The following is a 288,358-nucleotide window of genomic DNA, read 5'->3' as shown; positions in this document are numbered from 1 at the left end:
TTTCCTAGGGTGAAGTTTCTCTCTTTGTCATGGAGTTTTTCATCTATTATCCTTTGTAGGGCTGGATTTGTGGCAGATATTGTACAAATTTGCTTTTGTCATGGGTTATTTTGGTTTCTTTATCTATGGTAATTGAGAGTTTTGCTGGATATAGTAACCTGTGCTGGAATTTGTGTTTTCTTAGGGTCTGTATGATGTCATTCTAGGATCTTCTAGCTTTCATAGTCCCTGTTAAAATGTCTGGTGTAATTATGATTCATCTGCCTTCATATGTTACCTGTCCATTTTTTCTTACTGCTTTTAGTATTATTTCTTTGGTTTGAAGATTTTTTTGTTTTATCTATTATGTGCTGGGCCTTTTTGTTAGGAGTCTTCACTGTCTTCTATACCTATTATCTTAAGTTTGGGCTTCTCATTGTGTCCTAGGTTTCCAGGATGTTTGGGTTAGAAGCTTTTTGTTTTTAGATTTTCTCTGACTGCTGTGTCAATGTTTTCGGTGGTATATTCTTCCCCTGATATTCTGTTTTTTATCTCTTTTATTCAGTTGTTGATGCTTGTGTCTATGACTCTCTATATACTTCCTAGAATTTCCAATTTTAGGGTTCTCTCCTTTTGTGATTTCTTCATTGTTTCTGTTCTGTATTCAATTCCTTCACCTGTTTGTTTTTTTGCTTTTCTGTAGCAATTTAAGTGATTTTTGTGTTTTTGGTGTTTTTTTCTTAAAAAGCTTCAGCATGTTTGTGCATGTGTTCTCCTGGCTTTCCTGTACTTCTTCTTCTTCTTCTTCTTCTTCTTCTTCTTCTTCTTCTTCTTCTTCTTCTTCTTCTTCTTCTTCTTCTTCTTCTTCTTCTTCTTCTTCTTCTTCTTCTTCTTCTTCTTCTTCTTCTTCTTCTTCTTCTTCTTCTTCTTCTTCTTCTTCTTCTTCTTCTTCTTCTTCTTCTTCTTCTTCTTCTTCTTCTTCTTCTTCTTCTATAATACAGAATAGAATTTGTTCAGGGCATTAGAAAAGTTAAGAGGGTAGTAGGGGCAAAGAGAGAGAGGAGAGTAGAGGAGTAGAGGCCAGCCATGAGCACATAGAGAGGAGGAGGAAGGGAAAGGGGAGGAAGAGCAAGAGCACAAGAGGGCATGAGAGAGCAAGAGAGAGAGAGAGAGAGAGAGGCTTCCTGTACTTGTTTAAGTGTGCTATTTATGTGTTTCTTGAGGATCTCCATCATTATCATGAGGTATGATTTTAAGTCTAGATCATGTTTTTCCGGTGAGGTAGGATGGCCACTATTTGCTGTCGTGGGAGAACTGGGTTCTGATATTGCCAGTTGGTCCTTGTTTTCGTGCTTGGTTCTTGTGCTTGCCTCTTGCCATCTTGTTATCAGTGATGCTAGGTGATACTGTTGTCCATGACTGGTACTTGTCTCTCCTGTGGCTCTGAGATCCCGTGGTCTCCAGAGGGAGATTGCTCCTGGGTGTTCGGCTCTCTGGGTAGGCTGTGAGTTTGATGGTAGTGCCTAGTCCTGATGCAACTGGTCCGTCTCTATCCTTGGGCCAGAAGTGTCTGTTCCCAAGCAGCACTACTATCTGCACCCCGAGAGTTCTGGGTGGCCTCTCCCGGGATAGACAGTGGAGAGGAAGTGTGGACTCACCCTAGGGCTCAGGAGTGAGAGCCTCCATGGGGCTCCTCAGGCATCCAGTAACCTGCTGGCAGGGTGCCTGTCTTGATGAAAGTGGCTGGCTCTGGCCTTGGGCCGGAAGTGCCTATTCCTAGGCAGCGCTGCTCCCTCCACCCTGAGAGTTCCAGGTGGCCTCTCCCTGGATAGTGAGAGGACCACCTTTGTTCTCTACCCACCAATCAGAAAGCAAGTACTCTAAAATATAATTTTATGAAAGCATCGAAGATGAATACTGTTCTGACATGTTTTATTTTAAGGTGGAGCTCATTAATAATACTTCTGAAGAGAAATGATGTGGAGAAAAATCAATACCCCATTTTGTAATTTCAGAGTCCACAGCAAATTAAAAAAAAAAATCTTTTTAGAGCCTTTCCAATGTTGTTTTCCACTAAACTTCTGACCCTATTTAACCAAGCATGCAGTTGGTTTGCTGTGTCTGGTATTCCTCTGGCAGCTGGACACTTAAATATATTATTACATGTTCTATTTGTTCATTGGATCTACTCTGGTTATCAGATGTTTGTAATCAGCGACAGCACAAAATGTGGAAAACAGATGTGGTATTATGGCATAGAGACATGGGACTGACAGCTCATTCATTCACTCATTCATTTATTCATTCAGGAAAAAAGGCTTCATGGAAAGAGAGAGGGAAACTAGGGGATAAATATTACTTTGCAGAAAAAAAGAAAATTGTTGTGGTTTATTTTTATAGACACTGTCCTGAATTTTATTTTTATAGAGCTTGGGAGTTTATAAACCACCTTTCTACATAGTTTTGAATAGCATTTGTATTTCTACCTCACATATGAGACTATAGGCTCAGATACAGCAGTTCCACAATGACAGAAACAGAAGATATATTTGCCCTTAGGCCTTATACACCATGTTTGCCACTTTCCAGGATTATTTTTATTGGCAAGGATACAGGCAAATGTGATGGAGAGGAGTAAGGGATGCTTCGGACACAAGGAGAAGACAGAGAAAAGCAATTTTCTTCACTGCAAGTAAGAAAAAGGAAAGGAATTTAGAAGTTTGGCATTTGTAGATCTCTTCATTCATCTCACAAATGCTTACTGAAGTCCTGAGCAGGAGACAGGACTCACCAGAAGAGCCTTGTCTTCATGGAGTTGCATATTTAGTGGGACAGGACCTAAAAATGGCTTAAAAATGTATACCATGTTATTCAAAGACAAGTACCAAGGAGGAAGAAAACAGAGGAGACATCAAGGCTTGGATTTGATTCTATAGAAAGAATGGCCAGGAGAGGCCTCACCTAGAAGGCACCTAGTAAAAATGATGTTAGCTTGACTAATTCAGCTGACATGATGTCTTGTTCTTCTCTTTTCACTTATGGAAATGTAATACCCAGTCTTATCTTCATAACTCTGAATTAATTTTCTAGTATAACTAATTAACCATGTCTACTTATTACTAAAACTGGTGGAGTTTTACCCACTAGAGTTAGAAGTTGTCGAAGAGCATGACATGCTACATCATATTTGTTCAGCAATATTGCAAGCAAGATTTATTTTTAGATCCCCTTTTGCTCAGTGATGATTAGCAAGCATTGCATGGCCTGTAAGTGAAGACCTGCAGTTCTCAGCACTGCCAGAGTATCAGCTTGGATGATCCGAAGCAGTACACTGTTGTGAGTAACACTCTGAAGTATTGCTAGAAATACCAGAACCAGGTGTCATCTCTCTTATTTCAAAAGAACAGAGAGAAGAGACTTAATATTCTATTTCTCTTCCACAAGTGGTGGGCATCCATACCTATATTATAAAACATTCAGAGTGCCCATGAATAAGTGATATATACAGTTTTCTTATGGGATTACAGGAACAATTCATTTTAAAGGCAAATGTTTTCATTTAATGAGGGCTTAACTAAATAACAGATCTCAGTGCTCCAAATCTGACATTAAAATCAAATGCCATAGGAATAACAAATGAACACATTAGCTTTATTTACTAAGAAAGTTATTCAAGTCTTTTTCTGTTTTTTTTTTTTTTTTTTTTTTTTTTTTTTTTTTTTTCATAAGTGGTATAGTGAAGGAAATTACGTAAAGCAAATGAAATCCTCGGCAAGGCAATCCTGTGTTTCCATGTGGAGGGCCGTCTATTAAAGTAATACCAGGCCTCTTTTCAGTGGTAACCTTTATGCAAAATTAAATTTTCCCAAGCTGCATTGTTGCTTCCAAGACTCCTTGCGGGCATCTTTCACTCTCCCTGAAGCATTCTCCTCCATGAAGATATGTCATTGTTATGTTGTGCTGTATTTCATTTTGTTTGGTGTCAGACATTGAAGATACACAGCAGGATAAATAATTCTGTAGTTTAAGCAGAATAGTTAATTGCATAGAACAGTATTAGCAAGACCATGTGTGCTTACACAAAGAAGCATGCATGTGAGGGACCAAATCTTTTGGGTTCAGATTCCATCTTAGAGAACCTGACCAAAGTTGAACTCAAGTTATTAACAGGCTGGTATGTAGCACCAGTTTCCAGGCTATCCCTCAACAAGACTCGTGTCTACCAGTTTCCAGGTTATTCTCCTCAAATCTACACCCCCAGGTTACAAACCTGTTCCTGCCACTTCACTTCCTAACAACCTCCAATCAGAAAAAAAAAAGCCAGAAGTTAAATTCATGGTTTAATTTCCAGAACCTGTCGATTATGCTAAAGGCCATAATGATCCCCAATCAGACATGTCCTAGTCTAAATACCCTGCCTTCTTGACTCTATAGATATTTGCCTAAAACTAGGCTCAGGGCTCTACCTTCCTGCTGTGTTAGGATTGGCAGGAAGTCCAGGTTTGAGCTTGAATAAAGAGACCCTAATGTAATTGCATCAGATTCAGCTCCTTAGTGGTCTTTTTGGGGGATTACAAACATTTCATGAGACAACAAGTGTACACACACACACACACACACACACACACACACACACACACACACACACACTATCCCAGACTTAAATGTTGTTTAAAACAAACTGAGGTATGCTTTCATTGCACTTGAACAAGAAAACAGAAAGAATTTTTCCTAACTGCTCTATTGTTTCCAGCACTGCTGTATATTTTGTGACATAGAAAAGAAGTTGGTTTTCAGGAGAATGTATTTGTTTTCTACATCTAAGCAAAAATTAGGCAGTTTTTTTTCTTACTTTCTTCTTTTTTTGCATTTTCTTCTCTTCCTCCCTCCCTCCCTCCTTCCCTTCCTTTTTTAGTGAAAAAAAAGCATCAAAATGGTTACACTTAAAAGAATCATCTTGAAAAGGTTGGATATTTTTGATGTCATCTCTGAACCTGGGTCCCAGAAGAAAACCTGCCTGTGGCCAAGAAAGTCAGACTCTATTATATCTCTAAACAAACCCAATACTTCTCGAAGACATTTGTGGAGGTACAGAGGCTGTGAATACCTTGTTTAATTTTGTATAAAACTTTTCTAAATAAATAAATGATGATCTTAGTTCAGATCTTCTTCAGATCCATATAAAGTCAATTTATCAAGGCTTCGTTTATCTTTCAGAGACTATTTGTGGGACAGAATTTGACTCTCCATAGATTTTATTTTATAGTAGAGGAAAACTATCAGTGTTGTTGTGTTTGATGTTGGAGACCACAGACAATGGGTTTGGTTTAGGAAGACATTTTAGTAACCCTTTCAGAAAAGGTACAAGGAATATTTAAATTTTTTTTTTAAAAATTGCTTAATTGTTTTTAAAACAAAAGTAAGAGATTTTTGGATGTGTGTGTGTTAATGGAGTCCAGGATATACTATTCCAAAATGTGTTATTTGGGCATCATTTGAAGGTCATAAAACTTATCTCCTTTTCCCCTCCCCCTGAAGGGAAGACTTGGGTATATGAATATAGGAGCTGCCCTACACCCTAAGGAGTAGAACTGGAGATGAAAAAGGCCCGAGTTATTTCAGTAACAATTTATTTCTAGAGCTTATGGCGTGCAGCATACCTCAGACACAAATCTCATTTTTGAATGTGTTATTTCTTAACTTAAACAAACACCATACAAATCCTTGGCAGAAAACACGCTTAAGTAAAAACAATACATTACAAATGACATCTTTACTTTGGAGGATGATTTTTCACTTTGTGAAGTTACATAAATTTTATCTTGTATCCAGTGAGTCATCAGACATTATTGCTAATCGCTCACAAATTGGAATTTGAGTTTTATAGCTTGAAAGAATGATGTTTGCTGTTCCAGTGTTGTGTGGGTGGCAGTCCATGCCTGTGTACCCGTGAGAATGCCTGGGTTGTGCTTCACTGGTGGAGAGGCTAAATTAGTCCACTGCACCAGAAAATAAAGGATCTTTTCTGCCCTGTAATAGATGAAATGTCAACCTGGAGCCAAGGATTTTTTAAGATCTCCAAATAAACCTGTGTGTTGTCTATGAATTATTCATGGTGGACTCTTGGCTTTCAGTGCTTGGCATAGCTGTCAAAAGAAAATGAAAGACATAGATCAACATACCAATAACTTTGTTTTTGTATTTATAAAGTTGATCCCCTTTCAACTTCTGCCAGATTTCTTTACTGAGTTATGGGTCTACCATGAGCATTCCTCTAAAGTCACGTTCTTTGGGGACATGATTACCTTTCTGAAAGAACATCACAGTAGCATCACCACAGATATCTGTGCACACTTTCTCAGGCTAAAACTCTTGAAAGAGCTTTGTTATCAGAGAGGTGCTATAAGAATAGAGCAGTATTTTTCTGATTAAGTTGATTCCCACAAGTTTTTAACTTGCACAGATAACACTAATCTAGACTGCAGAGAGAGCAGAGTGTGTTGACTGAGCAGAATACTCTAATTTTAACTCATCATTTGAAAAAAAATCTATTAATAATTTTTCTTGTTAATTTCAGATGTAAATTTGTAGCCGGACTTTTTAAAATACTTCTTTGGGTGAAACAACATTGATTAATTCTGAAGTAGAAGAAGAGAAAGAGAAAGGATGAGGGACAGGGAGGAAGAAGAAGAGAAGAAAGGGAGTGTAAAAGATTTATCTTTAATATAAATGCAAGAAGTGAGTTAATCTGGTGGCTATATTTTATTACTTTATGCTAGTTCCCTATAACCATAAAAAGAAACCAATATTTATTTAAAACTCAATATCGGAGCAGTTAAATGATCTACTGTTACCTCCTCTGCTAATCTGGCTACCTCCCAGACCTGTCTCATGATACCTGCATATCATTATTAATATGCACATTTGAGTTCCATGTGTGTTTCCATGATTTCTCTCCATATCCCTTACTCATGGCTCTAATTCCTCCATCCTTCTGACTGATCAAATCTCTCTTTCTCTACTTTCTTACTTCTGGCTGGCCGACATCCCACTCTCTTCTTTGTTCTGCCCAGTCATGTGTGATCAGCATTTACTGACAAGGCAGAGACTAAATGTTAAGAACTGTTTACACAATAACAGTCCTCTTCCTAGAGGACAAATCTTCTGGGGTCAGATTTTTTTTCGTTTCTAGCTTGGTATTTTCAGTGTGGATCTTAATTCCTTATCCCTATTTGTTTGAATGATGGATCTTGAAAATTGTGAATAAATATCACTAGCCTGGGCAAGATACAATGAATAAAAAAAGAATTGTTTACACAAACACATGATAGGAGATTTTTGGTAAAAGCATAACAATATAGTGTCCGGATTGAAGCAAGATATGACGGCAGAGAAATCAACATTTGAATAATACAAGGGTAAACTTTTCACAGTACGCAAAGACATTGTGCCTATAGAGGAGATAAAAGATCAAACCAGCCAATAATTCAGTCCAAGAATGGGAGAGGTGTTCATGAGATTCCCTTTTTTTATCTGATAGCTATTAGTAATTCATGGCTGCTATGGGAGGGAGAGTCATTTTTTGATGTTTTTTTTTCATGATCTGGCCAGTGGATGGCTACCCATGTTCATGCAAATAGTACTAACTGGACTCAGCAGGTACAGAAAAGGGTTAGAAAATGACCTGAAGGTAAGAAGAGCATGTATTGAGAGGCAGTGGATATGATTAAGCCAGGTATGGTGCTATATAGTTTTAATTTCAGCATTTGGGAGTCAGAGGCAGTCAGATCTCTGCTTGTTCAATGCCAGCTTGGTTTTCATAGTTGTCCCAGGCCACTGAAACCTTCTGATAAAGCAATAGCAACAACAACAACAAAACCCCACAAAGAACAAGATATATAATTATATATGTATATCTTGAAGAAGAGATAATGTTAAATCATAAAAGGTTGAATATCCATTGTTCTTATTGGATGAACTACAACATATTAGAAGCCATAGAGTCAGCTGTGAAGAGAAATTGCTGAAGACAGAAAAGTCGATGTCCTAAAGTTCTATAGCCATTGGGATAGAAAGATGTCATGGGCTTGGAATTTCTCTAATGCCATTTCATCATTTTCCTGATGTGGACTTGTAAGTGAAATGCTAGAAGAAAAGAGCTTAGATACTGACATTTCAAAGTATATGTGAATATGATTATATTGCTCATATATGTGGTATTTATTTTATATACTAATATATAATTATATAATATATAAAGGGTATTTATTAGAATGACTTATAGAGTTCAGCCAAGCTAATCCAACAATGGCTGACTGTGAATAGAAAGTCCAAGAATACAGAAGTTGTTCAATCCAAAAGGCTAGATATATCAGCTGATCTTTAATATACACTCAGATCCAGAAGTAGGCTCTAATGCCAGGAAGGGCAAGCAGGTAAAGAGCAAAAGCTTCCTTATTTCATGTTCTCAGATAGGCTTGAAGTAGAAGGTGTACTCAGCATTAAAAGGTGTGTCTTCCTACACCAAGAACCAGATTAAATTGGATTTTCTGGTTTGAAAAATCTGAATTGGAGGCTTGTGTCTTTTTAACTCAAAACCCAGATTAAAAGTGGATCTTCCAACTTGAAATTAAGAAAAAGTCCCTCACAGGTGTACCATCTAAGTTTGACTTAGCACCAGAAGTGGTCAAGTTGACAACCAAGAACAGCTATCATAGTAATATTTAAAATAAAATATTTTTGTGAGACTTATGAGATTATTGTCCTAATCAGGGCTACCATTGCTATTAAGAAACACCATGACCAAAGCCACCTAGGGAAAAAAGGGTTTGTTTCAGTTTCCATTTCCATCATTGGAGGAAGTCAGGCACTAACTCCAATAGGTCAGGAACTTGAAGACAGAAGTGGTTGCAGTGGTTATAGAAGAGTACTGCTTACTGGCTTGCTCCCCATAACTTGTTCAACTTGCTTTCTTATAGAGTCTAGAACCACCACCTAAGGGATGGCACAACCCACAGTGGGCTGTACCTTCTTCATCAACACTAATTTTAAAAAGGCCTTACATTAGGATCTTATGGAGGCATTTTCCCAATTGAGGTTACCTCTTTTCAGGTTACTCTAACTGTGTCAAGTTGACATAAAACTAAACAACACAAGCATGAGTATAAAAATGACTTATACAATGGTATTTATTGTTCCCCTCATGATTTGACATTTCTGGCTTAGTTGTTCCTAGTGCTGGGTGTCTTCTCTGTTTCACATAGTTCATTCGTTTCTCTCTTTGTTTTATAAGGCACCCAGTTGTCTGCAAACCTTGGTAGATTTCAGTTTGAAGTTTTGAGAACCAGGGACTTATTGCTGGCTTTTAAATAGCTAGTAATTACTGTGTCTGTGCCATATAATTAATACAAATAAATACTTATTGGGTCTATTTGACAGTTTTTCTGTTTCTTTTTTTTATGCCTAAGCTAATGCTGTTTCTGTATCTTTCAAAAAGGAACCTGAGAAATATCAACATTAAAAGTGGAGAAGTGGGATATTTTAATGGTTGGTCATAAAATGCAAAGTGAGCCGAGCTACAGAGTAGGAGTGGGCAGTGAGGTGAAAGGCTTCATAGCTCCAGTCTGAAGGAAATAGTTTTGGAAACTTATTAGTAAAGGTCCTGTTTAGGTAGCTTCTAATTCTCTAAAAGACACGCTGGCAAAATGTCAACATAGTGAAATTTATTGGCTACTTTCACCCCCTAAAATGCTGGGAGAAAGACGAATAACTGCAAAATCCCAACAGCTATCTTGAAAGAGAAGAAAGAGAACCAACCAAGTATTTCTCTGTTAACTTGTTTGAGACTAACCTGGAATTTTAAGACAAATAAGTTTCAGAAAATTGCCTCTCCTTATATCTACTTGGCTTCAATTAGCAACTATATGGTAAGAATTTGTATATTTTATTCTTGACCTTCCCTTTATGTTTCAGATCTATATATAATATAATAAATTTTTGGCAAAATATTTTTATTGGCTATTCTTTGTATTGACATTTCAAATGCTATTCTCATTACCTCCTCTCTTACCCTCTCCCCCTCGATTTGCTTCCATGAAGATGCTCCCACTACCAAACATCTATTTCTGCCTCAGCACCTTGGCATTCCCCTACATGGGGAAAATGAGCCTTTGCTGGACCAAACGCCTCTCCTCCCATTAATGTCAGACTATGCCATCTTTTACTACATATGCAAGTGTATCCATGGGTCTCTCCATGTGTACTTACTGGTTGATGTTTTAGTCCCTGGGAGCTGTGGTGGGTTTGGTTAGTTAATATTGTTGTTCTTCCCTTTCAGCTCCTTCAGTCCTTTCTCTAGCTCCCCCATTGGGGTTCTGGTGCTCAGTTCGTTGGTTAACTGCAACCATCCTCATCTGTTTCAGTATGGCTCTGGCAGAGCCTCTGAGGAGGCAACCATATCAGGCTTCTGCCAGTAAGCACTACTTGGCATCAGCAATAGTCACTGGGTTTGGTGGCTGCATATGGGATGGATCCCCAGGTGAGGCAGTCTCTGGATGATCTTTTCTTCAGTCTCTGCTTCTCTATTTGTCCCTGTATTTCCTCCAGTATTTTGTTTCTCTTCTAAGAAGAACTGAGGTATCCACATTCTGGTCTTCTTACATTTTGAGCTACCTAAGGTCTGTGAATTGTTTCTTGGGTATTCTGAGCATTTTGTGCTAGTATCTGCTTATCAGTGAGTGCATCCCATGTTTTGTTGTTGTTGTTTGTTTGTTTTTGTTTTTTATGATTGGGTTCCCTCACTCAGGATGATTGCTCTTAGTTCTATCCATTTGCCTAAAAATTTCATGAAGTCATTGTTTTTAATAGCTGAGTAGTACACCACTGTGTATATGCAGCACAATTTCTGTATCCATTCTTCTACTGAAAAACATCTGAGTTATTTCCAGCTTCAGGCTATTATAAATAAGGCTGCTATGAACATAGTGGAGCTTGTGTCCTTGTTATGTTTTTGAGCATATTTTGGATGTATGCCCAGGAGTGGTATAGCTGAGTCCTCAGGTAGTACTGTGTCCAGTTTTCTGAGGAACCATCGGACTGATTTTCAGAGTGGTTGTACCAGCTTGCAACAATGGAGGAATATCCCTCTTTCTCCACATCCTTGCCAGCATCTGCTGTCACCTGAGTTTTTTATCTCAGTCATTCTGACTGGTATGAGGTGGACTCTCATGGCAGTTGGATGGCTCTAGCCAATACAACTATTTTTTAAGCTTGAGCTTACAAAAGAACTCAAATTGGAGAGTTCAAAACTGAACCCATGAGCCTTGCCTTTTGTTTTCTGTTGTTTGACCTCCCTGCTGCCTCACAAAATCATACCAGTCCCATTATGGGTACTTTATATTTTTCCATTGAAGAAGATATTATCCATGTTCTATGCCTCTCTTTTGCCTCTGTATTAGTTTTCTCTAAATCCTTCTACATTCTTAGAAGCATAAGAAAAATATATCACAGTTTACTTTAGGAATATGCCACGGTGTTGCTGATTTGTCGGTGTCTCACAGACAAAACCAAAAAAAAAAAAAAAGGTCATAGTCAGGCTGTAGCTGTTGTCTGAGCCTTTCATGTCTCTCAAACCTATCCAAGCCACAGTGTATTTCCTTATCTTCTTGGGGCATCTTACACAAATCTTATCTCCTATTTTCTGCTGCATTTCAAATTCTATCAATAATAACATTAGTATTTAAAAATAAAGCAAAAAATTAACTAATCTGTTGCTAGTTCTTAATAGAGTTCTAAAATCTATATACTTGAGTTTGGGCTAGTAATGTGACTCCTGCTTGGCTCCTACATGCCTTTAGGACAGGAAGTGATTGCCAAGGGAAAAACTATGTGACTAGAAGGTTGGGCCTTTTCAATGTCTACCTCCTACGGGCCCTAGACCTCTAAAGGGGACAAAAGGGCTGTAAAACAATGGAACCTCCATTAAAACTCCTAAGTGTGGCTTAGAGAGTTTCTGGGTTGTTTGGCACATCAAAGTGTTAGGAGGCGACATGTAAAAAGGTGTGCAAATGTCACAGATCTTCTTTTCCAAGCTATGTGACTTCAGATTTATTTGCACCATGAACATTTACTATGAACCTGGCATGCTTCACAGTGATGGAGACCTAATCCAAGGACTTGTGCATGCTAGCCAGGTGTTCTGCCACTGAGTCACTCTTCCAGTTTCTTAGTACACTTGGTCCTGTGATCACACTTGCTTTTCTTCTGGGATGAACACTTGTACTAAGAATAAATCAGTAATATGGTTATGAATGCAGTTCTAAGAAATCAGTAATTAGCTGGAGACAGGTGAACGGCAAACATGGAAAACAGCACTGGAGAGGCAGAGGGGGGAAGGCAGGAAATCAGGGGCAGTGGAAATGAATCTGACTTACAGCAACGTATAGAGTGTTTGTATTATGAAATCTCTGAAGTGTCTCAGTTCTACTCGTATTACAAAATTTTTCATTAGCACTTCTCTTTGCTTCCTAAAAGAACTTGGTATCCTCAGAATATATCTTGGTTTTTATCATTAATTACTCGCTACAATAAGAACTAATATTTATTCTTTTGTTCCTTCAACAAGCATTGCTGGAACACTTTTTAAAAAAATGTATGTGGGCTTTTTTTTCTTTCTTTTTTTAAAAATTGGATATTCTCTGTATTTAGATTTCAGATGTTATCCTCTTTCCTCCAAATCCATCCCCTCTTCCCCTTGCTTTCATGAAGGTGCTCCCTCTTTCAACCACCCTTTCCCACCTCAGCACCTTGGGCTTCCCCGACACTGGGAAAACAAGCCTTCACTGGACCAAAGGTCTCTCCTCTCGTTGATGCCAGAGAATGCTATCTTTGTGGCATATACACCTGGAACTATGGGTCTCTCCATGTAAACTCATTGGCTGGTATTTTAGTCTCTGGAAGCTGTGGTAGATTTGGTTAGTTAATAACTTTGTTCTTCTCATGAGGTTGCAGACTCAGTAAGCTCCTCAGTCCTTTCTCTAGCTCCCCCATTGGGGTCCCCGTGTTCAGTCCTATTGTTAGCTGCAAGCATCCTCTTCTGTATCAATAGGGCTCTGGCAGAGCCTCTGAGGAGGCATCTATATCAGATTACTGCCAGTAAGCACTTGTTGGCATCAGCAATAGTGCATGGCTTTAGTGGCTGCATATGGGATAAATCCCCAGGTGAGGCAGTCTTTGAATGATCTTTATTCCAATTCCTGCTCTTCTATTTCTCTGATTATTTCCTCCCCAGCATGTTTTGTTTTCTCTTCTAAGAAGAACTGAGGTATTCACCCACCTTCTGGCCTTCATTCTCTTTGAGCTTCATAAGTTCTGTGAATTGTTTCTTGGGTGTTCTGAGCTTTTTGGGATAATAACTGCTTATCAGTGAGTGCATAGCATGAGTGTTCTGTCATGACTGGGTTACCTCACTCAGGATGATAGCTTCAAGTTCCATTCATTTGCCTACAAATTAGATGAAGTCATAGTTTTTAATAGCCGAGTAGTACTTCATTGTGCATATGTACCACAAATTCTGTGTCCATTCCTCTGTTGAAGGACATCTGAAGTTCTTTCCAGATTCTAGCTATTATAAATACGGCTGCTATGAACATGGTTGAGCATGTGTCCTTGTTAGATGTTGGAGCTTCTTTTTGATATATGCCCAGGAGTGGTATAGCTGGATCCTCAGGTAGTACTATGTCCAATTTTCTGAGGAACCACCAGACTGATTTCCAGAGTGGTCATACCAGTTTACAATCCCACCAACAGTGGAGGAGTTTTCCTCTTTCTGCACATTCTTGCCAGCATCTGCTGTCACCTCAGTTTTTGATTTTAGTCATTCTGACTGGTGAGACATGAAATTTTAAGGTTGTTTTGATTTGTATTTCCCTAATGACTAGGGATGTGGAGCATTTTTTTAGGTGCTTCTCAGTCACTCAAATTCTTCACTTGAAAATTGTTTGTTTAGTTCTATAATCTATTTTTAATAGGATTATTTGATTCTCTAGAGTCTAACTTCTTGAGTTCTATGTATATATTGGACCTCCATAAGATGTAGGAGTGGTAAAGAGCTTTTCCAATCTGTTGGTTGCTGTTTTGTCCTTTTGACAGTGTCCTTTGCATTACAGTAGCCTTCCTCTACTCAAAGGATTAACAGGCTGAGAAAGAAATTAGAGAATTGACACCCTTTACAATAGTCACAAAGGATATAAAATATCTTGGGGTGACCTTAACCAAGGAAGTAAAGAATCTGTATGACAAGAACATCAAGTCTTTAGAGAAGAAAATTGAAGAAAACCTCAGAAGGTGGAAAAATCTTTCATGCTCATGGATTAGAAGAATCATCATAGTAAAAATGACCATCAAAATTCCAACTCTATTTTTCATAGAGTTAGAAAAAACAGTTTGCAAATTCATTTGGAATAATAAGAAACCCAGGATAGCAGAAACTATTCTCAATTAAAAAAAAAAAAAACTTCTCAGAGAATAACCATCCTGATCTCAAGTTGTATTATACATCAATTGTGATTAAAACCTGCATGGTATTGGTACTGAGGCAGTCAGGTAGATCAGTGGAATAAAATCAATGACCCACAAATGATCCCACACAGCTATGGTGACTTGATCTTTGACAAAGGAGGTAAAAAAATCAAAGAAAAAAGGATAACCTCTTAAACAAATGGTGCTAGTTCAACTGGCAGTCAGCATGCAGAAGAATGCAAATCAATACTTCCTTATTTCCTTGTACAAAGTTCAAGTCCAAGTGGATCAAAGATCTCCACATAAAACAAGGTACAGTGAATCTATTAGAAGAGAAAGTGGCACAGTGGACAATTTCTTGAACAAAACACCAGTGACTTATGCTGTAAGAGCAAGTATCGACAAATGGGACCTCATGAATTGCAAAGCTTCTGTAAGGATAGAATTCTTTTATTCATCAATCACTTTGCTGTTGCTTAGGACAGAAATGTTTACCTTCAGAAGAACAAACACCATGAAAAGAAAGTAAAGGTCAATTTAAGGATGATGTGTAGAAGGCATAAATCCACAGTAAGCAGGGTGCATGGTCTGTATTTGTAGCTAATCAGAAATTAAAGGAGAAGTAATACTTCTGGTCTCTTATGTTTTATATAATTAGGGAATGATTATTCTGATATTATGGGTTGGCATATGAAAGGAAAGGACATATCTAATTTGTATTATAGAGGCAACAGTGGAAAGCATGTCCTGAAGCAATACATCATTAACAACGTGGTACTTTTCAATTAATGTTGAGCATCACTGAATAGCAGGTGCTAGGAGAAAGGAGAACGAGAAGGTTCAAGCATAAGCTTTCCATAAGAGGAAAAGAAAGATTGGAAATAGAATGCCTTTCTACCATACTCTAGTAGGTTTGGTTTTACTATCTACAACACACACACACACACACACACACACACACACACACACACAAACACACCAGAGAATACATTTTTAAGGCCCATAAAATAATGTTTAATGAAGGACATGTTTTGGCACTTGTGATGGTCATTCTTGGTTGTCCATTTAACTACATCTGGAATTTATAAAAGATTGAAGTGGCTGGACACACCCATTGTTCCTATTTGGGGAACTCTCCTCCTCCTCCTCCTCCTCCTCCTCCTCCTCCTCCTCCTCCTCCTCCTCCTCCTTCTCCTCCTCCTTCTTCTTCTTCTACTTTTTCTTCCTCATCTTCTCTCTGGTCATATCTCCCCAGCACCACTCTACTTCTGCCAGTCCACAACTACACCTTCCCTATGTCTCAGATCTACTTCTGTTTTTCTTCAGAAAAGAGCAGGCCTCTCAGGGATATCAACTGAACATGGCTTAGCAAGATACACCAACCCTTACATCAAGGCTAGATGAGGCAAACCCAGCAGGAGACATAAAAGAATTCCAAGGGGAGGCAAAAGAGTCAGGGACATCCTGCATTCCCACTGTTGGGAGTCCCCCAAAACACCAAACACCATAACACATATGCAAAGACCCAGCCCAAACCCTTGCATGTGCTGTGATAGTCACTTCAGTCTCTGTGATCCCTTTTGAGCCCTGCTTAGTTTATTTCATGGACAGTGTTCTCCCAATGATATGCAGTGGGAAGATTCACTTCTAATCTTTACCTTGGAGGTGGTAAGGCACACCTTTATGATATTACCTATCTTTTTAGGTGAAAGATATATCTCTAATTTGAACCACCCCTCCTGCTAGCAGCCCATTTAAAGGATATGGGGAAAGGAAACTTCACTGATGTTAGAGCCTGCTTTTTCAGGATTTTGGCTTATACTGAAGACCAGATGAGACATACAGCCTTGTGGACTTACTGGATTCTTGGACCATCTGTTGGTATACAGTCATTGTTGGGCTAGCTGGACTAGTCCAAGATTATTAATACATTATTTAGTACAAATTCGCCCAAATAATTAGTCCATTATTTAGTACTAATAATGTACTAAAATGTATGTAAGGTTTTAACATTTTTGTTGCGACTTGGTAATAAGACCAATAAGTTTTCCTTACAGTGCTCACGTCTTTTAGTCATGATCTCTAGGAATTAACTTTAGAGGCAGCAAGGAGAACAGGTAATTAATCGATCTGCTTTTCTAATTGATACAGCACTGACTGTCTTTGTCAAAACTTGGAGAGGCACATATGCCATCTCTGAAAACATACTAATTAGATACTAGTCTTTAGAGTTAGTTGTATTACTTTATCAATTGCCAACCGCTGCACTTTGCTATCTAAAGACAGGATACAGATTTTATGCTCATCACGATGACACCTAGGTAGCAGATGTTTATACTAAATTGTGAGGAAGTGGTGATGTCAAGTCCAACTTAGGGCTGTGTTTTGAAAGATGAAAGAACAGCAGAAGCAAACCAAGAGGACCAGAGCAGCCAATGTGACAATGCACAAGGCAGGTGTTGTGACTGTCAATGCCACTGAAGCACAGGAAAAACAAATAGTTCTTCAAATGTGTAGATTACAGGTTTTCTTTAATATGTTTATAAGCTACAGACAGATATTAGTTGTTAGTATTTTTCTGTCTGACGATGTAGACTTAGTCAACATGTCTATAAAGCTTTGGATGGGTAGTGTCCTATCCTGAGCATGTTCATCTGGTTTCATTTATGCTTCATGAAGTTTTGTAAACTATGTTAAGTAAACGCATGCCATTTGCCTGATTTTAAGTTAGCCACCTGTGCTGAAGAAAATTCATTTGTACACAGTGAAAGTGGAGCACCAAATCCCATTTTGACTGTGTGATGAGGCAAAGGGCTGATGCGTACTGTTGCTATTAGAAACAGCAGAACTACTGTGCTGTCAAGGATACTATTATCATAATATGCAGAAATTAAATAAGGCTTTAAAAGAGAAGCTCATATGAATTTCAATTTTAATTGTTTTATTAAATTGAACAATTAGAGATTTATTAGATTTCACTAATAACTACTTAAATTAATTGTTTTTAATGTGATGTGTCAATGAGTCACTGCCTGATAATAAATGACAACCTAATTGGTTTTATTCATCATTTCGTAGATACAGATTTGTCTCTTATAAATTTAACACTTGAGCATATGAAGTTTGTTACAGTTAAATAATCATTTTGTTCATGTTAAAAATTGGTTTGCCTAATTTTATAAATAAAAACAAATTAAATGGACTATGTGCTTAAAATATTTACATTGATCTTTTTTATTCATCCACTAAACATTCATTTCAAGACAGAACACTCAAACATATCCAACAAATAAATAATTAAGAATTCCATTATAGAATCATGTATTTAGTTTAAAAATTAATATTTCTATTAAAATGTGAATAAAAATATGTCTACCATATTTTAGATTTCTATTATAAATGTTACTAAGGCATTTCACTTTTCTCTTATAAGTAGGGCATCAAATATCATGATCAACCAAAAGCATTCAGGAAAAGCAGACAAAATATCAGTATAGAGTTGTCACAGTTTCTCATTTACATTTAAAATGTTATGGTTATATAATAAATAGGTTAAAAGTTATTTTGAATGGACTCAAATAATCTAAAATGACTGTGTGCATTTATCTCTCCAAGTTCTCCTTAAGCATAAAAATATTTAAGAAGCATTTTCTGCAAGTCTGATAGGATTAGGAGTTAGATCCCACATTGAGTAAAACAGATAAGGAACCCAATAATTCCAGTGCAGTGTGTTCTTAAAATTGATGACTTTATCTCAAAGATTCCCCATTGTTTTATTCTGTTTTACTCTTTCTTTATAGACTAGTCTTTGCTTGATATAACAGATAGTTTATGCACTAATTCTATGTACTTTCTTCTCTAACAACATGTAAGCTTTAACATTGTTTCTCCAGGGTAATTCCAGGTCACAAATAGGAACTGAATATTATTGATCAATAAATATAATTATAACATCATTAAGAGCACACAAATGCCATGAAATATAACTGAAAAACTAAGCAGAGGTCAGCCTTGTATTTACACATTAATTTGAAGCATGACTAAGAAGTTATATATTTTTTTGACGTTGATCTAATCTATGTATGGTATGGAAATAGTCTAGAGGAGGAAAGTGAAAGTTTGCAGGGAAAATGAAGCCTTTCTGAGAAAATAGTTTTTAGCAGAACAGTTGCAGAGAAGGCAGGCATGCATCTTTGAGTTATGGATGCTGTGGCTATGATTGTCTGGGTTCTAAAAGTAATGCATTGAAAGACAAATTCCATATGTTGGTAATTATGTAGAAAATCTTAAGAATTTATTGAAATTGGTGACTCACTCTATTGGACGGACCTTGATTGTTTTTTTGTCTTTTGTACAAATTTTACACCAACAACAAGCAAAATGATGCATAGAATCACATCTCCAACTGCTTCAAAAAGCAAAAAAGTAACCTGCTTATACTCCAGAAGTAATGAAGCTATAATATTAACCAAGGAAGTGTGACTGTGACCTTGTGGTAACAGTCTGAGTCCTGCTAGAAAAAAGAAACAAAGGAAACACATTGTTAATTTTCTGATAATTTTTAATTCTCATTCTAGATACTTGATAGAAATTTGAGTTCTCTTTTTTTATGATGCCCTGCAGATGAATCAGGAATTTATTTATTTATTTTTTTTGTAGGATTGCACAGCAGGCACACTCAAGCAAAATCTGTGCTTACCTCAACTGGGGATAAAATAATAGAACCAGTGATGTTTCTGATGATTCTGCACTTACTGATTTCTACAGAACTGACTTTGATAACCTGTCTCTTTTAAGACTATAAGTGGCTCATAGGGTGGCAATGTACATTAGCTGATATCCAGCTATAGATTAGAACTTAGGCATTCTATTTTGGGGCTAGAAAATAGCTCAACTATTCAAGCATTATTATTTGAATTTAATTTCCAGAATCCCCATAAATATGTTATGAATGTTAACAGGTATGAGTAATCCCATCCATGGAGACTTGTTCATAGGCTTGCTGGCCAACCAGACTATTTTACTCCTGAACGTCAAGTGAGCAAGAAACTGTCTCAAGAAATGAGATGGATTCTAAAGACACAAATCCTGCCCAAAGAGAGCTCGTCTCCCAAGAGTGCTGTTACTCCTAAGTTCCCAAGCGAGAAGAACAAGAGATGCCCGTGAACATACAAGAAGCCTACAGAACCCCAAGTAGACTGGACCAGAAAGGAAATTCTTATTACATAATAATCAGAACATTAGATACACAAAACAAAGAATTATAAAAGCAGTAAGAAAAAATGATCAAGAAACTTATAATGGCAGATGTATCAGAATCATACTATACCTTACCAGAGACTCTAAAAGCCAGAGGATCCTGGGCAGATGGCATAAAGACCCTAAGAGAACACAAATGCCAGCTCAAGTTACTATATTAAGCAAAACTCTCAATTACCATAGATAAAGAAACCAAGATAATCCATAACAAAACCAAATTTACACAATATTTTTCCACAAAACCCAGTCCTACAAAGGATTATAGATGAAAAACCCCATAACAAGGGGGAAAACTACACCCTAGGAAAAGCAAGAAAGTAATCTTTGTTCAACAACTTCAAAAGAATACAGAGACACAAACATAATTCTACCACTAATAACAAAATTAAGAGAAAACAACAATCACTGGTCCCTAATATCTTTCAACATCAATGGATTTAATTCCACAATAAACAGGTATAGACTAACTGACTAGATACTTAAGGAGGACCCAACATTCTGCTGCATACAAAAAGCACATGTCAGTGACAAAGACTTATACTACCTCAGAGTAAAAGACTGAAACACAATTTTTCAAACAAATGGTCTCAACAAACAAGCTGGTGTAGCCATTCAAATACAGAATAAAACTGACTTTCAACCAGAAGATATCAAAAAAGATAAGGAAGGACACTTCATACTTACCAAATTAAAAATAAAATCTACAAAATGAACTCTTTCTGAACATCTATACTACAAGTGCAAATGTATTTCATAAAATAAACTTAAGTAAAGCTCAAAGCACATATTGCAACTTATATAATAAGAGGGGAAAACTTCAACACCCTGCTCCCATGAATGGACAGATTATGGAAACAAAAATGAACAGACACACAGTGAACCTAACATAAGTTATGAACCAAATGAATCTAACAGATATCTATAGAACATTTTATCCTAAAACAAAAGAATATGCCTTCTTCTCAGTACCTCATGGTACCATCTCCAAAATTGACTATATAATTGATCACAAAACAGGAATCAAAAGATATGAAAAGATTGAAATAAATTTATGCATCTTATTAGATCACCACAGATGAAGGCTGGTCTTCAGTAACAACAAAAACATCAGAAAGCCCACATGCATATGGAGTTGAACAATGTTCTACTCAATGATACTTGGTCAAGGAAGAAATAAATTAGAGACTTTTTAGAGTTTAATGAAAATAAAGGCACAACATACCCAAATTTATGGGACACAATAAAAGCAGTGCGTAGAGAAAAACTCATACCTCTGAATGTCTCCAAAAAGAAACTGGAGAGAGCGTACACTAGCAGCTTGAGAGCAGACCTGAAAGCTCTAGAACAAAAAGAAGCAGATACACACAATGGGGAAGACCTTCAAACACATGGGCACAGGTTAAAATTTTCTGAACAGAACACTAATGGCTTATGCTCTACGATTTAATCAACAAAATGAGACCTCATGAAATTGCAAGACTTTTGTAAGTCAAAAGACACTGTAAATAGGACAAAATGGAAATCAGTCTGGCAGCTCCTCAGAAAGTTAGACATAGTTCTACCTGAAGTACCATCTATTCCATTCCTGGGCATATACTCAAGAGGTACTCATACAACAAGGACACATGATCCACTATGTTTATAGCAGCCTTATTTATAATAGAATAAATCTGAAAAGAACCCAGATATCTTTCAACAGAGGAATGGCTATGGAAAATATGGTACATTACACAGCTACTAAAAACATGACTTCATAAAATTCTTAGGCAAATGAATGGAACTAGAAGCTATCATCATGAGTAAAGAAACCTAATCACAAAAATAAACAAATGAACAAACAACAACAACAACAAACACCCATGGTATGCACTCACTTATCAGTAATAAGTGAATATTAGCCTCAAAACTTGTAGTACTTAAGATAAAATTTATGGGAGCTCAAGAAGTATGACCAAAGTGTGGATGCTTCAGTCCTTTTTAGAATGAGGAACAAAAATATTCATAGGAGGGAGTACAAAGACAAAATTTGTAGCAGAGACTAAAGGAAGGGCCATCCAAAGTCTGCCCTACCTGGGGATCCAATCCATACACAACAACCAAACCCAGAATATATTGCTGATGCAAAGAATCCCATGCTGACAGGTGCCTGATATAGTTGTCTCATGTGAGGCTCTGCCAGGGCCTGAGAAATACAGAGGCTGATTCTCCCAACCAACCACTGAACTGAGAATGGCTTTCTTAATGGAGGAGTTAGAGAAAGCATTGAAAGAGTTGAAGGCGTTTGCAACCCCTTAAGAACAACAAAACCAAGTAACCAGAGCTCCCAGTGCCTAAACCTCTATCCAAAGAGCACACATGGACAGACCCATGGCTCCAGTTGCACATGTAGCAGAGGATGGCCTTGTTGGGCATGAATGGGAGGAGAAGCCCTTGTTCCTGCCAAGGCTCAATGCCCCAGTGTAAGGGAATGTCATGGTGGAGAGGTGGGAGGGTGGGGATGGGTGGGTGAAAACCCTCATAGAAGCAAGGGGGATGGGACAGGATTATGGAGAAAAATCTGGGAAAAAGGATAACATGTGAAATATAAACAAAAATATATTTTATCATACATAATATATTTTATATATAATTATATATTATATATAATTACATTTTATTATATATATAAATTATATTCTTATTTATATTATATATGTGAAAGTATATATAATATGTAAAATTATACGTATATAATATATATAAATATATATTACAAATATACATATATGTGTAAAAAAACTAGATAAGGAATATATGTGTTATAAACATATCTTTGAGGTACAACTAAAGAATTCCATGCCTTCAAGAATACCTGATTACTTTTTTTGTTTTGTTTTTAAATTTACTGTTGTAATTTATAAATGTTGGAATACAATATGGTAATTTGATAGATGTATAAAATGTGTAATCAATAATCAAGTGTATACATTAATCAGATACATAAAATATGTGACCATCTACAAAATGGCAATAAAACCATTGCCATTGAGAAAACAGCTTTGCCAATCCTACATCCAATAGATGGCTAATATCCAATGAACTAATATATACAATGAACTCAAGATGTTAGACTCCAGAGAACCAAATATTCCTATTAAAAATAGGATTCAGAGACACACAAAGAATTCTCAACTGAGAAATGCTGAATGGATGATAAGCACCTATAGAAATATTCCATATCATTAGTCATCAGTGAAATGCAAATCAAAACAACTTGAGATTTTACCTCATACCAGTAAGAATGGGTAAGATCAAAAATTCAGGTGACAGCAGATGCTGTCAAGGACTTGGAGAAATAGGAACACTTCTAAATTCTTGGTGGGACTGCAAGCTGTTAGAACAACTCTGCAAATCAGTCTGGTGGTTCCTCAGAAAATTAGACATAGTTCTGCCTGAGCACCCAGCTATACCACTCCTGGGAATATACTCAAAAGTTTCTCCAATGCATAGCAAGGATAATTGCTCCACTATTTATAATAGCCAGAAGCTGAAAAGAACCCAGATGTCCCTTAACAGAGGAATGGATACAGAAAACAATGACTTCATGAAATTCCTAGGCAATGAATGGAACTAGAAAATATTATCCTGAGTGAGGTAACCCAGTCACAAAAGAACACACATGGTATGCACTCACAGATAAGTGGATATTAGCCTAAAAGCTTGCAATACCCATGCTACAATTCAAAGAGCATATGAAGCTAAAGAGGATGAAGACCAAAGTGTGGATGTATCAGTCCTTTTTAGAATCAGGAACAAAATATTTAAGGGGGAAATATGGAGACAAAGTGTGGAACAGAGACTGAAGGAAAGGCCATCCAGAGACTGCCCCACCTGGGAATCCAGCCCATATACAGACATCAATCCCAGATATTATTGCAGATGCCAAGAAGTTCTTGCTGACAGGAGCCTGACATAGCTGTCTCCTGAGAGGAATGCCAGAGCATGACAAATACAGATGTGGATGTTCACAGCCATTGAACTGAGCACGAGGATCCCAGTGGAGGAATTCGGGGAAGAACTGGAGGAGCTGAGGGGATTTTCAACCCGATAGAAACAACAATATCAACCTACCAGAGCCCCCAGGGATTAAACCACAAACCACAGAGTACACATGGAGGGACTCATTGCTCCATTTGCATATGTTGCAGAAGATGGCCTCATGTCTGACATCAATGTGAGATGTGAGGCCCTTGGAACTGAGAAGGCTCAATGCCCCAGTGTATGGAGATGCCAGGGTGGGAAGCCAGGAGTAGGTAGGTGGTTCAGTGCCCTTTGAAAAGCAGAGGGAAGAGGATGGTATAGGGTGTTTCCAAATGTGAAACCAGACAAGGGAATAACATTTGAAATGTAAATAAATAAAATATCCAATTAAAAAAAGGGAGATGGACAGTGCCTAAGGAACAGCATATGACTTAGTCTTCTGACCTACATACTCTTTCTCTTTCTCTCTCTCCACACACACATATATGTGTGTGTGTGTGTGTGTGTGTGTATCACATGTATATATGTAATGTGCAATATATGTTAATATAATATATATTATTTCACATATATACATACATGTATACATGTAATATATTATGTAATATATTTACATGTATATAAAAGGCACATGTTATCCGATGAAGTTACACATATATGTGTGCACACACACACTCAGAATTCTATTTTATAGTCTAAAGTTTTCTAAAAAGTACTAGTTAAACATCCTTAGCCATCAGGGAAATGTAAATCAAAACAACCCCAAAATTCCACCTCACACCAGTCAGATTGGCCAAGATCCAAAACTCAGATGACAATAGATCCTGGTGAGGATGTGGAGAAAGAGGAACACTTCTCCACTGCTGGTGGGGTTGTAAACTGATACAACCACTCTGGAAATCAGTCTGGCGGTTCCTCAGAAAAATGGACATAGTACTACCTGAAGACCCAGCTATTCCACTCTGGGCATATACCCCAGAGACGCTCCAACATACAACAAGGATACATGCACCACAATGTTCATTGCAGCTCTATTTATAATGGCCAGAAGCTGGAAAGAACCCAGATGTCCTTCAATAGATGAATGGATACAAAAATTGTGGTACCTTTTCACAATGGAGTACTACTCAGCTATCACAAACAATGGCTTAACAAAATTCTTAAGAAAATGGATGCATCTAGAGAATATCATTCTGAGTGAGATAACCCAGTCACAAAAGATCAGATATAATATGCAGTCACTGATAATGGGATACTAACCCCAGAAAGATCTGAACACCCCAGAAACAACTCACAGACTGTGTGAAGTTCAAGAAAAATAAGAATATATTTAATTAAAATAGAACTGAATCACATCCCCCTTTCCTCCCTACAGCCCCTCCCAGTTTCTCTCCTATCCCGTCAAATTAATAGTCTGTTTTCCTATATTATTATTACTTATATCCATATGTGTATGTATATGTACCCACAAATACTTAATTACAACCTTAAAAAATGTATTTGTATACTTTTATACAAAAATGCTTTAAAATTTGTACATTTGTCTTTGTTTTTTAAAATAAAGTTTTTTAATTAAAAAAATAGTAGCTAAAAATATAAAACTTGCAATCAGTGTATATAAAAGGCTTATAATCTTGGAAAAGAATGAGGCCACGGAGAGAACAAGTATTGGAGCAGAGCCTATAATCCTGAGCACTCACATACTTAAAATAATGAGGGCAAAAGTCCATACTGAAGAGGGAAAAACACTTTAGGAAGTGAAGTTCTGTGTGAAAGACACATCTGTATTGTTAACAAAGAAGGTGAGGACTACTTCAGCAAAGAGACAGTAGCTGAGTGTGTCTAACATAGTAAAGAGTTAGAAGAAAGTAAAATAAAGATATCCATTAGAAATGGTAACAAAAGGCCAGAGCCAGCCAGTTTCATCTGGACTGGTGGCCTGCTCTCTGCTTGCTGGGCACCTGGATGAGCTGCACAAACACTCTCACTCCTGAGTCCACAGGAGAATCCACATTTCCTCTCCACTGTCTATCTGGGGAGAGACCTCCTGGAACTGTCAGAGCACAGTTAGTGGTGCTGCCTAGGAAAAGACACTTCTGGCCCAAGGCCAGAGGTGGTCCAGTATCACCAGGAATGGTAGCCTGCCTCTCAGGTAGCTCTGTACTGCTTGGAAAAAGACTTGTGCTTGGGAACAAACCCAGATACAGCCCACTGCCATCAGAACTCACAGCGTACCCAGAGAACTGAACACCAAGGAGCAATCTCCCTCTGGAAATCATGGGCCCACAGACTAACAGGAGAGACAAGTTCCAGTCAAAGACAACATTATCACCTAGTATCACTGATATCAAGATGGCAACAGGCAAGCACAAGAACATATAAAACAGAAACCAAGACAACCTGGAAATATCAGAACTCAGTTCTCCCACCACAGCAAACTATACATATTCTAACTCAAAACAAAACAAAACAAACAAAAAAAAAAAAAAACAAACAACAAAAACAAAAGACAAAAAACCTCCCAAGATTTAGACTTAAAATCATACTTCATGCTATTGATAGATTTCCTCAAGAAGCACATGAATAACACACTTAAAGAGGTACAAGAAAGCCAGGAGAACACAGGCAAACAAGTGGAAGCCCTTAAAGAGGAAACACAAAAATTATTAAAGAGCTAAAGGAAAGCATAAAAAAAAAAAAAACAGGCAAAGGAACTGAAAACAGAAATAGAAATAATGAAGAAAACACAAAGGAAGACAACCATGAAGTTGGAAAACCTAGGACAGACATCGGGAGTCATAGATGCTAGCAGCATATAAGAGATGGAGGAGACCAGAAGATACCATAGAAATCATTGGCACAACAGTGAGAGAAAATTCAAAATTCAAAAAGATTCTGACCCAAAACATCCAATGAATCCAGGACACAATGAGAAGACCAAACATAAGGATAATAGGTGTAGAAGAGAGCAAAGATTCCAAACTAAAAGGCACAGTAAATATCCTCAAAAATTATAGAAGAAAACTTTTATAACTTTATGAAGAGATGACCACGAACATACAAGAAGCCTACAAAAAACCAAAATAAATTGGACTAGAAAAGAAACTCCTCCCCACACATAATAGGAAAAACTGCAAATGTTCAAACCAAACAATGAATATTAAAGCAGTAAGGGAAGAAGGACAAATAACATATAAAGGCAGATCAATCATAATTACACCAGACATCTCAACAGTGACTATGAAAGCTAGAAGATCCTGGACAGGCATAATACAGATCCTAAGAGAGCACAAATGCCAGTCTAGTTTACTATATGCAGAAAAACTTGCAACTGCTATAGATGGAGAAACCAAGATTTTCCATGACAAAAGCAAATTTACTCAATATCTGTCCACTAATCCAGCCTTACAAAGGATAATAGATGGAAAACTCTGTCACAAAGAGGAAAACTTTATCCTAGGAAAAGAAATAAGTTAATCTTCTTGCAACAAACCCCAAACAAGAAAAGCATGTAAACAAAATTCTACCTCTAACAACAAAAAGCAGAAAACAACGATCACTAGTCCTTAATATCTCTTAATATCAATGAACTCAATTCCCCAATGAAAACACATAGACAATCAGACTGGATACATAAAAAGGCTCCAGCATTTTGCTTCATACAGTAAAATTATGTCAGCAACAAAGACAGGTACTACCTCAGTAAAAGGTTGGGAACATTTTTCCAACCAAATGGTCCGAAGAAACAAGCTGGAGTTGTCATCCTAATATCAAATACGATAGATTTTCAACCAAAAGTCATCAAAAAAGTTAAGAAACGGTGATGTTTTACTCATCAAAGGAAAGATCTATCAGGATGAACTCTCAATCCTGAACACCTATGCTCCAAATACAATGGCATCCGAATGCATAAAAGAAACTCTACTAAAGCTCAAAGCATATATTGCACCACACACAATAATAGTTGGAAACTTCAAAATCCCACTCTTCTCAACAGACAGATCATGGAAGCAGAAACTGAACAGAGACTTAGCTTAACTAACAGAAGTTATGAACCAAATGGATTTAACAGACATCTATAGAGTGTTTCATCTTAAAACAAAAGAATATATCTTTTTCTCAGCAACTCACTCCACCTTCTCTAAAACTGACCTTATACTTGGTCACAAAAAGACCTCAACAGATAAAAGAACATCAAAATAATCCCATGAATCCTATCAGATCACCATCACCAAGGCTGATCTTCAATAACAACAAAAACAACAAAAAGACCACATACACGTGGAAGCTAAACAATGCTCTTCTCAATGATAGCTTGGTCAAGAAAGAAATAAAAAAAGAAATCAAAGACTTTAGAATTTAACGAGCAAGAAAGCACAATATATCTAATCTTATGGAATACAATGAAAACAGTGTTAAAAGGAAAACTCATAGTTCTGAGTGCCTCCACAAAGTTATGGTAGAGGGCATACAGCTTAAGAGCACACCTGAATGCTCTAGAAGAAAAAGAAGCCTATACACCCAAAAGGAGAGGAGGGCAGGAAATAATCAAGTTCAGTTCTGAAATCAACCAAATAGAACCAAAAAGAAACAAACTGGGGGTGCACACTTCCTGCTCAAGGCCAGACCTGACCAAGTTGCATCAAGGCCAGCACGTGCACAGGTCCCTGGGTGCTTGGAAGAGCTGCAGAAATGCTTTCCAGCCTAAATGGAAGGATTTTGTATATTTTACAACCGGATACAGAAGACTCAGTATCTGCCTGCCCACGGCTGAGCCCGTAGAGAAGCCTTGCAAGTGCTCTCCCACCTGAACCCATGTAAAGTCCTAAAATTGCCACAGATCCTCACCTGCTGTCCAGGGAGGGAACACCTGGTGATCTCCTGAGCAGATATGGAGATGAACTGTGGTATTGGGTCCTTTCAGGCCCAGCAAGAGAGCCTAGTGACTCAGAACCCTCCTGAACATGGCTGAGCTCCCAGAATAACCATACAAGAGCTCTCCCACTTGAGCCCACAGAGACAGAATGAAGCCACTGCAATCAGATCTCACTTCCTGACTAAAAAGAGCCAAACACCCAGAAGCAATTTCCTTTCTGAGCCCACAGGCTCTCAGATCCACAGGAGTGACAGGTGCCATTCACTGACAACAGGACCACATATAATCACAGATAACAAGATAGCAAGAGATAAAAGAAAGAGCCAGGACAACCTGGCAACATCAGAACCCAGATCTCCCAACACAACAAGTATTGAATTGCCTAACACACAAAAAACAAGACTTAGACTGAAATCATACTTCATGATGATGATGGAGATCTTGGAGAATCACATAAATAACTCCCATAAACAATTACACGAGAGCCAAGAAAAATCACTCAAAGAACTACAGGAAAACACAAGAAAACAGATAAAGGAATTGAAAACTGAAATAGAAACAATAAAGAAAACACAAAAAAAAGACAACCTTGGAGGTGGAAAACCAAAAAAAAAAAAAAAAAAAAAAAAAAGAAAAGAAATCAGAAGTCACCAATGCAAGCATCACCAACAGACTACAAGAGATGGAAGAGAGGATCTTAGGGGCAGAAGACAATATAGAAAACAGACAAAACAGAAAAGATGCAAAAAACAAAAGTCCCCTAACCCAAAATGTCCAGGAGATCCAGAATGCAATGAGAAGACCAAACCCAAGGATAATTAGTGTAGAAGAGGGCAAAGAATATCAACTAAAAGGCACAGTAAATATCTTCAACAAAATCATAGAAGAAACTTCCCTGCCCTTAATAATGAGATGAACATACAGAAAGCATACAGAACTCCAAATAAATTGGGCCAAAAAAGAAACTCATCCTGGGACATAAGAGTCAAAACACTGAATATTCTAAACAAAGAAAGAATGCAAAAAGCTGTAATGGAAAAAGGACAGATAATATATAAAGGCAGACTGACTAGAATTATACTAGACATTTCAACAGAGACTATGTGAGCTAGAAAATCCTGGACTAACGTTATGCAGACCCTAAGAGAACACAAATGCCAACCAGGTTACTATATCCAGCAAAACTCTCAATTACCATAGATGGAGAAACCAAGACATTCAAGAAAAAACCAAAGTTACACAATATCTAACAACAAAAATAACAGAAAAAAATCACTATTTCATAATTTGTCTTAATATCAATGGACTTAATTCACCAATAAAACTATCAGACTGGATACATAAACAGGATCCAGCATTCTATTGCATACAGGAAACTCATCTCAAAGACAAAAACAGACACTACCAGAGAGTCAAAGGCTGGGGCAAAAAAAAAAAAAAAAAAAAAAAAAAAAAAAAAAAAAAAAGAAAAAAAACCTTCCAAGCAAATTGGCCCAGGAAACAAAATAGATTTTCAACCAAAAGTTATCAAAAAAAAAAAAAAAAAAAAAAATAAGAAAGGACACTTTTTACTCATCACAGAAAAAAATCTATAAGATGAACTCTCATCAATGGACAGATCATGGAGACAGAAACTGAAAGGAGACACAGTAAAACTACCAGAAGTTATGAACCAATTGGAACTAACAGACATCTACAGGACATTTCATCCAAAAACAAAAGAATATACTTTCTTCTCAGCACCTTACAGTATCTTCTTCAAAAATGACCATATAGTCGGTAAAAAAACAGGCCTCAACAGATACAAGAAGATGAAAATACTCCCATCGTTCCTATCAGATCACCATGGACTAAGGCTTGTTTTTAATAGCAACAAACAACAAAAAGCCCACATACACATGGCATCTGAACAATACTCTGCTCAATGATAACATGTTAAAGAAGAAATAAGGTAAAAAAAATCAAGAATTTTTTTTTTTTTTTTTTTTTTTTTAGAATTTAATGGAAATGACACCACTACATACCCAAACTTATGGGTTGCAATGAAAGCAGCACTGAGAGGAAAACTCATAGCTCTGAGTGCCTCCAAAAAGAAACTGGAGAAAACACACACTAGCAGCTTGAAATCACAGCTGAAAGCTCTGGAACAAAAAGAAGTAGATATACACAAAAAAGAGTAGATGGCAGGAAATAATCAAAATCAGAGCAGAAATCAACCAAATATAGACAAAAAGGATTATACAAAGAATCAACAAAACCAAAAGCTGGTTCTTTGAGAAAAATCAACAAGATTGATAAACCCTTAACCAGACTAACTAGAGGGCAAAAAGAGTATCCAAAATTAACAAAATCAGAAATGAAAGGGGAGACATAACAACACAAACTGAGGAAATTCAAGAAATCATCAGATCTTATTACAAAAGCCTATTTTCAACAAAACTAGAAAATATGGAGGAAATGGATAAATTTCTAGACAGATACAAGATATCAAAGTTAAATCAGGATCAGATAAATCATCTAAACAGTTCCATAACATGTAAAGAAATAGAAGCAGTCATCAAAAGCCTCCAAAACAAAAAAGCCCAGGACCAGATGGGTTTAGTGGAGAATTTTATCAGACCTTTATAAAACAGACCTAATACCTATATTCTCTAAACTAGTCCACAAAATAGAAACGGAAGCAACACTACTCAACTTGTTCTTCGAAGCCACAATTACTCTCATACCTAAACCACACAAAGACACTACAAAGAAAGAGAACTTCAGACCAATTTCTCTCATGAACATCGATGAAACAATACTCAATAAATTTTTGCCAACTGTATCCAAGGAGAGATCAAAACAATCATCCACCATGACCATGGAGGTTTTATTCCAGGGTTGTCGGGATGGTTCAACATACAGAAATTGATCAATTTAATCCACCATATAAACAAACTCAAAGATAAAAACCACATGATTCTCTCACTAGATGCTGAGAATACATTTGATAAATTTTAAAACCACTTCATGATAAAAGTCTTCGAAAGATCATGAATCCAAAGCCCATACCTTCAGATAGTAAAAGCAATATACAGCAAACCAGTAGCCAACATCAAAAGAAATGGAGAGAAACTTAAAGCAATCCCATTAAATCAGGGACTAAACAAGGCTGACCACTGTCCCTCTATCTATTCAATATAGTACTGGAAGTCCTGGCCAGAGCAATTAGACAACAGAAAGAAATCAAAAGAAAACATTGGAAATGAAGACGTCAAAATATCACTATTTGCAGATAATATAGTAATATACTTAACTGACCCCAAAAACTCTATCAGAGAACTCTTACAACTAATACACAACTTCAGCAAAGTGGCTGGATATAAAATTAACTCAAGCAAATCAACTGCCTTCCCCTATGCAATGGATATACAGGCTGAGAAATTAGGGAATCAACACCCTTCATAATAGTCACAAAGTCTATAAAATACCTTGTGGTGACCCTAACCAAACAAGTGAAGGATCTGTAGGACAAACACTTCAAGAATCTTAAGAAGGACATTGAAGATCTCAGAAGATGGAAAGATCTCCCATGCTCATGGATTGGCAGGATTAACATTGTAAAAATGGCCATCTTGCCAAAAGTAATCTACATATTCAGTTCAATCTCCATCAAAATTCCAACTCATTTTTTCATAGAGTTGGATAAAGCAATTAAAAATAAATTGAGGTGACCCTAACCAAGCAAGTCAATGATCTGTACAACAAGAACTTCAATTCCCTGTAGAAGGGAATTGAAGAAGATCTCAGAAGATAGAAAGATCTCCCATGCACATGGATTAGAAGGATCAACACAGTAAAAATGGCCATCTTGCCTAAAGCAGTCTACAGATTCAAGGCAATCCCCATCAAAATTCAAACTCAATTCTTCATAGAGGTAGTAAGAACAATTTGTAAATTCATTTGGAATAAAAAAAAATACCAGGAATACAAAAACTATTCTCAACAATAAAAAATAAAACAAAACAAAACAAACAACAACAACAACAACAAAAACAAAAACAAAACAAAAAAAAAAAACTTCTGGGGGATCCATTATTTTGTTCTCAAACTGTATTACAAATAATGTATGATAAAAAGCCTATAGTATTTTGGTACAGAGATAGCAGGTAGATCAATGGAATAGAATTGAAGACCCCAAAAGGACTCACACTCCTATTGTCACTTGATCTTTGACAAAGGAACGAAAAACATCCAATGGGAGGAGGGGAAACAGCCTCTTAAACAAATGGTGCTGGTACAGCTGGCAGTCAGCATGCAGAATGCAAATCAATCTTTTCTTATCTCCTCAAACAAAGCTCAAGTCCAAGTAGATAAAAGACCTTCACATAAAACCAGGTATACTGAAACTAATAGAAAAGAAATGGGGGAGAAGCTTAGAACACATAGGAACAGGGAAAATCTTTCTGAACAGAACACCAATGGCTTATGCTCTAAGATCAAGAATCGATAAATAGGACCTCGTGAAATTGCAAAGCTTCTGTAAGGCTAAGGACACTGTTAAGAAGACAAAATGACAGCATATAGATTGGAAAAGTATCTTTACCTATTCTACCTCCGATAAAGGGCTAGTATGCAATATATACAAGAAACTCAGAAAGCCAGACTAATAGAATTAAATAATCCTAATAAAATGGGGTACAGAGAAACAAATAATTCTCACCTAAGGAATATTGAATGACTGAGAAGCACCTAAATAAATGCTCAACATCCTGGTCGTCAGGGAAATGCAAATCAAAACAACTCTGAAATTCCACCTCACACCAGTAAATATGGCTAAGATCAAGATCTTAGGTGACAGCAGATGCTGGTGAGGATATGGAGAAAGAGGAACACTCCTCCACCTTTGGTGGGGTTGTAAACTGGTACAACTACTCTGGAAATTAGTCTGTGTGGAGAGCGGGTGTGGCAGAAGTCCAAAGATGGCACTTGGGACTCTGATGTGGACCTATGAACTGCAGCCATGCAACATGACTGAGGAGGTGGAGTTGAGAGAGAATAAAAGGAACTGCGCTTGGGGGCAGGGGTAACAGAAAGAGAAACAGAAAGAGAGGCAGACCAGGAGAAAGATTTTCACTTGCATGCTGTAAGGTTCCTGAATAAACTGCTTTGAGAAGAACGCTGTGTCATTGCTCCTTTTCTGCTGGTCGGAGACAGTAGCGACAAGTCTGGTGGTTCCTCAGAAAATTGCACAATAGTACGATCTGAGGACCTTGCTATACCTTTCCTGTGTATATACCCCCAAAATCTCCAGTATCTAACAAGAACACATGCTCAACAATGTTTGTAGCAACCTTATTTATAATAACCAGAAGCTGGAAAGAACCAGGATGTCCTTCAACAGAATGGATACAGAAATTCTGGTACATATACACAATGGCGTACTACTCAGCTATTAAGTCATAAAATTTCTAGGCAAAGGGATGGAATTTGAAGCTATCATGCTGAGTTATATAATCCAGTCACAAAATCCAGTCACAAAAGAGTATTAATGGTGTGTACTCACTTATAAGCATATACTAACCCCCCCCCCAAAAAAAAGCTCAGAATACTTAAGAAACCATCCATAGAACTTGCAAAGCTAAAGAAGGAAGACCAGAATGTGGGTGCCTTAGTTCTTCTTAGAAAGGAGAACAATACAGGGGAGAAAATATAAGGTCAAATAGAGGAGCAGGAATTGAAGAAAAGATCTACTGAGACTGCCTCACCTGGAAAACCACTCCATATGCAGCCACCAAACCCAAGCACTATTGCTGATGCCAAGAAGTGTTTTTTGGCAGGAACCAGATATGGTGTCTTTTCATAGGCTCTCCCAGAGTCATATAGAGACAGATGAGGATGCTAGCAGCCAAACATCAGACTAAATAGAGGGACACCAATGAAAGAGCTACAGATAGGACTCAAAGAGCTGAAAGGTTTGCAACCTCGTGGGAAGAACATCATCTACCATCCAAGGCACTGAGTTGGAGAGGGGGATTGGGAGAGGAAGTACCTTCATGGAAGCAAGTTGAGGGGTAGGAAGTAGTGGAGGGGGGTGTGAAGGATATAATATTTAAAATGTAAATACAGAGAATATCCAATAAAATTGGGGGGAAACGAAGGGGAGTTATGCATTGATAAGCAGATACTAGCCACAGAAAGCTCTGAATACCCAACAAACAATTTACGGATATTCCAAAGCTCAAAAAATGGTAGGTCAAAATGTGGTTGCCACAGTCCCTCTTAGAAGGGAAAGCAAAATACTCACAGGAGGAAATGCAAGGTAAAATAGAGGAACACAGATTGAAGAAAAGGTCATTCAGAAGGTGCCTCACCTGGGGGTCTACCACATATGCGGTCACCAAATCCAAGCACTATAGCTGATGTCAAGAAGTACTTACTGGCAGGAACCAGACAGAGATGCGTTCTCAGGGACTATGCTAGAGTCATATAGATACAGCTGAGCATGCCTGCAGCTAACCATCAGACTGAACACGGGGACCCCAATGAGGGTGCTATAGAAAGGACCTATGGATCTGAAAGGGGTTGCAACCTCATGGGGAGAACAACCAAACCCTCAACATTATCAACCAACCAAACCCTCCTAAACTCTCATGGACTAAAACACCAATCTTTGAACACACATTGATTGATCCAGTTGCATATGTAGCTGAAGATACCAGTGTCTGACTTCAATGTTAAAAGAGGCTTTTGGTCCAGGGAGGGCATATTTTCCAAATGTAGGAAAATACTAAGGCAATGGGCTGGTGAAAGTGATTAGGAGGGTGTGCAACTTTGTAAAAGCAAATGGAAGGAAAGGGGCATGGGAGTGGGGTGGGGAGGAGGGATAACATCTCAAATGTAAATACAGAGTATCTAATTGAAAAAAGAAGGGGGATTATGGAGATGAGGGAGGAAACCAGATGAAGGTTTAGTACATAGGAGAGAGTGGATATAGAACTATAAAATAATGCCCTCTCTTAAAAAATGCAAGTAAGCAGCACAGTGTTATTTCTTATGTAACTCCACACTTATTTCTTCATACTCTCATTTCTAGCTGTTTGCTTTTTCTTTTTTTGAGACATTGATTTTTCCCCTCAGGTTGTGTGGGACATGCCTCAAACAGTCTAGCTCTTTCTTTCATGAAAGAATATTCAAGTTAGTTTGACTCTTTAGATGTTGTAGATGTGATGGTTTGAGCCTTATCCCTATTGCAATAATTACTACTCCAGTTATCCCAAAATGTATTTTCTATTACCTAAATTATATTTGGCTTTTATTAACCAACACAAACAATGGATAAATATACAAGTGGATGAACTAGAGATATACTTGGAGACAGCAGAGTTTCTGATTTTAATCCTTCCCCTTCTCCTCCTCCTCTTCTCTTTCTTTTTCCGTTCCTCCTTTTCCTCCTGCTTCTGCTCCTTCTTTTCTTTTCTTCTCCTCCTCCTGCTCCTCGTTCTCCTCCTCCTCCTCTTTCTGCTGCTTCTGCTTTTTCTTCTACTGCATCTTCTCCTTTTTATTCCTTTTATTTTTATTAGAATCAATCAACTAACTTTGAGAATGTATGAGTGATGCAGACAGTTTGAGCAAAAAGGATCACATGTGAAACACAGTTTTTGAGAAGCAAAGATTACTCTCACTAAAAAAGTATGGTAGCTGTCATAAGTAATCATTTATGGTCGTGGGTGGAAAGGCAATCAGATTATATGTATGATTTTTCCTGTTAATGTTAAGTTTCTTGGATGCCAGTAGGAATACAATTAATTTGCTGCAAGTGATTATGGTTCATTTTCTACAGATGTTGAACACTAGAGATGAGAGCATAAAGAAGGAGATGGAATTTTCATCAATAATGTTCAATAATTTTTTCTAAGAAGTAAGGTCAAGAGGGAGTTATGATTGATTAATGGAATAAGTGTATTGGTAGATAAAGATTAAATTAGAGGGAAAATAGATCTATTATCTAGAACAACAAGAAAAATATAGTTTCCAGTGATATGTTTAAAAAATTTTAGAGGTGGTCAATGTCTTGATAACAATACCATCTATGATACAGTTGTAGGAGAGAAGAAGAAATAGTTGGGGGGGAGGGGTAAGGGAAAAAAAGTCAGGAATAAAGAGGCCCCACATGGGAAGAGCTTCAGCAAAGATATAGTAATCATTAAGACCATTGGCTATGAGTGCTGGAAGGGAAGAGAGCAGCATGCTAAACAATAAATTTCTCAAAGGTGAATTTAATTCCATCCTTTCATTCCTCTTCCTTTCTTCTCTTTTAATTTTCTCATTTTTGTTTATTTATTTATTTATTTATTTATTTATTTATAATTGAATATTTTATTTATTTACATTTCAAATGTTATCCCCTTTCCTGGTTTTCCTTCTGCAACCTCCTTATTCTACCCCCCCTTATCCTTCTTTATATGAGGGTGCTCCCCCACCTTCTCCCACCTCACCAACCTTTCATTCCTCTACACTGGAACATCAAGCTTTCACAGAAACAGGGATCTGCTCTCCCATTGATGGCAGATAAGGTGCCTTCAGCTCTTGCAGTCCTTCCCCTAACTCCTCCATTGTGGTCCTTGTGATAAGTTTTATGGTTGGCTTTGAGCATTCACATTAGTCATGATCTGACAGGGCATCTCAGGAGACATCTGTCAGCAAAAGCACTTCTTGGCATCAGCAATAGTGCCTGGGTTTGGTGTCTGCATGTGGAATGGATTCTCAGGTGTGGCAGTCTCTAGATGGCCTTTCCTTCAGTCTCTGCTCTACTCTTTGTCCTTGTATATTCTTTAGACAGGAAAAATTCTGGGTTAAAAATTTTGGAGATAAGTGGGTGGCTCCATCCCTCAACCAGGGTTGGGGGATGGCATGCCTAACCTCTGAATATGGTCTCGACAAGTTCGCCCTCCCCATATCAGGCTCCTGCCAGCAATTACTCTTTGGCATCAGCAATCGTGTCTAGGTTTTGTGGCTGCATATGGAATGGATCCCCAGGTGAGACTGCCACTGGATGGCCTTTTCTTCAGTTTTGCTTCATTCTTTGTTTCTGTATTTCTTTAGACAGGAATAAATCCAGCTTAAAATTTTGGAGATGGGTGAGTGGCCCTATTCTTCAACTGGGCGCCATGCCTAACTCCTAAATATGATCTCTAAAGTTTCTCTCTTCCCTTTGTTGGGTATTTAAGCTAATGTCATTCCTGTGGGATTCTGGGAGGTTCTTGCTTTCCTGCCATCTGGGACCTTATGGTTGCTACCCCTAGCTCCCTATCCTCCACTGCTACACAACTCTGTTCAAGTTCCTGACCCTCTGAACATCTCCACCATCTCCTCTCATACCTGATTTGACTCCCTTTTGTCTCCCCCTCCTCTGTTCCTCCCAAGGCCTTCCACTCTACTTTCCTTGTTTATTTTGTTTCCCCCTCCTAAGTAGGACTGAAGCACCCACTCTTTGGATTTACTTCCTATTGAGCTTCATATGGTTCCTGAGTTGTGTTTTGGGTATTCCAAGCTCTTTGCCTAAAATCCACTTATCAGTGAGTACATACCATGTGTGTTCTTTTGAAAATGAGTTACCTCACTCAAGATGAGATTTTCTTCAGAATGTAGAGTTATTTGGCTTTGAGAATGTTAACTGAGATTGACACCGTTTTATTAGTACTTTAAAGTAGAGTTAATTATATAGTAACTCTATTATAAATTACTTAAAATAACTCTTTTTAAAAACAGAAAGAGTGCCTGATCTAAAAATATAGAAAATAGAAACAAGAATCAATTATGAGTGAAATGGTTGATTACTAAACTAAATAACTATGAAAAAGTATAATTTTCTGCTAGCTATTTGAGAGTGGAAATAACAAGGGCAGTGAGTATGTCAGAGTTATGAAAACAATGCAATTTCCAAGTTTTGAGTTTTCCATAAAATGAAATAAACAACCTATAAGCAATAGTATAAGAGATATTTTTATTAATGTTACTGTTCAGAATTGTGAAGTTCCTTTTGATGACTAAGAGTTTAAATGTATAATTTCTTTATGATGATCATCATATTGTTCATGTACCATTATCTATGACCATTTGTAGATTTTCTTTTTAATATGTCTTTTTAACCAGACACCAACTAAACTTGTGAAATTTAATGACATAAGTACCCTTTCCAAACAATTGGTGAGGACTAATTTGATTTTAAACACTTTCATTGAAAATTATTTTTGTGATTTCACTTATTCTTATCGTTTTGCTTAGAAAATTTAAAGTGTGGCTACCAACTATCAAGCAATGGGCACAAGGGTTTTTCAGACACATTGTGTACTTTGCATAATGATGGTAAAGATATATAGTTATTCCACAATGCATATTGGAATTGTTCATGCAAGATTAATGGATCACTATTTACACTTATATAATCACCCTCCTAGATTCCAAGATTTATCATTTGTCCAGTGTTGTTCTGGCAATTACCAGAGAGTGAGTTATTAATTAATTAATTGATTCATTAACTTATTTATTTATGCTTTGTTTGAGAACTTTATAATGGATAAACTGTGTTTTGATAAAATCTACAGCAATTCTCTTCCCTCCAATTTTTACCAGTCATCACCACTTTTCCTTCCAACTCCATGTCCCACCCAACAAACTGAGTTTACCTACTGCTGCCTGTGAGGGCATGAGTGTAGGTCCATCTACTAGAACATAAATAGGCTTTGGAGGGCAGATCCCTGTCCCCTGCCTTAAAGTCATCAGTTGCCAATAGTCTCTTTGTCATGGTGGGAACTTGAGGATGCCCATGTCATCCTGTCCATGCTAGAATTATGATTGGCTTGATTGATTTTGCTTCAAACCTTGGTGACAAGAGCAAATGCTTCATTTTTATTTCCATTAAATTATTCTTTTACATTCTATCAGTCTTTTATTCATAAGTGGAAATAATTGAAAGGGAGGAAATTCAAGGTAATCTCTTGGAATCTTTTATGCATCTGATAGAGTATAAAGCATCATTAGCATAGTGCTATCAAGCCTCAGAGTCATGGTTGACTGTGATTCTTATTCACTTAAGAATAATTATATTCCAAGCAGAGTAGCTTCCAATCTATTCTTTATGATGAGATAAAGAGTCAATTTTGTGGGTGAAAGTTATGCAGCTTTCATTTTGATTTTAATTAAAGACTGTAGAAGCCCAAAGGAAAAGGCTGTTAGCAATTTAAACAACAAAGCATATCGGAATGTCAGTGAGAATTCAAGAAACAGCCCCAACAATAGAAATGAAAATGTGAGACAGGGCTCTCCATTTTAAAATCATACATAAATTAGTAATTATGTCATGTATGAAAATTTGTTCAACTAGAAATAAATAGAATGTATACTTCATATTTATAATCAGTCTCCGGTAGAAGAAATTTAACTATTAATTTTAAATGATTAAAAACAAGAAAAGTGAGGCCTGGTGAGACAGTGCTCTGAGTAGCCAGGGAGCAGAGAGGTCTGTGCCCAGTGCTCAGAAAGTACGGCCCCCCACATTGGTTCAGGGGAGCAGGAGCCCTGCCTTAGGGTGTCTGTTCCCACCCGGCGACCAGTATGTGCAGAACAGGTGCTCAGGCCATCTGCCACCAGGAACAATGGGGATCCAGGGACACAGGCCAGGTACAAGGGAGAGAAAAGAACCAATCACTGACAAGACCATTTCTTCCAGATTTTGCAGCTTTGTTGAGTATAGGCTTTTGTAGTAGGATCTGATAATTTCTTGAATTTCCTCACTTTCAATTGTTATGTCTTCACTTTCCTTTCTGATTTTGTTAATTTGGATACTCTCTCTTTGCCCTCTAGTTAGTCTGGTTAAGGGTTTATCAATATTGTTAATGTTTTCAAAGAACCAGCTCTTGGTTTTGTTGATTCTTTGAATGGTTCTTTTTGTTTCTACTTAGTCAATTTCTGCTCTTTTGGAAGCACTCAGAGCTATGAGTTTTCCTCTCAGTACTTACTGCTTTCATTGCATCCCATAGGTTTGTGGATGTGTTTCCATTTTCAGTAAATTCTATAAAATCCTTAATTTCTTTCTTTATTTCTTCTTTGACCATGCTATCATTTAGTTTGATAACATTGTTTAGTTTCCATGTGTATATGGGCTTTTTGTTGTATTTGTTGTTATTAAAGACCAGCCTTAGGCCATGGTTATCTGATAGGATGCATGGGAGTATTTCAATCTTCTTATATCCATTGAGGCTTGTTTTGTGACTGATTATATGGTCAGTTTTGGAGAAGGTGCTGTGAGGTGCTGAGAAGAAAATGTGTTCTTTTGTTTTAGGATAAAATGTTCTGTAGATGTCTATTAATTCCAATTGTTTCATAACCTCTGCTAGTTTCACTGTGTCCTTGTTCAGTTTCTGTTTCTATGATCTGTCTATTGATGAGAGTGGGGTGCAATATATTTTTTGAGCTTTAGTAGGGTTTCTTATATGAATATGGGTGCTCTTGTATTTGGAGTATATATGTTAAGGATTGAAAGTTCCTCCTGACAAATTTTCCCTGTAATGAGTCAAAAGTTCCCTTTCTTTTCTTTATCGATAACTTTTGGTTGAAAATCTACTTTATTCAATATTAGAATGGCCACTCCAGCTTTCTTCTTGGGGCCGTTTGCTTGGAAGGTTTTTTGCCAACCTTTTACTCTGAGATAGTGTCTTTCTTTGTCTCTGAGATGTGTTTCCTGTATGCAGCAAAATGCTGAATTCTGTTTATGTATCCAGTCTGATAGCTTATATCTTTTTATTGGGGAATTGAGTCCACTTATGTTAACAGATATCAAGGAATAATCATTGCTCTTTCCTGCTATTTTTGCTTTTAGAGGTAGAATTTTGCCTGTGTGTCTTTCTTCTTTTGGTTTTCTTGGTTAGGTATTTTCTTGTTTTTACTAGGATGTAGTTTCCCTCCTTGTATTGGGTTTTCTACCTATAATTCGTTGTAGTGCTGGGTTTGTGGTCAGATATTGTGTTAATTTAGTTCTGTTTTTGAATATCTTGGTCTCTCCATCTATGGTGATTGAGAGTTTTGCTGGGGATAGCAGCTTGGGCTGACACTTGTGTTCTCTTAGGGTCTGCATGATATCTGTTCAGGATCTTCTAGCTTTCATATTCTGTTGAGATATCGGTTTTGATTCTGATTGGTCTGCTTTTATATGTTACAAGACCTTTTTCCCTTACTGCTTTTTGTATTCTTTCTTTGCTTTGGGCACTTGGTGTTTGACTATTATGTGTCAGGAGGAATTTCTTTTCTGGTCCAACCAATTTGGAATTCTGTAGGCTTCTTTTATGCTTATGGTCATCTCATTCTTCAGGGTAGGAAAATTTTCTTCTATGATTTTGTTGAAGATATTTACTGTGCCTCTTATTGATATTCTTTGCCCTCTTCTATTCCTATTATCCTTAGGTTTGATCTTCTCATTGTGTCCTGGATCTTCAGGACAGTTTGGGTTAGAGCTCTTTTGGTTTTTGCATATTCTGCTACTGTTTTGTTTGTTTTCTCTGTTGTCTTTGGCCCCCTGAGATTCTCTCTTCCATCCCTTGTAATCTGTTGGAGATGCTTGCATCTGTGACTTCTGATTTCTTTTTTAGGTTTACTACCTGCAGGGTTGTCTATTTTAGTGTTTTCTTTATTGTTTCTATTTCCATTTTCAATTCCTTCATCTCTTTGGTTCTATTTTCCTGTAGTTGTTTGAGGTTTTTGAGTGTTTTTCCTGTTTCCTCTTTAAAAGCTTCTATTTGTTTATGATTGTCCTCTCATATTTGTTTAAGGGAGTTATTCATGCTCTTCTCAAAGATCTCCATCATCATCTGAGGTATGATTTCACGGCTGAATCTTCTTTTTCTGGAGTGTTTAGAATTCCACTGCTTGCTGTGGTGGGAGCGCTGGGTTCTGATGTTGCCAGGTTGTCTTGGTTTCCACTTCTTTTTAATTTAATTTCTTTCATTTTCCTCTTGCCATCTTGTTTAAAATTATATGTGGTCTTGTTTTCAGTGATTGGTACTTGTCACTCTCGTGAACGTGAGGGCCCACGGGTTCAGGAAGAAAACCTTTTCTAAATATTTGGCTTTTAGTTGGCAAGCAGTGAGTTCTGGTAGCAGTGACTCATCTCTGTCTCTGTGGGCTCAGATGTGGGAGCTTTTGTGAGATTGTTCTGGTAGGTCAGCCCTGTGCCCACAGGTCCTGAGTACTACTGGCAGGGACCTAGCTCTTTTTTTAGGCTGCAGACTTTTTTCAGAAAGCACAGTACCTTATGCTCTCTGAGGACTACTGATGTGCTCTCCCTGGGCCTATGTTTCAAGCTTCCTTCTGTTCCAGGTGTAAAAGGGTCTTTAGATTTGAACTTTAAGCACTGCCTTCCCAGGCATACCCCGGCTCCCACTGACAAGGGCCTGTGTCTTACTGTGGGCCTGTGTGTCTAGACTTTGAGCTTGGGCTTTCCGGGTGGATTCAAATTCCCTATGCCAAAGGTCTGGCCTCAAGGTAGACTGGAGGGGCACATTTTCTGCATGCTCCGCCTAGCCCTCTCTGTGCTTTGTTTACTCACAACACAGCATCACCAGGCCTGTGTTTCTGGATCTCTGCTGTTTCAGGTGGCAAAGTGCCAGAGAATTTCGTCCACACCCACAGGATTTCCGGGTGGATCCCGAGTCCCTATGTCAGAGACCTGGCCCCACCGAGGACTGGAGGGGCACATTTTTCTGTGTGCTCTGCCTAGCCCTCTCTGCTCTTTGGCTACTCACAGAACAGTATCACCAGGCCTGTATCCCTGGATCTCCTCTGTTGGATCAGGTGGCAAAGAGCCTGAGTGTTTGGTCTGTTTATATTTCTTTAGGGGTTATGGGACAATTTACACAGTTTATCTGATACTGATTTAACTTTGGTACTTGGTATCTGTCTAGAAAATTTCAGTTCCTCCAGATTTTCCAGTTGTATATTTATTTACTTATTTTTTTAGTAAAGATTTTGTAGTAGGATCTGATGTTTTCTTGAATTTCCTAAGTTTCTGTTGTGATGTCCCTTTTTTCATTTCTGATTTTGTTAATTTGGATACTTTCTCTGTGCTCTCAAGTTAGTCTGACTAAGGGTTTATCAATCTTGTTGAGTCTTTCAAAGAACCAGCTCCTGATTTTGTTGATTCTTTGTATAGTTCTTTTTGTTTCTACTTGGTTGATTTCAGCTCTGAGTTTGATTATTTCCTGCTTTCTACTCATCTTCAGTGTATCTGTTTCTTTTTGCTATAGAGTTCTCATGTGTGCTGCCAAATTGTTAGTGTATGCTCTCTCCAGTTCCTTTTTGGAGGCACTCAGACCTATGAGGTTTTATTTTAGTACTGCTTTCTTTGTGTCCCATAAGTGTGAGTATGTTGTGCTTTCATTTTCATTAAATTCTACAAAATCCTTAATTTCTTTCTTTATTTCTTCTTTGACCAAGTTATCATTGGGTAGAGCATTGTTCAACTTCCATGCATATGTGGGCTTTTTGTTGTTGTTTTTTTATTATTACTGAAGACCAATCTAAATCCATATTTACTTGATAGATATGCATGGAAGTATTTTGATCTTCTTGTATCTATTGAGGCTTATTTTGTGATCGACTATTTGGTCAATTTTGGAGAAGGTGCAGTGAGGTGCTGAGAAAAGGTATATTCTTTTGTTTTCAAATGATGTATTCTGTAGCTCTCTGTTAAATCCATTTGGTTTGTAACTTTTGTTAGTTTCACTGTGTTTCTGTTCAGTTTCTGCTCCCATGATCTGTCCAATAATGAGACTAGGGTGTTGAAGTCTCCCACTATTATTGTGTGTTGTGATGATATATGCTTTGAGCTTTAGTAGAGTTTCTTTTATGAATGTGGGTCCCTCTTTATTTGGAGCACAGATGATCTGGATTGAGATTTCATCCTGATTGATTTTCCTTTGATGCATAAAAAGTGTTCTTCCTTATTTTATTTGTTATTTAATTTGATATTAGAATTGTTACTTCAGCTTGTTTCTGGGGTCCATTTGCTTGGAAAGTTTTTTCCCATCCTTTTATTCTGAGGTAGCATCTGTCTTAGTTTCCTGTATACAGCAATAATCCTGCTTATGTATACAGTCTGATAGTTTATTTTTTATTGGAAAATTGAGTCCATTGATTTTTATGAGATATCAGGGAATAGTGATTGTCTTTTCCTGTTATTTTTGTTGTTCTAGGTAGAGTTATATTTTTGTGGTTCTCTCTCTCTCTCTCCCTCTTCTTCTTCTCCCTCTTTCTCTCCCTCCCTCCCTTCCTTCCTCCCTCTCCCCCTCTCTCTTTCTCTCTCTCCCTCTGGTATGTTGCAAGATTAATTTAATTTCTTGCTTTTTCTAGGGTATAATTTTCCTCTTTATGTTGGAGTTTTCTATATATTATCCTTTTTAGTTCTGGGTTTATGGACAGATATTTTGTAAGTTTGCTTTTGTCCTGGAATAGCTAAGTTTCTCCATCGATGATAATTAAAAACTTTGATGGATATATTAACCTAGGCTGGCATTTGTGTTCTCTTAGGATCTCTTTGAAGTCTGTCCAGGATCTTCTAGCTTTCATAATCTCTGTTGAGAAGTCTGGTGTAATTCTGATTGGTCTGCCTTCATATGTTACTTGTTCTTTTTTCCCTTACTGCTTTACATCTTCTTTCTTTGTTTTAAACATTTTGTGTTTTACTATTATTTGCCAGGTGAAATTTATTCTTTTTTTAATTTATTTGGATTTCTGTAGGCTTCTTTTATGTTCAGGGTCATTTCTTTCTCTATATTTGTGAAGTTTTCTCTTATAATTTAGTTGATATTTAGTGGGCCTTTTTTTTTTTTTTGGAGGGGGGAATTTTTCTCTCTTCTAAACCTATTATCCTTATGTTTGGTCTTTAATTGTGTCCTGGATTTCCTGTATGTTTTGGGTTCAGAACATGTTGATATTTGCATTTTTGCTGAATGTTGTGTCAATGTTTTCTATGGTATCTTCTGCCCCTGAGATTCTCTCCTCTATCTCTTGTATTCATTTGGTGATGCTTGCATCTATGACTCCTGATTCATTCTTAGATTTTTTTATCTCCAGGGTTGTTTCCTTTTGTGATTTATTAATTGTTTCTATTTCTTTTTTGTATTTTCCTTACATGTTTGATTTTGTTTTTCTGTAAGCTCTTAAGTGATTTTTTCCTGTTTTCTCTTTAAGAGCTTCTACTTGTTTATGTGTGTTCTTCCGGTTCTCCTGGGTTTTTTTGTTTGTTTTACTTTTTAAAGTAAGTTATTCATTTCTCAATGCCCTTTATCATCAACATGAGGTATGATTTTAAGCAATATCTTCTTTTTTGGATATTTTGGGATATCAACTATTTTTTGTGGTGGGAGAACTGGGTTCTGATGTTGCCAGGGTGTTTTGGTTTCTGTTGCTTAGGTTCTTGTGCTTGCCTCTTGCCATCTTTTTATCTGTGATGCTATATGAGCTTGTTGTCTCATTCTGGAGCTTGTCTCCCCTGTGGGTCTGTGAACTTGTGGGGTCAAGAGAGAGAATGATCCTGGGTGTTCAGCTTTCTGGGGGTAGGCTGTGAGTTCTGATAGTTGAGGACTGGATTTCACGCTGGGCACAGATTAGGGCCCATACTGTCCATTCCCAAGCAGCTCCAATATACCTGTGCTGGGAGAGTACTAGCCAGTCTCTACCCAAATAGTCAGTAGGAGCTCACTTGTGGGCTCAGGAGGTAGAGCACTCCCGAGGCTTCTCTGGGTGTTCAGCAACCTGTAGGCAGGCTTTGAGTCCCAATGGAGGTGGGCTGGCTCTGGCTCTTACTTCATTCCTAGGCAGCTCAATGCAACCTGTACCTGATGAGTTTCTGGTCATCCCTTTGTGGATAGTCAGTGGAGAGGAAGTCACCCATGGCTCAATAGGGAGAGTGCTCCTGAGGCTTCCTCTGGGGGCTCAGCCTACAGGCAAATTCTTAATGATGATTCTAGGAAGGATTCTAACATTTCACTAACCTAAGCAATGCAGGGAAATGGGCAACGAGAGCATAATAAATGTACAAAGTAGCTCTAAGCTGGGGCGTGTTATGCTTCCCTGAGCAGCCTGGTATCCCCTGTGTACCTTCATGTTTTGCCCTACTTCTCTGCCCGCCTTCATCTACTTGTGAATTCTGAACCACACAGGTTAGCCTTCCTTCCCTAATCCATCATTCATACTCCGAGTCCTCTGGACCACCCCAGGATGCCCTAAGCATCCTGCTATTTTGTCAGGGCCTCCATTCTTCTGGGACCTCTCTGCCCACCTTCACTGGACCTTCAGATCCTGAACCATACAGATCTGTGAATCTTGAACCATACAGACCTGCTGATGTAGAACCATATAGACCGAAAAACCCACCTGAGGCCTGCCACAACAGGAACATGGAAGTTAATTTTCTTCCTCATACCTACTATGAGAAACATCTAGATGACTAGAGGCCTCTGAAAACACAATAAACAAAAGCTAGGGCAATATGACACCTCAGAGCATAACTAACCCACTACAGAGAGGCCTAAATAACCAAACACAACCAAAGCATTAAAAAATGACCTAAAATCTAATCATATAAAGATGATAGAGGTCTTTAAAGAGGAAATTAATAAATCTCTTAACGATATACAAAAAATAAAATTGAAAGGGAAAAGAAATATATGAAACTGTATAAATAAGACCTGAAAGTGAAAATAGAAATCATTTTTTAAAAATCACAAAATGAGGGAATTCTGCAGATGAAAAGACTAGGGAAGAGAACAGGAACAACAGATGTGAGCGTCACCAACAGAATACAGGAGATTGAGAAAAATAATTTCAAGCATAAAAGAGCCAACAGACTTGCTTCTGACTGTTGGTGAAGATGGCTGGTGGTCCAACATCATGTCACAGTTACAGATGAAACTCCTGCGCGGGAAGATGAAGAAGCAGAGCACCAAGCTTTTGCAGTGGAACCTGAAGCCGCAAGAAGCATCAGACACGAGCCTGTCACAACCTGAAAATGGAGACATTCCTAAAGAAACAGAAAAGGTGGAAAAACTAAAAAGGCCTTGAAGCATTCTGTCACTGTGGGCTCAGCAGAAAAACAAGTGGAGGCATGCCTGAGGAGACTGGAAAATGCCAAAGTTTAAAAGTCATCCCCCAAATTTACCATTTTAACAACAAATCCTTTTTCTGATTCAGAACTAAAAAAGGAAAAATTAAAAAATGGATACTGGGTTTGGCACACACACACACACACACACACACACACACACACACAAATGAAGGAAAAACTGAAGAAAGCGCTGAGGCTTGTGAGGAACCAGAAGATGGTGAAATGGTGTGAAGAAAGGAAATGACAGTGAGGTGCCCAGCCTTCCCCTAAAATTGACAAATGCTCCTGAGGACACTTCATTTGCTCCCTTGAGTAATCACATCAAGGAGAATACCCAAAAAGCTAAAGAAATGGGCTTCAAATGCAAGACAGAAAACCAGCATAAAAGTATCAGGTCGCATCTGAAAGACAGGGATCTGGTGACTGAAAAAAACCGGCAGTGGCCAAACCCCTGCTTTCCTCATCCTTCTGATCCAACTTATTGTCAAATTGAACTTCATGTCCAGTAATGAAAAAGGAGTCCTCATTCTCTCTCCTACCAGAGCACTGGCCATGCAGACATTTGTTGTCCTTACAGAATTGATGACACATTCACAATATGGATTGATCACGGGTGGCAGAAACATGTCTGATGAAGTTTAGAAGCTCCTTAATGGCATCAACATCATTGTGGCCACACCAGGCCACCTCCTAGATCACATGCAGAACATACCAGGGTTTATGTACAAGAACCTATAGTGTCTGGTTTTTGATGAGGCTGATCATATCTTGGATGTTGGGTTTGAAGGAGAATTAAAGCAAATCATGCTCTTCTCTGCTACACAAACTCAAAAAGTTGAAGACTTGTCAAGAATTTCTCAGAAAAAAAGAGTTATTGTACGTGGGTATTGACAACAATAAAGAAGTTGCCACAGTGAATGGTTTTGAGCAGAAATATGTTGTTTGTTCCAATGAGAAGAGGTTCCTTTTGCTCTTTCCAGTCTTTAAGAAGAAGCAGTAGAAGGAAGTGATATTCTTTTCATCTTGTATGTCTATGAAATACCACTATGAACAGCTAAACTACATTGACCTGCCTGTCTCGGCCATCCAAAAGCAAAATAGGCAAACAACCATGTTCTTCCAATTCTGCAACACAGATTCAGGAATACTGCTGTGCACTGATGTGTCAGCCAGAGAGCTGGACATTCCTGAAGTAGACTGGATTATTCAGTATGACCCTCCTCATCACCCCAGGAAATACATTCATCAGGTAGAACAGCCAGGGACCTGAATGAAAGAGGGTACAACCTGACCATCCTGCACCCTGAGGGGTTGGGTTTCCTTACTTACTTAAAACAATCCAAAGGTCCATTGAATCAGTTTGACTTTTTCTGGTCAAGATTTATGATATTCAGACTCAGCTGGAAAAACTGACCAAAAAGACTACTCTGTCCAAAAGTCTGCCCACAAAGCATAGAAATCCTCCCTTCGAGCATATGACTCGTCCTCTCTCAGGAGAATCTTCAATGTAAACAACTTAAATTTGCCTCAGGTAGCTCTATCTTTTGTTCTTAAGATCCCTTCTTTTGTTGATCTGAAAGTCAGGAGCCATGCTGACAATCTCAGAAAGAGAGGTTGTGGCAGGGAATTCAGCTACCAGAAAACAGAGAACGTGGAGAAGTCCAAAAATTTTAAACACATCAATAAAAAGCCAGCAGACTGCAGGCAGTTCTCTAACTGAGGCAATCTGTCTCTACCTAGATTGACTTTGCCCATCTTCCCCCTATCCCAAGGAACTTTTACCACATTTAGAATCTTTTGTCTTTACTTTGATGATAATATTTTATTTTTAAATATTTCCATAAAACAAAAAAGAAGATATGAGCAGAGAACCTAGGGCAAAGGCCTGGTGAGGTTGCGGTGTGAGTACCCAGAGCTCAGAGAGTGTTTGGTGGTGCTTGTGGCAAAGGTTCCTTTCTGGCCCACAATAAGGGCCTGGCCTCTGTCAGAGGGAATCGGGATCTGCCCCAAAACGTTGTACCTGCACACTAGACCCTCAGATGATTTTTCACCCAGACCAGCAGAGAACCTGGGGCAAAGGCCTGGTGAGATTGTACCTTGAGTATGCATATTGCAGAGAGTGCTTGGTGGTGCTTGTGGAAAAGGTTTCTTTCTGGCCCACAGTAAGAGGGAATTGGAATCTGCCCACTCTCCCCCTACCTATTCAACATAGTACTGGAAGTCCTGGCCAGGGCAATTAAAGAACAAAAGAAAATCAAAGGAATACAAAGTAGAAAAAAGTAACAAAGTAAAATTATCACTATTTGCAGATGACATGATAGTATACTTAAGTAACCCCAAAACCTCCACCAGAAAACTTTTACAGCTGATAAACAACTTCACTAAAGTGGCTGGATGTATATTAACTCAAGCAAATCAGTAGCCTTCCTCTACTCAAAGAACAAACATGCTGAGAAAGAAATTAGGGAAGAAATACCCTTTACAATAGTCACAAACAATATGAAATACCTTGGTGTGACTCTAACTAAGCAAGTGAAGCACCTGTTATGACAAGAACTTTAGATCTCTGAAGAAGGAAATTGAAGATCTTAGAAAATGGAAAGATCTCCCATGCTCATGAATTAGAAGAATCAACATTGTAAAAATGGCCATCTTACCAAAAGCAATCTACAGATTCAATGCAATCCCTATCAAAATGCCAACTCAATTCTTCATAGAGTTGGAAAGAGCAATTTTAGCAATTCTAGCAAAAAACCTAGAATAGTGAAATCTATCCTCAACAACAAGAAAAAAACAATAAGTGAATAACACCCTCTCAAAGTGATTTACAACTAGTCCTTAAATCTTTAATAACTCAAGAGCTGAGAAGATAGCCTTGTAGCAATATTTGTTATTTAAAAATCATTATCTTTAATCTTTACCAAGAAAGCTTTTACTATTTTTATGTTTTGTTTACATATACTTTATGATCATTGTAAATATTAAAATTTCAATGCATACTATGAAACCTTTAAAGAAATCAAGTACTGAAAAAATATATTCATATAGTTTTATGCTAAAATGCTTTTAATAATATGTGTATATATATATATATATCTTTTTTAAAAATAAAGTTGTATAGAAAAAAAGATAATACAATAAACCAAATTGATATATTAGTCAAAAAATGTTAAAGCTAAAAATTTTCTCACACACAAAAGAATCCAGAAAATCTGGGATACCATCAAAAGACCTACCTTAAGAATAAATGAAATAGAGATAAGAAATGACACTTCATACTCTTCAAAGGAAAATATCCACCAAGATGAAATCTCAATCCTGCACATCTATGCTCCAAATGCTAGGGCACCTACATTTATAAGAAAAACCTTACTAAAGCTCAAAGCACACATTGTACCTCACACAATAATAGTTGGAAGCTTCAACACACCACTCTCGTCAATGAATAGAGCATTGAAACACAAACTAAACAGAAACACAGTAAAACTAACAAAAGTTATAAAACAGATGGTTTAACAGACATCCATAGAACATTTCATCCTAAAACAAAAGAATATACCTTCTTCTCAACACCTCATAACACCATCTTAAAACTGACCATATAATTGTTCACATGACAGGGCTCAAAAGATGGAAGAACATTGAAATAACCCCATGCACCCTATCAGATCAACATGGAATAAAACTGGTCTTCAATAACAAGAAAAAGGATAGAAAGACCATATCCATATGTAAGCTGAACAGTACTCAATGATAACATGGACAAAGAAGAAATAAAAATAGAAATTAAAGGCTTTTAAGAATTTAATGTAAATAAAGGACAAAATACCCAGATTTATGTGACACAATAAAATTACTGCTTAGACAAAAACCCATAGCTCTGAGTATCTCCAAAAAGAAACTATACTAGCAGCTGACAATTCACCTAAAAACTCTAGAACAAAGAGAAGCAAATGTACCCAAGAGGTAGACAGCAGAAATAATCAAACTCAGAGCAGAAATCAACCAGATAGAAACAAAAAGAACTATATAAAAATTAACAAAACAAGAGGTTGTTTCTTTGAGAATATCAGCAAGATAGATTAAACCCTTAGCCAGAATAACTAGAGGGCACAGAAAGAGAGTATTCAAATTAACAAAATCAAACATAACAACAAAAACTGAGAAAATGTTTAAAAATTATCAGATCCTACTATGAAAGCCTATTCTCAACAAAACTGGAAAATCTGGATAAAATGGACTTTTTTTTTTTTACACAGATACCACTTACCAAAGTTAAATCAGGATCAGATAAACCATATAAACAATCCCATAGCCCCTAACATAAGCACATGTCTAAAATCTTCCAACTGGAAAAAAAAAAAAAGCCCAGGATCAGATGGGTTTAGTACAGAATTTTGTCAGACAATCATAGAAGACCTAATACCAATATTCTCCAAACTAAATCACAAAACAGAAACAGAAGAAACACTACCCAGTTCCGTTTATGAAACCACAATTATCCTTATGCTTAAGAATACTTCAGACCAATTCTCCTTAGGAATATTGATGCAAAAATACTCACTAAAATTCTCAAAACCTGAATACAAGAATACATCAAAACTATTATCCATCATTATCAAGTAGACTTTATCCAAGGGATGCAGGGATGGTTCAATATATAGAAGTCCATTAATGTAATTCACTATATAAACAAACTCAACATCATCATCAACAACAACAACAACAAAAAAAAAAAACCCACATGATCGTCTCTTTAGATTCTGAGAAAATATTTGACAAAATTCAGCACCCCTTCATGTTAAAAGTCTTGGGAAGTTGAGGAATTCAAAGCCCGTACTTAAACATAGTATAGCCATATACAGCAAACTAGTAGCCAATATCAAACTAAATGGAGAAGAACTTGAAGCAATCCCACTAAAATCAGGGACTAGACAAGGCTTCCCACTCTCTCCCCACCTAATCAATATAGTACTTAAAGTTATGGCCAGAGCAATGAAACAACAAAAGGATTTCAAATAGATACAAATTGGAAAGAAAGAAGTTAAAATATCACTATTTGCAGATGATATAATATTATACTTTCATGAGCCTAAAAGTTCCACCAGAGATTTCCTAAACCGGATAAACAACTTCAACAAAGTGGCTGGATATAAATTTAACTAAAAAAATCAGTTGTCTTCCTCTACTCAAAGGATGCACATGCTGAGAAAGAAATTAGGGAAATTGGCACTCTTCACAATATTCCCAAATAATATAAAATACCTTCGTTTGACTCTAACCAAACAAGTGAAATATCTGTCTGAGAAGAACTTCAAGTCTCTGAAGAAGAAAATTGTAGATCTCAGAAGATGGAAAGAACTCCCATGCTCATGATCTGGCAGAATTAATATACTAAAAATGGCCATCTTGCTAAAAGCAATCTACAGATTCAGTGTAATACCCATCAAAATTCCAACTCAATTATTCATAGAATTAGAAAGGAAATTTACAAATTCATTTAGAATAACAGAAACCCAGGATAGCACAAACTATTCTCAACAATAAAAGTTGTTCTGTGGGAATCATCATTTCAGATCAAAAGCTGTATTGCAGAGAAATAGTCATAAAAACTGCATGGTATTGGTACAGAGACAAAAAAGTACATCAGTGAAATAGAATTGAAGATCTAGAAATGAACCCATACTCCTACGGTCACTTGATTTTTGACAAAGGAGTTAAAACTATCCAGTGGAAAAAAGATAGCATTTTCAACAAATGGTGCTAGTCCAACTGGTGGTAATCATGTAGAAGAACGCAAATCAACCTGTACTTATCTCCCTCTATAAAGCTAAAGTCCAAGTGAGTCAAGAATCTACACACACACACACACACACACACACACACACACACACACAAAAAAAAAAAAAAACCAAAAAAACAGATACATTCAAACTAATAGAAGAGAAAGTGAGAAAGGCATTGAACACATCTCTCCTGGAGAAGATTTCCTGAACAGAGCACTAACCCCTCAAGAAACAGAAGTAGTCATCAAAATCTTGCCACCCCCCCAAAGAATTCCAGAGACAGATGTCTTTAGTGCAGAATTTTGTCAGACATTCAAAGAAGAGCCAATACCAAATACTCCTCAAGCTACTTCACAAAATAGAAACAGAAGGAACACTACCAAACTTTTTCTGTGAAGTCACAGTCAACCTGATAACTGAAACATACAAAGACTCAACAAAGAAACAGAACGTAAGTCTGTTTCTTTTTGAACATTGACACAAACAATACTTAATAAAATACTTGCAAAACAAGTTCAGGAACACATCAAAAACATCATCCATCATGATCAAGTAGGGCTCATCCCAAGGATGAACCCAATATAAAAAAAAATACATCAATGTAATCAACCACATTGACAACATGAAAGAAAAAAAATCACACAATTTTCTCATTAGATGCTTACAAAGCCATTGACAAAATAAAACACTTCTTCATGTTAAAAATATCAGAGAGATCAGAGATTTTAGACATATACTTAAAGATAATTGAAGAAATATACAGCAAGCCAATAGCTAAAATCAAACTAAATGGAGCGAAACTTTAAGCAATTTGACTAAAATCAGGGACAAGGTTGCTCACTCTTTACCTTTCTATTCAGTATAGTAGCTGAAGTTATAGTCATGGGAATAAGACAACTAAAGGAGATCAAGAAGCTAAAAATTAGAAAAGAAGAAGTCATGTATAACTGTTTGTGACTAATATGAAAGTATATCTAAGCAACCTCAAAAATTCTACCAGAGAACTCCTACACCTGATAAACACCTTTAGCAAAGTGGCTGGATACAATATTAACTCAAGGAACTCATTAACCATCCTTTATATAAATGATAAGTGAGCTAAAATAGAAATTAGTGACCCAACAACCTTTTTAATAGCTACAAGTATTATAAAATTACTTGGTGTAACTATAACCAATCAAGTAAAAGAGAAACAGTGCTCAATTGCAGGTAGGATTGCAAACTGGTACAACTACTCTGGAAATCAATCTTAAGGTTCCTCAGAAAATTGGAAATAAATCTATCTGAACACTCAGGTATACCACTCTTGGGAATATACCCAAAGTCCATGAAGAAAAAAAAATTCAATGGATACATCACAAGATAAAAAGATCTCTCATGCTTATGGATAGGTAGGATTAACAAAGTGAAAATGGAGATCTTACAAAAAAGCAATTTACAGATTCAATGCAATTCCCATCAAAATTTCAATACAATTTTTGAGACCTTGAAAGAGCAATTCTCAACTTCACATAGCAAAACAAACAAACTAACAAAAATCCAGCAATGCCAAAATAGTCCTAAACAATAAAAACACTTAAAGAAGAATCACTATCCCTGATCTCAAGCTGTACTACAAAGTAAATTTGATAAAAACTGCATGGTATTGTTCAATGACATTGTTCAATAAAATTGAATTGAAGACCCAGAAATAAACCCACACATCTACAATCACTTGCTTTTTAACAAAGAAAAAAAAGAAACTGTACAATGGGGGAAAAAGCATCTTCAACAAATGCTGCTGGTCTAACTGGATGTTTGTATGTAGAAAAACAAACATAGATTCATATTTATCATCCTGTACAAAGCTCAAGTCCAAATGGATCAAGGACCTCACTATGAAACCAGGTACACTGAATCTTATAGAAGAGAAAGTGGAAAATAGCCTTGAATGTATTGGTATAGGAGACAATTTCCTGAACAAAACACCAATGACTCAGGCTCAAAGATCAACATCTGATAAATAGGAACCTTTTGGAACTGAAAAAGGTTCTGTAAGGCAAAGGACACTGTCAATAGGACAAAACAGCACCCTACAGATTGGGAACATATCTTCACCAACTTTATATCAGACAGTGGGTTAATATCCAAAATATTTAATGAACTCAAAAGGTTAGACACCAACTACTCAAATAACCCAATTAAAAATGGGGTACAGATCTCAACAAAATTTTCAACAGAGAAATCACTATTGGATGAGCAACTTTTAAAGAAGTGTTCAAAGTCCTTAGTTATCAGGGAAATGCAAATCAAACAACTCTGTGGCTCATCTTACACCCATCAGAAAAGCTGAGGTTAAAAAGAAAAAAAACTCAAGTGATTGCAAGGGAAACAGTTCTCAATTGCTGGTGGGAGTAGAAACATTTACGATCACTTTAAATATCAATGAAGCAGTTTTGCAGAAACCTGGGAATAGTTCTACCTCACAACCTACCTATACAATTCCTGAACATATGTCCAAAAGAAGCCCAGCTATTCCAAAGATATACTTGCTTATAAAAGCTTTATTTGTAATAACCAGAAACTGGAAATAAACCAGGTGTTTCTCAACTCAAGAACTGATAAAGAAAATATGGTATATCTACACAATGAAGTATTCTTCAGCTCTTAAAAACAAAACCATCATGAGTTTTGCAGGCAAATGGATAGAACTTGAGAATATCATTGTGAGTGAGGCCATCTTACCAAAAGAAATGTACAGATTCAATGGAATCTCTATCAAAATTCCAACTCAATTATTCATAGTTGGAAAGAGCAATTTGCAAATACATCTGGAATAACAAAAAATCCTAGGATAGAGAAATCTATTCTCAACAACCTAAAAACTACTGTGGGAATCAATATTTCTGACCTCAAGCTATATTACAAAGCAATTGTGATTTTAAAAAAAATCCTGGTATTAGTACAGGGATAGGCAGGTAAATCATTGGAACAGATTTGAAGATCCAGAAATAAACCCACACACCTATGGTCACTTGATCTTTGACATAGAAGCAAAACATTGAAAGAAAAAAGGAGAGTCTCCTCAACAAATGGTGTTGGTTCAACTGGCATTCAGTATGCAGAAGAATGCAAACCAATCCTTTCTCATCTCCCTGTACAAAGATAAAGTTCAAGTGGATCAAAGATCTCCACATAAAACCAGGTACACTGAAACTATTAGAAGAGAATGTAGAGAAACCTTAGAATACATAGGCACAGGGGAAAAGTCTGTGAAGTGAACACAAATGGTCTATGCTTTAAGATGAAGACTCAACAAATGGGACCTCATGAAATTGCAAAGGTTCTATAAGCCTAAGGACATTGTCCAGAAAACAAAATGGCATGCAACAGACTGGGAAAGAATCTTTACCAATCCCAAATCTGATAGAAGGCTAATATCCAATATACACAAAGAACTCAGGAGGAAGTTAGACTCCAGAGACTCAAACAATATTATTAAAAATAAGGGACAGAGATAAACAAATAATTCTCAACTGAGGAATACAGAATGGCGAGAAGCACCTAAAGAAATGTTCAACATCACTGATCATCAGGCACATGCAAATGAAAACAACCAAGATTCCACCTCACACCAGTCAGAATGTCTAAGATCAAAAACTCAGATTACTGGAGCCTGGCCCATCTGCCACCCGGAATGGCGGCTCGTAGAAGCTGAGCAACTGGTGGGTGGGAGACCTGGGCTGCCAGAGAGCAGAGAGATCTCTGTGAAGTGCACATGGAAAGTGCACCCCTTGCCTTGCCCTGTCCTGCCCTGCCTGAGCCAGTGACCAGGAACAGAACGTTGGAACTTCTGTTCCCAGCTGACGACTCTGAGGCATAGAACAGGGCTCGGTCCATCTGACACCTGGACCAGTGGAGATCCAGGGACACAGACCAGATACAAGGAAAAGGCAAGAACATATCACTGAAAACAAAATGGCAAGAGGAAAGAGAAAGAGTATATCCCAAGGGAACCAAGACAATCTAGCAACACCAAAACCCAGCTCTCCCATAACAGCAAACATCGGAATTCCAAACACTCCAGAAAAAGAAGACACAGACCTGAAATCATACCTCAAGATGCTGATAGAGATACTAAAATAAGAAAGGGAGGAAAAGCAAAAAGATTCAGAAGCTTTTAAAGAAGAACAAGAAAAACACTCAAAGAAATCAAAGAACTAGAGGAAAACAGAACCAAAGAAATAAAGGAATGGAAGAGGGAAATTAAAACTAAATTGACACAATAAAGAAAACGCTAAAAGAGATAACCCTAGAGGCAGAACACCAAAAAAAGTTATCAGGAGTCACAGAAGCAAGCATTTCCAATAGATTACAAAAGATCGATCAGCCACCAGAAACAATGACTTAACCAAATTCTTAAGAAAATGGCTGCATCTAGAGAAGATCATCCTGAGTGAGATAACCCAGTCACAAAAGAACAGACATAATATGCACTCACTGATAGTGGGATGCTAACCCCAGAGGCTTGCACTCCCTCAGAAACAACTCACAGACTGTATGAAGTCCAAGAAATAAAGAAAACAAAAAATATACATATATTCACAAAACAAGAAGACTTTGACTATTTCCATGTTGCGTTTTGTTTTGCATGTACTTTACGCTTATTGCAACTAGTACGTTTTCAATGCATACTGTCACGCCCTTGAAAAAAATCAAGTACTGACTAAAAACATATTCACATGGTTTTATGTAAAATTTATTTTAATGTCTGAAAAAACAGTACTGACAAAAATGTATAATTTTAAGCAAAAAATGTTTAAAATCTGTACATTTATCTTTGTTTTGCAAAATAAAGTCGTTTAAAAAATAAAATTAAAATAACTAATCAAAAAAAAAAAAAAAAAGATTACAAAAGATCGAAGAAAGAATCCCCGGGGGCAGAAGACAACATTGCAAACATAGACAAAACAGCCAGAGAAGATGTAAAAAACAAAAAGCTCCTAACCCAAAATGTCCAGGAAATCCAGGACACAATGAGAAGACTGAACCTAAGGATAATAGGAATAGAAGAGGGAGAAGAGTATCAACTAAGAGGCACAGTAAATATCTTCATCAAAATCATAGAAGAAAACTTCCCTACCCTCAAGAATGAGATGACCACGAGCATAAAAGAAGCCTTCAGAACTCCAAATAGGTTGGACCAGAAAAGAAATACCTCCCGAAACATAATAGTAAAAACATCAAGTGCTCAAAGCAAAGAAAGAATACTAAAAGCAGTAAGGGAAAAATGTCAGGTAACATATAAAGGCAGGCCAATCAGACTCACACCTGATTTCTCAACAGAGACTATGAAAGCTAGAAGAGCCTGGACAGACATCATGCTCACCCTAAAAGAGCACAAGTGCCAGCCCAAGCTGCTATACCCAGCAAAACTATCAATCACCATCGATGGAGAGATGAAGATATTTCAAGACAAATCAAAATTTACACAATATCTGACCACAAACCCAGCACTAGAACGAATTATAGGTGGAAAACCCAATACAATGAGGGAAAATACAGCCTAGTAAAAACAATAAAACTCCTAAACAAGAAAACTAAAAGAAGAAAAAAACACAGACACAACTCAACCCACAAAAGCAATAATGGCAGGAAACAGAAACAACTATTTCTTAATATCTATTAACATAAATAGACTCAACTCCCCAATAAAGAGACATACACTATCAGACTGAATACATAAATAAAATCCAGCCTTTTGCTGCATACAGGAAACTCATCTCAGAGACAGAGACCAACACTATCTCAGAGTTAAAGGGTGGAAAAAAACTTCCAAGCAAACAACTCCAAGAAGCAAGCTGGAGTGGCTATTATAATAACGATTAAAGTAAATTTCCAACCAAAAGTTATCAAAAAAGATAAGGAAGGACACGTTTTACTCTTTACCTGGGAAATCTGTCAGTAGAAACTCTCAATCCTTAACATATATGCTCCAAATAAAAAAGCACTCACATTCATAAAAGAAACCCTATTAAAGCTCAAAAAATACATTTCACCACACACAATAATAGTGGGAGACTTTAATACCCCACTCTCACCAATGGACAGAACATTAAAACAGAAACTGAACAAGGACACTGCAAAACTAGCAGAGACTATGAACCAACTAGAATTAATAGATATATACAGAACATATTATCCTAAAGTAAAAGAATACACCTTCTTCTCAGCACCCCACGGAACCTTCTCGAAAATTGACCACATAATTGGACACAGAACGAGCCTCCATCGATATAAGAAGATAGAAATACTCTCATGCATCCTCTCAGATCACCATGGTCTATGGCTGGTCTTTAACAACAACAAAGACAACAAAAAGCCCACATACACATGGAAACTAAACAACGTTCTGTTAAACGATAGCAGGGTTAAAGAAGAAATAAAGAAAGAAATTAAGGATTTTCAAGAATTGAACAAAAAGGAAAACACAACATGCGCAAACCTATGGGATGCAATGAAAGCAGTATTGAGAGGAAAACTCATACCCCTAAGTGCTTCCAAAAAGAAACTGGAGAGAGCTTACATCAGCAACCTGACAGCACAGCTAAAAGCCCTAGAACAAAAGGAAGCAAGTATACCCAAAAACAGTAGACGGCAAGAAATAATCAAAATTAGGGCAGAAATAGACCAAATAGAAACAAAAAGAACCATTGAAAAAAATCAACCAAACCAAGAGTTGGATCTTTGAAAAAATCAACAAGATTGATAAACCTCTAGCCATACTAACTAGAGGGCAAAGAGAGAGTATCCAAATTAACAAAATCAGAAAGGAAAGTGGCAACATAACAATTGAAACTGAGGAAATTCAAGAAATCATCAGATCCTACTACAAAAACTTATACTCCACAAAATTGGAAAATATGGAGGAAATGGGCAAATTCCTAGACACATACAAGATGCTAAAGTTAAACCAGGACGAAGTAAACCATCTAAAGAATGATATAACACCTAAAGAAGTAGAAGAAGTCATCAAAAGCCTACTAACCACAAAAAGCCGAGGTCCAGACGGGTTCAGTGCAGAATTTTATCAGACATTTATTGGGGTTATAACACGAATACTCGCCAAACTAATCCAAAAGATAGAATCAGGTGGAATATTACCCAACTCATTTTTTGAGGCTACAATAAACCTCGTACCTAAACCACAAAAAGACCCTACAAGGAAAGAGAACTTCAGACCAATCTCACTTATGAACATTGATGCAAAAATACTCAACAAAATCCTTGCAAACCGAATCCAAGAACACATCAAAATGATCATTCATCATGACCAAGTAAGCATCATCCCTGGGACCCAGGGATGGTTTAACATAAGGAAATCCACCATATAAACAAACTCAAAGCTCAAAATCACATGGTCATCTCACTAGACGCTGAGAAAGCATTTGACAAAACCCAACTCCCCTTCATGTTAAAAGTCCTGGAAAGAACAGGAATCCAAGGTCCATACTTAAACATAATAAAAGCAATATACAGCAAACCAACAGCCAATATCAAACTTAATGGCGGGAAACTTGAAGCAATCCCACTAAAATCAGGGACTTGACAAGGCTGCTCACTCTCCCCCTACCTATTCAACATAGTACTGGAAGTCCTGGCTGGAGCAATTAGACAGCAAAAGGATATCAAGGGGATACAAATCGGAAAGGAAGAGATAAAAACATCACTTCCAAGACTTTAACATGAAGGGGTATTGAATTTTGTCAAATGCTTTCTCAGCATCTAGTGAGTTGACCATGTAGTTTTTTTCTTTGAGTTGTTTATATGTTGGATTACATTGATGGATTTCCATATTTTAAACTATCCCCAATCCCAGGAATAAAGCCTACTTGATCATGTTGAATTATCATTTTGATATGATCTTAGATTAATTTAGCAAGTATTTTGTTGCGTATTTTCGTATGAATGTTCATAAGTGAGATTGGTCTGAAGTTTTCTTACCTTGTAGGGTTTTTGTCTGGTTTAGGAAAAAGGGTTATTGTGGTCTAGAAAAATGTGTTAGATAGTGTTCCATGTGACTCAATTTTGTGGAATAGTTTGGTGATAATTGGTATTAGGTTGTCAATATATGTCTTATAGAATTCTGCACTGAACCTATGTGGACCTGGGATTTTTTTTTTCCTTTTGGTTGGCAGGCTTTAGATGGCTACTTTTATTGCTTTTGGTGTTATGGGATTATTTAGATGGTTTACCTGGTCCTGGTTTAACTTTAGTATCTGGCATCTGTCTAGGAATTCATCCATTTCTTCTAGATTTTCCAACTTTGTTGAGTATAGGCTTTTGTAGTAGGATCTGATCATTCCTTGAATTTCCTCAGTTTTAGTTATTATGTCTCCAGTTTTCTTTCTGTTGTTGTTAATTTGGATACTCTTTCTTTGCCCTCTAGTTAATCTGGCTAAGGGTTTATCAATCTTGTTAATTTTCTCAAATAACCAGCTCAAGGTTTTGTTGATTCTTTGAATGGTTCTTTTTATTTATATTTTGTCAATTCTGCTCTTAGTTTGATTATTTCTTGCTGTTCTTTCCACTTGGGTGTATCTACTTCCCTTTGTTCTAGAGCTTTCAACTGTGCTGTCAAATTGCTAGTGTATGCTCTCTCCAGTTTATTTTTGGAAGCACCCAGAGCTATGATTTTTCCTCTCAGTACTGCTTTCATTGCATCCCATAGGTTTGGGTATGTTGTGTTTTTATTTTCATTAAATTCTAGAAAATCCTTAATTACTTCTTTGACCATGCTATCATTTAGTTTGATAGCATTGTGTACTTTCCATATGTATATGGGCTTTTTGTTGTCTTTGTTGTTATTAAAGATCAGCCTTAGACCATGGTGATCTGATAGGATGCATGGGAGTATTTCAATCTTCTTATATCTAATGAGGCTTGTTTTGTGACTGATTATATGGTCAATTTTGGAGAAGGTGCCATGAGGTTCTGAGAAGAAGTTATATTCTTCTGTTTTTCTGTAGATGTTTATTATTTCCAATTGTTTCATAACCTCAGCTAGTTTCACTGCATCCTTGTTCAGATTCTGTTTCCATAATCTGTCCATTGATGAGAGTGCTGTTTTGAGATCTCTCACTATTATTGTATGGGGTGCAATGTAGTTTTTGAGCTTTAGTAGGATTTCTTTTATGAATATGGGTGCTCTTGTGTTTGGAGCATATATGTGGAGAATTGAGAGTTTCTCCTGATAAATTTTCCCTGTAATGAGTCAGAAGTGTCCTTCCCTATCTTTTTTGATAACTTTTGGTTGAAAATCTACTTTATTCGATATTAGAATGGCTATTCCAGCTCGTTTCTTGGGGCTGTTTTCTTGTAGGTTTTTTTCCCAACCTTTAACTCTGAGATAGTATCTCTCTTTGTCTCTGAGATAAATTTCCTGTATGCAGCAAAATGCTGGATTCTGTTTATGTATCCGGCCTGATAGCCTATGTCTTTTTATTCGGGAATTTAATCATTTTATGTTAACAGATATTAAGGAATAGTGGTAGCTGTTTCTAGCAATTTTTGCTTTTAGAGGTAGAATTGTGCCTGTGTGTCTTTTTCTTTTGGTTTTCTTGCTTAGGAGTTTTCTTGTTTTTATTAGGATGTAGTTCCCTTCATTGTATTGTGTTTTCCACCTATAATTCATTGTAGTCCTAGTTTTGTGTTCAGATATTGTGTAAATTTAGTTTTATTTGTGGAATATCTTGGTCTCTCCATCTATGGTGATTTAGAGTTTTGCTGGGTATAGCAGCTTGGGCTGACAGTTGTGTTCTCTTGGGGTCTACATGATGTCTGTCCAGGATCTTCTATCTTTCATAGTCTCTGTTGATCAGTTGGGTGTGATTCTGATTTGTCTGCCTTTATATGTTACATGACTTTTTTCCTTTACTGCTTTTAGTATTCTTTCTTTGCTTTAGGCACTTGGTGTTTTGACTATTATGTGTCAGGAAGAATTTCTTTTCTGGTCCACTCTATTTGGAGTTCTGTATGCTTCTTTTATGCTCATGGTCATCTCATTCTAGAGGATAGGGAAGTTTACTTCTATGATTTCATGAAGATATTTACTTTGCCTCTTAGTTGATATTCTTCATCCTCTTCTATTAAATATTATCCTTAGTTTTGGTTTTCTGATTGTGTCCTGGATCTCCTGGACTTTTTGGGTTAGGAGCTTTTTGTATTTTGCATCTTCTCTATTTTGTCTCTTTTCTATGTTGTCTTTGGCCCCTTAGATTCTCTCTTCCATATTTTGTAGTCTATTGAAGATGCTTGCATCTGTGACTTCTGATTTATTTTTTAGGTTTTCTATCTCTAGGATTGTGTCTTTTTGTGTTTCCTTTATTGTTTCCATTTCCATTTTAAATTCCTTTTTCAACTTTTTCCTTTCTTTGGTTCTGTTTTCCTCTAGTTCTTTGATTTATTTAAGTGTTTTCTTGTTTCCTCTTTAAAAGCTTCTGTTTCTTTATGCTTTTCCTCCCATTCTTGTTTAAGTGAATTATTCACGCTCTTCTCATAGATCTCCATAATCATCTTGAGGTATGATTTCAGGTCTGAGTCTTCTTTTTCTGGAGTTTTTGGCATTCTGCTGTTTGCTGTAATGGGAGATCAGGGGTCTGATGTTGCCAGGTTGTCTTTGTTTCCATTGGGTAAATTCTTTTGCTTTCCTCTTGCCATCTAGTTGTCTGTGATTATATATGGTCTTGTAGTCAGTGATTGGTTCCTGTCTCACCCATGTACCTGGCCTGTGTCCCTCGATTTAGGTGGCAAAAGGCTTAAGCGTTTGTTCCGCATATAAGGGCCTTCTGGGTGGACCCAAGCCTCAATGGCAGAGTTCCTGCTCCCTCGTTCCAACCAGAGAGCTGCACATACTGTGTGTTAGGCCTAGCCCCCTCTGCACCCTGGCTACTTGCAGAGCAGTCTTGCCAGGCCTGTGTCCCTAGATCTCCATTGTTTCTTGTGGCAAATGTCCTGAGCTTTTGGTCCGCACAAGATGGTTTCTAGGCACATAATAAGTCCCTATTCTAATATTCCTGATCCCCTGAACCAATCGGGGGGCAGTGCTTTCTGTGTGCTCAGCCCAGAGCTCTCTGTGCCCTGGCAACTGGCAGTACAGTCTCACCAGGCCTGTGTCCCTGGATCTCTTCTGTTCCCAGTGGCAAATAGCCTGAGCGTTTGGTCAGCACTCAAGGGCATTCTGGGTGGAAATCAAGTCCCTATGGCAGTGTGTGTGTGTGTGTGTGTGTGTGTGTGTGTGTCTGTGTGTGTGTGTGTGTGTGTGTGTGTGTGTGTGTGTGTGTGTGAATATATCAGAGAGCAAATTAATTTTTTCCTTCAAGTTAGGGACATCTATTTTGAGGTTAAGATGGAAAGTCAAATATGATTGAATATAACACAATAGCAAAAGTCAGTTATTAGGAGAAATTAATATCATATTTTGTTAAAATAACATGAAAGGATTGAACAAATAGCATAAAATAGTTAAAATAGCAAAGAAACAGAGTGGAGAAGATGACCAGTGGCCTGAGCACTCATGTGTGTTCTGTTCATAGCGAGGAAGCAGAGTAAATCTCTCACGTAAATAGACTTTTGAGTAAGTTGTGTTAATGCAAAGGTAACCATGTGGAGAAGAGATAAAAACTGAGTGCAACATCCAGTTAGACTAGAACCATTTGTTGAAGATACTTTTCCCTTTGTATTGTATGGTTTTGACCTCTTTGTTAAAAATAAAAACACAACAACCCAAGTGTCCACAGGTGTGTAGGTTTATTTCTGGGTCTTTGGTTCTACCCAACTGTTTCTATACCAATACCACACAGTTTTTATTACTATTGCACTGTAGTACAGCTTGAAGTCAGGAATAGTGATACATTAAGTTCCTTTTTTCAGGATTGTTTTAGCTATTCAGGTTTATTGTTTTTCTGTATTTGTGGAGACTTTTTAAAAAAAAAAACCTGTAAATAATTTTGTTGGAATTTTTGAAGAAATTACATTGATTCTGTGGAATGCTTTTGGTAATATGGCCATTTTCAATATGTTAGTCTTAACAATCCATGAGCAAGGGTTCAGCCTCCTGATACTAATTTTTATCTTCAGAGACTTGAAGTTCTTGTCATACAGGTCCTTCACTTTCTTGGTTAGAGTCACACCAAGGTATTTTATATTATTTGTGGCTATTGTGAAGGGTACTCTTTCCCTAATTTTTTTCTAAGCCAGTTTATTGCTTGTATATAGGAGGACTACTGATTTCTTTGAGTTAATTTTGTACTCAATCACTTTGCTGAAGGTGTTTACCATTTTAGTAGGAATTCTCTGATAGAATTTTGGAGATAACTTATGCATATGATCATATCATCTGCAAATAATGATACTTTGACTTTATCCATTCCAGTGTATAGCCCCCTTGATCTCCTTTAGTTGAGTTATTTCTTTAGCTAGAACTTCAAACACTATATTGAAGAGATATAGGAAGAGTGGGCAGCCTTGTCTTATCTCTGATTTTACTGGACATTCTTTACATTTCTCTCTATTTAATTTGATATTAGCTACTGGTTTACTGTGTATAACCTTTATTGTGTTTAGGTATGCTCCTTTTATTTCTGCTTTCTCCAGCATTCTGGATTTTTGCCAAACATTTATCTCACATCCAATGAGATGATCCTCTTTCAGGTTGTTTATAGTGTTGGAATATTGTTGATGATTTTTGCATATTCAACCATGCCAGTATCCCTGGGATGAAGCTCAAATGATATAGTTCTATTTTTAGACCCAGATATATCACTCCTGGGTATATACCTAAAAGATACTGAACCATCTTACATGGACACTTCCTCAACTATGTTTATAGCAGCTTTATTTGTAATAACTGGAAACTGGACACAACCTAAATGTCTATCAAATGAAGAATGGATATAAAAAATGTGGTATATCTACACAGTGGAATACTACTTAGCAATTAAAAATGATGACATCATGAATTTTGCAGGCAAATGGATAAAACTAGAAAATATCCTGAGTGAGATAACCCAGTCCCCAAAGGACATTCATGGTATGTACTCATTCATAAGTGGATATTACCCACAAAGTACAGGATAACAATTCTACTATCAACAAATCCAAAGAAGCCAAATAACAAGGAAAACACAAAAGAGAATGTTTGAATCTTTTTCAGAAGGAAGGAACAAAATACATACAGGAGGTCAATGGAAGGAAGAAATTGGGTAAAAGAGGGAACAGAAGCGGAGGGAGGAATCACATGTAGGGATAGTAGGGGAAAAAGAGGAGGGTATGACTGGGGATTATGAGAGCAGTCTAGGATGTGCCAGAGACCTGGGATTGGGAGAGCCCCCAGAGGGTCTATAGGAGTGACTCTAGCTGAGATTCCTAGCAGTGGGGTATATGGATCCTGAAGTGGCCACTTCCTGTAGCTGGACAGGACTCTCAGTGGAAGAATAAGGATGTCAACTTATCCACAAAGCCTCCGAGCCACAATGTGTCATGCTTACAAGATATTTAGGGACAAAGATAAAGCAGAATCTTAAAGAATGGGCAACCAATGCCTGCCCCAAATTGAGATCCATCTAATGGGCAAGAACCAATCCTCAAGACTATTAATGATACTTTGTTGTGCTTGCAGTCAGGAGCTTAGCACAACTGTTCTCTGTAGGGAGCCGTTTGTGCCACACCCAAACATGGCGCTGGCTTCCCTCTGAGAACTCAGCAAACAGAGCTGTTGCCCAGCCAAGAGACTTAATGTGCATGCGCCACATACGTCATAGCCCGCTCTCGGGGCATACTATTGAGTTACTGGAGGGCGCACCAATCAGGTAGTGACACGAGTCTCCTAGACATATATAGCAGTGCATTTCTCCCCCATGTGGAGAGGAAGATAGTGGAGAGATTGCGGGAGACCCCACGTGGAGAGATGGCAGAGAGATCCCACGTGGAGAGAGACCCGATAGGAGAGATTGCGGGAGATCCCACGTGGAGAGAGACTGGGCAGAGAGATCGCACGTGGGAGACTGCACGTGAGAGGTCACCTAGACAGTAGACGCCGGTAAGGAGTCCCCAGCTCAGAGAGAAGTTTCCTGCTCAAGAGATCCCCTGCTCAGAGTATTGTACAATAAAGGTTGTCCGCAGAAGAATCCGGTTGTTGCATGCCTGTTCCTATCGGCGGGAAGCGTGGGCGCGTGACAGGTCTCTGAGAATCTCTACACAATAGCTAATGGAAAGAGATGCAGAGATACACCCAAATAGTATATGGAGCTTGGGGAATCTTACAGAGGAGTTGAGAGAAACATTGTGAGCCAAGAAGATGACAGGTACTCCACCGGAAGACCAACAGAGTCAAATAATCTGAACCCTTGGAGCTCCCAGAGACTGAATCACTGGCCAAAGAGCAAGCAAGGACTGATTCTAGGCCCTCTGCACATAAGTAGAAGATAAGCAGCTTCATGGTCATTTGGGTTCCGTCAAACAACTGGAGCATGGCCTTCCCTGAGTCTATAAACTACTTGCCTGCCTGCAGATCCTGCACCCCTTAATGGACAAACTTGTCTGGCCCCAGTGGAAAAGGATGTGCCTAGTTCTGCAGCACCTTTATATGCAGGGTTTGGGAATGGGAGTGAAGAGTGTGTGGTGGGGAGTTCACACCCAAACGGTGCTCCTCCTTCTAAGGGGAATGAGGAGAGGACTTAAGTGAGTGGTACTGGGAGGAGAAAAAGGCTGATAATGGATTGTAAAGTGAATAAATATTTCTTGAAAAGTGAATTAGATCCATCACTCACATCCAAATAAGTTCCCGTAAACCTAGAAATGTGAAGGGTCTTCAAAATAGCACCTCAGAATGTAAGACAAGAATGGCAAATTCAACTATAAAAACATGCTTCTTAGTCATATCAATAAATAGAAAGAAGACAAAATCACCGCCAAAATATTATTCAAATGACAAATAGAAAAAAATTGCAGCTACCATCTTACTTTAACATAGAGGGTTAATCTCCTTTAAAAAAAAAAACTATAAAAATCACAAAGAAAAAGAACATAAATGTCATTAACTAATGAATAGAAAACATGAACAGAAAGATGATAAGAAAGATAAATCACCTTTATTCATGTGAACAGAATCTCAATTTCATTCTCACAAGAAATACACAAACCCAAATTCTACAGAGGTCATTTTTCATATGTAAGGTTGTCAACTAAAATTTCACAAGGCTTCATAAATTTGATAAATCTGAAAGGTAAAACGATTAATAATAATAATGGTAGTAATTATTTGGCATTGAAAACCAAAGAGAAATCCATTATTTTTCACTTCCAAAAGTACCAGCCATAAATGAGATTAATAAATTATCTCACAAGCTGAAGAGTCCCTGTATATCAAAACACACCACTGCAGTACTGAAATGACTGCTGGAAGACATTGGAAGACAGTTGCTCTTTTACAGCTGGCAATGACTGGTATCTCCAAACCCCAAACTGTGTTTGAAGATATGGAAAAATGATCTTTTCACTGCTCATGGGCATTTATTTTCTGCACTCATATTTAGAAAACCATGACATTATTTACAATGCAGTTTTTCTACCTCTCTCACTCACTGGTACATTGTGCAATTTAAACCTATTAATTTATATTTGTTACTTTTTGTTTGTATGTTTCTGTACATTGAACAAAAGAAACAAATAAGAGAAAGAATTTATATTGACTTAAAGTTCCAGACAAGGTAGAGTTCATCTTGAAGAAGAAGGCATGGCCACAGGAACATGAGGTGGGCTGGTCACATTTTATCCACATGCAGCAACCAGAGAAAGAAAGGGAGGGAGAGAGAGAGGAAGGGAGGTGAGAGAGGGAGAGGGAGAGGGAGAGGAAAAGATAAGAGAGAGGTAGATTTCTGGTAGGAGTGGAGAGAGGGGAAATAAAATGAAGGATAACCTAGTAGTTTTTTGTTTTTGTTTTTTTTTTTTTTTTTTTTACTGTGTTTAATTTTCATACCAACCTGAGAAGTAGATACTGTTTTTCCAGGCAGAAGCTCAGCTTGCAATGCATTTGTCTAAGAATTAGCATAACCTGTACAGTGAAACCTGGGCACTCTCCACTCCACTGCGCCATTTTAGGAAGACTGCAAATGGACCATGCCATTCACTTAAAGGAATTTACAAAATCAAGAACATTTTCTTCCTTCCTTCCTTCTTTTCTTCCCTTTCTCTCTCCTTCCCCATCTCTTTATTTATTTCTGTATTTTCTTCTTTCTTTTTTCTTTCTTTCTTCCCTCCTTCCTTCTTTCCTTTCTTTCTTTCCTTCTTTCCTTTTTTTTCTCCTTTCCCATTTATTGAGTTGAGTCAGTGTGTGTGTGTGTGTGTCTGTCTGTCTCTCTGTGTGTGTGTGTTACATCAGACTGATTTTTCTAATACAGTTAGAGACTAACACTCTAAGGAATGGTCCCATTAGTCTGTATGAGAATCCCATGGATTCAGAAGAGCATTTAGGTTACTGGTTCTAACTATAACCATTACAATGAGACTCTTTTGTTGTTCTACCCAGGGCCTATTGAAATATTTCAAAGATCCCATTGAACAGTTTGCTTGTATTGACTTCAGCAGGAGCAAGCCTGAAGGGCTTTGGAGATAGATACAGAACACTCCTTAAAAGGAAGTAGGCAGAGAAAGGTGGAAAGCAATTTCTGTACTTCAAGGAAAAAGAGTTGGAAAAGACTGGAGATATGACAGATAATGATAGCAAGAGGTCTTGGAGATTCCTGTTTTAAAATATTTACTGTGCCATATTAATTAGAAAAATAAAACTACACATTAAAAAAAAATTTAAAGAAATTTCTTTGTACATATTCACTCTATGTTTCACTTTCATTTGTCAGTGACTTCAGCAGTAGTAAAGGTGGTAGGCCATCCATGCTCTGAACACAGACATAGATGTACTTGTTTATAGCTTATCAATTGGTATCCACTGTGGATCCCCAACTCAAATTGGCAGCTCAAATCAGAAAAGACTCTAGGTTTACTGTGTGAACAGTACCCCGTTCTTTTCCTTTTTCTCTTGTCTCCTACCCTCCTCCTGCCTGACCTAGTATTCTCTTTTGGGGTATAATTTTAAAATAGATATATTTGATCTAGATATGGTAGCCTATGCCTATCTCCTCAGGACTTAAGTGGGTGAGGAAAGATGATTGCCTTTTGAGGGCAGACTAGAGGACATAGACCCTCACTAAGAACATGCATGCCTGTGTGTATGTGGCTATTGGTCCAGCAAATTCTCACTCTGCCTGCTCAGAGCTGCAGGTCACTGAGCTGGATCTGCTTGGCCCAGCTATCTCTCTATGATGTTTACAGTCAGTTGACAAAGATATAAACTGCCTACCTAAATAAGACATATTAACCTATAAAAACCCTTAAATATTCATATCTATCTATAGCCAATTAAGATCACCTGCATCTAACTCCAGGCCCCTTTTGCCAGCTCCATGTTGATTCTTTTCTTCTCCTTCTCTCTTTCACCTTACAAAATCGTTGTCTCAGCCCTACTCTCTACTGTTCAGTCATGTATCACCTTGACATCAACTTACATCCATCATTACATTTAAGTTTTTCCTTCCTTTCTTTTTTTCCTCCTGCCTTCTTTTTTCCTTTTTGATTTTTTTGTGTCTTTAAAGGAAATTCATTATGTTGAAACACTATGGTTGTAGTTCCTTCCATTTTTTATGGGGGAAAATGGGGTATTTTATTTTCCCTTTTAAATTGAGATTATTGTCACATCTCACCAACTTTCTATCACTAATAGCTATTGTTCAAGATCCTGATACTTAGTAAAGCCATCACTCTTTGCAGATGACATGATAGTGTACTTAAGTGACCCCCCAATTTCCACCAGAGAACTCCTACAGCTGATAAACAAGTTCAGCAAAGTGGCTGGATATAAAATTAACTCAAACACATCAGTAGCCTTCCTATACTCAAAGGACAAACATGTGGAGAAAGAAATTAGGGAAAAGGTACCCTTCACAATAGTCACAAAAACTATGAAATACCTTGGTGTGACTCTAACTAAGAAAGTGAAGGACCTGTATGACAAGAACTTCAAACCTCTAAAGAAGGAAATCGAGGAAGATCTCAGAAAATGCAAAGATCTCCTATGCTCATGGACTGGAAAGATCAACATTTTAAAAATGGCCATCCTACCAAAAGCAATCTACAGATTCAATACAATCCCCATCAAAATTCCAACCCAGTTCTTCATTGGGTTGGAAATATCAATGTGAAATTTCATCTGGAATAACAAAAAACCTAGAATAGCAAAATCCATCCTCAAAAACATATATGGTCACATGATTTTTGACAAAGGAGCTGTAAACATTCAATGGAAAAAGGACAGCCTATTCAACAAATGGTGCTGGTCCAACTGGCACTCAGCATGCAAAAGAATGAAAATAGACCCTTTCTTATCTCCTTGTACAAAGCTCAAGTGTAAGTGGATCAAAGATCTCCACATTAAACCAGGTACACTGAAACTATTAGATGAGAAAGTAGGGAAAACCTTAGAACACATAGGCACAGAAGAAAATTTTCTGAACAAAACACCAATGGCTCAAGCTCTAAGGTCAAAGATTAACAAATGGGACTTAATGAGATTGCAAAGTTTCTGTAAGGCTAAGGACAGGGTCAAGAAAACAAAACGGCAGCCAACAGAATGGGAAAAGATCTTTACCAACTCCACATCAGGTAGAGGCCTAATATCCAAGGTATACAAAAAATTCAAAAAGCTAGACACCAGAGAATCAAACAACCCTATTAAAATGGGGTACAGAGCTAAACAAAACGTTCTCAGTTGAGGAATATGGAATGGCTGAGAAACATCTAAGGAAGTGCTTGACATCCTTAGCCATCAGGGAAATGCAAATCAAAACAACCCTGAGATTCCACCTCACACCAGTCAGATTGGCCAAGATCCAAAACTCAGATGACAGGAGATGTTGGCGAGGTTGTGGAGAAAGAGGAATACTTCTCCACTGTTGGTCAGGTTGTAAACTGATACAACCACTCTGGATATCAGTCTGGCGGTTCCTCAGAAAATTGGACATAGTACCACCTGAAGATCCAGCTATTCCACTTCTGAGCATATACCCCACAGGCACTCCAATATACAACAAAGATACATGCACCACAATGTTCATAGCAGCTCTATTTATAATAACCAGAAGCTGGAAAGAACCCAGGTGTCCTTCAGTAGATGAATGGATACAAAAATTGTGATACATTTACACAATGGAGTACTACACAGCTATCAGAAACAATGACTTAACCAAATTCTTAAGAAAATGGCTGCATCTAGAGAATATCATCCTGAGTGAGATAACCCAGTCACAAAAGAACAGACATAATATGCAGTCACTGATAGTGGGATGCTAACCCCACAGGCTGGAAAACAACTCACAGACTGTGTGAAGTTTAAGAAAAAAAGAAAAGAAAACAGAACAAAACAAACAGACAAACAAAAAAATAAAAAACAAAAAACGTTATGCTCAATCCTTACACACCAAGAAAACGTTGAGTAATTCCAGGTTACATCCTGTTTTACATGTACATTTTGCTCATTGTAACTTGTAAGACCTTAATGCAGAGTATCAAACCTTAAAAAAAAGGAAAAAAAAAAAAAAGCCAAGCACTGACAAAAATATATTTGTATACATTTATGCAAAAATGTTTAAAATTTTTTCTTTTATCTTTGTTTTTTAAAATAAAGTTTAAAAAAATCAATAAATCTGGAATCTAAAAAAAAAAAATCCTGATACCTAGTAAACATTCAGTATATTTAGTTGAACGATAATAAATGAGCTCCCAGTACACACAAATTCTCTTGGAAACTATAATTAATCTTTCATGATTTAGGAAAGAAGAATAACAAATATGCATAAAGATATAGCTTTAGCCATTTGAGATATGCTAATGAGATTCTCTAAAGCAGAAAAAAAAAAAAAAAAGAAAAAAAATACAAACAAAGCAACACAGAATTAAAAGCAAACCCTGAATGGAGATACAATTACCTTGAGCTTTTCTCTCAGAAAAAAATTTAGGATTCATGTGCCAGAACATACACTACTGTGTCTCAGACATAAGGTGGATTGGTAAGTAGCTAGAATTATGTACTTTCAAGACAGCACACACGCTGGCTGTACATTAAATCTCTCAAAAGCCTATAAGTTGAAGGCTTGTTACGTCCTTTTGGTGATGCTGGTGGAGGTGGAACTTTGGAGAGTCCAGATCTAGTGAAAGCAATTTATGTCTTTGGGGGTAGTAACCTTGAAGGGGACATTGGGATTGCCCGGCTTTTTTCTTGTTTGTTGTATGCCATCAGAGGAGAAGCCCCTCTTCCCACTGTCTCTGCCATAAAAAGCAACATGGTTAACTGGTCATGGATTGAAACATCTGAAACTGTGAGCCAAAATAAACCTTTCCTTTTTTACGTTTACTATCTTACACACTTTCTAAAGCAAGGAAAGTGTCTATTTTGAATGGTGTCTCAAAATAATCAAAAGTAAAATATATTTCTCCAAGGAATTAAACTTTCCACTAAACATGTTCTATATATTCCTTTATATTTTTTAAAATGGAAAATTGATTAAAAAATAAAGTAATTAGACTTTTCTGTTAATTGGTATAATCTAGTGTTTGAAGCAGAAGTATTTCTGTCTATATCATGAAATTACACAGCATATTAGAAGGCTTGGTTTAAGAAAAAGTAACTCAAAGTTGAGCAGATGACCAAGTAGATAAATGTACTTGCCACTCAAGCCTGATATCCAAGCATCTGAGTTTGTTACCTGGCAACCATGGTGATTACTATGTTATCCTCTGACTTTCACATATATGCTATGGTACACAGTGCATGTGTGTATGCCTGTGTGCACACGCGCACATACACAGAGGGGGCAGTATTTGAAGGTAAGGCATTAGACTATGATGTGTGGCTTTAGATAATTCAGACTTCTAAATATAAAACAATGTTTAATAAAGAGAAAGTTCCTTGAAGTAACATTAGAAGTGTCAATAACAAATGTAGGAAAAGAAGACAGTCAATAAGGGCTTCCAAAGATATAGCTGGCACAATGGTAGTAGCATTGGGAAGGGATAAAAGGTATCATAAAGCCTCAGCAATACACAGGTTCTGAAGTATGTCTCTGAAGTCTTGTGAGCTAAGGTATTGTATTCACAAGAAATGGCTAGGACTTTATGATGTCATCAGAATAAGTCCTTGGATGGCCCTCTTTATTGGAGAGTATGCCTTTAGAATTGACATAGGTATCTTTACCTGAGGCAGAGGCTGAAAGGGATAGCTTATCCAGATGATGGAGTAAACCCGATTCATTTGTTAAAGTGAAAATTAAGTTGTGAAGATTGTCTAAAGGTTCTCATGGATCTTTGAGAAATAGCTAGTCCAGACTACACAAGGGCTTCCCTTTCAAAAGTCATTAGAACATGTAGGCACAGGGTAAAATTTCCTAAACAGGATATCAGTGGCTTATGCTCTAAAAGTAAGAATCAACAAATGGGACCTCAGGAAATTACAAAGCTTCTGTAAAGAAAAGGACACTGTTAAAAAAACAAAATTGCAACCAAAGGATTGGGAAAAGATCTTTACCACTCCTATATCTGATAGAGGGCTCGTATCTAATATATACAAAAAACTTAAGAAATTGGACACTAGAGAATCAAATAATCCTATTAAAATGGGGTACAGATCTAAGCAAAGAATTCTCAACTGAGGAATATCAAATGGCTGAGAAGCACCTCATCATCCCTAGTCAGCAGGGAAATGCAAATCAAAGCAACCCTGAGATTCCACCTCACACCAGTCAGAATGGCTAAGATCAAAAACTCTGGTGACAGCAGATGCTGGGAAGGATGTGGAAAAAGAAGAACACTCCTCCATTGTTGGTGGGGTTTTAAGATGGTACAACCAATCTGGAAATCAGCCTGGCGATACTTCAGAATATTGGACATAGTATGACCTGAGGACCCATCTATACCACTCCTGGGCATATACCCAAAAGTAGCTCCAACATCTAACAAGGACACATGCTCCACCATGTTCATAGCAACTTTATTTATAATAGACAGAAGTTGGAAAGAACCAGGATGTACTTCAACAGAGGAATGGATACAGAAATTGTGGTAATTTTACACAGTGGAACACTACTCAGCTATTAAAAAAATGAGTTCATGAAATTCTTAGACAAATGGCTGGACCTTAAAGTGAGGTAACCCAATTACAAAAGAACACTCATGGTATGTACTCACTTATAAGAGTATACTAGCTCTAAAGGCTCAGAATACCCAAGAAACAATTCACAGAAATTATTAAGTTCAAAGAAAAGGAAGGCCAGAAGGTGGATGCCTAAGTTTCTCTTAGAAGCTAAAACAAAACACTCATGGGAGGAAGTAAAGGAATAAACAGAGGAGCAGGAATTGGAGAAATGATCATCCAGAGACTGCCTTAACTGGGGATCATTCAATATGCAGCCACTAAACCCACTCACTATTGCTGATTCCAAGTAGTGTTTACTGGCAGGAACCTGATATGGGTGACTCCTAAGAGGCTTTGCTGGAGCCATACTGATACATAAAAGGATGCTTATAGCTAACTGAACATGGGGACTCCAATGAAAGCAAGAGAAAGGACCAAAGGAGCTGACAGGGTCTGCAAACCCATGGGAAGAACAAAATTATCAACTAACCAAACCCATCACAGCTCCCAGGGACTAAACCACCAGTCAGTGAGTTTGCATGGAAAGACCAATGTCTCCAGGTGTATATGCAGCAGAGCATAGCATTCTCTGCCTTCAATGGGAGGAGAGGCCTTTAGTTCAGCAAAGGCTTATTTTTCCAGTGTAGGGGAATGACAATGTGCTAAGGTTGCAGAGGGTGGTTGGGAGAGGAATCACCTTCATAGAGGAGAAAGAGGAATGGCATTGGGGGGGAAGGGAATAACATCTGCAATGTAAATGCAGAGAATATTCAATAAATTTTTAAAGGCATTAAAAAGGATGCTTAGTGATTTACTAACAGCTCCAACTATAGCATTTGGTCTTACAATCCAATACTGTACTTGTAGTCTTTCTCTAGGGATGTTGATTAGAGATATTGATAATTTGTAAATAGGTTGTTCTAAATATCTTCTATATACTCATGTCCAAATATTTTGACCAAATATCCACACATACCCTGGAATCTGAAGTTTGATATTTATTGGATATTGCTTCTCAGTTGTTTTTTTTTAAACTATATTAGTACAGTCCAAACATTTCTGTTGGAGTCTGAATGATGAACAGGGTGATGGACCCACTTCTTCACTTCCTGTGCTCTAGAGAAAGTTCTTTGTTGCAAGTGAGATATGACACTTGAGAATCAAACACTTCATTTCTCCCTGGATATTGTAGTTGTGGTATTTAGTTAGTAAGAATGACAACCCACAACCATAATAGATATCTACACTGATTGTAGGAAGAATTTGCTCCTTCCAGTACAAAAGGAAAACAAGGTAGACAACTTGACACCAGGTGACTCTTTTGTCTTCTCCAGAAAAGTTTCTCTGCTGTCCTAAGATTCATTTCTTTTTCTGCAAAGTTGAAACATTATTTGCAACAGTAGGGAAGACATCTTTGTAAAGTAGAAGTTCATAACATTACTCTCAGTTTTGGCCATTAAACTAATTAAGCTTGTCTGTCCACTATGTCCATGCTGAAATAGCTAATGGCAGGTCAGTGGAAAACAACTGGCCAAAATTCACTTGCTATGTTGTAGACACTGTCTTGTAAGCTATTATATTCAACATATAGCATATTTTATGCATTTACAAAGATCCATTCCAATGTTGCCTGCATATCAAATATTTTTATTCATAAAATTTTAAACTTCTTTATTACAGTCAAGTCCAATAGTGTCTATTGAGGTCCCTGGTGTTTCCCAGAGCTCTCTATACAACCTCTCTTCTGGGTATATAAAGTGTGTGCCAGATTTTCATATGGAGGGAAGGCCTTTTCACTGCCCAGTCTTTCATGGCTCCTATCAAATGACACTGCTGTGAAGTCGCCACCATTTTCAGCTTAAACTTGTCATAACACTGAAAAATAGAAGGAATGCTTTTAGTGTGTTTTGTTTTTTAATTGTTTGTTAACTATCATGATGAACAGCGATAGTGCTATGGGTCTAATTTCCCTAGTAAAGTGCCATCACATCTGGGCTACTGGTGGCTTTGAGATCTACTATGTCTATCTTCCAATGGATTGCTATTGGACTCACCTGAATTTCTGATTAAGTGAGCCTGTCAAATAAAATCGAATGTTACTGATGCATGAAACCCATTGTTTCTCTATTTTTACCACTATCCAGAAACATCAGGAATAGGTTCTCAAAGGCACATAGTTCTTCCCTGCAGGTCATAGTTTTTCTTGAGAATTCCAGGCATTTGTCCTGGTGTCACCTCACTGAAGAGTCCCAGATGACATATTGCATTTCTACTGGTAACTCTAGTATCTCTTGAACTCTTGGTTATGTGGAGTAAGTGATTATCTTACCTAAAGTCTGGATCCACTGTAGAGGACTTTCCTTCTTTGAGACCTGCTCAGAGATGGGAAACTTCTCATTTTCCCATGTGTAAAAATTAAATAAGTAAGTAAGTAAGTAAATAAATAAATAAATAAATAAATAAATAAATAAATAAGTAAATAAGTTTAGAAAACCTCAGCCTATTAGATATTAGATTCTCTTGGTAGTGAAGTTACAAATTGCTATATAATTATCTCTTGCTTTATGGAGGTTGTGTCTTACTAGGGCTTCTAGTTTTTGAGCTACCATGTACAATTTAACCCAATTCACACAGTTATCAATGGCATGAATGACTGTAATGTTTGATGGGATGTCATGTCAGTCAAGATCTCTTAGTTTAAAACATTGCATAGGAACTATAAGTTAAGAGAACCCTAAAAGAAAAAAAAAATGTAAGTATCTAATTTTTCCAATTCTGTTCAAACACCAACTGTTTCTGTTTTGTCAAGTCTGAGTAGACAAGAAGACATTTACCAAATCTCTGTGCCAGCACTTGAGGACAAGTTAATATATGAAGAAAAGCACCACATCTGGCATTGCAGCTGCAGTGAGTTGGCTGTGTAGTTCAGTGTGTGTGGAAATGTGCAATCAACTTCAGATTCCATCTGTCTTTGTAGAACCCAGACTGGTGGCTTGATTTATAACACACTGGGGACCAACGCTTCCTCTACCCGCTCAAGCTCCATCAAATTGATTATTTATTAATTACTCAGAATGAACTAAACTGTAGCTTTGATGGTTTGCACTCACTCTTCCTCGCTACAAAACTACTTTGTCACAGGTGTTGAATGTCTGCTGTGAGGGTAACTAATTACACTCTCATTGGCCTGGATGATGAGTACCAGTGAGCCCACAGAAACCGCTCACTTATTACAAGCTAAATCATGGTTCAAGAGCAGGTATCTGGTTCCAAACCCCATTGCAATAGAGAATGAGTCAAGGTTTGGCCTTAGGGATAGAATGCTCTGGTCCGTGGGTAATTATTACAGTACAGAAACTGTTTCCACTTGACAGTATACTCTTTTCAAATAAGTTTATTCATCTAGTTTTTATTAGTACTTTTATCTATTTTGGTTGGACATAAAAGGGGCCTTGGTCTAAAATTTTCTGCATGTATATTCTACATATATATGCTATCTTGAACTTAATTTTATGTAGAAGGTTAAAAAATGATGCTCAATATGACAATCTAGTTTCTCCATTTGTTAAATAATTTGTTGGTGTTTTGAGAATCTGGGATACTGTGTTGTTTAGAAATCTTGGAATGCATGATCAAGGTAAGTATATTAGCATTAATATGCTTCTTATAATTTGACTGCATTTAAAATATTTATAACAAAAGATCACATTTACAACATCCATTTCCTTTTCATTTTATATAGCAGCAATAGCATGCAAAATATGCAAAGCACAAAATATTCATGAGTATATACACACATGTAAACACACACATGCACATCTAACTCTACAGTTTGCAAAAGACTTATTCTAAGCATTTAAATTTGTGCCCAGCCATTAAGAATGTCATATGTGTAAATTTTATATTTAAAATTTATGTCAGGTACAGTCGAACGGTTGATAGAATAAACCGTTCAAGTTTCATGAGATACAGGATTAAAATATTTTATCTATGATACTATCATTCTTTACTAACAATTAACCTCTTTAGCTCTGTTTTGTTTTTTGTTTTTTGTTTTTTTTTCTCATGAGAAGATAATGTGAAGAGAGAAGTAAGTGAAGAAGAAACCATTCCCGGTTCTGGCAAACTCTTCCTCATTCCAAAAATGAGAAGGAAAGGCTGAACTGAAACATAGAATTCAAGCTTTCCAGAGCTTAACTTGAGAGAGAAAATATACAGCACAACTTGGGGCAGCTCACTCGGTTTTGACCAATAGAACACTTAAAGATTTCAGCAGGAGGAATGTTGGTCATGAAACTGCAGGTACAGTTCATATTATCTGCTGTAGAAAATTCAGATCAGCATCCTTGTAATGACTAGTTATTGGTCATCTCTGTCTTTCTCTCATCCTCTCATCCAGCACATGCCTCACTCTTAAAATCTGCCAGCTTCTCTTCATGGTATTTTTTTTTTTAAGAAATCACTCTTCATTCTACTTTTTTTGTATATGGTTGAACATCTCCATTTCATTTCTTCTTCTCTGCTCTATATCCTTCATCACTTAGCACCAATGCTAGCTTTGGTTTGCTCTTGCATGCGTTTTTTATGAAACACTGTGAAGTTGTTCACATGAATATTGCATCTTTGACACAAATGATTGTAACCTTTATTATAGAACTGCTTGTGCTGGGTTGTATGAACTTCCCTCCAGCATGCCTCCATTTCATTTGTTTCAAGAACACTTTAAAATTCTTTGTTGTTTTGTCTTCTGGATCATTTTTAATATGTACACCATTCCAGGTCCAGTTTCCAGGTTTTTTTTTTTTTTTTTTTTTTTTTTTTTTTTTTTTTTTTTTTTTTTAATGATACAGGTTTCTAGTTCTATGCTGCTGTCCTAGGAGAAAATATTTGGTATAATTTAATTTTGAATTGCTTCTGCTGTGCTTTTTAGCATAACATATGATCTAATCTAGAGAATGCATTGCTGAGAAGATTTTATATTTGTCCTGTAGTGGGCCCAGGATGGGTACTGACAGTGTCCAGCATATTCAGTTGGTCTAAACTGCAGTTGAAATGCATACTTCATTTATTTTTCTGTCTGGATGATCTGCCAATGGCTAGAAGTGTTTGCTGTAATGCTCTGTCTTTACAGTTTGATAGCCTCTCAAATCAGTTTGTGTGCTTCCTATATCTAGGCGCTAAAATATTAGATGTATATAAATGTGCCACTGTTGGTACTTCCTGTTGTATTTCTCTCTTTATATTTCTCTTTTTGCATGAAGACCATGCTTGGTTTATTTTTTTAATAGCTTTTGCCTAGGTGTCTGTTTTATTTAGTAGGAGTATAGTAAATTATATTTTCTTTTGGGTTCCACAAGCTCACAATCCTTCTTTTAATATATTCACTTTCTCCCTATCCACATCCTTATGTGTGTGGTGAGTCTCCTGTAGGCAGCATACAGTTGTGTCTTATCTTTTTCCTTTGGTTTGCTTGGTTGAATTTGTGTGTCTGTGTGTGTGTGTGTGTGTGTGTGTGTGTTTTATTTTTCTAATTTGCCTCCATATTTTTTTTAAGTGGAGAATTTAATCCACTTGAACTTAAGGCAGTTCTGGAAAGGTGCAGACTACTGGTACTTTGTTACAGTTTCCTAGCTTATTTATAAATTCACCCCTATTTTACATGAATTGCATTCCTTTCCTTTTACACTTTTAACTTATCAAACTTTTAATTTTAGGGTATCCTTTTGTGTGTGTCCTTTTTAAGATTATGTTTTGTTGCTATCATAAAGCTAACTACAATGTGTTCTGGTTATAACAATTTATTCTAAATGAATATTATGTTAATTTTGATAACTGAAGACTGTATTTTGTGCCCTTTCTGCTGCCACATTTTGCATTTTTTAGTGTGTCATAGTTTATAAATGTTTCAATTCCTACTCACTAGCACTTGCAAGACTTTTTTTTTTGTTTTTACAAAAAATATCACATTCACAACTTGTATGTGTTTGAATCACCTTGTTTAGGATATATTGTAGTCTGTGCTCTGTGATTATAATATTAACATGTTAATACTCACAGTCCCAGTGCTTGTTTTTCCCTGTGAATTTTTTCTTTCTTCAGTTGGTTTCATATTAGCACCATCTTCTCTCAGCATAGTAAGAGTGCCTATATAGGGAGGAAAAAGGTGTGGCGCTATTCCTGTGAGCCCTGTGGGATTTTCTCTGTTCTATAAAACATAAAACTTATTTTTGCCTAATTCTCATGTTTTTGAGATTCCACTAAGGTTTTTTTTCATGGATAACTGCTGGCTATTCTGTCTGCAAGTGTCTTGAGCATCCTGGTGGAATCTTTCTCAAATTTCTAATTTTTATTCTTCTTTGTTGTAGGAGCTTATCCTTTATGCTAAAAATACAGGAATAATACAAAAATAGGAAGGATTATTGGAACTACATAAAAGAGGAAGCAGAGACCTGATTGTCAGTATCTACTGTAGACCACATGCTATTGGCTAGTCTGTTTTTGCTACCAGAACTCCCAGTCTTTCCATTTGTACCTACACATTCTGGTTTTATCAGAATTTGTCACAAGCCCATCTTCTGCACCTGTTACTGTGACCAAGCAGGTGAGGTCTTTAAGACTGATCTAAATTTTGTGAAATTATTATCATTTGACTTATTTTTTTGGCTCAGCTTATAGAATACAACATTTATATTGGGCTTTGATTTAGAAGAAATTTCAAGAGGTTAATTGTACATTGTATATTAATAGTCAGCCACAAGTGAAATTTTAGAAATTGAGATTACAAGTGACTCAAATATAATCATTCTTCAGGCACATAAAATAAATTCTGTATTGATATAACAACCTATGACCATGGAGAAATATTTGCATATTTGAGGACAAAGAGGACTATATATTGTATCCCAGATTAATGTGTGTTATGTCATCTGTGGTATAATATGTCTCTTTTAATTTTTATTATGTAAGGAGAAAATTTTAAGTATAATCTTCTCCTCAACATGTTTTTTGGTATATTCTTAACTTCTAAGGACAAATTACTATTGGATAGAAAAACTTTTAAAAATGATTATTATAAAAGCTTGAAGTAACTTTAAAAATAATATAGAGGCTCCCACTGGAGTAATGAGAGAGAAATCCAGCTAAAAGTACCAGGGTTAGTATCTGGCAATTTTACTTTACTAAATTCCTTATGTTCCATAGATAAAGGTTAGCCTCAGAACGCAGCTATTAAATTTAAGTTTCCCAGCCCTGTGCCACCAGCAGTCTTAAGAAATGTTGTAATCAAAACACCTGCTTGAATTTTTGAGAAATTTTAATATATATGTTTAAAAATGTGCTACAATTAGTAAAATTTTGCCAGCACCGCCTGTCTCAAATCTGTAAGCAATGAAACTAACTCTGATGTAATATAAATAATTACTAGGCTACATGAATTTTAAAACTTTTCTTAACTCTGATTCCCATGAAATAGGCACTAAAGTGGTAGTGGATACACTATGCATCTTATTTGTACCAGTTTTAGAAGAAATAAATCTGACACAAAGAACAAAATTCTCTTTAATCTCATGCTGAGCACATTACTGCATACATATTTAAATGGCCTCCCCAGAGAACATGCTTCAACCCAAGCTCAAGATTATCACAGAGAAACTGTTTCCAACTCCCATTTTAGTATTCAGATTGATAGAAGAGGACCATGTATCGCTATGAGTGGCTGGCCAAGTAATGAATCACACATGGTGGTGCCCAGGTACTTTTCCAAGTGGGAATAGGGGAAGGGCTTTGATAAGAGATGTGGGATTTGTGATGAAGGGAAAGATCCAGTTGGAGAAACCAGCTCTGGTTCTGATGCTGTTTCTGAGGTTGCTGGAAGGAGACCATTCATCACTATCCTGTGTGATCCACCCGTGAGCTTGTTATGGGCACAGACAAGCCCATTTCTCTTTGGCTTTAAAAATCATTCTTTTTAGAGTTTTCAAACAAAAATGTTTTTTATTAGAAAAATAAATTTATTTTTAAAAATGTGTTCTTTGAAATCTCATACATGTGTATATGTGCTGATTACTCTAACCCTCAGCTTTTTTTATCTCCCTGATTTTTTTTACACAAATAGTAACAGACTGTATGTATTACTTTAAAGCTATCTTAACAAAATAATAATATCTAGAATGAATAAATATTTTTTAAATTATCTTTTAATATGAAATTCCTGTACCCTAATTAATGTAAGATACTTATGCGCAAACTGATATACATTTTTTTTTCATTTTCTCTTTGTTATCAACAAAAGCTTAACATATTAGATAATAGATGCTTAGAACTCAATATTATTGTTGAACTAAATGTATTTAAAATATATATTTTCATATATGCTTTTATATATTTAAGTATTTTTATGTTCAACGTTTTTCTTAGAGGATTTTTGAATTGATTACATTGACAAGTATTTTGTCAAAATTGCAATTAGGATTTTCCCTATTGTATCTATAACTTTTAGAGATTGAAATCTCAGTATCTGCACTGTAGTTGTTACATTTTTAAGTTTGTATACATTTGAATGCTTTCAAGACTACAATTGAAGTGGTCTACAAAGCAATCTTTTAATGTCGTATGGTATATATTGATTTTGTTTTATAACAAATCGGTCATATTTCATTATGTCTATACACTAAAAAGTTTGTCATCCCATTGCTTAGCCCCTCATTTCCCTTGTTCTGGTTTAATAGTTCTCCAAGGTTCCTTTGATGAAAAGTGTGAACATAAAGACAGTTAAAGGAATGTCACTTCGCCTGATAGTTGCTGCAATGATGTATATATTACATATAAGTGTGCTGTCTTCTACATGATGCACAATGGCACGGAACTCTCAGAAGAGTGAAAACAGCGTGTACATTTGCACTAGTTTCTCTTCTATTGCTGTAATAACATAGCATGGCCAAGCTACCTTACAGAGGAAGGAGTTTACCAGAGATTCATAGTTCCTAAGACTTACAGTTCAAGACCATTATAACAGAGAGCATGGAAGCAGGCAGGTAGTCATTATTTTGGGGTAGTAGCTGAGAACTCAGATCTGGAGGCATCATAAGAATGCAGAGACAGAAAGAGAGTTACCTGGATATGGCATAAACTTTAAAAACCTTAAAGCTCATCCACAATGCCATACTTCCAACAAGGCCATGCCTCTTCTTCCTTTCTATTTAGGTTCACCAACTGTGGACCAAATATTCAAACACATGAGCCTATAAGGGCCATCCACATAGAAGCTGTAACAGTAGTCTTATTTTAACAAGACATCATGTAGTTCTCAGATAATAAGTATTTTTATCTTTTGAATGTACTTGTAAGTTCAGCATAATACAGGGGTGTTGTTTATGTACTTACTTAACAGTACGTGGTAACCTCAATAACACATTAAATGTTAAGCATAATTTTAAAATTATGCAACTAAGAATCCTATAACTAGCTTAAAACAAAGAATATTTGGCAATTATGGAGAGCCAAGAAAATAAATTTATTATTAAACCCCTTATTAGTCAATAGCATATAAGGTTATCTGCCTGGTTCTAAGGAGTATTGAAATTCAGAGCAGAGCTTTAGAAACATTAACATTGCCAACTGCAATAAGAACATTGGCCCCTCATGTCAGGAAACAATGATGTGTATACAGATAGAATATGGGATCCGGTTAATAGGTGATGGAGGGAATACTCACCCAGGGAGATTTTTCATAAAGAAATCACACTTGGAAATCATTTAATAGGATTAAGAATGAAAAGCAGAAATGGGCATTTTCCCTAGCACTCTCCTAATTGTGTGTCATCTACAGATCCAACAATAGGCAGAGACACAGATGTACTCCCAGTCTGCAGTGCCTGATTTGAATAATGAAGCATTTTCCAGCTAAACGCCATATGATATGGTATGACAGAAGGAGGTAAGATCAAGTGCCTTTGGCTGGATTTGAGATCATTTCAACTGTGACAAATAAGTTCTACTGAGGAAACGAAGCCAGAAAAAGTGTGAGAAATAAATTCATAATGTATATAGAAGATCAATTCCCGGCACAGGCTTTTTGAGCAACAAAATTTATTTTTTTAATCTTTCTTTTATCACAATTGGTCTGTGATACTGCTTGAGGTCAGGGATGGTGATTCCTACTGGAAGATTTCTTATTGTTGAAAGTAGTTTTTGCTATTTTAGGTTTCTTATTATTCCAAATAAATTTGCAAATTGTTCTTTCTAAGTCTATGAAGAATTGAGTTGGAATTTTGATGGGTATTGCATTGAATTTGTAGATTGGTTTAGGCAAGTTGACCATTTTTACTATGCTGATTATTCCAATCTGGGAGCATGAGAGATCTATCCATCTTCTGACGTCTTCTTAAATTTCCTTCCTCAGAGACTTGAAGTTCATATCACACAGATCTTTCAACTTCTTGATTAGGATCATACCAATTTATTTTATATACTTTGTGACTATTGTGAAGAACGTCAATTCTCTAGTTTCTTTCTCAGCTTGTGTATCCTTAGTGTAGAGGAAAGCTAATGGTTTGTCCAAGTTAATTTTTATATCCAACCACTCTGCTGAAGTTGTTAATCAACTCTAGGAGTTCTCTGGAGGAATTTATGGGGTCACTTAAGTATACTATCATATAATTTGCAAATAGTGATATTTGACTTTGTCTTTTCAAATTTGTATATCTTTGACCTAGTTTGCTGAATAATTGTTCTGGCTAGTCCTTCCATTACTATATTGCATATGTAGAAGAGAGGCAGCAGCATTGTCCATTCCCTAATTTTAGTAATATTGCTTCAAGTTTCTCTCTATTTAGTTTGATGTTGGCTACTGGTTTGCTGTATATTGCTTTTATTATATTTAAGTATGGGCCATGAACTCCTGATCTTACCAAGACTTTTAAAATGAAGGGGTGCTGAGTTTTCTCAAATGCATTCTCAGCAACTAAAAAGATGATCATGTGGGTTTTTTTTTTTTTTTTTTTTTTTAGTTTGTTTATATAGTGGATTGCATTGTTAGATTTCCATACATTGAACCATCTTCGCATCCCTCGAATAAAGCCTACTTGATCATGGTGAATGATTGTTTTGATGTGTTCTTGGATTCAGTTTGCAAGAATTTTATTGAGTAATTTTGCCTCAATATTCATGAGGGAACTTGTTTCTGCAGTTCTTTTTCTTTGTAGGGTCTTTGTGTGGTTCAAAATGGGCATAATAGTGGCTTCAAAGAATGAGTTGGGTAGTGTTTCTTCTGTTTCTATTTTGTGGAATAGTTTGGAGAATACTGGTATTAGGTCTTCTATGAAGGTTTGATAGAATTCAGCACTAAACCCATCTAAAACTGTTTTTTTTTTTTTTTTTTTTTTGGTTGGTTGGGAGGTTTTAATGACTGCTTCTATTTCTTTAGAGATTATGGGGCTCTTTAGAGTTTTATTTGATTCTTATTTAACTTTGGTACCTGGTATCTGTCTAAAAATTGTCCATTTCCTCTAAATTTTCCTGTTTTGATGAATGTAGGTTTTTATAGTAGAATCTGATGATTTCTTAAATTTCTTCCATTTCTGTTGTTATGTCTCCCCTTTCATTTCTTGCTTTGTTAATCTGGATACTTTCTCTGTGCCCTCTAGTTAGTTTTGCTAAGGGTTTATCAATCATGTTATAAAAGAACCAGCTCCTGGTTTTGTTGATTCTATGTATAGTTCTTTTTATTTGTATTTGGTTCATTTCACCTCTGAGTTTGATTATTTCCTGTCTTCTACTCCTCTTGGGTGTATCGGCTTCTTTTGTTCTAGAGCTTTCAGTTGTGCTGCCAAGTTCTTAGTGTATGTTCTCTCCAGTTTCTTTTTGTAGGTGCTCATAGCTATGAGTTTTCCTCTTAGTGCTTTTTATTTTACCCCACTAGTTTTGGTATGCTGTGCCTTCATTTTCATTAAATTCTACAAAGTCTTTTTTTCTTTCCTTATTTCTTCCTTGACCAAGCTATTGTTGAGTAGAGCATTGTTCAGCTTCCATGTGTATGTGGGCTTTCTGTTGTTTTTCTCTAGACATCTAATAGGATGCATAGGATTATTTTAATATTCTTTTATCTGTTGAAGTCTGTTTTATGAGCAACTATATGGTCAATTTTGAAGAAGGTGCAGTGAGGTGCTGAGAAGAAGGTAGATTTTTTTTTAGTATGAAATATTTATAGATGTCTGTTAAATCCATTTGGTTCATAACTTCTGTTAGTTTCACTGTATCTCTTTTTAGTTTCTGCTTTCATGATCTGTCCATTAATGAAAGTGGGGTGTTAAAATATCCCACCATTATTGTGTGATGCAATGTATGCTTTGAGCTTTAGTAGGGTTGATTATTATTATTATTATTATTATTATTATTATTATTATTATTTTGAAGAATGTGGGTGGCCTTGTATTTGGAGCATAGATGTTCAGGATTGAGAGTTCATTTGATAGATTCTTTTCTTTGATGGGTAAAAAGCATCCTTCCTTATCTATTTTGATGACTTTTGGTTGAATTCAATATTAGGATGACTATTCCAGCTTGTTTCTTGGGACCATTTGCTTGGAAAATTTTTTCTAACGGTTTACTCTGAGGTAGTGCCTGTCTTTGTTGCTGAGATGTGTTTCCTGTGTGCAGTAAAATGCTGGGTCATGTTTACATACACAGTCTTTTTTCTTTTTTTTTCTAATTGGGGAATTGAGTCCATTGATGTTAAGGGTATTAAGGAATAATTGTTTTTACCTGTTATTTTTGTTGTTACAGGTAGAATTATGTTTGTGTGCATTTCTTCTTTTTTTTTGTTGTAAGAGGATTATCTTATTCCTTTTTGTAGTGTGTAGTTTTACTCCTTGTGTTGTTGTTTTCTATCTAATATTCTTTGTAGAGGTGCATTTGTGGACAGACATTGTGTAAATTTTTTCCTGCCCTGGAATATCTTGGGTTCTCCATCTATATTCACTGAGAGTTTTGCTCAATATAGTTACCAGAGGCATTTGTGTTCTTTTAGGGTCTGTATGACATCTGTCCAGGATCTTCTAGCTTTCATAGTTTCTGCTGAGAAGTCTGGTGTAATTTTGATCAGTCTGCCTTTATATGTTAATTGTCCTTTTTCCCTTACTGCATTTACTATACTTTTTTTTTCTTGAACATTTGCTGTTTGACTGTTATGTGTAGGGAGTAATTTCTTATTGGGTCCAATTTATTTGAAGTTTTGTATGCTTCTTGTATGTTCATGGTTATTTTTTTCTTTAGGTTAGGGAAATTTTCTTCTATCATTTTGTTGAAGATATTTAATGGGCCTTTTACTTGGGAGTCTTCATGTTCCCCTATGCCTATTATTTTTAGTTTAATTTTTCTCACTGTGTCCTGGGTTTTCTGGATTTTTTGAGTTAGGCACTTTTTTAATTTTAATTTAATTTTTACATTTTCTCTAAATGTTCTGTCAATGTTGTTTATGTTATCTTCTGCCCCTGAGGTTCACTCTACCATCTTTTGTATTCTGTTGGTGATGCTTGTGTCTTTGACACCTGACGTCTTTCTTAGGTTTTCTATCTATAGGGTTGTCTCTCTTTGTGTTTTCTTTATTTTTTCCGTTTCTGTTTTTAGATTCTGAATGGTTTTGTTCAATTCCTCCATCTGTTTGCTTGTCTTTTTCTGTGTTTCTGTAAGGGTTTGTACTTGATTATCTGTGTTTTCCTGTATTTCTTTAAGGGAGTTATTCATGAGTTTCTTGAAACTCTCTATCATCAACATGAGGTACTATTCTGAATCCAAATTTTGTTTTTCTGGTGTGTTGTGATATATATTTTCTGTGTTCCTGGCAAGAGTGCTAGTTTCTGATATTCTCAGTTTGTCTTGGTTTCTGTTGCTTAGATTATTTCACTTGCCTCTTGTCATCTTCTTATCTTTGATGTTAGTTGATCTTGTTGTTTCTGAATGGAGCTTGTCTTGCCTGTGGGTTTGTGGTCTGTGGGCTCCAGAGAAAGATTTGTTCTGGGTGTTTAGCTCTCTATGGGCAGACTGTGAGTTCAGAAAGTGATGGGCTGGCTCTAGTTCTGAGTGAAGATGGAGGCATGAAGGGTACAGACCCAAGAGGTACCATGATACCTGCACCCTGAGTGTTCTGGAGGTCTTTCCCCAGATAGTCAGTGGAGAGGGGGTGTGGGGTTACCAGTAGGCTCAGGAGGTAGAGTGCTCCTGTGTCTCCTCTGGGTGCTCAACTCTCTATGGGCAGGCCACAAGTTCTGATGGCTGTGTGCCAGCTCTGCCTGTGGCTCTCGTCACATATGGAGGCCGGACCATTCTGATCCCAGACTGCACTGATAATCAACACAATTTAATTCATCACAATAAGGTGAGAGCCAAGCTAGGAAGATTTACAAAGGGGAAGAAATGGGAACCAAATTAGATAAAAATGTATGTTTTTTTACTCACACAGACTATGATAGCCTGACAGAAGACCTTATTGTTGTTTTTCAGCTACTGTATAATTTTATACATTCTCAGTAACTTGCACCTGAGATATATAAAGTATGCTCTAAGAGAACAGAAAATCTCACGATATATCATAAGTTAGGCTACATATCAGTCATCAGTGACCCATTACTAAGTACTGATGGACTCAAAACACTAGGAGAAAGGTTTAGTTCAGACCTTATACTTAGCAAGTGATGGCCATGAACTCTTAGTTCACCTACTCTCATTTTCCAAATGCTGGGGTATCAACATGCCTGGTGAACAGTTGGCTTTGAGAGCAGCCAGTCCAGTTCTCTCAGCTTTTGAACTTCCTGTGCCATTCACAGAGTCATTTATGTGTTTTATTTTTAGTTTTTTTTTTTATCACAATAGAAAAGGTCCATTTTAGGTTACAGTGGCCTTAAAGGGAAAGAATGTGCTCACTAAATAGAAAGACAGCAGAAAGACTTACCCTGAGGGAAGATGGTAGACAGGTTGCACAGCATGCTCTGTCCCAACAATCTCACCTGTATTATTTCAGCTCCATAGTCCTTTGAGGAAGAAATTCTTATTGAGCTGGCTTTCTAAACAAGGGGAAGGAATCTTGTGTTATGTAAAATAGCCAAAACCACCCACTGAAGATTAAGAACTAGGCCAGGTCAGCCCTGGAGATTACTTTCAATATCTCACACATTAAAGTGGTTATGTAAAATATCCCTGAGTTTTAGCCCTTAAGATCTCTGTCTGTCTCTGTCTCTGTCTCTGTCTCTGTCTCTGTCTCTCTCTCTCTCTCTCTCTCTCTCTCTCTCTGTGTGTGTGTGTGTGTGTGTGTGTGTGTGTGTGTTTGTCTGTCTCTGTCTGTCTCTGTCTGTTTCTCTTTCTCATTTCTGGTAACAGCCAAGATGGCCTTTTCTAATTGATAGCTTCTGTAGATTTCAGCAATCCAATTTTATTTGGTTGGGATGTATTTTTAATCTCTTTACTTTACAAAATGAAGGCATATAACACACAGAGATAATAAGAAAAAGCATATTTATTTTATTTTTTCATATTTTTCTTTTCACTTCTTCTGGCTCTAGTTTTATATCTTCAGGACAATTTATTCTTTCCCTGTTTTAACAAGGATCCTGGGAAATAAAAACATAATTTTTTTCTCACCTGTTAATGTGTTTCTCTAAAGAATGAACTGCTTTTAATGGAAATTTAAGTATAGTATTGATATCTAGGTCATATATAACTTGATATTAAATAACCTTTTGTGTTTCCTTTCATGGTGAAAATAATTGATGATTCTGGAGGCTACAAATGATCAGATAAAAAACAAAGTATGCACTGGAGTGGCCTGACAGAGCTCATCACGTATACTAACAATTAGCTTTATTTCACGGACATTCAGAACATTCTTGGCTTTCATGTCTGGCTCTGACTTGTGTTTGCTGTTTGACTTTATGCAACTCATCAAACCTTCCTAATTACTCTGCCTGTAAAATAGTGTCGCATTATTTTACAACAGGGGTACTCTGCTACTCTCAACCAGTGAGATACAGAGAAACCATTTTATATTGTCCCTGTCATTTGGTGAGTGCCTACTTGGATATTTTCCCACTGGAAATTTGCCTCCTGCTTTATGCCCAGGAACCCTAGGTTTCCATCACTTAGCTCCTCTTTCATCATCTGCACTGTCATTCAAACATCCTTAATGATGTCCTGGCTTTAAATCATTGCCCTTACCTCCAAACCCTAACTACTATACATTCTTCAGTCACTCAGAATGAACTTCCTTACAAGCCTTGCTTCATCTCCCCACCTCTTCCTCCTCCAAAAACTCAATAAACACTTTTCTTCTGAAACTTTTCCAGGTTCCTACAATTTTCACCTAGACCCAAAGAATAACAAGTTTTCATTTAACTTGTATTGCAAATAATCTTTGACAATATTCCGTTTTGTAAAAATTCTATCTCTTGCAGGACTTCTGAATCAACACTCCATTTTTTTATGCTAGCAGCTGTGGTATAAAGAATAACTAATACTATTATGCCAACTTAAATATACTTAATTATGCACTGTAGTAATCTATTCTTGCCATCTATACTGTTTTTTCTTCATAATTAAAGGTGTCATTCATGGAAGAAATGAAGTTTTATTAAGTGCTTTCTAAGCAGGAGGATTTATGCCATGGAATGGATAGATAACATAAGTCCCACGCTTTATTCTACAGGTGTTTTCTCCAGTAGCTGACACACAATGGCTGGAATGTCAGTAAAACATGAGACTTGAATGTTTGTGGGTCAGTGTGGGGCCATGGCCGGCTGCTACTGTATAAGAAATGCTCCCGTTATGAACATGACTCTAAACGTTAGAATCTCTCATTTCTTTATCAAGTATTCTATGAAGAGCCTCATGTGAAGAATATTAAAGCAGGTGAAAGTGGCACATACATTTTCAGTTTGTAATAAGGGCACCATGCTGGATAGTTGGTCATTTAGTGACGGGACCACTTTGCTGCACGTTCTACGCAGTCCCACACTATGAAACAAGGCCTTGACCCCAAATCAGATAATGTGTGCAGAGATGTGGTCATAAGCAGACAGTGGTGGAGCTCAGCTGGAGAGAATAGGCCAGTTAAACATCTGGCGTCTGAAGCAAATTGATAACAACAGCGCATAACGCTGCTACAGGCAGCAATTTCAAGCTCTGCAGGCAGTGCTCGCTTCCTTTTAAGTGCTATTTATTTCCTGGAACATAATTCAGGGGAAATGGTTGTGCCATTGTAGATCCCACAATTTGGCTCCTATTAATTTATAAGCACTTCTCTTTTTTTATTGTATGAAAACCTTTCAGTCTTCCCATGGTGAGCTCTGATGCCTTATCTGTTGATGGGGGTTTTGTGTGGCGCTTGTATAATTACTGTCGGAAACAGCAGGTGAGGTGGGGATGCATGGACCCTCAAACTAGGTGTCCTGAGAACATGGCAGTCATTTCATTGAATACAGACAACTTAGCACTCAGAAGGCTCCCGAATGGTGCTATTCTAATGAGTCTCTACACTCTGATTGTGATTGGCTTTATTCCCAATTTTGAGATATTTTGAACCCCTTGGTGCTCTAAGCAAATTTCATGTTGAAAAAAAGCAATAACTTAAGGTATTCTATCTTTCAGTTAACAGAACATTCTGTTATGTGGCAAATCATTTCAACTTTAGAGGACAGTTTAGTAACATCTGTCAATTTCCACTTAAATCCCTTCATTTTTGCATGTATTATTACTCCAGCTCTCTGACTTTGAAAGAGGCCATCATAACAATCTACATTAACCAAGAGTCTTCTGAGACGAAGATTCCATTGAGTGGTGATTTAAATCAGATTGGCTTGTGAATATGTCTCTGGGGCATTGTGTTGCTGTGGGTGGTGCAGTTCATAGGCTGGTAGCCCTAGGTTGCATGCAAAAGCTTAGTAAACCTGAGCCTATAAGCAATCCAGCAGGTTCCTGTCTTAAGTGCCTGCCCTGATTTCATTCAATAATGGACTGTGCTCTGGAAGTGCAAGATAAAACAAACCCTTTTTATTCTATCTTAGTCGTTGTTCTATTGCTGGGTAGAGATGTCACAAAGAAGGCCATTCTTATGGGGGAAAAGGCATTTAACTGGGGACTTGCTTACAATTTCAGAGGTATAATTTCAGAGGGATAGTCCATTGCCATGGAGGGGAGGAACATGGTGGCACACAGGCAGTCATGGTGCTTGAGAAATAGCTCAGAGTTCTACATCCAGACCTATAGGCAGGAGAGAGAGAAGGAAGGAGGGAGGAAGAGAGGAAGAGAGAGAGAGAGGAGGAGGAGGAGGAGGAGGAGGAGGAGGAGGAGGAGGAGGAGGAAGAGAGAGAGAGAGAGAGAGAGAGAGAGAGAGAGAGAGAGAGAGAGAGAGAGAGAGAGAGAGAGACTGACTCTGGGTTTGAAATGGGCTTCTTGAAACTGCAAAGCCTATCCCAATGATATACTTTCTCCAGTGATGTCACACTCCTTAATCCTTTCCAATAGTCTTCTTCCTGGTAATCATGGATTCAAATATGTAAGCCTGTGAGGGCCATTCCCATTCAAACCACCACACTCCCCAAGTTGCTTTAGGTCATGGTGTTTGTCAAAGCAACAGAAGAGTGAACATGCCCACATACATTTCTGACTATCATTTGCCCAGACATACAAAGACTACCGCTTAGATCCTTCTTTGAGAGTTTTAGGATTTAACACAAAATACATTTCATAATAACAAATAAGTAATTACAAAGTTGTAGGATCTTTAATGTTTTTGTTTCTAAGACAGAGGAAGAAACCAAATGGTTGGATAAAGTGGAATTATACCCAGAACCAAATGTCTAAAGACACTCGTGCTAAAGTGCACATAAAATTAAAGAATGAGAAATTTTGGCAAACAAATATCCATAACATTAATCTTCATTCAAGGACAGTGTAAATGATGTTTGTAAAAAGATTCCTTAGTTGTTTCTCTTAAATGATGATTTTCCCTGTCTAAAATGGTAAGATAAATTGATTTTCATTATCTTCTTCCTCCCTTAGTACCTTTCCTGTAGAGACATTTTTTATACTTTCCACTAGAAATGTTTTAGACAGACATACTTTCTTTCTGCTCACTTGACTTTAGATTCTGTAGGGAAGAATCTATTTTTGAATTCCAACATATTCAGCAAGCTCTGGTGAATGGTTGCTGGTCTGTAAATGGAAACAGCTACTATATCATAGATTCATCAAATAAAACATGCATAAGTATAATCATATGGCACAGATGGGAACCACATGGATAAAACCTACTTGGTGCTGTTGCTGACACAAAATAGAGTTTCATAAATACTTGTTAATGTAATTAGCATCAGAGGAGGCAGTAAAAACCAGGAGTGTTCAGTTTGCCAATGCATACATGCAACCAGGACCAAAAGAGCAATAGTAATGAAACCCACGGTCTGTGTTGTAGCTATTGACTTGGTTAATTTTCCTAATAATGATAACGGTAATAATAATAATAATAATAATAATAATAATAATAATAATAATAAAGTGTGTGGAAAGCTATGCTCCTATATCAACTGTCTACTAAAGTAAAAAAACTCATTAAAAAACGTATGTTAGAAAACAATCTTTGGCATTAAACCTTTGAGATTTATAGCAGTTTCAAAGCTTACACTTTAATTTTCAACTTTTGGGAGTACAATTATTTTTTAAAAGCAATCAAAGAAGAGCTAATTAACCAAAAACTGATACACCTTTCAAATTAGGTGATAGCATGTGAGGTTAAAAATAAGGTAAGCCTCAACATGGTAAGTGTGATTTCCTTAGACAGCTTTAAAATTGGTCCAATAACTTGATTTTAAGAGAGAATGAGAGTTGATCTAGAATTCTTCCCTTTGGACTGGAGGGAGGCAGTTATAAGTATGCATTGCTTTCCCCGAAGGCTTGAATTTAGATCCCAGAAAGTCACATGGTTCCATGGCCTTTACCACAGCTTCGGGAGATCTGAAAATCTCTTCTGGCCTGGGCAAGAACATGTATGTCACGTATACAGACATACCCTCAACCCACTCCACCACCACAAATAAATAATTTTCAAAAACCTAAAGAACTGATTGTTCTCTGCTGACACAGTTTGTTTCTCAGTTGCTGACTCAGTTAAGTCAAACTGATCTGATTGAAGTACTGTGGTAAGGAATTCCTGAGCATCTTTCTAGAATTCTCTTAGGAATTAAGAATTCTCTTAAGAATTCTCTTAGTTTTCTGTGCTGACCCTTGGGACATGGAGAACCAGAAGCTGCTTCTATCAACCCTACATACATTTGGCTTACCTTCTAAGGATGTTACAACAGTAAGATTCTCTGGTTTATTTTAATGGTCAAGAATACAGCAGCTGTGTAATAGAAATATCTACACCCCCACCCTATTTGCCCAAATAGTAAAGAGCAAGTTTACCTCTAGTGTGATAAAAAATTTGGAGACTGAGAAATCACATATCCTCTAAGACTGGTTTGTGCTGCAAATAAAGAAAGACCTGCAGAACCATCCCTAACTTGAATATAACTAATGTGATTCGAAGCATGGTGGCTGTCTTGGTATCCTTCTGTCACTTGTGATAACAGACCTTGGGGCTTCCCTTCAGATACTCTCTGACCATGAAAATGTAGTTCCCCAAATGAAAGAGGAAGCAATTTGTAGAGAGCTTTCATAGACTATCCAGGTTAAAAGAAACTTAATGAGCATACACATTATCTCTAAAATGGAGGTAACTTGGTTATTGCAGAGATAGAAACCCAGTTAGAAGAATGTCAATCATGAGGGACGCTCCTGTTTTCTGATGCACATTATGATTTCTTCTGCTCCAAGATGCTGTTACTTGTTTCTCTGTCCTCAAATCTATTTTCTTGTCTCTACTAATAAGCTTCTTCAGAAGAGTTACAGTGTTTCTTTTAAGTTCCATTCTGGGAATTGACTTCTAGCTCCAGCTTTATCTGGTAATTAGATTTATTTTCCTGTGGAATCACTTAGTCGACATTTAAATGTGGCTAGAGGAATTTGGTTCAGTGAAATTTTATGCCAAGCTGTAGATTATAGTTAACCATAGATGAAATGGGAAAGAGTAGATTCCATGAGTAAAAACATTTCTGTCCAAAGTTTTAGGAAAGGTTGGTTGCAGCTCCTTTTGAAAGCGATAGTGGGCTGTGTGGATTAGTTTTAATGTCAACCTGACATGATCAAGAGTAACTTCGGAAAGGGAGTCTCAGTGAGGCATTATCTATACTGGGTTGACCTATGGAATTGTTCAAGGGAAAAATCTACCTGTATGAGGGTGGTATAATTTCATGGGTGCGGCCTTGGACTGAATGAAAAGGAGGGAGCAGGCTGAGCACATCTATGCATCCATTAACTCCCTGCTCGTTTGTTTTTGACTGTAGAGATGTTGTGACCAGTTGTTAAAAGAGTCTGCTGCTTTGACATCTATGATGTGAGAGACTGCAACGTGGAATATGAGCCAAATAAATCTATCTTCTTTAAAGAGAAATGTGATTATAAAGTTGTTTTAACTATATAGCAAAACACGGGAGAGGAAAGAGAGCGAGAGACCTAGATGGAAAGAGGGGAACATGATCAGGTATTGGGAGTGGTAGTGGCAGGACTGAAGCCCTGAGGGACAGGAGAAAGAGTGGAAATAGGTCATCTCAGGATGTAGGAGATGTGGGTACCCTCTAAAATGTACCAGAGACCTGGGAGGTGAAAGAATCTCAGGTCTCAAAGAAAAGGACCTCAGATGAAATGTCCTTCAGTGGGGAAAGAAAACTAGTAGAACCCACCTCCAGTAGAAAGATAGGGCATCAAGTGAGGGATGGGGTTACCATCCCATAGTCAAGAACTCTAATCCATAATTTTTTCTGTCTGAAAGAACAGCAGGGACAAAAATGGAAAAGAGTCTGAAGAAAAGGAGGTCCAGTGATAGCCCCAAATTGGGAACCAGCTCAGGGGAGGGTCCAAAGGTCTGACATTATTACTGATGCTGTGGTGTGCTTACAAACAGGGTCCTATCATGACTGCCCTCCAAAAGGCTCAACAAGCAGCTGAAAGAGTCAGATGCAGATATTTATACCCAGCCAATGGACAGAAGCTGCTGTCTCCTTGGTTGAATTGGGAGAAAGCTGGAAGAAACTGAGGAGGAGGGTGACCCTAGAGGAAGACCAGAAGTTCCAATTAACCTCAATTAACCTCAGTTGTTATGAAGCCCCCAACATATATACAGTAGAGGACTTCCAGGTCTAAACTAAGTCAAAGAAGATACACCTAACCCTCAAGAAACCTGAAGCTCCAGGGAGTGGGGAAGTTTATTGGAGTAGGGAGTGGGGTGGGAACATCCTCTTGGAGATGGGGGAAGGAGGTGTGAGTGTGGAACAGTTAGAGGGTATACCAGGAGGGTGATAAAGTCTGTACTATAAAAAAAAAGAATTAAGGAACAAATTTTTAAAATGTAACATGGCAGAGGGATATAAAATTGACCTTGAAATAAAATACAAAAAAAAAAAAAAAAAAATCAACCAAACAACCAAACAACAACAACAATAACAAAAAACAAGACAGAAAGCTCAAAATGAAGCAAAGTAATAAACTTTGATGCATAGTCAGGAGATTCATCAAATATTTAGATTCACACATCAGTTGCTGTGTCCAAAATGCTTTTCTATTTCAGGACATGTGCCCTTTGGCACACTTAATTCCAGCATATGTGAGAGAAGTCATCAAATATTAGAATTTTTATAAAATAATGTTGAGCACACATATGGGCTTGAAACATAGTTTCAGACTGTGTATAAGAGCATGGAATAGGGCTATTAACTTAGGTAAACACTGGCCTGAGATTAAGATCTCACAAAAGCTATTTCCACATCCTCTGTCTTTATGTCTCGCTGTCAGACTAAAATACAACTGGCTCTAGCCAGTATATCTCATTTAATAACTAAAATGCCCAAGGGACTTCATGAGTAAGAGAAGGTAACTTACTCTGTCATTGGGTTTTAATGGGATCCTTTAAATATGTGTCCCCTGTGTGTGTTTTTTTTAAATTGTGAATTGATGGGTTTGGACCAAATAACCAAGAGAAAAACCCAATGTTCTTGAATTTCTTCCAAAGAAATAATTTTTTGGGCCTAACACTTTGAATATTTAGGAGTAACTGCCATAAAAACAAGCAGAATCAGAGATGAGGAAAATGCTTACTTGGAGGGGTTCTGTAATATAATTTATCCTTTTAAAAATTAAATTACAAAAGCCATATTCCAAGAGAATATTAATAAAATAATATTTCTATGTAGAAAAATCCTAAAAGTAGAGAGATCCAAAATTGTTTCAGGATAATTTTGTTCTTTCTCTCATTCCATTGATCAGGATACTATAGTGCATATAATTCATTTTTTCTCTAAATATTCAAGCAACAGAAGATTGTAATCATTGGAAGCTAATGCATTTTTCTCTGTCATCTTGTCATATTCCAGGTGTAACCACAGGTTTTTTATGTGCCTATAAAACTGATTTATGTATGAGAATGAATGTATACACACACACACACACACACACACACACACCTGTTTTCTCTTTTCTCTATCTATTTATTTATATATCAGTGTACCTGCTTATCTAAATCCCTCTCTGTTAACCAAGTTCTATGTAAAGAACACTGATATTTGCTAAAGATACTATCGCTAAGAAATCATTTAATTCCTAGACTGCTAAACTTTCCTGACAATAGTAAAGTTGCCATAATAACCCCGAGACCTTTGTGGAATTCTTTGCCTCCTCACTTTGACAGATTCCCAACACCCATCCATACCCAACAATAACGACAACAGCAAAAACCAACAACAGCACTAAACTCAACCATTTGATAACTTTGAAAGGCAATCAAATTCTGCAGACCCATAGAGTCTGTGGTGGTTAAATATAGGCTCGTTGTCATCATCTCCCCACCCCCTAAGCTACTTCAGTGATGTAGTAGCTTATGAAAAGCAGCAGACTTGCAGCTGAGGGTGAGACTTCCTTAGACTTATATAAAATCCCCATGGCCAATGCGCAGGCAGTAAGAAGTTGGTAACAACGCTGAAAAGTTCTATTCCCAGGGTGTTGTAGCTATTTGATTTGACTCAGAGTTCACACAGTGCAAAAAGTCCTATCCTTGGAGTATAGACGTCTGAAAATAATAGAAATCTGCTGGAAACATAAAAGCTGCCTCACACTGTTTTTAGTTGGAGACACAAAACCTTGTCAAACATTTAAAAGGAAGTCATTTGGTAACCATGGGGAACCTGAAAAAATGTCTAATTATCGGCTTGGTATTGAAACCTTCAGTCATATATATGGCTTTGTGTGTGGTTAGGGAAGACTGGAGAGAGAGAACTATCCTATGTCTAAACACGTAACTTTCTTGTTGGCTTGTTTTAAAAACTATTTTATTGAGTTCTTATATCACTGACCCCCTTCCAACTCTTGTTCCACCACAATCCCTTCCAGAACTCCACAGTAGGTAGGAGAAAAAAAAAGATTAGAGGAGAAAAGAGTACCTGGACCTCTATAGGCTACTTCCTGCTGATTTGAAACATTTTTTTTTAAAGCAAGTCCAATCTTGGTTATCAGAGTATCCAGCAGTTCAGTCAACCAGCAAACCAGCAAGCAAGCAAGCCAGTCTTAGTTATGGTTTCATTGTTGTGTTAAGACAATATGACCAAGACAACTCTTACAAGAGACATTCAATTAGGACTTATAATTTTAGAGGGTTAGTCCATTAACATCATGGAAGGAAGCATGGCAGTGTTTCGGAAGACACAGTGCTGGAGAAGGAGCTTGGAGTTCTACATCTTGATCTGACTGAAGCCAGGAGAGCTATCATACAGGCAGCGTGGAGGAGGGTCTCAAAGCCCACCCTCACAGTGACACTTCTTCCACCAAGGCCATAGCTTCTAACGGTGCCACTCCTTGGGCCAAGCATGTTCAAACCACCACACCAGCAAACCAGCAAAATTGCAAACTAGCAAATGCAACAGCAAATGCACTGGTATGAAGAAGCAGCAGCAGCAAGGGAAGCATCAGCTACCACAGACTCTTTCAGGGCACTCCCATTTATACGCTTACCATAGTCCCCAGAATTAAATTATATGCAGCTGGCAAAGATCATGCCCCTGATAGTATGCATGGTAAATTATAGTCACCTGCTATGAAGCAACCTCTTATCCGACCCCTAGGATGAAAACAAAAACATATTCATTTAACATAAAATTTATTTTTTAAAGAAACTAAATCCCTCACTATACCACCTGAAAACAGGAAATAAAATATCTTACAAGAATATCTTACAAGTGTCTACAAACTTGAAATGATACCCTTCCATGCTGGCTCCATTGCCAAAGGTGATATATTTTTTAGATAATCAGTTTAAAAGGTCACTGGAGTCATCTTTGGATCATCACAATGCACAGGAAAGAGCTATATAATTCCAGATTTAAAAACAAAAGAGTTTTAATGATTCTGGCAGGGAACTCCATTGTCCTGCTCTGTAAAGAGTATGGAATCTACATAACGAGTCTAGAATATATGATATAGAAAATGTAACTTACAGAATTAGCCCAAGAAATGCATTAATTAAATAAGCAGCAATTATAAAGACAAAAGCAATCATAACAGAAGCATCTTTCTTCTCTCCAGAAGGAAAAGTGATATGAACAGAGCTGTCAAAAGATAATATCTAAAATGTGAGGATTTCAACAAGAAATGATGAGACAGGCATGCATTGCACATACATTAAACAGGCAGTCAATATTCAACATCCTTGGGAACTTTACAAGGCTGTGTGTGGTTGACAGGCCTTAAGGCAATTGCATGTTCAGAAGTCAAATATGCTATAACTAAGGATAAGTACAGCAATTATTTCACATCAAACCTAGAGTATTAATTAAAAGAAATAATAACAATAAAACATAAAAAGAATTGAATAGTGAATTCAAAGTCGAGTTGAAAGTACAATAATTTGAAATCCAAAATTCTCTAGAAGAGATTAATAATAATGTAGAGATGGTAAAAGAGAATCTAACTTTAAAACACATCAATATAGATTTTTTCTACTGTACGGAAAAGGGAAAATAAGGAAAACTAAACAGTATTTGAAAATGATGAGATCCTAGAAAAGACTGTGACAATGACCTCCACAGAGAAAAGAGAGTAAGAAACTCTTCAAAGCAGCAAAAGGAAACAGTTTTTACCCTGTAATGCTGAACAAGGAACTCTCAACTCAGTGTTACTTGAGCAGTGAGGAAGGAAGGAAGGCATGGTATGGCTCATGGTTGAGAGCCATCTACAAGAAATAATAATGGAAATTCTTTTCTACCAGGTGCTTTTGAACTCATAGCAATCCTGTGCTTCAGCCTCACCCTCACCTGCCTCCAGCAAAGTCTGGAGTCTATATGTGTTGGGAGCAATGCCCTGCCCCCGCCCCTGTCAGTTGAACTGCCTGTTTGTATGCCTAGACTTTGGGAAAACAATAAGCCCTCCTTTGAAGTAAAGATTGGTATAGTCCCTCTACAGAGGAGCTTTTGGTTATGAAATAAACATTAAAAATTAAACCTGTATCCCCATAAAGATCTTTACAAAATCCTTCTTTTCTGATGTTCTGTTAAATTTCATTTGTTAATCCTAAAGGAACACATTTGTTCTTCACCTAGAAGTTTTTCATCTGCTATGCCTCCCGGCCCAACTAAATTAAGTGAATACCACTCTAATTTTAAGCTTTTAATGAGCTGACTACTTCTTTTGGTAACTTTCATCTATGTATGAATATTATTTTTCCTCTCCCCATTAATCTGTCATTTTTAAATTTAATACACATCCCTCTTACCCTGAACCCAACAGGGTAGAGGGAAAAATATCTTCATGGATAATACCAAGGTAAGAACACTCAGCATTGTCCCTGCACTATTCTGGTTTGATTTTGTTTAGGAATTTTGAGACAGTCTTGTTACTGACCTCGGTCTGGCCTGGAACTTGTTATTCTTTTATCATTGTCTCTTGAGTGCTGGGATTGCAGATGTGATGAGCTGGAAAACCTGGCTCAGTTCTTTGTGTTTGCTTTCAGTGATGGGTTCTCTGGGGCAGATAGACTTCATAATCATCTACCTAGTGCTCAGTCTTCTACTATACCTTCTAAAACAGCTCTCTCCAAATTTTCTGTGAGAAGTGAATTATTTTTCTTTTAGATCCCCAGCATGGGAAGTCCACATAAGTATCTAAATGTTTCCAAAGTCTTTACCTCTTCTGGGTTTGCTTTTCTCTTTTCTTTTTTTTTTTTTTTTTTGGTTTTTATTTTTGTTGTGTGTGCCTGTGTCCATGTCTGTGTGTCTGTGTTCAGCATTCTAACAAGCTGTGTCTCTTTACAGTAGCAGGGATGTTACTGATTTGCCTTCAGCTTTCCATACAATTGATTTTAATTACCATCCTTGTCAGCTTTATACTCATTTGAATTGTTTGGCTAATGCCAAATTTTCTTTTTTTCTTTTTTTCTTTTTTTTAGATGTCCTTTTTTTTAAAACAACTTTATTTTACAAAAAAAGATAAATGTTCAGATTTTAAACATTTTTTGCTTAAAATTTTTTGTCAGTACTTTTTTCAGATTTTAACATAGTTTTTACATAAAACTATATGAATATATTTTTTAGTCAGTACTTGATTTTTTTTTCAAGGTTTGATAGTATGCCTTGAAAACTTAATAGTTACAATAAGCATAAAGTACATGTGTAAAACAAAATGTAACATGGAAATAGTTAAAGTTTTCTTGTTTTGTAACTATTTTTTTTTTGTTCTGTTTTCTTTATTTCTTGGACTTCATACAGTCTGTGAGTTGTTTCTGGGGGAGTGCAAGCCTTTGGGGTTAGCATCCCACTATCAGTGACTGCATATTATGTCTGTTCTTTTGTGACTGGGTTACCTCACTCAGGATGATATTCTCTAGATGCAGCCATTTTCTTAAAAATTTGGTTAAGTCATTGTTTCTGATAGCTGAGTAATACTCCATTGTGTAAATATACCACAATTTTTGTATCCATTCGTCTTCTGAAGGACATCTGGGTTCCTTCCAGCTTCTGGCTATTATAAATAGAGCCGCTATGAACATTGTGGTGCATATATCTTTGTTGTGTATTAAAGTGTCTCTGGGGTATATGCCCAGAAGTGGAATAGCTGGGTCTTCAGGTAGTACTATATCCAATTTTCTGAGGTATCGCCAGACAGATTTCCAGAGTGGTTGTATTAGCTTGCAACCCCACCAACAGTGGAGAAGTGTTCCTCTTTCTCCATAACCTCTCCAGCATCTGCTGTCATCTGAGTTTTGGACCTTGGCCAATCTGACTGGTGTGAGGTGGAATCTCAGGGTTGTTTTGATTTGCATTTCCCTGATGGCTAAGGATGTGGAGCACTTCCTCAGATGTTTCTTGGCCATTCGATGTTCCTCAACTGAAAACGTTTTGTTTAGCTCTGTACCCCATTTTTTAATAGGGTTATTTGATTCTCTGGTGTCTAGCTTTTTGAGTTCCTTGTATACCTTGGATATTAGGCCTTTATCTGATGTGGTGTTGGTAAAGATCTTTTCCCATTCTGTTGGTTGCCGTTTTGTTTTCTTGACGATGTCCTTAGCCTTACAGAAACTTTGCAATCTCATTAAGTCCCATTTGTTAATCTTTGACCTTAGAGCTTGAGCCATTGGTGTTTTGTTCAGGAAATTTTCTCCTGTACCTATGTGTTCTAAGGTTTTCCCTACTTTCCCATTTTGTTGTCAGTGATATGTTCTTGCCTTTCCCTTGTATCTGGTCTGTGTCCCTGGATCTCCACTGGTCTAGGTGTCAGATGGGCCGAGCCCTGTTCTATGCCTCAGAGTCATCGGGTGGGAACAGATGTTCCAACATTCTGTTCCTGGTTGCTGGCTCAGGCAGGGCAGGGCAGGGCAAGGCAGGGGGTGCACTTTCCGTGTACACTCCGCAGAGATCTCTCTGCTACCCGGCAGCCCAGGTCTCCCACCCACCAGTTGCTCAGCCTCTACGAGCCGCCATTCCAGGTGGCAGATCCAAATTTTCTATTTAATTGACGCTATTCTGGGTTTATGATTTCTTTTAAAACCTGTATTTAATAATATATAAATTATTATATAAATATATAGTAATGTATAAATATGTAAAAGTAACAAGATGGGTTTATAGGTAATCTTTTCACAGGAGACATTTAGATTCAAAGACCTTCTAAGAAAGGATACAATTGACAATGAATTTCTTTATAGTTTGTTTAAAGGAAGTAGAGAAAGGCTCCTCACTTCACTTTACCTTTTCTGTGCAGGGTTAAATTTTTATAGGCAAATCCAGGAAACACCCATGTGTTAATTTGTCAGAGTGTGACATCTCTTCCTTCCGTAAAGGCAAATTTCTTTGGCTGTCACCAAGGTATCTGCCTCTCTTCTTTTGTAAGCATGGCTTCTTGGAGAATTCCTGAGATGCATTGTTTCAATAGATTTAACAGCTAGATGAAAGGGCACAGGTGCCTGCTTTAAACCATCTCCTTAGCTGTCAAGATGGTTACTCTGTGGGTGTTCAGCTCAATGTTTGATAAAGAGCTCAGGGTTCTTTTTGTGTCTTTATTATCATTTAAATCATTCTTAACATTTTTACTGTTATGCTAAGTTCGCCTGAGAAAAGCAACTCTAGGGAAAGAGTGATTATTTTGACATATGGTTAATGAACAATAGTCTTGGGAACAGGTAGAAAAGGCATGGTGGCTGGAGCAGGCTGGCTGAACATACTACATTTGAAAGGAAAAGTATTTGCTCAAGACCTCCATGTTCAAATTCTCAGAGTACAAGAGATTTATTTACTCTAGAGAGACAGAGGTCAGGAGGGAATAAGAAACAAAGAGAAGAGATAGAGGATGGAGGTGAAAAGGAGGGGAAAAAAAGGAATGAAAGGAAGAGTGTTTGTCTTGAAGTGGGACCAAGGACTGCCTCTGGATAGAGAGATGTGGCCCATAGGAAAATGGCAGTTTATAAAGACAAAAGGGGAAAGCACGTGTTAGAATGAGATATTTAATTTTAATTGGGCATATTAATTAGGTAAGCCAAAGAAGGTTTGTGATTACTTGATTTCAATACATTGATAGTTGTATTGACAGTCAGTCTCAGGAGAAAGAATTGGCAAAATAAGGGAATAGACCTTGGTAGCTATTATAATCTTAATGATTTTTTACAAGGCAGAGAGAACGAGAAAGAAGGGCCAGGCCTGCGAGAGCCATGCTCACCATTCTCAAGATGGTCAAAGACCCTTCAATATTTACACTCAAAAAACCCAAATGACCCTATTAAAATGGAGTACAGAGTGAAACAGGAAATTCTCAATTGAGTATACTTAAATGGCTGAAAAGCACCTAAAAGAATGTTCATCATTCTTAGTTATCAGGGAAATGTATTCAAAACGACACCAAGATTCCACCTCACACCAGTCAGAATGACTAAGACCAAAAATGCATAGGACAGCAGATGCTGGTGAAATGTTAAGAAAGAGGAACACTTCTGCATTGTTGGTGGGATTGTAAGTTGGTAGAATCATTCTGGAAATTAGTCTAGCAGTTTCTCAGAAAACTGGATGCAGTCCTACCTGAGGAACCAGCTGTACCACTCCTGGGCATTTACCCAAAAGATGCTCCAACATATAACAAGAACACATGCTCAACCATATTCATAGCAACCTTATTTATAGTAGCCAGAAGCTGGAAAGAACCCAGATGTATTTCAACAGAGGAATGGATACAGAACATGTGGTTCATTTACACAATGGAGTACGACTCAGATATTAAAATCAATGACGTTATGAAACTCCTAGCAGATAGAATGAGAAACTATTATCCTGAGTAAGATAACCCAGTCACAAAAAACACACACATGGTATTCACTCACTGATAACTGTATATTAGCCCCAAAGCTACGAACACCCAAGATGTAATTCACAGACCATATGAAGCTCAAAAATAAGGAAGTCCAAAATGTGGATGCTTCATTCCTTCTTAGAAGGGGAAACAAAATACTCACATAAGAAAATACAGGGAAAAAGAGTGGTCCAGAGTCTGAAGAAAAGGCTATCCAGAGACTGCCTCACCTGAAGATCCATCTCATGTGCAGCCACCAAACCCAGTCACTATTGCTGATGCCAAGAAGTGCTTGCTGACAGGAGCCTGATATGGATGTTTCCTGAAAGGCTCTGCTAGGGCCTTACTGATACAGATGAGGGTGCTTGCATCTAACCATCAGACTGAGCACAGGGAGCAGAATAGTGGATTTAGAGAAAGGGTTGAAGGAGCTGAAGAGGTTTGCAAGGCCATAGGAAAAACAATATCAACCAACCAGAACCCCCCACCAAGAGCTCCCAGGGACTAAACCACCAACCAAAAGGTACACATGAGGAGAGGCATGGGTTTAGTCCCATATATAGCAGAGACTGGCATTGTCTGGTATAAATAGGAGGAGAAGCCCTTGTTCCTGTGGAAGCTTGTTTTCCCATCCCCTAAGGGAATGCCAGGTTGTTGAGGTAGGAGGGGAAGCATCCTCACAAAAGCAAGGGGAGGGAAGATAAAAGGGGTACTGGGAAATGGGATAACATTTGAAATGTAAATACATACACTATCCAATTAAAAAAAAAGATCCAAAACCTGCAAAATATGTACATATAAGACTTATGAGTCTTCTAAGGTTACAGACTGTGTGCACAATGCAGCTAGGACTAAAGATCTCACCAAACCTTTCAATTCTCTGTTTTTATAGCATTGTTTTTATTGTTTATGCTCAACTACTCTACAAAAAATTGTGCAAACAATGTGTTGCTAGCAGAGGTCATGATTTTTTTCTATAACATTTGCATAATTGCTTATGTGTGGTCAGCACCTATTTCCTGACTATGAAAAGTCTGTAATGACTACTACTGAGTTATAAGCAGACTTTTCCTCATGGATATAATTATTTCTGACTCAGGATCACTGTGTACCTGTGACTCATACTATGATGGTCAGTGCTTCTGTGCTGTCAAAGCAATACAAAAGGCCCAGCTGCCCCTTAAATGTCCTGGCCTCTTATGACACACCTCTTCCTCTGCTCAGATTTAATATGGAAACATTTGTACATGGTTGGGTCTAACCTCAAGGGATACTGTGAATGCCATACAGCTCTGCTTTAGGAAGAAGAAAAATGATTGTTCAGCTGCTGACGATCTCTGCTGCCATCATGCCCTTAACATCCTTATATTTCCTCTTACACATGAGTGGAAACGCCAGCACTATATTAAGTTCATAGCTGAGAATTCTGTCATGTGGATGAATGTGTAATTATGAAGTACTTTATCTGATACCAGGAAGTGCTTTTGCTTTTCCATTCAGAAGAAAAAAAGTTTATTAAGTCCTCAAACTTGATTCTTTGATATTTATTTAAATTTCCTAAAATATATTCTGAATTGTACAATAGGAAAGAATATGTGAAATCCTACCGTGGCCCTTGCAGTTAAGTTCTTCTGGTTTGGAATTATGGCTAAGCTACTCCTGTGTGTGTGTTAGGAGCTGAAGCAATGTCCCTGTTTATCAACAAAATAAAAAAAAAAAATGGCTCTTGTTATAACAGTGAGTGAATTGTCCAATACACTGGGAGATGGAAGAAAACCCTCTATGAACATGAACAATTACTGATTTGTTAATAGCAATGGCCCTTTGTCATAAGTAAAACTACAGTTTATGTAATGGTTCATAATCCATCCTTATACATGAAGGTCAGATTTGCCTGGTTCTTCAAGACGATACACATAGCCTTCCAGAGAGTTGTGGTCATTACTTTGAAAAGACAAGAAAATGTGGGAACACAAAATATTAGGAGCAGTTTTCTTGAATACTAATTGTTGATAGCTTTGTAAATCTAGCACTTTTATGTCTATATCAACAAAATACCAAAGTTATATAATAATACATTATTATTCTCTAGTGAAGTCTACAGTATACTGACAAGTATCTCTGTTGACTGTAAATTATAAGATCTATTGATGAGTTTTTAGAACGAGATGGCAATTCAGGCAATGTATTAGTGTCTGCAGATATGTAGTGGCACCTGTACATAAAGACACGTATACCTAGGTCAAGGATCCTTCGAAGTTCTGACATGACATTTTCCTTATTATTGCTATTTTATTAAATAAGCTCCAGTGTTTTGGGAATACTTGCTTTAAAAAGGATGAAACAGACTTAATTGGTAGGTATGAATTTATAAGTAGACCTATTACGTACAAAGGTTTAGTTCTGCTTTCTCTAGTTGTCTATGTTTCTACCTAATTTGCTTTGAATCTGTTCCTGTGTGTCAATAGAAAACGAAGGTCTGCAAGTGCACAGAATATTTGTCTTTAGATTCACGCTCAGGGCCATGAGAGGCCCTTGGCAAAGGCACAAGGTTGCATTCTTATGTAGCCTGAATCAGGGGAGATGAGTGGTTTAGCCTTCACAGTATATTTTACTATTCAAAGGCTAATTAACATATTGAATAAAGGCCATTCCACTAGGAATTGATTTTATCATGAAGGGTTGATTTCTATGAATATAAATAAGAAGTGTATGCTGATCAAGCTGAATCCAGGACTTCCAGAGACATTAATACTCATTCATTAGAAAAGCAAAGTAAACTAAAGCAAGGGAAGCAGGTAGGGTGATTTTAGATCTTCACCTTTCTTTAAAATCCATTCTCCTAGTGCAGTCCCCAGATCTGTAGCAGACCAGCTGCTGTTGTCTTCCCTTCCTTCCTGTTCCATTGATCACACAGATCTTCCCTCCAAACTTCCTTCCACTAATCATCCATTTATTCTAGATTCCAACTCCAGCAGGTTATTCCTGGCAACATGCAAGGTATTCCAGACAGGGAGTCTAACTGAAGGCCGTCACCTCTCCTTCCTCTCCTCTAAAGACAATCTTACAGTCTCACCTCAACTCTGAAATGGCTTCCCCTTCCTGTCTGCTCCCACCTGCACTGCATCATATAAATCTTCTTCTTCATCCTTTCTCCCCACTAATCCTGTTATCTCAGCCTCTAACTATAGCCAGCATTCATTGGGTACCCACCAGTGAAACTTATCAGAGAAGCCAGTTGGCCAGCAAAACAGGCAGGTGAGCTTTAGATATGCATTCTCCCTCATCTTTTTCATATCCAATCTCCCAGTCTTATCCCCAGCTCTGCAGCAGCCTATGTATTGTGGCCTCTTCTCACTTTCCGTCCCTAATCCCAGGGAATTAAGCAAATCATTGTGGAAAAACCTGCCTTGTTTCTACATTTAGACTTCTTCAGTCTTCCCCCAGCACATCTCCATTCCTAAGTGTCAGTCTCCAATACATACAAGTACATTTTACCAGGAAACTCCAGTGGCATCACCAAGTAGGACTTCAGAAGAATTCCATATCTGCAAAATAGCCAAAATAATCTCCTAAGAAACAGAAAGGAAAACAGAAACCAAAGGGAGAAACACTAGCTGCTCAACAAAGACAGACCAAAGATCAGTGTTTACAATTACTATCTTAAAAAATTCAGATGGGTAGATGAAATCAGTAAGAGCCAGGCCTATTAATATATCTTCACTAGAAACCAGCAAACCTACTACAGTAGGCCATAAAAATCACAACATAGCTGAAGCACAGAAAAAGACTTTAAAATAGCATTAACGGACACCAACCAGGTCCTTAATAGAAAAAAAGGAATAAATTTGTTTTTAAAAATAAATGTATGAAAACACAAACAGTGAAAAATAACATTGTTCAAGGCCTGAAAGTAGACATAAAATCAACAATGAAAATGTAAACTGGGATGTAGGAGAAACTTAGCCAAGCAGGCTCAGAGCCACAATGTTGTTACACGTTCCACTGATACTTCCTCACTGAGCTAGTCTAGAATCTGCTGCCATGGCTAGAGTCTGCTGACACTTGAGAAACACAGCTCCACGCCTGGATACTTGAGAGTCAATGAGATGCTGAGAGTTGAATGGAAAGGTTTGCTCAGTTCCTGCAATGAGTCTGCTTTTGCAACTTCCCTTGGCTCTGCATTCTTCTTACATTCATTTCCAAGGGTCTTGGTAGGAACACTGAGGGAAATCTGGAAATAAAAAAAAATTAAAAAAAAATTAGGAACATCAGAGGAAAGTCCACAACCAGATCAAAAAGAAAAAAAAAAAAAAAAAGAAGAAGAAGAAGAAGAAAGAAAGAAAGAAAGAAGAAAAAGAAAAAAGATAGAGGGGGAGAATCTCAGTCATTGAAGACTCAACAGAAGAAATGACTACCTTGATCAAAGAAAATGTTAAACCTAAAAAGCTCCTGTTTCAAAACATACCGGAAATCTGGGACCTCATAAAAAGACAAACGCTAATAGAAATAGAGAAAAAAGAAACCCAGGTCAAAGTTACAGAAAATATTTTCAACAAAATCATAGAAAAAAATATCTCCCTAACTTAAAGAAGGAAGTACCTATCAAGGTACAAGAAGTAAAAAGAACACCAAACAGACCTGCCTAGAAAACAAATTCCCCATAGCACATAATAATCAAAACACTAAAAATACAGATAAGAGAAAGAGTATTAAAAGCTCCCAATCTGTGTACTGGAGGCTGTCTCTTGAGATCTCTGGTCTGGCCTGGTGGGAGGGTTCAAATGAAAGGGGACAGGCACTAGCAGGGAGGGGAAGTGCTTCAACCGCATTGCCTAGGCTGCTGCCAGGGCTGCAGGTGCCACACTTTTGCTCCTAAGTGCTGCACTGATTGTGCGAAGCAGAGCCAAGCTGAGCTGAATTGGCAGAGGACTGGCTGATAAACAAGAAGAGTGCAGAGGAACGTCTTGTGGTGAAAGTTTCAGGAGAGCATTCCCGTCCTAGGCAGTGTTACAGCTCTTGTGACAGTTAGTAATTCTCACACAACTTTATTCCTTCAGGATAGGATCTTATATACCGTTTTAGGGCGGGTGGGTTTGACAGCAGGTGCTTCCTATTGGCTTGGCCTGAGATGCCTCATCTACGTGAGTCAGTGACTGATGGAAACCGTTTTCTCTGTGGAGGACACAGGCTGTGGCTATGGGAGTCAGGAGCAGGTGAAGCTCCTACTGTCCCTTCTGGGTCTCAAGGGGTTTAAGCCCTAGTTCTACCTTACCAGGCTTCCGCTCACGGTCCACCATGCCACAATAAGCTTCAAAGGGAAAAGACCAAGTAACAAGTAGAAGAAGACCTATTATAATTCCTTCTGACTTCTCAATGGAGACTCTAAAGTCAGAACAGATTGGACAGATGTGCTACAGCTGAGACATTATAGATGTCAGTCTAGATTGCTATAGCAGCAAAATATTCAGCCACAGTGGATGGGAAAAATAAAACATTTCATGACAAAACCAAATATAAGCCAACTCTATCTACAAATATGGCCTTATAGAAGGCTAAAAATCTCCAACCTGAGGACATTAATTACATCCAAGGAAACACAAGAATAAATAATCTTAGATCAGAAAATGAAAGAAATAGACACACACACACACACACACACACACACACACACACACACACACGACATGAGAATGACAGAAGTAAACAAACACTGTTCTCTGGTATCTTTCAACACCAATGGTCTCAAGAAAAATGCACAGCCCAACTGAGTAGATGTGGAAACAGGATCTTTCTTGCTACCACATCCAGGAAACACACCTTAACATTAAGGTCAGGTAGATATCACTTCCAGGTAAAACAGTAGCTAAAGATATTCTAAGCAAATAAAACTGCAGAACAAGCAGGTAGAGCCATTTTAATATCTAACAAGGCAGACTTCAGTCCAAAAGTAATCAGAAGAGATAGGGAAGGACTCTGCATACTTACCAAAGGAAAAATATACCCAGAGGGCATTGCAATGCTTAACATCTATGCACCAAACAAAGAGGCACCAAGTTCAGAAAAGAAACACTACTACCGTTTAGATCACTTACTGACCCTTCATACAGTGGTGGTAGAAGGTTCCAGTATTCTGACCAGTACACAGGTCATACAAATAAAAACGAAGCAGAGAAATGCTGGAGGTAACTGACTTTATCAACCAATTAGTCTTAACAGTTATTTTCAGAACATTTCACTAAAACATGAAGAACATATCTTCTTCTGAGCACCACATGAACTTTCTCCAAAACTGCCTATATACTTTGAGAGAAAACAAGGCTCCACATCTGCAAGAAAACGGAAAAAACAGCCTGCAATCTATCTGAGCACGGATTAAAGCTGGGTATCAACAATAGAAACAGCAGAAAGTTTAAAAACTCAAAACAACTGATAGACTCACACTGAGTGAAAAATGGGTCAAGACAGAAATTAAGAAATAAATTAAAGACTCTCTAGAATTGAATAAAAAACAAACACAATATACGCAGGCTTATGGAACATGATATAGGTGGTTCTAAGAGGCAAGACTATAGCATTAAGTTTCTACATTAAAAAAAAAAATGGAGAGAGTAACATAAGAGCACACCTGAAAGCTCTAGAACAAGAAGAATTACACTACAAAGGAGTAGACAGCAACAGATAATCAAACTCAGATCTGTGACCATTAGGAGAGAGACAAACAAATAAAAGCAATACAAAGAATTAATAAAACACGGTGTTGGTTCTTTGAGAAAGTCAGTAAGGTTGAGGAACTTTTTCAAAAATTAACAAAAGGCAGATGGAGATTACACAAATTGAAAATTTTAGTGAAGACTGGGACACTAAAAAAGTCCAGAGGATCATAAGGACATACTTTAAAAAACCATACTCACCAAATTTCAAATTTTAAAAGAATTTTAAAAAATACAAAAGATAAATTTCTCATACCACTTATCAAAGTTAAGATCAGATAAGCAATTTAAATAAATCATAACCCCTAAAAAAACAGAAGCACTCATCAAAAGTTTCACAGTTCAAAAAAAACCCAAGTATAGATGGCTTTAGCCCAGAGTTTATCAGATTTTCAAAGAGGAGGTAACAGTAATACTCCATACATTTTTCCACACAATAGAAACAGAAGGAGTATTCCTCAAATCATTTTATGAGGCCACAGTCACCCCATGATACTCAAATCACATAAAGATCTAAAAATAAAGAGGATTATAGACCAATTTCCTTTTAGGAGCATATACATACAGATACACACACATAAACACACACACACACACACACACACACACACACACACATACACACACACCCGGGGGGGGGGTGTGTGCAGTGTGTGTGGGGGAAATGCTTCTCAATAAAATACTTGCAAACTAAAAATAAGAACACATCAGAAATATCATCACCATGATCAAGTAGGTTTCATTCCAAAGATACAGGGATGGTTCAACATATGCAAATTGATAAATGTAATTAATAATACAAATAAACTGAAAGATAAAAATCGTATAAACATCTCACTAGATACAGAAAGTCTTTGGCATAATTCAAAACCCCTTCATGATAAAAGCCTTGGGGGAGATTAGGAATACAGAGAACATACCTCATCACAATAAAGGCAGTTTACTGCAAGCCCATTAGCTAACACCAATATAAATGGAAATAAACTCAAAGCAATTCCACTAAAATTGGGAACAAAAGACAAACTTATTAACTCTCTCCATTCCTATTCAATACAGTACTAGAAGTCTTAGCTGGAGCAACAACACAACCAAAGAATGTCAAGGAAATACAAATTCTAAATAAGTCAAAGTTTGTTTATTTACAGATGACATAGTAGTATATGCCTAAGTTCCCTACAACTTTAACAAGGGAACTTCTACATCTAATAAACAATTTTATCAGAGTAGCTGGATACAAGATTAACTCACAAAAATCAGTAGGTCTCCTATACACCAATGCTAAATAGACTAAAAATGAACCCAATAAAACATCTTTCACAAAGTCTTCAGATAGTCTGAATATCTTGGGGTTATCTTTTGATTTGCAAATAAAAGACTTCTATGACAAAATATAGTTTTATTAAGATATCAAAGAATAAAACTGAAGAAGATATCAGAAAATAAAATAAATCTCCCATGCTCGAATTGGTAGGATTGAAAGAGTAAAAATGACCATGTTACCTATAGCAATCTACGTATTCAATGCAACCTCCATCAAAATTTCAATGTAATTCTCAGATCTGGAAAGGGCAGTTTTCAACTTCAAATGAACACACACACACACACACACACACACACACACACACACACACACACACACATACACACACACAGAGAGAGAGAGAGAGAGAGAGAGAGAGAGAGAGAGAGAGAGAGAGAGAAAGAAAGAGAGAGAGAGAGAGAGAGAGAGAGAGGCTAAAACTAATCTGGGTTAAGAAAAGAACTACTAGAGATAACAGTATCTCTGATCTCAAGTTGCATTAGAGTCATAAGAATAAAACAGCATGATATTCTCACAAAAACAGACATGTTATCAATGGAATCCAACTGCAGATTCAGACATAAATTTATATACCTATGGATTTTTGTTTAAGAGTCCAGAAATACACACATTAGAAAGGACAATTTTATCAACAAATGGTGCTGGTCAAAGCGGTTGTCTGCATCTAGAAAATCCTAATAAATCCATGCTTATCATCCTGCACAAAACTTAATTCCAAATGCATCAAAGGCTGTGACATAAAAGCACATACACTGAACAGACAGACTAGAAAGTATGGAATATCCTGATCTTGTTCTTAAATAAAAAGCCAGGTTGAATAGACCATCATTAGCCCAGGTAAAAATATCCATAATTAATAAGTGAAACTAAATGAAACTGAAAATCTCTGTATGGCAGAAGACAAATCATTAGGACAAAGCAGCAACACATATAACTGGAAAAGTACTTTTACCAACCATCAGATAGAAAGCTAATATCTAAAATATTACAGAACTTAAAATCCAGATATCAAGAAAATAAATTTTAGAATTATATATACAGAGAATTCTCCAAATGAGAAACTCAAATGGCTGAGAAATACTTAAAAGAAATGTTCAACATTAGTCATCAAGAAAATTCAAAATAAAAGTACTTTGAGATTTTTATCTTAAAACATTCAGAATAGCTAAGATCAATAAAACCAATGACAGTTAATGCTGGCAAGGATTTGGAATGAGATGAACACTCATTTTTTGCTGGTGGAAGTACAAACTTTTATAGCCCCTATGGAAATCAGTGTGTGATATAGGTGCTTCTGATGCTGTTCTGTTCCCCACTGGTTCTTAATCTATCAGAAAAGAAAGCATGGGCCAGTTGCTGGGCAGGAGGAATAGGCAGGACTTCAGGGTTCCTGGAGGAAAAAGACATATGCAATAGAGAAGGGAGTTCTCCAGGCTTTGGAGAGAGAAACCATGCAGCCATGTGAGGTTACAGGAGGAGTGGTGGCATGTGGCTGGTCCTACATGCCAGGGATATTTAGCAGGGACTAGTTGTAACTGGACACTAAAGTCTATGGCTGGAGGGAGATGTGGAACTAAGAGTTTTGATAATGGCATGTTAGCAACAGGAGTTTATTAATGCCCAGCAATTTTGCAAAGATGGCAAGTTGAAAACAAACAACTGTGTGTGTGGGAGAAGGGGAGTTAATCCATGAATTCAAGGGAAGCAGGGTGGGAGCTGGTATCATGGCCCATTCTCAGAGCTAGACTGGGTAGCATAAAGCTACACTCAACAGTGTGGTAGTTCCTCTGGAAGATAGGAATAAATCTACTTCAAGATCCAGCTATACCACTTTAGAGACATAACCAAAGGATGCTTCTTTCTGCCACAGAGACACCTGCTCACCTATGTTTTTCCCCATTGGTTTTTATTAATCTTAGCCATTATGAGTGATATAAGATAAAAATCTCAAAGTACTTTTATTTTGCATTTCTTTAATGACTAATGTTGAACATTTCTTTTAAGTATTTCTCAGCCATTTGAGTTTCTCATTTGGAGAATTCTCTGTTCAGATATACACCTATATATACACCATTTTAAAATTTATTTTCTTGATATTTAGACTTTAAGTTTCTTATATATCTTGGATATTAGCTCTCTACTTGTTGTGTAATTGGTAAAATTTTTTTCAAGTTATATAGTTTGCTGCTTTGTCCTAATAGACATTGCTGCTCTATTCAGAATTGCCAGGTATTGGAAACAATCTAGATGTCCCTTAACAGAAAAATGGGTACTGCAAACAATGTGGTACATTTACACAATGTTATGTACTCAGCCATTACAAAAATCAATAAAAACAAACAAAAAACATCATAAAATGTACAAGCTGCTGGATAGAAGTAGAGAAAAATCAACCCAAAACAGACATAACGCAGACCAGAAGAGAAGTATAATATGTGATTATTAGCTGTTGAGTCAGTGTTAACCAAGCTACAATCTGTAGAACCACAGAGGTTATGTAGAGTGTAAGTGAGTAGAGGGAATAAATAGGTTTCCCTTGGAAAGGGCAATAGAATAGATAATTATGACTAGATGGACAGGGTGGAGATGAAAGGGAGATTCAAATTGGGAGGAGGAAAATAATGGATAAAAGAAGGAATATGTTGAGAGATAGCTAAAATTAAGGGCCATTTGAATTGTAATATGGAAATTTAAAATATAATAGAAACTTTGTAAAAAAATACATACATATAAAGGGAATCTAAATGAAATAATCAAATAAGGGGAGCAGAGCCATGGTTAGACCTCTCTTTTCACAAAATGAAGCTTCCAGTACTGGGATTGAGTTATATGTTATTGTGTCGTTGGCCAAAGGTGTCTCCTGGGAATCCCCAAACAACCCAGGCCTGTGCCAAAATGATAGTTTGTTCTCCTTAAATTAATAAGGCCCCATTGCTAAAGACAACACCCACACAATTCATCTAACATGGAGAAGCTGAGTCTACTAAAGCCTTTGCCCCCACATGCTAGTCTCTTCGGTACAGGAAAGTACTCTGCATGATACCAAAGGAGAAATATAAACACCAAGCAAGCCAAAAAGCCTTTGTTCTACAGTGGTGACCTGCTTGCATGATATGCTAGTGCAGTTTTGATACACACTTGTGGAAAAAGCTAAGCAATGTGTGATGTGACCGAAGGTTCACTGCAAGAGATGCAGCCCATACTCAGCACTGCTTGGGTGACCAGAAATCTCAGACTAGATAGGCTACCAAATACCATGTTATAAAAAAGTAAGAATACAATGACTCTATTATTGACGTTCTGCTATTTACTGGTTGTACCCTGCTCAGCCATCATCAAAGAACCTTCCTTCTGCTGCAGATGGGAACAGGTACAGAGACCTACAGTCAGAGATTATGCACAGAATGAGAAATGGAACACTCTTCCCTAACCATGATTTATCTATCAAATATCTCCTCTTAGGGCTCAGGTAGCCTTGTGGAAGAGGAGGGAGAAAGGGTGCAAGAGCCAGAAGAAATGGAGGACACTGGGAATACCAGGAGTAAATCAATATATACAAACTCTTAGAGACTGAGGCAGCATCCACAGGACTTGAATTATTTTCCAGAGCTGCACCATATGGGTTCCTAGAGCTGAAGAAAAACCCTTTGTGCCCCCATCTCTAAACCAGAAGTGATTTCCAACTGTCAGCCACTTGCAAGACAAAATTTAGTTTTCTCTGAGGGATTCTCACTGGCAATACAAACTAATCTTAAGGGCAGCCTGAATGCCCAAAACTAAGTGGTCATCAGAAAACTACTCAACATCAGCATTACTGGAGGATTCTTGTCTCAGAATGTCATTTCAGGCTTAAAAATATTTTTGTTTTATTATATACATATATATATATATGATAAATGTGTGTGCATATATATACACATACATATATGTCTCTTTTTACCCTAGAAGACATTTGCATAAATACTATAGTTTCCAGTTTAATGTGTTGGGGGATTCCTGAGTCCATAAATACATGCCCGGGTCTCTGAAGCTATACGTGTTTCATGAGCCTTTCTTAAACCCTTGCTACTGTTTGTTTGCTTTGGCCTATTCTGATATATTAGTGTTTCTCTCTTTATCCTATTATATTTTATTTATTTTATTATTATCTCTTAGAAGTGTGTTTCTTTTCTAATGAGAGACATAAAAGGGTAATTCAGATGGGACGGGAGGTAGAGAGGACATGGAAAAAGTAGAGGAAAGGGCAACCTTAAGCAGAATATGTTCTGTGGGGTGGGGCTATTTTATTTTTTTAATTATTGTTTTAATTAATAAAATTTTAAAGCTATTTTTATAGAAGTGGAAAAAAAGAATATCTCAAAAAGAAAGAGAAGTGTGTGTGTGTGTGTGTGTGTGTGTGTGTGTGTGTGTGAGTTTGTGTTTATGTGTGTTTGTGTGTAGCAGTGTGTGGGATTGTGCATGAGTACAGTTGTCCTTGAAGACCAGAAGGGAATGTGGAATCCTGTCGGCCTGGAGTTACAGGGAGATGTGAGCTGCCCAATATGGGTGCTGGGAATTCAACTCTGGCCCCCTGCAAGAGCAGGATGAGCTGTTCACCATGGAGCCATCTCCCCACCCTAACTTCCTCATTGTTTACATGACCTTCCCTTTGCTTTCTTTTTACCACTAATATCTGTTTCTAGGCACTTGGTTCTTCTTTAACCTTTCTCGCTTTCATAGTTATTCCTTTTGTTAGTGTGCTATTATGTTACAGTAACAGAGTCTTTGGTTAGATAGAATGTCAAGGAGCAACAGAGTGTCTCCAGGAAATTATTCAGAATTTCTGAATTTTAGTCACTCACAGTAAAACTAGCAGAAATTAGGATAATGTGTGCAAGATTACAGTCACTATCAGAACTTTTTTCTTCGAATTTAAAGCAATTACAAAACCTACTGTTCTTTCCTGCCCATTTTGTAAATCACTTCCATGTTAATTTTAATAAGAATACTGTCTGATCAAGACGCTCTCCTGGTGGGAACTCTACTGCCTGTGGAATAAAGTGAAATCTTTAGACTAAGAAAAAAATACCTTGTCTAGACAGAAATTACATTGATTTCAATTTCCCAACTGGACTTCTGTTTACTGAATCTGGCACTTGCTCCTGCCTTTTCTGTTTAGTCCTCACACATGCATTGTCACCAACCACACTAGAAAATACAAAAACATCTTCTAAAGGCACAGGACAACATTGATCTTATAATAACAGCACTTGAGTCTTACCTTTTCTTCCTAAATCACACCATATGTGGTGGTTTGGCATTAGTATCTCACAGATTATTTACCTAGACCACATGTGTATCTAGTATGTTACACTGTTACTTCTTAATTATGTCTTAGTTTCTGTACCTTGTTAGTTTTACTGCATACTACATGTTTTTAATGTCTATTGTTGGCTTGAGGACATAGGAACTTTTGTCTTTTTTTCAGGGAGATTTCTTTTGCTTTCTTCTATCAGCTGAATTAGCTAAAAACCACCAATTCCTAATAACTTCCGTAGAGTTGGGGGTTTAGATCCAAAGTCTAATTTACTCCCTATGAGAACAGTCTGGTTCATGCTTACTCTTTAGTGTCTCAAGGTCCAACTTGAAACCTCATTGATTTACTAAGAATCTTCCATTTTTAGATGTATATTCACCTAGGGCCAAAAACAATTTAAAACTACTGTTGTCTGTTTTATACCTTATTGGTAGCCTTTTTAATTACTAGGAAACAGCTGTAGTAAAATAGCCCATTGATTTTGTAGTCAAGAATGAGAGCCACTTTTTAATTTTTAAAAAAAGTTTGAGTTATTTTTATAACTCTCTTCCCCCAGGTCCAGTTTCTTGAATTGGTATTATAAACCATCTTCCTAACTAACTTCTTAATGTCTTCTAAAGATCAGTTTTTGAAATATTCGGTTCAATTTACTACATTGCTATTAGCACGACCTGTGACCTAAATGGATTAACACCCTATTACAGGAAGTCTAGGTCCTAAGCCTCCAAATCTCTACAGTTTGAATATATTGAGAACACAGGGTGTTTTTCACTTTCCTGTAAAATACTTACACCCAAATTCTTATTAAAAACTTGAACAAAAGAAAGGGCTCCGGGTCTTCACGATCAAGATCTTCCCTTAGACTGCTGAGCTCCAAGAACAGCCTCACAAACACTTTTCCACAGGATCCCACAGAGGGCTGACACATAAGCCCACCGGTTATCCAGGGAGGGAATGCAGGGAGTTCTTGGAGTGCAGGGAGCATGGTGCTCTCTGGAAAAGGATCCTTTCAGGCCCAGAGAGAGACAGTCGGGTCTCCTCCATAAGGAATCAGGACCTGCAGACAGAAGACTGAGCTCCCATAACAGCCTCACAAGAGCTCTCACACCTGAGCCCATGAAGACAGAATCGAGTCAGAGTCGCTGCTATCAGAATTTACTGCCTGCCCAAAAAGAACTGAACACTGAGGAGCAATCTCGCTCCTGAGCCCATGGACCCTCAGATCCACAGGAAAGACAAGCACCAGTCAGAAACAACAAGATCAACTATTATCACAGACACTAAAATAGCAAGAGGAAATCACAAGAACCAAAGCAATAGAAACCAGGACAACATGGACACACCAGAAACAAACTCTCCCACCACAGCAAGTAGTGAATTTCTGAATACACCAGAAAAACAGGATTTCAACAGAAAATCATACCTTATGATGATGATGATGATGATGGAGATACTCGAGAAGCACATAAATAACTCCTATAAATAATTACAGGAGAACCAGGAGAAACCACTCAAAGAACTATAGGAAACACAACCAAACAGGTGAGGAAATTAAAAATGAAAATAGAAATAATAAAGAAATCACAGAAAAAGAGTGCTGGAGATAGAAAACCTAAGAAAGAAATCGGGAGTCACAGATGCAAGCATAACCAACAAGAGATGGAAGAGAAGATCTTAGGGGCTGAGACAACATACAAAATATAGACACAAGAGTCAGAGAAGAGGCAAAAAATTAAAAAGCTTCTAACCCAAAATGTCCAGGAGATACAGGACACAATGAAATGACCAAACCAAAGGATAATAGGAATAGAAGAGGGAGAAGAGTATCAACTAAGAAGCACAGTAAATATCTTCAAAAAATCATAGAAGAAAACTTTTCTACCCTTAAGAATGAGATGAACATGAGCATACATGAAGCCTGCAGAATTACAAATAGATTGGATGAGAAAAGAAATTCTTTCCAACACATAATAGTCAAAACACCAAATGTTCAAAACAAAGAAAGAATACTAAAATCAGTAAGGGGAAAAGGGCAATTAAAATATAAAGGCAGACCAATCAGAATTATAATAGATTTCTCAAAGGAGACTATGAAAGCTAGAATATCCTGAACAGACATCATACTGACCCTAAGAGAACACAAATGCCAGCCCAGGTTATTATATCCAGCCAAACTTTTAATCACCATAGTTACAGAAACCAAGAAATTCCAGAAAAAAAAAAACAAATTTACATAATATATGTCCACAAATGCAGCCCTACAAAGGATAATAAATGGAAAATCCAACACAAGAAGTGAAACTACACCCTAGAAAAAGAAAATAAATAATTACCCAAGAAAACAGAAAGAAAAAAAAGCACAAAATATAATTTAACCTCTAACAACAAAACTAACAGGAAACAACAATCACTATTCCTTAATATCTCTTAACATCAATGGACTCAATTCCCCAAAAAAGAGACATAGACTATGAGACTGGCTATGTAAAGAGCATACAGCATTTTGCTGCATACAGGAAACTAAGCAACAAAGACATGTACTACCTCAGAGTAAAACGTTGGGAAAAAACTTTCCAAGAACATGGTTCCAAGAAAGAAGCTGGAGTAGCCATTGTAATACTGAATAAAACAGATTTTCAACCAAAAGCCATCAGAAAAGGCAAAAAAAAAAAAAAAAAAAAAAAAAAAAACAATTTTTACTCCTCAAATGAAAAAATCTATCAAGAGGAAATCTCAATCCTGAACATCTTTGCTCCAAATACAAATGCACCCATATTCATAAAAGAAACTCTACTAAAGCTTAAAACATATATAACATCATAAACAATAATAGTGGGAGACTTCAACATCCCACTCTCATCAATGGACAGATAATGGAAGCAGAAACTGAACAGAGTCACAACAAAGCAAGCAGTGGTTATGAGCCAATTGGAATTAACATACATCTACTAAACATTTCATCTTAAAACAAAAGAATATACCTTCTCTGTTTCTCATGGTACCTCCTCTAAAATTGACCATATAGTCAGTCACAAAACAAGCCTCAATAGAAATAAGAAGATCGTAATGCTCCCATGCATCTTATTAGCTGGTCATGAAATAAAGTTGGTCTTTAATAACAACAAAAACAGCAGAAAGTTGGCACACACATGGAAGCAGAATAATGCTACTCAAGGATAACATAGTCAAGAAAGTAACTAAGGATTCACTAGAATTTAATGCAAATGAAAGAACAACAACCTATGGGAGGCAATGAAAGCTGTACTAAGAGAAAAACTCATATCTCTGAGTGCTTCCAAAAAGAAACTTGAGAGAGCATACACTAGCAGCTTGATAGCACAACTGAAAGCCCTAGAACAAAAAAAAAAAAAAAAAAAAAAAAAAAAAAAAAAAAAAAAAAAAAAAAAAGCAAAGCAAATATGTACAAGAGGAGAAGACAGCAGGAAATAATCAAATTCAGAGCAGTAATCAATCAAGTAGAAATAAACAAACAAACAAACAATCAAAAACTATAAAATGAACCACAAAACTAGGAGCTGTTTTTTTTTTTTTTTGAGAAAATCAACAAGATTGATGAACCATTGGCCAGACTAACTAGAGAGCAGAGAGAGTATCCAATTTAATGAAGTCAGAAATGAAAGGGGGAAATATAACAACAAAAACTAAAAAAATTCAAGAAATCATCAGATTCTACTACAAAAGCCTATACTCAACAAAACTGGAAAATCTAGAGGAAATGGGCAAATTTCTAGACAGATTCCAGATACCAAAGTTAAATCAGGATGAGATAACCATCTAAAAAGTCCCATAACACCTAAAGAAATAGAAGCAGTCATCAAAAGCCTCCCAAACAAAAATAGCCCAGGACCTGATGAGTTAACTGTAGAATTCTATCAGACTTTCATAGAAGACCTAATACCAATACTCTCTAAACTATTCCACAAAATAGAAACAGAGAAACACTGTCCAATTTATTCTTTGAAGCCACATATACACTCATACCTAAACAACACAAAGACCCTATAAATAAAGAGAACTTTAGACCAATTTCCATCATAAACATTGATGAAAATTACTCAATAAGATTCTGGAAAACTGAATCCAAGAACACAGCAAAACGATCATTCATCATGATCATGTACCTTCATGCCAGGGATGCAGGGATGGTTCAATATACAGAAATCTTACAACATAATCCACCATATAAATAAACTCAATGGAAAAAAACTACTCTAGATGCTGAGAAAGAATTTGAGAAAATTCAACAATCCTTCATGTTAAAAGTTTTGTAAAGAGCAGAATCCAAGGCTCATACCTTAACATAGTAAAAGTAATATACAGCAAAGCGGTAGCCAACATCAAACTTAATGGTGAGAAACTTGAAGCAATCCTAGTAAAATCAGGGACTAGGCAAAGCTGTCCACTCTTCCCCTACCTATTTAACATAGTATTTGTAGTACTAGCCAGAGCAGTAAGACAACAAAAATATGTCAAAGTGATACAAATCAGAAAGGACGATGTCAAAAAATTAATGTTTGCAGATGATATGATAGTATACTTAAGTGACACAATGAAATTCTAGCAGAGAACTCCTACAGTTGATAAACAAATTCAGCAAAGTGGCTGGAGATAAAATTAACTCAAACAAATCAGTAACCTTCCTCTACTCAAATAATAAACATGCTGAGAAAGATGTTAGAGAAAAGTTACCCATCACAATAGTCACAAACAATATAAAATACCTTGCTGTGACCCTAACTTAGCAAGTGAAATATTTGTTCCACAAGAACTTCAAGCCTCTGAAGAAGGAAATTGAAGAAAATCTCAAAAGGTGGAAAGATTTCCCATGCTCATGGACTGGAAGGATCAACATTGTAAAAATGGCCATCTTACCAAAAGCAATCTACAGAATCAATGCAATCGTCATCAAAATTCTAACTCAATTTTTCAGAGTTTGAAAGAGCAATTTGCAAATTCATCAGGAATAGCAAAAAACCTAGAAGAGCAAAATCTATTCTCAATAACAAAATAAATTTTGCGAAATCACCATCCTTGACCTCAAGCTGTAATATAAAGAAATTGTGATAAAAAACCATATGGTATTGGTACAGAGATAGGCAGGTAGATCAATGGAACAGTTGAAGACCCAGAAGTAAACCCTCACACATATGGTCACTTGATTTTTGACAAAGGAGGTAAAAACATTCAATGGAAAAAGGACAGTCTTTTCAACAAATGGTATTGGTTCAACTGACAGTCAGCATGCAAAAGAATGCAAATTAATTATTTTTTATCTCATTGTACAAAACTCAAGTCCAAGTGGATTAAAGACCTCAGCATAAGATCAGGTACACTGAAACTAATAGAGCAGAAAGCAGGAAAGAACTTAGAACACACAGGCACAGGGGAAATTTTCCTGAACAGAACACCAATGGCTTATGACCTAAGATCATGAATCAACATTGGGATCTCATGAAATTACAAAGCTTCTGTAAGCATAAGGACACTTTTCAAGAGACAAAACAGCAATCAACAGATTGGGAAAGGATCTTTTTGAACCTTACATCTGATAAAGGGCTAGTATCCAAAATATACAAAGAACTCAAGAAGTTTGACTCTAGAGAATCAAATAATCCTATTAAAAATGATGTACAGAGCTAAACAAAAACTTCTCAACTGAGGAATACCAAATGGCTGAGAAGTACCTAAAGAAAAGCTCAACATTCCTAGTCCTCAGGGAAATGCAAATCAAAACAACCCTAAGATTCTACCTCCTACCAGTCTGAATGGCTAAGATCAAAATCTCAGGTGACAGCAGATGCTGAAGAGGATGTGGAGAAATAGGAACGCTCTTTTATTGTTGGTGGGGTTCTAAGCTGGTACAACCACTCTAGAAATCATTTTGGAGGTTCCTCAGAAAATTAGACATAATACTATCTGAAGATCCAGCTATTCCACTTCTGAGCATATACCCCATAGATGCTCCAACATAGAATATGAACACATGCTCCACCATGTTTATAGCAGCCCTATTTATTATATAGCAAGAAGCTGGAAAGAACCCAGATATCCTCCAACAAAAGAATGCATACATAAACCTTGGTAAATTTATACAACAGAGTAATACTCAGCTTTTAGAAACAATTACTTTATTTAATTTTAGGCAAATGGCTGGAACTAAAGAATATCATCCTGAGTGATTATACCAGTCACAAAAGAATACACATAATATGCAGTCACTAATTAGAGGATACTAGCCCGAGAAAGCTCTGAATACCTAGGAAACAATTTGCAGACCTTATGAACCTCCAAAAAATAAAAATAAAAAGCTCAAAATGTGGAAGCCTCAGTTTTTCTTAGAAGAGAGAACAAAATACCCATGGGAAGAGGTACAGTATCAAGTGGAAAAGCATGGACTGAAGAGGGGATCTTTCAGGGGCTGCCTCACCTGGGGATCCACCCATGAACAGCTACCAGGCCCAAGCACTATACCTGATGCAGGGAGGTACTTGCTGTGAGGAACTAGATAGGGATGCCTCCTCAGGGCTCTTCCGAAGTCATGTAGCTGAGCATGATTGCAACTAATCATCAGACTGAGCAAGGGGATCCCGGTGAGGGTGATGGGGGAGGGAGGAATGAGGGTGCTGAAGGGGGTCGCAGTTCTTGTTGGGATTCTGTAAACCCCACCCCTCAGTTACCTAGCAACAGCCAGGTATACCCCACCCCTCAATTACCCAGCAGTGGCCAGGTATGCTCCGCCCCAGTGACCTGACATTATAAATAGAGCTGCTTGACCCCTCCTCTCTCTCTTGGCCTCTCCTGCTCTTGTGCTCTTACAGCCTTGCTCTTCCCTTCCCTTCCCCCCTCTCTCCCACGTGCTCATGGCCAGCCTCTACTCCTCTACTTCTCTCTCTCTCTCTGCCTCTACCACCCTCTTAACTCTCCCATGACCTGAATAAACTCTATTCTGTACTATACTGTTGTGTGGCTGGTCCCTCAGGGAAGGGATTCCCAACATGGACCCCTCAGAGGCATCTCCCTTGCCCCCAGGCCTCGCCGCACCTCCATGGGCCATATGCCCCCCACTCTCTTCATCCTTCCCCTAACATTGGTGCCGTGACTAGGATCGTTATCCTCTCACAACATTGGTGCCTTGTGACTCTTCCTTTCAGCGACTTTTCCTTTCATTGGTGTCCTGTCATCTTTTCCTTACAGTTCTCATGGGAAGAACAACATTGCAGACCAATCAAATCCTCCACAGCTCCTGTGGACTAGAACACCAATCATTGAGCAAGGATTGAGAAGGCCATGGCTCAAGTTGCATATCTGTAGTGGAGAATACCTTGTCTGGCACCAATGTGGGAAGATGCCTTTTGTCCAGCGAAGGCACGTTTACTCAATGTAAGGGAATGTAAGGCGGGAGGTGGAGAGGGTGATTAGGAGCTAGTGAACCCTCCTGGAGATAAGTAGAGGGTGAGGGGGGATTGGAGAGAGGTTGGTAAATGAATGAGATAACATTTCAAATGCAAATACAGAGAGTATCTAATAAAAAAGAACCTCCTCCTCAGTACAAGTGGCAAACAAGCAAACAAACCAAAAATAATTAAATAAATTAATAAATAAAAAAGAACTTGAACAAAGCACCTTGACATAAACCAATTCAAATCCTTCTTGAATACTGAACATACTTCAAGTGAAATAATATATGTGATGTAAAAAACCTCAAGCAAAAAAATCATTTCTTATTTATTCCACCACACACACACACACACACACACACACACACACACACACACACACCACATGTATATGCACACATTACTCTTTCAAAATTGAAAGTCTATAGTAACTGTATCCAAGGATTGTGAATTTGATGGAAGGTTAGAGAGCTCAAAAGAATGATTGTAAGTATGAAATGAAAAGTTATTGATGAAGAACACAAAAATCTGATGTTTGTTAAAATGATGTGGGCTATAAAAGAGAAACTCATCAAAGAGAAGAGGGGAATACTAAACAAAAAGAAATTTGAAATGATGAAATGAGAAAGAATAAGTGTAATATAGAGTTCTGTGGAGAGAGTCACTAACATAATGGGTCAGGAATAGAACAAAATATGTGACCATAAATACAAAATGGAGGCAGTAGAACAATCCAAAAAGAACAAAGATAAAATAAGAATGCATCAGTCAGAATCCTAAGATATATTATGTACTGAAACAGAACAAATATAAGGATGATAGCCATAGAGGATGGAGAAGCATCTTGGTTTAAAGGGATAAAATATTTTAATGAATCACAACAGAAAATTTTCTCAGAAATAAAATGTGGGGATGGAGAGGTGGCTTATTAGTTATGAGCACTAGCTGTTCTTCCACAGAACTGAGGTTCAAATCAGAGTACCCACATGGCAGTTCCAGGGGATCTGAGATGCCCACACAGACATGCATAGAGACAAAACACAGAGACAGTGTAAATAAATTAAAAACTAATTTAAACAGGATACAGAAGGCATTTAGGCCACCATATAGAGAGTAACCTCATCTTTGTAATATTATAATTAAAATAATAAATCCACAGAATAAAGAAAGTACATTTAAAATAGAAAGATATGAAGAAAGAAACACACAGAGAGAGACTAAATAAATATAAAAGCTAAATAATTAGTAAAATGATAGATTTTCTCATGGGAATTGTAAAGCCAAGCCTGGAACAATAGATTATTTCAAGTTCTGAGAAACGAAGTTGCCAATCTAGAATTCTATACCCACAAAATTTATCTGTGATAACAGAATGAGAAATGTAAAACTTTTTATGATAAAAGTATGCTAAAGAAATTTATATCCCTAAGAAATCTCTAAAGAAGATACTTTAAGAAGTCCTTCAGATTGAAATAGGAAACAGATTGATAGATGAAACTTCAGGAAATAATGCTCTAAATAAGAGAGGATGAGAAGAAAAACCAAGAACTATAAAAACAAAATAACAGGAATAAATACATAAATATTGTGAATATTAATGGTCTCAATTTCTCAATCAAAAAACATATTCTAATAAAATAGACCATAAATCAAAGGCAAGAAGTACATATCACAAAAGATACTGTTTTAGAGTGAAATAGATGGAAGCAGGTATTCAGAATAAACCTTGGAAACATGGTGGTCACTGTTCTAATATCTGAAAAAATAGATCTCAAAACAAAACTAGTAAGAAGATACAAAGAAGACCATTTCATATTGAGGAAATGATCCACCAAGACAGAAGCCATTAAGACTCTAAATATATAGTCCTTGAACACAAGTACACTTGATTTTATAATGTGAATACTATTAAATATAAGTTTACACACTAATCCCAGAAGAATTGCAGTGGTGACTTCTTTCACCAATGGAGAAATCACCTGAAGTGAAAAATAAACAGAGGTATTTAAATTAAATTTCATCATAGAGAAAACTGACTTAATAAAACATTTCCTTTAAACACTGTAGAATATACATTATTCTCAGCAACCTGTGAAACTTTCTCTAAAACAGATAATCTATTGCATGTTTTAATAAATATAGGGTAACAAATGATATTCTGTATTGTTTGATCACAATTTAATGACTACAAAACAAGAAAAAACTCTAGAATACACAAAGACTCATGTAGAGCTAAAAAACAGTATTATAATAAATGAGCTCTTAAAGAAGCCAAGAAATTCCCAGTATTATATGAAAATGAAAATGCACCATATTGAACCTATGAGATGCAATGGGAACAGTACCCTAAAGGAAGTTTGTAGATCATAATGCCTGTATCAAGAAAACAGAACACTCTCAAATAAATATCTTAGAAGCATATAGCTCCCCACCTTAGGCTACAAGTCAGTAGATAGAAACACATCATCAAAATCAAAGTAGCAATAAATTACAACGACGAATCAATAAAAGAAAGCATTGCCTCTTTAAATAATTTAAAAAACTAAACTAAACAAGACCTAAAATGCAAAAATCAAAAAGATTCTAAGGCAAAACATCCATGAAATCCAGGACACAATGAGAAGACCAAAACTAAGGATGAAGGTGTAGAAGAGGGCAAAGAATATCAGCTAAAAGGCACAGTAAATAACTTCAACAAAATTATAAAAGAAAACTTCCCTAACCTAAAAAAAGAGATGACCACCAACATACAAGAAGCCTACAGAACCCCAAATAGACTGGACCAGAAAAGAAGTTCTTCCTGACACATAATCAAAACAACAAATTCTCAAAACAAGGAATGAATACTAAAATTAGTACGAGAAAAAGGACAAGTAACATATAAAGATAGAGAAATCAGAATTACACCAGACTTTTCAACAGAGACTATGAAAGCTAGAAGATCCTGCACTAACATCATAAAGACCCTAAGGGAAAACAAGTTTCAGCCCAGGTTACTATATCTAGCAAAACTCTCAATCACCATAAGTGTAGAAACCAAAGTGTTCCAGGACAAAAACAAACTTACAGAGTATCTGTTTCGAAATCCAGCTCTGCAAAGGATAATAGATGAAAAGCAATGGCACAAAGAGGGAAGCTTAACTCTAGAAAAATCAAAGAAACTAATCCTCTGTCAACAAACTCCAAAGAAGAAAAGTACACAAACATAATTCTACCTGTAACAACAAAAACAGCAGGAAACAACAATCACTATTCATTAATGTCCCTTATCAGTGGAATTAATTCTCCAATAAAAAGGCAAAGATTATCAGACTGGATATGAAACAGGATCCAGCATTTTGCTGCATACAGGAAACTCATCTCAGCAACAAAGACAGGAACTACCTCAGAGAAAAAGGTTGGAATAAAACTGTCCAAGCAAATGGTCCCAAAAACCAAGCTGGAGTAGCAATCCTGACATTGAATAAAACCAATTTTCAACCAGAAGTCATCAAAGACAAAATATATCAAGAGGAACTCTCAATCATGATTATCAATGCTCCACATACAAGAGCACCCACACTCATAAAAGAAACTCTACCAAAGCTCAGAGCATATATTACACCACACACAATAATAGTGAGAGTCTTCAACACCCCAGTCTCATCAATGGATGAATCATGAATGCAGAAACTGAACAGAGACACAGTGAAACCTAAAGAACTTATGAACCAAATGGATTTAATGGACATACATAGAATATTTCCTCCTAAAACAAAAGAATATAACTTCTTCTCAGCACCACCTCATGGCACCTTCTCCAAAATTGGCCATATAGTTGGTCACAAATTAGGCCTGAACAGATTCAAGAAGACTGAAATCATTCCATGAATTCTGTCAGATTACCATGGACTAAGTCTTGTCATCAGTAACAGCAGCAGCAACAACAACAAAAAAACCCACATACACATGGAAGATAAACAATGCTCTACTCAGTGATAGCTTGGTCAAAGAACAAATAAAAAAAATAAAAGACTTCTTAGAATTTAATGAAAATGAAGGGACAACATACCCAAACTTTTGGGATACAATAAAAGCAGTGCTAAGAGGAAAAATAGCACTGAGTACCTCCAAAGAGGAACTGCAGAGCGCATACACTAACAACTTGATAGCAGAGCTGAAAGCTCTAGAACAAAAAGACACATACACCCAAGAGGAGTAGACGGCAAGAAATAATCAAACTCAGGGCTGAAATCAACCAAATAGAGAGAGGAAAAAAAAAACTATACAGAGCCTCAATAAAACCAAGGCTGGTCTGTTGAGAAAATCAATAAGATTGATAAACCCTTAGCCTGACTAACCAGACGGTGCAGAGAGAGTGTCCAGATTGACAAGATCAGAAATGAAAGGAGAGCCATAACAACAGAAACTGAGGAAATTCAAGAAATCTTCAGATCCTACTACAAAAGCCTATACTCAGAAAAATTAGAAAATAAAGAGGAAATGGACAATTTTCTTCACAGTTACCAGGTATAAAAGTTAAACCAGGATCAGATAAACGATCTTAACAGCCCCATATTACCTAATGAAATAGAAGCAGTCATCAGAAAGCTCCCAACCAGAAAAAAAAAGCCTAGAACCTGATGGGTTTAGTGCAGAAATTTATCAGACCTTCATAGAAGACCTAATACCAATACTATTCAAGCTATTGCACAATGTAGAAACAGTGGGAATACTACCCAACTCATTCTTAGAAGCCACAATAACACTCATTCCTAAACAACACAAAGATTCTACAAAGAAAGAAAACTTTAGACCAATTTCGCTCATGAACATTGATGCAAAAATACTCAACAAAATTCTTGCAAACCGAGTCCAAGAATACATCAAAGCAATCATTCACTATGATCAGGTAGGTTTCATCCCAGTGATGCAAGGATGGTTCAATATATGGAAATCATCAATGTCATCCACTACATAAATAAAATTTAAAAAAATTATATGATTATCTCTCTAAGTGCTGAGAAAGCATTTGACAAAATTCAACATTCCTTCATGTTAAAAGTCTTGTAAAGAGCAGAAATCCAAAGCCCATACCTAAACATAGTATAAGCAATATATAGCAAACCAGTATCCATCATCAAAGTAAATGGTGAGAAACTTGAAGCAATCCTACTAAAATCAGGGACTAGACAAGGTTGTCCACTCTCCCCCTACCCATTCAATATAGTACTTGAAGTACTAGCCAGAACAATAAGACAACAAAAAGAGGTCAAAGGGATACAAATTGGAAAAAGAGAAGTCCAAATATCACTATTTGCAGATGATATGATAGTGTACTTAAATAACCCTAAAAACTGCACCAGGAAATTTTTACAGCTGAAAAACACCTTCAGAAAAATGGCTTGATACAAAATTAATTCAAGCAAATAAGTACCTTTCCTCTACTCAAAGGACAAACAGGATGAGAAAGAAATTAGAAAATAGACACCCTTTACAATAGCCACAAAGAATATAAAATACCTTGGTGTGACCCTTACCAAGCAAGTGAAGGATCTGTACAGCAAGAAGTTCAAGCCTCTAAAGAAGGAAAGTGAAGACGACCTCAGAAGATGGAAATATCTTCCATGCTCATGGATTGGAACGATCAACATTGTAAAAATGGCCATCTTGCCGAAGACAATGTACAAATTCAGTGCAATTACCATCAAAATTCTAACTGAATGGAGGAATGTCTAATTCTGAGAAGCACGTAAAAAGTGTTCAACATCTCCAGTCATCAGGGAAATGCAAATCAAAATAACCCTAAGATTCCTCCTCACACTAGTCAGAATGGCTAAGATTAAAAACTCAGGTGACAGCAGATGCTGTTGAGGATGTGGAGAAAGATGAACACTCCTCTACTGTTGGTGGGGTTGTAAGCTATTACAACAACTCTGGAAATCAGTCTGGTGGTTCCTCAGAAAATTGGACATAGTGCTACCTAAGGACCCAGTATACCACTCCTGGGCGTATGCCCAAAAGATGTTCTAATATCTAACAAGAACACATGCTCAACAGCGTTCATAGCAGCCCTATTTATAATAGCCAGAATCTGGAAAGAACCCAGATGTCCTCCAATAGAGAAATGGATTAAAAATTTGTGGTACGTACACACAATGGAGTACTACTCAGCTATTAAAAACCAATTCATGAAATTCCTAGGCAAATGGATGGAACTTGAAGCTATCATCCTGAGTCACAAAGGAAAACTCATGGTATGTACTCACTTATAAGTGGATAGTACACATCCCCCCCCCCCAAAAAAAAAAGCTCGGAATATCCAAGAAACCATCCACAGAACTCATGAAGCTCAAAAAGAAAGAAGACCAAAATGTGGATACCTTATTTATTCTTAGCAAAGAGAACCAAATAAGGGAAGAAATAGAAGCCCAAATAGAGAATCAGGGATTGAAGAAAAGATCTACAGAGAGCACCTCACCTAGAGAACCACATCATATGCAGCTTCCAAACCCAAGCACTGTTGCTGATGCCAAGAAGTTTTTAGTGGCAGGAGCCTGACATCACTGATGTCTCCTCAGAGACTCTGCCAGAGTCATAGAGATACAGGTGAGGATGCTCACAGCTATCCATCGGACTGAACACAAGGAACCCGATAAAAGAGCTAGAGAAAGGACTGAAATAACTGAAAGGTTTGCACCCTCATGGGAAGAACAACATTGTCATCATCAATGCACTGAGGTGGAGAGGGTGATTGGGAGAGGGAGCACCTTCATGGAAACAAGTTGCGGTGGTGGGGGGAGTGTAGTAGGGGGTGAAGGGTATAACATTTGAAATGTAAATACAGAGAATATCCAGTAAAATTAAAAAAAAGAAAAAGACTAACTTCTAATCCAACTCTTCATAAAAACCAGTTCCAAATGGATCAAGGAACTTAACGAAAGATCTGAAACTCTGGAATTAACTTTTTATAAAACACAACAAATCATGTTCGTAGGTGCAGTATGATAAGGTGAGAGGGATCCCTTGGCTGACCCCATCTAAGAGAGAGAGAAGTAGGAAGTGGAGCGTGGCCGGTGAAGAAGAGAGTCAGAGAGAGGAGAAGGGGGGTAGGAAGTGGATGGTGGCCTGGTGAGAGTCAGAGAGAGAGAGAAGGGGGTAGGAAGTGGAGAGTGGCCAGTGGAGAAGAGAGTCAGAGAGAGAGAGAGAGAGAGAGAGAGAGAGAGAGAGAGAGAGAGAGAGAGAGAGAGAGAGAGAAAGAGAGAGAGAGAAGGGGGTAGGAAGTGGAGGGTGGTCGGGTGGAGAAGAGAGTCAGAGAGTGAGAAGGAGCTAAACAGTCACTGTTATACTAAGCCAAGCCTACCAGGCTTGGGTGGAACCTAGAAGGAATGCCAACACCGAGTATTGTCTTTCCACTTCCTTGGTCTGTTGTAAGAAAACAAGATCATCCTTTGTTCTGTGACAGTATGAAATGTATTTTTTGAACTAGCAACATGGATTTATGGCACACTATTGATGTATATGATACTAAAAATGATTGAGTTTATTCGGTCATTATATAATGACTTTGTCCAGATTTTCTATCACTGCAATGCTGCCCACCTAACATAGCATGAGACACATTTCTTTTCTTCATATTTTTGGGAAAATTATTTGTAGATCAATGTTGTTCAGCAAATATTTGGTATGACTCACCCGTCAACCTACTTGAGGCTTAAATCTTTTGTGACTCAGGTTTTCAACTCTGAATTTAATATCTCTAATTCAAATGTAGCTGACCAGGCTTTCTATTCCTTTTTGAGTAAAATATGGCTTTTTACTGGCCAGTTTTTTTATTCCCAATAAGTTATCTTATATATTCACATCGTGTTGAGTTGCTCACTTTTTCTTTCTTTTTTTTCTATTAAAAACAATAAAATCCATGTAGTTATTTAATTTTTCTGTCCTGGTTGTTTTTTTCCATTGCTTGTTTTTCTCCTTCCTTATTTACTAACATTATTTGTACTGATTTTTCAATATATCTGTGCCATTATTTTTTGTTTAAGTATAACAAATTTTGCACTTTACTATATGTTTTCTTTTTAACATCCTTTTGCTTTATATTCAAGATATAATTTTATACTAATCGTGGGTCATTTTCTCTTTAAGTGTGCACATGAAGTCATAAATTTTTCTATAAGATGTGCTTTACTCTTTTCTGGGACCTGGGACCCTCCTCTGTGTTCTATGATTTGGAAGCTGTCATGACAGTCTCTTCCCCTTCTCCCAGCAGAAATGATCTTAAAATGCCCAAAATTATTTAAATATAGCTTTCCTTTTCATATTTGACATGTATCAGTAAGTCTAGTCATTCCAACTAAGTGTTAGCTCAACCATGTTTTCACATACTTTTACCTTTTTTCTCTGAAATATTCTGATTTATTTTGTTGATTTCAACCGCTGCACTTTGACTTTATCTTTTCCAGTCATGTTGAGCAGTGTACTGGCTGGTTTTGGGTCAGCTTTGCACAAGCTGGAGTTATCATAGAAAAAGGAGCCTCAGTTAGGGAAATGCCTCCATGAGATCCAGCTGTGAGGCATTTTCTCTTCTAGTGATCAAGTGAAAAGGGCCCAGCCCATTGTGGGCGGTGCCATCCCTGGGCTGGTAGACTTGGGTTCTATAAGAAATCAAGCTGAGCAAGCCAGGGGAAGCAAGCCAGTAAGCAACATCCTTCCATGTCCTCTGCATCAGCTCCTGCTTCCTCACCTGCTTGGGTTCCAGTCCTGACTTCCTTTGGTGATGAAAAGCAATTTGAAAGTGTAAGCTGAATAAACCCTTTTCTCCTCAACTTGCTTCTTGGCCATGATGTTTGTGCAGGAGATGAAACCCTGACTAAGACAAGCAGATTGAGGTTTTGCATATAATACTCACATCACTGGAGCTGTCAAATCTTAAATTTTGCATCTGGTATTTATCTTCCCAAAATGCCCTTTACCCATTCTACTGGTTCCTTTCCAGTTATACTTTCTTTCTGAAGATTCAAGATATTTTCATCTTTACTTCCTTCTTAATAGTAGTTTTCTTTCCTTAAAAACTAGTAGGCACTTTTTTTTCAGGTACATTTTGGATTTAGGGGAAAATTGGAAAATGCAGTATACACACACACACACACACACACACACACACACACACATATACACGTACATATACATATCAGTCCACATTTCTCTTACTAACATTTATTTTCAGTTCTGTGGTGTATTCATTCCTGTTGTTGAATTAACATATTGATATAAGCTATAATCCAGAGTTTGATCTATAAGTGAGGCAGAAATGTATGATAGCTATGTAAAACAATGTCTCTATCCTCTAGATATATTATATCTTTTCTTCTGAGAAAACAGTATGATTATAAATATTTATATTGTTAAAACTAGGTAGGAGATAATCAAATAGCTCAGATTTTTACTGGCAATGTGTAAAGTCTTCTGCAAAACACAAAGCAAACAAAAGCATATACTTTAAAGAAAAATTATTTATACAATAATATTAATTTTTATGGTTCCAAACATCTTTAGAGATGAGGAGAGGGTATGTACTCCTGTCTTAACTGTGTTTCTGAACACAGTTAGAAAACAAACAAACCTCTTCCCACATAAATCATTGAAGCAGAAGAATCAAAAATGCATTGACACAAGCTGCTGGTGTCTTCAGCCTTTGGGGATGCTTCTAACTGTGAGTAATTCTGGATCTAATTTTCAGGTGCCCAGGGAACTTCAAAGGCAAAGGGAGTGACTGATTTCATTCTTGGTCAGCAAGAGAGAAAATACATCTTCTTCAAAAGTGCTCTGACTCTTTATAGATATCTGCAGGGTTCAATTTGACAATCATGTTGACTATATCACAACATATTGGAAAGCAAGTTAGTGCCCTATTCAGTCTGAATTTCTAGGAAAGATGCACTCATGCTGTACTTGATGTTTCTCAAATCCATGGGGTGCACAACCAGTGAGCTCTACCATTGATGAAAAATATTGAAACACACATTTTGGTAACTTTCTACAGAAAAATAATGGCACTGATTATAGTTAGTGTAAGGATTTGTTTTGTTATTTTGGTTTGTTGATTTTTCTTATTTATTTTGTTTGGAATAAGTTATTTGACAATTGCATAGATGTATATAATGCATTCTTGTAACATTCTCCCGATACTTTCTCTTATCTTCCTTCTACCTTTATCAACACCCTTCCTTGTTCTTCTCCCAGGTTCCTAACTTTTGGGTTTTGTGTGATACAATTATTTAGCCAAGGCCATCTGCATGACTGTTGGATTGGGATCATTCACTGGAGCATGATGGAGTCTCCAGTGGGCACACAACTAAATGCAATGGTTCTCCTTCTCCCTGGATCTATACAGAAAATAGATTAGTACTGAGAAGCATGGTTTTCTGAGGTCCTTATCTATTCTTTTCTGGCTGTGGATATGCCTAATGTATAAACCTCATCTAGTCCTCCCTAGTAAAGAGTTTATGATTGCTATGCGTGAACTGTACCAAAGATGTCATTTTACAGCTTTTAACTGAAAGACAGATTCTGTTTCTAAATTATCATTATTCATGAGTTCCACTTTGAACATTATTAAATTAGCACTTTGGCTTGAAAGGTAATATTTTCCTATGTACTCAAGTTATTGTTACCTTAGCATAGGAGGAAAGTCTAAGTGTCTTGGAAACTTCTACTTATTTTCTGTTCAGTAAGCATCTAGGCAGAATCACATTTTTTTTTTCAAAATAATACTGAAATATCAACCAGTGCCCCTCTGTTAACACCAAAGTTGCCAGAATTTCTACTAAATGGACAGAGTACCAAACTGACTTCTAATGACTGATTGTTCATCATAGGTTAATGTGCCTCTTTACCCTCATCAGAAAAACTTCCATTTGCCATAGTTGATGATTGACATAAAGAGTCATAATTGGACTACAGGATGTTCAGTACTAAATGGAAGAGATATACTACGATCCCTCCTCCCAGTGCTCATGAATCATCATGAACAAACGAGAAAAAAGAGTGTAGAAGGAAAAAGTAATAGACAACTACAGGTAAATGGTGTCTTCTGGACGCAGAAGAACACTTGCACGTATGACCTCTGTCCTAAGCCAGACAAAAATATCAGCCTGGATAGAAGAGTTAGACAAGGGTCTTAGTTAGAGTTTCACTACTATGAAAAGACACCAAAACCAAGACAAGTCTTGTCAAGGACAACAATTAATTGGGGCTGGCTTACAGGTTCAGAGGTTCAGTCTATTTTCATCTGGGCAGGAATAATGCAGGCAGAGTTGAGAGTTCTACATCTTCATCTGAAGGCTGGTAATGGAAAACTGACTTTCAGGTAGCTATGACTAGGGTGTAAAAGCGCACACCCACAGAGACACACCTATTCCAACAAGACCACACCTCCAAATAGTGCCATTACCTGAGCCAAGAATATTCAAACCATGACAAGTCTCATCTGCTGTTGATAGCTACTGAAAGAGAGAGAGAGAAAAGAGAGAGAGAGAGAGAGAAAGAGAGAGAGAGAGAGAGAGAGAGAGAGAGAGAGAGAGAGAGAGAGAGAGAGAGAGAGAGAGCTTTCTCTAAGAATGTAGGCTCTGATACATCAACCATGCTCCAGTGAAAGGCCACACATTCAAGGATATTTAGGCAACACAAATTAGTTCTGATGGGTTAAAAAATTGGGTAAAGAGTAAAAAGGATGTGGGAGAGAATAAGATTAAAATGTGCAAAATTCTCAAAACTATAAAACTGTCTTTAAACTAATAAAATTAGCTTTAGGAAAGAGGTAAAATTGTCAAATTTCCTTTCACTAACCCTCTTTAAGGATGGATGCGCAGGTTACTGTACCGTATGTTTTGTGTGTATTCAAGGCTCTATTGCTCAACCACATTACATCAAATTAGTAATACTGATTCCTTTAAGATCTATGCAAGATTGTTCAAAATCATCACTCAAAATCATTTCATAAAATCTCTCAGTTTGAGGCACATTTGCTATTCTTTATTGGTATTTGTAGGTACTCAAAGGTTTGTCCAAACAAATTAAAGTTATATTTGAAGCAAACCCAATTCATGTTGGATGAAAACAATCTGAGTCCTTTACTGGGTAGTAAAAAAAAAAGGCCTTGGCTTTCATAGGATGGCTTTGGAGAAGTAGGTGGGGACACCAGGAGAAATGAAGCTCAAAGAAGCTTCAGGGAAGTCATAGAGTTGCAGTGAGAAATCTGTTTCCACACTTGCAGAAATGTTTGAATAAGTAAGCACATGTTTACAGGATTCCAAATATCTCAATTGTTTTCAAGATACAAGCTGGACATTTCCTTTTCTCTTTTAATTTGATATGACTTCCCCTCAATTAGAAAACATGTGTAAGTAAGTTGACTAAGTTGTGAGAGTAATGCTGGCTGAAAGCAATGCTGCTCTTTAGACTCAGAAATTATAATTTTGTGTCTCAGTAGATAATAAGAATGATTTGAAATCTGAGGTGGTTTATAGACAAATCAAATTAAAGGCCAGTTAACAGTGCCGAATTTGTGCTCCGAATGTTTCTCCATGTTTTTATGTCTTCCAAATGTAAATATCCCCACCTATTTTTATACACACTATGTTTAATTATTTGTGTAATGAAGATTTTCTTGAGCATTAGGTGTACACATTTAGAAAAGCAATTTTTTCAACTGGTTTTTTATTATTTGATACATGTGTGTCTTCTAAAATGGGTATATAAAATATCTACAGATAGGGCATTTTATTATTTCCTCAGAAATCCTTATAACTTAAAATTAACATGCAGATGTATAAAAGCAGCTATGGGTAAAATATGCAGGTCAACATTTGCAAAAAAGAAGTGTGTGTGTGTGTGTGTGTGTGTGTGTGTGTGTGTTTAGGACTCTTTTTCTACCAGGGATGTTTTCCAGTTCAAATTATACTCAAGAACCCAAAACATTTCTAAGAATTTTAACATTATGGAAGAGGAAACAGGAAATTGGACTTTAAGGTTTTTTCAGGAGTAAGACCTGGAGTTTTGAAAGCATGATGCTTGTGTTGTAGCAATAATTTAGAAGTGAGGAGCTAGTTTTCTATGTCAGTTAAGGATTTTGATATGACACCAGCATCTTGCATTTTTCACTGGGCCATGAGACTAATGAGCCAATTTTCCTAAGACACCCACAGAGGCACACATGGAGTGCCATGGAAAGGGCATGAGCTGAGAGGCAGAGATGGGTCAAGTGAGGAAAGCCCTCTGCTACCAGTGTAGAGAAGAGGCAGGCAGCAGTGGTCACAGAAGCCCTTGGAAGGAATCTCCGTTGATCCCATCCCTAACTCCGGGCTCCTGGCCACTGAACTGTATGAGAACACATCTGCAGAGCATCCTCAGAGTTTCTTGAGCTTCATTTATTTCTTGTTTTCACTTCCCATGATATCTCTGCCTCAAACAGATGGCCCTCTTTCAAGAAACTCTGGTTCCCTGAGACACTGGGGTTGACACAATGGCAGTCCTTCTCCAGTGCTGGTCTGCCAAGCAGGAACACCTGTCGTCAGGTGAGTCTGGCACCTTTAAGGCTCAAACTCCTACATTAACTTACTTTTAAAGTGTTCTTTTTTTTTTCTTTAACTATGAAAATCAGAACACATAGGCACCTTTTATGAACCTAACTGAGTGTGCTCAAAAGTGTCTACTTCCATCTTTAAAACATGTTCTTTATGATTTGAAGCTAAGTATGACCCGCAAATAGAGCTGCCATAGTTTCTTCTTGAACTGAGATCTTAACTCTACTCCTTCACTAAGAATGGTCAAAATGCTTTAACCCAAAGTGCCCTCTTTCACAAATATGGTATAGCTTCCCCAAATAAAAGCCATAGAGTTCCTTTATTTGAGGAGGATAGTGCTTTGGAAATAACACCAGTGTTTTTACCTGTCACAGAAATGAATATTTCTTCATACTTTTTTCTTTCCTTTTATTTAAAAAATTGGCACTTTTTCTCATTTTCGATTTATCTACTTATTTTATGTATAAGTGTTCTATCTGCATGTACACCTGCATGCCAGAAGAGGGCATCAGATCACATTATAGATAGTCATGAGACACCATGTGGGTGCTGGGAATTGTGCTCAGACCTCTGGAAGAGCAGCCAGTGTTCTCTACCTCTGAGCCGTCTTTTCAGCCCTATCTATCCTTATTTCTTAGACAGATTTAATTTGGGGCTTTGTTTTAACTTCAAGCTGAGCCTGTTGCATTTAGTTACAAGACCAAATGTGTTTACTAGACCTAAGGCTTGCAAGCACCATGGCTTTTCTTGCAGCCAATACTTGCAGACAATTGCACAAAAGCTGTCTAAACATGGCGTTTGCAGCTCTAGGCTGCTTGCCTTCGTGTGAAGTGTCACTGTTGTACAGATCTTGTCTTATTTCTTCTCTCTGCACTCCAGTACCATTCGCCTCACACATTAGCTCTCCTATAACCTGTTTCTTCATTCTTGAAAATTCCCTCTCCAGTTTTCCCTTTTGGTAGAGTAAAATCTCTTCTACCTAATTTTCTCCCATGGTGAGTGCTCAGATATGACAGAAGGTTCTATCTCATTTCTTGTACACTGAAGGTTTCCAGAAAACAAGAAAGCTTAGATTTAATCATATACACATCATAAAATTAAAACTAATAATACTTAGAAAAGAATAACTGACTGCTGAGGACAAATTGGCTCACCGGCATTCAACGGTCTGTTCAGGGTACATAGCTGACTAGAAGAAATATTGGAGAAAAACTCAAAAAAACGAAATTTCAATTTCTTGGACTGTATTCTCCTAAAACCTTTTCTGGCTTAGACTGGAGAATTTCCTCATACTTAAAGATGTCAGCCTTAACAAACACAGGCATTTGTTATAGATGTAATACATCAGCATAAATTCAAGGTGAAAACCAACGGCAGGCAGTAGGACAGATCAACCTGCACTATTGCTTAGTTTCATGCCTAAGGACATGTATTTGATTTCTAGAAACCCTACAGTGGGAGCAGAGAACTGGCCTCTGTCTTCCACATGTGAGTTGTCACACAGATTTCCTACTCTTCACAAATACATAAATAAATAATGAATAAAAACATTTATAAAAACAAGCTTGCTGCTTTTCTGCTACCAGCCCATTGTCACCACACATACTCAGACATGCACACACACACACACACACACACACACACAAACACACACACACACATACACACACACACACACACACAGAGAGAGAGAGAGAGAGAGAGACAGAGAGACAGAGATAAAGAGACAGAGACAGAGAGAGAGAGAGTTCCTCACTCTCTTGGGATATTCTCTATGACTGTTGATATGGGGATGTGGGTACACAGCTCTGCACTGAGTTAGCTTATCACTAAAGATATGCTTAGCCCACACGGCTGAAGTGGTCCTGCAACATAGTCAACCAAATAACAAATTCAGGTTTGTAGAACACATCTGGTCTGCTCACCGAAATCAAGTCCCTTTAACAAGGACGCACTGGCTGTTTTCCTAGAAATTGTTTTGATGTAGGTTTTTTTGCCAAATTGATGTCTACAAAGCTTGAAGTACATTCATCATTAACTGAATAAGTTTGGTGCAGGTCACTGCCAAATAGGTTGCACTCACCCCACCTACCTGAAAACCCTAGTCTCTCATTACCCTTCAGATCTGAATGCCACCTGCAATCAGGCCACTGCAGGAGAGAGCTCTTAGGAATTTATTGCAGTATCAATTGATGCCTACCTGAAGGCCAGGCCAGCACTCCTGAAGCCTCATCCTACAGGAGCCTGCCATCCCTTTTATTCTGAACGTTTAATTTAAGGACACTCAGAGCTAATTGCTTTTTTGTGTTAAATGAGAAATTTCACTCCTTCATGGAGCAAGATTCAAATGGGGAACCATTAAAAGAAAAGTTTACATGGCTGCATCCATGTAGTTTGTCTTGGCTTTCAGTGGTGTTCTCCGTTTGCCTCGTGTGGTGATGGAATGTATAAAGACGGAACAGAAGCATGAGTGTGCTCATTTACTCTGAATAATTGTTTCTTTTTTCTTTCTTTCTTTCTTTTTTTTTTTTTTTCTTTTTTCTTTTTTTTTTTTTTTTTTTTTTGTTCATGAGTGGTTTAGTTCACTCATTGCTTGGGCTGAGCATGAAAACAAATGCATTATAAATCTGACAGGCTGTCCCTTCAGCTCTGCAGACCTTTGGATCCATCTAAACTTTCTCATACAAAAAAAAAACCTCCATAATAGTCGTTTTCAGTTCACTTCCCAAAATTCTGATATCCAGATTATTGCATGAGAAAAATGGTTATACTGTAAGGGCAAGTGATACAAATAACATATTAAAAGTAATGTAAATACAGACAAAAGACATGTAGATATCGATTCTGTCTACCTGGAGTCCAGTTGTAGGCACTCTAGTGGATTACTATTTCTTTGGCAAGGTATCTTTAGACTATTTAAGTTTCAGATATAATTCATTACATTATATATATTGCAGGCTTGTGGTGCTTATAGGTAGAATCTTACAGTGGAGGGATAAATTTTCATCCCAGTTTATATGAGGTCTATCAACAAATTACATTGATGTTGTATGGAAAATGTCTAGACGATACTTTCTAACTTTTTCATTCATTTTATCATTGACTTGAGAGAAGGTGTGTGTGTGTGTGTGTGTGTGTATGTGGGCATTTTTGTATTAGGTACACACAGACATGTTCAAAAACAACTTTCAAGAGTTGGTTCTTTTTCTCAGTGGGTTGCTGAGATTGAACATTGGATCTTCAGACTTTTGCAGCATGCTGAGGCACTCAAAGTCCTTTAAATGTAGTTTTGTTTCCTCGTGGCCTTTACTGCTGCTTTTTGAAGCACAAGTATCTTTAACTTACCTAACATACTGTACTATATCCCCCAATTGGCTCCCTTCTACTTACTTCTGAATGCATATCATTCTTAAAATAGTCCCTTAAAATATGAACCAAGCAAGCTACTACCACGCACTAGATTTTTTTCTAGTGTTACATCTTCCTCAAAGAGCTGGTCCTACCCAGCAAAGAAAAACAGATCTGGTACTTTATTGACTTATCTGCCTGCCTCACCTCTCTCTTCTCCTTCCTCAGGATCACATTGTCTGCCCAAAAATAAGGCTTAGCCCAGAGTTCTACCTGAGAATCTCTTTATAGAAGCTACAAGGCTCCCTCTGTCACATTATTAACAGCTATTAGACCCCACTTTTCTCAGAGAAGCTTTTTTTAATTACCTTATTACTAAACAACTCACTACTGACCACCCTGTGTCCCTTAATGCTTGACTGACACATTTTCTTTTATTATTGGATACTTTAATTATTTACATTTCAAATGTTATCCCTTTTCCCTATTTTTCATCTAAAAATTCCATATCCCATTGTCCCTACCCCTACTTCAAGGAGAGTGCTACCCCCCCTCCCCCAACACACTTCTCCCTCCCTGCCCTGGCATTCTCCTACACTGGGGCATCCAGCCTTTCCAGAACCAATGGCCTCTCCTCCCAGTGATGTCTGACAAGGCCATCCTCTGTTGCATAAGAGACTGGAGCCAAAGATCTCTCCATGTGTACTCTTTGGTTGGTGGTTTAGTCACTGGTAGCTGTAGGGTTCTGGTTGGTTGATATTTTTCTTCCTAGGATTTGCAAATTCTTTTAGCTTCTTCAGTCCTTTCTCTAACTCCTCCATTGGGCAGGCCAATGGTTAGCTGCAAACATCTACCTCTGTATTTGTCAGGTTCTGGCAGAGACTCCCAGGAGACAGCCATATCATGCTCTAGTCAGCAAGCACTTCCTGGCATCAGCAATATTATCTGGTTTGGTGCCTTTTTATGGGATCAATCTTCAGGTGGGTCAGTCCCTGGATGGCCTTTCCTTCAGTCTCTGCTTCAAACTTTGTCTACACATTTTCTGCAGTTGATATTTTTGTTCCCTCTTCTAATAAGGACTGGAGCATCTGCATTTTGGTCTTCGTTCTTCTTGAGCTTCATGTGGTCTGTGAATTGTTTCTTGGGTAACGTAAGCATTTAGGCTAATATCCACTTAACAGTGAATGCATACTGGTAATATGTGTTCTTTTGTGGTTGGGTTACCTAACTCGAGATGCTATTTTTTAGTTCCATCCATTTGCCTAAGAATTTCATTAAGCCATTGTTTTTAATATCTGAGTAGTACTCCATTGTATAAATGTATCACATTTTTCTGTATCCATTCCTATGTTGAAGATCATCTGGGATCTTTCGTGCTTCTGGCTATTATAAATAAGGCTGCTATTAACATTTTGGAGTATGTGTCCTTGTTATGTATTCAAGGATATTTTGGGTATATGCCCAGGAGTGGAATAGCTGGGTCTTCACGTAGTACTATGTCCAATTTTCTGAGGAACCACAAGTATTATTTCCAGAGTGGTTGTACCAAGGATGAAAGAGTGTTCCTCATTTCTCACATCCATACCAGCATCTATTGTCACCCAACTTTTTGATCTTAGCCATTCTGACTGGTGTGAGGTGGAATCTCAGGGGTTGTTTTGATTTGCATTTCCCTGATGACTAAGGATGTCAAGCACTTCCTTAGATGCTTCTAAGTCATTCAATATTCCTGAATTGAGAACTTTTTGTTTAGCTCTGTACCCCAATTTTTAATAGGATTGTTTGATTCTCTGGTGTCTAACTTCTTGAGTTCTTTGTATACTCTGGATATTAAGCATCTATCAGATAAGGGGTTGGTAAAGAACTTTTCCCAATCTGTTGGCTGCTGTTTTATTTTCAATGTCCTTAACCTTACAAAAATGTTGCAATCTAATTAAGTTCCATTTCTCCATCTTTGATCTTAGAGCACAAGCCATTGATTTTCTGTTCAGGAAAATTTTCCCTGTGCCTATGTGTTCTAAGGTTTTCCCTACTTTCTCTTCTAATAGTTTCAGTGTACCTGGTTTAATGTGGAGATCTTTGATCTACTTGCACTTGAGCTTTGTACAAGGAGATAAGAAAGGTTTTATTTTCATTCTTCTGCATGCTGAGTGCCAGTTGAACCAACACCATTTGTTGAAGAGGCTGTTCTTTTTTCATTGAATGTTTAAAGCTCCTTTGTCAAAAATCAAATGACCATATGCATGAGGGCTCATTTCTGGATATATAATTCCATTGATCCACATGCCTATCTCTGTACAAGTACCATGAAGTTTTTTACAAAATTGCCTTGCAATATAGCTTGAGGTCAGGGGTGGTGATTCCAGCAGATGTTTCCTTGTTGCTGAAGATGAATTTTGATATTCTATGTTTTTTGTTATTCCAGATGAAATTGCCTATTTCTCTTTGCAACTCTATGAATAATTAAGTTGGAACTTTCATGGGGAATGCATTGAATTTGTAGATAGCTTTTGGTAAAATGACCATATTTACAATGTTGATCCTTCCAATCCATGAGCATGGGAGTTCTTTCCATTTTCTGAAAGCTTCCTCAATTTCTTTCTTTAGAGATTTGAAGTTCTTGTCATGCAGGTCTTTCACTTGCTTAGAGTCACACCAAGGTATTTCATATTGTTTGTGACTATTGTGAAGGGTATATTTTCCCTAATTTCTTTCTCTGATTGTCCTTTGAATAGAGCAAGGATACTGATTTGTTTGAGATAATTTTATATTCAGCCACTTTGCTAAACCTGTTTATCAGCTGTTGAGGTTCTCTGGTGGAATTATTTTGGTCACTTATATATACTATCATGTCATCTGCAAATAGTGATATTTTTACTTCTTCTTTCCAATTTGTATCCCTTTGATTTCCTTTTGGTGTCTAATTACTCCAGCCAGGACTTCCAGTACTATATTGAATAGGTAGGGGGAGAGTGAGCAGCCTTGTCTAGTCCCTAATTTTAGTGTGGTTGCTTCAAGTTTCTCACTGCTAAGTTTGATGTTGGCTATTGGTTTGCTGTATTTTTATTATGTACTTTTATTATGGTTAGGTATGGGCCTTGGATTCCTGTTCTTTCCAAGACTTTTAAAATGAAGTGGTGTTGAATTTTGTCAAATGCTTTCTCAGCATCTAGTGAGATGACCATGTGTTTTTTTTTTTTTTTTCTTTGAGTTTGTTTATATGGTAGATTACGTTGATGGATTTTTGTATATTAAACCATCCCTGCATTTCAGTGATGAAGCCTACTTGATCATGGTGAATGATCATTTTGATTTGTTCTTGGATTCGGTTTGAAAAGATTTTGAAAAATCTTTGAAAAAAAATGAAAACATTTTGCATCAATGTTCATAAGTGAGATTCGTCTGAAGTTCTCTTTCCTTGTAGTGTCTTTTTGTTTTTTAGGAATGAGGGTTATTCTGGCCATGAAAACTGAGTTATGTAGTATTTCATCTGACTCTATTTTGTGAAATAGTTTAAAGAGTGTTGGTATTAGGTCATCAATAAATGTCTGATAGAATACTGCACTGAACCCATCTGGACTTGAGCTTTTTTTGGTTTGGGAAGCTTTTGATGACTGCTTCCAATTTTTTAGGGATTATGGCATTATTTAGATGGTTTACCTGGTCCTGGTTTAACTTTAGTATCTGGTATCTGTCTAGAAATTCATTCATTTCCTCCACATTTTCCAGCTTTGTTGAGTACAGGCGTTTGTAGTAGGATCTGATGATTTCTTGAATTTCCTCAGCTTCAGTTGTTATGTCTTCACTTTCCTTTCTGGTTTTGTTAATTTGGATACTCTCTCTTTGCCCTCTAGTTAGTGTAGCTAAGGGTTTATCAATCTTGTTAATTTTCTCAAAGAACCAGCTCTTGGTTTTGTTGATTCTTTGAATGGTTCTTTTTGTTTCTATTTGGTCAATTTCTGCTCTGAGTTTCATTATTTCTTGCCATCTATTCCTCTTGGGTTTGTTTCCTTCCTTTTTTCTAGAGCTTTCAACTGTTCTCTCAAATTGCTAATCTATGCTTTCTCCAGTTTCTTTTTGGAAGCACTCAGTGCTATGAGTTTTCCTCTCAGTACTGCTTTTATTGCATCCTATAGGTTATTGTATGTTGTGTTTTCATTTTCATCATTTTCTAGAAAATCTGTAATTACTTTCTTTATTTTTTTTTACCATGCTTTCATTTAATAGAGCATTGTTCAGTTTCATGTTTCAGCCCATGTGTTTATGGGCTTTTTGTTGTCTTTGTTGTTATTAAACACCAGCCTTAGTCCATAGTGATCTGATAGGATGCATTTTATTATTTCAATCTTCTCATATCTAATGAGGCTTGTTTTGTGAACGATTACATGGTCAATTTCGGAGAAGGAGCCGTGAGGTGCTGAGAAGGTGTTTTGTTTTAGGGTGAAATGTTCTGTAGATGTCTATTAATTCCAATTGGTTCATAACCTCTGCTGGTTTCAATGCATCCCTTTTCAGTTTCTGCTTCCATGATCTGTCCATTGATGAGATTGGGATGTTGAGGTCTTCCACTATTATTGTATAGGGTGAAATGCATTTTTTTGAGCTTTAGTAAAACCCATATTTTATGAATATGGGTGCTCTTTTATTTGGAGCATATATGTTAAAGATTATAAGTTCCTCCTGATAAATTTTCCCTGTAATGAGTAAAAAGTGTTCTTCCTTTTCTTTTGAAATGATTTTGGTTGAAAATCTACTTTATTCAATATTTGAATGGTTCCACCAACTTGTTTCTTGGGGTCATTTGCTTGGAAGGTTTTTTCCCAAACTTTTACTCTCAGATAGTGTCTGTCTTTGTCTCTGAGATGAGTTTCCTGTATGCAGAAAAAGGCTGGATTCTGTTTATGTATCCAGTTTGATAGCCTATGTCTTTTTATTGGAGAATTGAGCTCATTTATGTTAACAGATATTAAGGAATAGTGGTTATTCTTTCCTGTTCTTTTTGCTTTTAGAGGTAGAATTTTATCTGTGTGTCTTTCTTCTTTTGGTTTTCTTGCTTAGTTATTTCCTTCTTATTACTAGGATGTAGTTTCCCTCCTTAGTTTTCCACCTAACATTCTTTGTAGTGCTGAATTTGTGGTCAGGTCAGATAGTGTGTAAATATAGTTTTTTTTTCCCCTGGAACCTTGGTCTCTCGATCTATGGTGATTGAGAGTTTTGCTGGGTATAGCAGCCTGGGCTGACACTTGTGTTCTTTAAGGGTCTGTATGATGTCTTTCCAGGATTTTTAACTTTCATTGTCTCTGTTTAGAAGTTGGGTGTAATTCTTATTGATCTGCCTCTATATGTTAAATGTCCTTTTATCCTTACTGCTTTTAGTATTCTTTCTTTGTTTTGAACACTTGGCATTTAACTATTATGTGTTGGGAAGTATTTCTTTTCTGCTCCCTTCTACTTGGAGTTCTGTAGGCTTCTTTTATGCTCATGATCATCTCATTCTTAAGGGTAGGGAAGTTCTCTACTACGATTTTGTTGAAGATATTTACTGTGCCTCTTAGTTGATATTCTTTGCCCTCTTCTATTCCTATTATCTTTAGGTTTGGTCTCATTGTTTCCTGGATCTCTTAGACATTTTGGTTTAGGAGCTTTTTGGCTTTTGCATCTTCTCTGACTCTTTTGTCTATGTTTTCAATGTTGTTTTTGGCCCCTGAAATTCTCTCTTTCATCTCTTGTAGTCTTTTGAAGATGCTTGTATCTGTGACTTCTAATTTCTTTTTTTGGTTTTCCACCTCCAGGTTGTCTCTTTTAGCATTTTCTTTATTGTTTCTATTTTCATTTTTAATTCCTCCATCTCTTGGTTTCTGTTTTACTCTAGTTTTTTTTTTTTTTTTTTTTTTTTTTTTTTGAGTGTTTTTCATGTTTCCTCTTTAAATCTTCTATTTGTTTATGGTTGTCCTCCTGTTCTTATTTAAGTGAGTTATTCATACTCTTTTCAAAGATCTCCATCATCATTATGAAGTATGATTTCAGGTCTGAGTGTTCTTTTTCTGGAGAGTTTGGCATTCTACTGCTTGCTGTAATTGGAGAGCTGGGTTCTGATATTACCAGGTTGTCTTGGTTTCCATTGCTTAAGTTCTTTTGCTTTCCTCTTGCCCTCTTGTTGTATGTGATTATACCTGTCTTTGTTGTCAGTGATTGGTACCCATTTCTCCCATGTACCTAAGGATCTAAGTTTTCAGGAAGAAAACTGATTCTGCATATTTGGCTTTTGGTGGGAAAGCAATGAGTTCTGTTAGCAATGACTCAGCTCTGTCTTTGTGGACTCAGATGTGGGAGCTCTTGTGAGGCTGTTCTGGTAGCTCATCCCTGTGCCCACAGGTCCTGAGTACTACTGGCAGGGGCCTGGCTCTTTCTCTAGGCCACTATAGACCCTTCTCCCAATAACACAATACTTTCTGCTCTCTGAGGACTCCTGATGTGTTCTCCCTGGACCTATGTGTCAGACTTCTCTCTAGTCTGGGTGTAAGAGTCTATAGAGTTAAACTTCAAGCACTTCCTTTCTCAGGCAAACTCTGGCTCCCACTGACAAGGGCTTGTGCCTTACTGTGGACCTCTGCATCTAGACTTTGAGCCAGGGCCTTTTGGATGGATCCTGAATCCCTATTCCAGATTTCCAGCTCCACTGAACCGGAGGGCCACATTTTTCATGTGCTTGGCCTAGACCTCTCTGTGCTTTGGCTACTCATGGCGCAGTCTCAGCAGGCCTGTGTCCATGGATCTCTGCTGTTCCAGGTGGCAAATGGCCTGAGCGATTGGTCCGCATAAAAGGGCTTTCTGGGTGGATACCAAGTCCCTATGCCTGAGTTCCTGCTCCCCTTAACCCACCAGAGGGCCACTTTTTCCAAGTGCTCTGCCTGGCCCTCTCTGTGCTTTCACTACTTACAGAGCAGTTTCACCAGGCCTATGTCCCTGGATCTTTGCCTGTTCCAGGTGTCAAATGGCCTGATTGTTTGGTTCTCACACAAGGTCTTTTCAGGCAGAGACCAAGTTCCATGGCAGAGTTCCTGCTCCCCTGAACCAACCGGAGGGCCGCGTTTTCTGCGTGCTTGGCTGAGCCCTCTCTGTTCTTTGGCTACTCACAGTACAGTCTCACCAGGCCTGTGTCTTGAAATTCTCTTTTCTATCTCTTGTATTCTGTTGGTGATGCTTGCATTTATGAATCCTGATATCTTTTTAGGTTTCCTCTCTCTAGGATTGTCTACCTTTGGGATTTGTTTATTGTTTCTATTTTTATGTTTCGATCCTTGATTGTTTTGTTTAATTCCTTGACTTTTTGTGTTTTTCTGTAATTCTCTAAGAGCGATTTGTGTTTCCTCTTTCAGGTCTTCTACCTTTTTACCTGTGTTCTCTTGTATTTCTTTAATGCAGTATTTATGTCTTTTTTAAAGTACTCTATCATCAGCACGAGATAGGATTTTAAACGAAATCTTGCTTTTCTGGATGTGTTACTGTATCCAGGATTTGCTGAAGTGGGAGAATCAGGTTCTCATGATGCCAAGTAGCCTTGGTTTTCTTTGCTTAGGTTCTTGTTTTTGCCTCTCACCATTTGTTATCTCTGGTATTAGTTGTTCTTGCTGTCTCTGGCTGGAGGCTGTAATTCCTTTTAGATGGTGTGTCTGTAATCTTAGGTGTGTCAACACTTCTTAGAGACCTACTCTGTTTGGTTTTTAAGTCTGGAGAGCTGTGCTTTCAGCTTAACTCTTGGGTGCAGATGAAAACCAGAAGGATCCTGTCCCCAGTTCCTCTGCAGTTCCTGAGTCCTGCAGTCTCCTGGAAGGTCCCTCTTTGGCCACCTATTGGAATAAAAGTGTTGTTTACCCATGTGTATACTTAAGAGTACTGCACCCTGGGAGACCAGTTCTCTCTGGGTGGGATTTGGGTCCAGAGAACTGTGTCACAAGGTTAAGTCCAGGGCACAGATGGATACCAGAATCCACTTGAACCATTTTCTCCATATTATTTGCAATATGACTTTCTGTTGTGCTTTGGATCTTGTTTTTCTCAAGAATCATGGGCTAAGAGGTTTTTTTTTTTTCCAAGTGGCAATAAGATATAATGAAGTTCTTGAGTCACTGCACATGCTCTGAGAAGAGATTCTGGAACATCTGTCTTTATTCTCTCTTTCCTTCAACATATGATATTTTCTCCTGCACACTCCTTTGCCATAATGTCACATGAATTAGAGGAGCTTAACCATATCTGAGCCAACAACAAACCTTTCAACCTCTGGGACTATGAGTGAAATATGCTTAGTTTCCTATAAAATTATCATATGCCAAGTAATTTAATAGCAATGAAAATGGGCTAATATCATCTTCTAGCTCACAAAATGGATGCTTTTACTTGTTATTCCTCTTTTTATAATCTCCACAAGGGTAACATTGGTTCTTTCTGTACCGTTCAATGATGAAAGCATACAGAATTTAAAAAGGGCAGGATTCACTGTAGGGACTAAACATGTAGTTTTAAATTAAATAATAAGAGAAAAATAGACCAGATAATGAGCAGAATATTACTATTTTTAGGTTGTCCTGTTCAAACCTCCTAATAATACGAATAAGAAAATAATGTTATTATCCCACAAGAAAACAAGATAAAAACATAAATATCTGGAAAAAAGCATTCATTATGTAGAAGTTGTCTGTCCTCAAAGTCCATGTTCTTTATTCTTCTACTACATTTTTACTGAGATAACACTTGAAAACTACCTAAAATTTAAAAGAGTAATGAGTAGTTAAGTAGAGGGCTTATTTCTTTTCTTAGGAATTAAAGAAGGCAAGATCATGAATTTTAACTTTGGGCCCTAGTCAAAGTAGGACATGTTGCATACAACCACATCACAGATATGATCTATCCCCAAATGAAATGCTTTGTTGCTTCCCTTTTTATCAGACCTTCGAGATGTTTATTTCTGGATACTCTGTGACATTTCCTAACTTTAAATCCATGAGGACCGTGAGCAAGAATAGTTGGTTAAAGTTTATATGTTGATTCATCTTTAAATATAGTTCATATGATCTATACTGGACAAGGCATGCATATTTTATAGAAAATTGTTACATTTTCCATATTACATAAAGAAAAGCTCCAAGTTTAGATCAAGCATAGGCTAGAGCAAAAAAGGTGTTTTAAGGACACAATATGATAGAATTCATAATTTTTAGACTTAGCTATGTATTGGATCAACAGCACTAGACTAACAACATTGATAACACACTACTGAGTAATTTTATTTTATTTAAGTAGATTTACATCTATACTTAAATGTATGTCGACTTTACCCAAGTAGTGAAACCATGGACTTGTAGTACTGTTTCTTCTAACATATATCAAATATGTAAAAGTTTAAAAATTAAAAAATTCTCTAAAGTCTATCCATGCTCATGGCAATAGCATAGCTTTCATATATAAGGCATGGAATTCATATTTTTAGAACAAATCAGGTAACACTAAAGGAAGAGAACACAATTAGCCTTTCTGTACTCAGTGGGACTCTGTTCAAGTGACTGTGTAAGGTAGAGGTGAAAATGTTTGTATGACTATATGTGTCCTAAATACCAAAATAGTTTACAAAACACACACACATTATCTTACTACAGGAAAATTTTTTCAAACATTGCATTTAAAAGTTTATAAAATGTAGTTGAAACAGTTATTTTATTATGATTTCTGAAATGCCCTTTAATGTGCATATTGTAACCTCCCCCATCCACAACCCTTTTCTGTTCATTTATTCATTCAACCATATGTCAGAATTTCTCTTGGATGAAGATGAATCCACATTTTCTATAGCTCTGAACTGTACAAGCCTGTGTTCTTCAGTTTTGCTCCAACTGTTGTTTATATTAAAAATCCATGTTGACATTTGACAGTGGCCTACCTTTTATATAAGTTTGTTCCCAGTTTAATTTTCTTGTATTACTAACATAATCTATACGGGATCAATGGAAACTATTTTTCTTTGACTTATTTTTAGTAGTTAAACTGGTTCTTTGAAAATTCCATATGTGTATATAGTAATTGGTTGCCCTTGCTCTCCACACTGTCTCTTTTCCCTACACCCACTAATCTCGTCTCTACTAAGCTACGTTTTCACATTCATTTCTTTCTATTCTGTTTGACATGCAGTGAGATTGACTCGGGACGTCCATATGAGCATGGAAATGGAGCTGTTTGCTGGAACTTGCTGACCTCACCAGTAAACACACACCTAAAGGAAATGTGTCTCCTTCTCTTAAAATCTTTCAGTAGCCAAGTAAGACATAGATCCCTAAGAGGTTCTCCCCACTCATTACTAACAAATGACAGGGCCACTTTTCTGCAGAACCAGTACAATTAAGCACAGTTGCTATGAGTTTATAGTTGCAATGGCTGTGGAGTATCTAGGGAATGACATTTTGTGTCTTTCTCTATATCTCTGGTTCTTTTATTCCTTTAATACCCTCTTTTTTAATGTTTCCTAAGTGTTAAAGATGGTATAAACGTCCAGTGTAGGGCTGAGCCCACAAACCATTGCTTATTTTTAGTATTTTGGTCAGCCATGAGTGTTTGAGTCATAAATGTTCATGGTCTTTTTTATTACCTGAGCTTACCATTGTTTTTGAGTATAAACATGGGTTCTTAGAAGGTAGTTTGACATGGTGTCTATTTACTAAATGTCAATAGTAACCCCACTCCCAACACATACCTACATATTTTCTTTCTCAATAATATATCAGTTTCTAACATAACTGATATATTAATCAACAAAATTGAATTCCCTTGCTCCCATTTCTGACTTGCCAAAATACTAGAAAAAAATTTTATCATTTGTTTGTGAAACAAATTGTAATTTACTTTTCATATTTTTATAAACAGTCCAAGGATCTTTTTATTCATTAAATATCACATTCTCTGTAGAAATTTTAGTATTTACCACTCTGACTAAAATTAAAAAGTATCCCATTGCTCTGTAAAGGCCTTACCTAAACACAATACAAGAGTGTGTATAGAATAGAAGTCATCAAGGGTCATGACTGTCTTGCTAGAAATACTGTTGATATATAATGTATAGATATATTGTTGTGTTGAGCAGAACTAAAAATAGGGAAGACTAAACTTAAAATCTAAATAGCTGTTGGCTAGGAATAAAAAGAATGACCCCAGAACCACTAAAAGAGTTCTGGATTTTATTTCTAGATAGCTATAAATTTGGAAAATCATTGAGAGAAAACTTAAACTCCTTGATTTTCTGCACAGGTAGCCCCATGTGTATTTCAGAAATATCAGTCCAACAATTTGATTTGAAACAGTTAGACAGTTTTAGTAACTTTCCTTAGATTTGAAGGTGGTATGCAACATTAAGTATGAGAGAAATGACTGTTAGTTAAGATAGGGACCTATTGAAAATCTTATCTTTTCTTCCTCCCTCCCTCCATCCTTTCTTCTTTCCCCTCCTGCTTCCTTCTCTCCCTTTCTCTTCCTTTCTTTCTTTTGTTTTATTGAGACAGGAGTTTCTCTCTTTAGCCCTGGCAGTTATGTATCTTGCTCTGTAGACCAGGCTGTTCTGGAACTCACAAAAAGCCACTTGCCTATGTTTTCCAAATTTTTGGATTAAAGGCCTGCACACTACAACTGTTAAGTCAATGCTATGTTTCTTTTTAAAACAGAAGTATTTAGTAGCTGGAAAGATGGATCTGTGAGTAAGGTATTACCCATGGAAGGATGGGAATTGGTATTTGTTTCCCCAGCACCTTTGCTAAAGCCAGGAACAGTAGCACACATTTGTGATTCCAGAACTGTGGCTCTCTGGCCAGCCAAGTACCCAAATCAGTGAGCCTCAGATACCAGTGAGAAAGCTCATTTCATAAACCAAGGTGACACTCTGTTCCCACTTACACTATGACCTCTTTCTCACTTCCAAGTTACTATGGACATCCTAATTTAAACAACCAAATCTAAATTTTCAAAGCTCTGGTCCATATTTGAGAGAGAACAAGTCACCTGGGTCTAAGATACTTTGCACATTTTTATAAAAAGTTGGTTCCACTTCCCATAAATTTCATTTTCTTGACAGCGTAATAAAGTGTCATTGTTGATATTCTCTGTATTTTCTTTATCCACTCATTAGTGGATGGACATCTAGGCTGATTCTGTGTCCCAGATATTGTACAATAGTGTAATGGACATGCAATACTCTCTGTAGTAGAAAATACAATCCTGTGGATATATGATTAGGAATGGTATAGTTGAGTCTTAATGAAATTCTATTTCTCATTCTTTTGGAAAACCTCGAAACTGGTTTAAAAAGAGGTCTTGCTAGTTTAAATTCTTACCAAGAGTATATAAATGTATCCCTTTCTTCACATCTGTGCTAATATTTGTTATAAATTTCGTTTCTGATGATGATTCTTTTGACTTGGGTGAGATAGACGCCCAAAGTGAATTTAATCTACATTTCCCTAAAGGCAAAGCATCATGAGCACATTGTATCAGCTAGCCATTTCTGTTTCATCCTGTGAGAACTTTTCTGTTCAGCAAATTTTTAAACTGGCTATTTTTTTCTTGCTTCTTTGTAAAAATAATTTTGATGAACTTTTATTATAAGATAAACTAAAATATTAATTTTTAAATACCATTATGTTTTATATATATTTTTTCATTGAAAATAGTTTTCCCTCCTTACATTATATCTTGATTACTGTTTCCTGCCTCTCTAGTCCTCTTACTTCCTCCCCATCTTCCCTTCCATTTGGATCTACAACCTTTCTGTCTTTCATTAAAAAGGAAACAGACATAATAGATAAAATTCAAGTATAAAATAATACAAAAATTAATATATCAAAATTGGACAAAACAAACAGAAAGAAAAGAGCCCAAAAAAGGTATATGTAACAGACAAAGAAACACAAATCAATTTATTTGTGCTCTCAGGGATAATATAAAAAGACTAAACTGGAAGCCAGATGCAAAAGATCTGTAAGGTTAAAAAAGTATATATGTATGTATATATGTATGTATGCATATATGCATGTATGTATAAAATAAACATAAAAATTAGATTAAAAATATGACAAATATGACATGAAACATAGAACCATAAAAGATGATAAGTTCATTTTTTTTCTTTTTGTTGGTCATCTACTATTGGGCATAAACAGTAGTTTGTTGCCCCAGTGAGAATCCCTTGGAGAAAATTAAGTATTTGCAAGTGGTTATCAGTTGGGGATTGTTTCTGGAATAAAAATGGGGGTAGGATATGTTAGCTTCAACTTTTAGATCTAGGACCATCTAGTGCATAATAATTATGCCTCAGTCTATGTGAATTCATATGCACATCAATCTTGCTGGTTTAGAGGGTCTTAAATTCTTGGTATCTTCTACCACCTCTAGCTCCAATCCTCTTTTCTTCTTCTTTTCTGAAATCTCCCCTCTGCCCTGAGCCCTGAGCCCTGAGCTCTGAGCAGAGATATTTTATGCAAGAATCCTTGTTAGACCAGAACTTTCTGACACATCTCATTTCTCTATAATGTTTGTCTTTGTAGGTCTTCATATTTCTCCCTTCTGTAGCAGGAGAAAACTCTGATGATGGCTCAGAAAAAAAAATTAGTAAGTATAGAAGAATATAAATAATAGTCATTATATTGGTAAATTTTTTTAAGAGCTGCAGTGTTTAGTGTTACCCTAGGTACCTGGCTTATCTAGCCTGAGGTTTGTGGTCAAACAATCAATGTTGGGTATGGGGTGTATCTTTTAGAGGAAGCCTTCAATCAAATCAAATATTGGTTGGATACTCCCAAAAGTGTGTATCACCATTACACTAGCAGATCATCATTGTAGATCAAAGTTTTGTGGTTTACATCATGTTTACATTTCACCTTCTTTTAACTTCATTTTAAAAACAAAGATAAATGTACAAATTTTAAAGCATTTTTGCATAACAGTATACGAATACATTTTTTAAGGTTGTAATTAAGTATTTGAGGGTACATAGATATAAACATATGTATATATGTAACAATAATATAGGAAAAGAGGTTATTAATTTGAGGGGATAGGAGAGAAACTGGGAGGGGCTATAGGAAGGAAAGGGGGATGTGATACAGTTCTATTTTAATTAAAATATATTCTTTTTTTTCCTTTGAACTTCACATAATCTGTGAGTTGTTTCTGAGGTGTTCAGAGCTTTCTGGGGTTAGTATCGCATTATCAGTGACTGCATATTATGTCTGTTCTTTTGTGACTGGGTTATCTCACTCAGGATGATATTCTCTAGATGCATCCATTTTCTTAAGAATTTCGTTAAGTCATTGTTTCTGATAGCTGAGTAGTACTCCATTGTGTAAAAGTACCACAATTTTTGTATCCATTCACCTTTGATAGCGTTTCCTATACCAGAGGCTAGTAGATAGTAGATAGTCACCAGCTCAAGTTCCCTATGTTCAGTGAGTTCTTTAGATATTGCCTTCACCAATAAGAACTTGCATGCAATTTGAGAAGATCAAACTATAGTATTGGCAGCAGCTTGGATTGTTTTTATGTTCCCAATAGGACCCCTTTGGCTAACAACTCAATTAGATGTAAACTAATCGCTGGAAGCTCTGTTTGGTGACAAGAAATGTCCAGTTGGGGGCTCTATATCCCCCATTATTTGTTGATTTCATTTTGATCCCCTTCACATACGTGTATATTTTACAAAGTTTCTATAGTAGGAGGTTTTAATACCACTCCTCAACTGGTCCTTAATTTTAGCTGTCTCTTCACATATGCCTCCTTTGTCTTTTTCTTCCCCTTCCTCTTGATCCTCCTGTTTCAGTGTCAGACCCCCACCCCCAGCTATCCATAAATATGTATTCTACTCCTCTTTTTTAGGCAGATCTATCTGTCCCTATTCTTACTGTATACCTAACCTCTTGGTTCTATTAATTGTAGCTTCATTATCACTGACTTTAATAGTTAATATCTACATAAAAGTGACTACAAAGTAAATATGCCATATTTGTCTTTCTGGGTCTGAGTTACCTTCCTCAGGATGATTTTTTTCTAGTTTCATCCATTCACTTGTGACTTTCAGGATCTCATGTTTTAAACTGCTGAGTAATATTCTATTGCATACATCTATCATGTTTTCTCTTTCCATTCTTCTGTTGCGGGCCATCTAGGTTATTCTAGTCTCTACTTATTAAGAATAGAGCAGCAGTAAATGTGGTTAAGCAAGTATATTTGTGGTCAGACGGAGCATCCTTTGGATTTATGTCCAAGAATGGACTTTGAGGTACAGCTGGATTTGGGGGTAGTTTGATTCCAGTGATCCTGGTGAACTGCCACACTGATTTCCACAGTGGCTGTACATGTTTGCACTCCTACTAGCAATGGATGAGCATACATACTCCACATTCTTGCCAGCATGAACTGTCATCTGTTTTATTTATCTTAGCTTTTTCAGTTCCCCATATAATTTTGGTCTTATTCCTATAATGGATAAGTAGTTGGTAAAAATCATGTTGCATGCTGTAGGCTGCCATTCTGTCCTATTGACAGGACAGTGTCCTTTACAATATGGAAGTTTTCACTTTCACAATGTCTCATTGATTGATTGTTAATCTTAGTGCCTAGGTTAGCAAAGCTCTATTTAGAATGCCAATTCCTGTGCCAACAATTTTAAGGCAATTTCACACTTTCTCTTCTATCAAGTTCAGGGCTTCTGGTTTTATGTTGAGGTATTTGATCTCTTTGAAACTGAGCTTTGTTGAGGGTGATAAGTTTGAACCTATTTGAAATCCTCTACATGGAGACATCCAGTTTGATCAGCATCATTTGTTGAAGGTGTTGTTTTTTGTTTTTTGTTTTGTTTTTGTTTTTCTAGTGTGTATTTCTAACTTCTTCAGGTGGATGGATTCATGTCTGGCTCTTCAATATCAATCCATTTACCAACCTGTGTGCTTTTGTGCGAATACCATGCTGTTTTTATTATGATATCTCTGCAGTACAACATCCTGTTTTCACATCCATTCTGTTAGTCTATGCTTTTATTGAGGGGGAATTGAGATCACTGATACCAAAAGATATTCATGAGGGATGGTTTATTGCTTCCAGTAGTTTGCTATTTTTGTGTCTGTATTTGTGTGTTCTTATGTGTGTTTGTTTGTTCTTTTGACATGCAGGCCTCAGATTGTTTATTGCCTGTTTTCGTGGTTGTAGTTAACAATTTTATGTTGATGAATTCATTCTATGTTTGTTCTGTAGGGCTGAATATGTAGATAGATGCTGCTTAAATTTGTCTCTGTTGTGGAACGCTTGTTCTCACTGAATATTTTGCTGGTATAGCCATTAGAGCTGGCATCTGTGGTCTCTTATTAGAGTTTGCCGCAGTCACCCAGGCCCTTCTGGTTTTAGAATGTTCACTAAGAAATCACACTCTCTGCCTTTATACATCATTTGGTCTTTTTCCCCTGCAGTGTTTAGTATTCTTTCTTTGCTCTGTGCATTTAAAGTTAATTACTAAATGCCAAGAGGAGTTTCTTTTTGATCCAATCTACTTGGTGTTCTATTTACTTCTTGTAGTTTGATAGGCATCTTCCTTAGGCTAGGGATTTTTATTCCATGACTTTGTTGAAATATTTTCAGTGCCTTTCACCTGTGATTTTTTTCCTTTTTAAATGCCTACTATTCTTAAATTTGTTTTTATTCATACTGTCCCAGACTTCTCAGATTTTTTTTTTTTGCCAGAAGTTGCTTAGATTTAACTTTTTTTTTTTCATTTTAGTGAAGTATCTCTTTTCTCCTGTCTCCAGTACCTGAGATTCTCTATTGTCTCTTATATTCTGTTGGTGAGTCTTACCTTTGAAGTTTCTGTTTCAGTCCTAAATTTTTCCTCTCCCGACTTCTCACAGTTTTGGCTTCCTTTTTGATTCTATTTCTTCTTGCAGGTCTTTAACTGTTTCATTCATTTCTGTCTATGGTTAGTATTTTCATAGAGTTCACTAAGGGGTACTTTCAGTTCCTATGTAAGGATATCCACCATACCCATAAAGTCTTATGCTTCAGCTTGAATATTCATAGCCTGCTGTGATAGACATATTGTCCTGCCTGTTGTTTATTGTGTTTTTAATCTGGCCTCTGGGCATCTGGGATTGGGAGGACGGTCATTCTAGGTGCTGATATCTGATTTGTTTTTGTTGGCTCAGTGTTTTCTCCTTTGGTTTTTGTTGCCCACTCTGATTCATATAAAGATGGGGTGGTTGTGTGTTGCCTGGGAGGGAATTTTTCTTAGACCCTGCTATGTATAACCTTTGGGGATTCCAAGAAAAATGTGTTTCTAGGTGTGAGGATCTGACACTGTAGTGCCAGGCAAATGTTGGTAACCCCCTCAAACCAGACAGGATCCAATTTCATGCAACTCAGAGCAGGGACTTTATTCTACTCAAGTTAGTTCACCATTACCCCCAAAGCAGGGCAGTTTTGGTGGCGGGGGAGGCCTGCATATCTATCAAGCAAGACATTATAGTAAGGAGCAAGCCAGGGTTAACTGTGCAAGCATCAAATTGGAAACCTACTGTGGCCTTTAACATAATTTTGTAGTGCTGGAAATCAAATTGTAAACTTAATTTCTGCTCCCTTCCATATTGTTGGTCATTAGGAAAGGGGTGGGCTTGTAACCTAGGGATGCAAGTTTGTTGGGGAAATAACCTGGATATGCTGTCATTGTTGAGGATATAACCTGAAGACTCCAACATTGTTAAGGATTAACCTGGAGACTGGAGTTAGGCTCTAGTTTTATTCAGGGGTAACTTGGATACTTGGTACAAGCCTGTTTGTTTACCTGAGTTCAAATTTAGGTCAGATTCTCTAAAATGGAGAGAACAAAACATAAAAGATTTGGCCTTTCATCACTTAGAAATGGGGATTTGCCAGGATGGTTTCTGGGGAGGTCAACAGGAGGGTGGGGAACAGGGTGCTTCACAAAGATATGTTTGGCCCCCTGAGAATGGGGGCAATGAGAAAAAGCAGAAGCCACAACAGGTAGTAGGGTACAGAACTGGAAATAAGAGCTGGGAACAGGATATGGAGGTGTGGGGATGAAGATTCGAAGTTTACCTACCTTTTTTGTAGCCGGTTCACTTTTCTGGCAAGGTTTGCTGGCTGGTTCCCAGAAATGTGTGTTGCAGTTGGAGGCTTGGATAACAGGAATAAAGTGAAGGGAAGATCTGTGGAATCTACTGGTGGTCTGCTACAGCTGGGAATAAGCCTACACGATTGAATTTGGAAAAGATGAGGAAGAGATAAAAACCATGAAGTTAGCTTACCTGCTTTTCCATTCAGAGTAGGGTCAGAGAGAATTGGGGGGCTACAGCAGGTGGGCTACTGCAAAAGTGACCAGACTGGGGCACTGGATTTGGAGGAGAGTAGAGAGAGATGGAGATCTGCAGTTAGGCCAGATCTGGTTTATTTCCCTGATGCTTAGTTTTGTTTTAAGTTCTTTGTACATCCTAGATGCCAAACTTCTGTCAGATATTCAGTTTATTGGAAAATATCCTCCCACTTTCTGTGATTTCTCTTCATCTAATTAATGGTTTTCTTTGCTATGCTGGAGCTTTCTAGTTTCATCAAATCTTATTTGTCAGTTATTGACTTTTTTTTCCTGAGTGTCCAAATTCATATTTATAAAGTGATTTCCCATGCCTGTGTCTTATTATAGTCTACTACCTCAACTTTCCTTAAGTTTTAGAGTTTAGGTTTACACTGATGTCTTGATCCATTTGAAAATTACTTTTGTAAAGGGTAAAACATTAAGATCTAGTTTAATTCTCCTGTGTCTAGATAGATATCCTGTATTACCACAGCATTTATTGAAGGCTCTATCATTTCTCCAGCATGTGTGTGTGTATACGTGTGTGTGTGTGTGTGTGTGTGTGTGTGTGTGTGTGTGTTTTGGTGGGTCTTTGTCTATATGTCTTTCTGTTCTAGTACCGTGCTGTTTTTGCCACTACATTTCTGTAATATAGCTTGAGGCCAAGCATGATGATCATTCTCACAGTATTGATTTGTTCAGCATGGCTTTGGCTAATCTTGGTCTTTTGCATTTCCAAACATATTTTAACTTTAGTGGGTTTTTATTTGTTTGTTTGATTGCTTGCTTGTTTCTGTAAAGAATAGTCTACAGATTTTCACTGACATTGCACTGAGATTGGTTTTTGGCAAGATGTATATTTTCACAATATTAATTTAATTTATGGGCATAGGAAATCTGTTTATTCTCTAACATTGCCCTCAACTTTTTTCTTCAGTGTTCTCAAGTTTTCATTGTTTAGATATTTCATTTATTTGGTGAATTTAACTTCCTTATTATAGTTCAATCATGTGAAGAAGGTATTCCTAATCTCAGTTAGTAATATTTAACTACTTTTAAGCATACAAACATATAGCACATATTTATTATGGGAGTGAAAGCTAGATTAAAAATTAAAATGAGTGTCATAGAATAAAAACAAGACTGCAGTTTTAATGTTTGCATCAATCAGACATAAGTTTATATTGTTTATTGATTTACTATCATTTGTGAGATTGTATCTGGAAATTAATCAGCTCAGTGAATTATGATGAAACTTTATTAAACTTTGTTTAACAAAAGGTTTCGTTTGCCTTTGGTTTACTCATTCAACCTTCAGAGACTCTGTCCTCCTTATGGTGTGCATGAATAATGTACTAGAATGTATATGTGTTAGCACTTAGACAATTCAGGGGTTGTCCAATCCCTCCAAAACCCTCAACAGATGACTACAAAGAGACACAAGATTGAACATAAGAATACTTCCAAACAGAGATTTCAATGCCAAAGAAAGCAATAAGCTAATTCATTTCAAGACTTCCTGCTAGTAACTATTTCCAGGAAAAGTATAAGACAGATTGGCAACTTTTAAAGTAGAAGAACATCTGTGAATTTTAAAGAATAGTTTGTTCAGATAGAAACAGAAATATTCTCGCATGAAATGTCTGAATAAAGTGTTCAGTTTCTAGATTGAAAGCTATTATTTCTATCACATATTGGTGTTTATGACTTCATGCTTGTGACCAAATGCAACAGTAATTTTGGTTGTCAACTCTATATAATCATGGCTTTTGAGTCCTGAGGAGCATCAGTTTGTACACTGAAAATATAAAGTGAATTTCCAAGAAGTGCGAGTAACTTCTAATAAGTTAGCAAATAAGAGTTTAAAAAGTAATGGCATTTGCTTAGAGAGAAATTGCTGTATGGTTGATATTTTCTTCTTGTATTTATAATCTGTAGAGTAGTGCTTACTAATAAATTGTGAAATGTATTCAAGTATGTAATTTTCTCAGAAAAACAGAGAATTTGGTTATTTTTTCAACTAAATAAATGATGTGAAGATCGGGAGGTTCAAACAGAAAAAATTTAATGTGAAAATGTCAAAGCAAAGACTTGGTCTTTGACATGGCTAGGGGTTAAGGTAATTGACACCAAACCTAGAGAACTGAATTTGATCTACAGGATACTCAGAGTGAAAAAAGAGAACAACTTTTCACAACTTGTCCTCTGACCTTCTCGTGCTCTGATCTTCATGGATAAATTCCGTCATAAATAAGTATAATAAAAATTAAATTAAAAAGTGAAGCATTATTTTAGCATACTTATATATTTCAATTTAAAATTCTAATACGTAAAGCATACTATTTTATTTCGGTTAACCTTTTAAAATATATTCATAATGAATGTTTTCTAAAGGTCATTTATCTAACTATCAACTTATATAAAACATCTGAACTTATATTAATATGAGTAGACATGTTAAAGGCATATACTCTCAGATTTCCCCACTAAGGCAACTCGATGCATAGTTACAAATCCATAGAATGAAAAGAAGTTAAGATTGTTACAGTAAACATTTTAAAACATGGTTTATCTCTTTATTGGCCCCGAGGTCCCACTCCTCAGACCCAGTTTTGGTGCCCAGTCTGAGCCATCACCATGGCCCAACTTGTCCATGCAACTCCCTTCTCTAGCAGTTTTCTACCAACTGTTCTCTGCCTCTGTTCCAGGTTGTTTCTCTAACCCCAAATCCCACATAAATACAATTCTACAGCCTGATAGCTTTTCATACAGGTTTATGTGTTCAATTCTCAATCCATAGACCTACAAAACAAGATTGCATTGAATAAACAAAGATACAAACTGCCCTTCTTTTATGAGATATTAGACCTGTAAAATCCTTTATGTCCATAGCTATTTAATGCTAATCAGTCCCACCAGAGTCCAGCTCTTCCTTGGGAACCTCCATGTTGTCACAAACTTTCCCCTCTGTCCTCTGACCCCTTAGACCTCTATTCTCTTTACCTCTCTGGCCCTGCCCAGTCACAGGCTTTCCTTTATTTTACTAATTAAAATGGGAAGGTTCAGATGAATTCACCTCTTGAGTATGTGACTAGGCCGCCCTTCTTGGGAAAGTAGAATTAACATTAAAATACAAACAGTTTCAGGACAATCTACATTTCCTTCTTTTTGTCCAGTTAAAAAGGTTTTTTCATCGAGAAGATTAATATAACTATTGGCATTTTACAGTTTATAAAGTATAAGACAGCATTAACATCTAGCCTATCAATTTTGTCTATTAAATATAACACCCCTTTATCTATTTTGAAAGACCATAATTTTATATCTGACTCATTTCTCAGTTTTAGATTGTATGTCATTTGAAAATCACCTTGTAAGATCTATATTAACTTTCTTAATGGCAAACAGCTGGTCTGGCTAAGAGGCTACCAGTCTTCAACCCCAGAATGACTAATATTACCTGATAATTAGAAGCACAAAACACAGCTTCCAAAACAAACCAATAAATAGAGACTGCTGCTGAACAATTGAACAGTCCCACATTTCTCAAAACGTTGGAGCATCAATCTTCAGCCTTCTGGCCCAGGATCATATCTCACAGACTTCTTAATGGAGAAATCTGAAGGGCTGACAATTTTGGCTTGGCAAAGATTATCAGTCGACTATTCCACAAAAGTTTCCCTTTCTGGACTATATTGTCTGTAGATGAATGAGGCAATTCTTGCCAAGTGGCTGTCTCGACAAAACTGGATGCTCTATTTCTTCTTAGACTCTAAGAAGGAGTGCTGTCAGGAGCAGACAGGTCTCTAGTCAAATGATCTTTAATTTAAAATTGTCTATAAATATCATATTCTGTGGACTTCTGATGCCTTTGAAGATTATCTATCTATATAAAGCATCTCTGAACTGTTAAGACTTGACTACTCTTGGCCATCTTAAGTTGAAACTGTCTTTTTTAAAAAGCATGTTTTAATGACTCAGAACCATAAGCTTGCTATCTAGCCCTCAAGTAGTATGGTTTAACCAAATCAACACAATGTTTAAATGTTAAATCTGTATCAAATCAATTTTTAGTACTGTAAGGATTATAACCTTAACTTTGTGTCAATTAGATTCTTACCAATGAACATATGACTTTAGTTACCATACTTGGATTTTGACTTTATAATCAAATCTGGCTAATTCTTTTCTGTATGATTATGACCATTTCTAAATTCTTTATAAAAACAACCTTACAATATCCACTTTCACCTCCCCCCCAAAAGTCCAGGGAATCAGGCAACAACTATCTTAAGCTTCTTCAAGCTGAATATATGGGTGTTGAGAATTTAGAGGCAGTGAGAGGAATGAGGAAACTGGTCAGGCCTCAAAAGGAAAAGCCACACTGACAGTTGTTGTAATCTCTGATGTCTGGAATCAGGCCAGTTCGGCATTCTGATGACAAACTTTATCATAGTTGTACATTCCAAAACGTATATAAAACTCAAGAGTAAACATTATAGTATCAAGAAATATTTTATTCTATCTTTTTAAATTCAGTTTTTCAGGTGGTTTACGTCTATCAAATGTAATCCAAATAACTCTGGAAGATTCATAGAGCCAAATCACACATTTTAAAAATGCAAAGACAAAACCTATCTCTCAAAATAGTGTGTCCTTTAGTTGGCAACTAGATTATCTTGTATTTTGTATTCTCTCCCACAGAAATAATATAAACACAAAACTCAACATCATATCTATTTTGAAACAATGTAAACAATTTAGATAATTATTATAAAGTTTTGTTAACCAGCATCTGATAGGCAACTTGGCCTTAACAGAATAATTTACAAAACAAACTACTATCACTTGCAAATTAATAAGTAAGCAATGTGTAAAACCAAGACCTTGGTTTATGTATTTTGATCTGTCTAGCTCAAAATCAGGTCTTTAATTATTTATAACTTCCCTAATATATCTCTGTATATACTCTCCAGGCAACAGATCTCTATCAATGAGAAACCTTAACCTGCAAAAATCACCACTTTCTCTCTTGGAGTCAGTGACTAATTTTTTTCTAATTCTGAACCAACTTTTCATACATTTACTAAACAGTTCTGTAAATCTAGGACCTTAGACCAAAGCAGTTTGATCTGTCTTCTCTCTTAGTCTGAAAAATCAGATCTTCATTATTAATACCTAATTTAATATCCATCTGTATTTACTCTTCTGGTATACAGATTTAATTAAGTTCTGAACCTCTGGTGAAAATTCCCATGTGACTCGGGTAAATTCTATACTCAATTCTTCTAACTAGAAAAACAAACTTGATGTGTATCTCAATTCTTTATAACATTTTAAAACAAACAAATAACCTTTTTAATTTTTGAAAACATTTTTTAAAGAATCAAATATTTACTAATCTCTCTCTTTCTTTCTCTAGTTCTTTAGCTCTCTATCTTTCTCTCTCTTTTACTCTATCTCTGTGTGTAAAGTCTTGCTTTCAAAGGACAGAGGGGGAAGGTTGTGGCAACATGGAGGTTCCCAAAGACCAGGTGAACCCAGGGGGGATTGATTGGCATTAAATAGCTATGAACATCAAGGATTTTATAGGTCTAATATTGCATATAAAAGGGCAATTTGTATCTTTGTCTATTTGATGTAATCTTGTGTGTAGAGGGCTTGTGGATTGAGAGTTGGATATATAGACCTGTATGAAAAGCTATCGGGCTGTAGAGTTCTATTTATGTGAGATTTTTCTGTTAGAGAAACACCCTGCGACAGAGGCAGAGAACTGGTGGTAGAAAACTGCCAGAGAAGGGAGTTGCACAGACAAGTTGGGCCATGGTGGTGGCTCAGACCAGGCACCAGAGCTTCCTGAAGCTCTGTATCAGTGTCAGGTCTGAGGAGTGAGACCTTAGGGTCAATAAAGAGATAAACCAGTTTTTTAAATGTTTACTGCAACATGTCAGAAAAATTATTCATAATTTTAAAAGTATACCAACATAGGTTTTATCCATTACCACTGCAATAGATACCAGTGCAGTACAAGAAAAATTGGGCTTAACATGAGTTATTTTATGGCGAGGTAAGTATTTCCAGCAAATGAGCAGGATGAGTTCTGGCAGATGGGAAACACATAAAGAATGGTGTAGTTTAGAGACAGGCAAACCTAATAGCATTTTTGCTGAAAACAGACCAGAGTGATTTGACATAGGTGTTTCGGAGTCTATGATAAGAAACCTGTTTAGGGACCTAGGTGATCAACAGAGCATAGGCAGTTTTTGCTAAAACAGAACTTCATAAGGGAACAAATAGATGGGCCTATGAGAGTTTGGTCAAGAAATGGATCTTTGCCAGATTGCAGTATGCTCTAACAGGATGCAGTGATTGATGATGATGATGATGATGATGATGATGATGATGATGATGATAATGATGATGTGGGTGTGTGCATGCCCATGTGTTTTAAGAAGAGGACTTGAAGCTATAAGCTTAAGGTATTTGTTTAGAAATAGCCCAAATTACAATTCTTTTAGGACTACCAATGGCAGAAAGAGGGAACTACGTGCTTCTTTAGAAAATAAATGTGTTCTGTCACATTGACCTGGTAGAGCTCAGACGGGCTGAGCCCCACTGTGAAGATCAGCTTCTTGGCGTTGGGATAATGTGTACCAGGCAGGCAAAGTCTACAAAAGAGATCAAGTTATGAGTCACTCCAGTCTCTGCAGCTGTGCTTAAAGAGTTGAGCAATGTCTGTGTTTCACATTCACTGCTTCCGGCACACACATTTCACAGTGCTCTAACAGCATCTGGTATGGCTTTGTTTTTTCATTTTTATTTTGTCTCTATACTTGTCATGTTTCCTAAACTTTTGATATTAAGAAGTACATCGCCACTGTTAGGAGTGGTTCTGAATAATGTCTTTATAGGCTTATTTATTTAGCATAAATTATGTCTCTGTTTCACAATTAGAGGTTCTTCAAATGAATTGTTCAGTTATGAAACTTATAAACATCAAGAAGAAGTGGAACTTTATTTAAAAACAAATTTTCATGTATTTAGTAATGAATCTAATCATGGCCGAGAAGGCATCCTTCCATTTTTAAGACACTTCCAACTCTGGAAAGGGCAAACACACAGGCTCAGTTCTGTTTCCTGAGTCTACCCACTAGAGGCTTTGTTGGTGCCCTCATGCCCAGAACCAGACAGGTTTTGTGAGCTTCAGCTTCCTCACTGGAAAAGCCCATAAAAAGGAATGCCTGCTTGGTGTTCAGTATTTGATTGTAGGGCAACAGTTGATTGAAATTTTCTTAACCATAAGGGTAATTTTCAAAGCTGAAAGCAGAGTGAGCAATGGTGAAGTCCTCTGAGTTTACTAGCAGCAGAAAGCCATTAGCACTCAAGTCTCCAAAGGGCCACAGGCAGGATCTGAAGAAAGCTGACAGATTTACACATGCAGCTTACTTCAGGCAATGTTCCATGAACAGGGAGTCAAGATGTGTAAGATTTCTATTTCTCAGATGCTCTCACTTCTAGCTGGTACCTCCAATCAACAGGAAGCTTGAGAGATACATACATTGATAGTGAGCTGTAGAGAGCACCCAGCAGATGGAAAACTAAAAGGGACACTGTTGAAAAGCAGAAGCCCCACAGCTATTAAGTTAAGTATTCACTCTATGTCTGGAAGGGCAAATATGACCACCTAACCCCCAAATCTTACTGTACTCTGAACTTTCTCCACATCTAGCAAATCTTCTGTTTGCTCATCGTTTTCACATGATATATTTTTCTCCCAGTGAAAATCAAGATAACGGGCTTAATATACATAGCTTAGTGTCAAGAAGAGACAAAGAAAGCAATGTGCAAGGGGCAGAATAAAAAGACAAAGAATCAGTAGAACAGGAAGCCGGAGCCAGGAAAGGATTTAAAGACACAAGACTCTGGAGAACCTTGACATTTTCTACAATGTTTAAATTTTCTGCAAACCATGAAAGAAAGATAAATTGAAAAATATACCTTATCAGTAACCAACTATAATAGGCAGAAACCATAGAAATATCATAAGAAAAACATAGAAGGGAGGATGGAATAAGACTGCAAGATCACTCAGATATGAGATGAAAATAAATAGAATTGTTACAGCAAGACAGAGACATGGGCACGAATGTGCCCCAAAACAAGTAGCATGTGGCTGGCCAGTATTCCACTGTGTATCATTCCAGCCACTTCTCCATCTGGAAGTTAAGAAGGTAGAAGGCAAGTTTCATGGTTGCTGCCAGAAGACATGAACTTTCTGTATCAGGAAAGAAGGACCTAATTAGTCATGGAAGCATCATGAGTGCATGCCTGTTTGTGCTCATTTTCATGGCTGTGTGTCCCCATAGGGTGATTGAAATGGGTCTGGTAGGTAACTGCATGGATATTTTGTTGGATTATTGAACTTTGAGAACATATACAGTATGCTTAGCATTTGTTTTCCTGTCCCTATCTTCTAAGTCTGTTTACTTGACAGATGCCCATGAAAATACTATCCACCACAAAGGACAGCCAATACTTCTTCAAGAAGACATGGAAAAAGGAGTTTCAACAACTGACTTTCAGAAGAACACAAATGTATTCGAGAGGAGTGCATGCCACAAAATTTTAACCATTCATAAATCTGCTCTATGTAGACTTCTATCATTTACAAAGAATAAGGAGAAGGTAATTATTTTTAATTTGAACTTTGTCTTAAGGGATTTAGATATGTATACTTTATAGTTACTGAGGAGGACAAAAAAAGAATGATGATAAGCAGGGAGTCAGTTCAGGGTTTTATTTGTTTGTTTGTTTGTTTGTTTTTGATCAACTCATCTTTAAAATTTATTTTTTTCTTATAACTTTATTTAAAGAAGAGATACATGTACAGACTTTTAAAAGCATTTTGGCATAAAACTATATGAATGTATTTTTGTCAGTACTTGATTCTTTTAAAGGTTTAATAGTATGCATTGAAATCCCACTAGTTACCATAAACATAAAGTACATGTAGAACAGAACAGAACATGAAAACAGTCAGAATTTTCTTCGTGTGTTAGATTAAACATAATGATCTTTGAATACCAAAAGTTGCCACAAGGCTATCTATATTCCTAGCCCTTGGATTATTAATAACTTAAGGTCTAGGTGTACCACGCTGTGAGGGGTTGATATACCCAGGGGACAATTTGAGGTAAATTATGGTGTTTGTAATTAAACCAATTCTGGTGCAAATCTCAGTACAGCTTTATGACATGCTAAACAGGATTCACATAAGGTCATGATGCTCTTTGTTCTTCTTAAGTTTAATGGTTCATTTTTAAACTGCTGATGATTCATGCATGTTGTATCATACCAGACATTCAGAGAGGCAATAAGAGTTAATGTTAAAGTAATTGGATAGATAACAGAGCACAGCTAAGTAAATACAACCATTGAAATGATGGCTTAGGAATGTAACTAACTCTGCCCAAAGAATTACTAACTCTTTCTAAGACTGAGACATCTACTTTCTGGCATTTCTTCTCTCTGAGATTCATAAGTTCTGTGGATGGTTTCTTGAGTATTCTAAGCTTTTTTGGGGCTAGCATGCACTTATAAGTGAGTACATACTATGACTGTTCTTTTGTGACTGGCTTACCTCACTCAGGATGATAGGTTCCAGTTCCTTCCATTTGCCTAGGAATTTCATGAAGTCATTGTTTTTGATAGCTTAGTAGTACTCCATTGTGTAAATGTACCACAATTTCTGTATCCACTCCTCTGTTGAAGGACATAGATGGAAGAACAAAATGTTTATGAGAGGAAATAAAGGGGCAAATAGAGGACAAATAGAGGAGCAGGGATTGGAGAAAAGATTATCCAGAGACTGTCTCACCTGGGGATCCACTCCATATTCAGCCACTAAGCCCAAGCACTATTGTTGATGCCAAAGTAGTGCTTACTGGCAAGAACCTGATATGGATGTCTTTTCAGAGGCTCTACCAGAGCCATACTGATACAGAGGAGGATGCTTGCAGCTAACCATCAGACTGAACATGAGGATTCCAGTGTAGAAGCTAGAGAAAGGGCTCAAGAATCTGAAAGGGTTTGCAACATCATTGGAAGAAGAAAATTATCAATTATCCAAACTCACCAGAGCTCCCAAGGACTAAAACATCAACCAATGAGTTTGCGTGGAAAGACCCATGGCCCCAGGTGCATATGTACCAGAGGATAGCATTTTCTGACATCAGTGAGAGGAGAGGCCTTTGGTCCAGTGAAAGCTTGGTTTCCCACTGTAGGGGAATTTTAAGATGCTGAGGTAGAAGAGGGTGGATGGGAGAGGGAGCAGCTTCATGGAGGCAATGGAATGAAGAGGGGGGATGAGACTGTGGGAGAAGGATAACATCTGAAATGGAAATGCAGAAAATTTCCAATAATTTTTTTTTGGGGGGGGGAAGAACTACCAACTCTGAACCTGATTTCTGAGGTGGCCAATACGTTTTGGCATTCAGTTATTTATGACCTTCTTAAAGTCTTCTAACATCATCGTGAGATTTTATTTTAAATAAAAATCTTGTGTTTCTGGTGTGCTGTGGTATCTAGGACTTGCTGTGGTGGGAAAACTGGGTTCTGATGATGCCAAGTGGCCTTGGTTTCTGTTGCTTAGGTATTGGACTTGCGTCTGGACATCTGCTTATCTCTGGTGTCAGCTGGTCTTGCTGCTTCTGACAGTGGCTTGACCCTCCTGTGCTCTCAGGTGTTTCAGCACTTCTGGGGGATCAGCTCTCTCCCAGAAATGTCTAGGTACAGAGAGATCTGGCATCATGTCAGCTCTAGATGAAGGCAGAAACCTGAAGGATCCTGTCCCAGACTGCTCCTAGGTTCCTGTGTCCTGAGGGCACTCGGTCAGTTCCTCTTAGGTTAGGAATTTGAGCAGAGGTGGTGGTCTCACCTGCATTCTCAGATGTGTCTCCTGGAGACCAGCTCTCTCCCATTTGGGACAGGGTACAGAGTTGTCTGGCACAGGGTCAGCTCCAGGTACAAGTCAGGCCTCTTTCATATACATTAGCATATGTTAAGTATGAGTGTGTGTGTGTGTGTGTGTGTGTGTGTGTGTGTGTGTGTGTGTGATTTGTGTTTGTCCTGAGTATATATGCTAGAAGAACCTTGGATATCATTTTTCAGGCACGAGCTACCTTGTTAGGGAGCCTTGGGGATCTGCCTTCTAACTACAACTACTGAGGTAAAAGGGGTGCACCATCACACCTGGCTTAGTCATTTGAGTTCTTGGGACAGAAATGAGACTCCCAGGCTTACAAAGCAAGTGCTTTATTAGTCAGAACTCTATCTCCCCCATTTATTCCTACAATGGTCAGTTCTGTGACTTTAGTAGTGACAGTTGCTGACACCAATGTTACATACTGAAGTAGAATGTCAGCTAAGGTTTCCCATACTTTGGGGATTTTTCCATGTAGCTCAACTGAACATGAAAATGCTACCTACATTTGCATTTGGTAGTCCGAGTGCTGGCTCTAAAGGCTGTTTCAATCTTACAAGTGATGATCTACAAGTCATCACTGTTGGCTAAAACCAGTAGATAGATGCTTTTTCTATGGGATTTGGAAAAGCCTTCATCCCTGCTAGAAGATAAAATTAATTCCAGCTGGATCCCATCTTCTGAGGATGAAGATCAGACTGTGAATTGGAACTTGAGGGAGTGTCAAGAGACCTAAATCTGGGAATCTGGGATGAAGAAAGTAAAGCTTTATATTTTTATTTCTCACTAGATAACTGCCCTCTCTCTCTTACACACTTATACACACACATACAGACACACACACACACACACACACACACACACACACACACACACACACTCACCTTCTGTGGCTAAGAATCAGTTTAACTCCTTTATTGATGCTTCTCTATCTCGTATTTCCTACATTTTGAATGGGCTAACAGCCATGATCCTATCACTAATGTTATACTACATGGACAGAGAGTGGGAAGGTTGGGACAGAGCAATGGTTAGCTTCATTAGCTTTCCATCTACTTCACATCTGCCTTTGGCCCTGAGCATGAAGGTTTTTATCCCTAGGTTATAGGATGTTTGTCTATGCCAGAGTACCTGGAGATAACCTCTCATTGACATGTGTGCAAGGGGTAGTTAGCTGATTATAAACATTTGGTGATGGGTTTAAATTTAAACCTAACAATAGACACATTCATTAAAAGAAGAAGGCATCAGTATTTACATAAGAGTAGTTGTCTGTAGGAAAGCAAAGAGAGCTGTATTGTTATGACTACAGTAAGAAGAAACTCAAAATAGCCTAAGATATAATAAGACATCAAGAACGTTGGAGGCATGTGATTCTGTTAAATATTCAATGTTCAGTTCCAAAAGGCAAAGGAATCCACCTCCACCTCCACCTTCACATAAACAAGAGTAAAGGGCAGATGTGGTAAAGAGTCAGAAATAACTCTCAAAACCAGGAGGTAAAGAAATGAGTTGGGGTTAGAGTGTCCATTAAAGTATCTACTCTATTTCAGGAAGGGTTGCTATAAAACAGGGGTAGATTATATATATATATATATATATATATATATATATATATATATATATATATGTGTGTGTGTGTGTGTGTGTGTGTGTGTGTGTGTGTGTGTGTGTATGTATGTATGTATATATATATATATATATATATATATATATATATAATGTATATATTATACACCCTTAATCAAAGTTTGGAAGCCAAAGGTGTTCTGATAATCAAGGTAGTTATATGCTCAATTAGAAGGATGAAGACTCATTTTGGGTCATGGGAAACAGATATCAGATGGTGGTTACAGAGCTTCTAATAGGAAGTAGCCCAATAAATTATTCTGCTAGTAACATATTTGAGTAAGAGCTAAATTTATATATCTTAAATGACTGAAGGCCCTTTTTAAATTTTTATTGGTTATTTTGTTTATTTACATTTCAAACATTATTTTGTTCCATAAACCACTATCCTCTCCCCAGTCCCCCTGCCTCCATGAGGCCCACCCACACACCCACTCCTGCCCCAGCTTTCTACCATTCCCCTACCATGTGTCATAGAACCTCCACAGGACCGAAGGGCTTCCCTCCCACTGATTACCAATAAGGCTGTCATCTGCTACCTAAGTGGCTGGAGCCATGGTCTCCAATTGGTGCTCTTTGGTTGGTGGTTTAGTCCCTGGGAGCTTTTGGGGGGGGGGGTTGATTGATATTGTTAGTCTTCCTATGGGATTGAAAACCCCTCCACTCAAGGTCTTTTTATTTTGGATTTATGGACAGCAGAGCTGTTATTGCTAGTTAATAGACAATTTTTAGATTACTTTTTCATAAAATGGGTGACTGCTAATTAACATTTCAAAGCTGTAAATGTGTAAAAATATGAAAAGTTAAAAGTTTGATATCATTTTACTAACTCATTCAGGGTGTTAGTGTGGTGCATATCTCTTAGGAGAAGAAAGAGAACAACTGGTTCTGGAGAGATGGCTGAGCAGTTAATCACTTGCTGTTTTTGTAGAGGATTGTAGAGGATTCTGTTTGGTCTTTAGTATCTACAGGGAAGCCCAGAGCCATCTGTAATGCCATCTTCTTTCTGTGGCACTGAATTTACACGAAGCATATACATGCAGGCAAAACATTCATATGCATTAAATAAAAGTAAATGAATCTTAATCTAAAGAAATGGGACAATTAATGTTGTTTATCTAAAAGAATACAAACATAAAATCTAGGCTTATGTAGTAAAAAAATTCATCTTATGACATGACAAGAAATACAATGTCCTAAAAGGTAACTGTATAACTATAATTTTTTGTGTCACATTTAGGCAATAATAGATTGATAAATAGTAGATAGACAAATAAATAACATAACTAAAATATTTTTACTGTACTTTAATTCAAAATAGAAATCCATTCTATGCTAAACTTCATTGAAAATATAAAAAGAATATAAATATATGATAAATAAATTTAAAGCCTCTTTAAAACAGGAGTCAGTTGAAGAAAAGGCATTTAAGTGGGAATAATAGCTTTTGAAGACAGCAAACATTTTCTTTTAGACATTAATTGTTCTTTAATGATAAAGTCATCGATTGTTCTCTATTACTTAATATAATTCTACATCCATAACAAATGTCAAATACACACTTAAATATTTTCAAAGATATTTGAGCTATTAAAATTCAAACCTTGAAGGGCCTGTTTGTAAGATCAAAACATTTGGCTAGGTTATCTTCTGTGGATAAGTTACCATTAAGTATCTAAATACGTTAAATAACTCTAACCACCTTAAATTCTACAATCATAACTCTGCTAGGCACAAACACTTATGCCATTTAACCTTTTTCTGAGATATACTGTTTGAGTTGACAAATAAAACTTGTAAAAAAATCCCTAGCCACATAAATAAGAATAAAATTAACACATTTTTAAATATCAAAGTCCATGTTCTTTCCATCTGTTAAGGAATAATAAATAGTATACCTTGTTGGAATCTTCATTTTTCCCCAGATTCAGAAGTAGGTATCACTAATTGATTTTGGAACATTCTGTTTGGCTTATCTAGGCTGGACCTGAGATTTGATTCAACATGATAATTTAGATCTACTTCCAAATTATTAGATATGTTATTGCAGTTGAAAATTCTGGGCTGACTCTATACAAGGAGTCTTATGTCCTTATCTTTAACAAATGATAAATAAAACCTTTTCACTGAACTCACAATCAAAACACAGGTGAAGAGAAAAACTATTATGGACTATATGTTCCATTACATACAAGAGAAAAATACTAGAGGAATGTTTCTGAAACAAGTGCTCTTCTTAGCCTTCTAGTTACATGTAGAAATGTTGAAAAGATAATCAAATTAATGAAGAATGCTAAAATTCCTCTCAAAGAATAAATTTGTTTAAGAAGACATGTTGAGATGTTACCTGAGCTGGATGAAATTTGCTGTTAGAGTCAGTAATTAAGCCAGAGGGAAATTGTTCCACATCACATTCTCCAGAGAGCAGAGAAAGGGATGGGTCAAAAGAAAGGAAGATGAGAAGGCTAGGAGAGAGAGATCTTTCCCTCAAGAAAGGGAGACATAAGAAACCCTCCTTTATCAATGCAGCTCAGTTTTACTCCCTGGTGGTTTAAAGTAAAAATGTTCCCATAGCCATGGGGATGTGAACATTTGGTCCCCAAGTGGTGGTGTTGTTTGGCGAAGTTGTAGAAGCTTTAGGACATACAGTATTGCTGGAAATGTATATTGCTGAAGGTTGGCTTTGAAAGCATATATCCTTGCCCTACTTCTGCTTAAAACTTTCATTTGAAGATGCTCTTAATCAGCATCTTACTCCACCCACCAGGTACCTCCACACCATGATGGATACATCCACTGAACAGTAAGCCCCAATAAACTCTTTTCTTCTCTGTGATGCCTGATATGGTATTTTATCACAACAATAGAAAAAATAATAAATTTGAAAATTTCAAGAGGTGGTTTGGTTTGGTTTGGCTTGATTCTGCTTTCCCCTGTGTACCAGCTAGTTAATGTCAATGTTACATAAGGTAGTGTCAACAGAGAGTCTATTGGTTAAGTGTCTACATAAAATCAGGATGCATGTAACTTGTAGGAATGTTAATTTGTGATTCATGGGGGAGAACCTAGCCCATAGTGGGTGGTACAATTTCTGGGCTGTTGGTCCTAGATTCTACAAAAAGCAGGTCACACTAGTCATGATATATAGTCTAGTAAGCAACATCTTTCTGTGGCCTCTTTATCAGCTTCTGCCTCCTGGTTCCTGTCCTGACTTTGTTCACAAATGGACTTTTACTTTGAAGGATAAATGAAATCAACCCTTTCCCTGTCAAGTTGCTTAGATCATGGGGTTTTATCTAAGACATTCTGTGATCTTGGATTCTATCCGAAAACAACTCTTCCAGCAGAAGTAGTTTATTTGGCAGAAAATTCTAAGAAGCAGGATTGAAAAAAAATGAGACTAACAAGGAAGGAGTAAAGATAATGAAACATGATTATCTACTGGTTGCCATTGTAAGTAAATAGCATTTAACACCTGTGGAATTTTCTAAAACATGTTGTAAAATATGTTTTCAAAACTTTTCTCCAATGACCAGGAAATTGAGGTGATTATCCTCTAATTCTTATCTACAAACGATGAGGGTCATTCAAGAAGCCAAATGCCCCACTTCTCATCTATGCCTGCACTGTTTGGACGGTTTGTTTTGATTGTGCAGATGCTCAAAAGCACTTGTAGAGACATTCTGTATGGCATAGATAAAAAAAAGTTGGTACTGGGCATGTATCCAGTATGATAGCTCTGCTAACATCAGGAGACCAAGAGAAGAGGCTAGGAGAACACCAGAATCTGCCATGTGGTATAATGTCCTTTCTTTCCAGACTAATTTAATTTTTATATAATTTTACTGATTACAACCACCATACCTGAAACTTAAAAACCAGTTTTCAAACATCGGTCCTCTTTGATTTACTTCCAATTCAAATTCATAGTCCATTTTGTCTATTTGCCCCTTTGTACCATTTCTATAGCCTAGCAGGGAAAGGCATGTCCTTGTGATGGAAAAAAATAAGCCAATGAGGATTAATATCTTATCTCTTTAATTTAAGAATGAGTCATTTGGAAGCTGGAGAGATTGAAGAAAGCTATGATTTTTATAGAAAACCTAAATTTGGTTCTAAACACCAATGTATCTCAAACCATGAGTAACTCTAGCTACAGGGGGTTTAATGACCTTTTTAGTGTCCACAGATACCTGTACACATGGGTGCGCACACATACACACACACACACACGCACACACACACACACACACACGCACACACACACGCGCACACACACACAGAGACATTGACACACACACAAGTACACATGCATAAATAAAAATAATCATAAATATCTAAAAACGAATAATTTCAATGTTGTATATTTTAGAAAACTATCAGAGATGCACCCTACCAGAAGAATCTATTTATCATGAAAATTATTCCATTGTTAGTTAATATATTCATAGGAAAATTTTCTGAATTAATTAGACAATAACAATCACAATTATGACATTTCTTAAGTCTTAAAAAAATACTAAAAGTAAAGTGCCTCAATTCTTGTTTTAATAATAACAATTTTAATTATCATATCAAGTGATATGCAAAATAGCTTCAAAACATTTGATCATTGGACATTTTAATTAGTTACCAAACTCTTTGTATACTATTGATATGTTTAACATTTGCAATATAAAGAAATTATATGTGATGCTTTAAGATGTGGCAGGTACATGTCAGATAGTGAGATTTTGTTCTATTTTTTCTTCTGATTTGTTGAAGAGGCCTGCCTGACCATAAGAGAATTTATACATTGTGCAAGCTAAGGAACCTCTTCTGGAACACTTGGTGCCTTCGACAATTCATTTTGAAATCAGCATCGTATTTCTAAATTGGATTAAAGGACTTGTCTGCAGCATGTGCTTCACAAGAGAATTTTGACTTCAGTGTTTTACTTTTGACTTCTCATCTTCAATATAAGAAATCATAAATACTGGATTTCTAAAAATCAGCACTAATTCAATAATGTGAGAAGCTAAACAAATTGATAATAATGCTCCTTGTTGTAGTATTATGGAAACATCTACTTCTGTTTTCAAAATGTTTTGTTTCCTAGACTTAACTAGCCATTATAATAATATGCTCAGTGGAAGATAGAACTCTATTTCTTTGTTTATTCAGATGCAGTAGAACAGGTCTTAGACTTTTCATCACTACAAAATTAAAATTATAATATACAAAAATATAAAACTAGATGGAAATATCAAGGCATGTGGTCTTTAAAGTTTCTACATAAAAGTCAGAAAGAAGATAGATAAAAACTAAAGACAAAATGAATAGAAGGAAAGAATTACAGATACAAAAGCTAAAGAAAGCATATAGGGGAGTTATTCTAAAGTTAAACGGTGATAAAAATAAGAGCCAAAGCATTGCATCAGCAGTTCTAGTTTATGTTGTCCAAGAAATCGTTACAGTGAAAACAATGTACTTTATTCAAATGTATTTGTCTTATTTAGAACCCAGTAACTTTACATATACATGAATATACTGATTTTCAGGCACAATTTAGAACAATACACAATTGTGCCTTTCATATGCAACTTTGTCTTTCTCAGTAACCTTCTCCTGAAGTGTCAGGGTCATTGAAACCATTAATAGTTAATGCCATCTCTGACAATGATTTACATTTGTGATCAGGTTTTTCCATATGGGCTCCCCTTTCATTTACTTTTTTTCCTGTATGTAATTTAGTCTAGATGGAAAACTGATACAGACAGAGTTAAATGATAGCTTTGAAATCCTCAACTTCAGACTCCTGTAAGCCTTGTTTCCTACTACAGAATACTTCAAATCTGCCATGTCAGTATTACTCCTACTTGACAGGCAGGTGAGGGGCAGATTGACAGTGAGATGTGACAAGTGTGTTCTCTGAAGCTGTTTCTCAAATATAAAGATAGAATTGGATGAAAACGATAATCATCTAAGTTAGAGTAACACTAGAAATTGTGAAGAGGCTTTGAGATTTAACACTTATACTTATATCTAAGAACACTGCCATCAGGCTTTGTATATTGTTTAGTATTAACTGGCAGTGTTGACTGGCAGCTTAAACATAAGGTAGAAAACCTAAGGAAAAAAAATCAGGAGTCTTAGATGCAAGCATCACCAAAAGACTACAAGAGATAGAAGAGAGGATCTCTGGGGCATAGAAAATATTGGCACAACTGTCAAAGAAAAATGCAAAAACCAAAAAGATTTTGGGCCAAAACATCCAGGAAATGCAGGACACAATAAGAAGACCAAACCTAAGGATAATAGGTATAGGAGAGAGTGAAGATTCCCAGCAAAAGACACAGTAAATATCTTGAACAAAATCATAGAAGAAAACTTTCCTACCCTTAAGAATGAGATGACCACGAGCATAAAAGAAGCCTATAAAACTGCAAATAGATTGGACAAGAAAAGAAACTCTTCCCAACCCATAATCGACAAAACACCAAATGTTAAAAAGAAAAAAAGAATACTAAAAGCTGTAAGGAAAAAGTCAAGTAACATAAAAAGGCAGAAAAATCAGAATTACATCAGACTTCTCAAAAGAGACTATGAAAGCTAGAAGTTCCCAGAGAGACATCATACAGACTCTAAGAGAACACATGCCAGTCCAGGTTACTATATCCAGCAAAACTCTCAATTAACTGAGATAGAGAGACCAAGATATTTCATGACAAAACCAAATTAACACAATATCTGTTCCTAGATCCAGCCCTACAAAAGATAATAGATGGAAACATCCAAAACAAGGAGGGAAATAATCATGCAAGAAAACCAAAAGAAGAAAAGCAGGCAAATATGATTATACATCTAACAAAAATTAAAAAGAAACAACAATCAATATTTCTTAATATCTCTTAACATCAATGGACTCAATTTTATAATAAAAAGACATAGATTATCAGACTGGATACATAGACATTATCCAGCATTTTGATGCACATAGAAAAATCATCTTGGAGTCATCTCACAGAGACTACTTCAGAGTGAAAGGCCAGAAAAAAAAACTTCCATGCAAATGGTCTCAAGAAACAAACTGGAGTAACTATCCAAATATGGAATAAATTAGATTTCTAAACAAAAATTATCAAAAAGGAAAACGAAGGACACTTTTTACTCATAACAGAAAAAAAATCAATGAAGATAAACAGACTCCTGTGCATCTATACTGTTAATACAAAGACACTTGCATTCACAAAACAAACTCTACTAAACTTATGATTATACACCATACAAAATAATAGTGGGAGACTTCCACACCCTACTCTCATCAGGGAACAGATCATGGAAGGAGAAAATAAGCAGAGACATATCAAGACTATCAGAGATTATGAACCAATTGGAATTAGCAGACATCTGCAGAACATTTTATCCTAAAACAAAAGAATATAACTTCTTCTAAGCACTTCACAGCAACTTTTCCTAAATTGACCATATATTTGGTCACAAAACAAGCCTTAATAGATATAAAAAGATTAAAATATTCCTTCTGATCTTATCAGATCACCATGGACTAAGGCTGGTCTTCAATAACAACAACAAAAACAAAAGTCCCACATACACATGAAAGGTGAATAATTTTATATTCAATGATAATGTTTCCAGAAAGAAATTAAGGATTTTTTTTAGAATTTAATGAAAATGAAAGCACAAAAAAAAAAAAAAAAAAAAAAAAAAAAAAAAAAACTTATGGGGAGCAAAGATAGCAGTACTAAGAGGAAATCTCATACCTCTAAGTGCCTCCAAAAAGAAACTAGAGAGAACATACACTAGCAGCTTGACAGCACAGCTGAAAGCTCTAGAACAAAAAGAATCAGATACACCAAAAGGAGTAGACAGCAGGAAATAATCAAACTCAGAGCAGAAGTCAACCAAGTAGAAACAAAAATAACCATACAAAGAATCAACAAAACCAGGAGCTGGTTCTTTGAGAAAATTAACAAGATCAATAAACCCTTGGCCAGATTAACTAGAGAGCACAGAGAGAGTATCCAAATTAACAAAATCAGAAATGAAGGAGGAGACATAACAACAGAAACAGAGGAAATTGAAGAAAACATCAGATCCTACTACAAAAACCTATTACTCAACAACACTGGAAAATCTAGAGGAAAAGGACATTGTCAAGAAAACAAAACAGCAGCCAACAGAATGGGAAAAGATCTTTACCAACTCCACATCAGATAGAGGCCTAATATCCAAGGTATACAAAGAACTCAAAAAGCTAGACACCAAAGAATCAAACAACCCTATGAAAAAATGGAGCTAAACCAAACATTCTCAGTTGAGGAATATGGAATGGCTAAGAAACATCTAAGGAAGTGCTTGACATCCTTAGCCATCAGGGAAATACAAACCAAAACAACCCTGAGATTCCCCCTCACACCAGTCAGATTGGCCAAGATCCAAAACTCAGATGACAGCAGATGCTGGCGAGGTTGTGGAGAAAGAGGAACACTTCTCCACTCTTGGTGGGGTTGCAAACTGATACAACTATTCTGGAAATCAGTCTGGCAATTCCTCAGAAAATTGGACATAGTACCACCTGAAGATCCAGCTATTACACTTCTGGGCATATAACCCAGAGACATTTCAATATTCAACAAAGACACATGCACCACAATGTTCATAGCAGCTCTATTTATAATAGCCAGAAGCTGGAAAGAACCCAGATGTCCTTCAGTAGATGAATGGATACAAAAATTGTGGTATATTTACACAATGGAGTACTACTCAGGTATCAGAAACAATGACTTAACCAAATTCTTAAGAAAATGGTTGCATCTAGAGAATATCATCCTGAGTGAGATAACCCAGTCACAAAAAAACAGACATAATATGCAGTCACTGATAGTGGGATGCTAACCCCAGAGGCTTGGACTACCCCAGAAACAACTCACAGACTGTGTGAAGTTCAAGAAAAAAAGAAAAGAAAAGAAAACAAAACAAAACAAAAAAACCATTATTCTCAATCCTTACACACCAAGAAAACTTTGACTAATTCCGGGTTACATCCTGTTTTACATGTACTTTTTGCTCATTGTAGCTAGTAAGACCTTAATGCAAAGTATCAAACCTTAACCAAAAAAACAGCCAAGCACTGACAAAAATGTATTCGCATACATTTATGCAAAAATGTTTAAATTTTTTTTCTTTTATCTTTGTTTTTAAAATAAAGTTAAAAAAAAACCTTTCATGGTTACATTTTAAAACATGTTAACTTGTCCAGACCACAAAAAAAAAATATTCCCCAAAGGATCCTTTGAGAATTGACATTAAATATTTGCTTTACATTCTCAAAAAAAAAAAAAAAAAAAAAAAAAAGAAGAAGAAGAAGAAGTTTTGGGACCATTACTAGCTACTATATTCATATAGTTTTATGCAAAAATGCTTTTAAAAATCTGCACATTTATCCCTGATTTTTAAAAATTAAAGTTAAAAAAACTGTAAAATATATCAGTATTGAACATAGTAAGAATTTCAAATAGCTTTTCAGTGTATTATGTATACATTTGTAAGAACAAACAGCATTCCTTCTTACAAAATATATAGCTTGTACAAATAAAAACCAGTAATGTCCAGTTATTCAATGATCATGCTAGAAAAGACATTTTAAAATAAAAATCTAGGTTCATAAAAAAATTAATTCAGACAAATCAGTAGCCTTCCTCTACTCAAAGTATAAACATGCTGAGAGAGAAATTAAGAATATCCTGGGTATATATTCTAATGATGCTCCAGCATATAACAATGACAAATGTTCCACCATGTTCATAGCAGTCTTATTTATAATAACCAGAAACTGTAACCCAGACATCCTTCAACAGAGGAATGGATACAGGCTGTGTGGTACAATTCCACAATGAAGTACTATTCAGCTATTAGAAACAATGACAATTTCTTGGCAAATAGATGGACTCAGAGAGTATCATCTCAGTGAGGTAGCACAGTTACAAAAGAACACACATGGTATGTACTCACTGATTAAAGGAAACTAGCCCCAGAAATCTCTGAATACCCAAGAAACAATTCACAGACCTTATGAAGCTCAAAAAGAAGGAAGGCCAAAATGTGGATGCCTCAGTCTTTCTTTGAAGTAATAACAAAACACTCATGGGAGGAAATACAAGGTCAAATAGAGGAACAGGGCTTGAAGAAAAGATCATTCAGAGGCTGCTTCACCTGGGGATCCACCCCATATGCAGCCACCAAACCCAAGCACTATTGCTGATGCCAAGTACTTAGTGGTAGGAACCAGATAGAAATGCCTCCTCAGGAACGCTGACAGTTATACAGACACAGCTGAGCACTCATGATGCTAACCATCCATCTGAACAACAAATCTAGGCCTCTTCTGTTTTGTAAGACTACTTCTGCTATGGAAACAGGGAATACTGCAGGGCCACAACAAACTTTTCCATCTCCTGTAAATTTACATCCACAGCCATTTATAGAGTCTTGTAATTCTTATCCTAAAGTATTAGGTCTGAGGCTCTTATACTAACAGTTCCAGCCAGTGCAGTGCCAAGGAAGAATCCCAGTAACACAGCAGAAATGCCCATTCTTTTTACCCGACTGGATAGAGGTGCCAGTTGATTGAAGAAATCTTCTCACCTAAATAATAATTCACCCTAGGGACTAGTTATACCAGAACACAAAATCCCCAGTCATATTTATAACCAGGCCATAAACGCATGGTGCAAGCCCCATGGCACAGGTTCATCAAGCATCCTCTGGGGACAGCATGTACCCTCCAACAGTAGGGACGACAGTACAGTTAGAGATGTGAAAATAGGATGAAACTATGTTATTTCCAATGCAAAGTCCCTGACCCATTTTTGATTGTTGGGTCCGCTTACCTCTGTCTGACTGTCACCATCTACACTGACTACCACCTATGGCCCGTTAATAGTCCACAGGGACTGCTATTCCTTCATAGTAAGGATGCTGACCATTTAAGAATAATCAATAGTTTTGAGTTAGATATGTGCAGGAGGAACTGAGGAGCTGGAAGGTAGCTTCTAATAGCTGTAAGGACCATGACTTGGGTATTGGAAGTAGGTAATGGAGCTGTATCTTGCTGGAGGAAGAGAATAGGGGGACCTGGAACAGGAGTGAGGGCAGGTAGTGGCAAAGATTTATTTGGCTCTGCTAACACCTTGTTGGGACTCAGTGGAAAGTGAGGACCAGGTTGACTGAATATCTGGATGGTGAATATAAGTCCTGAGTTCTAGGCCCAAGTCCTCATGCAATGCTGCCTCAGCAATGGTGGGTGAGTTCTTGGGGCAGATGTGCCCAAGTAAATTGCCTTTTGAATCCTCTCTTCAAATCTTGCCATTTGAAAGCAAACAGAGGCTGGCTTTTGGGTGGCAGATGCAAGCTTAAGAAGGCATTCTTCAGTTGGAGTACAGTGTATTTCTGTGCTTGGGAGGGAGCCTGCTCAGCATGGTGTATGAGTTTGGGACCATGTGAGGATCGTCTTTCACCCACTTATTTACCTCGCTCAGATCCTGCACAAACCAGTAGTCATTGGAATGTGCTGAGGATCAGCCTCAGTTGTTTCAGGGGTCTCGAGAATGGGAGGATTAGATGGGCATAAAATCAGGGTCTCAGACTAAGATGCAGGTGCAAGCTCATCGTTGTTTCGAAGCTGTACTTGGAGGCAGCTTGCAGGGTTATTTTTTTTTCTCTCTTTCTCTGAGTTTCCTCTTTTACTGGATACACATTTCCTTGTTATATACTAATACATAATCAAGAAATTTTTCATTATTTTCCATTACCCCACCCACAAAAAAAAAAAAAAATGTATCTATGTGACCAGAAAGCACAATGTACACATAAAGTCAAGTTCAGTGTCTGTGAAATCAAGTTACACATTAACTTTTAACTCTTGAAAAAAAATCTCCAAATTACAGGTCATCTGGGCATAAAACTTGCAGCTACAGCATTAGCATAAAGACAATAATGTGCTAAGAAGATCAGAATAATGTTAATGATTTTAGCAAATTTAGATTTGCAGAATCTTTTCCTCTGGTTTATTGAGATCATCCATTTACCTGTTTCTACAATGCTTTTCAAACTTTTTTCCATATGCAATACTAATTCCTCTTGAAACTTCCCCCAGGGCTACACAAGCTTGAATTCTATCTCTTAGAATTTGTATACTAATTTCCTTAGGCAGGCAATGCCAGGGGCTTGAATTAGTATGTTCCAATCTTTCCAGGAAGGTCAGTTCACTAATCTAATGGCCCCCTTGAGGTGTCCAGATTCATCTATCCATCCTTTATCTCTTTTATTATATGTATATTTTCCAATTATCCCCAGTTTATTATTTCTGAATCAAATTTTCTATTATTACTGATCTCCCCTTATGGGGTCTCTCACCATTGCTCACTAATCCAGTGGGCCCAGCTATTTCTTCCTCTATCTTGGCCTTGTATCTCTATGAACATCACTGTCCTTAGTGACCCAGTCCTAGTGTTCCTTCTCCTTGGAGTCTCCAATTCTCTTAACTAATAAAACTTCAGCTTTCTCCAGAACATTTTCTGCCTCAAATATTTCCTGAGACAACTTAATCTTCACAAGTTGGCTAAAATTTTCCAGAGAAAAATTAAGGAAGTCAGTCTCCACATCCAGAATGCATTTATGTCCCTTGGTTTCATTGTGCCTGGTTTGACTACTTGAATGTCCAGGGCCAGAGAAGTTTGTTCCTGGTAGACATCAGAGCCATTTGCTTTGCTAGTAATGCCTCAGTCTCTTTCCCACAAATTTTTACCAGAATTGTATTTGAGAACAAATATAGTATAAAAAAGGGCAAAATAGACAAGCATACAAGAAAGAACAATGTCATCTGTGTTCAAGAAAAGCATTATTCAGGTTGGTGGTGCTCCCACAGCAGGAATGAGACTTCTTGACTGAAAGGAGAGGAGTGTTCCATGCCAATTGGCAAGGAATAAGAAGCCAAACTTCCCAGAGCCAGATGATGTGTGGGGTGATCCCCACTCTGTGTTCTCTGAGCTTTAGATATTTCCTGACTCAGACTAGGTTGGCCCTGAATTTTAACAAATTAGAACTAGAGCTAAGTCTTCCGGGACACCTGCCTAAACTTCTGGAGTGATGGGGTAAGGAATGGGGCCAGTTGAAGAAACAACTGTATTCTTTTCCTAGGGACAAGGTCAGAACATTGATGGGGCCATTCTTTTATTTTTAATTATTTTATTTATTTACATTTCAAATGTTCTCCCCCTTCTTGGTCGCCCGTCCAAACCCCCCTTCTCATGCCCTCTCCCCTTTGCCTCTAAGAGGGTGCTCTCCCACCAACCCACCCACCCACTCCCAGCACATCCCTCCAGAATACTCCTTTGCCTGGGCAACAAGCATCAACCGGAACAAGAACCTCCACCCCACTGATGTTAAGTCCTCTGCTATATATGTAGCAGGAGCCATGGACCCACCCACATATACTCTTTGGTTCGTGCTTTAGTTCCTGGAAGCTCTGTGGTGTCTGGTTAGTTGATACTGTTCTTTATATAGAGTTGCAATCCTCTTAACCGCCTTCTGTCCTTCCCCTAACTCTTCCACAGTTGTCCCTGGCCTCAGTCCAATTGTTAGCTGTGAGTATCTGCACCTGTCTAATTTGGGTGCTGGCAGAGCATCTTAGAGGATAGCCATGCCAGGCTTCTTGGTATCAGTAATAGTGTTGGTTTGGTGTCTACAGATGGGATGCATCCCAAGGTGGGGTGATCTCTGGATGGCCTTTCCTTCAGTCTCTGCTCCATTTTTTTTTCCTCCCAGCATTTCCTTTAGACAGGAGCAATTCTGGGTTAAAATTTTTGAGTTGGGTTGGTGGCCCCATCCCTCTAGTGGGGGGCATGTCAGAAGACTGGAGGTAGACTCTTCAGGTTCTATCTCCACAATGTTGGTTATTTCAACTAATGTCACCCTCACTGGGTACGGGGAGCCTCTCTCATCCCTGACTTCTCAGACTTTTTAGTGGTCCCTCCACCCTGTTTCCTACCCCTCACTGATATTTATTTTAATTCATGATCCTGGCCCTCTGTATTTCTCTCCTTGCTCTTCCCATACCTTAGTCTTCCTCCGCTCCACTTTTCCCTGCCCCTCCCCGCTCCCACCAAGGACATTCCCTCCCTCTCATTATTTTGTTTTCCCCTTCTAATTGGGATTGAAGCATCCACACTTTGCCCTTCCTTCTCGTTAACGTTCATAGGTCTGTGCGTTGTATTGTGGGTATTCTGAGTTTGGAGTCTAATGTCCACTTATCAGTGAGTGCATACCATGTATGTCCTTTGAGATCTGGGTTACCTCAGGCAGGATAATATTTTCTACTTCTATCCATTTGCCTACAAAACTCATGTAGTCATTTTTTTTAATAGCTGAGTAGCATAGCATTCTGTAGAAGTACCACATTTTGTTTCCACTTTCCCACTGAAAGATATCTGGGTTGATTCTAGCTTCTAGTTATTATAAATAAGGCTGCTATGAACATAGTGGAGCATGAGTCCTTGTTATATATGTTGGAGCCTCTTTTGGGAATATGCCCAGAAATGGTATAGCTAGATTTTGAGGTGGAACTATTTCCAGTTTTCTGAGAAACCACCAGATTGATTTCTAACGTGGTTGTATCCGCTTACAAACACACCAACAATGGAGGAGTGTTCCTCTTTCTCCACATTCTCACCAGCATCTGCTGTCACCGGGATTTTTAATCTTAGCCATTTCTGACTGTTGTGAGGTGGAATCTCAGGGTTGTTTTGATTTTTATACCCCTAATGATTAAGGATGTTGAATATTTCTTTAGGTGCTTCTGAGACATTCAAGATTCCTCAGTTGAGGATTATTTGTTTAGCTGTGTCCCACTTTTAAAATTGGATTATTTAATTTACTGAAGTCTAACTTCTTGAGTTCTTTGTATATTTTGTATATTTGGATATTAGTATAGTTTGGATATGTGGGGTTAGTGAAGAAATTTCCCAATCTGTTGGTTCCCATTTTCTTCTATTGACAGTGTCCTTTGTCTTAAAGAAGCTTTTCAGTTTCATGAGGTTCCATTTGTCAATTGTTGATCTTAGAGCCTGAGTCATTGGTGTTCTGTTTAGGAAATGTTCTCTTGTACTGATATGTTTGAGGCTCTTTGCCACCCTCTCTTCTCTTAGATTCAATGTATCTAGTTTTATGTGAAGATACTTGATCCACTTGGACTTGAGCTTTGTACAAGGAGATAAATGGATCAATTTGTATTCTTCTACATGCAGATTTCCATTGTATGGTTTTGGCTTCTTTGTCAAAGAGCAAGTGATCATAGGGGTGTGGGTGCTGCAGTAGATTTCTAACCCCAATAAGCCCATGCAAGGAAAATGCAACTCAGTTATATATTTATAAACTGCATGCCTATATTGGGCAGACATTACTCTATACCACTTTTTCCCCAACTAAGGAATTCTTGCTACTTGCAGATTCCCCAGGTCATGCACTTCTGCTCCATCATCTTTCCAACTTCTCTCCATTTGTCCTCCTCTATCCTCTGGATCTTCCAACTCCTTCCTTTCTCTTCCTGCCTTGTGCAGGAAACCCAGCTCATCAATTTTGCCCAGTGAATTGCTATTTGTAATTTATTAGTCAATCAGATAATTAAGGGAAATTCTTCTACCTGTGGACTTATTTCTGCGTCTGGAATTGTATTCAACTGATGTGCCTGTCTGTCTCTGTATCAATAGCATGTTTTGTATTTTGCTTAGTTTTTTTGTTTGTTTGTTTGGTTTTTCTTTTTATCACTATTGCTCTTTAGTACAGCTTGAGGTTAAGAACTGTGATACTCCTGGAAGTGCTTTTATTGTTGAGAATGGTTTTCACTATCCTAGGATTGTTTGTTTCTTATTACAGATGAATTCGGGAATTGCTATTTCCATCTCTGTGAAGAGTTGACTTGGAATTTTGATGAGAATTGCATTGAATCTGTAAATTACTTTTGTCAAGACAGCCATTTTTATGATGTTATTCCTACCAATCCATGAGCATGGGAGATCTTTTCATCTTCTGAGAGCTTCTTCAATTTCTTTCTTGAGAGGCATGAAAATCTTGCCATAGAGATACTTTAATGGCTTGGTTAGAGTTTCACAAAGATATTTTATTTATTTGTGACTATTGTGAAGGGTGTTTCTTCCCCTAATTTCTTTCTCAGCCCATTTATCTTTTGTGTAGAGGAAGGCTATTGATTTCTTTGAGTTAATTTTATATCCAGCCACTTGGCTGAAGTGGTTTATCAGCTATAGAAAATGTCTGCGGTAGAATTTTTGGGGTCACTTATGCATACCATCATATCATCTACAAATAGTGATACGTTGACTTCTTTTCTGACTTATGTTCCTTTGACCTCTGTTTGTTGTGTAATTGCTCTGGCTAAGTCTTTGAGTACTGTATTGAATAAATAAGGAGAAAGTGGGTATGTTTTCTGTTATCAGAAATCCCACACAGCTCTATGGCTAGAGATAAAGCAGGTTCTGCCACCTCCACTGCTGGGTCCAGTGTGCTTTGGTGAGCCCCAACACGGGGAAGAGGGAGACCCAGCTCAGCCACTGTTTCTCTGCTGGGTCTGAGAGACAGGTGCTCTGTTGCTGGGCTTTGCAGGGTTTCCACCTCAGCTACAGGTCACCAAGCTCTTTTGAACAATGGATCAGGCAGAAGAATGATTCTTACATGTGTCCTTTACTTTTGACCCAACCACCCCATATGTGTGTGTGTGTGTGTGTGTGTGTGTGTGTGTGTGTGTGTGTGTGTGTGTGTGTGTGTGTGTTTGAAATGTTTTTGAATATGACAACTGGTATTTCCTATTGGCTTGGCCTGAGTGCTTGAGAAGACCCTGTCTACATGTTTGGGGGCAGTCCTGCTTCTGCCGGGAGCTTTCTGATTCGGGTAAGTTGGATAATGTCTCTGTGCCCTTTAGTTAGTTTTTAGTTTGGTTAAGGGGTTATCTATCCTGTTGATGTTTTCATTGAAGCAGTTCTTAGTTTTGTTGAGTCTCAGTATACTTCTCTTTGCTTCTAATTGATTGAGTTCAGCCGTGAGTTTGATTATTTCTAGTATTTACTCCTCTAGGGTGTGTTTGCATCTTCTTGTTCTAGAAATTTTAGATGAGTTCTTGTTAGTGCTGGATCACTCCAATTTTTTTATGAAAGCACTTAGTGCTGTGAATTTTCCTCTTAGTACTGTTTTTATTGTATCCTGTTAGTTTGGGTATGCTGTGCCTTCATTTTTGCTAACTTCTAGAAAGTCTTTAATTTCATTTTTTTTATTTCTTCCCTGACCAAGTTATCACTGACTAGTAAGTTTTTCAGTTTCCCCAAGTATGTGGGCTTTCTGTTGTTTGGTTGTCACTAAAGACCAGCCTTAGTCCATAGTGATGTTGGAATTCATTGGATTATCTCAGTCTTCTTGTATCTGTTGAGACTTTCTTTTATGTCCAAGTATATGGTCAGTTTTGGGAATGGTGCCATGGGGTGCTGAGAAGAAGGTGTATTTTTTTGTTTTATGGTAAAATACTCAGCAATGGTTTTGAGTTTGGCGTTTGCAGATGGGATGGATTCCATAGAGGGCAGTCCCTGATGTCATTCCTTCATTCTGCTCCATTAGGTATATTTTTGTTTTATAGTAAAATGTTCAGCAATGGTTTTGAGTTTGGCGTTTGCAGATGGGATGGATTCCAAAGAGGGCAGTCCCTGATGTCATTCCTTTATTCTGCTCCATTTCGTTATGCCTGTATTTTCTCCAGATAGGAACAATTCTGGGTTATAAATTTTGGGACAGGTCTGTTGCAGTAAATATTAAGAAGGAAATTAGTTTATCTCTTTATCAGCCTGGAGGTCTCACTCACCCTTGTTTTTAAACTGCAGGACACCACAGCCTGCGAGCAGAGGCTGTCTCTGTATCTCTTTTAAGGTTCCCGGCATTTGAGATACTGCTTGACTCAACATGCTGCTGGCCCCCTCTTGCTTTGAAAACTTTCTAACTAACTCTTAGGCTGATATCTGTAAACCTTTTAGTGGATTCTTGCGTAACATGCTGGTGAGCCACCTGTTGCAGTAAATATTAAAAAATAAAATTGGCTTATCTCTTTATCAGTCCCATGGTCTCACTCAGCGGGCGCAACTTCTAGTATGAAGCCGGACGCGCACAGACTCTGTCACTCGATCCGAAATCCATATTCTGCACTAACTTCCCTAGTGATTTATTCCACCTGCCCTACTGCCTCTGTCCCAGGTGGAATTACCACCCCACCCAGCACAAACATGACTCTAAGGCCTGATAGCTTTTCATACAGGTTTATATATCAAACTCGCAACTCACAAATCCTCTACATGATAAGATTGCATCAAATAGGCAGAAATACAAACTGCCCTTCTTTATGAGATAAAAGACCTATAAAATCTTTAAAATGTTTATAGCTATCTAATGCCAATTAGTCCACCTGGATCCAGTTCATCCTTTTCAATTTTCATCTTGGTCCTTTCTCCCCCTTCTCTCTTCCTTCCCCTCACTTCTGACCCTCTCTCTCTCTCCACCTTCCTTCTCCTGCCCAATCACTGGCTCTCGACTTTATTTTACTAATAAAAATGGGAAGGTTCAGATGAAGACACCCAAGTATGTGACTAGGCAGCCCTTCTTAAGGAAGTGGAATTAATATCAAAATACAGACGGCTGCAGTACCATCTACACAGGTGAATGGCCAAATCCCTCAACTGGGGGCCATGTCTTCCTACTGGATGTAGTCTCTTCAGGTTCTTTCTTCTGACTATTGGGCACTTTCGCTAATGTTATTTCATTGAGTCCTGGAAGCCTTCCACCTCTCTGGTGGCTGGGACTTTCTAGTGGCCCCTCCATTTCTCACTCCACACTGCTGCTTATTTCTACTTAATCTTCTGGCCCTCTAGACTGTTCTCTTGTCTCTTCTCATACCTGATCCTGCCCAGCCCCATATTCTCTCCCCCTCCCCTGCTTTATATATGAAGTGTGTCTGTTTTAAATTCATTACCAGGATTTTCACATTTATATAGTAATTCATGGAACATACTTTTTGTGTATGTAAACTAGATGTGGAAAGCATGGAGTAAGCGAATATTTTCTCCCAACTGTAACAGCAATATGGGAGGCTATTCTTCCGTCAGAGTTTATAGATAGTGCACTGCTCTCTTACTCGGCCTCCCCATCTAGATTGTGAGACATTGTAAAGCAATAAAGTTTGTACTGGCATATTTGTGTCAGACATATACTAGGTGTCTTAGTTACTGTTCTTTTACAGTGAGGAAACACTATGACCAAAGCAACTCTAATAAAATAAAGCAATGAATAATTATTGTTTAGAGCTTTGAAGGGTTAGTCCACAATCATCATGGCAGGAAGCAGGGAGAAATTAGTGCCAGAGTAGTAGCTGAGAGAGCTTTACATATTTATTTGAAGGCAAGAGGTAGAAAGAGAGAGATGGGGGAGGGGGAGGGGACCTGGATGTGCTTTTGAAACCTCAAGGGCCATGCACATTGACACAATTCCTCCAGTAAAGCCACAATCCTTAGTCCTTTTCAAACACTTCTACTAAACTGGAGGCCAAATACTCAAACATATTCTCCTGGGGTGTCTAATCCCATTCAAACCACAACAGTAGATGCTTCATAAATACTTGTAAAAGGGAACAGAGAGAGAGAGAAAACATATTTGCGTGTCAAATACAAATAGAAGGGCAGTTAACAACACAAACAAAAATGAATTGCTACAAGACATTTAAATACTTTTCACTAGAAATCAAATAAACTGCAGTTTAAGTTAATTTATTAATGTAGTACATATTTGTTTAGCTCAGTGCTGCACCAATATGATTTTAAAAGTATAATATATCTAATATTTGTGTGTTTGATAGTCATATATAATCATTTATTTATTGTTTGAATTGAAGTATGGCTCATTTCATTCATTCATAACCATTTAAGAAATCATATTCTTGATGTTTAGTAATCAATTAAAAATTGCAATCTAAAAACTATTGGCTAAAATTTTATTCTGTTTGACATGCGGGTTGCTTATATAAAAGTGTTTGGTTTTTGTGAAAATGCTATCAGGCAACCTGTTCTTCCACAGGTGAATGAATGCACAGAAGTTAACCCATTTGCTTCTTCACATAAATTAAGTTGCTAGGAAGAGAGAATTCAATCCCATGCAGAGGCCAAAGTCTTCTGTATATGGTGCCTCTTTCGGATGTTAAAACTTTATTATCAATAACTATTTACCAAGAGCAAAACGATGAGAGCATCAACAACAGAAACCAGATCAAAGGATTTCTAGGCACATCTACTAAGGATGCTCTTGATAACTTTAATGTCTATCTTGTTGATTTTCTCAAAAAAACTAGTTCATAATTTTGTTGATTCTTTGTATAGTACTCTATGTTTCTCTTTTAGCCCTGAGTTTGTGTTGGGGTCCAGCCATGACACTGGAACGGTGTTCTCAACTAGAAGCAGGAATATCTGAAAGACGCATAATGAATAAACACAGACTACTTTTCAGGTACAAACTGATAGGCAATTTTTCAAGGCTTAAAGTTACTCCCCTCCTTCCTTCCCTCCCTCCCTCCCTCCCTCCCTCTCCCTCCCTCCCTCCCTCCCTCCCTCTCCCTCCCTCCATCCCTCCCTCCATGTCTCTCTCTCTCTCTCTCTCTCTCTCTCTCTCTCTCTCTCTCTTTCTCTCTCTTTCTCTCTCTGCTTTTCTCCTTTGTGTTTTTCTTTTCTCAGACTCACACACTCATGAGCACCTCTGTTCATTCCCCTTTCTCTCTCACATACACTCTTTATACACACCACATGCATGCTTTTTTTACTCACACACATATTCTCCATACACACTTCACATTCTCTCTCCACTCACTCTTCACATGCTCTTGTCATGGTCTCTCTCCCTTTCCCCTCTCTCTGAGTTTTCTCTGTGTCTCTCTGTCTCCGTCTCTGTCTCTGTCTCTGTCTCTGTCTCTCTCTCTCTCTCTCTCTCTCTCTCTCTCACACACACACACACACACACACACACACACACACACTCATACACTTACTCACTAGACTGTCTCTTGTCCCAGTTTTTTATTGATACTCCAAAAGCAGGTAGAAAAAAAGACATTGTATAATCATTACCAAGTCAAATTCCAAATAACCACATCCCATAATAAATCAAGAATTATAATTGTTCCCCCAAAGTTTCAAGCTTTCTCGATCCCAAGGAATAGAGAAATGTGGCCAAAATAACAAGAACTATAAACTTATCATTATTTAAACTTTAACCTTTAATTTATTATACTTCGGAGCTCAGAGTTCCAAGGTTGGCTACTTATATTTTCCTATGAAGCTGAGATGATAAATGACATGAGCAAATTGGCCAGGCAGTGGCCAGAAAAATCAAGTTAACCCTTAGCTCAGTAGTTCTGTTAGATTTCTCTTCCTTTACATTGCACACAACGACTCTCCTAAAAATCCCACTATTTTGACTTAATTTTACAATTATGTAATTTCATGCATTCTATACTGTTTTATTAAAGAATCACTCTCAAATGTCCAAAACTTATTTCATAGCATCAATATTGTTTTCTTTCTGACAGTCCCAATGTTGGCTCTAATTCATTTTCTAATAATTTTAAAACTATTTTTGCAAATCAAGCATTAATTTGTAACTACCAGTGTGCAATGACTACTTCCAAGATGAGAACACACAGCATGAACCTGGGCTGTTAGGACTGCACTGTGCTGTGCCTCTGTGCCCCTGTGCCTCAATTTCCAATTGTTTAAGATTCATTACATCAAGGAGCATCTAGTTTCACAGAAATCACTAGAGCAGAAGGAGAAGGAAATAAATAAAGTCAAATATCGTAGAATAGTTATGTGCACCAACGCCAACTGAAAAGCTGTCACACACAAATGAAAGCTATACAGCTTTTGTCCAGGGCTAAGGTTAGGAGAAATGGGAACAATCATTTCTTACAATGAGGTGCCACAGGCAACTGAGATATCTTCATCCTGGCTTAATGCAGGTAGTCTCTTATTTCAAATAGCAGGTCCCCTGGAGAAATGTGTCTCCTGCTTCTCAGGATTTCAGAAGCCATCTATTTTTACAAGGAGCTGCTATGAGCTTCTGAGATGTCTTCATCTAGGCCTACTGCTGGCAGTAATTATCAAGGTATTGCTGTCCCCAGAAAGTTTAAAAATTTTTCATGCTATTTCCTTCTCTTGGGTGTATTTGAGCTTTCAGTTGTACTGTTAAGTTGCTAATATAAGATCTCTCCAATTTCTTTGTGCAGGCACTTAGGACTATGAGTTTTCCTCTTAGCACTACTTTTATTGTGTGCCATAAGTTTGGACATATTGTACCTTCATTTCCATTAAATTCTAAAAAATCTTTAATTTCTCTCTGTATTTCTTCCTTGACCAAGTTATCATTGAGTAAATAGTTGTTTAGCTTCCATGTTTATGTGTGATTTCTGAGGTTTTTTTTGTTGTTGTTGTTGTTTTCTTTTGTTTTGTTTGGGTTTATTTTTGTAATTAAAGACTAGCCTTAGTCTGTGGTGGTCTGATAGAATTTATGGAATTAATTTAATGCTCTTGTTTGTTCGGGTTTGTTTTGTGTCCTATTATATGACCTATTTTTGAGAAAGTACCATGAGGTGCTGAGAAGAAGGTATATTATTTTGTTTTAGAATAAAATATTTTGTAGATATCTGTTAAATCTGTTTGGTTTTTAAGTTCTACTAGTTTCACTGTGTCTCTGATTAGTTTCTGTTTCCATAATCTGTCCATTGGTGAGAGTAGTGTGTTAAAATCTACTACTATTATTTTATAATTATATTAATATCCTGAAGAAGTTTTTCACATTTTAATAGATTTTAGTGGCTAGTAGCTAACTTATTTATATTTAGTCAAGATTTAATGTACCACAAAAGTTGTTTGTCTTTTGTTAGTAAACCCAGAAAAAATATTTTGTTTCTGTATTTAAAAAATTAAATTATTCTCAAAAAATACTTTATTAAAGATCTTCTAATTAAAATAGCAATCAATAATATTGAAAATTTGTTAGGAAAACTCCTCTGTGTGTTATGAAATGAGAAGAATTTTAATTCATTTTAAAATGCATAGACTGAGAACTAGGAACTACTTTTTATGTTTATTGCAATAGCATAATGGAATTAGTGTCTAGTGTCCCTGAGTACTCATGGAAAACACAGTTTAAAAAGGAAAGACTGAAAGCAAAATATAGAGTACACAATGTAGCAGAAAATGTTTTATGATTCATATGAAACACGATATATAAACCCTGATGTATTATTTAATAATGTGGGCTCCTGCACAATAACAGAACTACTAACAATCAAATGTAGTGTCTTAGTGCCATTCTTCCTTCTTTATAGACTGGTGCTGAAGTAGAGCTGAAATCATCCAGTATACGTGCCAATATTAGTTCATTCTCCATTACTATTACAAAATGCCTGAGGCTTGGGACAACGTAAAGACATGAGTTTTTGTTTAGCCACTCATGTTGGGTGCTTAATTCTATACAGAATGATGCTGGGTATGGTAGAGCCCTCTCAGTTACACTACATCATAATTGGTGACATATAAAAGAAGTGATTACATAAAAAGTCAAAAGCTGAAAAGATAACCACCAGTATTAGTCTTGTGAAAACGATCTGGCTTCTCACAAGAACTTTTAAATCACAAATATGGCATCACTTTTGTCCTTCTACTAGTCTCCAGATTTAGAAGTGTTTTCTTCTAGTTTCACCAAATTGATAATCAATCTTCTGACACAAACATCTTGGAGTACAAACTATTCAGAGTTCCTTAGCTTTTACACTGTCAAATTTACCTTACTGGCAAAGTAGTTCATATCCTCCTTCTACTCTTAGTTTGCTACTTCTAACTTTATCCTACTAGCATCTACTTGAACTTTACTTTATGGAAAGTATCTCTCTCATCAACATTACCTTAGTTGGGATTTTACTGCTGTGAATAGACACTGTGACCAGGCAAGTCTCATAAAGGACAACATTTATTTGGTGCTGTCCTGCAGCTTCAGAGGTTCAGATCAGTATAATTAAGCTGCGAACATAGCAACATCCAAGCCAGCATGGTACAGGAGAAGCTGAGAGTTCTACATCTTCATCTAAACGGCTGCTAGTGGGAAACTATTCACTTCCAGAAAGTAGGGTGATGGTCTTGAGCTCACACCCACAGTGACACACTTACTCCAACAAGGCTGCACCTGCTCCAACAGGATCACACCTTCTGATAGTGCCACTGCCTGGGTTTAGCATATACAAACCATGACAAACATGATCTGCACCCAACATAGTTAGAGCTCATATTGTCTTGACTTACTTTTTCATTCACATATGTATGTACTACATACAGTATGTAGTACACTGTCCAAAACATCTGCTGTGTAAGCTTCGTCACACTTTCTCTTTACCTGTGTATTGTTATGTATGCATCTTGAGGACCAGTTCACTGGTGATGTCATGGACATTAGAAATACTGTCTTTTGATTGCCACAAGTAAGTATGCCAAATTTTTGTTCAATTTCTCTCTTCTTAATTGCCAAAGCCATACCTATATTAAAATTAATTAAGAAATACATAGGTTTGATTATTATTTGCTACTGATACACATCCACGCATACTTTCTGTTTGATATATAACATCTAATGCATTGTATGAGCATCTCTTCTGCCTATAAAAAGTTTGAGTGTTAAACATTACAGCATTATATACTCATTACTTTGCAATCTTTCTAGTTTACAGAAAATACTTGTAACATAACCCAGGAATTAGGACAACATATCCTGCTTAAGCAGAGCCATGAGTTGAGAGAAACAAATAAAGAGCATGCAGGAAAAGGAACAATTTGATGTTCAGACAAAATCATTTATATGTCGTAAATTCTTGAGATACAACAATTAAAAAATATTTAGACCTGATGAAAATCAGTAAAATTACGGGATAATTTGTTGATAAGACAATATATAAAAAGTGAAAGCTTCCTTACACATTAAAGACAAACATGTAAAAGAAATTTAAAAAAATGATCTCATTCATCGTAGGTGCAGAAATGCTACTGCCTCAAAGGAAGTTTAATCCAGCTTAGTAATCTGTGCAATGAAAATTACAAAAGACTGATGAAAGAAATTGACACATACACAAACACACATACATCATATCATATTACATCACATCACATTTGTAAATTAGTATAACCAATATTTTAAAATGATCATTCGGCCCAATGCAATTTATTTAAACACTTATCAAAGTGAAAATGACATCTTAGAGAGAAACAAAAACACAAATACTAAAATCCATGTGAAGCCACAAAGATCCAAAATGTTAACAGAATTCTGAGCAAGAATAAAAAGCTAAAAGCAGAATATTACCTGACCTCAAAGCATGTTGTATATTACTTTTATTGAAAAAAAAGATATGTGAAGCATCATGCCATAGGACCCGGAAATGCATTACTTAAGTTATACAAATAGACTTGGTAGTGTGCAGCATATTACTGATATAAAAATCCAGCAGAAGGAGAGGACAGAGAAACAAATCAAGCACACATATCTATCTTATTTTTGACATAGGCACCAGAGACATACATACATCTTTGAAAGTGCATGCCAGGTATAAATGATGTTGGAGAAAAGTGTATATCCATATGCAGAGTAATGAGACCAGGCATAAACTCTCAGCATATACAAAAATTAACTCAAAACTGATAAAAGATGTAAACATGAATTCTGAATAACATTCTGAAAATGTTAGAGAAATATTTACAAGGAACATTCTAAGAAACATCTTTATAAGCAATTTTATAATCACAAATGCAAAAATAGATAGATTAGAAAAACCCTAACGACGAGCTGATGGAGAGAGAGGAGACAGAATAAATAGATGTAATGAAATACTAGTGAAGGATCCATCCAGCAACAGACACAATTCCAGATACACAAAGAACTCAAATAACCCAACAAGAAAATAAAAACAAATGATTTAATGAAGGGGAATGGCAAAGGACCTGTGCAGACACCTTTGTAAGGGAGATATGCAATTAGAATAAGAAAAATTGCTACCATCCCTAGCCATTAAGAAAAGGTCAATCAAAGAAACAAAGGTGTATAGCCTTCTGGTTAGGTTAGAATGACTAATTAGCAAAAGAAAAAAATTAACAATGCCAACCTGGAGGCAGAGGAACAACAGTTCTGACACAGTGTTAGTGAAACTGTAGACAGCTTTACAGAAAACAGTGTTGAAGCTCCTCCAATTCTAAAATTAGAGCTGCTGTCAGCTCAGGAACACAGATTGGTTGAGGTCTTTTTTTTTTAAAAACATGTTTACTGTAAGGAAAAAAAACTTAAAACACAGAATACATGAGTTGGCCGTGAATAGATGAATGTTAAGAAAATGTAGGATATGTACACAAAATTGGAATCTTATTAGTGTACATGAACTGGAGGGTATCATATGAAATTAAATAAACTAGGAACAGAAAAATATACAAGGCACACTCTTGGTCTTTTATGTGTATTGTCTTCTGTGTTGCATGATCCACCAGTCATAGGAAGACAACCTCTCTCCTTCTACCATATGGACTCAGTGAATTCTGTTCGGGGCTTCAGGTGTGGCAGCAAGGAACTGTGTATCTTATTAGCCACCCAATAGGCCATCTTGTTCACATACAAAGAGCAAAACATTAGATTTCACAGAAGCAGAGGGCAGAATAGTAGCCATTGAGAGTTAAAAGACTAGTAGTGGGAGAAGAAAAGAGAAAATAGTAGGCTTCAAATCTATGGCTATAAGAGGAGGAATACATTCTAATGTTCTATAGCATAGGAGAGTGAAAGAAAAGTATAGTATTTTGTCATGTACTTAATAAAGAGTCAGAAGAGTTCAAATGGTCACACAATAAAAAATAATAAATTCATATGGGACGGAAATGCTAATTACCTTGATTTCATTGTTGTATACTACATGCATCTACTGAACTATCACAGTGCATCCCATGACTACATAAAATCATTATACATCAATAAAAGTAAATTTAAAAACAGGTGGAGAGTATCTCTTTACTTTTGAAAGTAAATATTTACAAATAAAAATGTTGCAATAAAATTTTATCTGGATGAAACTGAATAACAAAAACCAAAGGAATATCTAAATGGTAATGATACAACTTTTATAGTTAGTGTTTCAAATTTATGTATATATTTGTCAACTAATTAACAGGGTCCCTAAAAATATTCATCTTTTAATCAAAAAGATCATTCAACATTAGGCAAAGTTTACTTTTGCTTTTCTAAGAATCACTAAATATAATTGCAAAGTTTAAATAAAATTTCTCTCTCTCTCTATCTCCCCCTCTCTCTTTCCCTTCCTCCTCACCACCCCAATGCACACTGAGGTACACATGCAGTCCAGAAATGAGTGTTCTTAAATCCTTTGGAGTTAGAGTCACAAGTGTCTATGAGTCACTGTAGGTGGGAGAGATCTGAACTGTATTCTGATGGAGCAGAAAGTGGTAACATTGATCCATCTCTCTACTCGTAATAAAAGAAAAATTAACAGAAATATCACAATGGTTATATATTCTCTGTTTGGTGCAATTTAGAATGTTTGGTTAGAATGTTTTGAATAGGTTTGGTTTAATAGTCAAAGAAAGACCAATAGTATGTGAAATCTTTATGAAGCTCTTTGTGTGCCAAGTTCTCTTCCTGGATACAGTTTTATTAGTTCAACTACTGGTAAAGTTTAGGGCTGAGTTACTCTCAGGCCAACTTCTTAGACAGAAATGTTTGTAGAGCATTTTTCTAACCAAAATATAGTGCACTTCTTTGAAATGAAAGTTTGTAGTTTTATTGGATACTCACTTCTATCACAGGAAGCTGTCTTGAAAGACTATGGCAGAAACGGACACTGGAGGGGATTTTTGCTGAAAGAGACATGAGAGGATGGTTTGCAAAAGAAGATACTTGATAGTGTCCTTGATGTTTGGAACGAGTATTAGTAGAGCCCCACAGACAGTGAAAGGACTCTCTTCCATTTCTACTCCTTTCAGTGGTTTGCTGGTCTTTGCTGGTCTTCATAGAGCAAAATGTGACAGGTATTCCTGCTGACCTGGCCACTTCAACTGACTCATGCCAGTGGAACCTTGCAGTTTCTGCTGCATGGAGCTGCTGATACTGTTTCATCTATGGTTTCTGCTCTTGGACCGGACTGTGAATATCCTGACAACAAAGAGTAAAATCCCCCCCCCAAAAAACTACTTTTAAACAGTTTCTCAACCACCATTTTCTATAAACTTTCTGTTTCTTCTACCTCTGGACTGTGGGCTAGAAACGAGATTAAAGCACTCAGGCTTTTTAAATCATCCATAAATTGTTATGTTGTGATACAAATCCGGACACCACACAGATCATAGGGCAATACTTGAAGAGCGTATCAAATAAGTACAAGATAAGAAGTTTCATTTGGGTATTGATGCTGAAGCTACTGCGGATTGTCTCTTCTTTCTGCAACATACAACTCACTGGTTATGCACATGCTTCCAAGTCTTAGGTTCATGGCTGAATGACAGACCCCGTCTGCTATACCTTTACAACTCACAAAAGCGTGGATATATGAGTAACTGAAGTACTCATTTATCACCCCTCATTTCAAATGCTGTGTTTGATTTGCAAGAGCTTCACCTGCAAAGATCCAGCGTGCCCTGCTGGCTCATTTCCTGCACTGATTTCTTCCCAGGAGCTTTCATGTAATTGTAATTTTTAATTGGATTTAGAAAGACAAAGAATAATCAAGTTGAAGGAGATGTATTTGATTGCTTCAAAATTCCCCTCTTGCATTAGAACAGTAAGCCTTGTCTTTGCGCGATGAGGCAAAACTTGGGCAATGAGAAGAGAAAAGAACAGGGCAGAAAAAAAAAGCATTTTTTCAAATCAGTGTCTTCCCACTCTCCTGTCTGTAAGCTGTCACTTTGTGATTTCGACCAAATGCCAAGGAGCTTGTTTGTCATCATAATTTTAGCAATATTTATGTGATGACTACATTTGTTTTGTGTTATAAAAATTTTAAAGTCACGTTTGGAGTTTCCTATATTATAACAGGATAGCTGATGAAGTACCTAGCAAGTTCTAGTAAAACAAACTTCAGCTCTTTCCTATGTTCCATCATAATATATACAATTTAACCTCTTTGTTATCTACTATATAGGCATATGAAATAACTCATGATCTGTCCAAACTTTATTTTAATCTATGAAATTATTGAGCATGCACACATACACACAAATAAACACATACAAACGCAAACAAACACATACACACACACACACAACCAGGTTTATTGTGACTAATAAAATACTTAAGTTATGTATTTCACAAATTTTTTTGCCATATCATCAATCTAAAATGATGTATAAACAGGTTCATACACTCAAGAGAAATTGTTAAACATCAAACCATGATCAATGTGAAGGCAGTTTAATGCGTTCAGACTTGTTAGATTAGCATTTCCAACTGTGACAACCGACTATGATGGTGACGCATACTTTGAAAACGTTCCTTGAAAGATGTGATTACCCTTTAATGCCTACCTCAGAGGGCTTAAGAGTACTATGTAGATTTAGGGATTAAGTAGCATAAGGCACATAAAGCCTTGATATGCAGTGTACCCTTGTTAAAATTGTAGGGACTTTTCTGATATTATGGCTTAAGACTAATAGACAGTCAAATACAATTACGGAATGATGCCCACTGGCAATATTTAATTAGATTCTGAGTATTTAATGGTATGAATAAAAACATTTGTTCTATAATTTTTGTGGAAGTTATTGTGACAGATTTTAGTAATTTTAAATAACAGTTGTGTTCACTCTCAAGACATTCTTCTTTCCAAAAATCAAAGCTAAACCTTTTCCATTTTGGTGTCCTATTGTTCTGACATTTCCACTTCCAAAACACCTACTGTGAGATGCCCTCTAGGACACAGTTAGGTTTGATGTTTTATGAAACACTAACTTATTAGCATAATTTTTTAAACTACACTGTGAATAAAGATGTACCCCTATTCCTCAGACCTTCATTTAGAGTATTAATATCTCATTTTATTTTTCAATAGTTACTAAAGTATATTGAGGAATATTCTTCTGTCCACATATAAACAAAAAATGTTAGGAAGAACTGTCTCTATTGTTGCTATCTTTTCACTCTGAGCTTTCCATTTAAAATAACTGACTGGAGAAAGGTCAATTCTAATGTGGCTACTTACAGCATTCCCTTATAAGGACTAAGGTGAAAATGTGTATTATGACAATTTGCAAGAGTTTCTAGTTATACACCATCAAGCAAGGGGGCTAAAATACATGGCTCTATTCCAGTAGGTTCATTTGCATCCTGGGCATGCTCAAAACCAACATCTGTGCATTAAGACCTGTGAAGTGGCTGGCATTTTACTGACTGTAAAGCTAAGTTAGCCAGTGTGGTCTTATAGGCATGGTTCTTTTTTTAGAGACAAGAGATGCTACATTATTCATACCCAAAAGAGCAACCAGCATTGACGTCAGCCACCCCAGTGCTATACACACAGGATACTAATGAAAAGGACCAGGAAACGCCTACACACCCAGCAGTCAGCACTAGATAAGAGGAACACTAAGTATATGGAATCCATATCTTTTATTGTGGATAAATCTGCCCTTTGATCTGCTGGGAAATTACATGTCTTTGGAAGACTGGGTCTCAGTTTGCAAGATGTGCAGAACTGTGAAGCAGGAATGATCTGCTTTTGCAATACCATTGCCAGCTTTATACACAAATCTTCTAAAGCTATGTAAGCCACTGCTTAGGTTTATGTGTCCAGCTTTGTATTCAGGAGGAGATCAGCCCTATACTATCTCTGACAGCAGACATGGCTGGAAGAGAGGACTGATGTGTGACTGATGCATTTTTCTGACTAGACAACTACCTAGGTCCTTACTTTGTGACTTCAAGTACAGTTTATTCTATGCCTTTCATAAGAAGTATTCATTCTTCATTTTTCCATTTTTCCCCTGGTGGCTTTCACTGCTTTATTAAAAATAAATAATCTGTGCCTGAGATCAGCCATGGGAACTCTAAAGCCTTCTCATGAAAAATTAAAATTTTTCCAAAGTCTTGGTCTGGTAAAAAGTGTACCTACAGCGACACTAGTAATCTCTTAGATTGGATTAGTCACCAAGGTTAGCTCTTATTTAGATTTCAACAGAACAATTCAACAACTGCCTGTCAGCCCTTCCATCAAACATATAGAAATCTGAGCGACAGAAAACAGTGTGTTTTATCATTTTTTTAGCATGGTAAAAATGATGGGAATTTATAACCCACTTTTGCAGAACACAAACACACACATACACACACACAAAACCACACCGCAACAAATTGTAGCAAGTGAGACTGAATACATGTAATCGATGCTAGGAGGTGAACAACATGTTTATTTCCAGACGATGCCTAGCAAGCAACCTCCACTCTTCCTAAGCTAGACCACAAAGCTGCTGTCATGCATGGGAATAGGCACAAATCATTTTGGCATTTTTGTGGCATGTGGAGGATGTGGCAAAGTGAAGCAATATACCCCTGAAACTTGTTTGAGGTCACAACACAAGCCTGAAATATTCGAGCTTCTACTTAATGTCAAAAGCCTGATCAAACTAAATTTCTGAAAATTATTGTATTGGATATGTTTTATTTACACTTCAAATGTTAACCCTTTCAAGGTTTCCCCTCCATAAACCCCCTATCCCATTCCACTCCCCTGCTTTTATGAGATTGCTCCCACTCACACCCCTTCCCATCTCCCTGCCCTTACTGTCTCCTTAACTGGGGCATTGAGCCTTGGTAAGACCAAGGGCTTCTCTTCCCATTGGTGCTCAACAAAGCCATCCATTTGTACTCTTCGGAAAATGGTTTAATCCCCGGGGGCTCCGGTTGGCTGGTATTGTTGTTCTTGTGGGGTTGCAAACCCCCTCAGCTCCTTCAATTTTTTCTGTAACTCCTCCATTAGGGACCCCATTCTCAGTTCAGTGGTTGGTTGTGAGTACCTGCCTCTGTATTTGTCATAATCTAGCAGAGTCTCTCAGGAGACAGCTATATGAGGCTCCTGTCAGCATGTACTTCTTGTCATCAGCAAATATTTTCTGGGTTTGATGGCTATATATGGGCTGGATCTCCATGTGGAGCAGTCTCTGCCTGGCCTTTGCTTCAATCTCTGCTTCAAACTCTGTCTCTGTATTTCCTCATGTGAATGTTCTTGTTCCCCCTTCTAAAAAGGACTGAAGTATCTGCACTTTGGTCTTCCTTCTTCTTGAACTTCATGTATTCTGTCAATTGTATCATGGGTAATTTGAGATTTTGTGATAATATCTACTTATCAGTGAGTGCATACTGTGTTTGTTTGTTTGTTTGTTTTCTTTTGTTCGTTTGTTTTTTTGTGATTGGGTTACTTCATGCAGGATGATAATTTTTAGTTCCATCCATTTGCCTAAGAATTTCATGAACTCATTGCTTTTAATAGCTGTGTAGTACTCTGTTGTGTAAAGGTGCCACATTTTCTCTATCCATTCCTCTGTTGAAGAACATCTGGGTTCTTTCCAGCTTCTGGCTATAATAAACAAGGTTTCTATGAATACACTGCAGCATGTGTGCTTGTTATATGTTGGAGTGTTTTTTTTTGGGTATATGCCAAGGAGTGGTATAGCTGTGTCTTCAATTAGTACCATGTGCAATTTTCTGAGTACCCTCCAGATTGGCTTCCAGGGTGGTTGTACCAGCTTGCAATCACAACAACAATGGAAGAGTGTTCCTTTTTTTCACATCATCGCCAGCATTTGTGGTCACCTGAGATTTTTATCTTAGCCATTCTGACTGGTGTGAGGGGGAATCTCAGGGATGTTTTGATTTGCATTGCCCTGATGACTAAGGATGTTGAACATTTCTTCAGGTGCTTCTCAGCTATTCAGTTTTCCTCAGTTGAGAATTTTTTGTTTAACTTTCTCCCATATTTTTTAATAGAGTTATTTAATTTTCTGGAGTCTATCTTCTTGAGTTCTTTGTATATATTAGATATTAGCCCTCTATTAGAAGTAGGATTGGCAACAATCTTTTCACATTCTGTTGGTAGACATTTTGTCCTAATGACAGTACCCTTAACATTACAGAAGCTTTGCAATTTTGTGAGGTCCCATTTGTCGATTCTTGATGTTAGAGCATAAAATATTGGTGTTCTGTTCAGGAAAATTTCCTTAGTGCCTATGTGTTTGAGGCTCTTCCAAACATTATCTTCTGTAAGTGTGTGTATATCTGGTTTGATATGGCAGTCCTTGATCCACTTGGACTTGAGCTTTGTACAGGGCAATAAGAACGGTTTGATTTGCATTTTGCTACAAGATGAATGCCAGTTGGATGAGCACCATTTGTTGAAAATTCTATCTTCTTTCCATTGGATGGTTCTTGTTCCTCCGTAAAATCTACTGGCCGTAGGTGTGTAGGTTCATTCCTGAATCTTCAATTCTATTCCATTGATCCACATTCCTGTCTCTGTACCAATAACATACAGTTTTTAATCACTATTGCTCTGTAATACAGCTTGAGGTGAGGGATGGTGGTTTCCCAAGAAATTTTTTTTTTATTGTTGAGAATAGTTTTTGCTATCCTGGAATTTTCATTATTCCAAATGAATTTGCAAATTGTTCTTTCTAAGTCTATGGAGAAATGATTTGGAATTTTGATCCCTTTGATCTTCTTCTTTGGTCTAATTTCTCTGGATAGGATTTTGATTACTATATTGAATAGGTAGGGAGAGTGGGCATCCTTGTTTAGTACCTGATTTAGTGGGATTGGTTCAAGTTTCCCTCCACTGAGTTTGGTATTGGCTACTGGTTTGCTGTATACTGCTATTACCATGTTTAGGTACGGGCTTTAAATTCCCCATCTTTCCAAAACTTTTAAAATAAAAAGATTTTGAATTTTGTCAAATTTTTCTCAGCATCTAATGAGATGATCAAGTGTTTTTTTTTTTTTTTTTTTTGAGTTTTTTTTATATAGTGAATTACATTGATGGATTTTCATATTTTGAATCATCCCTGCATTCCGAGGATGAAAACTACTTGATCATCATAGGTGATTATTTTGACATGTTCTTAGATTTAGTTTGCAACAACTTTATTATTAAGTATTTTTGCATCAATAGTTATAAGGGAAATTGGTTTGAAGTGTTCTATCTTTGTTGGGTTATTCTGTAGTTTTGGTATAAGTGTAATTGAGGCTTCATAGAAGGAATTTGGGTAGTGTTCCTTCTGTTACTATTTTGTAAAATTGTTTGGAGAAGATGAGATTAGATTTTCAATGAAGATCAGATAGAATTCTGCACTAAATGCATTTGTTCCTAAGATTTTTTGGGTTGGGATATTTTTGATGACTACTTTTACTTCTTTAGTTGTTAGTGGAGACTGTTTGGATGGTTTATCTGATCCTGATTTAACTTTGGTACCTGGTATCTGTCTAGAAATTTGTCCAGTTCATCCAGATTTTCCAGGTTGTTCTTCTTGTTGTTACAGCTTTTATAGTAGGAACTGATTGTTTATAGTATTTCTTAAAATTCTGCTGTATGTTTCCCTTTCCATTTCTGATTTTGTTAATTTAAATACTGTGTCTGTAACCTTTGATTACACTGGCTAAGGGTTTATCAATCTTGTTGATTACCTCAAAGAAACAGTTCCCAGCTTTATTGATTCTTTTTATAGTTTTTGTTTGCTTATTTGTTTCATCTTGGTTGATTACAGTCTTGAGTTGGATTATTTCCTTCCATCTATTCTTCTTGGGTATATTATATTCTTTTTGTTCTAGTGCTTTCAGATGTGTTATCAAGCTGTTAGCGTATGCTCTCTCCAGTTTCTTTTTGGTGGCACCCAGAATGTTGATTTTTCCTCTTATCAGTGTTTTCATCATTTTCCATAAATTTGGGTATATTGGCCCTATATTTTCATCAAATATTAAAGAATTTTTAATATTTTTCATTTTTTCTTTCTTGACCACATTACCACTGAGTAGAGCATTATTTAGCTTCCATGTGTATTGAAAGCTAAATAAAATAAAGCTTTCTCTCATTTTTGTTGTTATTGAAGACAAATCTTAGTCCATGGTGATCTGAAAGTATCCATGAGATTATTTTAACCATCTTATATCTATTGAGGACTGTTTTGTGGCCAATTATATGGACAATTTTGGAGAAGGTATACCCTGATTGCTGAGAAAGTATATTCTTTTTTTTTTTTTTTTTTTTTGTAGGTGAAATGTTCTATATACATCTGTTAAATCCATTTGGTTTATAACTTTTGATAGTTCCACTGTGTCATTGTTTAGTTTTTGTTTCCCTAATCTATCCAGTGACAAGAGTACAGTGTTGAAGTCTCCCACTATTATTGTGTGTGGTGCAATGTATGCTTTGAGCTTTAGCAAGGTTTCTTTTATGAAGAGAAGTGCCCTTGCATTTGGAGGATAGATATTCAGAATTGAGATTTCATCTTGGTGGATTTTTTCTTTTTAGAGTATGAAATGTACTTCCTTATCTTTTGTGATGACTTTTGGTTGAAAGTTGAGTTTACTCAATATTAGAATGGCTACTCCAGCATTTTTCATGGGTCAATTGCTTGGAAAATTGGTTTCCAGCCTTTTACTCTGAGGTAGTATCTGTCTTTGTCACTGAGGTGTGTTTCATGTATGCAGCAAAATGTCAGGTCCTCTTCACATAACCATTCTGTTAGTCTGTTTTGTTTTTATTAGGAAATTAAATCCATTGATGTTGAGAGATACTAGGAACCAATGATTGTTGTTTTCTCTTATTTTTGTTGTTAGAGGTTGGATTATGTTCATGTGGATGTCTTCTTTTGTGTTAGTTGAAAGAAGATTACTTCCTTGCTTTTCTTTATGTGTAGTTTCCCTCCTTGTATTGGAGTTTTCCATCTATTATCTTTTGCAGGGCTGGATTTGTGTAACAATATTGTTTAAATTTGGATTTTGTCATGGAATATCTTGGTTTCCCCAACTATGTTAATTGAGGGTTTTTCTGGATATAGTTGCCTGGGCTGGTATTTGTGTTCTCTTAGGATCTGTATGATAGCTGCCCAGGATCTTCTAGCTTTCATAATCTCTGTTGAGAAGTCTGGTGTGATTCTGATAGGTCTGCCTTTATATGTTACTGACCTTTTTCTCTTACCGCTTTAAATATTCTTTCTTTGTTTTGTGCATTTGGTGTTTTTACTATTATTTGACGAAAGAAATTTCTTTCCTGGTCCAATTGATTTGGAGTTCTATAGGATTCTTGGATGTTTATTGGCATCTTGTTCATTAGGTTAGGAAAGTTTTATTCTATAATTTTGTTGAAGATATTTACTGACCCTTTAAGTGGGTAATCTTTGCTCTCTACTTTACCTATTATCTTCAGGTTTGATCCTCCCATTTTGTGTTGGATTTCTGAGATGTTTTGGGTTAGGAGGTTTTAGCAGTTTGCATTTTCTTTGACTGTTGTGTCAATGTTTTCTATAGTATCTTCTGCACTTGAAACACTCTCTTTCATCTTTTGTATTCTGTTGTTGATGTTAGTGTCTATGACCCCTTATTTCCTAAGTTTTCCTCCCTCTAGGGCTGTCTCCCTTTGTCATTTCTTCATTGTTTATATTTTTATTTTTAGATCCTGGATGGTTTTATTCAATTTTTATACCTGTTTGCTTGTGTTTTCCTGTAATTTTCTAAGTGATTTTTGTGGGGTTTTTTTTTGGTGTTTCCACTTTAATGGCTTCTAACTGTTTATTTGTGTTTTCCTTTATTTCTTTATGGGAGTTATTTGTGACCTTCTTAAAGTCCTTTAACATCATCATGAATTGTGATTTTTAAATCAGCATCTTGATTTTCTTGTGTGTTGGGTCATCCAGGGCTTGCTGTTTTGGAAGAACCGGGTTCTTATGAAGCCAAGTGGCCTTGGTTTCTGTTACTTTGGTTTTTGATCTTCCCACTTGCCATCTGCTTATCTCTGGTGTTAGCTACTTTTGCTGATTCTGACAGTGTCTTGACCCTCCTGTAAGCCTTTGGGTTAGCACTACTGGGGGACCAGCTCTTTCCTGGCTGTTTCTAGGTACAGGGAGTTGTGGCACTGGTTCAGCCCAGGGCACAGACAGAAAACAGAAGGATTCTGTCCCAAAACTGCTTCTCAATTCCTGTTTCTTGAAGGTTCTAGGTGGGTCCTTCTGAACAGACATGGTAGTCTAACCTGTGTGCTTAGGTGTGTCAGCACTTCTGTGAGACCAGCTCTCTCCCACTGGAGTCTGGTTATAGAGAGCTATAGGGCAGTGTCAATTCTGGGTATGTCTGGACACCAAAAGAATCCTGTCCCAGACTGCCCCTATGTTCTTGTGTTCTGAGGGTTCAGGTGGGTGCCAGGAATTTGAGCAGAGGTGGTGGTTTCACCTATGCTTTCAAATGTGTCAGCATTCCTGTGAGACTAGCTCTCTCTCAGCAGGGTCAGGGTACAGAGAGATCTGGCACATGGTCAGGTCTGGGCACACATAGAAACTGAAAGGATCCTGTTCCCAATCAAATAGAATTTCACCCTATGTAACAATTCTCTCTGTTTTTCTGTCTCTGTTTCTCTCTCTCTTTCTGTCTCTGTCTTTCTGTCTCTCTCTGTCTCTCTCCCTCAGTCTCTCTTTCTCTGTGTGTGTGTGTGTCACACACACACACAACACTCATTCATACATATGTATACAGCTCTGTAAGTTTTCCTCCTTTTCAGTCTTAACAGGAATATATAATCCTCTAATTAAGACTCTCCAGAACTTCTGCACCAGTAATTAAACCTCAGCCCTCAAACATGCTAAGAAAGCACTTTATTACCAGGCTACATATCCAGTCCAATACAAACCACCTATTTTGAATTTTTTCTCTCATCATTTTGTCTTTCTTGCCTTATTTCTAACCATTAAATATGTATGTGATCCATGCAGACAAAATGTGTTTTCCTGTTTCCACAGCTTTTGAGACCGAATAAGCTTAGTCTAGCCCTCTATCTGTCTCTCTTTCTTTGTTTCTCTCTCTTCCTCCTCTCTCTTTCCTCCCCCCCTTATCCTTTCCTCTCTCACTTCCTCTGCCCATGTTCCTTATACTCCCTCTTCCCACTTTTTATCTCTTGAATCTTCTTTTGATTTCTGAATTTTGACAGTTCACTTAAGTTTCTAAACTTTCATACCTATTTAGTGGGTATGACTGTAGTCTCTATACACTGTAAACATGCACTAATGCTTCCCTTTTTGTTATTTTTATTGGTTATTATGTATATTATGTGTACATTTCAAATGTTGTTCACCTTCCCAGTTTTCCCCTCCAAATCTCCCTCATTCTCCTCTCCTTGCTGCTTTTATGAAGGTGCTCCTCGACCCATGCACCCACTCCTGCTTCTTTGCTATACCATTCCCCTATGCTGGGGCATCAAGTTTTCACAGAACCAAGGGCCTTCTCTCCCATTGGTGCCAGATAAGGCCATCCTCTGCTACATATGCATCTGAAGCCATGGGTCTCTCCATGTGTCTGCTTTGGTTGGTTGTTTAGTCCCTGGGAGCTTTGGACGGTATGGTTGGTTGATATTGTCATTATTCTTATGGGATTTCAAACCCTTTCCATTCATTCAGTCCTTTCTCTAACTCCTCCATTGGGGTCTTCATTCTCAGTCTGATTGTTGGCTGTGAGTATCCTCATCTGCACTGGTCAGGCTCTGACAGAGTCTCTCAAGAGACAGCTATATCATGCTCCTGCCAGTAATCACTTTTTGGCATCAAGGTTTGGTGGTTGCATATGGGAAGGATCTTCAGGTGGGACAGTCACTGGATAGCCTTTCTTTCAGTTTCGGCTCCATTCATATTTATTTAAACAGGAGAAATTCTAGGTTATGATTTTGAAGATAGGTAGATGGCACAATTTCTCAACTGGGGGCCATGCTTAACCCTGAATATGGTCTTTACTGGTTCTTTATTCCCTTTGTTGAGTACCTCATCCCAGTTGGGTACTGGAAGACTCTTGCTTTACTGGCATCTGGAACTTTCTAGTGGCTATACCCAATTTCACATCCTCCATTGCTACATACTTCTGCTCAGTTTTCTGACCCCCTTACATCTTCCCTGTCTCCTCACATGGAGAGACCCATGGCCCCAGGTGCATATGCAGCATAGTATAGCATTTTCTAACATCATAACAGGTTAGTGTTAGTCTCAGTAGAACCAACTTTCATCATCCAAACAGGCTATCTCTGTCTCCATTCATATTGTATTGCCTATAAACATGTAGTCACCTGTCTTTATTCACTGATAGTTTGATACCCTCATTATAATTTATCTTTTTTGTTCAAGTCTGAAATTACTCTTTAATAGAACATGAAGAATTCATCATACTAGATTCTTGGTTCATTTCAAATACAACAATCTTCCCACATCAGCTCCATTATCCATATTAAAATATGAAAATCACGTAAGGCTGGACAGATTTTGAACTGCAAAACACCAAGTAAGGATAAAATTCACAACAGCTGAATTAATGTAGAAACCACTTTTTTTCAGCAATGCCCTACCCATGTCCTATCTACCTTTCTGTTACCTGAATTTCCAAGTAGCTTGAGATGTCTATTCACTTAGCTGTGAAATCCACTAACATAAACAAGACAACCAAGCTTTCATATTTTCATCCATTGCATTTGTACCCCCATAACATGAAACCAGAGAGATTGCCAACTTCATCATAACCTCCCTTTGAGTATAAAATCCCTGAACTGTTGCAAAAGCCTATATACCCTAAAGCTTTGGGTTATATTAACACTTGCAATATCTTCTATGGATGAATGTAATTCAAATGCACTCACTTATTTTATCTGCCTTTTCCTACACAGGTAACATGAGATCAGAGTGTTATAGGCACCCGGAAACCCTGAAATCACACTAAATCCATGGTCACTCATCAGAGAACTATTTCTAAGTAATTAATAAAATACATCAAATTGGTCTTCAGATTCGTCTCCGGTTTGTACTACAATAACTTTCTCCATTATACTCAAACTAAATGTGTCAGCTGTATTATTCCCTCCAATTTTGGTGAGAAAAGGAAAACAGAGGGAACTTTCTGTTTCATAGCTGGATCTATTAGAAAGTCCTCAAATGTCAGCTTATTTTTCTGTTCTTCTGACTTAATAGGGAGATATATTTCTTTCTAGTTGAAACCCATAATTCCTTATCTTATTGCTGCCTGTTCAGCAGTCTTACCTTCTTAACACACACACACACACACACACAAATTCAAGTATCTGTTACACTTCTGTGACTCCATTTTCCTTGGTTTTGGTCCTTCCCAAAGCTCTATTCTTTATTTACTATAACATCCCTTATTAGACTCACCATTTATGCCTATCTTCATTTCAGCAACCTGTTGTGCACAGATAGCCCCTCACGGTTTTCATCTCTTATTAATACCCATCAATAGCCACTACATACGTGTTATTGTCATTGCACTAAAATGGAACTGAAATGGCCTCAGTAGAGAAAAGAAATTTCCTCCTGCTATTAGTTTTCTCTTCTCACGTAGGCTTGATCTTACAGCGGCCTCTAATATCTTCTCAGCAGCCCACTTGCTTGCTTCCCACAATGTTCAATGGCTTTTTTTTTTTCAGATGATTTGTTTTTTTCAAAATAAATTATTCAATCATTGAAGTCTTTAGAAGTCTACCTTAACTTAATTTCACATTGTGTCTCTCCAGGATGATTACCCAATGCTTGCTTTGTTAGATATTAGTATACATGACTACTAATATTTTGTACATTCTAAGCTCTCTCTCAATATCTCACGAAATATATCCTCTATAATCATCTCCACCCTCTAAATGAGGTTGTGGAAGCAAAGAATTGTCAAGGAATTCAGAACAATGTAGAGGAGGAGTACAAATACTAGACGTAAGTACAGTCTGCCTCATGCCAAAATCCACACCTAAATAGCTGATTACGATGCTGAAGTTTAGGCCTTGCAGTCATCCAATTCCAGTTTCTACTGATATCTAAATTTTGATGGTTCTTGTGTTTCAGTCTTCAAAAGAGACATTACCATTGCAGCATATCATGTGACCACCTCCCTGACATAAATTCAGGCGTAGTTCATTGTCTTTATCCACCGATGCTTGACATTTCTTTTTGTCTCTACTGCTTGAAATGCGTCAACAACATGACATTTTCTTTCACCTAGAAGTTCAAGTTAAAATACGTGAAGAGTTATTTTTGACTTTTGCCTTTGCATTTTGTATCTCACAAATCTGCATTTACTCTAAATTTAAGTATTTATCAAGTATATACTCCCATTCTTGATATCGCATACTCCATCCGGGCAGCTTCATGTTTTAGATGTAATTATCCTTTTTTTTTTTTTTTTTTTAATTAAGTACTAATGTAGACTCCTAAGGTCTCAGATATTTAACTTTTGTTTCTTAAGGGAATTTATTTTCAAGGAAGCTAGAGTGATATTTTTAAGATTCAAGTATGGTCATGGTATTGGTTGCAGAAATTTTAAAAATCTAAATCTTATGTTTACACCGAGGATTGTGGCCTACACATTAAATCCTAGCACTCAGGAGATGGAGGCAGGTAGATCTTTGTGCATATGAAGCAAGCCATATCACTTTAAATGAGTTCTAGATTAGCCAGGGCTACATAATGAAACCTTTGCTTAAGAAAATCAACAGCCAGATTTTTTAAATAGATTTATTTATTTATTGTATGTGGACACTTTGATGGCATGTCTACCTACATGCATACCAGAAAAACACATTGGATTCCCTTATATTATGAGGTGCTATGTAGGTTCTGGGAGTTGAACTTCAGACCCCTCTTAACTGCTGCACCATATCTCCTATGGAAGCTCACACAATCTGTAGCAAGTGGGACTAGCTGGAGGCAGTGTGTTACTAGGACGTTATTCCTGATCCCTCTCTGATCCTCAGGTTTCTCATGTTCTCACTGGAATGATCATCTACTTAACCAGAGGCTCAAATCAATCAAGGTTTAGCAATCTGTCCTTTCTCAAGATGTTCCCATCAGGTAATGTAACCCAGCAGTAGGAAAGAAACTGAGATACTGGCTAAGAACAAAGCTTTCGTATTCTCCTCAGCTAAAAATGAGTGTGTTTTCTTATGTAATTTTATTGTCCGTTTTCAGGGTATTTTGTTCTTATTTCCTAGACCTCACAATATTCAGTGTATTCATATGATATATTTCCTAATGGTTTGCCCAGTTATTTTTCTATTTAAAAGCACAGTCAGAAATGATGACAACCAAACCCATGTGTTTTTTAATTAGTTACCTTTAGTTTTAGCAGCAGAACTGAAGACAAGTACAGAGGTTTTACACATAGCCTTTACCCTTGATCTTCCATAACTGTTGTCTTGTGTTACCACATCATTCCCTAGGGTCATACTCTGCCATAACTGCTGACTATAGTGACACACTATTATCATCCTGACCTTACTCTTAATTTTAGCACCATACACTTGTAGACAAATGTGTAATGCAATGCCATTTTATGTCCTGAAAACTGTGGTCCTTCTACTCACTCCCAGGCTGATTTCTAGTTTGATGTATTTTGTTTGTTAATGAGTATGTTTCTTGTGCTTGGCAAGTCTGTGACCCGAACTAATCATTGTCTGGCTGAGTGATCACCGACTTTCCTTGGGCAACTGTGTAAGTGATTAATAAAGAGGCTGCATAAAGTGCTTTAGGTATTAGGATCTAAAGACTGACAAACATACACACAATAACACTTTTATATTGTCACCAAATGTGATACATCTTTAAACATACAATGCTAAATAGATGAGGGAATGATATGGTACTTCATATATATATATATATATATATATATATATATATATATACATATATATATATATACACATCATATATATATATATATATACATCATATACATATACACATACACACACATATATATACAGCATATACAAACACATAAACATATATATCATATACATATGCACATATACATATACATCATATACATATGCATCATGTTCATACATATATACATTTATGTATAAATATACATATACATATTCTATATCATTTTGAAAGTATGCTGTGTACACACACAGGGAGACATGTATTATGAAACAACATTCATTTCATTCCTTTATCCTGTAGAGATGGCGTGGCACAGCTGAATAACTGAATATCTTCTTTCCAATGTCACTTCTTCACTTTCCAATTTGATTTTGGGTCAATTCTATTCTTTCTGCTCTCATATTTTTCCAGACATTAAAACCATACCTGGGCTTTATTGTAGAGCTTGGCTTAATCCATTTCTCAGTACATTAAACCTTTTAAAAGTATGTAAGTAGACAATAAAATTTCTAACTTCTACCTCAGTGAGAAGTACCAATTAATTATAGTTAGATCAAACAAATATCTCATGCAATCTAAAATAGCTATGTCAGTATGCATTTATTTGAAGTGTTAATCATTTTTAAATCAATGTATTGTTCAGTGCAGTGAAAATATAATGTGAAAGTTTCTGAAGTTTCTGACCAGTTTTATCATTAACATGTAATCCAGTACATCGTTGTAGTAGATTAAGAAGAAAAGAAAATTTAACATATGTGTTCAACTTATAATACCAACATAAAATTTAAAATATGGCTTTCATATTCATGGGTTATAACTCAGGATGACACTTAGATCTGTACAATAACTGGAATAATTGAATCCGTTACTATTGTGTATGAGAAAGACTGGGAAATACAAGCTTGAGCTGGCTATTCTTAATAAGATTTGGTTTTTTGTTTGTTTTCTTGTTTGTTTTTTGTTTTTTATTGGGTATTTTATTTATTTACATTTGAAATGTTATCCCCTTTTCCAGATTCCACTTCATAAAACTTCTAACCCATCCTCCCTCCCCCTATTTCTATGAGGGTACTCCTCCCCTCACCCACTCCCACCTCCCTGCCCTGGCATTCCTCTGCTCTGGGGCATTGAACCTTCACAGGACCTTTCCTCCCACTTAAGTCCAACAAGGCCATCTTCTGCTATGTATGCAGCTAAGGCATGGGTCTCTCCATGTGTACTCTTTGGTTGGTGGTTTAGTCCCTGGGAGCTCTTTTAATATTGGTTAATATTATTGTTCTTCCTATGGGTTGCAAACTCCTTCAGTTCCTTTAGTCCTTTCTCTAACTCCTGCACTGGGGTCCCCATGCTCAGTCCAGTGCTTGGATCTGAGCACCTACCATTATATTTATCAAGCTCTAGCATAGCCTCTCAGGGGACAACTCTACCAGGCTCCTGTCAACAAGCACTTCTTGGCATCCACAAGAACGTCTGGGTTTTGTATATAGAATGGATTCCCAGGTTGGTCAGTTTCTATATGACCTTTCTTTCAGTCTCTGTTCCATACTTTGTATTCATATTTTCTCGCTTGAGTATTTTGTTCCCACTTCTAAGGATGACTGAAGCATTCACACTGTGGTCTTTCTTCCTTTTGAGGTTCTTGTGGTCTACAATTGTATCTTGGGTATTTCAAGCTTTTGGACTAACATCCACTTATCAGTGAGTACATACCATGGTGTTTTTTTATGACTTGGTTACCTCACTCAGGATAATATTTTCTAGCTCCATCTATTTGGCTAAAAATTTCATGAAGTCATTGTTTTTTAATAGTTGAGTAGTACTCCATTATGCAAATGTACCACATTTTCTATATTAATTCCTCTGTTGAAGGACATCCGGGTTTTTCCAGCTTCTGGCTATTATAAATAATTTGGCTATGAACATAATGGAGAATGTGTCCTTGTTATATGTTGGAGCATAATTTGGGTATATGTCCAGGAGTGGTATAGCTGGGTCCTCAGGTACTACTATGTCCAACTTTCTGAGGAACCACCAGACTGAATATTATAGAGTGGTTATACCAGCACATACTCCTACTAACAATGAAGAAGTATTCCTCATTTTACACATACAGAAGCTGCTGTCACTTGAGTTTTTGATCTTAGCCATTCTGACTGGTGTGAGGTGGAATCTCAGGGTTGTTTAGATTTGCATTTCATTGACAACTAAGGATTTCTTTAGGTGCTTCTCAATATTCCTCAATTAAGAATTCTTTGTTTAGCTCTGTACACACCTCCTTCTTTTTTAAAAAAAAAAATAGGGTTATTTGATTTACTGGGGTCTAACTTCTTGAGTTCTTTGTATATATTGGATATTAGCCTTCTACTGAATATAGGGTTGGTAAATATCTTTTCCCAACCTGTTGGTTGCTGTTTTGTCCTATTGACAGTGTCCTCTTTCTTACAGAAGCTTTGCAGTTTTATGAGGTCCTATTTGTAGGTTGTTAAGTCTTCGTTTTTAACCTCGACTCTTCTAATATGAACAGTAATTTGGTTTTATGGATGTTCTCATGATTCACAGGTCTGCTGCGAGTAGCTAGTAGCCCTTTCTTCTCTGTGACAGTGGTGTGTCATTGTGTCAAACATTTACTTCTCTTGATATTTCAGGTCTTAATAGGAGCTCTGGAAGCTGAGTCCTTAGTGAGCTCTTCTGGTAGATACCTGCTATGTCTGTCACTACTGGCTTCTGGAGGCCTGGATCCTCTGTCATTCCTTTGGCAAAGTCCTCTTGGAAACTGCTGCATCACACACGCAGTGAGCTACTTCATTTTCTAATTTTGATTCTGATCCATTTATTGTAATGTCATATTGTATGATGAGTTGGGAGTCCTCCTATTAAGTCTTCAAGACAAAGCAGTTTTGATCTCTCTGGGGTATGTAGTTAACAATAAAACTCCCTTTAACTATGAAATCGCTGGAGTAGCCCTTAACCTTCAAGAATATACATGCATACAAACACACACACAGATAGACACACACACACAAACACACACACACACACACACACACACACACACACATTTGAGGACAAAATTAACAGCATCTATGGAGAACCAAAAGTTCTCCATAGCAAATTTTAAATCTCTTAGATGTTATGTTATTGTCAGAAGTTAGACAAAACTGGGACTCATGCGTAGACTTGTGAAGACATCAAATAGAACAAATTATACTGTGTCTTAACATGATTCTTACCCTGATGGAGAATGAGTAGGTCCAAGGTTACTGGATAAAAAGGTGGAGATAGAATTTAGACTGGGAAATTTAAATGTGTGAATTATCCTTAATTGCTCATATTACAATTTTCTGGCTTTCCCCATCCCTGCCAATCTCCAGTGCACCTCTACATGAATCCTCTCCTGGGTCAGTTGATCACTTTCTAATTTGTTGTTGGTTATCATGAAACTTCCTTTCATTGTATCTCTTTTCCAATAGAATTGGACTTGAATGTGATCCCACTTTGATCTACAGCAATTGAAAGGTTTCAAACTGGCAAAACATGAGACATGTTGCATGCTCTCTAAGGCAATGCGCATATAAGAGTCCTCTCCTTTTTATCTGATATATTTTCAGAGGGCATAGAGACTGAAGAATGCATAGATATTTGACAAAAAGAGGAGTAATACCTCAAATCTGTGGACAATGTTCAATCATATTAGGATTTGGTGTTGAATGTGTTCCCATACATACCTAAGACTGATAAGAATATCCCAAATGAAAATTGGCTCAACAACAGCCTATGTTAAGGAAACCAATATGCTAGCTATGATGGAGTACTGTAGAGGAGAAAGCCGTACAATTCAGCAAGCTCGGAAAATAGAAATACAGTTAGACTATATAATACTACATTATTCCCACAGTCCTGGAAGATACACTTAAACTGTATATTGTCAGTAACTGCATATTTTTAGAAGTGATTTTATAAATAATTAAAGACCAGTGTAGCATAGATTATAGCCAATTTAGAGCTTCCAGATTTTCACCTCCATCACTAATATACCAAAAATGTCACATTGTTGAATATTTTTGAAATAATTATTGACAATAAGAACACTGTTAAAAACTAACTATTTAAACATTGTGGTTGATTATGAACATTTACAACTATTCATCAAACAAGAAATATGAATGCATAATAGGCATTTAGTATATTTATCATGAATTAAACCAGCAATATGGCTATTCACATCCCCTTTTTAGAAAGCTGTGTCAATTTTACTATCACAGTTCAAGATGACCCCCACTTCCTACTGCTTAGAATGTGGTTTGTCATATGTGTTCCCCCTTATCTTAGTCAGAGATCACAGTCAGAAATCTTCTGTCCATACACAGCTTTAATAATACTGTGTAGTCTTTATGTAGCTGCAGAGCTGTTACTCTACTGTGCTCTCTCTCTCTCTCTCTCTCTCTCTCTCTCTCTCTCTCTCTCTCTCTCTCTGTGTGTGTGTGTGTGTGTGTGTGTGTGTGTGTGTGTGTGTCTCTGTATGTCTCTCTCTCTGTATGTTTCTTTCTGTGTAATGATCTCTTTCTCTCTGTCTCTGCCTTTCTCCACCCCCTTGTCTGTCTCCCTGTCTCTTTCTTCCCCTTTCTGTACACCCTTCTGTGTATGTATGTGTAGAGAGACAGAGAGAGTGAAATAGAGAGACAGAGAGAGTAACATAAAGACACACACACAAAGAGAGCCAGAGAGACGGGGAGGGGGGAGGGGAAGCAACGATGAAATAAGAAGATCTTGACTAATCTGTATATCAGTAGAATATGATCTGTAAACCATCACAATGTTCCACAATATTTGTTGGCTTTACACTAATAGGTGTTAGTAAGCAAGGGGTAGCCAGTCCTCTCTACATTGTAGTAAGATTTGTACCAATATAACTTGAAAAATCAGAACCCTAATGCCTCTAATGTTTGGGAAAACCTGTGATATGGTATATGTTGACTGATCTTCCTGTGAAGGCAAGAAGATTCTGAGGAGAACAGAGTAGAAACTGCCTACACAGTTTTACAGTAGGGGAGCCCCTCCTCCCCACAAAAAAAAATGCAGTTTTTCCTTGGCTAACATTAGAAAATGTGTTTGGTTCTTTTGGCAGTTCTATTGCTTGTACAGACTAGAGAATGGAAATGTTTAAACTAAAATGACAGTGGTTCTGCTTAGAAAGAGTGGAGAAGCCAAAGAGAAGTCTAAATTCTCTTGATTTCTCTTCCACGAAATGAGCACCCCTGCCTAAAATCTGTATATCGGGACATGATAGAAGTGGAGAGATGCTTGCGTATCTCATGGCTAGGCTAATTTCAATGACCTGTTTATTACAATTCCTACCTCCATTCAATAAAGCATTATTAACTCCAGTGTGAGGACCCTCTATGGGATAATATTTCTCGGGACTCTCTTGCTTTTCAGGACTCACAACCTGTTTCATTCAAGCTCCTATGAATCTATAAAGAAACCCCTTCTTAAACTTACCCACCCATTGTCTACTGAAGTGGAAATTTTTAGTTTCTTTGGAGTCTCAGTTGTGTCATATGACATTTTTCTGGAAGCGGGCTTATGAGAGGATGTTGTGCTGAAGCAGATATGTAAGGTGATATTTTGCTGAGGCAGACACTTAAGAGGGCACGTTTGGAAGGAGTATAAGTGTAACCTAAGAGATAGCGTCGGTTCTGCTTGCTGGTCTTCTCTGATCTTCATTTGTTATGACTTTACTGATTTAAAAACATGCCAAAGAACTTCTCATGGTATTCCAGCTACTTCTTCCTGCTTCTGCAAACTTGTGCCAATTCAGCAAACCATTGAAGTTTCTTCTGGATCAAGCCACTGCTACTGATTAATATTTGGTGTATGCTGATTGGTCTGGATTGCTGTTACTGATTCATATTTGAAATTCTACCAAAGAACTACTTGTAGACAGTTCCACATCCTCTTTGTCCAATTAACCATCTTTCTCCCCTACCTTTGGTTGATAGGCTAAAAGGGAGGTTGAAACATCTAAAAACCCTTATTAAAATAGGTTTTAAAAAATCTAAGCCTACACTGTATGGAATATCATGTATGACACAAGAACCTGAGTTCTAAGATCACTGAATCAGTAAGAGTTTTATATAGCTGTAACAGTAAGTACCCTAACTCTTGAATTAAAGCCCACCCAAGGCTTGAAAGTTTCAACTGTTATTCAGGACCCCCCCTTTCTCTATGATTTCCACTTTGTGGATTTCAACATGACATGATGTGGCAAACTGCCTTATAGTTTCATAAAGAAATATGCCATTTGGTATATGCTTTCTTTTTTTTTTTTAATTTTTTTGGTATATGTTTTCAATCCATCTACTGGGTGGCCTGTAAATATATGTTATATGTGGATCTCGAGGCAAGAAAGGACCCTGTAATTGGTTCAGACTGTAATACAAGCCTACTGAACTTTAAGATGTATGACAGAGGAGGACAAAGGATGAGAATGACTACCAGGTACAGAGATGTGGGATGGTACCTGGTGCTCACACTGAGCCTCCAGTCTCCACTTTTTCTAGTGTGTTGTTGCCCTCCAGAAGCTCATGTGGATTAACGACCACATTGTTTATCTTTGGGAAGAAATAGTGAGAAACTCCAGCAAGAGTAAAAGGAAATGTATGGAAGAGAATTAAGTGTGCATTACTCAGGTCCCTTCCTTTTGGTTTTGCCTCTGGCTATTGATACCCATCAATGGAAGGTCTCTGTTCTCTGTAATGCCAGCTGGCTCTCTTCGACCTCCCCTCTGCCTTAATGCTTAGCAGTGGTGACAGTTCTCCCACTGTCAGTCTCTGTTTACTTTTTATGTGCTTCCTTGTCCTTGCTTATTTTATGGTGAGTTTTTGTAAGTATACACGTAGTTCAAATCATCTGGATCTTAATGTGCCATCTGTTCTCTGTTATGATAGAGGAAGGGAAATGAAACAACATAGGTAGGTCCACTTATCTGAAAGCATGGAAGAAGACTATGACAGTAGATCTACTGGAGAGTAGAAGCAAAAGGCATAAGGCAAAGACTTGTGAATAGTAAACAATGACAAAACGTGACTTCCATATGTTGATGTGGAAAGATGTAAAGCATTATAGGGAGTGAGAAGACTTCGACGTTTATAAAGATGCAGAGAACCATCTATCAAAATAGTTAAGGGTGTATGATGGATCAGGCTAAAGAATATCTGATACTGCTAATATTATTATCATCATCATCATCAACCTTCACCATCATCATCACCATCACTACTGTATCAGAATTTATGTCACTATGATAAAACATTGTGACCAACAGAAACTTGTAGAGAAATGATTTGTTTGACATATACTTCCAGATCACAGGCCATCATCTAGGGAAGTCAGGGCAAGAACTCAAGAAAGGAACCTAGAAGCAGAAACTGAAACAAGACATAGTGAAGTGTTGCATGCTGGCTTCCTTGTCCTGGCTTGTTCAGACTGCTTTCTTATGCAACCCAAGACCACCTGCTCAAGGTTAGCACTACTCCAAGTAAACAAGACCCTTCCGCTTTCATCATCAAGAAACTGCCTCACGACCTTCTGTACATACTGATCTTATTAAGGAATTTTTCTTGTTAAGGTTTCCCCCTCTCAAATGATTCTAGCTATATCAATTTGCCAAAAATCTAGCCAATACAATGACCATTAATCCTCAGTATTATCAAATTCTAGCACCACCAATCACCATCATCTTCACCACTATCATCAGTTCTCATCATCATAGTCCCTAGCAGCAGTAGCAAGTACCTTCAGTAACATAGAAATAACAATAATAGTACTATCATTAAGATGCTGTAAGAGGCAGGAGTATTTGTGTGTTATTCTTGCAGACAGGAGCCTAGCATAACCATCATCAGAGAGGCTTCACTCAGCAACTGGTGGAAACAGATACAGAGACTCATAGCCAGACATTAGGAGGAGCTTGGAGAATCCTGCAGAAGAAGGGGGAGGAAGGGTATAAAATCCACAAGGATCAAGGACATCACACACACACAAAAAATAACCTACAGAATAAACTAACCTGGGTTCACAGGGGCTCAGACTGAACTACCAACAAGGGAGCACACATGGAACTGATATAGGCCCTCTGCACATATGTAACAGTTTTACATCTGGGTCTTCACATGGAACATTTAGCAGGAGCTTTCTCTGACTTTGTTGCCTGCCTTTGGTACTCCTTTCAGCTACTAAGCTGCCTTGTCTAATCTCAATAGAAGATGTGGCTAGTCTTACTGCAAATTGATATGCCAAAGCTGTTTGATACCCATGGGAGGCCTCCCCTTATCTGAGGAGAAAGGGAGGAAGAGTGGATGAGGAGGGGTGGGAAGTAAAGACTGGGAAAAGAGGAACAAGGGCAAATTGCTACTGGAATGTAATGTAAATTAAATAGTTAATTAGTCTTTTAAAAAAATAATCATCCATTTTGGACAAAGCCCAAATTGTAAAACTAGTGTGGGGAAATGTGATACTCTCTCCAACCCAAATAAGCCTGAGCAATGAAAACAAAACTTGGTTAATATGAATACAAGCAGCGTGTCTAGATTCGGCAGATCTACCACTACATTGCTCTGTTCTTCTGCTAAGAAATCCCTTACAACTTGTGGTTTCTCTAGGCCATATGCTACAGCTACAGTTTTCTTCCACATTGGCTCCTCCAGAGACACCTTCTCCCTTTCCTCTCCAACTCTCCCCCACGACCTTCCCTTTCCCTGCCCAAACCCTTGGCTCTCGCCTTTATTTTACAAATTAAAACTAGGAAGAAGGTTCTTTTAAAGTCACCAGAGTACTTGATTAGGCCTTCTTGGGGAAGTAAAATTAGCATCAAAACACAAACAGCTCCAGGACAATCCAGTATGCCTGTAGATATAGAAAAACAATAAAATGAACTAGACCAAAAATGGAGATAACAGAATCCTCAGACAACAGTAAAGGTTTTGAGAATTAGAAAAAAATGTCCTCACTCAACCACAAATATTTATTTACTTTCTTTTGTATACCAGGCACTCAGATAAGTACAGAGGCTGCACCAATGAACAAAGCAAACGAGGTCTCATTTTAAACTACCCTTATTCAAGGCTGCCAGAACAGCTTGTGAATAGGATTATTCTTAAAATCAGCAAATTTAACTAAGTATTACTTTAAAATATCAGTATTCTCAGCTACATCATCCCACTATTCTATCTGTATTTGATCATCAAAAAGTATATTTCATTAATGTGAGCACATAACTAAAAAACAGGGTCAAAAAAGAAAAGGAAAAATATTGCTACTTATTAAGGGGAAAAATGATATTGAGACTAAAATGATTAAAGCTGACTGCAACATGACATAAGACTTTCAGTTCCCCTAAGCTCATATTTCTTCACAGGCCGTCTTACTAAGCAAGTAGAAATTAAGATTATAATGGCTTAAATTAATGGGCACTCAGCTTTGTAAGTGATCAACCCAGTATGATGTCTTACTTCTCCAAAACTCCTGTCCCCTGTTCCCTCAAACATTAACCCTTCTTATATATGAAGCTCTGGATAAAATAATAATAGATCAAACTATTTTTTTTTAATTTTAATGTTTTAACTTGAGAACAAAGACAGGGGTCCTATACTAATCTTTAGAAATTACTCTAAGTTACTGTGCTGGTTTCAGTACCCTACATACTCTATTACTATATTAAGAACACTACACTAAGTTACTCCAAATAATATATGACATAGTTATAGTATATTAAGGTATATTGTTAATATTAAGTCTTTATTTTTAATTTTTACATTCAGTTCTTAAAAAGCACATTTATGACAGTAGGAAGAGTTAAACAGGACCTGATCGAGTGTCCATTTATATCCACTTACCAACTAAACAAAAGAATAAAATAATATGTCAATAAAAATGTTGTATACCAAAAATGTAAGGGGTAAAAAGATTGATGGGATGTCAGATGCTAGGCAACAGAGATAGATGGAATACATTCCCTAAGAACTTATAGATAGGGGTTAGGTCCTGCAGATAAGCAGAGGCAGAAGATTATAACATGCTGAGTCCCATTTCTTTTTTGTTAACACTTGCCTCTCCCAAAGAGGTGAATTGACTTGTATTTTTCTATCACCCTTAGATATAGTGGATAGTTAATGTGAATATGATTTTTTGTTCTTTCATTTTGCTTTACTTTAACAACCCGAACAGCAAATCTTTTTGAAATGTTAAGGTTTATTTAAATGCATGAAATTTTACATCCATATTTATGGAAATTATAAAATCTGTGTCCCTACAAAAGATAAAAATGTAAGCTGAATTAAATTATGTTTTCATTTTGATGGTTGTTCTAGCCCAAGACTGTAGGTATTCATTTTGATTCGCTGATTTAAAATGTTTTCTAGCATGTATTAAAAACTCTGCATAATAAACCCTTTTGGTCTTGAAATTTTTTTTCCCCAGCCAAAAGTATACAAATATTAGCCCTGCTTTTTTATAGCTAGTGTAAAACTTTTTAAATCTTTTTTTTTTTTTTTTTTTTTTTTTTTTTTTGCCCTTTCTTTTAGCTTCTGCCCAGAGTTATCTGAAGGAGTAGTAGTAATTAAGGGATTATCAGGGTCAGACTAGCCTGTGGTCCTCATTGTAGGGAAATACATTCATTGTTTGATATTGGAGGGTGCAGCCCACAGTGGGTGGTGGCAGGTTTGTATGAGAGGCTAGCTGTGCAGGGAGCAGAGAGAACAAGCCAGTGAGCAGCTTACCTCTATGGCTCTTGTGTCTGTTCTGGTTTACGTTTCAGCCCTGACATCCATCAAGACAGACGGTAACTTGGAAGTATCAACCCAATGGACATAGGAACAAAGATCAAACTGGAATGCCTCTCTACTGTCTGAGTCAAAGTAAGGTTGAGAAAAAAAATTAATAAATAGAATTAATTTGCACACAAAACATTATTGCTGGCTTTTCTCCACAAGCATTAAATAAATGTTAGCATGGCTCTATCTCATGAGAATCCTACTCTAATCAGTTTCCAAGAGACGGTTATTACTCCAAAGTATAAGAATGCAAGCTTCTTTTGAAATATAAATACCTAATAATGTGTAAGGATTATTTAAGGCAAAGAGTTCTGAATAATCATTGGCTTTTAAATACATATTTAAGTGATTTTAAAATATTATACGCTATTTGTATATGTAGTTCATCAAAACTAACATAGATTACCTAGCATGCTTTCAGAGTTGGCTTCGTTGGTTCCATAATAAATTCTGAAGACAAATATAGACTTTTTAAAATATTTCTATTTATAAGTTATAATATTTATTAAGAAGATAATTATTTTATTGTTTAATTTTATGAAAGCACCTTTTGTATAAACAGGCTATGCTAATTTACATGTACTTATTCCACTAAGTATCACTGATAATTATTTTTAGTATTAATTTGTCTTTCCTTGAAACTTTGGCGTTCCATTGTTCTTTTCCGAAGGCTGATTATTTCCTACTCCTCATCTTCTTCTTCTTCTTCTTACCCACTTCCCTTCCTCCAGCCAACCTTCTTATCTCCCCTCTATTCCTCCTCCTCTAGCTGCTGCTCTGCTTTGCTAGGGAACAACCCAGGAGCTTGCATGTGCTAAGCAAGTGCTCTATCTCCAATCCCCAGCTCTCTCTGTTGCTATCCTAAGGAGCTCCCAAAAGAGACTGTGCTTACAACAGAAAAAGAAACACATGCAATTCTAAGATACCACTATTAGCTTTCAAGGATATATGCGTATGTATCAGTATAAAATATGTCATTATCCAAAGTATTAATTTATTAATGATTTAAGAAATCAGACTCTTAGATATTCTGACAAAATATTCTGGAAACATTTGAGAAGAATTTCAAGCAGCCCATCTATTTTTCAGCTCCAGCACTTTCTACAACCATGGCAGTCATGCTAGATGACCACTCTGCATGGAAAAGTCCGTAAGCAGATTATTGCCTTATGGATTTAGATGAATGAAGGACTAAAGTAAACTCAGTGAGGTTGCACTTCATGGAGCAATAGAAAGCTAAATCATATCCTTGTATTTCTAAGAACGATATTGTTAAATGTTGGACAAAGAGGCATTAAACAACAGAACATAAAAAATGGGACATAAATGTCAACAAGATAAAAGCAACACCTGGGGATGGCACAGCTACCAGCATTAGGACCAACCAATGCTAGACATGATAAGCTAAGTGCATACCTAATACATTTAGATTTGCTTTTAACATTGTATCCACTTTCAGTATTTACCATTTCATTACCAGTAGAACACATCCACAGCATTAGGCTGGCTGTTTTTTGTTTGTTTGTTTTTGTTTTTGCTATGAAGTCTTGGAAAGCAAATATGATTGTATTTGAGATATGATAAGGTTTTGGAAATTTTCACAGGAGATGATTAAGAGCAAAGAAAAGCCAGTTCCAGAAGCCAGTTTTCACAGGGAGAACTGACCTCTGATGAAGTAAGGAGCCAGTGTAAAAGGGATGTCCCAGCTGCTGCGTTGAGAAAGCAACAGCAGCAGGACATTCTGCATAAACCACTGTTTGTGAACAAGCAGTCATGAGGCAGCCTTTAGAGCTTTCAGAGTGGATGACCAAGGCAGAAATCACAGCACACATATACTTAGATGCCTACCTGCATATCACCTATGCATACCTGTCTACGAATGTATGCACAAATGGAGAGATGGTATATGACAGGTAGCAAGGAAGCATGTAGCTATATTAAAGAGATGAACTTATTCTTTTCTAACTTAAACTTTGGAAATTGTATTAAAAAATTGTACATTTATGCTAAGAGTTAACTCACTTCCTGCAACTTTTCATTTCATAAATAGTGTCAGTTGTTGAAGCATTTAGCAAGCAAAAAAATGAGATGAAAGATTTTAACAGGAAATATTATATGACTCATTGGACAGTCAGAGAAAATTAGTAAGACACAAGGTCAGCATGGTGCCATTTTAGATAATGCAGTGAACAGTACATTTTAAACCATTGATGACAATGCTGGCAGAGCCTAAATTAGAAGTCTGAAGACATAATAAATATGACAGATGATGGTTATAGAATATACATACATATGTTAATATATATATGTAAACATTAGAATTTTAGAGAATGGCTACCTATTCACAGTACAAATACATAAAATTGTTGTAGCATCAAAATTTGCTTATTAATGTACTACAGGAGCATCCAAATAATTGGCAGACTGCCGCGCGCCCCACTTCCCACTGGCAGGAAAAGGCGTGCAACAACAGGATTCTTCTGCGAACAAACTTTATTGTACAATAATCTGAGCAGGGGATCTCCCTGAGCAGGGGACTTCTCCTTTGAGCAGGGGACTTCTCCACGTGGGAGAGAAAAGCATTACTTATATATGCCCAGGAGACTCGTGTCGCTACCTGATTGGTACGCCCTCCAGTAACTCAATAGCATGCCCCGAGAGCGGGCTGTGACATATATGGCACATGCGCTCTAAGTCTCTTGGCTGGGCAACAGCTCTGTTTGCCGAGTTCTCGGCGGGAAGCCAGCGCCATGTTTGGGTGTGGCACAAACGGCTCCCTACATCTCCCCTTACTTTCTTAAATAAAAACATGGCTGATCAACCATCAGGCTTTTGTTGGACCTGGGAGAGGTGCCCATTTAGAGGGCAGCAAGAGCTTGTGCTATGACCACTTTTTCACGTTATTGTTGAGTACGGAGTTTGCACACCATCCAGAGCAGAAACACAGTCTCTCTGCACAAAAGCATGCCAAAAATTACTTGATAAGGCAAGAGTTCTATAATCCCCAAACCCTGCTATCTCCGTATTTAAGGGCAAGTATGGTACATCAAAGGTTTTAATGGTGTCAAACAAACAAGAAAATAGTTTTGCATTAAGGCAAAAGGGCATCGGTTTTGGAAACACCGACAGAATCGCCCATCTCCTCTCCTCTGACTCTCTGGTTCCAAAGCATCAGGAGCAGGGCTGTCATCACCCCAAACTATCTAGCCCATCCCCTTTTATAGGAATCTGTCCTCGCCTTGGACGTGGAGCCTCCTGATTGGTTGAAACTCATTAGGCCCTATGACGCCTCGGAAGAGGCAGAGCTCAAGGAGTGGAAATTTACCCAGCACGTGCGCACATGACTTGTTTACTGCTAACTCCAGCCGGATGTCAGTGCCATCTTGTAATGGAGATGTGCAGGCAGTGCCACACATCTCTCCCTATCTTTTATTCTTTAAGCAAAGTAGGACACCCATATTAGGAGGGCAGAGATAGAAGTCAAATCCTCATTAAGGTGTATAAAGACCATGTACAGGAGTAACCGCTAGACTTTTTGTAGCCCATAGTACTCTTGACCTGTCACTCTGCCGTTTTCTGAGGGAGGGACACTGGGGCAGGCAACCCTCATGCCAGATGACATATCTCCCAGAGATACCCCGCGACAAGGGGCTCTCAGTGCGATGCTTTGCTCAGCATCCCTCATGGGTTGCTCAAACCAGACACTCTAATCCTGTGCAATGAACCGAAGTTCTAGGAGTGCAAGAGCTGTCTGGCCGGCGACCTACTGCTTAAGCATAGACAACCAGATATCGGCTGATGCTCCATGTTCTAAAGCGACAAGCGCTTGGGCAATAACCACCTTGTCTCTCTTTTGTTTGGGCCTTGAGCTTACAAACCAGCCAGAGAAGCAACACAAGTCCATAGCAAAGGATTGCTCCAAAGAGTTTCACCCCCAACCAAGTTGATATCGTTGGTGAAAAACTTAGGGAAGACTGTAGCATCATGTTCCACTGGAATTGGTTTTGGGAACACCGACAGAATCTCCTAACTCGGTTCCGCTTGAATCGTCATGCAGGACAGGCTTATCAGAAGCAGGTGGAACAGCTTCTTGTTCTGGTAGCACTTGAAGTGTTAGATGTTCTGGGATCCAAATCGGACTTTCTTCTCCCTGTGGAAAAACACAAATAGCTCCCCTGGATTGTATTAAAATAGGATCTGGGCCTTTCCAATTATTAGTGAGGACATCTTTTCATTTTACTAACTCTTTAGGTGGCACAGGCCATTGTCCATGGCGCTCGGCAGCTGAATGGCCATGAGCATCCAAATTTAAAAAATTTAAGGTAAGAATTATAGTAGAAATGGCCATTTTGGGTATAGGGGGCACCTCTTCAATTCCCCCTTTTCGTTTGTTTAAATAAACCTTTAGGGTGCGATGAGCACGTTTAATGATGCCTTGACCCTGAGGATTATAAGGCAATCCTGTCAGGAGTGAAACTCCCATGTGATGGCAAAATTCAAGCAATTTTGCTGTGGTATATGCAGGACCATTGTCTGTTTTTAACACTTTAGGAATGCTCCATGCACTCCACGCTTTAAGACAATGAGTAATAACATGAGAAGCCTTTTCTCCTGATAAAGGAGAAGCAAAGATAACTCCTGAGCAAGTATCAATGGACACATGGTCATATTTTAATTTTTCGAAGGAGGGAACATGGGTGACATCCATTTGCCAATGCCTCTTTTGGGGATATACCCCATATCAGTCATCATCCCCTGTCCAGGCAGGGAATAATTGTTCATAAGTTTAAGACCTAGTTCTGTTAGAATGTCTCTTTCCCATAGATTAACTGGTAGTGGAAGGACATACGGTGTAAAAGTTCCTTTCTGTCCCTCAGGGGCTTTCCATTTTAATAATTTAGAATTTATAGCAGGACTGGCTTCATAGCCAAGGCCTTGCAAAGAATGGGAAGATTGATTAACCGGCCACTTAGCAGGCCACCACCTAGTAGATATGATGCTTTTGTTTGCCCCAGAGTCCAAAAGTCCTTTAAAAAGTTTTCTTTTAATCTCCAAATTTAGGTTGGTCGAGTATTTAAATCTACTAATAGATATGCTAAGTCAGTTCCTGAAGAACTGAAGCCTTAGTTCCCCCTTCTCCCTTTGTTCTCCCTTCTCACCCAGTTTGATGCAAATTGGGCAGGACTATTGGGGAGGATGAGCAATTGAGATGGCAAACAAACCCCTTGAAGAGGAGTACACAATCATCTTTAGTTGGCCTTTATAATTTTGATCAATCACCCCAGGGTGTACTACCAAACCTTTAAGGGTGGCAGATGACTTCCCAAAAGCAACCCTATTGTATTAGCCTGTAATGGCCCATTAAAGTCAAAAGGGATAGGCTGAACTCCCATTTGTGGGGTCAGGACAATTCTGGTGGTGGCATGGAGGTCCAATCCCGCGGAACCTGGAGTGGCTCTCCGCAGGGGTTCTCCTGCTCCCAGACTACTGGGGAGCTAGTTGCCCCATATATTTGAGGACCCTAAACTGCCCAACATATACCCTGATATTGACAGCCAATCCAAGGAGGCAGGGCTGAATCTCTTCTTCCTGTACAGAAAGGTGACCACTTACGTTGGGCTGGAATAAACAAATTACCCTTTGGCTGGGAAATTGGCCAGCGACCGGCAATCCAGGTGGCATTAGCCTATCCAGGTTTTTTGTATAATTTGCAGTGACTCTATAAGTTTGGACTGACTCTGCCAACTCTTTAACTTGCTTGTGTTCGGGGTGATCATCCTCGAACATGGGAAACATTTGCCTGATGGCACGGCGTGTCTCTGGCGTACAAAAGAACTCGCACTTCCTCTCTGAGTGAGGCGAAGGAACAGAGGCGGCCGCTGCTTTAAGAGCTTCCGGTTGTGCTACAGGAGTCCTCTGTCCGGGCTGAAACCGCTCCACCTCACATTTTTCTGCCTCCTCCTCTAAATCTTCCTCCACAGATTCAAATTCATCTTCTAACTCTTCTTCTGCCAGCTCTAAAGCTTTTTGCTCTTTTAGCGGATACAAAGTATCCTCTCCGGGAAACTTGTACTTAGTTTCCGGGGCACAATCCTCTCTTCTCCTGGCGCTTTTTCCACCATTGAATACCCTCCGTTTCTGACTTGTTTTGAACATGTCTCTCGGAGCCTACCTCTTTTACTTTTCTCTTGCACGCTCCCTCTTTCATTACACTCCATTTTTGACCTACCCTCTTGGTGCTGCGTGATAACTTTCTGTCTAGATAACTTCCACAACAGTAATGTTACAACAGTTACCACAAATGCAAGCAATAATTCTTCTACTTCCAGAGAAAATCCAAGAAGAGACATGCCTAAGTTTTTGGCATGCTCTTTTGGCACCCCGTAAATTCCAAAGAGAGACATGTCTCTCAGAGCTTACCATTTACCTTTTCGCAGTTCTGAATCCACTTCAGCGAACTGAGGGTCCCCTCGGCACTCCCGGGTTTTGGCACCACTTGCCGCGCGCCCCACTTCCCGCCGGCAGGAAAAGGCGTGCAACAACAGGATTCTTCTTCGAACAACCTTTATTGTACAATACTCTGAGCAGGGGATCTCCCTGAGCAGGGGACTTCTCCACGTGGGAGAGAAAAGCATTGCTTATAAATGCCCAGGAGACTCGTGTCGCTACCTGATTGGTGTGCCCTCCAGTAACTCAATAGCATGCCCCGAGAGCGGGCTGTGACGTATATGGCGCATGCGCTCTAAGTCTCTTGGCTGGGCAACAGCTCTGTTTGCCAAGTTCTTGGCGAGAAGCCAGCGCCATGTTTGGGTGTGGCACAAACGGCTCCCTACAACAGACACTGTGTCAAACTGTATTAACTAATTTGTTGTTTAAATAAATGTTGATCGATTACTTAGGGAATCTCTGGCTTATGCTACATACCAGAGTTAAAACAAGAAAGAAGAGGGAGAGATAAAAAGAAAGAGAGTTATTTTATGTTAGAGTTGATACTAATGGTGTGTAAATAGGCAACCCTAAAGAAATGTGCTGGGCATAGCTGTCACTGGTAGGTTTCTCTGTTGAAGAACAACAGAAACTTCACACATGGTCTTGAAGAAGTGTCATCCGTGTAAACTCTAGATGAGAAAGTACAGTGAGTCAAACAAAGAGGTCCATAACACCCTTACTAATGCTGTCCGGAGGATTGTGGATTATCCGGGGTTTCCTGTGACGTTTCCACTATACTAATGGACTGGCAATTATAAAGCATTTACAACAGTGTTGGGAAATATGAGATTGGGTGTAGATACCGTTAGAGAAGAGCAACAGCAATAGTGGAGCTGAAAAGGCTAAGTCCTACAGACAGCCTAAGTCTGGTTTCTTATTCATGCAGTTTGCCACTTCATTATAAAACCACAGGATATTCCCCATACATGCATACTATCCAAGGGTCTGTATCACTCTACTAAAGGCTTTTCTAAAGGATATGGAACAAAATACCCCAAATGGAGATCCAGTCTATTATAACTGGGAGTATTAAAGGATCACCTTGCCCCATGAATATTCCATCACCTCATAAGTATTCATAAAATGACTTTGAAATTCAAAATATGAAAGTCACTCTGCTGATGTCTCTCACTTGGGAATAACACTCCAGTTTCATTTAGGAATGCCTTATTTGCTGTGCTGAATAAACTTCTGTTTCAACTATCTGTCTCTTGACTGAACTCTGTCTATGAGAAAGCAAGAACTAGGAGAAACTTACAGAATTTAACTATAAAGCCAATGGGCAAGGCGTTTATTATTTCATTTAATGGGTACTCTGACAAAAATATAATTAGTGAGTTTGAACATAGTGCCTATTCTTGAGTATTAGTTTGATTAGACTGGGAATGACTCATATTCCTGAGGAATTTTCTAGAAGGATCATCTGAAGTTGCACCTCAGATATACAAAGATCTGGGCCAAGGCAAGGCTATGTCTGCATGCCAAGTTTGGCCTCTTGTCACTGAACACTTTTTTCTACACTGTCATTGCTGGAGCTCTGGAACTAGCACCAAAACCTAGTTTCTTTGATTTTCCATTATGAACAGAGGATTAAAAACTCTAGCAGTGCTGAAGTCCTTCTTTAGTCTTGTATTGGGACTGGTGAGACATTCAGACTATGGATGGAGCAACTACTGATTCTGAGCCTCTCCATCATGCAGATAACTTTGGATTTCCCAAAGAGTATCATGTTAGCCAATATAATAAGTCTTGTTTGTAATATGTACCCATTCTTCTGGCTCTGTTCCACTACAGAACCCTGCCCAACTAATACAGTGACATAAAAGTGAATTAAAATGGGCAGTGGCCTTCTTCTTCTGAAAGTATCATGTCCTACAGCAGAATAGAGAAAAGTTCAACAAAGTTTAAGTCCTCAACCAAATTAGACTCCTTACATAGAGGTCAAGATCATGCTTGTGAAAAAAAAAGTAGAGGGCTGGCTTAAGTTTTGATTAACTAAAAGTCTTGAATCTACAGTTTTTTTTGACCTCGTGAACCTTTAGAAACAGATGGTTGTTTAATATGATTATCTGGTGTCTTACTATCATTGGCAGATGATATAGACAACTCTGTCCCACAGAGTAGCAAGCATTCCTTCAACACTTGTCCATACAAGGACAGTGATCAAGTTAAGTTACCATGTAATCAGTCTAGATAAGACAGAGATGACAGCCATGATGAATTACTAGACCTAAAGGATAGGTGCTAACGGAGACTAAGGAGAAAAATTTGGGATCATAGAATTTGTATATGAATAGGGTTTTCACAAGCTGAGATATGGAATATGTATAAAAGCATACTTTCTAGATACATAAATTAATGCCACAAGAAAGACTTATTAAAAACTATGAACCTAGACTCCTAATAAGGTTGTGGATAAAACTAGACAACATAAAAATGTGGGCTTTCAAGTGAAAAACTGTTGAAGCTAAAGAAAAAAAGACAAACATAGGTAGGTAGGTAGGTTGGGATACACATACACAACACACACCCAACACACACACAATATATATATAAAGTTTATTTCATTATGTACATTTCATAATGCATAATTTACAAGCAATATGGTATTAAATCTAAGAAGAAACTATGTTCAGTTATGACTTTGCTGTCTGGGACAGGCTGACAAAAGATGTTTTTGAAATCCTGGGTTTGCAAATGGCAATGGGGTTAATAGAATGCCCTCTCTCCAGTAGAGGCCAGAGTGCAATATTTAACTCTGTAACCAATTACTGTATTAAGTAGTGGGTCAATGTGGCCATCAAGTGCATTTGACATTCAGAGAATTATGGGTATGTCTGCTGGCTAATATTTCATAGTGTCTCTTCAGCCACAAACAAGGACAATGTTCAATCTGCACATTCTAAATTAAGGAAAGAGATCATTAGTTGGTATGAAAAGTCAAATTTATAATTAAAAGAGCAGAAAATGAGAAAGGAGGAAAGAGAAAGAAGAAAAGAAAGGCAAAGAGACATTTATGAACTCAAGTGCTCTGTTTCTGAACTTGCATCATGACTCTGACTTACTGTTTTAAAGCAGACCATTCAGGAGCTAACTGATAGATTCTGCTGGCTAATTGCCAGCTTAAAGGTTAGTGACACAAAGACAGCTATATTTCATTTTCAAATGGGACATAGAAACACATGTTCATAGAGCCAGAGAAATGACTTAATGGTTAAGAGCTTTGACTACTCTCCCAGAGGACCCATGTTCAATTCCCAGCATCCACATGGCAGATCATCACCCCTGTCTGTAACTCCAAGATGTGACAGCCTTACAAAGACTTAATACATGCAGACAAAACACCAATGTACATAAAAATAAATAATTTTGTAAAAACCCTACATATTCCTGTTAGGCAGTACTGGGAGCTGGAAGCAACCAATCAGGTTTCCAGCTCTTTAGAAAAGTAAGGAAAGCTCCTCTTCTATTTTAACTTGCTTCTCTTGGCATTTGTTGGGAGATGCTTTTATAGTGTTGTCTCATAGTGCTTCTAATATACGCAGAAGGCATTCAGAGCTTTTTTCATGTTGTCATAAAATTTTTGTCAAGGGTGGTTGTCATAGTAAAAAACTATCCTGTACAGAAATCCAATTTGTTTCTTGATTGAAATAATAAAAATGACATCTTCAGTGTTTTCCAGATTGCTTTGAAATGCTTATACTTTCTCATTAATTTAGGGGGTTTTGTTTTCTTTTAAACTGGATGCAGTTCAGTCGGCATGGAACCTGGTTGATGAGAGCTGCAATACTCAGTAGAAAACAGGATAAATCTTTCTGCTCCTTTACGTTAGTTAACTCTCCATCTTAGCGACAAAATATCTGAACAAAACAACTTAAGAGAAGAAAGATGGATTTTGGCTCAGGGTTTCAGAGATTTCAGTCCATGGGTATATAAAATCTTGGCAAGAAAGTAGAGGCAATTGCCTCCTACTTTGTGCTGTCAGAAAGCAAATTAAAAAGAGCAAGGCATTTGAGAGATGTGTCCTTCAAGGACACAGCTCTGTTTACCTACTTGCTCTACTTAGACCTTAACTCAATAGTCTATTTTGCTATGAATTCATGAATGGCTCAATTCTCTAAACAACATTAGCACCCAATCACACCTCAAAGCACCACATCCAAATACTGCTGCCATCAATTGAAGACCAACCCATCAATGAAGGATTCCTTGGGGTATTTCATGTATAAATCTCAATATCTGTTGACTATGCAATATGCTCCAGCCATCTTCTCTATAATGGAGCTTGTTATAACACAGCAGCAGAGCTACCAATGCCTTAGTTCTTTGAATTTATATTGTCTACTACAACTCCTTTTTCTCACCTCCTAGCTCTCAACTTATGATTCTAAAACAAAGCATCATTAACACATCATTCAATCATATGCACTTCTCTAGAGCTCTAAGGTATTTTATAGGTTATTTAACCTCCAAGGACATAGGCTCCAAGAAAGTAGGAATCGAAAATATAATAATTGGAAAATTGCCGAGCTACATTGATTCTTTGTTTTTCTTTTTTTTCCCAATTTTTCTTTGGAAATTCTCTGCATTTACACTTTAGGTGTTATCCTTTTCCTGCAATACCAACCCTTGTCCCCTTCCCATTGCCTTCATGAAGATGCTCCCTCTCCAAGCCACCCTCTACCACCTCAGCACCTTGGCATTCCCCTGCACTGGAAAAATAGGCCTTTGCTGAACTTAAGGCCTCTCCTTCTATTGATGTCAGAAAATGCCAACCTCTGCTGTGTATGTACCTCAGGCCATGGGTCTTGCCCTGCAAACTCATTAGTCCTTGGGAGCTGTGGTGGGTTTGGTTATTTGATAATTTTGTTCTTTCCATTAGGTTGCAGACCCTTCCAGTCCCTTCAGTCCTTTCTCTAGCTCCTTTATTGGGGTCCTCATGTACAGTCTGATGACAAGCATCCTCCTCTGTATCATAATGTCTCTGGCAGAGACTCTGAGGTCACATCCAAATCATATTCTTGCCTGTAAGCACTACTTGGAATATCCAAGGAACCATCGGCAGAATTTATGAAGAAAAGAAAGAAGGCCAGAAAGTGGATGTCTCAGTCATTCTCAGAAGAAAGAACAAGACATTCATTGGAGGAAATAAAGGCACAAATAGTGGATCAGAGATTGGAGAAAAGATTAAGCAGAGACTGTCTAACCTGGGAATACACCCCATATGTGCTCAATAACCTAAGCACTATTGCTGATGCCATAAGATTTTTGGATAGTATCCACTTATAAGTGAGTACATACTATGAGTGCTCTTTTGTGACTGGGTTACTCCACTCAGGGCGACAGCTTCAAGCTCCATCCATTTGCCTAGGAATTTCAAGAGCTGTAGAGCTGGGTCTTCAGGTAGTACTATGTTCAATTTTCTGAGAAAGTGCCAGATTAATATCCAGAGTGGTTGTACCAGTTTAGAGTCCCACCAGCAGTGGAGGAGTGTTCCTCTTTCTGCACATCCTTACCAGCATCTGCTGTTACCTAAGCTTTTTATTTTAGCCATTCTGACCAGTGTGAGGTGGAATCTCAGGGTTGTTTTGATTTGCATTTCTCTAACAATTAAAAATGTTGGGCATTTCTTTAGGTGCTTCTTAGCCATTCAATATTCCTTAGCTGAGAATTCATTCCTGACCTCAAGCTGTATTACAGATCAATCGTGATAAAAACTGCATTGTGTTGGTATAAAGACAGGGAGGTAGATTAATGGAATAGAATTGAAGACCCAGAAATGGACCCACAAACTTATGGTCATTTGATCTTTGACAAAAGAGCTAAAAAATTCAATGGAAAAGGACAGCCTTTCCAATAAATGGTGTTGGTTCAACTCACAGGTTAGTATACAGAAGAATGCAAATCAATCCTTTTTTTATCTCCGTGTACAAAGCGCAAGTCTGAGTCGATCAAAGCCTCCACATAAAACCACATACACTGAAACTAATAGAACAGAAAGTGGGGAAGAGCTTAGAACACACAGGCACATGGGGAAATTTTCCTGAACAGAACACCAGTGGTTCATGCTCTAAGATCAAGAATTAAGAAATGGGACCTCATGAAATTGCAAAGCTTCTGTAAGGCAAAGGACACAGTCAAACGGACAAAACAGCAACAAACAAATTAGAAAAAGATCTTTATCAATTCTACATCTGATAGAGATCTAGTACCCAATGTATATAAAAAACCTCAAGTAGTTAGAATTTAGAGAATCAAATGATCCTATTTTAAAAATGGGGCACAGAGCTACATTGATTCTTATCACCTAAGTTCTGGTTTTATATCTAAGAACCTCTGGTTATGCATCAAATTGAAAATGACTGCTCCCTTTAGATGAAAGTGAAAGTCAACATTCTTCAATAAACGAGAAGGTAAAAAGTTCCTTAGATCTCCTAATAAGGTACTGATATGGTATAGACATGAAGTGGCCATCTCAACGGGCTAATGTGTAATAAGCTCAGTCCCCTGCTAATAGAATCGAGACATAATGATGATGCAGTGGGTAACATATATGATGTACTAATCCACGAATGAGTTTTAACTGAGTTGCTGACTATAAGGAAGTGTGGTGTGGTTGGAGAAAGTAAGTCATAGATGTATAACCATGAAGGGCATACACTGCCTGTGACCTGATTCCTCCTTCCACATCATTCATGATTACCATTACACGAGCATATTTTTTCTTCTATGGTGGTCTTCTATGATGTATTTTCTTTTTGTATAGCAAAGTTTCTCACCACTGACCCAGAAACCAGTGAACCAAGTGGCCATGAAAACTTCTGAAGCCATGAGCTTAAATCAACATTTCTTCCTAGGAGGTTGATTTTTTTCAAATATTTTTTCATAAGAATGATGTACCCTAACACAAGTGCATCATTTAAAATATTACATATATTGTATATTGTGTATATATGCATACATGTATTTATATAAATACATTCATATATGTGTGTATATAAATCAATTTACACACATATGTGAACACATATATAAGGCTGGAGATATGGCTCAGTGATTCTGAGCTCTGACTGCTCTTCCAGAGATCCTGAGTTCAATTCCCAACAACCACATGGTGGCTCACAACCATCTGTAATGGGATTTGATGCACTCTTCCAGTGTGTGTCTGAATAAAAGTAAAAAAAAAAATGTTTGAAATGAAAAAAGAACACACATATATAAATACATATATACATACACATATGTGATATATATAATATTTCACAAAATAGAATATATTTTGTATATGTTGTATATTAAACACCTGACTTTTTATGAAACAACCATAAATATACACTTGAAGAAAGATAGCATCTTTAGTAAATGGTGCAAGTCAAATTCCATGGCTTCGTTTAGAGGAATCCAAGTATTCTTATATTTAGTACGCTAGACAAACTCACTTGCAATCAGATCATCAGGCCTGATACAAGGAAACTGACAGAGGAGAAAGTGGCGAATATCCTGGACCCCATTGGCATAGAAGACAGGCAATAAAACCAACTACTGATAAATGAAGTTGCAAAGCTTTTGTAAGAAAAAGGACACCATCCTTTAAACAATAATGTTGGCAATGTACTGAATGGGAGAGGGTTTTTTATTAACAATATTTCCATATTTTCGTATATTTTAACTGATATCTAAAATATATAAAGAGTTAACTATAGTGTATATCAAGGAAACAACTAAAAATTTAAAATTCTCAAAAGGTGAAAATTCAAATGGCCAAAAAGCACTTTAAAATGATTCATATTCTCAGTCATCAGGAAAATTCAAATTAAAACTACTTTGAAATTTTATCTAACACTAATCAGAACAGCCAACATCAATAAACAGCTCACAGTGGCAAGGATGTGGAGTAATGGGGACTCTCATCCACTGCTGACAGGGATACAAACTCGTACAGCCACTACAGACATCAGTGTGGTGGAGTCTCAGGAAAATGGAACTACATTTACCTCAAGCTCTAGCTATACCACTCTTTATAGCACATACTCCAAGAACACTTTATCTCAACACTGAGAAACTTGATTAACCATTGCTATTGCTTTAATCATAAAAGAAATTCATACAGCTTAGATGTCTATCTGTGGATGAGGAAATTAACTTTTTTTAGATTTACATAATGAAATATTATATTGTAGTCTTTAAAAAATAAAAACTATGAAACTTGCAGATAAGTAGATAGACCTGAAGAAAATCAACCCAAACAACATAACCAAGACACAAAGATAATCATGGTATGTATTTGCTTGTATGTAAATATTAGATGTCAAGTCTTTGATAAGTAGGCTACAATCCACATAACCACAGAATTTAGTAATCAAGTACAGAACTTTGGAAGGATTGGATTTTAGGAAAGGAGAAATAGAATAGATAGTTACGGATGGTTGGTGGAAAAGGAACTGGAATGGGGGAGTTAAATAGGGACGGGGAGGGAATACAGGGAGACACAGTGAAAACTAAGGACCATTAGGGATTGTATGTAAACCTAATACAGTAGCAGCTGCCTAAGATGTATACAGATATGAAAAATTATTTAAATCATATTGCCAAATAACAGGGGAGAAAGAACACCACATGACCATCTCTTGCCACCAAATGCAATTTCCAGTGCTAGGAATTGATTATATATAATTGAGTTGTTGTCCAAAAGGATTCCACTGAAGCCCCCAAATAATCTAGGCTATGGCAAAGGCAATTGGTTACTATCCGCAAACTGACGGTAAGACCTAATTGCTGAAGACAACACCTATAGTACTTATTGAACACAGAAAACTAGAACTGGAAGCTACCTAGAGTCTTCACCCCATGGACTGACGTTCATAGCACTGGAAGATACTCTAGGAGTTATCAGTGGAAAACAAATAAACAAACAAACACCAACCCGTCTGCAGTGGTGCCCTGCCTACAAGACGCTCTAGTACAATAGTGACACAAAGATTCTGGGAGTAACCAATCACTATGCAATTGGACTTAAGGCCCACTCCATGAGATGGGACCTATATCTAATACTGCTTCGGTAGCCAAGAGCCTGAGACTAAAGCCAAGGACCTATGGGAAAACTAAATTCTTAGAGACATAGGGAACAACAAACACCAAGGAAACAAAACATTCTAACCCAATCAGGACTGACATATGTCTGAACTGGTGACAGTAACAGCGTGCACCGCGACTTCACAGGTCTTTGCCTGATGGTGTCCCCAGCCCTGAAAGAAGTGAACTAAAACCCCATTCCCTAACCTGTCACTTCAGCCAGTGGCAACGCCATAGTTTGAAAATGTCAGGTTGAGCCTATAGCCAGTCCATGCTGAACATACCAGTCTCCTGTAACTGAAGAAAATGTCATATCTTCTCCATCAGACTGAGCAGAGGACTGAGCAGCGAATGGCTATGTCGACCTTTTACAAATTTAGAAAAGAGCTTCTCAAGTGATCTTCAAGATGATTTTTACTCAATTCTTTTTGCTTTTGTCCAATAAGTAGAGCAAGTTTAATTTATTATCAAGACAGTCTCATCTCTCACTTGGAAACAATAGTTGGTGTTTCGTACCTTCATCAGATTTCAGGACCACCCTTGCGGTTCTTTAATAAGCTTAATCGTTCAGCAAATACATAGAATTATAAGCTATTGGGCAATAAAATGACACTTGACAAGTAGGATTCATGCTGCGTACTGTTTTGACTAATGAATATTACTGCTGTGTTTAATACAGTCAGAAGCACTCACAGAAACTTCTGTATTCATGCAAATCATTTCTTTCATGAGACTTTTTTTACTTATTTGGTCCCAAATCATCTCAATCAGCACAAATTCCAAATAAAGACAGTGTAAAGTGCACTAAAGAAGAAAGGGGATAAAGAATTAGCAGTTTTCAATTTCCCTTATGAAGATATTATTTTTTAATTGTGTGTGTGTGTGTTCTCACGTGGGTATGTGCATGTGAGTGAAGGTGACAATGGAAGGCAAAAGTATCCAGATTCCCCAGGGCTGGAATTACAATTGGTTGTGAACTACTCAACAAGGCTGCTGGTAACTGAACTCAGGACTTCTTTGAGAGCTGAGCCATCTCTATCACTATATAATTTGTTTTACCACGAGATTTCATAACTGAATAGGTAGTCAGAATGTTTGTCACAGTATAACTTCCTTAAGTACACAAAATGTTAGCTCTGGTGGGCATCTGGGCAACAGCTACTGTTCTTGGAATTTTCCTTCTGTCTGAGTCACGCTTCTATTCCTGCACAAACATTATGAACAAGAATCAAGTTGGGAAGGAAAGGGTTTATTCAGCTTACACTTCCACATTGCTGTTCATCACCAAAGGAAGTTAGGACTGGAACCCAAGCAGGTCAGGAAGCAGGAGCTTATATAGAGGGCAGGGGGTGCTGCTTACTGACTTACTTTCCCCTGGCTTGCTCAGCTTCCTTTCTTATAGAACCCCAGTCTACCAGCCCAGGAATACCACCACCCACAATGTGCTGGGCCCTCCCCATTTGATCACTAATTGAGAAAATGCCTTACAGCTGGAGGCATTTCCCAAACTGAGGATCCTTTCTCTGTGATAAATCCAGCTTGTGTCAAGTTGACACAAACCACCCAGTACACCTTCCCAACATGAAAGTTCTCATTTACCTCTGTGTTAAAAAATAAAGCCCATACTATCCCATATGTGATATACTTAGAATCCTTGATGACACTTTACCAGAGAGTTTTTTTTTTATATGATAAGACAATGCATACCATTTTAGTGGGTTTGAACACTAATGTAACGGTTACTATTAAAAAAAAAGAAAACAAAAAAAAAAAAAACCTTGTTTTTTTTTTCCTAAGAAGGAATGATGCTTTCATTTTTTGGTCTTTGTTTTACTTGAGCTTCATATAGTCTGTGAGTTGTTTCTAGGGTATTCAGAACTTTCTGGGACTAGCATCCAATTATCAGTGACTGCATCTTATATCTGTTCTTTTGTGACTGGGTTATCTCACTCAGAATGATATTCTCTAGATGCATTCATTTTCTTAGGAATTTCATAAAATCATGGTTTCTAATACTTGAGTAGCACACCATTGTGTAAATATACCATAAATTTTGTATCCATTCATCTACTGAAGGACATCTGGGTTCTTTCCAGCTTCTCAGAGTGTGGTACACATGGACCTTAAATCATTAATAATCCAAGAGCTAAGAATATAGCCTTGTGGCATTTTTTGGTATTCAAAGATCATTATGTTTAATCTATACTCACCAAGAAAACTGAATGTGTCAATGTTACATCCTGTCCTACATGTACTTTAAGCTTATGGTAACTAGTGGGATTTCAATGCATGCTGTCAAACCTCTAAAACAATTAAGTACTGACAAAAAATGTATTCATATATTGTTATGCCAAAACGCCTTTAAAAATCTGTAAATGTACCTCTCTTCTTTTAAAATAAAGTTGTAAAAGAAAAAAAAAAAAAAAAAAAAAACAGGATCAGACTCTGTAGAGCCATTGTTGGATAAGATCTAGTTCCAGAAATACTGATTTTAAAAATAATCTCTATTGGCTTAAATAAAACAGCTGGTTTGGGTCAAACTTAAAAAGAAAAACAAAGGAACTGGTTTTAAGATTTCAATAATTGTTTCCTTCATTATTTAAACTCTAAAACATAACAAAGATTACCTGTTGTCTTTCTATTAGTTCATAATTGTTCTTTTAACACACATAATTTTCATAAAATGTTTACATTTAACATCTAAAAGTCAACCAAACTATGAAATAATATTAAATTAATCTTTATTTTCATTTATCATAAATATAATTTTGAATTAAAATTAGATGAAAAATAGTATCTTAGATACTTACTTTTTCACTCAAGAAAAAAAGAACACACAATAGGTAGTAAAGGGAGTTCAATTTACCCAAAAGACTTTAAAATCGCAGTTAGGAAAGTGAATAAAGTTAACAAGATTGCCTGTCTTCCATACCTTCTTATGATATGCGCACAAAAGAAAATTTATGGTTTGTCATATCTTTAATATGATATTCCATTTAAAGAAGAAAAGACATGATTATTTAGATAGCCTAGAGTAAATAATTTTTAAAAAAAATAAGGTTGTAATTAAGTATTTGTGGGTACGTATACATACACATATGTATATATGTAACAATAATATAGGAAAAGAGGTTATTAATTTGAGGAGATAGGAGAGAAACTGAGAGGGACTGTAGGAAAAAAAGGGGGATATGATACAGTTCTATTTTAATTAAATTATATTCTTTTTTGTCCTTTTTTCTTGATCTTCACAGTCTGTGGGTTGTTTCTGGGGTGTTCAGGGATTTCTGGGGTTAGTATCCCATTATCAGTGACTGCATGTTATGTCTGTTCTTTTGTGACTGAGTTATATCATTCAGGATGATATTGTCTAGATGCATCCATTTTCTTGAGAATTTCATTAGGCCATTTTTTCTGATAGCTGAGTAGTACTCCATTGTGTAAATGTACCACACTTTTTGTATCCATTCATTTACTGAAGGACATCTGGGTTCTTTCCAGCTTCTGGCTATTATAAATAGAGCTGCAATGAACATTGTGGTGCATGTAACTTTGTTGTGTATTAAAGTGTCTCTGGGGTATATGCCCAGAAGTGGAATAGCTGGGTCTTCAGTTAGTACTATATCCAATTTTCTGAGGTATCGCCAGACTGATTTCCAGAGTGGTTGTATCAGTTTACAACCCCACCAGCAGTGTAGAAATGTTCCTCTTTCTCCACATCCTCGCCAGCATCTATTGTCATCTGAGTTTTGGATCTTGGTCAATCTGACTGGTGTGAGGTGTAATCACAGGGTTATTTTTATTTGCATTTCCCTGATGGATAAGGATGTTGAAAAATTCCTTAGATGTTTCTCAGCCATTCGATATTCCTCAACTGAGAAATTTTTGTATAAGTCTGTACCTCATTTTTAATAGGGTTGTTTGGTTCTCTGGTATCTCGCTTTTTGAGTTCTTTATATACCTTGGATATTAGGCTTCTTTCTGATGTGGGGTTGGTAAATATCTTTTCCCACTCCGTTGGCTGCCGTTTTGTTTTCATGATAGTGTCTTTAGCCTTACAGAAACTTTGCAATCTCATTAAGTCCCATTTGTCAATCTTTGACCTTAGACCTCAAACTGTTCTGTTTAGGAAATTTTCTCCTGTGCCTATGAGCTCTAAGGTTTTTCTGACTTTCTCATCTAATAGTTTCAATGTACCTGGTTTAATGTGAAGATCTTTGATCCACTTGCACTTGAGCTTTGTACAAGGAGATAAGAAAGGGTCTATTTTCAGACCCTTTTTTATTTTCAGACCCTTTCTTATTTCCTTGTACAAAGCTCAAGTGCAAGTGGATCAAAGATCTCCACATTAAACCAGATACACTGAAACTATTAGATGAGAAAGTAGGGAAAACCTTAGAACACATAGGCACAGGAGAAAATTTCGTGAACAAAACACAAATGGCTCAAGCTCTAAGGTCAAAGATTAACAAATGGGACTTAATGAGATTGCAAAGTTTCTGTAAGGCTAAGGGCATCCTCAAGAAAACAAAACGGCAACCAACAGAATGAAAAAGATCTTTACCAACACCACATCAGATAGAGGCCTAATATCCAAGGTATACAAGGAACTCAAAAAGCTAGACACCAGAGAATCAAATAACCCTATTAAAAAATGGGGAACAGAGCTAAACAAAACATTTTCAGTTGAGGAACACCGAATGGCCGAGAAACATCGGAGGAAGTGCTCAACATCCTTAGACATCAGGGAAATGCAAAGCAAAACAACCCTGAGATTCCACCTCACACCAGTCAGATTGGCCAAGATCCAAAACTCAGATGACAGCAGATTCTGGCGAGGCTGGGGAGAAAGAGGAACACTTCTCCACTGTTGGTGGGGTTGCAAGCTAATACAAGCACTCTGGAAATCAGTCTGGTGATACCTCAGAAAATTGGATATCGTACTACCTGAAGACCCAGCTATTCCACTTCTGGGCATATACCCCAGAGACACTTTAATACACAACAAAGATGTATGCACCACAATGCTCATAGTGGCTCTATTTATAATAGCCAGAAGCTGGAAGGAACCCAGATGTCCTTCAGAAGATGAATGGATACAAAAATTGTGGTACATATACACAATGGAATACTACTCAGCCACCAGACACAATGACTTAACCAAATTCTTAAGAAAATGGCTGCATCTAGAGAATATCATCCTGAGTGAGATAACCCAGTCACAAAAGAACAGACATAATATGCAGTCACTGATAGTGGGATGCTAACCCCAGAGGCTTACACTCCCCCAGAAAAAACTCACAGACTGTATGAAGTCCAAGAAATAAAAAAAAACAAAACAAAACAAAAAATATTTACAAAACAAGCAAACTTTAACTATTTCCATGTTACACTTTGTTTTACATGTACTTTATGCTCATTGTAACTATTAAGTTTTCAAGGCATAGTATCAAACCTTGAAAAAAATCAAGTACTGACTAAAAATATATTCATATAGTTTTATGTAAAAATTATGTTAAAATCTGAAAAGAAGTACTGACAAAAATGTATAATTTTAAGCAAAAATGTTTAAAATCTGTACATTTATCTTTGTTTTGTAAAATAAAGTTGTTTAAAAAAAAAAGAAAGGGTCTATTTTCATTCTTTTGCATGCTGAGTGCCAATTGGACCAACACCATTTGTTTAATAAGCTGTCCTTTTTCCATTGAATGTTTACTGCTCCTTTGTCAAAAATCAGGTGACCATATATGTGAGGGCTCATTTCTGGATCTTCTATTCTGTTCCATTGATCGACATGCCTATTTCTGTACCAGTACCATGCAGTTTTCAGCACAACTGCCTTGTAATATAGCTTGAGGTCAGGGATAGTGATTCCCGCAGATGTTTTCTTGTTGTTGATTTTGCTATTCTAGGTCTTTTGTTATGCCAGATGAAATTCCACATTGCTCTTTCCAACTCAGTGAATAACTGGTTTGGAATTTTGATGGGGATTGCATTGAATCTGTAGATTGCTTTTGGTAGGATGGCCATTTATAAAATGTTGATTGTTCTAATCCATGAGCATGGGAGATATTTCCATTTTCCGAGATATTTCTCAATTTCCTTCTTTAGAGGTTTGAAGTTCTTGTCATACAGGTCCTTCACTTGCTTAGTTAGAGTCACACCAATGTATTTCATAGTTTTTGTCACTATTGTGAAGGTATCTTTTCCCTAATTTCTTTCTTCACATGTTTGTCCTTTGAGTATAGGAAGGCTACTGATTTGTGTGAGTTAATTTTATATCCAGCCACTTTGCTGAACTTGTTTATCAGTTGTAGGAGTTCTCTGGTGACATCTGTGGGGTCGCTTAAGTACACTATCATGTCATCTGCAAATAGTGATGTTTTTACTTCATCCTTTCCGATTTGAATCCCTTTTATTTTCTTTTGCTGTCTAATTGCTCTGGCCACAACCTCCAGTACTATGTTGAATAGATAGGGAGAGAGTGGCCAGCCTTGTCGAGTTTCTGATTTTGGTAGAATTGCTTTAAGTTTTCCACCTTTAAGCTTGAATCATTTTTCTTTCTGATTATCTTAATTTGGATACTCTCTCTTTGCCCTCTAGTTAGTCTGGCTAAGGGTTTATCAATCTTGTTAATTTTCTCAAAGAACCAGCTCTTGGTTTTGTTGATTCTTTCAATGGTTCTTTTTGTTTCTATTTGGTTGATTTCTGCTCTAAGTTTAATTATTTCTTGCCGTTTACTCCTCTGGTGTATCTGCTCCCTTTTTTTTAGAGCTTTTAGTTGTGCTGTCAAGTTGCTGATGTATGCTTTCTCCAGTTTCTTTTTGGAAGCACTCAGAGCTCTGAGTTTTCCTCTCAGTACTGCTTTCATTGCATCCTATAGGTTTGGGTATGTCGTGTTTTCATTTTCATTGAATTCTAGAAAATACTTTATTTTTTTCTTTATTTCATCCTTGACTCTGCTATCATTTAACAGAGCATTGTTCAGTTTCTATGTGTATCTGGGCTTTTTGTTGTCTTTGTTGTTGTTAAAGACCAGCCTTAGACCATGGTGGTCTGAGAGGATGCATGGGAGTATTTCAGTCTTCTTATATCTATTGAGGCTCGTTTTGTGACCAATTATGTCTTCAATTTTTGAGAAGGTGCCATGAGGTTCTGAGTAGAAAGTGTATTTTTTTTTTTAGGATGATATTTTTTGTAGATATTTGTTAATTCTAGTTGGTTTGTAACCTCTGCTAGTTTTACAGTATCTTTGTTTAGCTTTTGTTTCCGTGATCTGTCCATTGGTGAGAGTGGGGTATTGAGGTCTCCCACTATTATTGTGTGGGATGCAATGTATTTTTTGAGCTTTTGTAGGGTTTCTTTAATGAATATGGGTGCTTTTCTATTTGGAGCATATATGTTAAGGATGGAGAGGTCCTCCTGACAAATTTCCCCTGTAATGAGTAAAAAGTGTCCTTCCTTATCTTTTTTGATAACTTTTGGTTGAAAATCTACTTCATTCAATATTAGAATGTCCACTCCAGCTTGCTTCTTGGGGCCATTTGCTTGGAAGGTTTTTTCCTACCCTTTTACTCTGAGATAGTGTCTGTCTTTGTTTCTGAGATGAGTTTCTTGTAGGCAACAAATTGCTGGGTTTTGTTTATGTATCCAGTCTAATAGCCTATGTCTTTTTATTGGGGAATTGAGTCCATTTATGTTAACAGATATCAAGGAATAGTGGTTGCTGTTTCCTTCTATTTTTATTTTTGGAGGTTGAATTGTGCCTGTGTGTCTTTCTTCTTTTGGTTTTCTTGCTTAGAAGTTTTCTTGTTTTTATTGGGATGTAGTTCCTCCGTTGTAATCGGTTTTCCACCTATAATTCGTTGTAGTGTTGGGTTTGTTGTCAGATATTGTGTAAATTTAGTTTTGTCTTGGAATATCTTACTCTCTCCATCTATGGTGATTGAGAGTTTTGCTGGTTATAGCAGCTTTTGCTGGCACCTGTGCTCTCTTAGGGTCTGCATGATGTCTGACCAGGCTCTTCTAGCTTTCATAGTCTCTGTTGAGAAATCGGGTGTGATTTTGATTGATCTGCCTTTTTAAGTTACATGGCCTTTGGAAAATAATTTTCAAAACAACTAAATTATTCTCTTTTCAAATATCTAAGAAGAATTAGGGGATTATTTTTCTTCAATATTAATCTCTACATTTAAAAATATGATTGGGAAAAAAGGGAAAATATGAACAAAGTTTTTTTTCTTTGCTAGATATTTCTGAAAGATATAAAAGGGATTATAATTTGTAACCAATGGCAACACTTCTTGTAGATTCTGCACTCTAACTTTTTAAAATCCTTCCTGGGAATGTTTTCCCACTGGAGCCTGAACACAAAATTTTCCTGACACCTAATGTCTAAAACATTTTCTATAATTGACTGTTTTCTTTTTCTACTAATAAAATGTTCTCATCACCAAGTGTATTAAGCAGTTCATTTTCTTTTCAAGATTGTATGCTCTTCTCTGAATAATGTTCAATCTTGAAATGCTATTTAAAAAACACAGAGATGAGCTTGATATTAGGTTAGGGGACAGTGATGATGGACACTAGTAAGAAGCTATCCCACACTATTCCTGCCTTAGTTAAAGTGTCTGTTACTGTGATAAAGACCATGACCAAAAGCAACATGGGAAGGAAATGTTTATTTTGCTTACACAGCCACATCCCATTACTGCATTTGAGGACATCAGGGAGTGAGCTAGAAGAAGGAACTATAGCAGAAACTATGGAGGAATGCTCCTTACTGATTTGCTCCTCGTGGCTTTTTTGTTTCCTTCTTGTATTCCTTAAATCTTTCTACCCAGAGGTGGTGCTACCCACAGTCACCAGGGATGCTAAATCAGTTATTAATCAATAAAATGCCTCAGCAACTTGCTTATAAGCCAACCTACTGGAGGCATTTTCTGAGTTAAGATCGCCTCTTTCCTGATATGTTTAGTTGGGTGTCAAGTTGAGAAAAAAAAAAACAAAGGCCAGGAATACTTCACAGACTATCCTCAAGCTAGTGATGAGAACAGCCTCTGCTTAGTCTATTTCTCACAGTCTCTTTATTTTATTTTATTTTAATATGTGATATTCTCAGTATTTATATTTCAAATGATATCCATTTTTCAACCACTACCATACCCCTACCACTCCCATTGCCTTCATGAAGGTGCTCCATCCCTCTCTCCTCTCAGTGCCTTGCAATTCCCCTACACTGGGAAAAATGCCTTAACAAGACTATCAGTCTCTTCTACAACTGATGCCAAAAAGTGCTATCCTCTGCTACATGTGCAACTGAAGTCATGGCTTTTGCCATGTGTGCTCATTGGTTAGTGTTTAGTTCCCGAGAGCTCTGGAGGGTTTGGTTGGTTGATAATGCTGTTCATCCCATGGGGTTGCAAACCCTTTCAGCTCCTTCAATCTTTTCTCTAGCTCTTTCATTGGGGACCCAGTTCAGTACAATGGTTAGCTGAAAGCATCCTTATCTATATCTACATGATTCTGGTCCAGTCTCTGAGGAGACATCCATATCAGGCTCTGGCCCATAAGCACTCCATGGCATCATCAATAGTGATTGGGTTTGTTGGCTGCATATGGGATGGATCCCCAGGTGAGGCAATCTCTGGATGATTTTTTCTTCAATCCCCTTTCCTCTATTTTAGGCATCCACATTCTGACCTTCATTCTTTTTGAGCTTCACAAGGTCTGTGCATTCATTCCGGGGTATTCCAAGGTTTTTGAGCCAGTATCTGCTTATAAATGTGTGCATACCATGTATGTTCTTTTGTGACTGGGTTACCTCACTCTGGATGATAATCTCTAGTTCCATGCATTTGACGAGAAATTTCATAAAGTCATTGTTTCTAATAACTGAGTAGTTAAGTACTCAATTGTGTAAATGTACCACAATTTCAGTATCCATACCTCTGTTGCAGGACATCTGGGCTTTTTCCAGCTTCTGGCTATTATAAATATTATAAATAAGGCTGCTATGATGATGGTAGAACATGTGTCCCTGATATATGTTAGATCATGTGTTCTTGTTATATGTTAGAGCGTCTTTTGGGTATATGCCCAGGAGTGATATAGCTGGGTCCTCAGGTAGAACTATGTCAAATTTTCTGAAGAACCACAAGACTGATTTCTAGAGTGGCTGTACCAATTGACAACCCCACCAACAATGGAGGAGTGTTTCTCTTCCTCTACATCCTCACCAACATCTACTGTAATTGAGTTTTTTATTTTAGCCATTCTGACTGATATGAGGTATAATCTCAGGGTTGTTTTGACTTTCATTTCCTTGATGATTAGGGATGTTGAGCATTTCTTTAGGTGCTTCTCAGACATTTGATATTCCTTAGTTGAGAATTCTTTGTTTAGCTCTATAACCCATTTTTAATAAAATTATTTGAATCTCTGGAGTCTATCTTCTTGCATTCCTTGTATATATTAAATATTATCCCTCTATCAGAAGTTGGATTGGTAAAGATCTTTTTCCAATCTGTTGGTTGTCATTTTGTCTCATGACAGTGTCCTTTAACTTAAAAAAAATTACAACTTTTTAAGATCCCATTTCATGAATATTGATTTTTGAGCATAAGCCATTGGTGTTCTGTTCAGGAAAATTTCCCCTGTGCCTATCTGTTTTAAGATCTTCCCCACTATTAGTTTCAGTGTACCTGATTTGACGTCGAGGTGTTTGATATACTTGGACTTGACATTTGTACAAGGAGATAAGAATAGATAAATTTGTATTCTTCTACATGCTGACTGCCAATTGAACCAGCACCATTTGTTAAAGATGCTGTCCTTTTACCATTGAATGTTCTTAGCTCCTTTGTCAACAATCAAGTGACTGTAGGTGTTTGGGTTCATTCCTTGGTCTTCCATGCTATTCCATTGATCTACCTGCCTGTCTCTATACCAGTACCATGAAGGATTCTTGTTTTGTTTTGTTTTGTTTTGTTTTGTTTTATCACAACTGATATGTAATACAGCTAAAGGTCAAGGATGGTGATTCCCACAGCATTTCTTTTATTGTTGAGAATAGTTTTAAATATCTGGGGGTTTTTGTTATTCTAGATGAATTTGCAAATTACTCTTTCTAACTCTATGAAGAATTGAGTTGGAATATTAATGAGGATTGCATTAAATCTGCTTATTGCTTTTAGCAAGATGGCATTTTTTACTATATTAATCTTTCCAATCCATGAGCATGAGAGATCTTTTCATCTTCCAAGATCGTCTTCAATTTCTTTCTTCATAGACTTGAAGGTCATGTCATACAGATCATTCAATTGCTTGGTTAGGGCCACACCAAAGCATCTTACATTATTTGTGACTATTGTAAGGGGCGTTTATTCCCTCATTTCTTTCTCAGCTTGTTTATCCTATGAGTAGATGAAAGCTACTCTTTGTTTAAGTTTAATTTTATATACAGCCCCTTCACTGAAGTTGTGCTGTAGTAGTTCTCTAGTGGAATTTTTGAGGTTACTTAAGTATACTATCATATCATCTGCAAATAGTGATATTTTGACTTCTTACTTTCTAATTTGTATCTTTTGCCTTCCATTTGCTGTCTAATTGCTCTGCCTAAGACATCCAGAACTATATTGAATAAGTAGGGGGAAAGTGGGAAGCCTTGTGTAGTCCCTGATTTTAGTGGGATTGGTTCATTTTTCTCACTATTTAGTTTGATGTTGGCTACTGGTTTGTTGTATATTTCTTTTACTACTTTTAGGTATGGGTCTCGAATTTCTGGTCTTTCCAAGACTTTTAACATGAATGGGCATTGAATTTTGTCAAATGCTTTCTCAGAATCTAATGAGATAAGCATGTGGGGTTTTTTCCTTTGAATTTGTTTATATAGTCAATATAAATACCGATGGATTTCTTTATATTGGACCACCTGTGCCATCCTTGCGATAAAGCTTACTTGATCATGGTGAATAATCATTTTGGTGTGTTCTTGGATTCAGTTAGAAATAACTTTATTGAGTATTTCTGCATCAATGTTCTTGAGGGAAATTGTTCTGAAGTCCTCTGTCCTTGTAGTGTCTTTGTTTGATTTAAGCCAATTACTTTGGCTTCAAAGAATTAGGTAGTGTTTCTTCTTTTTATTTGTGGAGTAGTTTGGAAAGCATTGGTATTAGCTCTCCTATGAAGGTCCGGTAGAATTCTGCACTAAACCCATTTAGTCCTGGGCTCTTTTTTGATTAAGATGCTTTTGTTGACTTCTTTTATTTCTTTAGGTGTTATGGGACTGTTTAGACTGCTTATCTGGTCCTCATATTTTCTTTAGTACCTGGTATCTTTCTAGAAAATTGCCCATTTCATCTAGATTTTTCAGCTTTGATGAGTATAAGCTTTTGTAGTAGGATCTGATGATTTCTTGAATTTCCAGTTTCTGTTATGTTTTCTCTTTCATCTCTGATTTTGTTAACTTGCGTACTCTCCCTATGATCTCTAATTAGCCTGGCTAAGGGTATCTATCTTGCTGATTTTCTTAAAGAGCCAGCCCTTGGTTTTGTTGATTTTTTGTTTATTTCTTTATTTTTCTACTTGGCTGATTTGAGCTCTGGGTGTGATAATTTTCTCCCATCTACTTCTCTTGGGTGAATCAGCTTCTTTTCATTCTAGAGTTTTCAAGATGTGTTTTCAGGCTGGTAGTGTATGCTTTATCCAGTTTTATTTGGAGGCACTCAGAGCTATGAGTTTTTCCCTTAATACTGCTTTCATTACATCCCATTAGCTTGTGTATGTGGTGCCTTCATTTTTATTAAATTTTAAAGTCTTTAATTTCTTTATTTCTTTCTTGACCAAGTTGTCATTTAGTAGAGCATTTTTTTTTTCAGCTTTCATGTGTATATGGGCTTTTTTGGTTTTTGTTGTTATTTAAGACCAGCCTTTGTCCATGGTGGTCTTATGGGATGCATGGGATTATTTTGATGTTTTTATATCTGTTGACACCTGTTTTGTGACAGAATATATGGTCAATTTTGGACAAGGTAGATTCTACCCCTCTAGCAGGTAATCAGAATCAAGGAGGAAACTACATTATATAACTATGCCATCCCTCAAATACCCACAAAATAATGCTATAAGAAGAAAAGAGGAACATAAAGTGATATGTTTCAGCACATGTCATGAGGCAATTCTAGAATTTAATGCAACCTCTATCTTATTCGTGGCCATAAAACTAGATCTTAAACTATATTTTATCTTAAGGGGAGGGAAAATCAGTACTAAAATGAAAGCATAAGGCCCAACATTTGGTAGAAATCACGAGTGGTTTATGACCCATGTGCAGAATTCAGAGAGATTGAAAATAGGTCACCAGTACTCTCTTATTATCCATATATAGTAATAATCTATGGTTTCTTAATAATATACCTATATATTGCAATATATGTTGTGTTATGTCTTATATATTATCACATTAATATAGCTATATATTCTTCCATCAAATATAATTTGAAGTGCAATGTAGAAATATATGTTTTGACAATATACTGGAGATCAATAATCAAATTGATATTTTCATACTTATTTTATGAAAAAATGTATGGTTTATTTTCTCATTGCTATAATAAAATATCTGATAAAAATAACATAAAGAATTAATAGCCTATTTTGGCTAAAGGGCACTAGTCTGTTACAGAAGGGAAGGTACAAGCATGAGATCTTGAGAAAGTTGGCCTCAGTAGGAGACAGAGCCATAAATGCTCATGAGCATCTACTCATTCCATATATCTACCCTGAGTAACTTCTTATTGAGTACATGTACCTAGAACACCCCATGCAATTCAAACACATCTCAGACCAAATCATTCAACACTGATAATAAAATTTAGTCTGTGTGTATTTCTGTTTGGGGTTCCAGTCTACATTTTTATATCTTTAACCTAGTAGTGTCTTATGTGTACACACAGTATTTGCAATACATACAGTATCATAAATGTAAGAATGTTTTCATAGTTCTTTTCTATATCAAACATTAAATGTCAAATATTAGAAAACTAGCAGAAGAGGGGGAGGGAGGATTATAAGTGACAGAAGGCTTAAGGACACCATAACAACATGGCACACAAAAATCAACTAACCATGGCTCATAGGGGCTCATAAAAACTGAACTGACTATCAAGAACACTGCATAGGTCTAACCTAGGTCCTCTCCATATATTTTATGGTTGTGTAGCTTTTTGTTCTTGTGGGACTCTCAACAGTGGGAGCAGGGCATTGTCCTTGACTCTTTTGCATGATATTGAGACCCCTTTTCTTCTAATGGAGTACCCTATCCAACCTTGATATGAGGATATATATCTAGTTGTATTGTAACTTTTTATTCTATGTTTGGTTGATAAGCCTGAGGTCCCTGCTTTTTTCTGAAGGGAAGAGAGGATATGGGAAAGTAGGAAGGTAGAGAAAGACTGAGAAGAAATGAGGGAGCAAAAATTGTGGTCAGGATATAGTATATGAAATAAGAATAAATTAAAAAATAAAAATAAAATTCTAAAAAGAAAAAAAAAACTAGGAGAACCTATACACTAAAACATAAACATTAATTACAAATAAGATTTCATAGAGCCAAAGCTATGAAATATGTTGCTTAACTACTGGCTACAAGAATGTTTTAATTTAAGCTGAAATAATGCTTGTTTATTTTTAATTAATATTTTCTACATTTTTGAAATTAAAATATATCACCTTTCTCTTTTTCTACCTCGGATCTCTCCCATGAACCCCTGATTGTATGAAACTCTTCATCCATAAACATTTAAAAGATGAAAACATGTAACTAAAGAGCTTTGGAATAATGAAAGAATTGAAAACGCATTACAGAAGACTTGACATTTTATATCTCAAACGTGACTCAAGTATGGTGACACATTCCTCTAATCTCAGCAATAGGAGAGCAGAAACAGGGGAAAGAGGAATTCAAGGACAAACAACTGCCAAGAGGATCATCATAAAACTAAAAACACTTGTCTTAGGGTTTCACTGCTATGAACAGACACCATAACCAAGGAAAATCTTATCAAAAACATTTAATTGGGACTGGCTTACATGTTCAGAGGTTCAGTCCATTAGTATTAAGGCAGGAACATGGCAGCATCCAGGCAGATTTGGGGTTGGAAGATCTGAGAGTTCCACTTCTTGTTACAAAGGCAGCTAGAAGAAAACTCATTTCCAGGCAGTTAGGAAGAGGGTTTCAAAGCCTGTGTCCACAGTGACACACCTACTCCAACAAGATCAGACTTCCTAATAGTGCCACTCCCTAACCCTAAGTCAAGCATATACAAACCATCACAACACTTCTGTGAAAAACAAAACAAAACAAAACAAAAAATACCAATAAATCATGTAAGGAAAGAGTCCTCCTTTACAGAAGAGGAACTCAGTATAGGAGAAAACATTGGCCAGCTATACATCTTAAAGAGTTAATATACAAAATTCATAAAGATTCACCCCTCAAATCCCAAAAACTAAATAAAAGATGCTTCAAAAGTGTGGTGCCACTACAGATAAGAACAGAGTTTTCAAAAGACAAATAAAAGTGGCTAAGAAATTTCTTGATCAAGACTCAGGATCCCCTGGCAGATTGCTGAGCCCACAGAACAGTCCCGGAAGTGCTCTCCCAGGTGAGCCCATGGGAGTGAACGCGTGGAGCTCTCAGAGAGCATATAGCATTGTGCACTCTGGGATCAGATCCTTTCCAATCCAGAGAGAGGGCCAGGTGGCTTCCATCAAGACTTAGGACCTGCCTGCAGATGGCTTAGCCCCTAAAACAGCCTCCCAAGTACTTTCGTACCTGAGCCCACAGGAGCCTGCCACACACCCCATCAGCTATCTGTGGAGAAAATGCCTGGAGTCCTCAGAGGAGAGATAGCATTGCGCACTATGGAATCGGGTCCTTTCCGCACAAGAGAGAGTGTCAGGTGATAACCGTCATGACTCAGGACCTGCTCCCAGATGGCTGAGCTCTCAGAACAACCTGTCAAGTGCTCTCCCACCAAATCCTATGGAGACAAAATGGAGTCATCACCATCAGAACTATCTACCTGCCAGCAAAGAGCAGAACACCCAGGAGCAATCTGCTTCCTGAGCCCAAAACAGAGAGAAGCTCCAGTCAGACACAACACATCACCTATAATCACAGATGACAAGATGGCAAGAGAAAAGTGAAAGAACATAAGCAATGGAAACCAAGACAACCTGGCCACATCAGACCTAGCTCTCATGCCACAACAAGTAGTAGATTTTATAACACAACAGATAAACAAGACTTCTACTTGAAATCATGTTTGATGATGATGGAGATCTTCAAAAAGCACATGAATAAATCCCTTAAACAATTGCAGAACACACATAAACAAATAGAAGCTCTTAAGGAGGAAACACAAAAATGATACAAAGAACTAAAGAAAAGCACAATGAAACAGATGAAGGAATTGAAAACAGAAACAGAAACAATAAAGAAATCACAAAAAGTGACAACCCTGGAAATAGATAACATAAGAAATAATTCAGGAGTCATAGATGCAAGAATCACTAACAGATTACAAGAGATGAAAGAGAATATCTCCGAGGCAGAAGAAAACATAGAAATCACTGACACAACAGTCAGAGAAAATAAAAAACCCAAAAAGCTTCTCACCCAAAACATCCAGGATGCCCAGGAAATAGGGAAAAGACCAAACCTAAGGATAATAAGAATAGAAAGGAAGACTCCCAACTAAAAGATACAGTAAATATCTTCAACAAAATCATAGAAGAAAACTTCCCTGCTCTTAAGAATGAGATGACCATGAACGTACAAGAAGCCTACAGAACTCCAAATAGTTGGACAAATAAAGAAACTCCTCCCAACACATAATAGTCAAGACTCCGAATGATCAAAACAATAAAATAACCCTAAAAGCAGTAATAGAAAAAGGAATATCAGGGTTTGTTATGTCCTGGAGGAGCAGATGGGTCAACTCCCCATCACTGAGGACTTGAGCTGTAAAAGCTCAGCTACCATCGGCCAGTGGTGCTAGTCACATGGCTGAGCTGCTCCAGGTGTGACTGCCCAGTCCACAACAGTAATTCCCAGCATTCCCAGGAGCCTTGCTGGAGTCTGCCATGCCGGGGTCCCCTGTGGGATGCTTGTTATGGGTTTGTAGGGTTTGTTTTTCAAGAATGCTGATATGCCGAACAGGTCATATTTTCTCTCCCAGGGGAGACGTGGCTGAGTCGGAGCTGTGAGCATGCAGGTGAGGATGGTGAAATAGATGATTTCAGTTGTTTGTTTGTTTGTTTGTTTTTTGTTTTTTTCTAAATGGAATGTTTGGTGATTTTTTTTCCCTTGGGGGCTGAATGTAAATTAAAATGGAATGGACTATAATTAAATGATTTTATCCAAAACCAAAAAAAAAAAAAAAAAAAAAAAAGAAAAAGAAAAAAAAAAAGTAACATATAAATGCAGACAAGTCAGAATTATACCAGACATCTCAGCAAAGACTATGAAAGCTAGAAGATCCTGAACAGACATCAAAAAGACCCTAAGAGAACACAAATGGCAGCCCAGGTTACAATATCCAGCAAAACTCTCAATCACTATAGATGGAGAAACCAAGATATTTAAGGACAAAAGCAAATTTACACAATATTTGTTCACAAATCCAGCCCTACAAAGGATAATAAATGGAAAAATTCAACACAAGGAAGGTCTACACCCAAAGAAAAGCAAATTTTAAAAGATCTTGCAAGAAAACCAAAAGAATAAAAGCACACAAACAATCTACCTCTAACAACAAAAATAATAGGAAAGAGGAATCACTATTTCTTAGTATCTCTTAACATCAATGGACACAATCCCCCAATAAAAAGACATACACTATCAGACTGGATATGTAAACAGTATCTCACACTTTGCTGCATTTAGGAAATTCATCTCAGACACAAAGACAGACACTACCTCAGAATAAAAGTGTATGAAAAAAATTTCCAAAAAATATTCCCAGGAAACAAGCTGAAACAGCTATTCTCATATCAAATAAAATAGATTTTCAAGCAAAAGTTATCAAAATAGATAAGAATGAATACTTTTTATTTATCACAGGAAATATCTATCAAGAGGAACTCTAAACTCTCAATCTTGAACATCTATGCTCCAAATACAAGGGCACCCACATTCATAAAAGAAACTCTACTAAACCTTATAACACATGTTGTACCACACACAATAATAGTGGGAGACTTCAACACCCCATTCTCCTCAATGGATTAATCATGGAAGCAGAAACTGAACACAGCAAAACTAGCAGATCTTATAAACCAATTGGAATTAACAGACATCTGCAGAATATCTCATCCTAAAACAAAAGAATACACCTTCTTCTCAGCATTTCATGCTACCTTCTCAAAAACTGACCATATAATTGGTCACAAAACAGGCCTCAACAGATATAACAAGATCAAAATACTTCCATGCATCCTATCAGATTACCATTGCCTAAGGCTTGTCTTTAATAACTACAAAAAACCACAAAAATCCCACATAAACATGGAAATTGAACAATGATCTACTCAATAATAACATAGTAAAGAAAGGAGAAAAGAAGAAAAGAAGAAAGAAATTAAAGATTTTTTAGAATTTAACAAAAGTGAAGGGACAACATACCCAAACTAATGTGATGGAATGAAAGCAATACTAAGAAGAAAAACACATAACTCTGAGTGCCTCAAAAAAGAAAGCATAGTGAAGAGAGCATACACTAACATCTTGACAGCACACCTGAAAGGTATAGAGCAAAAAGAAGCGGATATACCAAGAGGAGTAGATGGCATGAAATAATCAAACCATGAGCAGAAATCAACCAAATAGAGACAAAAAGAACTATACAAAGAACCAACAAAACCAAGTGCTGGTTCTTTGAGAAAATAAGCAAGACCAATAAATCCATAGCCAGTACAACTAGAAGACACAGAGAGAGTACCCAAATAACAAAATCCGAATAAAAGGGGAGACATAAGAACAGAACTGAAGAAACTGAAGAAATTATCAAATCCTACTACAAATGCCTATACTCAACAACACTGGACTATCTGGAGAAAATGGAAAAATTTTTATACAAATACTAGATAACAAAGTTAAATCAGGAACAGATAAACCATCTAAATAGTCCCATAATGCCTAAAGAAAAAGAAGCAGTCAACAAAAGCCTCTAAACAAAAAAAGTCCAGGACCACATGGGTTCAGTCCAGGATTTTATCAGACTTTCATAGAGGACATAATATCAATACTTTTCAAACTATTCCACAAAATAGAAATAGAAGGAACTCTACCCAACCCATTTGTTAAAGACACAATTACACTCATATCTAAACCACACAAAAATACAAAAAAGAAAGAAGTTCAGACCAATTTCCCTCATGAACTTCAATAGAAAAAATATTCAATAAACTTCTTGAAAACCCAATCTAAGAACACATCAAAAACAATTATGCATCATGACCTAGTAGGCTTTATCCCAGGAATGCAGGAATGGTTTAATAAATGAAAATCTATCAACATTATCCACCATATAAAGGAACTCAATGAAAAACAACACATGATCTTCTCACTAGATGCTGAGAAAGCATTTGACAAAATTCAACACCTAGTCATAATTAAGTTTTATAACGATCAGAAATCCAAGGCCCATACCTAAACTTAGTAAAAGCAATATACAGCAAAGAGAGAAACTTGAAACAATCCCATTAAAATCATGAACTAGACAAAGCTGCCCACTGTCTGCTTACCTATTCAATATAGTACCAAAAGTCCTGGCCAGAGCAATGAGACAGGGGAAAAAGAAGTCAAAGTGATATAAATTGAAAAGAAAGAATTCAAAATATCACCATTTGCAGATGCCAGGATATTATACGTAAGTAACCCCAAAAATTCCACCAGAGAACTGTTATAGATGATAAACAACTTCAGCAATGTGGCTGGATATAAAATTAACTAAAGCAAATCAGTAGCCTTCCTCTACTCAAAGGATAAACATGCTAAGAAAGAAACTAGAGACTATAAACCCTTCACAATAGTCACAAAGCTATAAAATAAATTGGTGTGACCCTAGCCAAGCAAGTAAAGGAACTGTATGACAAAACTTTAAGACTCTGAAGAAGGAAATTGAGGAAGAACTCAGAAGATGGAAAGATCTCTCATGCTCATGGATTGGAAGGATCAACATTGTAAAAATGGCCATCTTGTCAAAAGCAATCTACAGTTTCAATTCAATCCCCATCAAAATTCGAAATCAATTCTTCATAGAGTTGAAAAGAGCCATTTGAAAATTCATCTGGAATAACAAAACACCTGGGATAGCAAAATCTATTCTCAACAATAAAAGAACTTTTAGGGGAATCACCATCCCTGATCTCAAGCTATATTACAAAGCAATTGTAATAAAAACCACATGATACTGGTAAAGAGATAGTCAGGTAGATCAATAGAAGAGAACTGAAAACCCATAAATGAACCCACACACCTGTGGTCACTTGATCTTTTACAAAAAAGCTAAAAACATTCAATGGAAAAAATGACAGCTTTTTCACCAGGTGGTGTTGGTTCAACTGGCACTCAGCATGCAGAAGAATGCAAATTGAACCTCTTTTATATCCTTATACAAAGCTCAAGTGCAAGTGAATCAAAGACCTCCACATAAAACCAGGTACACTGAAACTATTAGAAGAGAAAGTGGGGAAGAGCATACATAGGCACAAGGATGATTTCCTGAACAAAACACCAATGGATTATGCTCTATTATCAAGAATAGACAAATCAGACCTCATGAAATTGCAAAGCTTCTGTAAGATGAAAGACACAGTCAAGAAGACAAATGGTAGCCAACATATTGAGAAAGGCTCTTTACCGATCCTACATCTGATAGAGGGCTAGTATCCAATATATACAAAGAACTCAAGAAGTAAGACTTTAGAAAATCGAATAATTCTATTAAAAAATGAGGTACAGAGCTAAGCAAAGAATTCTCAACTGAGGAATACTGAATGGTTGAGAAACACCTAAAGAAATGCTCAACATCCCTAGTGATCAGAAAAATGGAAATTAAAACAACCCTGAGATTCCACCTCACACCAGTTAGATTGACTAAGATCAAAAAGTCAGGTTACAGCAGATGCTGATAAGGATGAGGAGAAAGTGGAGCACTTCTCAACTTCTGGTGGTGTTGTAACTGGTAAAACCACTCTGGAAATTAGTCTGGCAGTTCCGCTGCTAATTGGACCTAGAACTACCTGAAAGCCCAGCTATTCCACACCTGGGCATATACTATAATGATGATCCAACATTTAAGAAGGAAGCATCCTCTACCATATTCACAACAGCCTTATTTATAATAGCCAGAAGCTGTAAAGAACCCAGATGTCCTTCCAAAGAGGAATGGATACAGAAAGTGTGGTACATTTACACAATGGATTATGACTCAGCTACTAGAAACAACTTCATGAAACTCCTAGGCAAATGGATGGAACTAGGAACTATCATCTTGAGTGAGGTAACCCAGCCACAAAAGAACATACATGGTATAAACTCACTGATAAATGGATACTAGCCCCAGAAAGTTCTGAATACCTAGTACCCAAGAACAATTCACAGACATTATGAAGCTCAAAAAGAAAAAGGTCAAAATGGGGATGCCTCACTCCTTCTTAGAAAGGAGAACAAAACCCTCATGGAAGGAAATACAAGGTCAAATAAAGAAACAGGGATTAAAGAAAAGATCATTCAGAGGCTGCCTCACCTGGAGATCTACCACATGTGTACCCACCAAATTCAAGGATTATTGCTTATACCAAGAAGTACTTAATGGGAAGAACCAGATTGAGATATCTCTTCAGGGACTCTGTCACAGTCATATAGATACAGCTGAGCACGCTTGTAGCTAACCATTGGACTGTACATGTGGACCCCAATGAAGATGCTAAAGAAAGGACTGAAGGTGCTGAAAGGAGTTGCAACCTCATGGGAAGAACAACATTATTAACCAACCAAACTTTCCAAAAGTTCCATGAACTAAAACACCAACCTTTGAGCACACATTGTGAGACCTATTGATCCAGTTGCATAAGTAGCTGAAGATACCAGTGTCTGACATCAATGTGTGAATAGTCCTTTGGTCTAGGGAGGGCATGTTTTCCCAATGTAGGGGAATGTGAATGCAATGGATTGGAGAGGGTGATTAGGAGGGATTGAGCCTTTGTGAAGGCAAATGCAGATGGGGGGGATGGGAGTGGGGCAGGGGAAACAGATAACACCTCAAATGTAAATATAGAGTATCTAATAAAGAAAGAAAAACAGAAATTTCTCAAAAAATTTTCATCATTGCATTTCTTTTCAATTAGGAAAATGCAAAGCCAAAATAACTGTTAAACTTCAATGTGCCTAGGCGAGTATTGTTAACAACAGAAAAAAAAAAAAAAGGACAACAAATACTGAAAGTGGTCCTGAGAAAGGAAAGCCTCATACACTGTTGATGGGATTGCAAATGAGAGCCACTACTTCATTAAGGAAGCATAATTCTTAAATCCATTTAAAATATCTATCCTTATCCGCCAAAATAAGTGGAGCTCTCACTCATTACAGAAACTTCTCTTTGCAGTAGATGAAAACCATTCAGACGAAAATAACCTGTCAAAATATAGAGAATAAGTAAGCATTGTGTCCCTAGTTCCAATTTTTACATTTACAGCATTACACCTACACTTAAGGTTTAGGGAACATTTTAGAAGTAGAAGCAGAAAGACTATAACATCTAGAGGACCAGAGACTGCGTCTCCTAGAAATGGTAATGAAGCTTCATCCAAAATACCTAAACAATATAGCTACCTAAACAAAATGAAATATGGACAATATCAATCTATATGCATAGTGAAAGGAGGAGATATCACAGAGCCCATCCCTAGGCAAATAACTACAGGGAACTAAGAACTTGTGAGAGTGGAATAAATAACTTATTCCACAGATGATCCCCTTAGTTAATTATCCAGTACCAAGTGGTCAGCCCTGAAATATATACATACATACATATATATGAATAAATATGAAATATATGTATATTATATATAGATATATGTAATATTACACAGATCAAATAAATATATGGTCATAGATTAAAAACTGAGCAATAAAAAGGTAAATGTGAGGATTTAATGGAAAAATGGGGAGAAAAAATGTAATTTTTAAAAAGAAAAAAGTAAAGAAATCCTCAAATATAAACTTAAAGAAGAAAAAGAATTTAAAGCCAACCTGAGCTATGTGGTAAACCATCTTCAAAGACAATCTGAGATTTAATTAATTGAAGAACACAAATAAAATATATATCAATATCTTTATCAGATAGCTAGCTAGATAGATAGATGAAAGATAGATAAAAGATAGATAGATAGATAGATAGATAGATAGATAGATAGATAGGTGGGTGGTGGGTGGGTGGATGGAGATAAATAGATGATTCATAGATGGATACATAGATGATAGATAGATAGATAGATAGATAGATAGATAGATAGATAGATGATAGATAGATGATAGATAGATAGATAGGTAGGTAGGTAGGTAGGTAGGTAGGTAGGTAGGTAGATAGATAGATAGATAGATAGATAGATAGATAGATAGATAAATGATAGATTATTAATAGATAATAGATAGGGCATGTATTTTTAGTAACGTTTTAAAGTTAATGGTGATTTTTAAAAATGCACAGGAAATTGCCTTTACATTACAGCAATAAGATATATCAACAAGTAAGGGTAATCAGGTGTTTAATAATATGGAAGCAAACTACTTTAAAAGAAATGGGATTAAAAAACAGGGACAGCTGCAGTGGAATGAACTGGAAGTGGGTTTCAGTGAGTTTCTGAAAAGACCAAAAGAAAAAAGAAAAAAAGAAAGGGTTAGCTTGTGTAGAATGAACTCCAAGTTCCATCAGAGCAAACAAGCTATAATTACATGTTCCAGTCTGATCATAAAAGTAAGTCCTGGGCCACTGCAAGGTTTAAAACCAAGTCCTGTTGCATCAAAGCAGTCTAGACCACAAACGGAAGGATCCCATGACTGTGACTTAAGCCCTAGTCTACTCATAAAGCTGTTGATCCTTTTACACATGATACCTGAGATATTATGAAAGGGTGAAACCAAAGTCCTCCTTCTCCATAGACCAGTTCTAATATTATCAGTGGAAAAGATACAAATTCTTTACTTTTTTGCATTACAAGTCCAATAGTGGAGAGTTGGGGTTTCATTGTCAGTTTGATGTCTGCATGGATTGACCCAACTTTGCACTGATTGTGCCTTGTATACCATAATTTCATTCTCCTATTCCTCTCTAATAATGCTATGGCCAACAGAATTCTATATTAAACACTAGGAAAGATTAAGAGACAGGCCACCAAGCCCTAGAATGAGAACTGAGGGATAGAATACTTGTCTAGCAAGCATGAAACCCTGAGTATGATCCCTAACACAAGAAAGAGAGAAAGGAGAGTAGTGGCAACAGAAAAGCTTGGTGCTTTTGATGAATTTCTACCATCAAGTTCCTCTCCACAGGTGTCCATTCTCTTCTGAGGTTTCCAATTCTCTCCTACATCCTTCTCTTTTCTTCTGTGTGTTTCCTATTCTCTTCTTTAAGGTTCTTCTAATGAGAACAAATCCTATTTGACACATATAAATATTTTTATTAAATGTATATATTTATGCCATTTACAACCCTATATTAACCCTTTCTATGCTCCGAGTATCCCCTCACACAAGTCTTTTCCCCATTCTCTCTTGAGAAGTGAAAGATACCCTCTAGCAGTCAAACCCCCTCCCAACACACACATACATAACACTGCTGAACTAGGTATATCTTCTTTCACTGATGACAAACAAGGCTGTCCATTTAGGAGCACAAGGTCTACAGCAGGCAGGCAGACTGGCAGACAATAGGCTCAGGGACATTTTCTGCTCCAGTTGTTTGGGGACTTGCAAATTGAGGTCTATCCCATTGGCCAAAACCAATTCCTGACACTATTAATGATACTTCGTTAAGCATGCAGACAGGATTCTAGCATCATTGTCCTCTGAGAGGTTCCACCCAACAGCCAATGGAAAAAGATTCAGATACTCACACCCAAACATTAGATGGAGCTCAAGGCATTGAGGGACCTAAAGAAGGTAGAGAATCTGCAGATATACCAACAGAGTCAACTAAGCTGGATCATTAGGAGCTCCCAGAGACTGAATCATCATCTAAAGAGTGAGCACAGGCGAGTTCTAGGCCCTCTGCGTGTATACAGCAGGTGAGCAGCTGACATGTGAAACACACACAAATTTTAAATCGCACAATGGCAAATTTACTCTGTAGGAAAGCCTAGCAATTTGGGTTCCTCTGTATTTTAAATTTCAAATTTTTGGTAAAGAAACATTAGTTTATTTTTATGATCTTCGTTATTAGACAATATTAGACCATAATCTTACACTTAAAATCATATATAAACAGTCATTTAGCAATTTCTTTTTCTCTATTTTTACTCCTTAAATAAATAAATATGAAGTGTTTTATAACAGATGTTTTCTAAATTGTAAGATCTCAAGCCCCATGACACTTCTATTTTCATTTGGGGGCAGTTTGAGGACCCATGTGTAGGCAATAAAGAGCGAGTTAAGAAGAAGGAATGGTGACATAAGAATGAGAGTGAAGTGGATAGAATTAAGCTGATATCAAATAGATGCAGGATCAGAATTATTGAGCCAGCTGGAGACAACGAAAGTCACAGCTGAGAAAACCTGTGGGCTTATGCAGAGAGAAGATAAGGCTAATCACAAAATGACAAAATTTAACTTCTTCTTAAAGAATTTACCACTCAAGAAAGACTGTAGACATCCCTGAGAAAAAATAACAAATTTAATAAGACTATTTTCTCCATGTGGAATTTGCAGGAACAAATACAAAGGTGTGTGTGTGTGTGTGTGTGTGTGTGTGTGTGTGTGTGTGTGTGTGTGTGTGTGAAGTGTGGAGCAGTCTGTTCTCTCCTTCTACCACTGCAGTTACAGGGATCAAACTCAGGCCATCCAGCTTGGCAGGAGATGCCCTTATCTGCTGAACCATTTGGCTAGTGTGATACTTTAGAAGCTGATTTTAGTAGCTGACAAGACAACCTGGTAAACTGTTGAAAATGTATTTGTGGAGGTCTCAAGGAAGATTGTAAAGCTGGAAGAAATACATATAACCATGCATACACATATTTAATTAGACTGTCTTCTCCCACAGCTCAGCATTAGTTTTCTTCTGAGTCCTCAATGTATTGCTGTTATACTTCGGAGACAAACTATAAGCAATCTACATAGAATGTTGTATGACCAATTAAAGATTATTTCTAAAATAACCCATAAATTAGTAGGTTGCATGGGAAAGAATAGACAATTGATTTGCCCAAAGATTATTTAAACAGTAGCTTAAATACATTTTAGAATGTGTTTCTCATTGTTAAATGTCAGGTTGCCATGAGAAGATAAGTGACAAATTATTCCTACATTGACTATGCCCTGCATATTTCCAAATTCTGGTTATTCAATGAATTAGCTCAATGACCTTTAGGAGTATGATCAAATATCTCTGTGTGCTAATTAAGATGAGTAGTGCTTGAATTAGAACTCATTTTGAGATTAAAATAAAGTTAAATTTTCCATAAAAATATATAACAACTTCAACAGAGTGTTCTATAGATACTATTGCTCTTTACCTATATTAATATGATAGTTATAGATACTATATAGAATTTTTATGACATACATATTAGTTATGAAACAGACTTTGCTTCATGTTGTCTTATGCACTGTTATTATTTGTTGAGGGTTGAAAGGTTTATTTTCAGGAAAAGTGGCTTGAGCTTCCCTAGAAATTTGAGAACAATGACCAAAGTAATTTTATTGGGACAAGTCTTACAAAATGTCAAGCAGATATAAGATAATATATATTCCTGATAATAACAACCCAGGCTTAGATTCAAGATATAGTTCAGTGGTTCAGTGCTTTCCCTAAATGGGAAAAGCCCAACACTACAAACAAACAAAAAGCAACAACAACAATAAAAATCCTGTAAAACAATACACATTATAACTATAATTCTGTTTAACCTATGTGGATTGTATATTATCACTCTATTTCAACTTTGTAGTCCAACAAACTAATGTTCAGAAATGTTGATACCTATTTATTTCACACATTCAGTGAAGCCTCTGAAATTCCATGTTTCTTCAATATTATTGACAACAAGCTTGGATGGTACACTGGTTAGTTTAGATTGTCACTCGACACAAACTAGGATCATTTTAGTGTGAAAAATTGTTTGATCCATGGAACCCACATGGTAAAAAAAGAAATCAGACTAGCTTTCAGATGTGTCTGTAGGGGATTACCTTGACTGTCAATTGACTCAGACCCTGTAGACATCCCAATTCCCTGGAAGTGGGTCCATGCTTGAGGACAAACAGACAAACAAGAATCCATGAATTTATTCTCTGTCTTGCCTGTAGATATGATAAATCAAGTCTCTCTTTGACTTTCCACAATAATGGGCTATAGCCTGGATCTGGAAATGGAATAATTTTTTCTCATCTAAATTTGTTTCATTTAGAATTTTTAAAAATTATTAAACAGTTTTTAAAAATTAGAACATGCAGTGAATAAAATTTTGAATAATATAAAATAGAAAATAAAACTACTTTCTAATATATTTCACTTATTAACAATGGAAATGAAAGTGGTTCAACTACATAAATCAGGGACATTTTAAGTGTAAACCGTCCAGTATTGATGTGTTATTCTTTACAGATGGCAATAAGTCAACTTAAAATAATTAAAAGTAAAGTCAAGACAGCAATTGAAGCAAGTTACTAATAAAGGAAAAAAGACTCAAAAGAAGTATTTAAAGTAGTCAAGCAAAGGAAGCTTGGCTTCCCTGGAGGAAGTCTCTGTTCTGGGGTACGTAAGCTAGGGAATTACTTTTCTATAAATCCGACTATTTAGGTAGTAACTTTTGGCATTTTCATACTATACTCTGTTGGTGCTTTGCTTCAGTTGGTACTATTTTGTTAGTTCTTTTGTTTAAAAATATGTTTAGTGATTACATTCTTAACTTAATTTTTAATATCTGCATAATTTACAAAAACTCTACATTCAAATCCCATGAATTCTACAGCTTAGATATTCAGTTAATATACTCACCTTGGGATCTGGCTATTATGTAAAGGCACTTGGTGTGCAAGCATGAGGACTCGAGTTCAGATCCACATAGGTAGTGTAAAGGCCAGGAAGGTCACAGGTATCTATAACCCCAACACTTGTGAGAAGCAGTCAGAAAGATCACTGGGCTTGCTGGATAAGCACCCTACTTCAAAACAAAACAACCAAGTTCAAAAAAGACCCTGTCACAGAGAAGGGCTCCCAAACCTCATGGTCTCCTCTGGATTCTGAATGAACAATGGTTTATATATCTGCATATACACGCACAAACCACACATGTACCCACAAGAAAACAAGAGGCAATAAAATTAATAAGGTATTATATTACACCAAATTGTTAAGTATTTGTTATTGTCCTTAGGGAGAATAGGATTAATAAAGAGAAAACCTTTCTCCTCTATTTTTTCCTCTTTTTTCCACATCCTCATTTTTCTCTCCTCGTCCTTTTTTCATCACTTTATTTTCTTTTGTCCTGTGATGTAAGTAGTGTAAACTTTCCTAATGAACACATAAATCTTTCATTGTTAACAGGAGTATAGGATGTAGTTTTTAGAAAATCTGACAGACATAGTGCTATTGCTTTCATTACATTTGTGTTGATTTTGGGATAATCAAGATGCCCCAAAAGAAAACAGGCTAAAATGTAGACGTTAACTGTGCAAAGATTTAATGGCACTCTTTAAGTGAATTACTGAATAGTATATTCTATAAAGCAGTATGTGTTCTCCATGAACCAGAATGTCAGTCTAGAGGCACTTTATTGTGCTTCCTCTGCTGGGATTCTATTTTGAAAGCCTTTATTAATGTTCATGGTAATTTCCTGTATATACTGAACACTGAAAAGTGACTCCAGTACAAAATGAAAAGCATTCCTTCCAACTCAATTCTTCATAAATTTGGAAATAATAATTTGCAAATTCATCTGGAATAACAAAAAAACCTAGATAGCAAAATCTATTTTCAACAATAAAAGAACTTCCAAGAGTATAATCATCCCTAACCTAAAACTGTATTACAAAGCAATTGTTATTAAAAACCACATGATATTGGTACAGAGATAGGAAGGTAGATCAATGAAAGAAAAATTGAAGAAATGAACCCACACACCTATGGTCACTTGATATTTTACAAAGGAGCTAAAAACATATAATGGAGAAAAAACAGACTCTTCAACAAATGGTGTAGGTTTAACTAGCAGTCAACATGAAGAGGAATGTAAATTGATCCTTTCTTAACTCCTTGTACAAAGCTTAAGTCCAAGTAGATCAAAAACCAGGTTAGAAGAGAAAGTAGAGAAGAGCTTAGAACATGTAGGCACAGGGGAAAATTTCCTGAACAGAACACCAATGGCTTATGCTCTAAGACTAAGAATTGACAAATGGGACCATATGAAATTGCAAAGTTTCTGTAAGGCTAATGAACTGTCAAGAAGACAAAATGGAGGCCAAAAGATTGGGAAAAAAAATCTTTACCTATCACACATCTGATAATGGGATAATATCCAATATATACAAAGAACTCAAGAAATTAGACTCCAGAAAAATCAAATAATCCCTTTTTAAAAATGGGGTACAGAACTAAACAAAAAATTCTCAATTAAGGAATATCAAATGGCTGAGAAATATCTAAAGAAAAGCTCAACATTCCTAGTCATCAGAGAAATTAAAACAATCCTGAGATTCCACCTCATACCAATCAGAATGACTAAGATCAAAACTTCAGTTACAGCAAATGCTGGCATGGATGTGGAGAGAGAGGAACACTTCTCCACTGTTGGTGAGGTTGTAAGGGGTAAAACCACTCAGGAAATAAGTCTGGTGGTTCATTAGAAAATTTGACATAGTACTACCTGAAGACCCAGCTATTCTACTCCTGGGCATATACCACAAAGATGCTCCAACATATAACAAGAATATTTGCTCCACCATATTTATAGCAGCCTTATTTATAATAGCCAGAAGCTGGAAAGAACCCAGATGTCTTTCAATAGAAAATGGATACAAAATGTGTTGTACATTTACACAATGAAGTACTACAAAGGTATTCAAAACAATGACTATATGAAATTTCTATTCAAATGGAAGGAACTAGAGACTATCATCCTGAGTGAGGTAACTCAGCTACAAAAGAACACACATGATATGCACTCACTTATAAGATGATACTAGCGCCACAAAGCTCTAAATGCCAAGAAACAATTCATAGACCTTATGAAGCTCAAAAAGAAGGAAGGATAAAATAGAGATGTCTCAGTCTTTCTTAGAAGGGAAAGCAAAATACTCATGGAAGAAAATACAAGGTCAAATAAAAAATAGGAATTGAAGAAAAGATCATTCAGAGGCTGCCTCACCTGGGGATATACTTAATATTCAGCCACCAAACCCAAGCAGTATTGCTGATGCCAAGAAGTACTTACTGCCAGGAATAACATAGATATGATGCCTCCTCAGGAGCTATGCCAGAGTCAGACAGATAGAGCTGAGCATCCTCGCACCTAACCATCGGCCTGAACACAAAAACCCTAATGAAGGTGCTAAAGAAAAACTGAAGGAGATGAAAGGGGTTGTATTCTCATGGAAGAACCACATTATCAACCAACCAAACTCTACACAACTCCCATGGACTAAAACACCAAGCACTGAGTATACATTTTGAGATGTATTGCTCCAGTTGCATATGTAGCTGAAGATAGCAGTGTCTGGCAATATTAGAAGAGGTCTTTGGTCCAGGGAGGGCAATTTTCCCAATATTGGGGAATGCTAAGGCAGTGGGTTGGAGAAGGTGATTAGAAGGGAGTGCACATTTGTGAAGACAAGTGGAGGGGGGGAATGAGAGTGGTGTGGGGGAAGGGAATTACATTTCAAATGTAAATAAAGAGAGTATCTAATAAATAAATTAAAAATAAATAAATAAAAATAAAAGCATTCCGGCAGAGCGGAGCCTGGCCTACCTGCCAGGCGGAACGGCGGCTCATAGAGGCTGAGCAACTGGTGAGTGGGAGACCAAGACTGCAGGGGAGCAGAGAGATCTCTTCGGAAAGTGCACACCATAACTTGCCCTGCCCCGCCTTGCTCGATCCAGCAATTGGGAACAGAAAATTAGAACTTCTGTTTCCACCCGGAGGCGAATTCCGGACGCAGAGGAGAGCCCGGCCTACCTGCCACCCGGATCGGCGGCTCATAGAGGCTGAGCAACTGGTGGGTGGGAGACCTGGGCTGCAGGGGAGAAGAAAGATCTCTGTGGAGTACACAAGGAAAGTGCACCCCCTGCCTTGCCCTGCCCTGCCATGCCTGATCCAGCAAACAGAAACAGAACCTTGGAACTTCTGCTCACACCCGATGACTCTGAGGAATAAAACAGGGCTCGACCCATCTGACACCTCAACCAGTGGAGAACCAGGGACACAGACCAGATCCAAGGGAAAGGTCAGAACATATCACTGACAACAAAATGGCAAGAGGAAAGAGAAAGAGTATATCCCAAGGGAACCAAGACAATCTAGCAACACCAGAGCCCAGCTCTCCCTTAACAGCAAACATCGGAACTCCAAACACTCCAGTAAAAGAAGACACAGACCTGAAATCATGCCTCAAGATGCTGATAGAGTTACTTAAACAAGAAAGGGAGGAAAAGCAAAAAGATTCAGAAGCTTTTAAAGAAGAAACAAGAAAAACACTCAAAGAACTCAAAAAACTAGAGGAAAACAGAACAAAAGAAATAAAGGAATGGAAGAGGGAAATTAAAACAGAGATTGACACAATAAAGAAAACACTAAAAGAGATAACCCTAGAGTCAGAACACCAAAAAAAGAAATCAGAAGTCACAGAAGCAAGCATTTCCAATAGATTACAAGAGATCGAAGAGAGAATCTCGGGGGCAGAAGTCAACATTGAAAACATAGACAAAACAGCCAGAGAAGATGCAAAAAACAAAAAGGTCCTAACACAAAATGTCCAGGAAATCCAAGACACAATGAGAAGACCAAACCTAAGGATAATAGAAATAGAAGAGGGAGAAGAGTATCAACTAAGGGGCACAGTAAATATCTTAAACAAAATCATAGAAGAAAACTTCCCTACCCTCAAGAATGAGATGACCACGAGCATAAAAGAAGCCTTCAGAATTCCAAACTGGTTGGACAAAAAAAAAAAATACCTCCCGACACATAATAGTAAAAACATCAAGCACCCAAAGTAAAGAAAGAATACTAAAAGCAGTAAGGGAAAAAGGTCAGGTAACATATAAAGGCAGACCAATCAGACTCACACCCGATTTCTCAACAGAGACTATGAAAGCTAGAAGAGTCTGGACAGACATCATACACTCCTAAAGAGAGCACAAGTGCCAAACCAAGCTGCTATACCCAGCGAAACTATCAATCACCATCAATGGAGAGACGAAGATATTTCAAGACAAATAAAAATTCACACAATATCTGACCACAAACCCAGCACTACAATGAATTATAGGTGGAAAACCCAATACAATGAGGGAAAATACAGCCTAGTAAGAACAAGAAAACTAAAAGAAGAAAAAAACACAGACACAACTCAACCCAAAAAAGCAATAATGGCAGGAAACAGAAACAACTATTCCTTGATATCTATTAACATAAATGGTCTCAACTCCCCAATAAAGAGACATAGACTATCAGACTGGATACATAAACAAAATCCAGCCTTTTGCTGCATACAGGAAACTCATCTCAGAGACAAAGACAGACACTATCTCAGAGTAAAAGGGTGGGAAAAAAACTTCCAAGCAAACAGCTCCAAGAAAGAAGCTGGAGTGACTATTCTAATATCGAATAAAGTAAATTTCCAACAAAAAGTTATCAAAAAAGATAAGGAAGGACACTTTTTACTCATTACCGGAGAAATCTGTCAGGAGGAACTCTCAATCCTTAACATATATGCTCCAAATAAAAAATCACCCACATTCTTAAAAGAAACCCTACTAAAGCTCAAAAAATACATTTCACCCCACACAATAATAGTGGGAAACTTTAATACCCCACTCTCACCAATGGACAGATCAGGGAAACAGAAACTGAACAAGGACACTGCAAAACTAGCAGAGACTTTGAACCAACTAGAATTAATAGATATATACAGAACATACTATTCCAAAGTAAAAGAATACACCTTCTTCTCACCACCCCATGGCACCTTCTCGAAAATTGACCACATAATTGGACACAGAACAAGCCTCCATCGATATAAAAAGATTGAAATACTCCCATGCATACTAACAGATCACCATGGTCTACGGCTGGTCTTTAACAACAACAAAGACAACAGGAAGCCCACATACACATGGAAACTAGACAATGCTCTGTTGAGGGATAGCAGGGTCAAAGAAGAAATAAAGAAAGAAATTAAGGATTTTCTAGAATTCAATGAAGACGAAAACACAACATGCCCAAACCTATGGGATGCAATGAAAGCAGTATTGAGAGGAAAACTCATAGCCCTAAGTGCTTCCAAAAGAAAACTGGAGAGAGCTCACATCAGCAGCCTGACAGCACAGCTAAAAGCCCTAGAACAAATGGAACCAGATATACCCAAAAAGAGTGGACAGCAAGAAATAATCAAAATTAGGGCAGAAATAAACCAAATAGAAACAAAAAGAACCATTGAAAAAATCAACAAAACCAAGAGTTGGTTCTTTGAGAAAATCAACAAGATTGATAAACCCCTAGCCAGACTAACTAGAGGGCAAAGAGAGAGTATCCAAATTAACAAAATCAGAAAGGAAAGTGGGGACATAAAAACTGAAACTGAGGAAATTCAAGAAATCATCAGATCCTACTACAAAAACTTATACTCCACAAAATTGGAAAATCTGGAGAAAATGGATGAATTCCTAGACAGATACAAGGTCCCAAAGTTAAACCAAGACCAAGTAAACCATCTAAATAACCCTATAACACCTAAAGAAATAGAAGAAGCCATCAAAAGCCTCCCAACCAAAAAAAGCCCAGGTCCAGACAGGTTCAGTGCAGAATTTTATCAGACATTTATTGAGGATATAACACCAATACTCACCAAACTATTCCAAAAGATAGAATCAGATGGAATATTACCCAACTCATTTTTTGAGGCTACAATAACCGTTGTACCTAAACCACACAGGGACCCTACAAGGAAAGAGAACTTCAGAACAATCTCACTTATGAACATTGATGCAAAAATACTCAACAAAGTCCTTGCAAACCGAATCCAAGAACACATCAAAACGATCATTCATCATGACCAAGTAGGCTTCATCCCTGGGATGCAGGGATGGTTTAACATAAGGAAATCCATCAACGTAATCAACCATATAAACAAACTCAAAGACCAAAATCACATGGTCATCTCACTAGACACTGAGAAAGCATTCAACAAAATCCAGCACCCCTTCATGTTAAAAGTCCTAGAAAGAACAGAAATCCAAGGTCCATACTTAAACATGATAAAAGCAATGTACAGCAAACCAACAGCCAACATCAAAGTTAATGGCGAGAAACTTGAAGCAATCCCACTAAAGTCAGGGACTCGACAAGGCTGCCCACTCTCCCCCTACCTATTCAACATAGTACTGGAAGTCCTGGCTGGAGCAATTAGACAGCAAGAGGAGATCAAGTCGATACAAATCGGAAAGGAAGAGATAAAAACATCACTCTTTGCAGATGACATGATAGTGTACTTGAGTGACCCCAAAAATTCCACCAGAGAACTCCTACAGCTGATAAACAAGTTCAGCAAAGTGGTTGGATACAAAATTAACTCAAACAAATCAGTAGCCTTCCTGTACTCAAAGGACAAACATGTGGAGAAAGAAATTAGGGAAAACGTACCCTTCACAATCGTTACAAAAACTATGAAATACCTTGGTGTGACTCTAACTAAGCAAGCAAAGGACCTGTATGACAAGAACTTCAAACCTCTAAAGAAAGAAATTGAGGAGGATCTCAGAAAATGGAAAGATCTCCCATGCTCATGGATTGGAAAAATCAACATCTTAAAAATGGCCATCCAACCAAAAGCAATCTACAGATTCAATGCAATCCCCATCAAAATTCCAACACAGTTCTTCATGGAATTGGAAAGATCAATGTGCAATTTCATATGGAATAACAAAAGACCTAGAATAGCGAAATCCATTCTCAACAACAAAAAAATATCTGCGGGAATCACTATCACTGACTTCAAGCTATATTACAAGGCAATTGTGCTGAAAACTGCATGGTACTGGTACAGAAATAGGCATGTGGATCAATGGAATAGAATAGAAGATCCAAAAATGAGCCCTCATGTATATGGTCAACTGATTTTTGACAAAGGAGCAGTAAACATTCAATGGAAAAAGGACAGCCTATTCAACAAATGGTGCTGGTCCAACTGTCACTCAGCCTGCAAAAGAATGAAAATAGACCCGTTCTTATCTCCTTGTACAAAGCTCAAGTGAAAGTGGATCAAAGATCTCCTCATTAAACCAGATACACTGAAACTATTAGATGAGAAAGTAGGGAAAACCTTAGAACACATAGGTACAGCAGAAAATTTCCTGAACAAAACACCAATGGCTCAAGCTCTAAGGTCAAAGATTAACAAATGGGACTTAATGAGATTGCAAAGTTTCTGTAAGGCTAAGGACATCGTCAAGAAAACAAAACGGCAACCAACAGAATGGGAAAAGATCTTTACCAACACCACATCAGATAGAGGCCTAATATCCAAGGTGTACAAGGAACTCAAAAAGCTAGACACCAGAGAATCAAATAACCCTATTAAAAAATGGGGTACAGAGCTAAACAAAACGTTTTCAGTTGAGGAACACCGAATGGCCAAGAAACATCTGAGGAATTGCTGGACATCCTTAGCCATCAGGGAAATGCAAATCAAAACAACCCTGAGATACCACCTCACACCAGTCAGATTGGCCAAGATCCACAACTCAGATGACAGCAGATGCTGGCGAGGCTGGGGAGAAAGAGGAACACTTCTCCACTGTTGGTGGGGTTGCAAACTAATACAACCTTTCTGGAAATCTGTCTGGCGATACCTCAGAAAATTGGATATAGTACTACCTGAAGACCCAGCTATTCCACTTCTGGGCATATACCCCAGAGACACTTTAATACACAACAAAGATATATGCACCACAATGCTCATAGCGGCTCTATTTATAATAGCCAGAAGCTGGAAGGAACCCAGATGTCCTTCAGAAGATGAATGGATACAAAAATTGTGGTACATTTACACAATGGAATACTACTCAGCCGCCAGAAACAATGACTTAACCAAATTCTTAAGAAAATGGCTGCATCTAGAGAATATCATCCTAGTGAGATAACCCAGTCACAAAAGAACAGACATAATATGCAGTCACTGATAGTGGGATGCTAACCCGAGAGGCTTGCACTCTCCCAGAAACAACTCACAGACTATATGAAGTCCAAGAAATAAAGAAAACAAAAAAAAATACATATATTTACAAAACAAGAAGACTTTGACTATTTCCATGTTGCGTTTTGTTTTGCATGTACTTTTTGCTTATTGTAACTATTAGGTTTTCAATGCATACTGTCAAGCCCTTGTAAAAAATCAAGTACTGACTAAAAAAATATATTCACATGGTTTTATGTAAAAATTATTTCAATGTCTGAAAAAACAGTACTGACAAAAATGTATAATTTTAAGCCAAAAGTGTTTAAAATCTGTACATTTATCTTTGTTTTGTAAAATAAAGTCGTTTAAAAAAATAAATAAATAAAAGCATTCCTCTATGGTCATTTTATACCACCACCTCAAATATTCCTTGTGTATGCCACAGAAAGCAACAAGTATATGAAAACAAAGCACAGGAGAGAGAAGGGAATATCTTTGCTGAGGGTCTCCCCCACCTCAGTCAGGAATCATTAGTTATCCTTGATAGAGGAAAGTGAAATGTCACTGTCCACACACAGTTTTTCAGAGAAAATTCTCCCTGGCAGGTCTTATAGGGCACTAGGATAAAACTATACATTTTAACATGTATTTTAATATGAATTTCCATGAAATTAGTTTAATCCTGACCTTTGTTAGTTTGCCTAGAGATTTACTTTTTGAATTCCAATTGTCCCCTTCCAGGACAGGAACTTACAATCATTTTCATTATTTCTAGTAATTCTTATTTTCTCGTGGCCTTTGCCAAGACAAATGAGGTGAGTTTCTAGCTAACATGAGTGCTAATTTCATGCATAAGATCTGCACTAAAATGTTTCTCATCATCACCTTACACGGTCGGAAGAGCCTCCTTTTTCTTTTTATACAAGTAAGGAAAAAAAAATGGAGAACTTGAGGATGTAAGACAGACAAGAGCTTCGAGACTTTCTAAAATACATCATTTGCATCGGTGTCTTTTCAGGGAATTATCCTACTCACCTCATATCTTATTTTTTGAATCAGTCTTCACATGATATTCTTGTAAAGATACCGCAAGTCATTCCCTTGTAGGAAACCCAATTTAGTAAAACCGAATGTGTACTGCTTTATTTTAAGCAACAGCAGATGCAATTATCTCCGTGTCTTAGGGTTTCTATCGCTGCAGTGATAGAACACCATGACCGAAAACCAAGGTAAGAGGGAAAGGGCATATTTATCTTACACTCCCACATTACTATTATCATCAAGGAAATCAGAACCAAAGCTCATCTTTGATCGGGATAAAAGAGCTAATGCAAGATGCAAACATAGACCACAGAGGGATGCTGATCATTTGATCGCCATGGCTTGCTTAGCCTGTTTATTTATTGTGAAGGGATGTTATCACCTACAATGCAATGCACAGGGTACTTTCATATCAATCACTAATTAAGAAAATGCCCTAAAGCTGGGTCTTTATGAAGTCATGGCCTCTCCTTTATGATACCTCTAGCTAGTGTCAACTTGATTAAAAAAAAGAAACTAGCCAATATACTCTGATTTCTGACCTCCAGCTATTTCCCTTACAGAAGCAACCATTCCAGTATGTTTCAGATTGGTTTCAGCTAGATCAGCTGATTTGCCATCTCTCTATTGAACTATTATACTTTGTATTCTTATTAGCTACAGATAAGAAATTCTTTGAGCACAAAAACATAGCCTGACTGTCAGTGTTCTCTGTTCACTAAGAAAAGTGTCATCTGAAATGTTGGTGGGAGGGCAATGGAGATGGACATCTAGATGCATTCCATACAAGGAACCTGTTGAACATAAGACTCCACAGTTCTGTCTATCTACATAAGATCACATTCTTGGCAGAACATTCTTGTACTTAACATCCCTTAAAGAAGAAATTCTGAACTGGTAATTGCTGTCATTTTAAAGTGGAATATAAACAAATTTACAGACCTTCTTCTTTCTAAAGTTACCTTGACACTTGCTTTCCTGTTCTTTTAGCAAACTAAATTTCTCTTCCAGGTTACAGCCATGTAATTAGTTGGCACCCAAGGCTAGCTAGCCTGTGTACATGTAATGCAGATTAAATACATTGATAAAATCACATGTATTACAATTATCCAATCTAAAATTTTAATCAATATTAATCAAGTTGATAAATACAAGGCAATATGTATATGAACTACTTCACATAATATTCATTTTAATTATTCATAACATACCATATAACCTGGTACAAATTACATTCAGTGCTTCCTGGCTTTCACAGACTTTTTTTTTTTACATTTTCTCATTTTCAATTCATAATTTAAAGAATTACAGACCTTAGCTTCATTTGTAAGTATTGTGGTTATGCAGGGTAAAAGTCATATAACTGTTTCCAGGGGAAATTATAAAAATCTCTGCTTTGAAAATTCAACATAAGTCTCTTTACAGATATCTATATTGAAAGAAAAAGTAATTCTGCCTTTAAAGACAGTCTTTATAGAGAGCTGTGAGGTGCCACGCCCTGAAGATGGCGCTGGTTTCCACCTTCCACCTCCTTGATGGTGAGTGCTCTCAGTCTTAAACAACTCCTTATTTGGCTGTACCTGTTCAGCTTGCCTGCTTCCACATTGAAGCAACCTATCTGCAGGGGTCACGTGGCTTACAGGGGTTGGCAGGCACAAGGGGATTTAAGCCTGTGCGGGCCTTCCCCTGGAGGCAGAGACAGAGACAGAAGCAGAAGCTTGTTCAAGGATCCTGAATAAACTGCTTGAAGAAGTTCTTCCCCGGTATTGTCTTCCTTGCTGGTCGTGGTTGAGCGCTACAAGTCTTATCTTAGATATTTCATAGTGAAAGAGCCCCCAGGGTAGGGTCTCCAGAAGAGTCCCGGCAAACAGAGAAACACCAGACCCAAGACCAAGAGATGCAACAGCAAGAGGCAGTTTATTTAACACAGGACCTGCGGATGCACCAGTCTTTCAGGGGGACTGGGAGTGCCTGGCACTGGAGAAGAGCATTTCTTTTATAGGGGCTGGGAAGCAGAAAGCGTGCTTACAGAAGCAGATGCATGGTTACAGGGTCTTGATTGGTTAATTCAAATTATGCTAGGGTTTAGAGTGAGGACATGGCTGTTCGTCATAATGGGTTTCCAAGAAATCAGATATAGCCCTGGGTCAGCACTCTGGATAGTCCCTGATACTTCTTGTTCCTTTTCAGTTACCCTTGTTGGTCCATCTGGCTGACTACAGATATTCACTGTGGCAGAATGTTGAGGCCCCACCTGATTATCTCACTTAGCGTTCTGTAACAGCTGGGTTTGCATCAGCCAAGTTTTCTCATATGGTTGCCTGGGGTTTTTCAATAGAATTAAAGCCTTGGCTTTGCCTTGTGTATCTTTAGCAAAACTAGAGTTTTCAATGTGACTTTCTGTTCTATGAAATTGTTAAAAAGTCACTTAAAGGTTTTGTGAAAATTACAATAAAATATAATCATAGTTTTATGTTTACAGGAGTCTGATATTTTGTGCTTTTCTTTTCTTCAGAGTGCTGAATGACATGTTAATATTTATTTCTGTCTCCATTAATATAGTCCTCCCCTACTGGAGCTCTTTATAGAAAATAATATATATTTCACAGATTATATGTAGCTGGAGATATCTATTCAGCTAATATCTAACCAATGAGGTACACAGGAGGCTGAGTGGGTGATTCTGAAAACATCTCTTATAGGACTGCTCCTGTTCATCATCTCTCAGTCTCCCCCCTGCTTCCCTTAGTTTTTGCTACTGCAGATGAAGCAGTGATGAGCAGCAGCAGGCTTGTGGCACAGTTGAATGATCTTGAGATGGAAAACACACATTTTGCTGCTGAACAATAAAATGGAAAAGTTCAGGACTCTGGCTTGTGCTATACAATTCCTCACTGAGCAAGAACCACAGTTCAGATTCCATCAGCCATGTAACAAGCCAAGCTTCACAGGAATGCCTGCCACCCAGCTCTGAGCAGAGGAGAGATAGCATTGCTGGGGTGTGTTGTCTTTTAGTATAGCTGAGAAATCATGAGTGTTCAAGGAGTGACTCTGCCTCAAAGAAAAAGTTGGAGAGAGATAAAGGAAGAAACCTAGTGTCCTCTTCCAGTCTCTGTTAACTTTCATAGGTGCATGCTAAATACATGTGCCCATGCACTCACACAGATGCACACACAAACACACACACAAGTACAAATAATAAAATCAATTCAGAATATTATAAGAGCTCTGCCATTGTCATGCTATATCTCATTCTGAACAAGTAAAAATATAAAGCAGTCTCAGCTGGACTTTGGAGGTCTACACCTGAAGTCAAGCATAGCTGGAGCCAACTTTAAGAGGACCAGGAGTTTCTCAGGTTCAATGGTAAGTACCACTGGCTACTTCTCCCAGAAATATCTCTGACTGTGTTTATTGAGCTCAGCAGGTGACAGGGTACTCATCTCTAAAATTGAGAATTTTATCTGATTTAAATATATAAGATGTGTGGTCAATTCATGTTTGTTTATGACTGTTTTTAAAATGTATAAATATGTTCTGGATGTCTTGGTTGTAGATTATTTGCATATAAGCAATTTGGTATGATTAAAATTTGTAACACTGGTAACAAATGTTTGTTTAAAACTAGTAAAATTGTTGGGATCATTCTTGACAACACATGGCATGAGCTAACATAGGGAAACAATTTTCTGTAGTTACCCCAAACTTGGAATAATATTTTATGTAATTCTTGTTCTAGAAAACAAACTTGGGGTACAAAACAAGGCCCGGACCATCCACCACCAGAAACAGCGGGGACAAATATACAGATCTGGTGAGAAGGGGTTCCGAATAGCCAGGGGTCAGAGAGATCACTGCCGAGCATGCATGGAAAGTATGCTCCTGCCATGCCTGATCCAGCGACCAGGAATCCAGAATTGGACCCTCTATTCCCAGCCGACAGCTTTTGGGTGCAGAAAAGGTCTCGGACCATCCGCAAACAGGACCAGCAGAGATCCAGGGACACAGGACAGGTACAAGGGAAAGGCAAGAACCAATCTCTGAAAACAAGATGGCAAGAGGAAAGCAAAAGAACATACCCCCAAGGAAACCAAGACAACCTGGCAACACTAGAACCCAGCTCTCCAATCACAGCAAATAGTGGAATGCCAAACACTCCAGAAAAAGAATACTCAGACCCAAAATCCTACCTCAAGATGATGATAGAGATCCTTAAACAAGAACTGAAGGAAAAGTATGAAGAATTAGAAGTTTTTAAAGAAGAAATAAGAAAAGCAATCAAAGAACTCAAAGAACTAGAAAAAGAAACAGAACCAAAGAGATGAAGGAATGGAAGAAGGAATTTAAAACAAAAATGGACACAATAAAGAAGACACTAAAAGAGACAACCCTAGAGGTAGAAATCCAAAAAAAAAAAAAAAAAAAAAAAAGAAATCAGGAGTCACAGATGCAAGGATTTAGAACAGACTACAAGATATGGAAGAGAGAATTTCAGTGGCTGAAGACAACATTGAAAACATACACAGAACAATCAAAGAAGCTGAAAAAAACCAAAAAGCTCCTAACCCAAAATGTCCAGGAGTTCCAGGAAACAATGAGAAGACCAAACCTAATAATAATAGGAATAGAAGAGGGTGAAGAATATCAACTAAGAGGCAAAGTAAATATCTCCAACACAATTGTAGAAGAAAACTTCCCTACCCTTAAGAATGTGATGAGCATGAGCATAAAAGAAGCCTACAGAACTCCAAATAGATTGGACCAGAAAAGAAATTCCTCCCGACACATAATAGTCAAAACACCAAGTGACCATAGAAAGAAAGATGTTAAAAGCAGTAAGAGAAAAAGGTCATGTAACATATAAAGGCAGGCCCATCAGAATCACACCCGATTTTTCAACAGAGACTAGGAAAGCAAGTAAAGCCTGGAAAGACATCATGCAGACCCTAAGAGAGCACAAGTGCCAGCCCAAGCTGCTATACCCAGCAAAACTATCCATCACCATAGATGGGGAGATGAAGATATTCCAAGACAAAACTAAATTTACACAGTATCTGAACACAAACACAGCACTACAATAAATTATAGGTGGAAACCCGAATACAATGAGGGGAACTACATTCTAATAAAAACAAGAAAACTCCTAAGCAAGAAAACCAAAAGGAGAAAGAGATACAGGCACAATTAAACCTACAAAAGCAATAATAGCAAGAAACAGCAACCACTATTCCTTGATATCTATTAAAATAAATGGACTCAACTCCCAAATAAAAAGATATAGGCTATCAGACTGGATAAATAAACAAACCCCAGCATTTTGCTGCATAAAGGAAACTCATTTCAGAGACAAAGACAGACACTATCTCAGAGTATAATGTTGGGAAAAAAACTTCCAAGCAAACCGCCCCGAGAAGAAAGCTGGACTGGGTATTCTAATATTGAATAAAGTAAATTTACAACCAAAAGTTATCAAAAGAAAGAAAGAAAGAAAGAAAGAAAGAAAGAAAGAAAGAAAGAAAGGACACTTTTTACTCATTACAGGGGAAATCGGTTAGGAGAAACTCTCAATCTTTAATATATATGCTCCAAATACAAAAGCACCCGTATTCATAAAAGCAACCTTACTAAAGCACAAAAAGTACATATCACCCAACACAATAATAGTGGGAGACTTTAATACCCCACTCTCACAAATGGACAGATCATGGAAACAGAAA

The 288,358-nt window shown here is 37.2% G+C and overlaps 1 pseudogene across 1 annotated transcript; it reads left to right on the top strand.

The window, feature by feature from the left end:
- Positions 1-47,575: 47,575 nt before the first annotated feature.
- LOC308429678 (ATP-dependent RNA helicase DDX18-like) lies at positions 47,576-49,509 on the top strand (annotated as a pseudogene). Its single transcript has one exon. The product of its transcript is annotated as an ATP-dependent RNA helicase DDX18-like (transcript).
- Positions 49,510-288,358: the final 238,849 nt, after the last annotated feature.

This window comes from Micromys minutus, assembly GCF_963924665.1.
Source record: "Micromys minutus genome assembly, chromosome: 14".
NCBI lineage: Eukaryota > Metazoa > Chordata > Mammalia > Rodentia > Muridae > Micromys > Micromys minutus.
The sequence above is the reverse complement of the archived record's forward strand: the minus strand, read 5'-3'. Positions and strand labels throughout refer to the sequence as shown.